At 40.9% G+C, this 288,358-nt stretch overlaps 3 protein-coding genes and 1 non-coding gene across 4 annotated transcripts in view; 1 reads left to right on the top strand and 3 right to left on the bottom strand.

The window, feature by feature from the left end:
- Positions 1 to 115,379: 115,379 nt before the first annotated feature.
- Positions 115,380 to 235,541, bottom strand: fat4 (FAT atypical cadherin 4). The gene is made up of 17 exons (XM_061047708.1): positions 230,445 to 235,541; positions 173,082 to 173,213; positions 165,094 to 165,355; positions 163,694 to 164,044; positions 160,258 to 161,180; positions 158,137 to 158,311; positions 143,091 to 143,271; positions 139,340 to 139,590; positions 134,185 to 138,528; positions 132,506 to 132,610; positions 131,797 to 132,104; positions 127,035 to 127,120; positions 125,419 to 125,598; positions 124,819 to 124,943; positions 122,725 to 122,939; positions 120,396 to 120,657; positions 115,380 to 118,584 (listed from the first exon to the last, which is right to left on the bottom strand). The coding sequence occupies exons 1-17, from the start codon at positions 235,539 to 235,541 to the stop codon at positions 116,675 to 116,677; spliced, it is 14,907 nt and encodes a 4,968-aa protein (XP_060903691.1). The 3' UTR covers positions 115,380 to 116,674.
- Positions 235,542 to 262,095: 26,554 nt separating this feature from the next.
- On the top strand, positions 262,096 to 267,613 carry LOC132981692 (hepatic lectin-like). The gene is made up of 7 exons (XM_061047687.1): positions 262,096 to 262,183; positions 262,568 to 262,629; positions 263,197 to 263,301; positions 263,708 to 263,914; positions 263,993 to 264,135; positions 265,463 to 265,572; positions 267,040 to 267,613. The coding sequence occupies exons 2-7, from the start codon at positions 262,587 to 262,589 to the stop codon at positions 267,170 to 267,172; spliced, it is 741 nt and encodes a 246-aa protein (XP_060903670.1). The 5' UTR covers positions 262,096 to 262,183; positions 262,568 to 262,586; the 3' UTR covers positions 267,173 to 267,613.
- A 1,632-nt stretch (positions 267,614 to 269,245) lies between these two features.
- On the bottom strand, positions 269,246 to 275,937 carry LOC132981691 (C-type lectin domain family 4 member F-like). The gene is made up of 7 exons (XM_061047685.1): positions 275,892 to 275,937; positions 275,376 to 275,487; positions 275,023 to 275,124; positions 272,500 to 273,975; positions 272,252 to 272,394; positions 271,193 to 271,302; positions 269,246 to 270,731 (listed from the first exon to the last, which is right to left on the bottom strand). The coding sequence occupies exons 2-7, from the start codon at positions 275,446 to 275,448 to the stop codon at positions 270,596 to 270,598; spliced, it is 2,040 nt and encodes a 679-aa protein (XP_060903668.1). The 5' UTR covers positions 275,449 to 275,487; positions 275,892 to 275,937; the 3' UTR covers positions 269,246 to 270,595.
- A 12,349-nt stretch (positions 275,938 to 288,286) lies between these two features.
- Positions 288,287 to 288,358, bottom strand: part of LOC132982606 (U4 spliceosomal RNA) — a 140-nt gene continuing 68 nt past the window's right edge. The window contains exon 1 of the small nuclear RNA XR_009674721.1: positions 288,287 to 288,358. This exon is cut by the window's right edge and continues 68 nt beyond it. This is a non-coding gene — a small nuclear RNA (U4 spliceosomal RNA).

The following is a 288,358-nucleotide window of genomic DNA, read 5'->3' as shown; positions in this document are numbered from 1 at the left end:
AACCACACCAACTTGACAAACAAACTCAAATCTTATCTGAATCACATGGGTTAGGTGTGGAAATGCCCTTAGCTTCTGCCGTCACTGTCCTCTTGAGTCTATTTGCCTAGGCCATGGTATCAAACTGTACAGAGACGAACTAACTGGCTTCTTTTTAGCTGGAGGCTGCTGTGTGAACTAGTGCCATGAAGCCATGAGTCAACCCTAGCCTGCGACCAAAGTTACACAGTTCTGAAAACAGGCGACCAGTGCACTCTGTGGACATCAGAGAGACACTATTCTCCCTGCTGAAAGATTTTAGATCAACTTTAAAACTACTATTTTATGATGGAAAAGTTACACATTTTTACTTTACTTAAATGTTTGCTTATCTCCCTTTTTTTAACTCCTTTGTTTATTGTTGTTATTGTTTGCTTTATATTTGCTTGTTTTTCTCCTTCTGTAAAGCACATTGAGTTTACATTTGCTTTGAAATGAATTGCACTACAGAGGACATTTCAATGTGTTGAAGTGTCTGCCAGGAGAGCTCTAGTCAGCCACTAGATGGCAGCAGCACACACAGCTATCTCCTTCAAATACATGAAAGCTGAGCTCTAACACTCAAAAGGTGTTTTGCAGAAAGAAGGTGAAGCCATAAAAGTTGCACCTCATTTCTACTTGAGAGCAGAAGGAGGGAAAATGAAGCTACAGCTCGGCCACTGGAGTGTTAGAAACCCGTCTGTCATTGTCACCTGTCGGCCAGACCCGTCTGTCATCACCGGGGCTGTTTTTGTAGAAACACTTTTGAGTCACATCCTGAGAACAGAAAGTTGTGAGTGCTAGGAATCCAGTCAAAGGAAGGAAAGAGATGAGGAGGAGGAGGAGGAGGAGGAAAAAGTTTCAGGGGCAGGGCTTTTCTTCCATCTTTTTTCGCTCAGGAGTGATGTTTGGAGTGGAAACACCCAGGAGAGATAAGGTGGGACGTCACGTCTGGATTTCATCTCAGCCTTGCCTCCTTAGCTGAACGATCCCCTCTGATTCTGTTAAACTCCCTGTTTAAACAACACTGCAGGAATCTGAGGTCACTCGTCTAAATCAGGGTAAAACATATAGCATGCTAAACACTTGAAAAAAAAAGCTGTAATAAATCAAAAACAGGGTCTAAGTAATACAGACAGGCAAGGAGAATAAACAGAGTGCTGCTGTTCAAAATGTTGCTCACCACAACACTGAGAGTCAAAGAAAACACGCTCGATCACACACTGTTGTTAGATGAGCGTATGGAAGAGTGTGAGGCACAGGAGTCTGAGGAAAAACTGAGAAAATCTGGACCTTTTTTGAAACTTGCGTTTTGAGAATAAAGTTGAAACAGTGCAGAAGCCTTACGCGGAAATATAACCAGCCATTTTATTTTACTGTTTCCTCGTTATAATGAGTCATTTCAGGTTGTTTTGTCGAGACCACAAATGATCTATGTCATTATCTCGAGAGGACAATGCTGATGTTTCCATTATAAAGACTTAATTTCTTGAAATCTGGAAAAAAACAAAACAGAAATGAAGTTGTTTTTGTTGTTTTCAAGGGGAAAAAAACGAATGTAATGTCCCTGTTACCAAGGGAAAACTGAGAAAATATGGATGCGCAACCTCTTAGGGCTTCAGCAGAATACAGTTTAACTTTCAACTTTTTGTTATTCAGCAGAGGAATATTGTCTAAAATTGCATTTTGAAAATACTGTCAAAAGTCAAAAATAGACTTGAAAACACAAGAATAAAGAGGAAAAGTCAAATATAAAGTCAAAATGTGGAGAGCAAAGTGAACTTTCTGTATCTGTGCAAGGTCAAACAAATAAAGAAGGATGAAAACTGGATATTTTTTGCATTAAGAGGAAAGAGTCAAATGTCGAAAATTAGTTGAAAAAGTGAGAATAAAGTGAGAAGAACAACAGTAATAAGGCAGAGGAAGAAGACTTTTTGACTTGAGTCTTGAAAAACTAAACAAACCACCCCCCTTCTGTTTTCTTCTGACTGGCCTTTATACTCCACCCTGTGTTTGCAATTCTATCGATTTCTCAAAAGATGGAGAGTCACACATGTTTGTTTACTTCCACGGGGCGGGGGGGGGGGGGGGGGGGGGGGGGGGGGGGGGGCTGAGATTTATATCCAAAAACTTCAAGCTGATTCCCCCCAAAGGCACAATTCATCTTGACCACTTTTTATGGCTTTCAATAAAACACGCTTTAAAAAGATGTTCCTTCCTTTTGTCTGCAGCTCTGATTGGATCAGCAGAGCTCCGCAGAGCGAGGGGGGACTTGGCCTGGTTTTCTCTTTCGAACATGATCACATCCTCCTTTTAATGTTCCTCCCTCCACTTCCTCTGCGATTGAATTTCTTTTCTTAAACAACCACTTAATTACAAATTGCTGTAATTTTTTTTTATTTTTTACGCGAGGCCACATAAATATGAAGCTGGAGTCATCCCACGAGTAAAGATATCTGACAGCCTGCCAGAGAAGCCATTATGGAGGCTGAGATCTTCTTCCTGCTGTGTCATCTTTGTGGCATCAAACGCGCGATAATTTATAGACGCACATCCTTGAAGCGGCCCCTCCCTCGTCCTCGTCGTGTTTTCAAAACGAAAGGTAAACTGAGAAGCAGCCGCTTTGCTTTCTCACGAGGTGACCATATTGACCATATTTCAGGCGATAGTTGACCCCTGACCTGTGAGGGCGGGTCAGACGCCGTAGATTAGGCTGAATATTTGAGGCGAGTGCCACATGGGCTGCATGGAGGGGCTGTTGAAGGGGTCGTCCATTAATCACAGCTTCAGCTTTGACAGAGTCGACCTCCGGAGTCACATTTCAGCTCTCTGAATCAAAGCTGCTAATCGTCACCTAAAGACAAATGGTCCAGATAGTTTAGAGACTAAAAGAGGACATAAAGGTGTCCTGTTTGTGCAAATCAAATGTGAACGACTTTTAGCACATTAGGAAGTCAAACTCAGTGGAAACTATTGATGATGATCTTAAGATATTCAAATGTTAAACCTATTTTCATTCAATGTGTGAAAGTGAGTTCAATCAAGAAGTTCAGAGAAGCTTTTTGGATCGAATAGAATAGATGTTTATTGCCATTTGCACAGGTACAGGACCATACAGGTACATTGGAATTTTTGTGCGTTTCTCCCTGAGTCAGCTTCTACAAAAAAGTTAGCGGACCTGAGAGTGCGGGTTGGAGGAGCTCAGACCAGTAGGGGGACAAAGTCAGGTTATGGAGGGCTTTGGAGGTGGAACAGAAAGTAAACAACTTGTTCAATTCAACTGTAGTTTAACATGTTTTCTGTCAATACTTGACATACGAGATGGTTTGTTTTAGGAACCTACGGTATAGTTTTCATGTTGTGGGATTTTGGTCACCAGCTGCCCCGTACTGTGTTTCTATTTGCAAGGTAAAGTTAGCTAGCATAAAACAGCTCACTATGTAAAGGTTCTTTGTCAAGGGTGAATTTCAAGCAATGATATGCATCTCAAAGTTGATTCAGTTGTTATGTTTGACTTTTGAGGTCATTTAGACTTACTCTTGTGACAACACTACGTTTTAATGGACCTAAACAAAGCTTCCCTGAGTGGGCGGGGCTAGCTATTGACAACAGAGGGGTTAGCTCGAGAAAAATCAATTCAATTCAATTCAATTCAAAAAACTTTATTTGTCCCCGGGGGGCAATTCAAAGGCACACAGAGCAGTAAGTTAACAACATTGCAAGTAGACGAAACATTTTAACCTAAATATGTAAATTTAAATACAACTTAAAGCTTAAACTTAACTTAAAATACAAAATATAAAAATAGTAGATATAAGTGGACAGTGATCGGACTGACAGATGTAAACAGAACTATGTGCAGTAAACGAGAAATAAATATATTTATATACCGAGCTATGTATGAAACACGTTTGAGCCTCTTGGTGAATCATAAACAAGCTGAAGGAAGCGGGGCCGTCCCGTCCATGTGAACACAGAGCCGAGAACAACAAATCCAGAGGGAGTTTTCATTCACTCTCTTTTTAGGAAGTCAAAATCTGTTCATATTCAGAGTGTGACATATTATACCTTCAGATGATCACTGGTAAAACATTCAACTCTGACCTCCATGGAAACAGACATTTAAGCATCAAGTGTCTCACAAACCTTGTTATATAATGTCTGTCTTCATCATTTTTTTGATCTTAAGCAGCATCTGTTGGCTCTTGTTTTTCAGATCTCCACACAGCCTCTTCCAGATTCATGTCAGCTGCACAAGCTTGTTCATATCAATTACAGGACCGGTTGAATGAAAAGGTAGGTCAAAGTGTTCATATTCACCACAGGGCTTACATAAAAGAAAGACAAACACATACATGTATGCTTACACACACAGACGCACACACACACACAAACACCTGTCCAGTCATCACCATTCTAACACTTCCAGCTGCACAACTGCAAAGAGTCTCAGTTTCGACATCAAGGCCCCTTCAGCGTCGACTAACAGTCCAAATATGAAGTGAATGATGTGGTGTGGACGGGGTGGAGCAGAGGGTCGACTTCTCAAAGCAAACACTTGACAGGATTTCATCCTCTTGCCGTGTCCATTTGACACCTGTTTAATCTGACATTCAAAACTCACAGATCCTACATAATCTCTGGACAGTGAAGGCAGCACCAACCAGCTACAGTTGAATTATACAGTTTTCTGAGCTGTGCTTGGTAAGCCATGACACTTAATTAATAGTTCTTTTGGACAAAGTTAAACTGCCTTTTGTCAACATCGTCAGGGAGAGTGCACATCTTGTTTTAACTATAACTTCATTGGAATGTCACCGAGCGAAACAGACCGCAGAATTCCTCGCTTGCACGTCATGGAAGGTCGGTGTATCCAAAGCATTCAAGTCGCACTTTGTGTTTGTGCAGAAAGGCCGATTAAAGATGTCATGCTGGGTCTATTTGTTGGACTGGGAGAGTTGTTTATAGGGAGAAGTGATACTGGGTTTTCTGAATGTTTCTGAAAAATTGTTGACTGCATTCCAATTTCCCAATTGCACTGTTTGTCTTGAACTTACTTTAATAAAAATATGTAAAAATAACTGTCACTGACACTGTCTGCATGCTCGGTGTATCGTTTCACAAAAAAAATACTAAAACTATGAACCCTTCAGTGGAGCTTGTTAATGAGTGCAGCATGTGGAGCATTAGGAACGGAGTCAGGAGAAGGTTGTTGTTGTTGTTTTTTTCACATGTATAATTAGCATCACAAATAACCTCAACCACAATCATCAACATTAATCCTGCAGAAGATGTAAAAATCCTGCAGACCTGCATCTAACAAACAGATAGAGGTCGAGCTATTATTGGCCTTTTTGTACGGATCATATTCTCCCTGCTGGATGTGCAGTCTAATTACATTATCTTGCGTGCCAGGAATGGAAAAACCAGATGCAGTTTCATTGATAATGAAAGCCTCCTCGGGGGATCTGTGGCTGTTTCAGTGCATCCTGGTTGGTTTGTTGGCTCGTTTACAGGAGCTCTACGATGAATGTATTCTTTTTTATCTCCCCTGAATGCCAAGAGTCGCGGGGTTTCCACGGCTTGAGAATTTATTCACCGGCTCTGGAAGCAGCCATGAGATGATCCATCAGGCAAGTTTTATATGCAGACAGAAGAGTTTGCTTGTGTTTTGCTTTGTACATGACGAGTGAGACGGCTGAAATATGGAAAGAAGACTTCACTTGATAATGCGGTTAGTGGGATGACAATCATCTGAGTCATTAGTGGGAGATAGTCAAAGCCCTCTAACCAGACCCTGACGACCTCTTCACTGGGCTGGAAGCATTTTTTCTTATAAAGGAATGCCTTAATCAGATGTAATGGTAATCGGATGTGGTTAACATCATATGTGCAAATAAAATCCTGAGACATTTAGTTCATCAGCATGAAGCAGAGACAACAAACTGTGAGTCAGAGCGATCAGATAATCTCAAGAATTGATTTAGTACACTTACTGTTAGCTCTAACCAGATTTTAAGACTGAAACACAATTTATCATCGACTACTGCAACTCTCTACTGGTAGGTCTTCCTACATGCACTATCAAACCCCTGCAGATGATACAAAATGCAGCAGCACGACTCGTCTTCAACCTTCCTAAAAGAGCACATGTCACTCCGCTGTTCATCTCCTTACACTGGCTCCCAGTTACTGCTCGCATCAAATTTAAAACTCTGCTGCTCGCTTACAAAACAGACACAAAAACGTCTCCTCCTCACTTTAACTCTGATCCAGGTCTACACTCCCTCCCCCCCACTACGCTCTGCCAATGAAAGGCGTCTGATCCAACCTTCACAACAGGGTCCTAAGACGCTGACTAGACTCTTCTCCTCTGTCGCCCCCCGGTGGTGGAATGAACTTCCAAACTCCATTTGATCTGCAGAGTCCCTCTGCACCTTTAAGAAAAAGATAAAGACCCAGCTCTTTCATGAATACCTACTAACTTAATGATGATGGTCTCCATATTATTGATGATGATGATGGTTGTGACGATAGTTTTTGTTTGATAACAACGACTTATAAGATGGTTTCTATACTGATTAGAGCTCTCAAGAACTGCCCTCAATGTTGTGCTTTGCCTCTGGTCACTTCCTGTCAGCACCTGTGTGTCCAATCAGACTCAAAGCTGATCGTTTGCTCTTACTGACATTGTTCCCTTTTTTCTACATCCTTGCTTGTGTTGTACTTACTCTCTGATGTACGTCGCTTTGGATAAAAGCGTCTGCTAAGTGAATTGTAGAATTGTAGAATTATCACCACTCCACTTTTATTTCACGTTCATTTTATTTATTTTTAGCTTTCTTTATATTTAGCGATGATATGATTTTGTCTTTATGGAGCACATATTTATCTCCTCAAAAGAACGTCAAAAAAAGCACAAATGTTTCATCATGATGTAGATAAAGTGAAAATGCCGGCTTTTTTCAAGTCTGTCCAATGGGCAACAAGCTAACAAGCTAACAAACTTCAAATAGCTTTTGTTTTTTAAATGATGACCGATCAGGATGTCAGGAGAACTAATTGCTGATAGGCTTTTGAAACTTGAAGTGACTCGAATATGTTGCTTAAAATGAAAAATACTAAATTTATGTTGTTAGTCAAATTGCACAAGTTAGCATTATTAGCTTCTATCTTTGCATTGATTTTGAACACAATCCTGCTGCAGACATATCCTTATAATTAAAATGGTGTCGTTCTTTTTTTTTAAAGGTTTATTTGTGGGCCTTTCATTGAGAGATAGTAAAGTGGATAGAGTCAGAAATCAGAGAGCGAGAGAGAGAAAGAGAGCGTGGAACCACAAGCGGGAAGGGAGCCACAGCTCGCACTAACCGCTACGCTAAAGGCGCCCTAACGGTGTCATTCTTTACTATCATTGATAGACAGTTACAGAGTTTGATTTATGAGCAAGGTAAACAAGACAACACAAGCAACAGCAGATTATTAAATCACTTGGCAAAATGTAAGATAAGTGGGTTGACCTCATTCAGAGAACGGTTGAGCCTCTAATTGTGTATTACCTAATGTTTGACATGGACTACTTGCAACAAATGCTCTCATTAAAGTAATTTCCTACAGATTCAAAATGAGATCAAGATTAAATTTAGGAAGAAAGAGGATCAAAGGTACAGAGTCCGAAAAGATGCAGTGATGTAATGATGGATGCAAGACAATATTTGTCTTTCCCGGCTGTGATCAGCTTTGATTTCGAGTGCTGTAGAATAAGATTAATTAGACGGGATATTTTTACACAAATACAAGAAAAATATACAAACATATTCAGCACATGGACTTCAGGAGCCCAAAATATCCCAAAATTAATGACGGCATTAACCAAGGACCAGATGTCCTACTGAAGATTATCATTATTTCAAAAATAAGGATAATTAGCTTTCCCCTCGGGGATATCTGATCTGATTCTGTGTTAACTGTTTATTATATCATCAAAAGCAGCTGCAAGGCCAACACAAGTCTTTTTAATAACTATTTCATTTCTGCGTTGCTTTTTTCTTCTCTCCGGGACGAGTAATCCAGCAGGAGTCCTGATTAGAAACGGATGCTCCCTGCACTCTTTCTCCTCATTTCTTCAAGTTGAGGTCAGCAGAAAAATGAAAAGACTTGATTAGAGTTCACTGTCAGGCTGCCTCTGAGTCCCACGTTGGCTAATCCATCCTACCGCTGTCTTGTTGTCAGAGCCAAAGGGGGTTGTGTTTGTTAGCACGCAAAAAAAAAAAAGAGTCAGTTCTGCTTTAACAATACCACGTGTGCTGGGTTTGACTAGAGCTGCAGATTGGGCTATGAGAGATACTGTTCCCCTGAGCCAGTTTAGCTCTGCTGCTCCATGGTGTCATGGTGGTTTGAGGAGGAGGAATGTACGACGTGTACTACATGCAAATATTCTTCTGTATTAACGGAGAAGATTTTCAGCCTTCTCTCTAATCATCTATAGCTCAAAATAAATGGATGTGGATAAAACATAATAAATAGTTTGTATTAATTCATGATACAATTTCTTTACATTTGTCCTTTAAAGTCTTTATTATATATTTTTTTTTGATCCAGCAGATGTCGCCCTTGAGCACCAGCATGAAACCAAAACAACTCGCGCTGCATTGTTGTGTTAGCATGCTAATGCTAGCGAGCTTTATTATGCTCGTATCTTCACACTGCATGTAAATTTACCTGAAATGAGCGTGATCTAGAAACACAGTTAAGCAGTGAGTACAGTATGTTATTCTTCTTTTCTCTAGTCCCTCAATTAAACAACTTTTATACACGAGGGGAGGAGTCAGCCGGCCGTCCGGGCGATGTAAACAAACTGAAGATAGGACTCTGAAAACATCACAGACAGTGGGACTCGGGTGTTACACCCATTGTAGACAGTCATGACTCACAGAGTTATTTTCAGAGGATATACTTGATTTATATTATATTTAAGTGTGAAAAATCACATATAAAGCCTTAATATGGAGTTTGTGAAAGCACATACAGCTTGACAGGACAAATTAGCAACACTTGTTTTTAGTTTTTTTTTGGATGATTTCTTGAATGTGATTAGAGTTGACAGATTATAAAAGACTTATCCCCACCTCTTTATCACTTAAGATACTGTTTTCTTTCTTTTATCATTAACCACCAGACCAAATTTCAGTGATGAAAAAAAATCACAGTATATTAAAGTAATTTTCATAATCATTGCTAAGGAACCCCAGTGTCTCATCGAGCCCCCCCCCCCCTCGTTTGGCCCCGCCCCAAAAAACCTGAACCTCAGAGTGATTAACAACTTTCTCATGACAACAGCAGCTTACATATAATGTGTATGGAGACCAAAATCTAACTTTGCTTGACGCAGACTTTAAAGGGACATCACACACACAACTACACTAATAAATCAAAGATTAAGTCCAAACCTTTTCCCCTTGTGATCCTTGATGATATCGTGGCGTTGTTGCATCACTCTACCATTAAAGCCACTCAATAAAATTCAAACAAATGATAAAAGGAAAGTCTTTCTTCCAAGTTCCCCATTAGCTTTAATTTGACCTTCTCTCTAAAGTCTGGTGCTCAGGAGTTCGTCCAGTCTCTGAGGTGGTCTGAGAGATTCTCTGGATCTCTGTTATTCATCATTCATTTCTCACTGACAACCTTAGCTAACATGTTGTGACAGAGCTGTGGGTCGGGGTTAGCCTTCTTAATGTGGTATTGGCTCCTGATTTATCAGAAACATCAGAGACGTCAAAGAAAAAAAAGCTTTTGGACAGTTGATGCTGATAATGGTGTTTTTTTTTTTTACTTCTTAAAAGTAATTAAATGAAAATGACCGCTAATGTAGCTGTCTGCCAAGCATGACATGATGATGTCATGTAACCATGGTGACAGTCCTGTTTATATGTGGACTGTAGTCATAGAAGTGCTCCTATTTAGCCTGTATGAGTTCCCACTCCTTTTTAGAAATGTTAGAATCATCGAGGGTTGACCATTTCTTTTGTGAGTTACTTTTCATGTTTGGTAATAATCACAGACTTTATTTGGCATGGACATCACAGATACACTGGCCGAACCAGATGCATTGTTTAAGTGTTTTAGCAAGCATGCAAGTTCTCAACACCTGTGCACAGGAGGCTTTAGAAAGGAAAACAATTAAGATCGGGAGAAAAGTGATAAAACAGAGAAAAACAATAAGGAGAGAATAAATAAACAGACATAAACCAGTCAGAAGCTGTTCATGTGAGCACTGTTGTTTTGATTTTAGCCATTGTTTGAGTTATATTACTTTGTCTCTCAGGGTGTAAAATCAAAATCAAATAGTGCACATGTTATAAATACCCCTAAAAGGAAACATAGCTCGCTGGAAGTTCACTCAAAATCGGGGCACTGATGGCCTCGCCGTTGGGTTATGCCCTGCAGTCCCCCCGGGTTCCAACCTGCAGCTTATGTCATTCCTCACTCTCTCTCCCCACTTCCTGCTCTCTCTGTCCAATCACGTGAATACTTTGTTTTTGGTATATTATTTGGATCAGGTGATTGGTTTCATGCTAATTTTAATAAACATTTTGCGAGTATAGTTTCTCGGAAAATCTGCTCTCAGACAAACAAACACACCTCCTCGTTTCAGGGCTAACACTGCGTGTATCTGTGTAGCAGATGTGAAGCTGAAGGGGGTAACACTGGCACCCTGTATTTGTGGTTTTTGAGGTTGTGCGACTGTCTGCACAAGCCTGCCCACTTCCCCCCTTTGCAGTCGGTAAGCAGCTTTGATCCAGAGCGAAGCGTGTCGAATCAGCCCACAGAACATGCTAACACAACAGATGAAACAACCTGAACGTATAATGAACTTGAAAATGAGTAAAAAGTTCAGATGGTAACAGAAGATACAGCTCTTCTTTGCTATGAAAACTAAGCTACTCCCTGCTCACATCACATGCATGCTTTGCACTCCAAGAGCTTCTTTAAGTGTGTTGTGACATCAACAAGCAAATAACTACCTTTTCTTAAACACAAAGAGTCGAAGCTGAAGCTTGATCTAGAATGGGTCTTGTTTTTTTCTTCTATTTCTACCAGTAGGGAGCTAAAAGTCAGTGGTCTAGCTCACACATACTTTATCTTTCCCCTCATGGTGAACGACAAATAAGAGTCATGTCATCACTTCAAAAAAATAAATACAAAAATAAACTGAAGATTTTAAAATGATGCTCTTATTATACATTGGAGTTCCAATACAGTTTTGCCTATAATAAGGCCTGTATTGAGTGAGTGCTTGAGTGAGTGTGATTATTGGTAAAGAAAAGGACGTGAAGCTGAATTGAGTGTGACGATGGATAAGTGAGTGAGCGGCAGACATGCTGAAAAGGCTGTTTTTCTTTTTTTAAGTCGGCTTTTAACTCCACGGTCTACTCCTCTGTGGATTGAACCAACCAGTAATCTGAGCGGCATAGCCTGCACATGACCCGCACACACACACATATATACACACAACAAGGCCTATCAAGAGTCAGGGGTACGGGGGGGTGGGTGAGTGGGGGGGGGGGGCTCATCCTGTAACAAAGTCCTGCCAACAAGAGGGTCGATTCATGCTGGCACCATCAAAGAGGAGTACGGCAGCAGGTGAGAGTATTAACATTCTTTTGGTTAGAACATGAGGATGTGTTTATTCTCCTCTGCATGTCTAATGACAGCATCCACTGCAGGAAACTCTCTTCTTCCTATTTCTGTTCTCACATAATTGGGATGGTAACATTTGGCAGTGCTTAACAGAACATAGATGCACACCTGCTTCTCTGTTATGTCACCACAGGTCACAGACACTTGAGGGTTAAAAGAGGCATGCAGACGGTTCTGTACTCGTCACTCATGAGCATATGCTGTATTGCACTCAGGTTATGACTGCTACACGGCCGGTAAGCCCTAAATAAACAGTTATACACAAAACAGTTGCATTAAACAAATGGCTATAGATGGTTACAGAAGCGCTTTAGCAACATTAGCAGCTAGCGGAAAACAAATCTAGAGGATGAAGAATAACACATTTATTACTGTTCTCAGATTGATGCCACACTGTCAAAGACAGTTTAGGCTGATTGGTATAGGTAGATAGAGGAAAGACCATTTTTGTATAAGTAAATCAAAAGTTTTTCCTTCTACAGTAAGAGTTTCCATTTATAGTACATTTCAGGTTTCACATTTAGCAGGTCTTTGCACAACTCATCTTAGTCTGAAGCTCACTGCTGGCTCCTTCACTGCATGTCACCACGCAGACATTCAACATGTTAGACAAAAGAAATGCTAACATTGTTATATTTAAAATGTAATTCTATAAAGCTAAAATTTGCTTAAAAATATACATTTACCTAGCATGATCATGAATTTTAGCTTTATATAAAAAACATTTAGGACGCCTTTGCCTGAAAACCATTTTCGATCAGTTTTCAGGCAAAGTACATAAACATTTGAAGCTTCAAGCTTTCCAATGTGAGTGTGTTCTGCTCTTTCTCTTAAATCATTCCACTCCCCTTGATTTTCAACTATTGGCTGGATGTGACAAGACAGTTTACGTGACATGATTTGGCGCTTTAGGAAGTTAGAACAGATTAACCAATATTCAACAATATTTACTTGCAGGCCATAGCATTTTAGCACATTAGCATAATATGTTTTTTTTGTTAGTCAAGTGGTAAAATGTAACTTTTAATGCCTTTTCAACTCATTAATATAGCCACTTAGAGGAACTATACCATGGTTTCATGCCCCAATTAGAGTAACAGCCCAATTACCTCTATTACTGATGATAAAAGCGATCCGCAAACCCTCAAATAAGGGGACTTTCAGCCTAGGAGATAAACAATTTTACAATGTAATAAACTAGATTTTCTTCATGTGGAGGCTAAACTCAGAAATATATGTATGTATATTAACCTTTAAACCATTTGGATACACAACAGGTTACTGGATAAATGATTTGTGTTACATGTCCCACCATTTTAAAAAGAAAGATTCGGCTGTCATGTTCCATTCAACTTGACTAACTCTACATGGAAATGTAAATCACTTCATAACTTGGGGTTTTGAGATTAGAGGACAAACTCCATTGTTCTCTGATTAAACAAACATCATTAATGAAACACGGTATTGATTTACACAGCTGCTGTGTTTGAAAACAATATTAATCCCACTCTGAGCTGCAGACAGTTTGCCTCCAGCATCCCCAGTGAGAGAAGACTGTTGACATATTAGTGTTTGGGACAAACAATTTTTGCCCCTTATGTGGTTTATGAAGCTATTTCTGTGGGATTGACAATGTGCCAAAGTCTGCAGCTAGTGCTCATCTCTTTGCCCACAACATGGGTCAACAACAACTGTTTTCATTTGCTAAGTCAGCTGCATATGTAAGCCATGGACGACATGAAGGAGTCAAAGTTCCAGGTTCTCACGCGTCAACCCATTCTCTCTTCGCCATGTTAATCATCAAACATGTTCTGCCATTAACTAACGGAAATGTACATTTAACCACATTGCATGGAAACATTCATTATGGGAAATAATATATGGGTTTGCCTGTTTATGGTTCTCTGTGGGGGGCTTTGTGAGTAAGAAATGACACACCCAGTCTTGTATGTTTGGCTAATTGTTCACTGAAATGAGAGCAGTGATGATAGAGGTATTCAGACCATTAAGTGGAGTTAAAGTAGCAATACCAAATGAAAAAGTGCTTCACTGCAAGTGTAAGTAGTTAATTTATGATTTACTTGAACCTGAAGATTGTTTTTAACACTTGGAGGCTGCAGACATAATTTGTCAACACATTTTTGACTAGTATGCACAGGGGTGCATCAAGGGTCAGTGTTCGGCCCCCTTATCTTCTCGATATACACCACTTTCACACCACGGCTATGCAGAAGATACCCCGCTGTTCCTGTCATTCCCGCCAGTCGACATTAAAGTATCGGCATGGATTTCGGCATGCCTTTCCGATATCTCTACATCGGCGAGGGAATGCCACCTTCAACTCAGCTTACCTAAGACTGAGCTTCTCGTCATCCAGTTCCACTGATCAATATCGAGTTCAATATCCACCCACTATGCTCAGCCAATGAAAGGCGCATGGTACTCCCTCTGTAGTAGTAGACCCCGGTGATAGAATGTATTACAAAACTCCTTGTGATCTGCAGAGTCTCTTTCCACCTCTAAGACCCAGCTCTTTCAGTCTCTTGATGATGTTGATAATGATAATATTGAGAATGTTGTTGATGTTGATTAGAATATTCATGACAGTAATAAGGTTAAGTATCTGCTTCTATACACGCCTCTGAGCACTGCCTGTCAGCACCTGTGTTTGATCTGACTTGAGGCTGTTCTTCCCTCCTGTTTAGATCCTTCTTAGCCTCAGATGCATGTCGACAAAAAAATTAATTGTTACATTGTATAAGAACACTAACATAGTTTTAGTTTTTTATTTTATTATTGTGTCATACATACATCCATATTCCCAGCCCACATGGGCTTACATGACACCATAAATTAAAAACGTTCCCGGATCAGAGTGCACTAGCTACATTCATTCTCAAGAAACAAAAAGAGAAAGCAAGAAGTCAAACTACTTAAACAAATGTCCTGTCTTCTTTTCCAAGCTTTTGAAACAAAATTATCAAGTTTAAACACACTTAAACAGCCATTCCAGTTTCTGCACATCTGTCCGCCCCAATATTTCTGATTTTACTTCATGAAACAATAATTCTCTTAAATCATCAGATTTTGAACAATGCAAAAGAAAATGGGACTCCGTTTCAACTTCGTCCAACTCACACATCTCACAGTCTGTTTTCTACTGGAATATTTTTGAATCGACCGACTTCAACGGCCAGAGGGAGAATAACAGATCTTAACAGAACATATTACAGAAATGTATCAGGGGAAATGATACCTGACTGTGCCTGATGGGTTCATGAAAGCACAAATGTTGCTCTCATTATTCACCATAATACCTCAGGGTTATAATGTGTCAGTATTGTGTTTTCAGCTTGTTTCCCTGTTCATATAGTGGTCAAATAAGGACAGCAATGACTTAATGTACTGTTAGTTTCCTTTCACTCTAAGGCCAGAGAACTATAAATGTCTTTTAGATTAGGAGTCTACAGCTTTCAGTGTAAACTACAACCTCCATTCTCTGATGTTAGTCTGTGAAGGATTCATTTTAGAAACATTTTTATGGAGCAGCTGAAGTGAAGGCGGATTCTGGACTACAATCAGGAAAGAATGTTTTTCCAGGGAAAGAAACAGTTAAGACCAATTTCAGGCCTGCGTGTTGCTACTGCTTATTTGGCCAAAACATCTGTAATAGCAAGAAAATGTAGGCCACAGCAGCTGGGAAGCCTGCGGCCCAGAGGACGGGAGGTACAGTATTATAAGGACCTTCCATCTCAAACCAGAGCTGTGACTGATATTATCGACAAGCACCAGTTATATCCCGCTAAGTTTTCCCATGCAAGGATCCAGGACTGTGCTGGTTTCTGCAGAATATATACTACAGCGTGGTGTGTCATCTGAAGGATGAGAACAATAAAACTCTCAATATTTTATAATCAGCATGGTGAGAATAAGTTTTATTATCATGTCAGAGCCAGTATAAATAAGGCATGGGTGTGTGTCCAAGGCTTTGGTCTGGAGTATTGTACTCAGATGTCTTAGGTGGGGGGTGGGGGGAGAAGAGCCCAGCCTGTTGTTCTCTATGAAGAGAAACATTTGGATATCCTCAGGTAGCACATGGTGATGGGTGTGACTGAATTTTATTGAAACTGTTGAAGATACTGAGGCTTCCCTGCATCACCTTTCCTCCATAAAGTCTGAAAAATAATCTATAATGAATGTGTTATTGTTAAAGCATGACTACAAAAATATGAGGATTAAACTCATTAAAGACTTAAATGATAATGCTGTTTCATTAATATACTGTAACTAAAACTGGGGTTCCATTTAAAGCTTCGTCATGCAAGTGGCAAAGCTGCTATGTTAGCGTAATGGTCCATCTTTTTGTAGGTACGGCCACCTTGGTCTAGACCAGGGGTTCTCAACCATGAGTTTTCTGGGGGTCGCCAGATGGTTGTGGAGAAAAAAAATTAAAATAACATGCTAAAACTTGACTGTAGAAAGTGCCTCAGGATGGTTTTTGCATTACAGCGCCTGTACTGGGATATGATTTGTCTTATACTGAAGTGGCTCTTTTTATAGGCCGGCAGCATGTTGGCTGTGTGACTGACCACTGTCTTTCTTTTTAAGTTCTACCCAAAATAAGCCCATAAACTATCTATAATTAACATTTCTTGGTTTTATAAATATAAATAAATATATGAATCGCTCTTCACTTGACAGGCTGTCTGACTATGGAGGGCTGGTTTCGGTGGTTGAGCTTTTAGTAAACAATCTTATTGACATGAAAAAGAGGTCCTTCATTTGTATTCAGTTGATCATTCAAGATCTGGTGCTATTGATTAAGAAGACCCAGACAACACATTTCTTCACAACTACAGGACAGATGACCATGACACTTGGCAGAGTCATATATGGACCCCAGAATATGATGTGATCCACTGGCCTTTCCTGTTTTTTCCATTATTGTGATTCATATTTGGTTTACAGTGAAGTACCTGCACAACTGCTGGACTGACTGGCCAACATTTAAGACTTTCGATTTCTCCTTTTGAAGAATATTAAACATTTTGGAGATCCATCAGGTTCTTGACCAAAAACCTCTTAAAAATAAGGCCATTCATATCAGCCTCGGCTGTGCTCATGTCTTAGCCCAAGTCACTATTTTTTTTTACCGACACATGAAACTGTCAACCACATTTATCAGTTAGAATGGTCATTGTAAGGATGCTGATATTATTGCGGGGCTTTACTGTGCCTCAGTCTCACAGAGTCCCTAGCATAAGTTGAGGCATTTCACCAGTTATAATAACATTGTACCCATAAAGTGGTGAAATCTCTACAACAAAATACAAAAGGGTCAGACGACAAGAACGCTTGGAGGACGTTTTATAAACAGTTTATCCAGATGATCATAACCACTCCATTGAGAGCTTAAACCAAATTGTGCACCCCTAAAATGTTAATGTCATATTACCACAGGGGACAGTAAACGTCAGCACATTCACACCATGTACTGTGGCTCAATCTGAACCAAAGGTATGTACACTGGGATGGATGTTTACAGTAAATGGCTTGTACCATTTTTCTTGTCCAAAACATTTACTTTGTCCTCCAACTAAGTTTGGTTAACCTGGAGGTTTGTGTTTAAACCGTGTGACCTTTTATACATTTTTTTCTCCTATCATAAGTCATAACTTCAGAAGTGACTTTGCATGGTTTAAAGGCCTACAAAGAAATACAATTGATCAAGAGTTCTTCTTCTCCCCTGTGGTGTTCACTAAGTAGAGCACCAGAATGATCTACATCTACTGTTTACTGTAGTCAAAGAAAAGGAGGGCTGTAATGATTCTTGAGGTATTGAATAACTCGATTACCATCATATCATTAATGTAATTTTTTACTCCCATCAACGCCTCGTTAAATGTCTGTAAGAGTATACAGTGCTTGCTACTTTGGATTGAGGTTAGCAATTGTCAAGCAATTTGTACCAAATGTGAAATCTTTGTATCACAGGGATGGCAATTAGAGCCTAAAATGCATCAATCTAAAGCTGTTTACATGAAAAAATTTAAATTAATAAAAAATGGACTAAACCAAATATTTCCAACAGTTATCAAAGCCTGAGAAACGCTTATTTTTGTAGTTGTAACGGGACGCGTCTTGTCGAGGCGGCGGCCATGATGAGCCGCCATGACAGACAGAATGTTTATGGTTGCCTTGGAAACACCAGATATTACGTCAAAGACCGCTACACAAGGAAGCGGGAGCTGCTACTGAAAGCTGCCGTACTGTTGTTGTATGTGCTCAATCAATGGAATAACTGCCCAATACTCAATGACAGCAGTAATTGGTAGCTGGGGCCCTGCAGCCACTCATACATCATCAGAGGTACCACACTACCACACTGGAATTGTGATGGATTTCCACAAAGGCAATCAAATCTGTGTATATCGAGTGAAGGCTCAGAAAAGTGAAAAACTGTGACAAGGACAGCGATGTACACATCTTTGCATCATCTCTCTACGAGTGGTGATGACTCATGGAAAAGAGAAAGTCTGAGATGAAGAGAACAGCCTTAAGGAGGTGATCCAATCCCTGATGACTTTGCAGAAAAAGCACTTAATTAGTTTGAATTTGCATAATTTGAATAATGCTTCACTCACAGTTTATACGTGGCATGAGACGTGTGGCACCACCGTTTTAAGATGAGCTGGCAAGAAGCTAACCAGCCCCCCCCCACCCCCCCCCCCCCCACACACACACACACACAGGTTTGGAGTGATTAACTCCCAGTCATGTGTTCCTGATCATCCGAATATTTCCACAGTACTGTAAGGAAGAATCTTAACATGACTCAGGTCTGAATGCAGCTGTAAGGCCGAACACATCAAGGCCAAAAAAGGGATAAAATAGCAAAGACTCAAGGAAATATATTACTTAGTCGAGACCCCACAGAGACAGTGTAGCCACAAAGTTAAACAGTCAGACCCTCTACTAATGGAAAAGCTAAATGCGATGGGAGTGTGTTCAGTGCCCAGATGATGAGCTCTGATTTAGCGGTGACCCCCAGGCGACTATGAGTCAGGAGACAAGCTTATTCAGATGTATTAGTATTGGTCGGCCATTTTGATTTTTAAAACGTGTCTTCCTGGAACACAAACAGCAGCAACAAAGGAAAGTTTTTACCAAGAGCTCAACTTCTACATAATTTGTCATTTTGAAAATCAATCAATAAATCTTTATTTGTATGGCGCCAATTCAAAGCAAATGTTAATCCGAGACATTTTTTACGAAAGAGCAGGTCCAGACAGACCCTACTCTATGTTTCTAATACAATTCCTCATGCGATGTCACTTGAGTCAGTGTCAAAGTTGTAAGTGAAACTACATGGAGTGAACTGAGATCAGTCTTACTCCCTCAGGAGCCCGCTCATTATCTCTTTATTTGTCTTCCCTTTCATTAACAAGCTGCGTCCCATTATAAGGCTGAAAATTGGATGGACAATGTAGAGATTCCCAAAAAGTCCAAATTTCTGATTGGAAATATAGAAATGCTCCAATTTGTCCTGTATTTCATTTATGGGTAAGTTATCAAGACAACATTCCCATGTGGTGCCTGTTGTTTGAAGACCGATGACATCACAGCTGCGGGTTGAAGGCTGCTCCAATCAAGAGGCTCTTTCAAATGCAGCCTCCTTTCCCCGGGCAACAAAGAATCTAACATATCCCAAGATTCATTGCGTGCCAAACGAGCTGGCAAACTCTCAAGTCGAGATCATACAAACACAGGCAAAGGACTCTACTAACTGATGCACACTCTTGATTCCAATAATACAGTGGACAGAGCAGTAAAGTCAGGCATCCTTTGAGAATGTTCACTTGATAATGTTCACTGAGGTTTGATATGATACTGGCCTTTTTGTGGAGGACACAGCATAAGACATGTGTGTGTATGCATTCTTGTGGCAAGGTAGAAAGTATTTTTTCTACTCAAAAAGGTTTGGGGACCACTGATTTAATCACCACTATAAACCAACTTGGACACACTTAACACACAGAGAATGCTGAGTCACTGGTTCAAAAATGTGGAATTTGTTTTCAGTTGGAAAGCTGAAACTGCACTACCCCTACAAAGACATCTGAACGTAGGACATGGGGCTCTAAAACACCATTATACTCAGTTAAAATATGCAGTCACTCTGTACATTTGGGAATTAGAGTCTAAAACCTTTACTCTTTGAGACTGTACATCCCCCCATCTTAAATTAAAATTCATTCTCAAAGTGTTTCTTACGCTCGCCTCCCGCGATTGATAGCAGCTGTCCAGCAACTCGTACCATATGTGAGGAGTTTTGTGTAAATATTGTACCATGGGGAGCCTGCTTTACATTTCAATTACTACTTTTATGCAGTCAGCAAACACGATACGCAGGAAAAATGGCAGAAATCTGACTGTGCCCGCCGTCAGGGCAGTTTATCAGGAATATTTTGTGAGATGTCACAATGTTGGAGGTCACCACACTGCATGTTACAGTGTTGGAGGTCAGACTGCATGTTACAGTGATGGAGGTCACCACACTGCATGCTACATTGTTGGAGGTCACACTGCATGTTACAGTGTAGGAGGTCACCACACTGCAAGCTACAGTGTTGGAGGTCACACTGCATCTTACAGTGATGGAGGTCACCACACTGCATGTTACTGTGTTGGAGGTCACACTGCATGTTACCGTGTTGGAGGTCACCACACTGCATGTTACAGTGTTGGAGGTCACCACACTGCATGTTACAGTGTTGGAGGTCACCACACTGCATGTTACTGTGTTGGAGGTCACCACACTGCAAGTTACAGTGTAGGAGGTCACACTGCATGTTACCGTGTTGGAGGTCACCACACTGCATGTTACAGTGTTGGAGGTCACCACACTGCATCGTATTGTGTTGGAGGTCACACTGCATGTTACAGTGTTGGAGGTCACCACACTGCATGTTACTGTGTTGGAGGTCACACTGCATGTTACCGTGTTGGAGGTCACACTGCATGTTACCGTGTTGGAGGTCACCACACTACATTTTATAGTGTTGGAGGTCACCACACTGCATGTTACATTGTTGGAGGTCACCACACAGCATGTTACCATGTTGGAGGTCACACTGCATGTTACAGTGTTGGACGTCACCACACTACATGTTATAGTGTTGGAGGTCACCACACTGCAAGTTACCGTGTTGGAGATCACCACACTGCATGTTACCGTGTTGGAGGTCACCCCACTGCATGTTACCGTGTTGGAGGTCACCACACTGCATGTTATTGTGTTGGAGGGCACACTGCATGTTACAGTGTTGGAGGTCACCCCACTGCATGTTACCGTGTTGGAGGTCACCACACTGCAAGTTACCGTTTGAGGTCACCACACTGCACGTTACCGTGTTGGAGGTCACCACACTGCATGTTACAGTGTTGGAGGTCACCAGACTGCATGTTACCATGTTGGAAGTCACCATACTGCATGTTACAGTGTTGGAGGTCACCCCACTGCATGTTACCGTGTTGGAGGTCACCACACTGCATGTTACTGTGTTGGAGGTCACACTGCATGTTACAGTGTTGGAGGTCACCACACTGCATGTTACTGTGTTGGAGGTCACACTGCATGTTACCGTGTTGGAGGTCACCACCCTGCATGTTACCATGTTGGAGGTCACCACCCTGCATGTTACAGTGTTGGAGGTCACCACACTGCATGTTACCGTGATGGAGGTCACCACACTGCATGTTGCAGTGTTGGAGATCACCACACTGCATGTTACAGTGTTGGAGGTCACCACGCTGCTCTGGCATGCTTCAAAAAAGATGACTGACTTTAATTTTGCACAATGTCCTGCTTTGTGTGAGTCCCTGCTTTGTGTGAGTCCATTTGTATCATGATGGGGCTGTTAAATTAGATCTTGTCAATTTGCAATGTGTGAGGTAGGAACAACTGAGGGTTTGTTTAATACTGGAGGATTTCCATTTAGCAAACATTGAACAAAAAAAGTCATATTTTTTACTTGCGTCAGTCTTTTTTAAATATGTTGCATGCCTAAAAGAGCAAAGAGAACAAAAAGAAAACAATATTTTTGTTGCCTCCATGCATGTGAAAAAATTTGTGAAAATGTTTTTTTTACCCACAATCTGTGCTGAAATGAAAAACACTAACCCATGCCCAGTGAATTACCTCTGGCACCTTAGCTCAAGTAAAGAAGCCAGAGCTGTCAGAAACACTAGACCACCTTCAGAGCGGTTTTGGCATTTTAACATCTTACTTTTTTGGTGGGTTTTGGGGGATTATCAACGTAAAACAAGATGGATGTGGAGTCAGTGTTGTGATTCTCGCAGAGTTGGCTCTCCTTTGCACAACCTGACATTTTTTAAAGATGCTTTGGATTAGCTTGGCCTTTGTTTTGAAGAATCGCAGGGCAACAGTGCGAACAGGGGTGGTAAGACATCAATGACATCATCATACACCGCAGATAAAGTTACAACAAAATGACAGATTGGCAGCAAAAACCTGTAAGCTTTACTGAAATAAGAAATCTTTTAACAGTGAACAAGAAGGCTTCAAAATGATTGATGCAACTTCAGGTAGTCAGCAGTTATTGAGCTGTATCTCCAACAGAACTACTATTACCAGGCAAGGTCATATGGTTTGAATCTTCTTCCCCTATAAATGCAATAATTCTCTTATAATTTGGCACATTTTTCTGGAGCCCTAACTGATGGACAGCTTAAACATACACAGGCACCACATGGGAATGTTGTCTTAATGACTTACCCATCAATGAAATACAGGACAATTAGGAGTATCTCAAGCATTTCTATTTTTCCAATATAAGAAATTTTGACTTTTTGGGAATCTCTCCATTGTCCATCCAATTTTCAGCCTTATATCCACCAAACAAAAAAACATTATTGTAGAATTGTATGGAATAAATGCACACCACCACCTTCAGAATCCAATCCTCATCAAATATTGACCTAATAACATTTATTTTTGATGGTTTTATACAATCAGAGCTGTTAGTGAAAGGGACATTAACCTAGATTATACACCTAATTATGTTCCAGTATGACACTGTATCTACCATGCCATCAAACAGTAGAACATTTCTTTACCCTAATCTTTATTTAACTCCTCTAAAAAAATTGTTTAGTGAATAAGTGCAAATCTAAATTACACACACAGAAGTGAAAAGTGGATCAATAGGTAATTTCATCTCAGTTCTATCCTCATATTTAACCTGAAAACTGTACAATTTATGATCGTTCCTGATACGCTGTGATCACCAGAGGCATGTTTTTCTAATCAGAAAATCAAAAATGCACTTTCCAAATGGACTCCACTGAATCTTATGCCAAAAACTAAATCAAATGTGAAAGTGATACCTGCGCAGCTTTACAAAGATTACTTCAAATTGGAGTTAAAGCATTTAATATCTGATGACAACCTGTTAACAACTAGGCAGCATATGTTAAACCATTTGTTTTTTTGCCTCTTTGTGTTAAACAGGAGCTGATACAGTCAGGAATAAAAAGCTCAGTGTGCGTTTGAGAAAGAGATGAAGGATGATACAGTGAGGACTTTAACTTTCAGTCCGAGCTTCTGATCTTTGAATGTCGGCTAATGAGACGGGGGGAAATGTTAATATTCCTAGTTATCACCAGTGTCGAGGAAGGTACTTCAAAGTATAGCTTTGCAAAAATCAACGACTTTGACTTGAAGCTTGAACTACAGCAAAGCTACAAGGAGGAGAAATCTACTTTGACAATCTCTGAAAAAAGTAGTTTTAAGTACTAAATATTGCACGCATACGTTTTGTCCATAAAATGCCCACCTGTCACAGATCATGAATCAAAAATGTAAAACACCACACTTTTCATTGGAAAGTGCAGAGGGCGTCAGCTTTGGCTTTGAATATAACGTCAGTCAGACACTTGCAGAGTCCATGTGGGAGCCTTGCACCAAGCAGGATTACAAAGTGAACACGATTACGATAAGATAGAAAATACTTTGCACATCTATTTCATAAGACAGGTGGGTAGGAGAGTAATGTGTCCATTGAAAATTGGTATGCAACGTTAGAGTACTATAGACCTTCATCAGGCAAAGTTTTTTGCATGGTGTGCAGGAGTTTGATTGCAACAACAAACAAATAGAAATGATCAATAAATCAAAGTATTTGACGTCTAATATTCTTACATTTAGTAAATTCAGAGTAAGAACCTTTACAGCTGCCTCTTAATATGTTCCTCAGGTGAACTGATAACCCGGCTTCCTGAAAGATACTTGAGACTTAAACTTGTCAATAACATACAAATATTTTTGTTTTTCTCTGTGATATTTCTGATGTCTTTGTATACATTATTTGCAGCATCTGTTAGTTTGGGGTGGGTTTTTTTGTTTACTTTATTTTCAGTATTGTTGTTATTGTTTGTTTCCTCTCAAAATTGAAAAACTCAATAAATAAATAAAAAAAAAAGTTGTCAATAACAATATAATCCTGTAAGGGCTTTGCGCAGAGAAACAAATCTAAATCATGTTGTAATTTACTTGGAAACAAATATGGATTCTGTATAACCGGATTGCACAACAACAACAACAAGATATTTAACGTGCTTTTTTCCTTTCACAGATGAAGTTTGAAGTTTCCCTCTCTAAATAAACCCTCCAGGTACAGCAAATAGTCTCCCCTCAGATCCAGACAGATGCAGTGAAGGGAAGCTGTGCAAACTGTAGTGAGAGGCTCAAACATAAACTCCACAGTTCATATCACTTATCAGCTCATTGGTAGGAGCAAGTCTCACCACGGGGGGGGGGCTCACCACTGCTTTGTGCACGGCAGACAATGCGTTCCTTGTTGAGTTGAGCTGTGCCCGTCAAAATGAGTGAAAGCTTTATGAGCACAATCACAATATTTTTGGAGTTGCTTTGCAGTAGGTTTTCTTTTTGGCCTCTTTCAACATGTGTGGCATTGTGGGTCTTTTCATGGGAGTGGAGCTGCTGGTTGGTACGGGTGAGGAACCTTCCGCTCCCAGAGGAGGAGGAGGAGTCTCCATGGTTCACAGTAAGGGCTCCTCTCCAGTCTTGGATACTTTCCTGCAACCCTCGAGATAAAACACTAAAAAATAAGTCCAACCAAAAAAGATGCCAAAAGGTGACTTACTGTTCCCTTTAAATCAAAATCTCAGCAGCAAAACGGAGAAGGGATTCCATTATCAAAATGTCCACATCCCTTTGGTGGTGCCCATTTAAAATCCTGTGTTGTACTGTAATGAGATAAGCATGACTCTGCTCCTGATTCAGAAACAATCTGTTTGCTGTGAACCTCTCAGCAGAGGTTAGTCTGTCTGGCTTTTTGGCCTTGGCCGATGCACCTGCAACTTTATGACCAGCAGACTGACACAAGTGCATCGCTATGGTTTCTTGTTATTTCCTGACAGGATAAGAAGCACTTTAACATAAATATCTTTGATTGCATAGCCATGAATATGCACAGCTCTGGATAAACCCCTATATTCTTATTACATATTTACCACTGTCATCACTGTTTTTGCAAACTTACACCTCTTACCGCCAGCAAGTATTTTTACATTCAGTTGACAAGCCTGAATAAATGCTTATTTCATTTTTTTTAAACCAGTAAGAATGTTAAGTTAAATCCTTAATGTATAAATCTCTTCTTATTCTTGTTTTTTTATATTTTAAGTACTTATTTACTATTTATCTATTCTTACATTGTTTTATTTGCTCTGATAACCTGCTGCTGTAACATCACAATTTCCCAGTTTGGGATCAATAAAGTAATTCTATTATATTCTAAGTACAGCAAGAAAGAAGGTCCAACTGGATGTGTACACCTTTTGTTTTTGATTGATAAGCTGTGCAGACTTTGGTTTCCTTTTCCATTTGTGAATGTTAATTCAAAATAACTCCCCCCCCACCCCGCAACCTCTTTCTCTACTTTTACTCAAAACATTATTCATCAATGCTGCTATTCCCAGTCCTGATGTTTGTCTCTTTCTCACTTGAATATAAAACATCCACGCTCCATTATGTGTTTGAATTTATTTCAGGCCTCCTACGCCAAGACTCGTCCGTCTCATTCCAAAATGTTTTTGGTCCATAAATAAGAAAGTCGGTGTGTTTCTTCATCCCCTGCAGCCAAAAAGTGTTTTGAAGAGTCGAGACTTTCTCCTGTCAACACCGACTTGTTGTTTTACCTCGTTCAACCTTTGTGGCATTACCAGCAGCGTCTCCTTTATCCTCCCTGTCTGTGATGGGATTGAACCAGTATCTTAAGAGGTCAGAGACCAGATGCTGAAGTGACTTCATGACGTTAAGTGTTGACCCCCCCCTCATACCTGAAAAGTCATGGTTAGGCTCATGGCTTCTTCTTTGACCAATAATGTTTGATGCATGTGCTGATGAAAGACCTTTTAGAGATTCAGGATTCAAGAACCAAACAAATGCCGGTTTAATTTTTTAAAAGTGGCTCAGACGAGATGATAGCAGAGAGAGAGCGAGAGAGAGAGAGAGAGAGAGAGTTAAAGCAGAGATGAGACACATCAGAGAAAATGTCTCTTGCCAGTGGGGGAACACATGTTTCACCAGAGTTTAGGATTTCAAGAGAAGAGTCTCACTTGTAAAGAGATGTTTTTTTTAAATCAAAGATTTCTTTAATGAAGACATAAATCACTTTCAGATTTAAAAAAGGGGGTTTTGTAGTCACTGAACTCTAAATATTCAGACATTTGTGTGAGTTAGGTGAACCCTGTATGGCATTAATTTTCTGTTTTTACAATCCCATCTCACAGGGGAATGACAGAACGGGATGTTTTGGTAAAATGTCCTTAAAAAAGATGTTTTCTGCACACCCAGCACACCTGTGCAGTACTCTCAACGCCCTGACGAAGGCCATTAGGCTGAAACGTGTTTTCCACTCTTTTTCTTTTCTTACCACCTTAACCTCTCCCACACAAGTGTGCCTGTAACCGCTTCAGAGACCACTCCACTACCACATAGAGGTAAGCTGCTCCACTGTTGTTGTTTTTTCTAAACTTAGTATCTTCAAAAATCTGCTAATTGCATTGTTAATCAGAGTCAGACTGAGGATTACATTGTCCTTTTGTTGCCTTTTATCAGAGGAAGTATATTATAATAAACACAGTTCTAAAGTTACTTCTGTAGCATTATGTCAATCAGAATCAGAATCAGAATCCGGTTTATTGCCAAGTACATTTACACATACAAGGAATTTGTCTTGGTGTATTGGTGCTAAACAATTAACAAGGAAATAAAGCAGAAATAGCAACAACTTAAATAATACAGTATAAGATGATATTACAATATATAAAATAGAATTAAAAAATGTAAAATATAAAAAATAAAAAACACAAAATGTACAAAAAGTGCAATCTAGGAGCCTCACTGGTCCCAATGTTTGGTTGATTTTCCATTATACTCCACCGGTGTAGTGAGTCCCACTTTTTCCTACATTTCTCAAAGTCATAACCTTGAACCACATTTATGGACTTCACATATCGTCGCAGAAAAATATTGCCAAAAAGAGAGGACAGGATCAGTTTATTACATCTGCAGGTTCAGATAAGGTTTTTAAAGGCCAACAGTCTGTCTCATGAGAGGAACCTGTAAAACACTTTCAGCCCTCCCAGCATCCTCCAGGAGCTCGCTCGGCTTCAGGGAGACAAAAAAGCATCACTTGGTTGTAACTCGATCGGCCAGCGAGGAGAAATCATTCTGCTGCCTTGCAAAACACAGTTGACGTTGGCCGCGATCAGAAAACCAACTGCTCCCGCTTTAAGAGGTCCGAGCACAGGAAGTGTGAATCTTGACGTAGAAAACAGGCGTGCTGCTCGGCCGCGAGTGGGCGGATGTTTTTTCCTGAGGTGTCGCTGGAGCTTCCGAAAGCACTTCCATCTTTCTGGTTTGGTTGTACATGTGATGGATTGATCCAGCATCTGCTGCTGCTGCGAGTGATTACAAATGCAGTCGTAAAGTCTAGATCCCGTACTGATGGTGGGAACTTTTAGAAACAAGATTTCTTCCTAAAAGCTGTTTTTTTTCTTCAGTAATGAATCAGCTGGGAGTTCTTGATGACAAGTCCCTGGGTTTTTACACACTGAGAACATGTCTAAACACAATGCTATCTTCTTACAAATGTATTTATCGGGACTGTTTTTACCAACCAAAACAGAGCTGAACCAAAAGAGCCAATAGCTACAGAATCACACGCTGATGCTTTACAGTGACTTCACTGTGTTTCAGCTTGTTTCCCATGCCGTATATTTCTTAATTGGAAGTTTTTAAGTGCAAACACAGGAATGACTTTATGTCTGTTTTTCTCCTCCTATACTCTCTGCTGCAGAAAACAAGACCGCTGGGGGAGAAATGTAATCGTCTGCACCTTTGCTGAAAGTCAGACCTGTATATTAACAACCCACCGTCCCTGCAGGGTTTTTTTTTCTCTTAAAAATTGCTGATTTATCCACCATGTGCACATCCCAAGTTCCTGAGACGGCTTTGCATAATATGGAATTTGACAGCCGGATGTGATATGAGGAAAAGGAAACAGGATAAAAAAAAAAAAAATTCCATTCCAGCGATGGACCCTGAACTTGGAAGAGCTAATTCTTCTTCTTCTTTTTTTTCATCTCCAAAGTGCCAGGTGTAAATCCGTATTGGCTTTGGGACTGACAGGATATACAGAGGAGGGGGATGGAGAAACCTTCACACAGCTCAAAGTGAGCCCATTGAGTTGGAGTCCTGAATGGACTTTTTGATATGAGGAGTGTCGGTTATATCTCCCAGCTGCAGATGGATGAGGTCTGCTTTGATAGATGGGACTGCAGCGAGCACCTGGACTACTTTTCCAGAAAAAACTCAGGAGAAATAAAGCTCAGGAGTTTAGTACAAAACGCATTAAAGTCAAAACTTTTACTTCTGGCTTATGTTTTTAATGTGCACCCGGATTCAGAGAAACTTTTTTCACAAAGACGGCTCTTTTTTAGACTTAGGCTTAAGTAAGGAAAGGTGAGGAGAAGCGTCCTGCTGGCTGAGAAGATTTACCAAATCATGAGCTTAGACGTTCACAAGTTTCAATCTCGATTCATAATATCGCAGTGCAAGGACGTCTTTGCGATCCACTTTCAAATAAAGCCTAAATATCATGCTACATTTTCAATGTGGTTATCACTGAGGTGCATGACGGTACTGCTCTTCTGATTTTGTGGATACAGCAACTCATTCTAACAACCAATTTCTTCTTCTAGTTGAGAGTAACAAAAAAGATAAACCTTTAATGATTCCAAAAGGGAAAAGAAGCAAAGAAAAGACAAAGGAACTCACAGTGCGAAAAAAAATCAAATAGTTGAAGTAGAAACAAAGCAGTTACAGAAATACAAGTGATGCATGTGAGTACTGTGCACACAGTTTATAAGAAAAGCTGCATATTTTACTGCACAATTACAATTGAGTTGAATTAAAGGAGATACAGAGAGAGCTATTTAAGAGTCCTGTGACAGTGTTGACTTGTGTAAATCAGTGTTCTTCTTGTGATGAAAGATACAACAGAAAACTCAAAGTACTTGGTCTTTTTCGATTCTCTGATTATTTGAAATTTTCAAAATCCAAAACAAATAACGCCAACCAGAATTTACATTTTTAGACACTTCAAATCCATTATTACCTCTTTACCTTTTCTGTGTCTGATTAAGGTTTCTTCTGCAGCAGCAGTCCAACGTTTTTTAATCCAAATATCTCTGATGTGGTCGCAGTCAGCAGCAGGCCACAGTTCTGGCGGCCACTGCAGGATGAGGATGATGGCGCCCACAAATTGACAGTCAAATTCATCTTTAGAGACACACGGGAAAAACACCAAGCAGTACGCTTCAGATATTAACTCACATAAGTCAGCATACAGTTCCTTATGGTTAGAGTTCAACACATAAAGTTGGATTAGTATTTTGAAGAAATGGGCAGAACAGAAATGTGTTTCTAGAAACTGTCATGCAACGTCATGTAACTCTGAGAAGATTAGAGTGAAGCTGGTTTCTCTTCCTGCTGAACCCTGATATAATATTACTCCTGCAATGTGATTTAACAGACATATCTTAAAACACAAACATCCCAAATGTCAATGTTAACAAAACTCAAATATGTATTCTTCTTCTGTCAGACTGATCTGATAATATTACAATTCTACAATTCACTTAGCAGACACTTTTATCCAAAGCGACGTACATCAGAGAGTAAGTACAACACAAGCAAGGATCTAGAAAAAAGGGAACAATGTCAGTAAGAGCAAACGATCAGCTTTGAGTCTGATTGGACACACAGGTGTTGACAGGAAGTGACCAGAGGCAAAGCACAACATTGAGGGCAGTTCTTGAGAGCTCTAATCAGTATAGAAACCATCTTATAAGTCGTCGTTATCAAACAAAAACCATCGTCATTACCATCATCATCATCAATAATATGGAGACCATCATCATTAAGTTAGTAGGTGTTCATGAAAGAGCTGGGTCTTTAGCTTTTTCTTAAAGGTGCAGAGGGACTCTGCAGATCCAATGGAGTTTGGAAGTTCATTCCACCACCGGGGGGCGACAGAGGAGAAGAGTCTAGTCAGCGACCCTGTTGTGAAGGTTGGATCAGACGCCTTTCATTTCATTCATATTAACGTCATTTTTGCAGAATAAGACAAGTTTGTCTTTGCAGATCTCCCTAGATGCATTGCTTTTTGGGATGTGATTGCATCATGACCGGCGATATCAGATGGCGCTCGCTGGAATTGCTTCCAAATGGGCGTTGGGGATTTTCTGGCCTTATCCCCCTTTTTTCCATACATGTTTGAATCTTTTTTTTTTTTTCTTAAAAAGGAGGGAAAAACCAAACACAGATTGTGAAGCCAGTTGAGGTCATTAGATAACAGGAGTTCCTCTCTTTCTGGTCGACTTGTTCATTATCCTCTGGGTGTTATATCTGCAGTCTCTGTGTGAGCTCACAGAGTTCAGATGAGAACTTGAGGCTGGGCCTGAAGGCAGAGCAGGAGTCTGCTAACAATATCAAACAGCCACACAGTCTGCTAAAGGAAAGCTTTTTGTTCCAGGCTCGGGGTGTGACCGTGTTGGCCTGCTCTCCAATCACTGCCCTGCACTAGAGTGGAAACTTTTCATAGATAGCCAAAGCCCTTGTGAGGGTCCATGCAGGGGATCTGGATGACATCATCAAAGCAGTGTGTGCATTTTTTGTTCCTCTCTGAAAATAAATTTCACCTGCAGGCTTGTTACTCTACAGCTCCTGGTTGTTCTGTTTTTGGGTGGTGCTCGGATCGCCTGCCAGTCGTATCTGCATGCTTAAAGAAAATATTCCGACAAAAATGAGGCCAAATCGGGGGCAGCCTAAGGCCTCCCCTGCTTAATAACCAGAACCAAATGTTTATTAAATTCCTGCATCTTTGACAAGATTCCACTCGAGCATGTCTCCATGATCATTTGATTTGCCATTTGTCATATAGGGCAAAACCTGATTTGTTGAAATATATGAACTCACTGCAGGACATCTGTGAAGCATCGACGCTCATGACGTGTTCAAAACTGCTCATAAGAAGTGAAATGCTACAAAGTATTCTTTCAGTTTCTGAATAATTAGTCAGCCAGTAAATACACCGACAGAAATAATTAACACGCTTGAATATTGCAGTTTTGCACGTTTCAAAAGCGGTAAAAACATTCACACATAAAGTGCCTGAAATTACTTGGAAGTGCATAAACTCGAGTGCCATACAGAGAAGTAAAGAGCAGTCATTTGGAACTCTCCTGGCTCAATTTAAAATTATATTTCATTGTACTCTCTAAGCCGAGAAGTGAGAAGGAACAGCTTTAAAGAGTGGAGAAACACTTGGGGGGAAAAATGTGGGTCAATCGGCTCACCGAACACCGCTGTGACAGTCCAGGAATCAAATCCAAAATGAACAGCACTTTGCATGAAACTGAAACTGATATACACATCAGCCCTACCAATCTGCTGAGGAAAAAATGCTAAAGCAAAACAGATCTGTGACCTCTCCTTTGAAACTGAACTCCAAATTTAAAACTTGATTTTGTATCTGCAGCATTCATGAAAAATTTATTTGGATGGAGAAAATTTCCAAACTTTCAGGTCTTTCCGCACCAGTCAACATTGTTATTAATCAACTTAGCATCTGTGTCACAGCTCTGAAACCTGTATATGTACACAAGTAACGCCTTCAAGATATTGTAAGCTATACGTTTCAACAAGGCCTCCAAGTGTAATATAACAACTTATCAATACTTCAAATTAAGTCCATTGATTCTTCAGTTTTTCACTAAAACAGCATTCAAACATATTCTTTATTCATAATTATTAAGTCAGTGACTTGATGCCTTAGCCCCCCCTTCCATGTGATATGTCCTCACTGAATTATGAGCCATGTCAGTTAATGAACTTGTATTTTTTAAAGATAATATCACATCCGTATAAAGCGGTGTATAACATCCGTTTGTTAGCTTAATGCTAATACATAATGTAAATAGCCATAAACAGGCTAACAGAATTAGCATCATGGTTGCAGTGATTTTAACTCAACAATCTATTTATATAAACAATGTCAGTAAATAGTTCTCCAGTTAAGAGATGCTAACTTACTGCCTTAGCATCTCAGTTTGTAGAGCGACAGTTGCGCGAAAAGCAAATCAAGGGGGCGGGGCCATGAAACTTGTCACTCATTTCCACTAATGACGTGAATGAAAGAGGATGCTATAGGTGCTTCGGCCCTGAAAAAGATATTGCATTTCTGTTGTGACTATAAGGTTCAGTTGCTACTCTATGGTTCCAACAACATTTAAAACAATCTGTTGTAGTTTGGTTGAAGAATAATGTTCTCGTTTTTTAACATATGAAAGGGATGACTTAGCCCTGCTGTACCATTTATACCAGCTGTCCCCTGAGTGGAGCGTACCACTACTCGACTCAAATTCTCATGATTCAAATTTGACACTGGAAAATTCTGTGTGACAAAAAACATACCTAAAAGTCACCGTTTATGGTCAGCAATAGAATCCAAACTTCATGTTGATTAGACAAACTCCATCCACTGTTGGCATTACATGAATTCCCTCTAGGAGCTAATTCAGGATACTGTCACCACATAGAAGCAGCTGGAATCACCATTTTCCATTTACAATGTGCAGCTACGTCTATTTAAGACAGATGTTTCCTTAAATTACAGTCAAACCGGACGGGGTCAATTTGACCCCCAGAGGGCAGCAGGTGTTATTATTTGCTGTCATTCAAAAAATTCAAATGATTCAAACACAGCATCTTCACTAAACTTATACTGAGATAGACATACATAAACTATACATAGACATATACCGCTCTGTGATAAGTCAGAGTCAAAATGATATAAATTCAAAATATTTGTTTTTCTTTTTTTTCCCACTCAAAAACAGGGTATAGCCTACTTTTATGTATATGAAGGAGGATTAGGACCATGTTAATTTTTTTATTTTTTTATTTTGAGATTAAACTCATAAATTTACAAGAATAAAATCGTAAATTTAAGAGATTAAACTCGTAAATTTATGACTTTAATCTCGTAAATTTCAGACTTTAATCTCGAAATGTATTATTATTATTTTTTTTAACGTGGCCCTAATCCTCCATCGTATATGTAAACAAGGTCTATTGGCCCTAAATGAAAAAAAAAAAGGAAACGTGTGGTAATGGGTTGGACTGAAGTCGGACTAAAGGTGTAACACAGAATTGATTGAATTAATTTATGTTATATGCCTCAAATTACAGTCAAACCAGACGGGGTCATTTTGACCCCAGAGGACAGAAGGTGAATAGCAATCGGGGGTTACGAGGGTTAATTAAACCCAACATGAGGAAAATATTTAGAATTACAGTACGACAGTTTTTCAATGATTTTCTTCATGGGAAGGGGGACGACACAGAGGTCAAGCCTTTCCTTTGACATGTCCGGCGTCCACTTGTCCCCAAAACATCTGAACAATATTAAAAAAATCAGAATGAAGTTATTGGTTGTCATTAGTTTTGACAGTCATTTAATCCTGTGAGGACCCTCAATCCCTGTCATAATCCCAGTTTAATCAACTGGTCTTTAGCCATCCCCCAGTCATCAGTGACAGGATTATCATTAAAGAGACACATCTGTGGCCAATTCAAGATGCTCGCTGTTATGTGAATGACCCCGTGAGATAATACAGGAGATAAACCCTGCTGCATTGAAGTCTCCCTTTGGGGCGTAATCCTCTCAGATCTCGGGCCCCGAACCACTAAGACATATCGCATATCTGCTAATCATTTTCTAAATTGTTTATTGAAAATGTTCCTCGTCTGGTAGATAGGCCGCCTAAAGGGAGATGGTGGAGGGGGTTTCTTCACACGCAGCCCTGCGTTCAGGGTCATGTGGGGCGAGTGTTTTTTTTTCACCTTTAATACTTTACAATGACTCAAGAACCTGAATAGTTTTGGAAGCTTGGTAATTTTTATTTTTTTATTTTTATTTTATTTAAACCGTTATTTAACCAGCAAAGAAACTCATTGAGGTTAAAAATCTCTTTTTCAAGAGTCAGGCAGCAAAACATTAACAGAGTTTCACACAGACAACTAGCAGACAAGCATACAAATACAAAATACATTAGACTTTAAAGGCTTTATATGCGATTTTTTGATCCAGCAGATGTCGCCCTTGAGCACCAGCATGAAACCTGAAATAAGCGTGATCTAGAAACACAGTTAAGCAGTGAGTACAGTATGTTTTTCTTCTTTTCTCTAGTACCTCAATTAAACAACTTTTATACACGAGGGGAGGAGTCAGCTGTCGGGCCGGCGATGTAAACAAACAGAAAAAAAACTCTGAAAACATCACAGACAGTGGGACTCGGGTGTTACACCCATTGTAGACAGTCATGACTTTATATTTATATTTAAGTGTGAAAAATCGCATATAAAGCCTTTAAAGTCTTTGTATGAACTTCATCACATCTCCCATAATGGGTAAACTTAATATTTCTATGTGATTTTTCACACTTAAATTTAATATAAATCAAGTATATCCTCTGAAAATAACTCTGTGAGTCATGACTGTCTACAATGGGTGTAACACCCGAGTCCCACTGTCTGTGATGTTTTCAGAGTCCTATCTTCAGTTTGTTTACATCGCCCGGACGGCCAGCTGACTCCTCCCCTCGAGTATAAAAGTTGTTTAATTGAGGGACTAGAGAAAAGAAGAATAACATACTGTACTCACTGCTTAACTGTGTTTCTAGATCACGCTCATTTCAGGTAAATTTACATGCAGTGTGAAGATACGAGCATAATAAAGATCGCTAGCATTAGCATGCTAACACAACAATGCAGCGCAAGTTGTTTTGGTTTCATGCTGGTGCTCAAGGGCGACATCTGCTGGATCAAAAAATCGCATATAAAACCTTTAAAAGACACAAATAACAAATCCAAACAGCAAAATGTTTGTCAAGAATCATCCACAAATACATCAGGAAGAACATCTACAGCCAGATGTATCCTCCTCCAAGTCATTTAACTTCCTCTTAAAAGCGTCCAACGACAGAAGTTCATTAAGTTTCAGCTCTTTTTGGAAGCTTGGTAATGGGAGTATTTATTGGATCAGCTTCTTTTGGGTCAATGACACAATTGCTCCCAACAAATGTCCACGAGCCCAGAGTCCATTTAACAATCAAAACCAAGACTGGAAACATTTGGTCATCGTGTAGGCATGAGGGCTCAAAAGAAGGTGACTTGTTTATCCTCTGAGAACACTCATTTATTTTGAATCAGCCAGACACAAGTTGATTTGTTAAAGAGGTTTCAGCTTTTGTTCAAAACTCCATGTTGGAAGTCGGAAGTAGAAAGGGTTCAGAAGCTGTCTCCAAGTCGTTTTAAACTAAAGGGATTAACCTGAAAATCCTTTCAGCTGTCAACACTTACATTTATTTTGGGGTCAGCTCAAAGCTGCAACAACTTGCAGATCAACAAGAGAAAAGGTCAGACGTGCCATGTGCAGTCTTTATTTTGCCAGCACTGATCTTGTATACTTTACACTGTGGAGCAAAAGAAACTGCCAACAACAGCAGCTGCACAGATGTATCTGGTAGAATCGTGTGTCATACCATCGTTGCAGTGAGGTGATTGATTTCTAGGCTACATGCAGCTTGCAGCTTGGACCGATCCATTATCTCCTGTGTTGAAGTTATTACAAACAGAGTGAAACAATATTTCAAAGCATGAAGAATCAAAATGTTCTACATTTTTGAAGCTGAAATTTTTCAACTTTTTTAAAGCCGGAATTTTTCACGAAAATTTCCAACTTTTTTGAAGTCAAAATTTTTCAACTTTTTTGAAGCCAAAATTTTTCAACTTTTTTGAGGCCGAAAAATTTCACGGAAATTTTCAACTTTTTTGAAGCCAAAATTTTTCAACTTTTTTGAAACCGGAATTTTTCACAAAAATGTTCAACTTTTTAATTTTTTTCTCTCTGTTGGTTTTAATTTGCTGCCGTCATGCCTTAAAGCCGTTACTGCTTCCTCTTGCCAAAACAGACACGGGACTCACTGCACTCATGTGCTGTGTTCCCTCACATCGCCCACATCACAGTAGCTCAAATGGTCCACGATTCCCCCACCCCCACCCACCCCCCGGCGTCTACCCCATCATTTCATACAACATCTGGCACTCTGGGGTTTGCTCCAAGCGCCGGTGGAGGTCTGCGTTTGCTGAAACACATATCTTAGACGACCCTCCACAAGACAGACTGAGCTGGCAGGTCTGCATGTAAGCAGCCCGCAATCTTCCTCATGCGTTAAAAATCTGTCCACAACTTCTGCAGGATGCAGAAAGGCTCCTTTTCATATTTAAGGAGAGGGAAGGCTGGTGCTCTGGTTTGTGTTTCTGTACATGGCAAGGAATGGGTGCGCTCGTGCTTGAAGACGATGATGCACTACAGCATGGAAAGAGTTTGCTCCTGCGGTCACATCTCGCTACAAGAACAGTTGTGATTCATGCATATTCTGCACACGTTTTGCTCAACTATATGTAACACTGAACATCCATATTGGTTTAAACTTCCTTTACTGCCTCAACCTGTTTTCATCAGTGGACAGATAAGGTCTGAAAAAACTTTTGGCAAAATATATTGCCATGGAAATATCCGTGCATGAATTGTTATTCTTTGGTTTTGGGATTGTCCATTTTACCCAATTAGAGGATGAGCACAACATAATTTCTTATAAACCACAAAAAGATTTATTTTGATTGGTGGCTACTGCAAAATAAATCTTTGAGCATTTCAAAATACTTCTCAAAAAAACACAACTTCCCAGAAGTAGTTTTACAGTTTGATTCATTACAGCACTTCTGACTAGACACACATGGCAGAATGGGCGGTTTGTTCAATTAAAGCTGCATAAAAAACACATAAATAATAAACAACGTATCAGATGATTGTATATTGTGGACGAGGGTCACTCATTGTGTTAACCTAACAGAGATGTGTCACCCACCTCTCGGTGTCCTCTCATTTCCCCTCAGCTTCATCACTAGTTTGTTGTATTTTCATTTATTTGGGCCCCTGAGTTTACTTTTACAGTTCAGTCTCACCACTTCAATCAATATTGGTCCCAACAACATTTTCATTGGGCCAGTGTGTAAGACAAAAGGATATACTGGAGGGAATATTGTCAGAAATGAAATGTGACATTTACAAGTATGTGTTTAATCAACTGAAATGTAGAATTATTGTGTTTTTTATTAAGCTCTATTTATTTGCAAAAATGTTGTTCCACCAATTTTCTACTTCAAACCAAAGCTAAAAACAAGCAAACATTTGCTCTTGATTTTAGCAAGTTTTGTGACCAATGTAGAAAGGGAAGAGGGAAAAGTGCAGTTATTGTTTTGGTTGCAACTAGAGCCGAATGATTCTGGAAAACACTGACATTGCAATATTTTTCATTTCTGCAATAAATTGCGATTTTTCCAAGAAAAACAATGCCACCAAAAGCTGAAACATTTAAATCCACCTCACATAGATAAGCATGTGTCTAGAGAGTCATGGCTGGGAATGTGACTGCAGCATGACGTCTACATTTTAAATGCATGGACACTAGTGCTGTCACTTTTTCAAACTGACACTGTAATGTCTGAAGACATAAAAATCGATTAATCATCGACATCATTCTGGTTTAAACTGGCAATCTTCAAACATTGTCAAAATGTTCTCTGTGCTTGGAGAACATTTGATTGTTATGTTTGATGAATTAATTGACTGGTGTGCCAACAAACTGTGCAACCTGAAATGATTTGTAGATCAACCAATAATTGAAACAAAAGATAATATAATATACATTTTTTAGACTTTTTGGACAGCGACAATTCAGATCAGATGTTATCTAAAGACACAGAAGAGCAGGCTGTACTCTTTGTTATATTATTTACAAAGACCTAACATTAATCAACCATGAGCACTAAGCTCTCTCTCTCTCTCTTTCTGTTTGTCTACTGAGCACGCTTCATAATAACATAAAGCGTGCATGTGTTGTATTACGACGTTATGTACAAGAGGTAATCGTGCTTAAGCACAGATAGTCCTGTGTAGTGTGACCGCAGGCTGTGCTGTGCTGAGCGTGGGAATGGCGCAGCGGGGGGCCAATCGTGCTTGAGTATGGCATGGTACAGATGGCCAGTGTGACCGCGCCCTGAGTCAAACTGATGCCTAAACTTTTAGCAATTTCACACTTTCCTCTCTTCTTAGTTATACTAAACGTCTTATCTCTCGGTTTAGGCCTATATATCGTGCAATAACAGACACTTTAAGACGTCACCGTATTGTCAGCAGATTTTTTCAAAAGAGGAAAAATAACAGTCGAATGCAGTTTTCAAATTAATATGCTTGAAAATAAAAAACCCTTCATTCTGTTTACAGCACAGAGAAGTAGATCTGGAAAAATAAAAACCAGAAAGCAAACATCAAGACTAGAAAGAAAAACACTGAACTCTGTGGTTTGGATGAAAATCTTCAAGTGGAGGAGGCGAGTCTACATCAAGTGTAATTTCTACCTTGGCTCCATGATTTTCTCCTTGTGTTCACAGGAGCAGAAAACAAGAAGTCTGGTCTTGAGAGCCTCATTCAGCACAAATAACTGAACATGTCTAAAAAAAAAAACTAAAAAAACATGTCTTCTGTCTGAAAAACTATCCAGGATTTTTATGCCCATTTCACAGCGTTTCTTCCATGGAGGCGTCGGCTGCTCAGAAGCTATCAGGGTGATGAAAACTGTACCAAGACCACTGTCAAAACAATGAACATTTCCAACATGTGGGGAATTATACTTCTGACATGTTAAAACATACAAATCAGTGTCTAGTCTGGGTGGAGCGGGATATATAATAGAGGGCATGTGAAGGAATTTTGTTGACATTTGTTTGAGAGTTTAATATGAAGTTTTTCTTGTGCCATACGAGTCAGGAGATGTTTGATATGGAGTAAAAAAAAAAAAAAAGAGTGGAAAAAGTCCTTTGTAGTCTGCTGTCTTACAGGAAGGATTAAGGTTGTCCAAGTAATGCAGGAGGGATGTAGGGGTGAGAAATTGTAGTGGGCCGAACACAAAACCATGTGGAACGCCAGTTTATAAGAAGAATTAAAAAAAGAAAGAAGGAGAACATCAGCTTAAGCGATTAAACTTTATAAAAATGTATTTGGATGAAGAAAAAACTTTGTGAAAGATGTTGGTGTGAGGAACCTGTATTTCTTAAAGCCTCTATACACCCACACAGGTGTTAGCAATGGAGACCATGATTAAACCACTTCTCATGAATATGTGGGTGTGGTCCAGTTTGTAGCGCTCTTAGATTTGAATAGATAGATAGATAGATAGATAGATGCTTTATTGATCCCGAGGGAAATTCAAAGCATCCAGTGGCAGGTTACAAAGACGTACATGACATGGAACATGTCCCCCCCCCCCATACATATATATTAACCCGAAAAAAAAAGAAGATTTTAAAGAATACCCCTAGATGTTTCAAACTTAAACTGTGCAATTAAAAAATAGACTTATACAAGAAATGTACATAACCTGTGCAGGGATAAAAAATATATGTGTAATTTAAACAAGAACCTGTAAACAGTTGAGGAAAAAAATCTGTAATTAGACCTGAATATAAAAAATAAAAAAAAGTGTTGACCTTCTGAAGTTGTGAATCATCACCTCCATAATGTCTCCATCTCTGGTGCAGTACGCCTGTGAAATGCATTGTGGTTTAGGTTTCTGGATGGCTGCAGTATGTTGTGGTTGTGCACGTCTTCATGCAGAAAAGCATTCCAGCGCTCAAAATCCTGAGCTATGCAAAGGAGCTATATTTTTTTATTTACAAAATGCAATCATTTAAGAAGGAGGAAAGTGACATACATTAACCCCAGACACGTCTTTATCACTTAAATATCCTGACTAGTGAGCAGATATGGGAGCATATCTGAGTCTGTGTCAGCGTCTGATACGGGGAATCCTGAGTTATGGCTCTTTAATGTGGTGAATGGCTCCTGCAGACCAAATCCAACAGAAGGAATTTGGACTTGCATCTTTCTCCCTCTCTTGCGTCTGACAGTGGGAGCAGTGGGGTCCCGCAAGTGGAAACTTCACCTCATGCAAAGATAAGAAAAGAGAGGGGAAGGAGGGAGGGGTGAGGGAGAAGGAAGGGGGAGAAGGCGGCCTGCAGCTGGAAGACATTACAAGTACCAGTCATCCTCGCTGGAAAAGAAATAGACAAGGAAGAAAAAAGAAGAAACAAGAAAATAGGAGACAACCTTCAGATATCCTCAGATGTTATTTATTAGAGAGGAGCACCCTCCCCCTCCTCCTCCTCCTGCTCATTATTGGATGAACTCGCCTGGAGACCGAGCTGTGCTGGATTCAGTCCTCTTTATGATGTGCTCTGGCTCAATAAAGATTTGACAAAATGCTTTTCCTTCATTATCACCGTTTCATCGTGGTAATTATGTTGTGGCCGAAGGTGATCATCAGAGCCTGAGGATCTGGAGCACAGAGCCTCCTGAGACTCTTAATAGTTTTTTTTAGAAACATAAGAAGTGGTTAGCTGTTAGCAGCTAACTTTTTTTTTTTCACATACTAGTTTGACCTCATTTGACTCAGGAGTTCTTGAATGTGTGATCTTTTAGGTTTGGCTTCAGTTTTAGAGAGGACACAGAACTGGGAAGCGGGGGGGTTCTGAATGTCAAACACTTTATTTCCTGTCCTGATGAAGACTCAGCAGAGTCGAAACGTGTTGACAATCCGTGATAAATAAAGGATTTATCAGACTGCCTCTCCACACTTCATGTTTTCTCTTCTAATCAGGACAGTCAACTATTGTCCCCTGTTCCTGAAGAGCACCTGATTTTTCTATATTTATTTTGTTTTTTGACCCAGTGCAGCACTCACTTCTATGTTTTTTTTGTTTTGTTTTTTTTACTTTATTTCCTGTATTCTGATGTATTTTTTTTAGAAACCATGAAATTGTCTTTATTTTTGTGGAGGTAAAAACCCAAACTTATTACTTATTTCTTTGAATAACAACAAATCACAGTTTGTAGCAGTTCATAGTTCTAATATATTTAGTCAGTCAAATGCTAATAGTACAGGTCACACCATACTACAGTCTCAGTCGCAGACATTGGTTTAAAAGTCTAAGTCTGCACTAAATGGAAAATAAGTATTCTTACACTGAAAATGACTATAAGATTTTACAGAGCTACTATATCTGCATATGCCAAAGTGCAAATGCAAAACTGTACCAGAAGAAGCTGAAACTCAGAAACAGAAGAAAATAAGTAAACTGAGAACAAACGGGAGAACAACGCAAGTTGTCAAAATTGGTTGAAGAAATCTCTGAATCAGTTGAGGAAATGGTCTTATGTGTTGAAGTAAATATGTCTGTAAATGTTTTTCTTACTATATTTCTACTGCTATATTGTATATTTTGGAGAAACTGTAATGATCGAATTTCCCACTGGGATTAATAGTATTTCTGATTCTGAACTAGAGGACCTTAGTGGGAGTGACCTGCGGTGCTGTGCATTCTGGGATTTGGTGTCTTTCATCCACGAGCCAAAAATACACTTTCTGCCTTTTCTCGGCCAAGAAGGCACCAAGTTCAAAATGTATTTCACATTTCTACTACATATATGACCCAATGTCAATACAGACTCATGTTTCAACGGGTGAAGTATCCCTTTAATGTTACTTTTGAACTTTCCTGTATAATAATTTAAATTAAATGAATGACTAAAAAACAAGTATTTCATTTTGCAATCCATGGTACTCGTGAAAAAAAACAACAACAGCAGACCATTTATGAACAGAGGCTATTATTCCACAGAAGAGAGGAATGGTGGGAATTATCCATCTGAATGTCTTTATTTCAAACCCCTGGAGGATTTTTATATCCCGCTGTTAGAAGTGCGACCAAAGATTAGCACCCTCGATAATCATTCATCTGAATTTGCCCTGGAACTGGAACACTTTTCAGCACGTCCCCCTCGCTCACAAGTCTTCTTGAAAGCCCCTCGTTTCCAGACTTTCCTTGTCATGTAAATCTGGTTCCTTACTGGGTATCCAGATGTACCCACAAGGCACTGGGAGAAGGAAGTGTTACAGTCACGCTGCGATGATGAGGAAAGGCTGCATGAGTGCGACGGGTCTCATGTACTGTGTGACAATTTTATAACGTTTTTTCAGGGGCCAACACATCAGCTTCATTTCCTCATAAGCAAGCGCACACACACACAAAACATGCATGCACACTACTTGAAATCCTGCTCATTAGATGTGGGAAAGGACCTCATGTGAAAAGCTCACTCTGGTTTTATGTGGTGGGACATTATAGCAGGCCGGAGACATCGCCTGCTGTTGACTGCTGATGAATTTAGAGACGATAGGAACCTTAAGACAAGATCCAAAAGCACAAATATTTTACAGAATAACAAAGTGAACTCTGTCTCTCTTCATCAACCCTGCTTCAGCTTCATATCCCTTCTCTTCACTGGATAGTCTGGAATTGTGTCTGTCTGCTGTTTGATGCTGAAAGGCTTGCGTACGGTTGTCTCCTTTGCATAGATTGTTTGTTAGAAACAGCTGCTTATTGCATCTGGAAAATGGGAGTTTGGGAGAGTGCTGACATTGAACCAGCGAGGGTATGCGCAGTAAAACCACAAAAATGTGTTAGAAGAAGAAGAATGAGAAGCTCTGAGGAGCTGAGGGGAACTGCAGGGTTTTTTTTTAAATAATTGCAGGTTTGTCACTAGAAGTGGCTTTTCTCAAATGTACCCGAGTTATTTGATCTATTTTTATTAAACATACTATCCATCAATGACATTTAAAACCGCTCAAATAATATTACAAAACATCAGGACTTGTACACTTATTAATCATCTTTCTTTGGACGTCTCATTTTGGATCAAAAACCTTCCCTATTGTTTCCCCTGCGTGACTTATTGAATGAAATGTGTATCCCCTAATTAGATGATCGCATAGAGAATAGCCGGCTTTGTCAGCACCCACTTAGCTGAACCAATCAGGGTGGATTTAGTGTCATTAGATCATCCACTGGACGGGCGCCATCCTTCCAGTGTGGTGTCATAAACACAGCACCGACTGTTGGAATGATGAATGGCCGTGCGAGGGTCCGCTCCACCTCTCTGCAGCATTCATGGCAGCAAAACACTGAGGACACATGTAGATAAATTCAACAACTTACACATCATAACAGTCCCCATGAAGGCTGTGGTTTGTGCAGTTCCAGAGCAGATTTTGGTTCTCGACGGCTGCCAATTTTTTTTTTTTACCGGCATGCTACGAGGGGACTAAGACGGGGTCAACATTTTGAGAAGCTCTGCTAAAAGTCTGGGGGATAAAACACATTTGGGACTGTGCTTTATGGCAGTAGTGTAAGCAGAGTGTGAGTAGGGCTTTATGATTTCTGATGTCATGTTCTTGGGTTATGACTGTCAAAGCTTGTGCCATTCCTCAAGTCTTTTTCACAAACCACACTCTTTATATGTAGAGGAGAAATAGCAAGTTTTCTATAAGAAGACCCAGACTTGAATATAATAATTTGCTAAGCGGGTTGTGAAGTAACGTAGTCAATGGACGGATATACTTTTGGTTATAAATTGCTTTTATTTACTGATTGATGATTTTCAGGCACTGTCCAATGAAGCACCTACATGTTAAGATCGATATTCTTAATGTGATTAATTTGCTTTGTGGCAGTTGGGGCACCAGGGATGATAGTATTGCATTGCAACTTGTTCATTCTTGCTATTTCCGATCTGCTGGGATGACCCATGTACTGCTATTGGCCCCCCATCCTGGAAAGTTCCACAATGGAAATAAGCCGATGTTATCCTTAATTTTCATTTTTAGTATGCATTTACTGCCCAGGATGAGCACTTTTTCACGGGTTTTATGGGTTAAAATGGCATTACAATACTCTGTCACTACCTCAAATTTCATAATTATCTAACCAGACTGTGTCGCCCCCCCCCCCCCCCCCGTTTAAAATCTCTAATCATCTTAGAAGGGTCTCTCTGTCCAATGTCTACTTTAACTTGACTTAATACTACTAAACCTTTACCACATTAATCTTTAATGCATTATTTTTTAACTAAGATGATGTGATACAGCTATTTCATCTTAAAAACATAAATTAATTACTTCTGCTCAACACATGAGCCCACCCCACAGCCCTATTAACAGAATGAGCCCATTGTGTGCAATACAAAGCCCTGCCATAGGGACTGTTTTGGGAGGAGACTATTGTTGATTAACTGTGAGATGTAAAAATTGACTTTATGAACTTTTGAAAACCACATGGCGTACAGTCATAACTGCTATCTGATCTCTGTAGCTACAGCTTCACACATCAGCATAGATCAGTATTGTTAAAGTGTCGCTCTGGATGCCATATATTTATCTGTGGGTGGGCTGGTGGCTTCATGCAAAATGACAATCGCACTGCACATCTGTGATTCACTGTGAGCCATAGCATGGATTTTATAGGTTTGCCTGACACAGTTTGTTAAATATCCCCCAAGATCCAACCACTTCCTGTTGTTAGCCCCTGACAGATATATTGTGATCTTTGATTACATGGTTTGCTCACATTATGTGTAAAATATTGCACACAACATCTTAAACATGCATGTCGGGAAAAAAGCCATTTAGGATTGGATGGGACTCACAAAACATGATTTTAGATGCAATAAATCAAAATAGGTTAAATTTGTAGGCTTATGTAAGATTCAAAGAAGCTTTGTTCAGGTTTCTTATCTCTTTCTTTAAAAAAAATATTATAGAGTTACACTACACCTTTGTATTTCAATGCCAATGGAAATGATAATGTTTGGCTTCAACTGTGAATCGGATTAAAGTATCTCAACAGCTATTGTTTGGACTGTGTTTTAAAGATAATAGTGGTACCAAAAGGAGGATTCTGGTTTGTTTACAGACACATCATAAGGATATGTGAAAGGTTTAGTTTTCAAGAAGAGGAAGCACACTCTATAACTCTAACTATACAGTTTCATGCATGCAAATAAACCATTCAGAAATCTAATATTAGGGTATATGGAGTCCCACAAGGTTCACTGCTGGGTCCAATGTTGTTCTTATTGCACATTTATACTATTTTCAAAGAAGTGTGCTAAACTGAGATTAGTTTGAGGATGATAATGAAATATGAAATATATATTGTTGTTCATAAGGTTTTTGGGTGTCTTTTGGTCACAGTAGATATAAAAACCTTAAGATGATGGCTTTATTTGAAGATGATGTGAAATTAAGATGACTTAATGGGGTTTTATTCTCAGCAAAAGTTGTGTTTTAAATTGCCTAACCCTAACCCAATCCTCTTCAGATTTGACACAAAATATTAAGCTTGTGTAAATGATATTGTGAAGATATAGATTATATATCTTTCCACCATCAGCCTGCTATTTGGTTTTCAAAGAAACATCTTGGATCCTATGAGATTAATTACTTTGAAATGGGATTAATGTCCTCCTAGGATGAATTATAATGATCAAGTCAAACCTCCAATTTAACCAGTACTTTGCCTTTTAACAAATTATTACAGAAATTTACATTTTCATTAGCCTCAGCCATAATGTGTGCATACTTTTACAAATATTAGCAAGAAAACATGCCAAAACTATGGTGTTAAAGTAGGAAAACATCACCCACTAAAGATCACCTTGTAAGAATGATCATAGGGAGTATGTTTGTGTGATCAATATGCCGTTCAAAATGCAGCCTCACAGCTGGTGACTCTTAAATATTTTATCTATATAATGACTGTATCAATACTGCAGAAGAGTTTCTGTGTTTGGATAAATAAAAAACATTTGCAGCCTGCTCTTGGTGTACTTCCTTTATCTGCTTTGTTGTAATGATGAATAAATAATGAGTCAGTCTGCAGCATTCCTTGTTTAAACACGAGTACAAAACAAAGAGTGATGACTACACCAAACTGAACGAGTACAGTAGGCCTGCACTTTGTTACCGAGGGGGCTCAATCTAGCTCACTCATCGTGTCCATAAACCATTGTGTTTTTGTTTGACACGCAGTGCTGGGAAACTCGACTTCCCGTCCCTTGAAATGGGATTTCCCAACAGGATTATTTCATCTTCAATTTATTACCATCTAATCCTGAGCTTTCTGTCGCAGCATCGAGCTTCTCTCCAACAAACAGGCAGAATGGTGCTGCCATCGAGGGGTACAGGCCCTCAATCATCTGCTCCCCCACTGACAAGAGTCGTCCTCTGTTTTTTTTTCATCACTGTTTCATTATACTCACTTGTATGTAGGACAATTCTCTGGTAATGAGTCTGTCATTAAATAATTGTCTTTGAGGTTTTGAATAGCAGAAGGATGCAGTCAGAGCGTGTTTGACACATTTGTCATGTTCAAGATAGTTGTTGACAGTAACATCGGCTACATGTGGTGAAAAAGGCCTCTTATTGTAATCTTTAGGTTACTGAGAAACACGATTAAAAAGGAGAAGACATATGAGCTTGTTTGTGAAATAAGTGGGAATGTATGGAGACTCTAAAATGGCAAGAGGAGAAAAAAAAAAAGTTGAGGTGTACAGTATATCAGAAACAATCTCGTGTCTACCAAGAACTATCCTGTGAGCGCAACAAAGCTTCTCATGCTCACAAAAAGCTCAAATCAGGAGTCCCGCCTATTCTTGATTTTCATTGGTCAGTGAGGGAGAAGTGACATTTTCGAGCGTAACATGGTTCCTAAAGTTTTTCAACTGAGAGCGCTGTTACAAGGCGACAAAAAACTGCTGATGCGTCTTTGCACTTGTGCTTAGCATTGAAAATGATGAACTGCATTGGTTTTGTGTTGAAAACAGGCGAAGCCAATGCAAAAACATCCACATCTAAAAATGGGAACTGGACTGCTTTTAGTAAGTAAAAATATCTGCCTGTGCAGCAGCAAATTTGGACTTATACGCTTGCTAAGATTTAGTTTGTGCAGTGTAGGGACCAGCCTGAGAGTTGCTTTTGATTTCATATGACTCTGACTTGATAAACTGTTTAGGTATTTTCCACTGTTCTGATCTTTTCAGTACAAAATTTCCATCATGCATTTATCTGTACCATGTTCCCTAGCTTCTGTCGGTCACTACTTCCTGGAAGTCTGTACTAAGACACCTGCTCTACTGGACTACTGTGACCACCTTCATCCAACTAAGGCCAAACTTCATGAATGCATTTATGCTTAAAAAATCAAATAAAAAAAGTTTTCGGTTGGATCACATGTTTTTTTAATGTTTCTGTACATAAAGTACTACTGTAGGACCAGTTTGAAAACCAGGAATGAAGAACTCTTCCAAAGTACATTCATCATGTGAGAAACGGAGGAACTTTTCCTTGAACCTGTCCTTTAACAGTGTTTAATTTTCAAACCCTCTGTTCTGCTTTTCTTTGGATGAGTCTTCAAAAACAGAGCTATAACAGGAATGAGAAAACTTCCCCTGCTGTTGTGCGGTACACGTCTGCCTTGAATAACATGCACAGAGGGGTGATCCAAAGCAGTCAGGTTGATGAGCTTGTTGAGAATAGAAACCCTCAGTTCTCATGTAGCAGACGAGCTAACAACTTGCATCTGACAGAATCCAGACTGAGAGGGAACAACTTGGATTGGACAAACTTCATGAGAAGTAGCCAGGCAGTAAAAAACGCAGCACATGTACTGTATGTATTGGCCAACCTTGATTTAGTCTCATGGCCATTACATACTGCTGAAGGGCTCTCTCGGGTCAAGTCAGCAGAGCAGTAGAACTCAGTGTTTGGTCAAAAAATACCAAAATGCATAAAATCAGTTGGAAGCTGAAACAATAATTTGGTTTAATTTTGCAGAGAAGCCAGTCTAAATTAATTTGCTGGATGAAACTCAAGCCATTGCCATCCAAGCATGAGATATTCTTGGCGCTATTTTACGAGCTTTTAAAGTGTGTTTCTACTTTGTTTTTTGTGTTTGTTTATTGTGTTCACGCAACTCTCCCATTAGAGATCGAGTTTGGACTTGAACTCTAAATGGATCTCGAAGTTGTCTTTTCTCAGTTTACTCATTAAAGAGGCAATAAATATTAAAGCCAATAGTTGTAAACTAAAAGTCAGCATTTCAGGTTTTAACTTTCTCAGGCTGCTTTTTTTTAAGTAAATACACATTGTTTACACATTGCGACATCTCCATTAAGTTAGGGCTGGACTGCATGTTTCACTTGTTTTTTTAAGTGTATTAGGGTTTACGGCGACCATTTGGACATTTTCCTTGCAACATGGCATCATTTAGGTGAATTGTACAGCTATGAATGCTAACAGAGTGAAACAAAAGTGTGTGTTTTTGCAGGGCAGACGAGGGAAAATAAAACCTGATCACAATGAAATTAAATGGTCTAAGTTTCCAATCACAGCACAAGGAGCAGGGATCGTCTTCTTCCTCTTCATCGAGCACTTTTTAAATTCAACAGATTTTGCACCTTTGACTTGTCTTTGAGGACATCACTCATATGAGACTCAGAAATGTCCTCAAAAAGTATCCAGAGAAACCCGATAGCGCTCACATCTGCATCCCCGTATAACCCAGCGATTCCATACGGTAGCTTGTATATCAAACAGGTTTTATAGAGTCGAGCGCTGCGTGGGCGGGTTCTCCATGTATCCAGCTATGGAGTGATAAAACCTCACGTTCAGGGGGCAGAAAGTTCTCTGCTCAGATGGACGGGCCTGTGAGACATTACTTATCACTGCTCTGGTGAGTAACAGACCCCGGGCTTTAATGTGGCTTCTGTGATCATGCCAAGCTTGCACAAAGCAGCCGTTGAACCCACAGCAAAGTGTGGTTTAAGAAGAATCCTTTTTACCCCCCTACCCTTTAAGCCTTCCCTCAAAACCCTCTCCTTCAATCCTGGATGTTACTTCCCCATTTTTTTCGGGGTTTCTGCAGATGTGGAGTTAGTAGCTGGCAGAAGTTACCGTAAACGACTTTGTGGGCTGCAGAGCCTCGGTGTGGCAATCAGGGCTGCGTTGGACTGGACTGCAGACACTAAGTGGGCTGCTGCCAGGGCTTTGAACTGTGAAAATAAATACTGAAAGGGCTACGTTATGCTAGCCAGTCTTTGAGTCCTATAGTCATCTGTCTTGGTGTACACACCGGTGGGAGTGTTTGCCTTGGACTTTAGCCACCGCCTGTGGTAGCTGCTGGATTTTTTTCGCACTGGATCACACTTTTGGAGGGCGCTTTAATAAAGCTGGCTGATGAATATGAGGGGCAAGAATTCATTCGGTTTGCACATGTGCTCTGGCTGTTTGTGTGGATCTCTAGATGTCTGGTGAAGACGTTCGTTTCAGGGCCGAGAGAGAGATCGCTGAGGTGAGAGCATGTGGGCCACTAGAGGAAAGGAGGCAAACAAAGCACCCTGGGACGGGTTGATGATTTGGATGTTTTGACGTTAAAAGGAGAACATGCGTAGTGGCCAAGGCTCTTGTTTCCTCGCAGCACAGAAGAGGAGAACTGACAGTGCTGTGCAGAAGTCTCAAACCGATTGAGAAGAGGTGATGTCAGAATAAAACATTCAGACGCGTTTTGCAGGATTGCACTTCTAAAGGTCCCCTAAAGCCATGTGTTGCTTTATCTGCTGCAGTGAAAACCCAATCCAACAATCACACTGTACAGAAAAAAAACTGCATGAGCAAAGGATTCAAATCTGAGTCTCAACAAAAATCCCTGCAGTGTTTTGGTACAGGGAGGATTTATGCCTTGCACACTTTGCATTAAATATCTCTTAGTCGTGATCCGAAGATGTTTTTTTCAGAGACTCTGCTGCATGTCATATTAAGTGCATACCTTGAGTCTGTATGGAGGTTTTGGGGTTTATGTCAGATTGCCATGCTGTTGCTCTATCCCTCATCCCTCCTTTTAGTGTTCATCCAAAAATGCATTTGCTGAGTATGCATGAAGTTTTTAATTCTACTTTATTATGCTGAAAGACATTCTCAGCTGGGCGTCGGCCAGTACAACCACATTCTTCTTCTGTTGGCCATTATGAAAGCTTCTGTGGAGCAACTGGAGTAATCCTCAACCAAAATCCTCAGAACTTTGAATTTAAAATGCAGCTGGATGAGCTGGCAGCTTACAAGCTGTAGAAACTTCTGTACAGGAGTTTAAGTTTTGCATAGTGCCTTTTGATTTTCTCTCCAAGTCGCAGCTTTTTTTTTCAAACCGTGATGACTTTTTAACGTGCAATGAAAGTCTAATTATGATGACAGTGCTTTTATATGACCCAATCTCGGTGTCCATTGGCGAACTATGGCCATGGGGTGAAGATGAACATTTTTTTGGGAGGATTTGGATGAACCATCGTTCTGATTTTCCATACACGTTAGACGTTAAGACCTCCTTTAATGTTCACTTGTCTTCATTTACATTCAACAAATAATGCATTCATAAATAATATAAAGGTGTGATATATTGTTTATTCTTCATTTTGCCCCTAAATGTTTTATTAGTTATTTTAACCAGTTTACATGTCTGCTTGACGGTCCCCATCATTTGTCAGAAGTGCAAAGTGAGGCTTTGCTTCGTCACTGATCAAAAATGTTTGCATATTGTAAGTAACGGGGCACCACAGGGGGTGCTTATATAAAAACAGGATGATATTTTGTTGTTGTTGGTTGTTTTGAATCCAAGAATTAAATTTGTTATTACTGTTTACAACATATGTGAATAACTACTTTTCAAAACTTTATAAGCAAATCATGATTTAAAGATGCCAATTCATTGTTTATAAAATGTTTTAAAAGTTGGTAAATATATATATAACTTGTGTATATATATATATGTATAACTTTTAAAAGAAGACATTTTGAAACTATACCCTAAACAGGTGAAGTATCCTGGGAGATACAGACTGTAAATTGTCCTTACTTTAACTCTCTCATCCAGGTCTACACTCCCTCCCGCCCACTACGCTCTGCCAATGAACCTTCAACCTTCACAACAGGGTCCTAAGTCTCTGACTAGACTCTTCTCCTCTGTCGCCCCCTGGTGGTGGAATGAACTTCCAAACTCCATTGGATCTGCAGAGTCCCTCTGCACCTTTAAGAAAAAGCTAAAGACCCAGCTCTTTCATGAATACCTACTAACTTAATGATGATGGTCTCCATATTATTGATGATGATGATGGTAATGATGATGGTTTTTGTTTGATAACGACGACTTATAAGATGGTTTCTATACTGATTAGAGCTCTCAAGAACTGCCCTCAATGTTGTGCTTTGCCTCTGGTCACTTCCTGTCAGCACCTGTGTGTCCAATCAGACTCAAAGCTGATCGTTTGCTCTTACTGACATTGTTCCCTTTTTTCTAGATCCTTGCTTGTGTTGTTCTTACTCTCTGATGTACGTCGCTTTGGATAAAAGCTAAGTGAATTGTAGAAATTGTAGAAGAAAGGTCATATTTTGAAAAAAGAAAGTGTGAGTAATAAAGACTAAAGTATAGTAATTCATTAATTTTCCATTTATACAAGTCTGCCCGCTGAAGGGCTAGAGTGTCTGCTTCAATCAGACACAAGAATCTGTCCTCCTGTGGTGTGTACCATTCCCAGTGAACTCTGACTTTTTGTGGGAAAGTCACATTTTCTCTTCCATTAGCAGTAGCCACAATTCCTGCGTTCGAATAGTCAGCACCCTCCAGTGCTATATGTCAGCGCCTGTAGCGGGGGTTTCTGGCTTCAAATCGTTACAACGGAAGGAGACGGAGAAGTGCTGTCCATTTTAATATACAATTCTACAATTCACTTAGCAGACGATCAGCTTTGAGTCTGATTGGACACACAGGTGCTGACAGGAAGTGACCAGAGGCAAAGCACAACATTGAGGGCAGTTCTTGAGAGCTCTAATCAGTATAGAAACCATCTTATAAGTCGTCGTTATCAAACAAAAACCATCGTCACAACCATCATCATCATCAATAATATGGAGACCATCATCATTAAGTTAGTAGGTATTCATGAAAGAGCTGGGTCTTTAGCTTTTTCTTAAAGGTGCAGAGGGACTCTGCAGATCACATGGAGTTTGGAAGTTCATTCCACCACCGGGGGGCGACAGAGGAGAAGAGTCTAGTCAGCGTCTTTTGTTAATGATCTTTTTTTTTAAACACAAATAGACACACATCATATATGCACTCTGAAGAAGAAGTTGCATCCAAAATTAACAGAACATAAAAGTTGCTCATAGCACGTGTAGCCAGCTCTTTAAGGTCTGTTTCACTGTGTCCAGGAAACCTCATAAAACATTGGTATTGTTCAGTGTCTTTGTTTGATTATGGAACAAGCGTTTTGGAAATTCTACAGCACTCGTAAAAAATACTAAAAATGAAATATGAGCTATTATCCCATTTTTGGAAAGTTATTGTGGTGGGACTGCTGAAAAACATTGGATTCAAAACACAATGCTATAACTAGCTGTCACGCTAACTGCTCCTATGCATGGACGCCCTTCTGTATGAGCCACAAACACCCATTTTTCAAGGACGTGAACTTTACCCAGTTTAGCAGAAACAGATATTCAGTTTGCATGTTTCCATCTCACAACAAAATGCCTCCCAAATCTTCTGATCTGTCTGCTGCTACTGTGAAAGCACAAAATCTGAAATGTCACATGAGGAATCTGCTTTTTCTGTCATGCCAAGAGAAGCCATCAGCTTCAATCAAACACTGATGGGAAACAGATCAGGATCCTGATTTGAGAAGTTCACATGACGATCCTGGTGACATTTTTCGGTACAAAGATGTGATGCCGCTTTGAGAAATTTGAATTGGATTATCACAGCCGGCACCCCCTTTTCCCGGACTTTGCTTTTTTTCCCAATCTGTCTGGAATCTACCCGAACTTGTTTTTTTTTATTTTTGCCATCCCCTGAAGTGGATGAAATTGAAACATGTTGGATAAAACCTTCAAGATAAGCGCATTAAAGCCAGCCTCTCTTTGTTACAAACAGGTGTGTCCATAGTTTTTACAGGAGGAGGATCGTAAGTGCTTCTTGTGTCCGCTGTTGAAGGAATTCATGGCAAGCCATCACAAAGAGACAAAGAGCTCATATCTCTGACATGGAGGTATTATGATAGACATAAAAGGAGCAGATGTTAATAATAAATCGTCGGCCATGTTTCAGCAGACTGATAGTCTGCAGTTTTCTCAGAGGGACGTAAGGGGAGCGAGCTCATGGGAAAAGAAAAACATTAACATAAATGCTAATGCATTATGGAGCTGTAACGCACAACAGTTCAACACTCTTTTAATGCCATTTTCTGATTATCCATTCAACAGTAAGAGTACTTTTAAAAAAAGTCAGTATTAACTCATATCAGCTTCTCAATTGGGAATACTTTCAAGTGTATTTATTGGGGGTGTGCCTATGTTCCCACATTTCCTTTTTCATAAACTTGTATCAGTACCTTAACCCTAACCCTACCCTGTGGGAACATAGGGCCTAATTTTGAGAAAATTCTTAGAAATGTGAGAACTTAGGGCTGTGGGACCATTGGGCTGACCCCCCTTTTGGGACAGAGTCCTGTATCTCCGACCCGATGGCAGAAAAGAAAAGAGTGGATTAAGTGGGTGAGAGAGGTCCTGGGCTGTGGTGAGTGCTCTGTGAGTCAGTGCTTCATAGTTGACTCAAAGAGACAGGACTGATTTCATAATCAGCTAAAACTCCTCACAGGAGCTTTAAACTTCTTTCTTCAGTTTGACATCACTCTGAACCAGGTGATCGAATCGATCTCACATTTAGGTCAACTATTATATCCTACTTACAAACTGAGAATAAAAAACAGAAAAATAGTAAGTCCGGTTTTGTTGTCGTCTCCACTGCAGTGACTTCATGCAGAGACTTTGGACACAGTTCATTTGGTTTATTACAAACAGTGAAGGCTGCAAGAGAAGGGGAGGATTGAGAAACCCCGATTCTGGCTTTAACAGTAGTTTACCAAAGCAACATGTCTTGTTTAGAGTTGAATCACTGAGCAGCTGTTCCCATGTTGAGTGACTCCTCTTCAGCAGACCGTGCTTGTTTTTGCATGATCCCGTACAAAGTGCCAGGCAGCGTGTTGGCTGAACTCGCGGCGCCGCTAACCCTCTGCCATGCACGTGTCTTTGATTCCTCTGCAAAGGCTTCACCGTCTTCTGAAGATTGCACATGTTGGTCATTGATAGCACATGTTTGTCGTCTCTTTTTATTCCCCATCCTGTATCCTAACAGCTCTTGAACTACCATCTCTTTTTTTTTTTTATCACTCATGCTTCCTTAGATTCTGGAGGAACATCTGAGAAAGTGTTTAAATGAAGCTCACATGAAAAGGAGGGTATAATTGTGTCCTTGTGTGAAAGTTACGCCTCTAGATGAAGACTAATATGCGTGTTGTAAATTGTCCAATGTTGGTTGAACAATTATTTAGAAAGACAAATGATAGGATGTGAGCAGGTTTTTTGCGGTCTTGCCTGTGAAAACTCGACTTGATTTCTTGCAGGGGTGGAGCAGCGATTTTTAAAGTGCGGGTGTTCTAATGCTAGTATATTACCGACCTCTAGCAAATCAACACATTCTGGTTCAATTAATGTCCAATAACTAAGTTTAGCTGACACATCATACAACAAGACAAAGTTAGAAAAGATAATTAGACACTAACTTCATGAACATCCGTTGTGAGTAACCCAGTTAGCTCTAAAAACCAGATTCAAAACTGCTCTTTGTGATGCTTTTATTTTGCTTTTCTTATTGCCTTAGGCCTCAGTCTCCTTTTTTCCGGTCTTCATATAAAATGTGCTTTTATTTTGAAAAACTGCAAAGGGGACTTCCGCTACATCGTAAAGTTACGGGAGTAAATAAATACAGCTAAAAGAAAAACTAAGAGGAGAAAATGTTACACTTAGGTTGTTTTGTGAGGTGGATTTATCTTAAAAACATGTTTGGGTGACTAACTCTCTTTCAGAAGGATGCTACATGTAGCATGTCTCCATTTGTTAGCTCTGAGCTCTGACTCAACCAGTGATGAGTGACAGGAGGATTAAATGCACGTAACTTTACCGTGCCTCAACTCTAACCGAAAGCTATGATTGGCTTAATTGTCACTTGATAAATCTTACTTGACCAATAGGTTTTCATCGATGACTCCACTGGTAGAAAGTGTGGGGGATGAAAATACGTTTCAGTGAAAGTGTGGGTGAGACGCGCCTGATTTCTTGTGTCTAACTAATCCATTGAAAGGTCTTTTCTTTGCATTCTCTCGAGCAAGTGAAGGACTTCTCTGGATATTTGCGTAACCTTACCCTGTTGTTTAATACAGAAAAGAGTTTGAAGTTTTTTAATTCCTTGGCTGAGAGATATTTGTTAGTCCAAAGAGAGCTGGGGCATATTTTTCTGATTATCATTATCCTACCGGTTGTGTTTACACGTTTTGCATAATTGGCATGAGGTACGGTTATTTGAGACAACGGGCAATCTGAGAGACATCGTACACACACTGTCTGCTCGAGTCTCCGTCAGGGAGAGTCGGCGCACACGACTGTATTTAGTGTAATGAAAGCAGCACCAGAGCAAAATGTGGTGCATTTATTTTACTCGGGGTTGAAAATCAGACATTTTCCAGAGGAAAGGAAAAGAGCGGGAGAAAAGCATAAGCAAAAGATTTAAAACACATGCTCTACATGGGAAGCTCTGCAGACAGTTGGTAGTGCTTCAGAAGAATCAGATCCCTTTGGCCTGAAGGATGTGAGCAACTGGCAATGACCCGGGAAATGTAAATGCATACAGAGAGATGTGAAGTAGAGCCAAGAAGTAGACCGATAAGGTGATTGTGTCCACATGAGCTTTGAGTTAAAAAAAAAAAATCTGCTTACCTGTCTTCTAACTTGATTATTATTACAATTTTCTTGTGATCATGAGTGTTTGGTTTTCTTTCATTACAATCATGTTATTTATGTTTTTTATGCTCCATTTTGTGTTTAGCTCATAATTACAGAAAACAAGATTCATTTGACTCGTCCTCGCACAGAGTTCAGGTACAGAGAGACAGGAAAAAGAAACATGTTCATTGGAATTGAACTTGTATATTTCATCTGGTCCTGAACATCTACAATTCATAACAATTCTACAATTCACTTAGCAGACTCTTTTATCCAAAGCGACGTACATCAGAGAGTAAGTACAACACAAGCAAGGATCTAGAAAAAAGGGAACAATGTCAGTAAGAGCAAACGATCAGCTTTGAGTCTGATTGGACACACAGGTGCTGACAGGAAGTGACCAGAGGCAAAGCACAACATTGAGGGCAGTTCTTGAGAGCTCTAATCAGTATAGAAACCATCTTATAAGTCGTCGTTATCAAACAAAAACCATCGTCACTACCATCATCATCATCAATAATATGGAGACCATCATCATTAAGTTAGTAGGTATTCATGAAAGAGCTGGGTCTTTAGCTTTTTCTTAAAGGTGCAGAGGGACTCTGCAGATCACATGGAGTTTGGAAGTTCATTCCACCACCGGGGGGCGACAGAGGAGAAGAGTCTAGTCAGCGTCTTAGGACCCTGTTGTGAAGGTTGGATCAGACGCCTTTCATTGGCAGAGCGTCTTCATCTTTATTGCATCTTATCCCATTTTCAAGCCCGGCGCAGTTTCAGTAGATGTCTGTTTCGTCATGAGTCTGGATGGAAGATTTCTGACTCTTAAAAGGTCCTTTTTTTCTTGCCACTGTAACTTTTGCTAAAAGGTTCCATGCCGGAATTTTTTAACATACTGTATATAAATATTTATGGGGACAAAATACACAACCCAACTCCAAAGTTATCACTATTCTGCTGCTTTGATATCTAACAGAGACACAACAAAGAAATCTTAACTCTTTGTCCTTTTTTTGCCAAACAAAGCAACACGGTCAATCTTCCAGCTGTGGAAAATGGAGTCAGTCACATGCATCACAATATTTCATCTTTCTCCTGAACATGGGAAGGCAAGCGAGAAAACTTGGCCAAACTCTTCACCTCTGCTCGGTCATACGAAGCAGTGGAACCGAAATAAGGCCGTAAATCCACATCAGCACTCTTATGCAGTCTGTGCATTCACCGTTAAAACTAGTCTACAAAAGTCCTTTTTTTCCCAGAAGCCTCGGGTTACATGACACACAGGCTCAACCTCTTGACACCGTTGTTCCAAACTGCACCGTTACAGGACACATAATTCCTGTTTACATTCTCATTTCCAGGTCTGTTCTACCAGAAACCAGGTCAGTGTAGTTCAGGTCATTTTTTTGTAATGGTTCCCGTGTAAACTAAAAGGGAAAAGGAGGAAAAAGACTTAGGTATTTCACTTCCTGTTTATAGAAACCTCTGTGGAAAACTTCCATTTTCCCACCGACAAGGCTCTCTGTTTTCTTGGAGGCCATTGGTTTTTCTTCACTTCCTGTCTCTCTAAGAAGCTCAATCCTCGACTGCACCCTGAGTAGCTGCAGCGGTCTCTGGATTACTATCTGTATCTCTCTGTAATTAAATTTGCTGAAAGGATCCGTCAGACAAATTAAACACGAACCAGCTGGTATTATGATGATGATGAGGACACTGGCTTCCTGCCCCCTTGTTGGTTTCAATGGACTTCTGCCACCAGCATCGATGGGGCTGCTGCTAATACAGCAAAGAGGAGCTGAGGGTGAGAGGAAGTCAGTGAGACTCGGGAGGAAATGGAGTGAGGGAGAAATAAATAGAAAATATGTGTGTTCTGTAAACCTCTTAGGGGATAGAAAGGGATGTTTCTGTGGCTTTATGTTTTCTGTTTGACTATTTTTCTTCTCATTTAGAGCCTGGTTTGGATCAAGGTTTGGCTGGACCAATATTTAATAAAAGCCAATATTGGGCTATTACAAATACATGCAAAGGACAACATGAAGTCAAAACAATATGACTTTTGATGGCCCAGTTCCTACTATTCTAACGTCCTGCCCTTCTCCACTAAATGATAGTGTACCGTTCTTGTTAGGTCTTCTCTTATCTAATAATAATAATAACTTTATTTATATAGCACCTTTTAAAAACCCAGGTTTACAAAGTGCTTTGACAAACAGCAAAAACAAGAACAAACTAAACCAAACACAGAAGAACATAAACAACAGCAAGAACATAACAAATGCAAAATACTCAAAATAATTAAATACAATTCAACAGAAAAGAACCCAAAGTGCACGATACCCAACAGACATATATAACCCGACCATCACAAGAACCACCATAAGAACCCAGGCAACACAAGAACCATCATAAGAACCATCACAAGAACCATCATAAGAACCCAGGAAACACAAGAACCCAACAACACGAGCTGAGACCAAGAGGACCAAAGATTTAAAAAGATGTAAGAAACTAAAAGAGCTCAAAGCAAATCAAAAGATAACAGCAATAAGGTAAGAGCAGTAAAAGAAATAGAAACAAATGAATAAATTATCAAAAAAAACAATAATATTAATAAAAATAAAAAGTATATATATATATATGTATAAAACATAAATAGACAAAGTAAGTGAGATAAAAACAGCCTTCTTAGTACCTTTAAAAAGTCACATCAATGCAAAATGAGTGCACAACCTGATGTGAAAAATCTATTATCATTCCAGATACAGACTCCACCAATATATCTGACAGATATTTTTTTCCACTCTTGTTATCAGTCTGGCCCAGTAGTGTCCTCATCTGTCGTCTCTACTGTTTTTGGACGTCTCTCTCACTGCTGTTTTGTCTCCCAAAAGATCGAGCTCCCGATGCTTTTCCAGCCGCTCGACACACGGCTGCTCCTCACACTCTCTGGGATGTTAGAACAACATTTGGAGGAGTTAAATCTGCCGCCATGCGTGAGCGCGCCGTGCTGTAGGTCTCCAAAGCCTGCTGAGAATCAGGGGGGCTTGATCAGGTAGTTATGTGGACTTAAGTTAAATTAAAAAGCCAAATATACTCTCTGAATCCAAACGCAGCCGTGATCCTGTGAACTCATTATTCATGGGAACGCATGCCTGCCTGCATGCGATGCCATGAGGACGCCATGCGCCATGCTTTGTGTGTGTGTGGTACCTCCTTATACAAAAAAATAAAGCTCGGAGCAGAATAGGACTTGTGCGCTCATGCTCACCCGGGATTTCCTCTGGTCTAGTCTTCCAATATTGCGGGCCGGGATAAAAACCCAGATCAGGAAGGAGGCCCTCACAATGAAACATGTGAAATCCTCGGCACGCCAGCTTGGTCTGAAAGAATTGTGTCAGAAACATATTGTTTGGCTCCGTCAGCGAGGGGAAGTAAAGACAAGAGAATTAACTCACATCACATGCGGAGGGAAACACCTGGTGTGTGTGTGTGCGTGTGTGTGTGTGTGCGTGAGGCCTCCCTTTGGAGAGGATAAGTGAAGAGCAGAGTCAGGGTCAACAGGTGGATAGAAAAGCACTCCAGAGCAGACCATGGAGGGTTCATTGTGTTAAAGAGAGACAAGTGTTTTTCTCTCCTCTGAGTGGCTCTCATCTTGAAACAGTCACTCCTGCTTCAGTGTTTAACCCCTGGACGCGTGACTGCAGCACAAAGGGCCTCACACAGATTTAGTTAATGGCTCTCTGTGCCGTCTCAAGTGAAACGAATGCTTCTTTGGTTTCAAAGAGGCAGAATTATTCTGTGTTTGCATAAATCTGGAAAAGAAAAGAAAAGATGGGGATTAACCCCTTGCTTTGCAGTAATAATGTGTTTGCGTGATAGAGTCTTCAGGGTATTGAATTCCACATTACTGTCATCATACATATCTTTTATTGTACGATATTGAAATGAAAGTTTTAAAACACTATTTGAAATGACTAAATGACAAAGACTACTCCATGATGTGAAGCACAATAGTCACATTTGTTTAAAGTCTTTATATGAGATTTTTCACACTTAAATGTAGAAATGAAGTATATCCTCTGAAAATAACTCTGTGAGTCATGACTGTCTACAATGGGTGTAACACCCGAGTCCCACTGTCTGTGATGTTTTCAGAGTTTTCAGAGTCCTATCTTCAGTTTGTTTACATCGCCCGGACGGCCGGCTGACTCCTCCCCTCGTGTATAAAAGTTGTTTAATTGAGGGACTACAGAAAAGAAGAATAACATACTGTACTCACTGCTTAACTGTGTTTCTAGATCACGCTCATTTCAGGTAAATTTACATGCAGTGTGAAGATACGAGCATAATAAAGATCACTAGCATTAGCATGCTAACACAACAATGCAGCGCAAGTTGTTTTGGTTTCATGCTGGAGCTCAAGGGCGACATCTGCTGGATCAAAAAATCACATATAAAGCCTTTAAGAGAAAGAGTAGGGACCTCCCTTGAGGTCACCCCGTCACACATGGCTGTCCTAAAGTACGATTTAAACTCAATGAAGAGAACAAGTTGTCAGAATTGAGTAAAACAGTCTGGAGGTTTTGGGAAACATATCTTTGCTTGTTGAATGTTCACAGAATGGGGTTCAAACTTGGGGTGACACAGACTATACAGCTTTGGACATTGAAGCTGCAGCCCGTGGAGAACAGCACAGAGGACACATTGTGACTCAGGAATATTTTACAATATGGACGCCATGCTCCTAACCATAACACCATCTTCAGATGTAGCTACTGTCTGTGACAATTATTCACGAAAAACCACAAGCAAACACAACATTTGATTTAATGTGGAAGAGGAAGGGTCAGACGACATACCGCATGCATCTGTGGTTTCCCCAAAGTGATATAAAACAAACCTGTTGAAACATTAACGGCACATGACTTTCTGTACACAGAGCTGCTGGAGGATCAACAGTGGGCTACTGTACTGCACAGTGGGGGGGGGGAGGGGGGACCCTGTGGGACCGCTGCATTGTGGGAGTTTTTCAAGGCAATCCGGACTACATTTCTTCTGTGCTGGGTCAGTTGAGCGTGAGCTGATGGAGTTTTGCAGAGGGCCCTGAAGTTGTTAATCTTTGCTTTGAACTGAAAAATGATGTGGAGGCTAAAAGGCACATGTTTGCTTTTGTATGCCACATGTCAGACGTTTCAACACGTTCTGTATTTGGAGCGTCTGGTGCTTACTGAAGAGTTTCTGGAAGAGCTGAGGCTGCATCAACTTCTGGTTCTAAACTGTTTAGGACATTACATAAAAAAGCTTGAATGATTTACGTGTCGTAATAGATTAATCCAAGACTTCCCTACAACATGGATCTGAACAAAATAACCCTAAAATAAGGATTTTTCTTTGTTCAACAGTAACAAATGTCGCTGGAGTTAGAAGACATTAGATCAGTGTTACTTTCATGCAAATAGTTCGATATCTTTTAGAAATGAATTCCCTTATTTTTACTGTCTTTTTTGGATTTTCCAATTTGCTTTATTTCATGTGTTCTAGTAACTATATGTAACAGTTTGTGTACTTTAAATAAATATATTGTTCAAGGTATTTAATTTGACGTAACATCCGGTGTTTCCACGGCAACGATAACATTTTCTGTCTGTCATGGCATTTCATCATGGCGGCAGCCTCGACGTTACAACTCTAAAATGACGGATTTCTCTGGCTTTGATAACTGTTGGAAATATTTGAGGTGATGGAAGTACTTAAAAATATACGACATGGGTTTAGTCAAGTTTGAATGAATTTAGATATTTTAATGTAAACATTGTCATAGAATTCTTTATATTGTACGTTTAAGAGAAGCATTGATTTGTGTTTGGAACTGTGCTGAACAGAAAGCAGCATGGCTTTAAAAGGTGACACAAGAATAGAAAGTCATTGTGAAGACTTCCCAGAGGTTTAATCACATTTATGATATATTTCCGGTTTAATGAAAAACGGAAAGGACATGTAGGAATGAAGCAGAAAGAATCAGACTTTCTGTGAGTTTAAAGTTCTGTTTGAGGCCGAGCTGAACACAAAAAGGTTCACACCAACTCCACCATCAACAAGGGAAGTTTCACTCTGTTTTCATGGTTCTACATCCCCTATCTCAATATCCTCTCCAAATGGACCATTATAATTCATTTCATGATTTCATTTACGGAGGAAAAGTTCACCCAGCTTTGTCCGTCATTGTTTGTTTACACTCTTCTTTCCGGGTGGAATCTAGCCAGCCCCCTTTTCCTTCCATCACATTGATTGCGATAATTGGTCAGTTACCGCTGTGTTATCTGTCATGTCTATCAGTCAAGTCATGACATGGATCTGTGATAGCCTAATCTGGCCAATTAGTGACTATCCTAACAGACAAAAAGATGGTGAAGTCTGAACCTAATCACTCCACAACATAGCACCCTGTACAAATAAGTATGACCCCTTTGTTGCTAGCTAGCATCGAGTTACATTGAGCTGGTACACTTTCTGTTAGGTCTTCACAGTCCTTGAAGCAGCCTCATCTCAGCCTGAGGATCTTCACACCCTGAAGACTTTTCCAAACTCCAAGCAACACTCCTGCACTATTACACCCCACTGAATCAATAAATTGACTTGTATTACCCCACATGACACCCACAGATCCTAAATGGAGGGGTTGCATGTCAGGAGCAGCTGGCGCTTTGCAGAGAGACACCTGTGCGGATTAAGCTCCGGTGTCCGGTTGACTTTCCTTCTCCCAGCAGGCCCCCCGAGCCGAGACTGATAAATGACGGCCAGCTCTCTGGACGCATATCTTACTGACACACATCTCACACACATGCTGCTCTGATTTCACAGTGGAAGTGGCCCATGGATAGACCAAGATTTAAAATAGAGCGGTTAGGTCATGTTGCTGATCTAGGAAACAGGACTGTCGTGGTTAAATGTGGATTGTCACAGTCTCGTGCCTTTTTTAAAATAAGACTTCTGGAGGCCTCAGTTATTATTATTAAAACATCTTGGCTAACGTCCATGCATGAACGTCTGTATACTCTTGTTCTTTGTTAAGTTGTAGAGGGGACAGTGAGCAGGGGAAACGATTCACTGAGGGATGCAAACAAAGTCTGGGAGTGCATCTTTAAATATGCATGAATGCCAGAAATATATGTTAAGGACACAATTATTATTTTTTTGTTTCCAAAAGTGATGACGGAGCATGTTTGATCTTGGATAAAAAAGGTTGCAGAACAGATTTGCAATTTGTTTAATTCAAAAAGTTAACTTTTTCATTTATCATGCAAAACTTGCCGTACATTAAACAACATGAAGTCAGCTGCCAAAATGTGAGCTTCTGCAGATTTACTCTGTTTAATATCATTCTTAAAGGATTGCACAGATCCCAATCCAAGTCCTTTAACACTGGTTGTCTCTGATACCAAGCATATCATGTTTTAAAGTTTGAATAAATATGTAAATATATATCACAAGAAAATAACAGGGGTATGAAACAAGCCAGAGCTCGAGGTACATGACCTACAATACTGAAGGTTAAATTGGATCTTAAATCATTTATATGGCATGATGTTTAACTCATAGAATATGAGTTTTTTAAATGATAAGATATATAGAGAAAATATCAGTCTGCTGGGGTTGATGGAAAATACTTGCACAGTGTTCAACAGAGTGGAGAAACATGATCTACTGCAGAGCAAGTTCTGTCATTTTTAACCATCCAAAGCAAACAGAGTCAATCAGCGATGCAATTAAAGTGATTTTCACACACACACTCTGTCCAGCTGTTATTAGGGGAAACAGCACTGAAACGCAGGCAGGGTCAGATGGATGAAGCAGCAGTGGAGAGCACAGGAAAGACAGGACATGGACTGAGATCAGCTTTAGTTTAGCCAACTGACTGATTGATTCAAATACACGGGGACAAAATGAACAACCAACACAAGGTCAAGTTCAGGGCATTTGTAGATTGGGCTGTTGGACGAATATGGAAACCTTTGATTTTTTTCCTTTTTTTTTTTTTTTTACATGTCATTGTTTCAACAATTTATGAAAAAGGAAATGGAATTAAAATATTTGAACCAAGGCGTATAAGGACAGAGGAGTCTGGGGATGAGGCTCTGGACTCCTGTTAGATATTAATTTGGTTTAAGACTTTATGAATAAAATTGAGTTTTATTGTCGCATTGACCCAATACATATTTTAAATGTGACCTGTTTTGAGCATAAGAAACTTAAAAAGAAACTAGTAGCAACTAAAATGAAAAGAGTATACCAACTTTTTAAGGCACCAACACTATACTGGGCGCATGCATAAACCACTAGGGTACCGGCGCCCCTGAGCTCATCCTTTCTGATCTTAGTTAGTTAGTTATTTCAATAAGAAGCACCAGGAAGTAAAGAAGGAGTGATTGGGGGTTGACGTGCAACTACAGCCACAGACCAGACTTGAACCCAGACCTTTATGGTTGCATTGCATGTGTTTTAATGTGCAGGGGCTCCAGGATGCTGCTTTTGATGGTTTCCTTGGTTGAAAACAAAAAAAATGTTTTTCTTTGATGACTTTGTGCTGTGGCACCAATTTAGTATAATAAGCCACGGGGGGTGGCATCTTCACATACTGTAATCCACAGAGGAAGGAAGGAAAATAATGAAGTTCAACTAAATTTGGTCTATTTTTTTTATTTTTTATATTTGTACATTCTTGTGGAAACAGTTGGACACATCTTTTCTAACTTTGTGATCTGAAATAATGAACGCCATGTTCGGTCCAGTTCAAAAGGTGACTGGAACAAAGATGAACAAACTCCCAATATCATTTTGGGAAAGTGCCAACAAGCAGCCTTGGTGTATTAAAAAAAGTAGCATTTTGTCATTTAGTGGCATTTTCATCATTTCATGCTGGACAAAGAATACGGCTTGTGGACCAATGAGCGAAAAGTACACATGCATTGAAGTTGTCCATGGATAACTTACAACCTACAGCTCATACATCGCTCTTTACTGTGCATCCTTATCCTAACTTTTTTGGTCTACGTATATCCATAGCACATTGACAAGCTGCATGTGTTCAATTTAATTCTTACTGCTTCAACATTCTTTTAAATTACATTTGTTGGAACTTTATTTTGGAAAAATCGACAACAAGTTTAAACCAGAGCAAGCTAAATACATTCCAGCCAATAAACCATTCTCTATGTTTTGAAGTCTGCTCAACTTTCTCCCTCTTTATTTGGACACACAAGACAAATGTGAGGATGAAGAACAACAAACATGGTGGAACTTTTTCTTATAAATGTGGCAGATGGGAAGATGTTTAAATGTTTACTATGAGGGGAAACATTGGGGTAACTGGAACTTTAAGAGAGAATGGCAGGACAAAACCAAAGGGTTGGCAAGTGTTGAATGCACAGTTTATCATTTATGAGAATATGATTATTGTGGTTTAACAATTGTGGGTTATTTTCAATTGTTTAAGGTCCCCAAGAAACTGAATTTCGAGAGTATTTAACAAGAATGTTCTAATGTTTTTTCCAATTAAAACCAGTATTGAACTAATCAAAAGACAGAGGGCGGAACATAACGTTGGGATGAATTTGATTGGATCGCTAGCTTCAACAAAGCTTTTTGATTGTTAAAGAAAATGAGTGCAGGATGAATCATCACAGTCACCAGCTGTTTTGATATAAAAACACTCCATAATAATAATAATCCATCCATCCATCCATCAGCCATCTATATTTATACTGCTTTTCCCCTTTGTGGTCGAGGGGGGCTGGAAGCGATCCAAGCTCTCATTGGGCGAGTGGTACATCGTGGACTGGTCGCCGGTCAATCCCATGCATGACATATAGAGACAGATAACTGGCCACACCCACATTCACATCTACGGGAAATTTAGAGTCACCAACTGACCTAACAAGTATGTTTTTGGACTGTGGGATGAGGATGTATGAGGATTCAAACCAGGAACCTACTTCTACAATTCACTCAGCAGACGCTTTTATCCAAAGCGACGTACATCAGAGAGTAAGAACAACACAAGCAAGGATCTAGAAAAAAAGGAACAATGTCAGTAAGAGCAAACGATCAGCTTTGAGTCTGATTGGACACACAGGTGCTGACAGGAAGTGACCAGAGGCAAAGCACAACATTGAGGGCAGTTCTTGAGAGCTCTAATCAGTATAGAAACCATCTTATAAGTCGTCGTTATCAAACAAAATCCATCGTCATTACCATCATCATCATCAATAATATGGAGACCATCATCATTAAGTTAGTAGGTATTCATGAAAGAGCTGGGTCTTTAGCTTTTTCTTAAAGGTGCAGAGGGACTCTGCAGATCCAATGGAGTTTGGAAGTTCATTCCACCACCGGGGGGCGACAGAGGAGAAGAGTCTAGTCAGCGTCTTAGGAACGTGTTGTGAAGGTTGCTTGCTGTGAGAAAACAGCGCTAGCCACTTCATCCTGCAGACCCCACTCAGATAATGCTGTATTCAAATATATTTGGAAGATAAATGAACATTTAAAACAGGGATTAAAACTGGGAAAATGTGTTTTTCATTTAAAGTGGGTATAAATAGTATCGGAGCTGCCTGCCAGTTGGACTAGTGGGGGAATTAAAAATAATCTTTCAAGTGAGCATGAAGGACATCCTGGGTTACACCACCTCATGTTTGGTTTATCTGCAAACAGCACAATGCAGTGTTGAATTTCTGGAAATTCCCATCATGTATTGGAGGAGAACATAGCTAAATGCCAGCTGTCTTTTGTTTTGCAGAGGAAAGACACGACGAGCTTAGCATACCAGCACTGAACTTTACTCTTAACCCTTCTGTCCTAGTGCATTTTTTTTACATTTAAAGGCAGTTTTTTGTGGATAATTTTGGTTGTGTTGATGCATATGGCATACATTTTGTCACAGGTGTGTATTTTGGGGTGAATTTTAAAATTTCATGAAAATGTATTTCTCAAATCTTTAATACACTATGTTAAAAATAATAATTTCACCTTTAGCCCTTCGTCATTTTTTTTGTGCCATTGACTCCCATTGAAATGACATTTTTTGAATACACTGCCATTGTGGTATTAATTTAATTTTTTTTTTTTTTTTTTTTTCATAGATCCATGATAGTGAGAGACTGGAATTTTAGTTTTTACTGTTTTACCAACATTGCATACATCCAAAACAAAAGCCTGATAGTATGTCTTTGTTTACACAGGTGATATTGCAGGGAAACAGGGCCAAATGTATAGCATTTATTATTACCTTTACACAAAATGTAAGGAAATTTGTGTTTGGTAGATTATTTATTTGTTGTAACAATGCTTCTTGGCAATCAATCTTATACCGTTGGAAAGCCTGTTTATTTCCCTTTTAAATGGTGCCACATTTGTAAGGAATATGCATTTGTGGGATGAGCAGCAGAGCTGAGTATGTGGGTTGCACCCATGAAAAACGTGCCAAATCTTCTCTGCCAATGCAAAAAAGTGTATTCTGCTGTTGACTCTTGTTTGGTGTCTTTTAGTGGATTGGATGATTGAAACACAATGAATATTTGCTATGTATGGTGAGGACTGAAGTTAATAACAGTAACCATTAAAAAAAAAATGGAATTATACATTATTAGATCATTTTTCTATGGCAGTCTTTATTGGAGCATTTTTTTGCATTGTAAGGAAAAAGGCGTAACACAAATCCTGGGGTTGTAGGAGGGTTAAGTCAACCACATTTGTTTCACATGCATTAGTCTCAGCATTACGTTGAGATTATAAAAACGTGCTGTTGTCACCTTCTCTAACTCTATCACGAAGAAAAAACTCTTTGCATGATTTGTTTCCCGCCAGTTTGTTTTAGAGGTCAATGTAAATTCACAGGAATTATGCTTGATATTTGGGTTGAAATGGTGAGAACAGACTCTTTTTATTGTGCTGACAGCCATTAAGTTTGCCTCGCAGCAACACAGTCCACTCAGACTACATAAAGTATGAAATGGAGAGGAGAGGGGTAGAAAGAATTTGGGAGAAGTCCCTTGACTAACTGCATTACACTGAGAGGAGTTAACCCAATAGTTAAGGATGACATATGTGTGCTATGCGAACAATTTTCTCTGCAGACTCAGTTCAAGGCTGATGCAGTGTAAAAGGAGACATGTGGGGCGGTGTGCGTCTGCAGCAGTAGCAGAAAGAGCGGAGAGACTCGAAGCATAAATCCAGTCTGTGATGATGTCATGAGATTCCTAAGAGAGCAAAAAAGCATACATGCATGAGAGCAGCCTCCAGAGTATATTCCTCGTGTAACGTCTTAATTTCATGTTTCCAACGTGAAGAGATACAGGGAAGCGTCCTCCAGGGCTCGGTCCTGCTGGATCTACTGTTCCAGGATCACATCTGTTTCACATGTAGAGCTAAGACTGAAGCAAATCATGGCCTCGCTAGGATTTGAAATTAGATTTATAGTTAAGCATGTTTATAATGCATTCTGAATGTTAACAATATGGACATAAATAAAACCTAAAGTTGACCTAAATTCTTAAAATAAAATGATGATAAAAGCAGCCCTGTTGTGCCTGTGAATGTTGTTACTCACGCTGGTGGTGTTCATTTCCATATCTGTTCAACTGAAGCTATATTTGTCCCGCAGCATTGTCCACATTATGTCAGCTGTAAAGTGTGGCAGGCAAGCCAAGCTTTCAAACAGAGGGGGACTTCTCCAAGAAACTTACAGATCTCTTTTACCCTCAATTAAAAGTTTAGACTAAAAGGCAGAAACTCTCAAAACAGGAACATTTCTGAGCAATCTTCTGTTGCTGGCTAAAAGTGCTGGAACTTAACCTCTGCAGCACTTTATAGAGAGTTGTACTGTAGCTCCTTTTTTTGGATGTCCCACCTACAACATTATTCTTTTGATTCATGCTCATTGCTCTTACAGCTTTGTATTCTAACGCAATGGACAGATAAACAGACTCTTTTAGCAACTATGACAGGCCAATAAAAGGCGTCTGATCCAACCTTCACAACAGGGTCCTAAGACACTGACAAGACTCTTCTCCTCTGTCGCCCCCCCGGTGGTGGAATGAACTTCCAAACTCCATTTGATCTGCAGAGTCCCTCTGCACCTTTAAGAAAAAGCTAAAGACCCAGCTCTTTCATGAATACCTACTAACTTAATGATGATGGTCTCCATATTATTGATGATGATGATGGTAATGACGATGGTTTTTGTTTGATAACGACGACTTATAAGATGGTTTCTATACTGATTAGAGCTCTCAAGAACTGCCCTCAATGTTGTGCTTTGCCTCTGGTCACTTCCTGTCAGCACCTGTGTGTCCAATCAGACTCAAAGCTGAACGTTTGCTCTTACTGACATTGTTTCCTTTTTTCTAGATCCTTGCTTGTGTTGTACTTACTCTCTGATGTACGTCGCTTTGGATAAAAGCGTCTGCTATCTAAGATTATCTGATATAACATCAGTGCACCCACTAAGCCAATGGAAGCTTGAACTTACTTTTATACATTTGAATGAAGTCAGTCCCTTGCTTGTGAAAGCACACCTGCTCAATAAAGCTGCTAAAACTGACCTCTGATAATAAGATATCCCAGTATCCATTTCTTCAGTATTGGGGTAATAAAGCAGCAACCTATGGAAGTGATGTCGAAGCGAAAAATCCTGCAGTCTGTCCAGTGTCTACTAGAAGCTGGCTGCAGAAGCACAAAAAACAGTTTTTACAGCAGAAATAAACATGTTTACAGCCTGGTTCATAAAACAAAATGGGTCTCGATCGGCACACACTGAACAGGGGTTTGAATTTTTTGATGACTCGTCCATTTTGATTTTATGAAGGATTAGTGTTATTCACAATAAGGTGTGTCGAGCGCGTGTAACAGTTTGTCAAGAGAATTTGAACCCACCTCCTAAATTGAAGACTAATATGTACCAAATGTTACTCAAACCAGCATATGTTGGAAATATTAACCAGCAGTTTCTCTCGTGTTTTGGTCTTTCATGGAATTCTCATCAATAAGAAAAACACAGAAATATTCCCGGACTTGTTTTTAACTTCTGTTGGGAATAAAATAAAAGCGTAATGGACAGGTGTTGTGGTAACCCACAGGTCTTTACTGCTTCCTCTTTCAGGCCCGGTGCTGTCACAGCAGAGAAACACAGCTGGTGCATGAGTGACTAAATCCAATATGAGTCATCTACTTCTCTTCTTTTGGCCCCACAATCACCAATTAGGAGAAGAAAGGGCACTAAAATGCATCGTTTATAACTTCCAGTAGTGCCGACTCTAATTCTTGCCAAAGTTAACCTGTCTGCTCGAGTTAGACGTTAGCGTACAGTTCAGAGGACGAGCCCAGCAGGAAATCGCCCGCCACAACAGAGTCTTTCCTTTGAAGGATTTGAAACAGTTCAGATGACACAGAGGGGGCAGGAAGTAGAATAGTGACGGCAATGCTCTTTAACACTGTAATCCTATTGTCAATTTCAGGGATTAATGTTCTTTCATAACGGCCACTCTGTTTGTGTGTGTGTGTGTGAAAGCGTGTGTGTGTGTGTGTGTCAGTGGTGTTCAGGGTAAGGGACATGTCGGCAGTTAATGGTTGAAACAAAACAATAAGAGGCTCACAGTCAATTACAGGTCAGATTCTTTAGACCTTTGTCAGCGCCTGTTGCTGTGTGGGACAATTTTTGATGTTTTACCAACAAAACTCAATGAAAACAGGAAAGAGTTGAGATGCCAGAAGTAGTGCAAGCACCAGATATGACCCTGCAGGAAATTCCTCATTTTACTCTATAGGCCTAGTGAAGATCCAGTTAGCAGAAAGGCTAAAGAGAATTAAGCTTTAGTTAAGTTTAGCTTTTATTCTCAAAACCAAAGCACTTCATCCAAGCACTCCCAAGCACACAGGCCCCCATGCAGGCCCTTATTTGTTAAACAACATAGTTAGCTCTACAGGCCTAGCTAACATTTATATTAGCCACACTAGCCGAGCTTTTTAGTTGCAATAAGCTAGTTTAATAACTGTCATGATAGGTGACTTAGCTTAACTTAATGAAGTGTATCATCTGTCCTACTCATCGTTGTCATGCTAACTAGCCATATTAGCTAACCTTACAAAGAGGGGAGCGTGCCTATGTTCCCACATTTCCTTTTTCATAAATTTGTATCAGATTTTATCCCCATTTCTCCCAATGTGGTAGCAAATTACACCCAACCTTACAGATGGAATGTAGCTTTTAGCTAAATCTGGTGCGCCCATCTCTTTGTTTATTGCAAACATTTAATGTAAGTGCACGTTGTCCTTTCAAATAAACAAACTAAACTAAGTAGCACAGAGGCCTCGCATTGACTAGCTTCTGGTCAGATCAGTCGAATGAAGCGCAGCAACTGGACACAAACCGTAGTTTGCAGTGCAGAGCAGATCGCATTTACTATAAAGTGCTTCCAAAAAATCTTGTGGGAGGATAGGGCTTAAATTGAAGGGAAATGTAGGAACACAAGACCTAATTTTGAAAATGTCCTAGAAATGTGGGAACATAGGGCTGATCCCACAAAGAGCTAGCTTGTTTTATATATCGTTTGTATCCAAATGATTAAACTAAAACTCAAACATACAGACAACCTATTCCAGCGGTGATCTCATTGGTTCAATAAGGTAAGATGATAAATAGGGCTGAGAATAGGGCAGCCATTGTAAGCTTTGAGTTAAAGCAGGTGGGATAAAAAAGTCAAATTAATTTCATTTTGATAAGTCTCTGGCATGAATTAGGAACAGAGTAGAGAAAAGAGCAGATACTTCAATAAAACTTTAATTGGAGCCATTATTTTGAGGGCCAAGTAGCCAAAATAACTCACAATTGGGCGATGAAGGGGGCTGGGGAATGATTGCGTTGCAGTCAACGTGCAATGATGAACATCACACAGATGAAAGAGGAGGGAACTGTTTTTGTTCTCGAAGGGGAACAGGTGGAAACATTAACTGCAGTTGGCAGGTTGTGCTAACAAGCTGCAGGGCTTTCTGGGATGTGTTCGTCTGCACTGTGGCTAATTAATCACAGAGTACTGACACAGTTAAAAACCAGGCAAATGACTGCGCTTCTCCAGGAACACAGAAATAAATGGGTGTGAGCGCCGTAATTGATTCCTCATTTTCACAGACTTCAAAAGCAACCGAGAGTTTTTAATCAGATCAGAAGTTCTGGATGATTCCAAATTTATCAGCCAAATTAAAGTGTTATATTTACTTCTAGGAGGAGCACCGATTCTTCTCTCGACAATGTTGGGAATTTAATGGTCTTGTGCTAATAATATCCGTAAAAAAAAAAACGACAGATAATAGACTCCCCTCCGGGGGTTTTTTGAAGATGCTGTTTGGGGTTTAGATTTTCTTTCATGTCTCTTGGTTTGTTTTACATTTATTTAAAGGACGCAAACTTTTAAAAAAGTGAAACACTCACAAGAATAAAAAAAAAAGAGTCAAAGAGTAGATGGACTCATACCACTTATTGAATTCCCACTTTATTACTTAGTTTACATAACTTGAAATGTCTCCATGGCACACATCTGACATCCATTCAAGCTATTTAGCTAACAGGGATTTGAGGCTAAACAAAGAGGAGGGGATTGGATGTCAGAGTTGGTCTTGGATGTATGAAGAACATGTCATGAGTGGGGACTTTTATTTACAGATTTCATATAAAGCGAAGGTCTATTTCATGATAATTATCGAGATAAAGCCTACAGTGTTTATGTGATCTTTAATACCAAGCCGGTTTGTTTGTAGCGATTGGGATTCGATTACGTCCCTCCTGCTGATGCTGGACTACAATCAGCGTCCAGTTGTTCTTTATTTGTTGGGAATCCCGCTGGGGGCCTGGCCTACATGAGTCCACATTATCATCCTTATTATACAAAAAAAAAAAAATCTTTTTGCAGCACGCTTGAGAAACTTTAAGGCTTCAAGGGCATGATTAATGATTAAGAGGGAAAACTTCTCATCTTTGAAGCTCTTAGAGACATCAAAGCTACTCAGCTTATTGTTATACTTAGCTGTGCTTTAGGATATGAACCAACACTTCAACTGTATTAAAAGAGAGTTTTTCATCCAATGTGGGGACCAAAAGAAAGCTGGCAAGTGAACATGTACGCTGTCAAGAATGTATTTATTTTCAAGCATATTTACAACACGTTTGTATATTCACTCAGGTCTTAATGGAGTGCAGCTTTGAATTGACCGTGTAAATGTTTATAACCAAAATCTGCAATATTCCCCTGGATTTCCCCTTGTAGATGTTTAAAGTACATGTGCATGAAGCATAATGTGTGTCCTAAAACATGATATATGTATAAACTGTTCATCAAATTGAAAAAAAAGAGGGTGCAATGTTGACAGAAACTTTTTGAAAGAATTCTCAAAAAGCTCCTAAACTGAGAATTGTCTTAGTTTCGCTGTATCCTTGTTTTACAGCGACTTGGGAGTTTATTCTCTGACGAGGCAAAACATTTGGTCGACAGCGATTGAGTGCATGTGGGTCACGACAATAAAACGATATTTCATCTCAGAAAAAAATGGGAGCTGTTGAGAGGATTCAGATTTCAAACAAGCTCCACATTCGTTGCTACCAGCTGTTTGGCTATTGCTTCTGTTGTGAATAAAACACAACGTTCCCATAGCTGCACCAAAAAAAAACAACAAAAAAAAACAGCGCTGACCCAAAACCGTAAAATCTATTCATTGTTGTTTAGTGCTTCACTTATATTTGTGCACACAAAGCTTGTATCTATGACATGATTCTGAAAGAACAAGATGCTTTCTTAAACCTCTTTTGTTTAAATAATGTAACAAAGTTTGTTTCCTCTCATAACTTGAAGTTCACCAATGTCTCTACATTTCCATTTCTTTTTCATTTCTTGAGCTAAATACAGCATGAAAAGAAGAAGAAGAAGCGTTTAGACTTCAACAACTTACATTGCATTCAACAAAGACACTTAACCCTGGAATGCTCCTGCTGCTTCGTCAGTGGTGTATGAATGGACTGCTGATGGCCACTTTACATAGCAACCTCTACCATCAGTGTGTGAATGAGTAGGTGTGACATGCGGTGTAAAAACGCTTTGAGTAGTCAAAACAGCTAAATAAGATCATTAACCATTTAATTGTCAACTCTACTCAACTAACTAACATAAAGTTATCCTGTATATTTTCTCTTTTCTCTGTCAAGTCTGTGAACAAGAGTATGAGTAGGATATGTGATGGATTGTACGCACATGTGGTTTTATGTAGGCTACATAAGGATGAATTGAAGTACATATTTTGGCCTGATTGTACATAACCATATTGGAATTTTTTACTTTTTTATTTTACTTTCCTTGTACAAAAGGCAGGTTTTAACGTTTTTCTACTTCCTACACCACCGTTCTTTGTATAAACCAAAGTGAATAGAAAGGATGCCTCTACAATGTATTGCTTAAACGGAACAAAATGAAACAAATTCAATTCAATGAAATCTTTATTGTACAAGAAAGGGAAGGCTTAGCCCTACCAGATATGATGCACAAAGACTCGCTCCCAACTGTGGCTCCCAAAGATATACTTGTTAATTTGCTAAAGAACACAATGTTACGAGTCCAATTAGACCATTTATACCACCCTGATTATATATCGGCTGATTGTCTCCTTCTGCAACTACCCATCATGATCCTTGTGGAAACACTTTTCAATGGCTGACCTAGACTCCGCTTGTTCACCGATGGCCTTTGGGGATAAAGAAAACCACAAACCTCCCGAACATTGGACCTTCATTGTTGCTATTTCTTGTTAAGACTAAAACACAGAAAGTTGGTTGTTTTCCCAAACCCACGATAACTAACAACAGGCTTCCATTAAGTTATTGCTCTTGTATTCACATGGTGCCCACAAGCGTCCGCACTCATGCTGGAATGTGTTTTGAATCCAAAACAAAGAGTCAAACAAGGGTCTCTGTCTGATAAAGCTGACAGTATTAATGGTTTGATGTTGGCCTGAAGGTTGGACAACATGGACTAGATAGAGAACAAAATACATCTGCTCCAACTTAAGCATCATCATAGAAGGAGGAATTCTTGACCAAGAATCTCTCTGAAGGATGTCTTGACCCATTATGAAATGTCAGTAGATGTATCTTATCACTCTGGTCTGTGGTAGTTAAACAACCACCAAGGGAAATGCAATTTTATTACCACAGTTTGAGAACAGGCGCCTCTCAAGTATTTCTGGATTGGGATCTAAAGGTGTAGAAACCCAGAAAAATAAAATACCATTAAACTTCTTTGAACAACTGTAGGATCAACCAAGTTTGCTGAATCATTGTAATTTCCAAAACGTACCACTTTATATCGGATTATTCATAGAGGTGTTATACAATTAAAGGCTTTATATGCGATTTTTAGGAGTATATCCTCTGAAAATAACTCTGTGAGTCATGACTGTCTACAATGGGTGTAACACCCGAGTCCCGCTGTCTGTGATGTTTTCAGAGTTTTCAGAGTCCTATCTTCAGTTTGTTTACATCGCAAGGACGGCCGGCCAGCTCCTCCCCTCACATATAAAAGTTATTTAATTGAGGGACTAGAGAAAAGAATAATAACATACTGTACTCACTGCTTAACTGTGTTTCTAGATCACGCTCATTTCAGGTAAATTTACGTGCAGTGTGAAGATACGAGCATAATAAAGATCGCTAGCATTAGCATGCTAACACAACAATGCAGCGCAAGTTGTTTTGGTTTCATGCTGGAGCTCAAGGGCGACATCTGCTGGATCAAAAAATCGCATATGAAGCCTTTAATGATCCTATCTAAGTCATGGCCCAAATGATATCAACTCTATCCGCAGGTGACCATTGTTTTTTTTTACCACATTTAATAAATTCTGGGCTGTTCAGTTACTTTGTCTGGACTACAAAACGTCAAAAGAAAAAATTGCATTTTTGCTGTTCTTTGTTAAGCAACAAACCCATTTCAAAAGTGGAAAGGAGGATGTTTCCAGTGTACTCAAGTTAAGTTATGTTCTATAGTTCTGAACTTTGGTTTCTACCAGGAAATAATTTTATCAGTAGCCGTGATAATCAGATCAGAATGATATCACCATTTGTTTCTCGTTTTGCAGTCTGACATATAGTTCCCTTAACAACTTCTCCATCTGAAAGATGTAGTCATCTTGGTTTGTCCCACTGCAAACCAGAATCAGAAGCTAGGAAAAACAGCTGTAAACATTTTTCACAATGATTAGACAAATACCAAAGATGTAGATGTTGTGTCTGACTTACACTGCCTCGTACACCTGCATCGATATTATCCATGCTTGCTGATATTTGTGTCACCACTTTTTTCCATTCCACTCTTAAGCGATGGAGCTAGCTATCTTTAGAGCAAGTTGACCTATTCTACAGATCTAACCAAACCGGGGTCAACAGACAACACATCAGAGCTATTTTGATTTAATAAAACTTATTGATCAAGTATTACTGTTAAACTGCAAACTGATTGGGAGTGTTGCATGAACTCTGACTTTTCATCAAGCTTGATGGATAAAATGCTTTTTCTTTAACATTATATTTGGACAGGTTAGCTGAAGATAGACAGGAAATGTAAAGTGGGGGTCGGAGAATGGGGGATGAGATGCAACCTCCAGGGTTTGGAGTCGAACCATACGACCAGTGTGAGAAAAAAGGCTTCACCAACCGTGTTAAAAAAGCATCCCAACTGGTATTATGTTGACGCAATGATTGCATTGATTGGCCAACCAAACTATTTTTTGACTGGCTACCAAAAAGAACACGTGGTTGTGTTAGTCCTCTACAAATTGGACATCAATGAGACAAAGATTAGCTTAAAGAGAAGCATCAAAACAATGTTAATAAAGCAAAGTGTTTTCAGAGGATTTGCTTGACTAAACCATCATGAGTAAATTAACAGGAATACTGTAACTAATTACACACAAACACCTGAAATGACCTTCATCCTGCCAAGCAATCTGGGGTCAACATTTTGACCCAAACATGGTAAAGTAAAGGAGCAGTTTCCCCCAGCACTGGAGCTAATAATAGCCCAGCTTGAGATCACTTCCACATCGCGGCCGCTGCCCGGTTACGATCATATCTTCCCCGCTTTTTCCACCATTTTATACCATCATGAACCAATCTAAACTAAGCTGGGGAATGTTCCTGGAATGACAATTAAACGAACAAAGAGAAACCCGTGCAGTGAACCAAAACAAATGGGAAGAGCGAGGTTGTTGCCAAAATCTATAACTGTGCAGCAACATTTTATGTGCAGTAAATAAACATGTTTTTGATTGCAGTATGAAGTGTGATTTCAGGAGTTCACCTGCACCCCTCCCCCCAAAAGGTCACTCAGAGATGTGACAACCATTGCTCTTGTTTTGTCTCCCATACTCCTGAGTCCTTAATTAAATAATCCAAATGGGATTAGCGCGGAGGTCTTTGAAGTCCTGTGTTCCTTGCCTCTGGTAAAATATCGAGACACGGTGCTTCTTTTGATCAGTGCAATCAAAAATCAACTGTGGAGTGGTCGCTGTGTCGGATCCAGTGCAGGAACAGAAGCTTCCGCATGGCTTCCTCTCTGCTGCGACGGGCCCAGGGAATCCCGTATTTGCCACAAAATGTGTTATGAGTTTAATGATTATAAAACTGTTCAGCTGTTGTTGCATGTGTATGAGGTAATATGCTCTTTAACGACCACATTTTGGTTGGATTCATTTATCTGAGGTAAACTTGTTCTGGATGTAAAACTTAATATCCTTCCTGTGAGATTTTTTTTTTTTTTTTTTACAACAACAACATCTTATTTTCCTCCTCTCCCAGGGTGCATCTGGGTGTGGATTTCGCCCGGACATCAGAGCTAATTAGCGCTTTCTTCCGGCACAGAGGGATCGGGGGGGGGGGGCAGTTGGGGCTCTCAATCTATAGCTCGATTCACAAATTTCACCCCTGGGGTTCGTCGTGTGTGAGAACCAGCGATTCAAAGTTGTTTTGAGGCGGAGTTCAAAGTTATTGAGGAGACGGCGCTTTGTGTCGCCTTGAGGAGACTGAAAGGAGTGAAAAGCGTCGCCATGACGAGCTCAGTCATCTGTGAAAATGAGTGCTAGAGCTTCTTGACTATAATGAACATGTAGCCATGTGATGACGCAGGACGGTGTTTATTTAGTCTGTGGTAACTTTAAAGACATTTTTTAGTCTCTAGTTTATTATAAAAATGAACATTTTCACCATTATCATCATAATTAAATAATAAAATGGACGTGCATGAAAGTTTCCTATAGTACCAGTGATGTAAATATCTTGTTGTCAGTGTTTGGGACTATAGTGAACTTAGTCTAACTTAATTTTAGTTCAACTTTCTGAGTCTATAACTATGTTTACATGATTTTGTAAGGCTTTGAAGCAGAGGTTTTATGTTTTTCCTTGAATCTCTTCAACTCATTGACCAATCGTTCCAGCTCTAATCTTTACATAGCAGTAGAGCTTTAGGCTTATTTAACAGTGGAAGTGTTAATGTGCCATCATATTGGATATAACATGACAGGATATTCAGATTAACGCCTCGACTGTAGCTGCGTCAGACTTTTGTCATTCATTTAATTCCAGTCTTTGATGGAATAGTGAGAATTTAAAACAGATTTTGAAATAAACGTTCAGTAGACTGTAACACTTCATTTTGTGATTTTTTTTTATGGTTTGGCACAAAATGAAACAATAGTGAAATGACACAAAGAACTTGGGGCGTAATGAGACGCTGAGGGCCCAATCAATTTTATACAAGCTCAGGTTAAGTAACACACGTCAGGTCGAAAACCGAGTGATCACACATGGTGGAGTAACTGTGGGAGCTTTTGATGTCCTGGGTTCCTTACAAGCTGACTAAACACACCGTTTTTAAAAAGCCCGTGAAACACTGGAGCTGTCTTTCCTCAAAGCGAGCAGCTTGTGGTGTTACAGTAATTAAGTTATTAACTCTATAGTTGAAGGTCCATCCTCGATGCAAGCTGTTGGGAGGCTAAATTTATGGTTCAAATTAGATCCACAGCTTTATTACTGCTTCAGTGGTATGGAGCTAATTCTTCATGGCGAGTAAGAAATCTTCCCCGACAAGTGTATTTGTCCATATGGAGCTGTTTAAGGACTGAAATGTGTTCCTTACATAGCGCAGCGCTCGAGGAGTTATGAATTAGTCTGTGACATGCAAACAGGTGCAAACGGAACGAAATACAGAGCGGCTAAAGCTAATGTTTACTCTTGAGTGAGTCACACCAGACGTAATGATTATCATTCCACACCCGGTCCAAGATTCCTCAAACTGTGTTAGCAACATCACCCATCACATGTTTCATGCCGAGAGTGTTGATATACAAACTCGGGTTGTTTGAATAGCATCAAGATGTGTTGATCTCACAGGAGAAGATGGTGAAAGTTGATGAGGGGCTCGGTCAAAAAAGTGGACTGATGTCTGGGTTTTTTGAGATGGTTCCTGTACATAGATGTGAAACTATTCATCTCTGAACATCACATTGGATTTCTTTTTCACATCCCTCTACCTCAGAAAAATTCCCGAAGGTCTTGGTAAAAAGGACATATACCTTTTAAAGATTCTTATGGTGGCAAGTCAAAAAGCGGTTACTAAATGTTGGCCTTAGTATGAGCATGAATCTTTTGGCATTGTCGTCAGATTAATATAGAAATATGAAATCAATATATTGGGTCTCTATTGGGTAACTGTTTCAAAATGGCAGATAAAATGATCCTGTGTGATCCATTAGTGAGTACCAATCCTTTATTTACACCAACAAATAGTGCTGTTTTACCTCATCTCAGTGCAACATTGTTATTGAGCATTAATCATTATCAGTCAATTAAGAATATCACACATTAGTCTTAAGTTTGATAAAACACAGCTGGTGCACCATGCTGCCACTCACTGTAGGGTCTTTGGTTACTATTAGCATTCTCCTGCGTTGACATTATCTCACAGCACGCTGACAAGCCAGCTGGGCTTTCCGCCTGGCAGGCTGACCCACTAACCCAGACCCCGCCCTTGGCTCAACATTGAGCTACAGCCAGAAAACTGTCCAGAAGCGACCACAAGTCTCTGGTCAGTAGACACACACCGGAGTTTCAGCCAAAAAAGATTGATATCGGAAAAGTTGAATATTTTTTCCAATCAGATACGTTCACATTAATATTTAGGAGTATTTAAATTCTCTTAGGTCATTCACATAAAAGCAGCAGATCATATGCCAAACATAACGTATGGATGCTTAGATATCTGTCTGAATATGAAAGAAAACAGGAGAAGAAGAATGCTGCCATTATCCGTCATGCCAACATCTTAATTCACCTCGGCGCAGATGGCTAAGCTGTTTTTACTGCTTGATACTTCACAGATTCCCTGGAGATGTTGTCGAGTATCACTTTTTCATCTGAGGTGAGAAACACTGACTGAAGGATTTACTCTTAATGCACAATTACTCGCTTGTCTTACAGCAATTTGACAAAATATGGTTCTGCTGCACAGGAATGCATAGACACTTTCACAACTGCGTTGAGAAAGAGCTGCTGGCACGCTCTGATCGTTTTGGTATCACAAATTGGGATATTTAACTTCACGGGAGGAGAAAAGTGAATTATAAAAACCTGTGAAATTGAGGATATAATGATGATTTATTAAGACATAGACTGAGGCAGAAACATTAAGAGGAATGTGAAAGAAGTACTCAGTGCACTGTCGGAAACACGTCCAAGCTCGGAGCCAGAGATGAAACTGTAAAAGATCAGTTATCTCTGCTGTGAGGCTCACAGAGGGCAGGAGGTTAATCCAGACCATTGGAGTTTTAGAGATGTCTGTCTCTTTAACTGTAGTTTGCTTTTTATCTCCTGGTGTCCCGGTTTTTTTGACCCACTTTTTACCCTATCATAGATCTAAGTGGCACTGAATTATTGAGCTAAAATGTTTGTTTGGTTTTTGTCATGGAAATGGGGTTGTCATGATACCAGAATTTTAAACCTAGATATTATGCTAGTAAAAACAAAGATAACAAAACCTGCACAGCAACAAAACCACAAATCATCACCACCAAATATTGGAAACTTTGTTTTCAATTATTCAAAATGGCAAGCAAACCCTTCCACATTGCCTGAATTGCATTAATATGTTGGCAATGTTTCAGTGACTCAACATTCAGACAGGAGTTGGCTTGCAATTTTTGACAGACTTATTTCTCTCCTCAGCACCTGTTTTCAAAAAAATGTAGTTGTTTTTTAAGCATTGGCACTGCTTTTGTTCATAAAATTGAGGTATCTCAAATTTTGAGGAATTAAAACATAAATAAAAAAACATGAATATGCAAAAGATTAATCTTCACATGTCGTTTGGACACGTGTCACAGATTTAGTTCCAGAACTGGAAAGATGTGGCTGGAAGGCTCTAATGAAAGACAGCAGCCAGGTGCATGATGGGTAATGTAGGACAGATTGTTTTTTTGGACTGAGGGACGAGAAAAGGCGACGGCAGGTAAACCGTTGTTTTCCTCGGGTACAGCGCGACAGTTTGTTCATGGAAGTTTAATAAATGTTTTGATCTTTCAGCTCGAGTCGTGGAGTCTTATAAACATCGGTCTGTTGCCATGACAACCTCAGTCAGACTGCGTTATTTGTGAAATTGTCATGAAATTATAAAATACAGAGTTGTGTACTTGGACATGAATTCTGCCTTCAGAGGATGTAATGTCTCGAACACAGTAGGTGTTGAATACAGTCTGATTGGCCGTCTGTTGGGTGCAGTTGGAAGGGTCGAATAAAAACACAGGACCTACACTCACAAGGCTTCTACACAGTGCTTGATGTATTGTATTTTAACTGAATCCAGAGGTGTTTCTGATTTAGGTACTTTTCTGCCTTGGATTAGTTGAGAAAAAAATGTGGTTGTGTGTTCAAAAATGAGTCATCGTTTACTTCTGGTTTCAGATGGCGCACGGAAAGCGGTCTCACTCTCTGGGTTGAAGATTTTCCTGCAGAAAACACAGCAGGCTGTCAGACTCGTAATTTTTGTGCCACCAACACATAAAGTGGTTTAAAGGCTTTTGTGTTGCAGGCACAGAGTATAATTCTGTTGAAAGCCAAATGAGTTGCTACTTGTTATCAGCCATACTTATTCTTATTTTTATAGCTGGTGTTTTCAATTTCAGTCATATTTCAGCTTCAGTTATTGACATTGTTACAAAGAGTCTGTTTATTCTTCTCTCATTCTCGGCCGGTGGGTCGTTGCAGATGACACTTCACCAATGGGTCTGGTTCTGCTCGAGGTTTCTGCCTGTTGGGAGTTTTGTCCCAAATCTTGCCAAGTGCCCACAGTGGATATATGTTGGGTCTCTAAAATTTAGGGTGAAAAGGAGAATCCAATTTGAACGAGTAACCAATCATAATATTTAAGATCTCTGTGAATAGTTCCATGGAGGCCTGGATCGGTAAAACGTACTATAAACGAGTCGATGGCCCGGTTTTAAAGTTATGAATCAGTTCAGTTAGGCTTTACTTCTGTTTAGCGACATCGAGTTTGACCTTTCACCTCTCTCAAGAGTAATGTGAGCTTAGAGGGTTCGCCAGTTTACAAACTTTAGCTCACAAGTCGCGCAGCAATTTACAGTTCTACCACTCAGAAATCAAGTCATGTGAACTGACATGGAGGAAGAGAAACTCCTGAAAAGTCTGCTCGTCTTCACGCTTTGCAGAAAAGGTATTTCATTTGACAGAACTAAGAATCTCACCTGCTGAGATTGCAGCGCAAAACATGTACTAGAATGCTAACATTAGCAAATAGTAGCCCAAGTAGACCGGAATATTTCACTTTCTCCAGACACAATTCACCAAAGTCACAGTGTCTATAGCACGTAGTATGGCTAAAGTTTACAACCTAACATTGTTATCAGGATAGATGCTTTTGTGGCATGTTTTGTACATTTGAGTCTAATGCCAAGAAACAAATACAGCGTTTTCCCAAGAGCGTTTCCAATCCAATAGCACCAAATAATTTTGTATTCATGAAACGACCCTTAATGGGATTAAAGCTCTACAGCAGCCTTTCCCAAAATTAAGACTGCCGCGGCCCGCTTTGAAATACAAAATTACTCCGTGGCCCATTATACATTTTTTTTAAGACTACAGCTATGACTTTCAGTATGGGTTACATTATTGGACATGACAAAATGATATTATGGGAAGAAAGACACAAAAGTTTACTAAACATTATGTCCATGATTAGTCATTACAGGCCTTACTAATCACTTAAAGGGTTGACTCATGCTAAATCATCATTATTGTGATATTTCTTTTATTTTTTAAATTGGTGGAGGGCTTTCCGCTGCCCACCTGCAGTACCCACACGGCCCTAACGGGGGGCCGCGGCCCACACTTTGGGAAGCACTGCTCTAGAGAATCGAATCAGACCGTCTTGTATGAGAGATTCACACCCCTCCTAAATATTTTTTTGTAAAAGTACAATGTAGTCCTCTTTATGTTAAAACTCAAAATTAAGAGTTAGGAGTTGAAAAAATGTATTAAATGTTTTATGGATAAAATGTATTGTGCTCTGTATTGTGTTATGCAGAAAAACATGAATTGCATGTCAATGTAGACGAATCTTTGTTATATTTTAGTGACTATTTTGGGAGAGTTTTACAACTATTTGCCCAACTGTCAGCTCAAAACTGCTGAATGAACAGTTACATGTGTACAGATCTTTTGGAGTGAAGGATGTTTTCTCCTGCCTGCTCTTCTCACTAAGACTAACCTTGACATTTTCAGGGGAGGTTGTGAAGTTTTTCATGGACTCCTGGGGAAGAGCCACATAGCACAAAGCAGGGAGTACTTCTCCAAGGTGAAGGATGTGATGGGTTTTCCAGAAGAGATGAACCTTAAACTGTAAAACAGGGATGCTGACATGCCAGAGGAAGGGGCCACTGCAAAGTAAATAAAGAAACTGTAAACTAACTTTGTAGTTTTCTTGTTTTTCCTCAGCACCACGACACGGACATTGTGTCTGTTACTGTCTTTTATCTGCTCTCTGTGTTGTATTTTTTGGTTCCTCTTCAAGTATAATCTTTGCTGCAGTGACCCACTTTCCCTCAGAGATCATTTAAGTTTGGTTGAGACTGAACACATTTGCAGAGCTGGATGAAATAATGCTGCATACTGTAGATTCTCCAAGTATGTTGGTGTCTTTTAAAGCTGACAATCTTCAACTTTTTCAACATCTTTTGTCTTCTTAACCTGCTCATTATTTGGTCAATGGTCAACGGACTTGTGCTCATATGTTAAGCGCTTTTCTTTTTTTTTTATTACTTGTTATTGTCACCATGTCTTAACATACAGTACACATATTTTATATTCAACATAAGGATGACAATATTTTACATTTTTATAAGTGGTGTGGTGTCAAAAAGGTTGTGTCCCCCCAGTGATGTGGAAATACTAAAAATAACACTTACAATACAGAAACATGTATTACAGTTTGTTTAAAGTAGCTTGGATCTGTGTTACATAAATTCATAAATTTTTCCCTCCATCAAGGTTTTCTTATCTTCCTCTACGATATTTAACATCTTTAGGAAGGGCAAGCAAACAAATGAGTTATATGAAATGAAATAATAAAATTAAATTTAAAGAAAGAGAAGAAGAGTCAAAGGAGAAAGAAAACAAAAAAACACAAAAAACACAAAAAAACACCCACAAATAAAAAAGCAGCGAAAGCAACCTGGGGTTAAGTGTCTTGCCCAAGGAGCCATTGGATGTGACTGCAGGAGCCGGGGATCCAACCCCCGACCTTCCAGTTGAGAGACGACAGACTCTACCAACTGAGCCATGGCCACCTCAAAATATTTGGCTGAAACTGACTCAGGAGTTTTAAGTCTTTTCATTCATTTTAACCTCTGTTATCCTCATCTATACAGTAAGTTTTTCACCATTTACAGTAAGGTAAGACTGCTCAGTCACCTTATCGTTTAACTACCTCATTAATGGTTTAAATCCTTAGATGTCCAATTATAGGGGGATGCTCCATTCTCCCTGTTGAAAGTTGACTACGTTTACATGCACACCATATTCCTATTAAGGTCCATATTCTGGTTAAGGCAATATTCCGAAAAAGGTGTTTACAGGCTCCACAGAGTGCTGAGCTACTGGAATATTCCCATTTACATGTTAATCAGCATATTCTGAATAAACCGTAGTAGTATTAGCTTCATGACAAGACGTCATCTGGGGCGTTCTTTTCGCACGTACTGTATTGGCATTTCCACCAAATAGTCCAAGATGTTTGCTTTTGCGCTATACTGTGTAATATTCTCATCACTTCTCCATCACAGTGTGACTGGAACACTCGTTCTCATTCACCTCCTCAACCGTGGCCGACGAGAACGCGAGGAAATGGTAAACGGAGCTCTACGCGTTACGCCATGGATACCAACCAGAGCCCCGCGGAGACTATGGATGAAAGTTCACAGCCAGGACTGCTGGGAGAGAGTAGTAGTAGGACATTTGTCTCCTCCTCGCCCCAAAAGTGTAAGGTCTTTTGCGTGTTTCTCACCATGTTGAACATGCGCAGACGTAAACAAATCCTTGAAGTAGCATATTCAGGAGCATATTCCGACTAACGCGTTTACATGACCCAATATTCAGGTTGATACAGGCATATGTCAGGGGTCTTATTCAGGTTTTTAATAATCGGAAAAAAATGATCTTAATCGGGTTATGACAATCGGAATAAGGTGTTTACATGACTCCTACGCAATCAGAATATTGTAATTTTTCCGATTAATACAGGAATATGGTGTGCATGTAAACGTAGTCATTGTAAATAGATTTTGGAGATATCTATGACCACATCAATAACGAGAGTCATTTTAACTCTACACTGTGGATTTCACTGTGGCTAGTTTTCACAGCCAACAGTCTACACAGGGATACTTATTTGTTCTCTAAGGAAATGAATTGGAACTCTCCTCTTAAGTCTCGCCTGGCTAAGCGAGGTGGTCGTAAATGTAACAAGAACAGAGTACAAAATTGGATTTTAACACAAGCTCTAAAACGGTTTCTAACAAATTACTTTGGATTGGACTGCCAACATTTGGCAAGAGAAGATATCAGAATTTTGCAGGAAAACCACCAATACAATGGTGGTACAGATGAGATTTGACTTTACAAGATATTACTTTATTAGTTTTTCTCACCAGTTTTAAAGTGGACAACGAAGCCTTGCCATGGGAAGCCTTTGTCCCACCAGAAAAAAAAAAAAAAGTTTCATTAGTTTGCTTTTCAGATTTGAATAACTTTTCCATCAAGTCAAGAATAAAATTGCAGCGGAAAAACAAAGAAACCCCTGAAAGTTTATGGCACAAAAATGATGCTGAATTCTGGCACAGATGCCAAGCTTTGGCAGCTTTTATGTTAAACCTTCTGTCAGTATCAGCTTACAAGAGTAACGGGTTGAATAATTACACAGCCTGGCCCCGGAGTGTAACTTTCCTGGTGCTCCTGTCTATTTAGTTTCATTATCGCAGTTTGGATGTTGGAAAAAAGAGCAGAGCGAGCTCATAAATCCTGCTGGCTGGTGGCAGAAAAGCTTTGCTGACTGGGTTTTGCCACTAGTTCAGCTTCCATTTATAGTGTGGCAGCACTTCCTGCTATTGTGTGCCAGGAAAACCCAGGCCTCCTGGCTGCTCTCTAATGTCCTGCCTCTCTTATCCAGCCTAAAACACCACAGAGACATAGAAAAAAATAAAAAAAATAACACACAGACACATCTGAACATGCACATTGAGCTCTTTTGGTGGAGTGCCTCTTACCACCATACCAGATTAGTGAAGAGGGCTTGGACTCAGCTAACAAAGTGCTTCTCAAGTCGATAAAAAACGATGTTGAACGACTCAAAGTCAAACCAGCAGCCAGCAGAGGTCCTCGACCAGGAAAGGTTTTGGATCCCTGAAGTCACTTGAGACTATAAGTGGGATTGGAAAGTTCTTCAATTTGGAAAAAAAAAAAAAAACCTGGCTCTGGATTTCACAAACAGGCAGCGCTGTCGGACACACTTTAGAGGAAGCGTTTTCTTCCTGCATCTTGTCAATGAGCTGCACAGAGCATGGATTACAGACTAAAGACTGCAGGGCTTCACTCCTTTTCAGCTTCGTTCACGTCTGGGTCCTTCTGAGCGAGTGGCAGCACAGACTCCTTTTGTCTCTGACGCCAAAGTCCTGGAGTCAAGAAAACCATTAGGACAGTGTAAATCATCTCAGGGGCTGAGTGTCAGCCAACGAGTCCTCAATTACTGGACCACAGCTCTGTGCAGCACAGTTGTGGTTGACCTCTAGCTCGGCATGTCCTTTAACGTCCCTCTCATCTTTAAGTGGAAGGTTGGGCCCCTCAGCTCAGAAATGTGTTTGTGGAGATGATCTAATTACTCTGTTTTCTCAGACAGCTGATACTGACTGCAGAGAGATGAGACACAGAGGCTGAGAGGACCGTGGGGAAAGTTTGTTGGTGTCGCCTGACAATTAACTCACACTTTAAAAAGAACTGGAAAGTACATCCGAGACAAATAGAGAATTAATTTAATGCTTCTTACACAGAAAAATAATTGGCAACTATGTCAATAAATCATTAAAAGTTTCAGTCACTTTTAAAGTAAATACAAACTTTCCCAAGTTCAGAATTTTGGACCTTAGTTTGGATATGATGGTTTAAGATAAGATAATCTTTATTGATTCCCCAGTTGGGGGAAATTAAATTAACATTTAGTGGTGTTTGAACAAAACAGGACATTTGAGTACATCTCTTTTCTTGTTTTGTTTTTTTAAAGAACAAAAACTTCAATAACAATGTCTGACATTTTACTAGAGCACACATCACTTGTATTGTCTTAAAATTGGTCCAACAAATTCTAAAATTGAAAGCAAATTTCCCCATTTGACAAGCTAACACCAGTAAAATTATGGATGAATTCAGTCATTTTCAAGTCATTCTTGAACTTGTTTTCTGTTATTATACTATTTAATAAATCAGCTCTTAGTGCGGCTCCTATCCAACAAGTTCAAGAGTTTCCGTTTCAAAGCTGCTCCTTTGCTCTGCTAGACTTCTGTCTTTTGCAAGTTGCTCAACAATGCCACGATTTATGGTAATACTTGGTAATAAATAAAAAAAAACAAGCTGTGGTCTGACAGTTTCGAGCTGTACACTAGAAGTGTTAAATGAGACCATTCAATGACAGAAAAAAAAAAGATTTTTCTTGTGTATAAGTATGTTTGCATGTGTAACTGCAGGGTCAGTATCAGAAAAGTTTGTACACATAAAATGTCTTTTAATAAGAAAATACTGTAGTTGTCAGCCCAACTCTTTGTGTCAATATATTGCAGCTCAAGCCACCAATGAGAGTTACCAATGCAGAAAAAAACATCATTACTATTGTATCATAAAGCCACAGGATTGCAAAGTATGTGTGCACAGTACAATACCGTCAAGAATCCAGCCTCAAGACATGTAAAGAATGTGTGGAGGAATGCTTCAAGCCAGATTTTGAATGGGAAAGAGAATATCTTCCAAACTTTTACAGTTTGAACAAAGCAAAGTATAAGATTAATATCCTTAATAAAATATAGCTGGTTTTCAGCTCCTCCATCGAGCCAAAAAATGTAGAAGATATTGAAGTGGATGGATTAACACAATGTTGATATAATGAATCTAAAGCACTTCAAGCTCAGCACACAATGATTGCAAAACATTATATCAAGCTTCTGTTTCAGAAACCCCATTACAGACAAAGCTTGACTGTTATGTAGATTAACTATGTGTGCAGCTATAACCCCAGCATGACCATTCACTTGGTAGGCATCCCAGACCAGAAACAGTATACATCCAGCAATATAATGTAAGAATGTAGAATGTGAGATTCAAGCTGAGTATGTGGCCATTCCCCCAACAAATCACCCCAGAGCAGTGCAAGAGTGTGCTGTCCTGTCCATATAACTGGGATTTTTGGTATATTTAACATACAAGGATCATAGTTTCAGGCAGGTTATCCCATTTGTTTACAACATGAGGTTGGCATCGAATGCAGGACAGTGTAGCAGCATCAAAAAATGAAGAACAGGCAGTTATAAGAAAACAAACATTGTCTTGGTGTTCATCCCAGACCAGCGTGCATCCAGTCATATAAAGAATGTGAAATGTGAGATTCAAGCCGTTCCCCAACAAATGTCTCAAAGAAATGCAAGTATGCTGTCCTTCCCATTAAATGAGGATTTTTAGTATATTAGAAGCATGCGTACAAAAAGTCAAGGTTTCGAGCTGGTTATCCCTTTTGCAAATTGTCAATAAGCAATGACAAGTAGCAGAAAGTCATGAGTGCATTAATATACAGTATGCATACAGGACAGTGGAACAGCAGCTTACGATGAAAAACAGGAGAGCCGAGAAACAACATGAAAGCATAGAAAGCCATCCAGTCACTGCATTATTTATTGGATTGATGTAAACTATGTGAACACAAGGGTTTGCTTATGATGTAAATTTGTTGCATGCAAGAAAGCAGGCGTGCCAACATCTCCAAATCAGCTTACACAATATAAACAAAATAGAAATGGCCCCCAAAATGGCCGAAACCAATAATTTTCTAAAGAAACAATGGCCCAAAAGACACACAACATACTGTATGTGTAATGTCTCACAATAACGAGGTATCCTTGTGTCAGGTATCCTCTGCAATTTGTCCAAATTTCCTCAAGTACCATTGCACCCAAGTGTAACTTTATTGATGCCCTGAGTAGGCGCAGTTCAACACCATCCTGACATATTCACTGTTCAACAACATGAAAGCATCTAAAAGCAGACCAGAGTCATCAATCATGAGTTAAAGAGCTTAACCATATCAAGACAACACACACAGTTAGTTGATGTTTATATAGGTAAAAGGCAGCAGCATGAGAGCAGAAATAAGCAGCCAACAAGCCCATAAACAACATCCAGTGGAGGCTTATTAAACCTCAGCAGCAAACCACACAAACAGCAACAACAAGGCAGCTTTCAACATGCAAGTTAGAAAAACCAGCTAACTCACCTTGAAGAGTTGAAGCAGGAGCATTTCAGCCTGAGAGCAAACACCATGCTCTCTCAACATGACCACTGGAAACTCTTCCTCGTGGGTTCATTTGAGGCCCGACAGGCAATGCCAACAATAGTATCCACAAGGCCTTCTGAGACTTCACGATGAGAATACTGAAATGTAGGAGAGATGGGTTAAGAACGCAGCAGCAGGAGCTAGCAAATCCAAAAAAAGGCATTTCAGCATGGCAGCACTCCAGAAAAGGGGGCGGGGCACTGAAAGTGTCATAAAAACCTGCCTTCCTGAAAAGGTGTGTTTGATTTAGGTTGCAGGTAGCACAGTCAGTCATGTATGGGTGGAGCAGCCGATTTAAAAGAGCCTAAAAGGAAGCTAAGAAAGTCAAGCAACATGTGTTGACTTTAACCAACAACATTTGAAAAAATACTTGAAGTCATTTTTATATTCATCAATATCTCTCCTGGTGTACACAGCACTGAAAAAAAAAACAGTTAGTGAGGGTTACTTAAAATTCATTGACAGTTTAACTAGAAGATACACAAAATGATGTGTAGTCTGAACTTATGTAACGTTTTCCAACTTACAAAAATGATTAAACTGGAATTATGGAAAATGAGTCAAAAGTCCTTATAATACAGTTGACCCAAATATGAATATTAATGAAGATGTCACTATACAAAGTGGCTATATAGAGCACTGCTGTCGTCTCACACTCAGAAGGTCCCTCGTCCCAATCCTGTTTAGAAAGTAAAACTTGAAAATACAAGTAAAGTGAAATAAAAAGTACAAGTTAGTCTGACTTGGAAGGTTGAATGAATACAAATGTGTCTTAACTCATCACCTTAAATTCAGTCAAGTTAACATTTTAAGGCAGTCCAGACACTAACTCTTTTAAGATCAAACAACAACAATGTTGTGAGTGAGTGTGTAAGGAACATTTTTGTGACTTAAAAGTTGGCACCACAATGACCTGTCAGTTAGGATAGAGGTATAGAAATGGGCCCAAAAAACAAGATGGCCTTTGCCAAATTGGACTAACTCAAGGCATGAGAATGGTCACTGATGGCAAATGTAAGGATTGCTACTGATTCTGTCAATTTTTTGTCAATCTAAATTGTTTTTCACTATTTATTCCCAAGGTTAAACTCAGAAACTGTTTTGCTGGTGTAAGTTTAGTTTGACGTTAAGCGTCTCTACACAAGCATTGTAACAGTTTCAAAGCTATTTAACAGCGTGTTCTTCTGGAGTATACTTTTCCAACGAGGTTTTATGGTTTGGAGATCCAATAGACCAGATTCACACAAGGCTAAACAAAGAACTGATTTGTTTTATTACAAAACATTCTGTTCTTCTGCAGAGATCCCAGAACACGAAGAGACACCAGTGCTGACTGATGTGGATGGAGAGAGCAGGGAACTAACTCTACCTCTGCAGCACAGTGTTGAGTTTTTGTGTCCCAAACTTTCCTAATGAAGAGTTTGGCTGTGACGTAAAACTGTGGTTTCCTCATGATACACATTGGAAGACTTCTTATCCGCGTTTTTTTTTTTGCCTTTTATAGACAGTGAAGTTCACCAACAAGTGTTCGATGGAAAACTAAAAACAAGGTCTAGATTGAAAATGGATGGAGTCTCTTTCAACACAGGTCATGCATGCTACGTTAAAGCCTTTGTTGGATCATTGCAGATAATGGCTAAAAAACATTCAGGTTCCTTTCTGGGCCATCCATGTCTCCAACTTTGATTACTTTAATATCCCCCACATCTCTGATGAGTTATCTTGTTTTCGCCAGCAAAAGTAGCTTTTCCATACCTTTAGCCAGAGAGGACTTTGGAGGACCAGTAAACCTATCACGATTCATTACACATGCCTTTACTCAAGATAATGGCATGAAGCGCAGGAATTTACCGCTATCTTATAACCTCGGAGCCACCTCCGTTTGCTAAGTTGTAAAAAGCATAAATGTAGAACCATCCTGACTGTGGAGACAGATGGAGATTCAGGCCTGTGTGGGTGTTTCTGCATTAAAGGCGTCCATCAAATCCATCAAATAAAGTGTTTGCTGACACTGTTCAGGAACCATGTGAGGAAACGTGGTGCCACAAGTCCTTTGATCCATCTCGTAAAAATACCTGAAAAGTGTCCAAGATTGACTTGTTCAAGTGGTGGGTACAAAAAAAAGGCATTAATAGAGCCAATAATTGCTGCTTTAATAGACTGTATGGCTTTAAGTCTCATTCAGATCTCCTTTGACGGTCCTCAACCTGCTGCCAATTCTCAATAAATCTATTTTCCAAATGGCTCAGAAGCCCCTCTCTCTCTCTCTCTCTCTCTCTCTCTCTCTCTTTCTCTCTCTCACTCTCCGACTCACCTCGCCATCCCTGAAGACGGTTCCTCAACCATCAGTGTGTATTTTATATCACAAAGAGATGAAATCAAATAAGAGGAAGATGCATCGTCCAACGAAAGCAGATTTCGAGGGGGGAATAGGAACCAGGTGCAGACTTTGGAGGGTCTTCACAAGACTCTCACCACTGAATTTAATAGTCTGGAAATATTCAGGGGAAGTCTTCTTATGCGACCTGCTGAACTCTCTCACATGCTGCCTCTACTCTCAGTGCACCCTTAAGCCTATTTGACATGCAATTTGTACAGTGCGGCTATGATTATAACATTACTGCGGCTGCACGTTTGTGTAGGTAATTTAAAATAAATCACTGGACACATATGTTCAGCTGCTATTTAACAATGTGCTGCATGTTGTTTTTAGATGATAATAACATCCTATCATATGAAGAGGGGCTGGAAATTGCTTTCCACTCGTTGGAAGGACGTTATGTATGAAATTTTTCAGATATTAACCTCTCCAAATCTCTTGGTATACTTTGATTTATTACCGATGATTAGCACACCTGCCTCTGTTGGGACTGTCGGAAGTCAAAGGGAACTCTATTCCAAACATTTTAGTCAGGATGTTTTTGAACAGCTCAAAAGGGGAAAATCAGCTCCAGTGCATTGCTACTGTTAGCAATTACAGTATAACACATTATTTGGTGCTACCAGCTCACTAAGTTGCTAAAGTTCTCATCACAAACATTAGAATAAGTCAAATATTGATGAGATACAAAAAAAGTGGTGGTAACACTTTGGTGTTAGAAGAAGAGAATCTGAAGAAATCAAAAGTGTTCTCCATTCAATGAGGTTAAACTCAGTTTTGTGTTTTAGGGATTTGATGCCATTTGAGCATCATCTGTTGAGAAAACTTGATCCAACTGGGCAAGTAAGCTTGTATTATTTGGAAGCACTCAACAGTAGGATTCCCATTATGTGAATATGAAATTGTATTTACAGTTTGAGATTATCCCAATGGAAGAAAACCCCAAAACAAAAAATATTTAAATTGTTTGTTCCAAGACAGCCTGTGCCCACAGAATATCTAACAAAGATGCTACAAACCATGAAACACGGTCATATACTAGATGTCATGTTTTGAAAATACACAAACAGATGTAATAGGCAAGAGATAATGAGGCAATATGAAACAGAGCAATAAAATGGTTAAAACATATCAAATTCCAGCTGACCAATACAGCTCTTCAAAACAATACAAAGGGGATTCAAAGCTTGAAGTAAGTGAATGTGTTTCCTATAATAAGTTGAATTAAACTTGGTCTATTTGAAATGACCACTTTAATGAAAGCCTTTGTAGTTTGCCAATTACTGTTGATTACAAAATTTATCTGCTAGCTGGATAAGAGTCCCTCTGCACCTTTAAGAAAAAGCTAAAGACCCAGCTCTTTCATGAATACCTACTAACTTAATGATGATGGTCTCCATATTATTGATGATGATGATGGTTGTGACGATGGTTTTTGTTTGATAACGACGACTTATAAGATGGTTTCTATACTGATTAGAGCTCTCAAGAACTGCAGTCAATGTTGTGCTTTGCCTCTGGTCACTTCCTGTCAGCACCTGTGTGTCCAATCAGACTCAAAGCTGATCGTTTGCTCTTACTGACATTGTTCCCTTTTTTTCTAGATCCTTGCTTGTGTTGTTCTTACTCTCTGATGCACGTCACTTTGGATAAAAGCGTCTGCTAAGTGAATTGTAGAATTTTAGAATAAATCTGATAGGTTGTTTTTTCATAAGCAAAAAAGAAGAAGCCTGAATCGGAGTATAGCACTATTTCTACTTATTCTTACCTTTTTTACTCCGGGGGACTCGTTGGTGTGTGATACCTCTGATTTCTTTGTGGTAAAGCTTACGCAACATTTCCCGTCTTGCACATAAAAAACATTATCTTCTGAATTAAGTTTATTAAGTCCACCACAAAATCTCTCATGCAAATCAGTGTAAGAGTAAGCAAAGTGATTCCTGGTTCTCAGAGTGAGGTCTCGGTACCCCTAGGGATCCTTGACAGGGTTTGAGGGGGTCCTGAGCACATTTTTTTTCACTTAAATTCCATCCACGTTCTACGATTCTAAAATGCATGGCTATAATAAATGTTCTATTGGGTTGGGGATCATGGGACACAATCCAATCATGTAATTAAGGCTAATGTGTCAGTTAAGAGGTCCTATGTGTGATGAGGTTGAAGAACCACTCTAATAATGTAAAATAATGTATAATGTGTTATGTATGTTTAACCCAGAGGCTCAAACATGTTACCAATGTGTTTTTCCTGTGAACCTCTGATTCTCCAGCCGTTAGCCGTCCCGCCCACTTAAGGTATCTGTGACTCCCTACTCTCAACACAGCCTCACGAGAGAGATGGAAGGTTTGTAAGAAAACATCTCAGAGCTCATTAAACACATAAAACACCATCTCAAACTCAGTTTCTCTTTACAATCCGTCAAAGAGTGTGCTGACACTCTGAAAGTGGACTTATTTTTGGATGATATTATCTCATCGGAAGTTGAACTTTTTGATTTATAGTTTGCAGAACTTCTGCAGATGAGAAGTATCCAGTTGCAGGCTTTGACTGATACCTTCTTTCAAACTGTAAAACCTTTCATTATGGAGCCATGGGAAGAGAGGGAGAGGCAGGGAGGGAGGGAGGGGAGGGAGGTTTTTATTCTGGATGTCATTTATTGGTCTTTCCAAAAGCTTTCCCTGAGTTTAGAGGAGTGAGCTTTCCCAGCTGGAGATATAAAGGGGCTCAATCCAGCCGGACCTGCAGTAATTGAGCTAAAGCTGTCGTGGCAGACTGTGTGGGCTCGGAGTCGACGCTCCACAGAGGTGAGGGTATCAGCACAAAGCCTGGGTGGTACATGAAGAGAGAAGAGGAGTGCTTGTTTAGCATGCATTCCATTAGTTATTGACTCTTCCCTCTCTTGAAGTATCACATGTGGGATAGCATTATCATCTATGCAAAAAATAAGAGACAGAAAGTGAACCCTGAAGAGGCATCTGCTTACATTGGCAGAGACCTCGAGACAGAGCCGAGAGGTTCAGTGGCAGGTCAGCCGTGATAGGAGCTGTTTGGAAAGGGCAGAGTGAATTTTAGCTAGAGAATCCGTCCCACCGTCTTTAAGGACAATTTCATGGTGGCTGATGAGAAAGAAGAGTCGTATTTGTCTTTCTCTGATCGATCAACATGGAGAGGTGGTCTAGGTCAGTGGTTCTCAACTCGTCTAGCCTTAGGACCCGCCACAAACTCCTCTGTGAAGAATTGCAACCCCAGTTTCTGATGTGTTTAGACCAATCAGATTCATTTACTGAAAAAATTGTTGGACATCAGTCGGCACAAAATGTGACAGAAGCAAGAAACTGATTTTAAAAAAAACATGTTTAAAAAGCTTTTTTTTCTAGGCACACATTTACGACCCACTGAAAATGGCCCCACGACCCACCTCTGGGTCCCGACCCACCAGTTGGGAATCACTGGTGAAGTAGATTCAGTTTCTCATATGCACACACAACTGACCGCTACACACAAACTCCTACTTGCACTGACTTCAGCATTGGGTGGCAGACAAAAACAACTCTCACCATTTTATTTTTTTCCATCATACACTGCTAAGATGAAATCCTAATTGGTTCTCTGACAATATTGTGAAAACTTTCCTAGAAATTATATGTTTTTTTTGGGGGGTGGAAATTGTTTCATGACTTGAATTCAGAGTCATGTGGTTCATTGAATTTAGGCAACAAGCTCACTTTTTATTTTTATTTTGTTTTTCATTTTTTATTTTTGATAAGTTAATATGCTCTGTTGTACTTTTGCTCTCTTTTTATTTTATTCTTTTATTTTTTTTCCCCTTCCTTTTTGCACACTCTTCCTCTCTGTTGTAGAATGAGCTAACAGAAATATTTATCCATGCCTGTATAGATGATGCACTTATGGGTAGATCTTCTATACAAACCATATACAAATGTATATATGCTCATTCTGACAGTTTATGTTGTTTTTCTTCAAAACTATCAAATAAAAAGTATTTAAAAAAATTTAGGCAACAAAAGCCATTTGTTGACGATTAATATGGACAAAAATAAAACAATTTTTCACTTAAACTATGAAGGAATATTTTACAGGTCGGTCAATCAACAATAGTTTGGATTTAAATGATGCTGGTGTTGTATTAAAGCAAACAGCGTCATGCCGCTGTGGGAAAAAAAAGCAGTGAAGTCAAACAAACACAGTGAGCTGAGAGACTACAACTAGTTAGAAAGTTGCACAGTTGGTTCATAATTCTGGGTTCATCACTACGTGATACATTATAATCATAGGGACTATGATATTATAGTTTTGATGGATTGATTCATTTCTACTTAAAAAAAACCTCATACAAATGGTTAATGTAAAGGTTTTAAGTGTCTTCAGTATATTAAACAAGTATTGAAAAAGAATGATAAATGACTACTCATAACCTGAATGTGGATCATTTGGGAAATAAGAGATGTTTGATAGAGTAAAGCTGAATTACATCTTGAATTTGTAATGAATGTAATGACCATCAATTCCTGAAGCCAGACGTGTTTCCATTCACATATTTCTTTACTCTTGTGAAATTTGAAGTGACCAGCATGAAACTTCCGCAGAACATTTAAACAATAATTAGACCAGCCGATTTCAGTCTCGATCAAACCAAATCATAATAAAGATGAGAACAGTCCAATGAAGACGTAGAACTTCTTACCACGTTTTCTTCATATCGTGCAAACACATCAGACACCGCCCGAAACGACCCCTTTACTAATCAGTAGAGACGCTTATTGGACATCAGAGTGCTTTCCTTCTGGAACTTGGATGGAAATTACAATTAAGTCATTTTTTTTGGCATTTTAACGGCCCGATGACATCAACGGTGACCAAGGAAAACATTCAAACTGGAGAGAAGTTATGGCTTATTATTCTAACCTTCTGAGCCTCAAACTGGCAATTATAAACTGGGAGAGGATGAATCGTAGCGTGTAATAAAAGCCAAACTAAAAAAACCACAAGAGAACAAAAGATGCTGAAACCTTTGGCCCGGCGTGTTGAAAGTGTGTGGGAGAGGACAGTGGCGGGTCCGCGACCGCGAGGCAAGGCTAGATTTCATGCTGCGTGGGAATGCCATCTTTTAACTTCATTATGATCATATTCGACAGGGCAGACAGGTGAAACTAAAGCCAAGCGGTGAAAGATTGAGTCCCAGTACTGAACTCTTGGGCATACTGAAAGATGTGAGTGTCGTCTTAAAAGCGATGAAGGGTTAATAAGAAACGCAGTGGTGGGATTTTCTTTTCCATTTGTGGCGATCTTGGTTTTGTCTGATCAAAAACAATGTTTCAGAAGACACTGGGACAGATGATGATCCAATGTGATGTCTGTCTTGATTCTGTAGTTTGAAAAGTGACATCATAACCCAAACCAGACAAGAGCAGACATGGACGCCATTTACGAGCACCATCACCGAGGGTGACTGGAAACTAGTAAGTGTAAAAAAACAATTCTAGTCACAGTGTTTCCCTTGCTTTGTTCCTAAATTTAGTAAAAGTTAAACCAACACAGCTTATTAAACTACAAACACAAGCCCAAAGGAAACAAGACATTGGTTGAATAAATGCTGACAGCTTTGGAAAGGATGATGTGTCATTCAGGGCGCTGTTAAGGCTAGAAGGCTAAGGTGCTTCTTTTAAGTCTGCCCAAAGTTTAAATCTGTGATTCTCAAATGCATTCACATAAACAAAGGGAGGTTAAAAACAAGCTATAATACGCCAAGCCACCTCCGCCTTACAAGATTCTACAATTCTACAATTCACTTAGCAGACGCTTTTATCCAAAGCGACGTACATCAGAGAGTAAGTACAACACAAGCAAGGATCTAGAAAAAAGGGAACAATGTCAGTAAGAGCAAACGATCAGCTTTGAGTCTGATTGGACACACAGGTGCTGACAGGAAGTGACCAGAGGCAAAGCACAACATTGACGGCAGTTCTTGAGAGCTCTAATCAGTATAGAAACCATCTTATAAGTCGTCGTTATCAAACAAAAACCATCGTCACAACCATCATCATCATCAATAATATGGAGACCATCATCATTAAGTTAGTAGGTATTCATGAAAGAGCTGGGTCTTTAGCTTTTTCTTAAAGGTGCAGAGGGACTCTGCAGATCGAATAGAGTTTGGAAGTTTATTCCACCACCGGGGGGCGACAGAGGAGAAGAGTCTAGTCAGTGTCTTAGGACCCTGTTATGAAGGTTGGATGATGAACATCTTTAAAAAAGCACAAATAAGGCCTTGTAATGAGTAAAAATATCTGCAAATGGGGCAAACAGATTTTACATGTTAAGTGTCTTCAAATAAGTTGTACAACCTAATTTAGAAAAATATATCTCATTAAGACATTTAAGTAAAATCTTCATCCAGTCAAAAAGGAGTAACATTTGGTGAAAAATACTGCCAGAGCCTTTAGAGTAAATAATGTATTTATTCACAATAAACATAATCTAATCACAAAACTATTCCACGCAGCAATTTGTTAATTCAATTCCCACAAAAAAACACAAGAAAAGTGAACCTAAGAAAAGAAAAACACCCAACTGGAAGCTAAAGCCTTCAGAGTTCTCACAAGGCCAGATTAAGAAACAAAACCTCCACTCTAACTCAACATAAAAGAAGTCTTACCTGACGTAAAATCAAACACAAGACTAAGCTCCCTAGCTTTCCACAAAACAGGAGAAACTGGAGTTTTAAACAAAATGGCAGAAAACCTCTGTACGCTTTCTTTACTCAAACTGTTGGCCAGAACTCACGAAGTTCAATTCTGCATTCTTTCGATCACACCCGACCACACATACAAAACATACAAGTAGCAACATCAACTTAAAGTCAGGGCAGAATGAGAGACCAGAAACACCGTCTTGGAGGCATTAATCTCCAGCTCCTCTGATTAGAAGATCAGCTCCAGAAGGTGATGGGAGAGCTGTCAGAGGTGTGGCAATGTGGACCAGGAGGGGAGTGGCGTAAATTTACGACTTTAATCTTGTAAATTAACAATTTTATTCTTGTAAATTTACAACTTTAATCTCGTAAAAAATTAACATGGCCCTAATCCTCCGTCGTAGTAACCACCCCAAAGTGTCTGATTTTCTTTCACTGGGAACTTCTCCACTCCACTTGGGACCAAGACGACCGCCATGCACCATTAACATCTATTCAACATGACTGGAAACCAGTAATATGTGTAAAACTGTTTGTGGTTACAGTGTTCCCTTCACTCTGTTTCTTATTTCAGAAAAAAGCTAGACCTAAAGAGCTTTTCAAAAATCTGGAGCTACAAACCCAACGGAAACAATCCATGGCTAAATAAATGCTGACACTGATGATTATGACATCAGAGGTAACCCGAGGTCATAGGTGTTGAAATGTCGCAGACGCTGCGTTGACAGTTTTGTGATTTGGATCTCAAGCGATGCTGCGATTACATCAAGCTCAGCTCGTTCCTGTGAGATAACATGAAATGCTTTCTAAACAAGAACACATGTGGATCCTGTGCAAAAAGCAAATATTTGTGCAGCACTTTTAATTAGCTCGGCAATTTGACTCTGAAATTAAGCATCTCCATCATAAGTCAGACTGCAGAAGCCTATAAACACACACAGAAAACAGAGGGGAAAAAAGTCCACAAAATAGAGAAGAAATGATGTATTAATAGCAACAATGTGGGAGCAATCTATGCTAATTAGGCTTTTTATTTATGGTCCAATAATTGGGAGCATTTGAATTGTTGATTATGTTTTTTCTCCTTATTTTTCTCCCCTGGTGTTCCCCCCTCTCTCCCCTTTGCTCTCTTTCTCTTTTTCTCCCTCCCTCTCTCCCTCTCTCTCCCTCCCTCTTTGCTCTCTCTCTCTCCCTCCCCCTTTGCTCTCTCTCTCCCTCTCTCTCTCCCTCCCCCTTTGCTCTCTCTCTCTCTCCCTCCCACTTTGCTCTCTCTCTCCCTCCCCCTTTGCTCTCTCTCTCTCTCCCTCTCTCTCCCTCCCCTTTGCTCCCCCTTTGCTCTCTCTCTCTCTCCCTCCCCCTTTGCTCTCTCTCTCTCTCCCTCCCCCTTTGCTCTCTCTCTCTCTCCCTCCCCTTTGCTCTCTCTCTCTCTCCCTCCCCCTTTGCTCTCTCTCTCTCCCTCCCCCTTTGCTCTCTCTCTCTCTCCCTCTCTCTCCCTCCCCTTTGCTCTCTCTCTCTCCCTCCCCCTTTGCTCTCTCTCTCTCTCCCTCCCACTTTGCTCTCTCTCTCTCTCTCCCTCCCCTTTGCTCTCTCTCTCTCTCCCTCCCCTTTGCTCCCTCCCTCTCCCTCTCTCTCTCTCAGTGAAGATCAAAGCGTGTGCACTTGAATAGATGTAAATGGTGCATGGCTGTCATCTTGGTCCTGAGTGGAGTGGAGATCCCCACAGCGAAAGAAAAACAGCCAATTTGGGGTCTACGCGGACACAATTAGCACAATTTATGTGCGCCTTTCACCACCGAACTCCCGTTTAACCTGCGAGAAGGGCTCTCCATTCATGAAGTGAATGTAATTATTTCAACCTTTCTCCTTTTCTTTGTTTTTCTAAATGCATTCGAGAAATAAAAGATTCAACTGTGGGCAGACCCACAAAAGCACCCGTCCATCGTTTTCACATCCTTCACAGTGTCCTAACTTTATTCAATGCAGACACAAGTTTCTGTCAATAGAGCTGATTTTTTAAATGTGTCAGCAGCAGGATGATTGGTCGATAGAGGTCGAGGCTGAATCTGGGTGGTTAAGTTCTTAAGGAGTAAACGCCCCTAATCAGCTGATGAGGAAGACAGAGGGCGAGGAAAGTATTAAAGGAATAAAAAGGCATGCATAGCTTCGGGTGAGTGAAAATAACTACCAGTGCAGCAGGGACAATGAAAAGTTGTTTTTTTAAATGAGATGTAATGGCTTATTTCAGGAAACAGGAAGTAAGTGAACATGTCAGAAGAATGTGGCATATGTTGAGTAAAATTACAAATGTTTTATCCTCATATTAGACAAATCATCTTATCTACAGAGATGAGTTTATGCAGGAAGGTGGGGGGTTCGATGCCCAGCTCCTATAGCAACATGTGTGATGTGTTCTTGGGCAAGACACTTAACCCCAAGTTGCTCCCACTGCTTCCTTGGGGCGGTGTATGAATGGTTATGAATGTGATTAGTAAATACTGATGGTCTCTTTACATAGAAGGTGTGACCTGCGGTGTTAAAGTGCTTCATTTCTATATTTATTTTCACATGTATGTGTTGTTTTATTGTTTTTTATGTGGGAGTGAAGGACCTTTGGTTTTGCAGTGGATGTATTTATAATTTTATCAAATGGTGCTGGCTGGGAATAAACACTGGGAATAAAACAAAAAGAAAATAAATTACTCAAATAATCAGTTTTAATCATATTTGCTGGGCTGTCTGTTGTATTTTATGTAATGTTTGACTCAATGCCACATTTTTTGTATCACAATAAAGATGAAGTTGTATATGTTGAAATGAAACCAACGTATTATTTTCCCATTTCTGTTATTGAGATCGAGCAGTTTGTTTCGACTGTGTAAGAAAAATGCTTTTTGTCCAGTGTTTGTTCTCAATGAACTGCAGTCACAGTCTAAAATTGAAAGAAGAGCTAACTCTAACATATTGCCTTTTGCTGTCGTACAAGATGAGCTGTGCGATAAAAGTTGGCTCAGAGGACTTGTAGTTGAGAGATTTCTAACACAACAGCGATCACATGCAGCCCATCCTTCAAAGTGTCCCACTAGTCGGCCCACCCACAGAAATTTTCCGCCAAAAAAACAGAGAAGCAAATCATTTCTTCCCCTTTTTTTTTTGGTAGCTGCTTTGCATGGCCGTACAGCCTGCGGCATTGCTTTTACAGTCCTTCTCCCTCCTGAATTTGAATGAGCACAAAAATGGTGCGGCCCAAGACTGAGCGGAGGAAACAAGGTGCATTATGTAGGTGGGAGGTAACCGCGCCATTGAGAGACAATTAGCATGAAGCCCAGACCCTTTGGAAAGAGCGCGGAGGCTGCCGAGAGCGGGCCTGACAGAATGAAAAGATTAAGACTTGAGAAAAGATAGCAGGGCATGGGAAAATCCAAAGAGAATCCCACGACTGAAGTAGCCAATGAGCAAAGGACAAACAATGAGGCAACAAACGTTTTCTTCTAGGGGGGTGAAAATTAATGTGATCCTGTCAGCTGCCAAGTGTGCCCACATTCCTCCATACCTAAAAAAAAAGTGCCATTTGTTTGTACGTGACTTTTGTTTCCCACTGAGCATACAAGCAAGGCCGTCAGGAGGGTGAAAGACGGGGAAATGGAGGCTTTTGCAATCTATTCAAGTACAGATTCCACCAGGTGTTAGCAGAACTGAGGCTTAATGCCTCTCGTTTGTGCTGGCTGCTAATGAAGCTAGCCCAAGGAGCCGGCTCCTTTAAGTAAATGAGGGGAGTCATCTGCAGCATGAGGGACAATCTTCATTTGTGGTAATTTAAAAATGATTGTCTGTATTTTGTTAAATAGATTTGTACTGTTTATCATGTGCCAGTGCAACTTAAAAAAAGCAAGAAAAAAATCAGTCCAAAGTCAGGGATTGTCTTAGTTGTGCATTTTAAAAGAAAATGGAAAAAATGCACAACAAATAAAGTATTTTAAAGATCATGTGAGGTCATGTTTCCTTTGTTGCACCCTGTGGACAAGATATCTCTCTTATCTGATCTCATCCTGCACATGTGTAAAGTAGTGATTTCTGACATCCTTCTTCATGTTTAATGTCTAATGTGCAGCTCATCATCGATATTATGCATTTCTTAAAAAGGCTGTTTCGTTGGTTCCTTACTGTCATAGACAAATGGGTATAACTATGTGACTGCACACTTCATATTAATGGTGTATTAATATTGTCAATTTGATTGATTGATTGATTGATTTTGTCATGGGATAACCCAGCTCCAAACATATTGGAGAATAATCTCACATTTTTCTTGCAACACATAAAAAGCTTCCAATCCAAAAACATAAGATGATGTTTGATATTCTTGTTTAAGGCTATAGAGCGCCACAGGAACGAGTCCTAAAACCCGGAAGTAAGTTAGCATTTGAGCGCCATGGGGTCTAACGTCTAAAAGTCAACGGGGATTTTGAATGGGTTTGTGGTTAGACGCCTGAAATAAGGTCTGTGGTTAACACAAGCTTAAGAGATGTTGCCGTTTTGTTAGACCACATAAACTACGTTAGGTAATACCCCAACTTGTGAATTTTGAAGTTTTTACCCGTCTTTAAAAAGGTGGTTGCTAACAAGTGGCTAAATGTGACTACAGTGGTTGTCGGGGACATTAAACGTCATCACGCCGGACACAGAGGGCGGGAACTCTCTCACTAGTCGGAGATGTCTCCTGTAGGTTTAATCTTTAGGTTAAGGTGAATATTATGTTAGTAAACTATTTATTAAGCTACGCGGATTAGTTTATCGGAGATCGTCTGAAGCATAACGGTAGTGACGTCACAATCATCCGACCGTGGTGTAGTTCGCTTGTAGCATAACGTTAGCTTTTTACTTCTGTCGGCCGCATTAACGCTTCAAACATCATAAAAATGGCGTTCATCTGTGAAGATTATCCTGCTGAACGAAACGCCTGTGGTTCAGAAACATGTGTTTGCCACAGAGCTTATTTTCTGGAATGATCCAAAATCCAATGAAAAAATCCCATAGGAGAATTCTCGTTAGACCCCATGGCGATGCTACTTCCGTGTTGGCCTACAAAAATATGTCATATGGTTTGTTCTCTATTAACCAATCACACTGTAAAAGTATGGTTTTCTGTAAATATGGAACTAGTTATAATAATATTAAATAACTTAAGCGATATGTCATCAAACTGAGTGTAGGAAGAGTTGTTCAGGAGTCATAAAGAGCTGAGGTAGATTACGTGGCATCCTGAAAAATAGCAGGAATTCCCATCTCTAGCGACCGTGTGTCAATGAGAAGCTCATATTGGGCTCAAGGTTTTAATGAGCCTTCCTTCAGACGTTGCTGTGTTTCCTGTTCCAGTTCCAGTTTTGTGACGTAGATGAATTCAATCTGTGCATTTCTATAGAATAAAATCGGGCACGGCTCCACAGAATCGCTGCCAACTCCCAGTCCGCCTTGCACAGCCAATTTTAAAACTTAGGAAACAGATTTTGCACGCCGGTGTTGTGGATTGTGACATTTAGCCTTTGCCATTTCCTGCAGGCATCATAACTAATAACCATCGAGGGGTTAAAGCCTGGAAACACATGAGACGCAACAGGAGGGTCAAAAGGAGCAGTCACAGCTGTTTTTCTTTTTTTGTTTGTGTACAGTGTGTGAGCTGTTTACTGTATGTGCATACACCTATGTGTGTGACCGAGTCTGTGTACGTGCCTCACACACATTCACACTCTGGCAACCGGCACGCAGGCAGATGCACAAGGGTTTCATAAACATCACAACAGGCAGGCTGCACAGAAATATGTGGTAATTACATATGGAGCAGAGCAGCTGTTACTGCGTTTCATAACGGGCTGTCGCTGGGACATCAGAGTTATATTTGTGTATTAGTGTGGGTTTTAATGGTAGGGATGTAAAAGTGTGCTTAACAATTATAGAATGCCTCTCTTTATGAATTAGTTCAGATTTGAAATAATAGAAAAAGATCTGATTTTAATCGAACTGTTATTGGTGTGCAATGAGGTCATGCAGCTTGGATTGTTGCACAGGATGTAAATTCTGCAGCCAGGGGGGCTCGCAATCAAAACAATAACAGAAGATGACATCCGAGGCTAGCGGGGAATCATGGGAGTGATTATCTCCGTTACTGAATCCCGACCCCCATGACAATGACCTCCGAGCTGACCGCACATACAGCAACATTACGGCACCGTTTGCACTTCCTATGTGGCACTCTTTTTAACATCCGGGGTTTCCATGTCAGGACACATCCCGTTTTTATAACTTGGAAACATTTGAGGTAATGTACGTACTCAACAGAAACATATATAACATGGTTTAGTCCATTTTTTTTTATTACTTTTGATATTTTAGTGTAATGATTTTACATATTATAACTTTATGTAGGGTTGTTTTTTTCAAGAAAAGTGATTTTTTTTAGTGACGTTATTACAGTGATTACAAGTCAACTCAAGGTGTCACTGGAGCCACAATCTCACTTGATGCGGTGTCACAGAAGCAAAGCAGATCAGCTGAAGTCACCAGCGCTCTTTTCCAAACGAAAAACAAAATGTAAAACATACATTAAAAAGTAACGGAGCAGCTGTCAACCGACTGTTGTCATAGAGACAGAAGGGATGTGCAGCACTTTTCTTCTCAGCGAACAAACGCTCAATGAAAGCACTGCAGAGCGCACAGTCAGCACTTTTCTACCCCGGAAAAAAATGCTAGGTGGACACGAGGCCTTAGGCAGCATGAGGTTGATAGTCACCTTATAAGAAATTATAAGAATACAAATATTAGTGCTCATAAGTTCTAACAAAACATTCAGACTCGAAAGGTTAAACTTGAGAGACACACACACACACAGTGGTATGATGCATGATGACATTGAAAGTTGTTTTGTTTACAATAAAAAAAAAGAAAAGGCCTGTGGGTATTTTTAACAAAAAGCTGATTCCCTGCTCTCTGCTGCTGCTGCTGCTTGTTCCTGTGCTCTGATCCTCTCAGTTTCATTCATCTTTATTGTCCCTGTGGGGGAGATTCTCCTTGTAGCCAGATGCATAAAAGCATAAAACACAAATACACGAGGCATAATGCATTGACTCCAGAGTCATAAATTGCTTTATTCATCATCCAACAAGCAGCTTTAAAGTAAAAAAAAAAAGAAGCTTTTACAATGTCCTTCTAACTACCTTGTAAAAAAACTAAAAAAACAAATCCATCAAAAAGTTACAAACAACATCAGCAGGCACAAAGCTAAGCTTATCCAATAGGAAGCTGTTATGTGTGGAGGAGCTACACATTTTGTTTGTGTCTAACTGGTTTAAACTATTTCTTTTAATGTGAGGTAACCCTGCACTGTGTTGCACATGTGCACAAAAAAAAACGTTTTTCTGCTGCTGATGGATTGTGATTGTGGCTTGGACCGAACACCGAAAGCCTCCCTCAGTTCATCAAGGATGTTTGTTTTTGCTGAAGTAAGTTCTTGGCAGCAGAACATGCATTGTTTTCAGCTCTCAGTAATTTTCTCTCCAACTCAGCACAATTAAAGAAAAATGCTACCGTCCTGACCAAATCTGTGGGTCATGACCCTCGGTCAGGCGACGATAAGTTGCAGCAATCACCGAAGAAATGTGTCTTGTCCCGGGTGGAAATATTTTGAGTTTATTTGAACTCTTCATCAGAGATGACGCACATCAATCTACATTATCACTTCAATGTTAATGTGCTGGAGACAATAAATGAGCTCATTCTCCTCTGCAAGCAGCTAATAACAAATCATTTATTGATACAAATCTTCAATAAGAGCTACAACAAATCATGTAGAAACATCACTATCACTATCATTGTATGCACAAAGAGAGCAAGAGGCAGGGCCGCCCAAAGCAATAGTTGGGCCCCTGAAAGGCCCAGTGAAAGGGCCCTTCCATATCTGGTTTGGTTTATCGATGTACAGGAGACCACGGCGACTGAAACCAAGCAGATCATGTTGGAGTTAAGAGCTGAGAAATATTGAGCAGCGGTTGATCATACCGGCTTGTAGCGTTCTTCCTTCAGCAGAATTAAAAAAAAAAGGCAGCAATACTGGAAATGTTGTAAATGCAGGAAACACAATGCTATCTAGCGGTTCAATTACAGGACATGTGGTTGCGTCATTTTGATGCACTGAGGTTCAATGGGCCCGCCCAGAACATGAACATCACAAGAAAAAAAAACACTTTACATTTTGAAACAGGCTTAAATGTATTGAAACAACAATGAATAGAATTTTTTTTTTTTTTTTGCTTTAATAGTGGGTTTGACATGACCCGTCAAGTTACCAAAGGTCATGTTTGGCTTCTGTCCATTGATGTTAGTGTCATCGCCATTTCCTGTTTTATTTTGTACTTCCCCTCGTCTCTGTCTATAAGATCCTGCTGCTCGGCTGTGTCTGAAAACACACACTCATTCCCTCCCCCCTTCTCACTATACAGTGAGTTATATGTGGACTTTATAGTTCACTCACTCAGCAGAATAAAAAAAACATTTTGGACACTACTCACTCACCGCTGACAGCGCAACTAAAATATGCAGCCAAACGACGGCCGAGGATAAATAATAACTGTCATCATCATTAGGCCAAAGTACGGCTACCAGCTGCACAGGGGGGGGGGGTCCATTGAGGTTCGCAAAAACATTGTCCATCCTAAATTTAAGCAATGATAACCAACATTTTCTTTAGAGCTAAATACAAAACATTACCAGTTAAAGGGAAGTCCTATTAAAGATCATGTTTATCATAATTTAAGTTTCAGAATTGCTTTTCTGAAGAATTCAGTTTCATTCCCCTGTGAAAATAATCAAGAAGTTGATTACAGTTGATGAACTGCAATAAATTATCCACTTCAACAATCCAATCTTAACTAATCATCATTACGATATCTTGTTCTGCCATCATCAGTTTTATAAGGATCATAATGACGCTACTTAAAGCTTTATGTTTTATTGCAAAGCTTGGAGTTTGGAATTAAGTTTTCTACATTGTAAAAAAAAATATCTGTTTTATTTTGTTAGTTAAACTGCAGCCGAGTTTATTAAATTGGCTGTAAAGTAACAGAAACAGTAAACATTAAGTTGGCCAGTCCACCCTCATCAGGGACATTTCTGTGTGTGTGTGTGTGTGTGTGTGTGTGTGTGTGTGTGTGTGTGTGTGTGTGTGTGTGTGTGTGAGAATTTTTTGGTTTGGCCCTGTCTGTGTTGGTTGTCATTTTTTTTTTTTTTTTTTTATGTGAGCGACATATTACGAGAGACTCTCAGCAAACCCCTCCAGAAGATGGTGACTTGGAGTTTTCCTCGGACTGAACTGCAGTGTGACTAAAGAAAATAAAAAAAGTTTACACACTTACACAGCACAAGGAGCAACATTTGCATCTGTTTACATTCACTTGGTTAAATAAATACAACACTAAGGGTTCTATAAGCAGAAAAACTGAACTAAAAAAAGCCTATAAGGAAATGCTTGACACTTTAGCTACTGTTTACGGTGAGAAGGCAGACTCAGAGGGCAGAACAAACACCTAGCTGTGGGAGTGTCACCCACCTGGGGGAGGGGCTACTGCCCTTTGTGATGTCATGGAGAGAAAATCTCCAAACGGCCTGTTTGAGCACACATTTTCTGAAAAGTGGAGCAGGCAGAAGACGGAGAGGATGGACTTTTCTCATCATTGGAGGGTATGTAGACGGAGTAGGGACACATGTTAGTTTTGGAAAAACATAGTAAAGTGTATTTTGCATAATAAGTGACCTCAACTGTTAGAGCAGCTTTACGTTTTTGCTGCGACACATTAACACAATAAAATCTTATTAAATCAGATCTTGAAGTTCACCTTCCACTGATGTAAGCTGTCAACAAATTAAAGTTCTTAAAATGAGTGTTTTTGTCTTTAAAATGATCCCACCGTGTCTCATTGTATACCAGGCCTGCGTAAACAAGGCCGACATCTGCTGTGTCAGAGTGAAAAGAAACCGTTGGGACCGGCTGGGAGAGAACTCTCTTTCCCCACGGAGTGACGGCTCAACACTCAGTAGGTTCACTGGCTCTTAAGTCAGCATCATCATCTCCCCTAGAATTAGAAAACAAAACAAAACTCTGAAATCGCTGAGGCAGCAGAATGTCACACATGGGGATCAGGAACAGATGTGTTGCCTCTGCCTCTGACGGAGCGACTCCCTGACAGCACGACGACACTCGAGCCAGGGGTCTCATGACGGAGATGTTGTCTGTTTAGCATCCATCATACACTCCCATAAATGTTCCCAAGCTGGTGGCAACCAGAGCCGCTCTTAATCCCAACCCCCCTCCATGCTGGAGTGGAAAAACCACAGAGATTTAGAGGTGAAGAGGAAGAACAGCTCTACTTCCAAAGATGGGACAGCCATCGTCCTCCTAGAACAAACAAACACACACACACGCACACACACACACACACACACACACACACACACACACACACACACACACACACACACACACACACACACACACACACACACACACACACACACACACACACACACACACACACACACACACTAGGAGGGGACTATAGGTCGATACTTCACAAGTGTGGCCTTGTATTTCTGGTCATTTTAAAAATACAAAAAAGTAATACCACATTTACTTGTGGTGTCTTTAACCATAATATTACTTCAAATGTGTGTTTTTTCACACACACACACACACACACACACACACACACACACATCTATCTTTCTCTTTCATTTCACAGCAGCTCTGAATCTCTGGAGCTTTCATGTGTGTTGAAAGGCATCGTCTGGCTGCAGTACACACGGCATTAAAGAACACTTATCGAAGGCGAGCCATGCAGCTTTAATGCAGATGTGAAAACGGAGAGAGCAGCACCAAAGACGGGCTGATAATTTACAGGGCGTCAATGTTGTTTCACATGTAAGCCCTCAGGATGAACCGGCGATTCGTCCATCAGGCTGCTAGAGCCAAATGAAGACGCTGCTAATGAGGGGAAGCACACTGAGTGGTCTGCTGGGAGCTGTGTGGATGCAGGTATCGAGTGGAAAGAAGGTGAAGGGTGTGAATACTGTAACCTCTGACTTACAACAACCATGAGATCAGTCTTTTTGTTTTGGATTCATTGAGTGCTACAAGGTCTACAGGAGCATTAACAATGACCTGGAGAATGGCTTTGTTAAAAACACAGGTCCAAGTTGACGCTAGAAATAGTCTATACAGTTACCTACTGTGGGTTACCATATGTATTATTGTAAGGTTGATTTGAATAACTCCTAATGTCAAATTAAGTATAATTAGAGAGGAGGCTTCTGTTTGTTTAAATAAACCACGATATGATTGAACATGATCGAGTTAAACAAGTTACACTGATGATAAAATATCTTATCAATCTTAACTTGAGGCACCATGCAGTAACGGTTTTCAGTTTATCATTTTGACATATAAATGGTTGAGTATGTAATGTCAAATATAAAAATATGGTCATCTAAAGTCTGCAGCTGAAGACCGTGCAGTAAGTCATTATTTTAACAAGCACTGATTCATGGTTATTAATGCTGACAGCCATAAAGTACTGACGTAATTGAGAATTAAAATGTATAATTATTTTTTTATGAAATATACCGCCGATAAAAAAATATCTGAGAGAAAATTGATTCTGAACGCTGCTCCACAAAAACTCAAATCAAAGTGTGTTTGTCTAAATTCTTTCTTCATTAAGACATATTCATATTCATCTGACAAATCCAGAATACAAACAGATTGTTGTTGTGTTTATAACAGTTTTATATGGTTTCATACCACATACAGTGTATTATCGCTCCAGCGGGCTCCCGAGGCTCATCAACAGCAGCCGCCATGTTGGAAATGCTGTTTCAGCTTAACTTTCAGTCAACCAAACGACAGGCGGAGAGCTGGAGCTGAGGCGGGTTTTAAACCTCCTGACAAACCTTTACGCTGCGCCCGCCTGTCAATCATGTCAGCTACGCGCCTAACTAAGGATAACACGTATTGTTCACCATGCAACGTACAATATCTGGTAAAAGTTCTAGGTTACAATAATCAAATCAGTGTCTATACTCTAAAAAGAGCACACGTCTTTGAAGAGATTAGCTGACTCTATATTTGAAACGTATAAAGTGTTCCAAAGTTCACTCCCTATGCCTTTGTTACACACTCTCACAGTAAAGTTTAAAGTCATCTAACATTTAATTGATGACAGTAAAAGTGTTGTTGTTCCAGCATTGAATGTGTTTTTAATTATGAGTCATTTAAGTCAAGCTTCGGGAGGTGCTGGAGCTGCATGAGGACACTGGGGCTCCGAATAATCAATCTTTATAAACAAGCCTTTGGGAGGATTTTTGAGGGCGGAGCTCTCTGTTTTCATGGAAGTCGATCGCAGCTCAGTGCCACATCCTCTTGTAAATACTGGGGAAACTGTTAAGTCAACATGGAAATCAGCTTAATGGCTGTTATGTTTTGATGACATCTGTGGATTCAAGAAGAGGAGAGGGGGGAAAAAAAAGACTGTGTAGGAGCTCCATGGGAAAACGAAGGACGGCTCTTTCACACCTTGCAAAACACATTAAGGCTGGCTCGTTGGAAAGCAGTCTGCTCCCATCTGAACTCTGCAACTTCAGGGTTTTACAGAGCAAACACGTGATAATAGGATTACTTTGCTGCAAAGTGAGAGCCACAAGTATGCGGTTGTAGCGTGTTTTGAGACATTGCTTAACAGAAATAGCTCACTGCTCCAAAAAGCAGCACCCATATAAATTCAAATCAACAAAAATGACATATGTTGTACGTCACAGAGGGCCATGTCCTGAAACAAAACATGTCACATTCAGCGAGTGAGAGTCACTTTCTCCTGAGGTATGACATGAAAAACGTAAAGGAACCAGGCAGAGGAGAACATCTGCCTTTATATCAACGCTGTGTCTAGTTCCACAAAAGAACATACTGGAGAACAGAAAAAGTGATGCAGCAGTTTATGTCAGGAAAACGACAAAGTGGGACACAGGTGCAGACCCAGGGGTGTCTTAAAGTTATCCAAGAAGGATAACCACAAAAATCGCAAACGATAGATTGAAGGGGGGGTAGGGAACAATGAAATAGTATAGAGCCAAAACACCCTTCTAACTAATGCACCGAAAAGTATTAACTAAACCACTGCTGCTGACTCAAAACTAAATTGTCCGGGAGACCCAGAAACAATTCATGAAAGTAAAGACTGCCAGGGAGGCCTTAAAACTCAACACAAAAGAATGGGGTATATCAACTACCCAGCACCCCAAGTTATTTTAGCAATAGACACAAATGCACAGAAACTTATTTGTTTGTGTTTATGAACACACAGACAACAAGAGACACCACAGGGAGAAGCGCTCACTACCGCTGAAGGTGAGCTAATGAGTCAGCACAGAGTATAAATAAGCTTCCCACACCTGGCTTTAATCAAGGCCAATCAGCCACAAACACACCTGACTCTGCACTAAGGTGATTCAGTCACCAACCCCAGTGAGAGGTCAGAGAGTGTGTCCTTACAGTTTAACTACGTACAAGGAGATCACACTGGTGAGTCCATATAGTTGTGCACCGATCACCAACCCATCCAACTTGCTCTCAGGGAATTGTTCTTGATTATATCCTGCTGCGTTCACACATCAGTTTACTCAGATTTAACACGGTTATTCTACTAGGGGGGCCGGCAGGAGAATCATTTGGCTGTTTGCGTTCACACCCTGACAACGTCAAGAGTTTCTCAGGAGTTTTATGAATGGCAGCTTTCTTTATTTCATTTTTTTTTTACATACTTTACTTGTTTTAACAGTTATTGAAAGGCATAGAATCACACACATGCACAAACAGGCCCTGTGGACATTACTGGAGAGATGCCAGAGCGGGACTTCTTCTTCTGATACACTCAAGGGCACCTCGGCCATGCTCGGGAAGTGCCCTGGCAACTCTCCAGCTACCAGACCAACTTCCATATCTTGGTTCACATCGGGACTTGAACCGGTGACCCTCAAGTTCCCAACCCAAGTCCCTAAGAACCGCCGCCCCAACTTCTTAAAGAACTTGAATCAGTTCTTCTGTTTCCAGCGTCCTAATTTACCAAAGTATCTTTTCTTCAGCTTTAGTTAAGACTGCATACTTCCACAATCTCTACTATTAACAAAAAAAGATCACTTGTGCTTGTTGAAATAGCACCTGCATCTATTTGGGTTGATCAGAAAAGCATAAGTTGTCAGGGCACTGTCCTATAATGGAGCATGCATGGTTTGTGCGTTATATATACACTGCAATTAATCCTTGCACACATCATGAGCTCCTCTGCCATTCGCTGAAGTCCAGCAGCCATCTGGACAATATCCAAGAACAGCACTTGTGGAAAAAAAATGACCCCCTCCCCCCATCTCCCTTCCCCCAAGAAAATCAGGAAGACAGATTCATGTCAGTCCTCATGAGTGTTTTACATCTTAGTGTATTGTAGAACAATGTGCCCTTTGTGTATACAGGCCTCACCTATATGGAGGAGGACGGGGGGGGGGGTTGCTCCTGAAGTGGCCTCTGCCTGATGTCTTTCAGACCCTGCCATGTCACACCAGGCGAGGTGCTGCGCAGGTTTATTTGAATCCATCTCCTATTTACCACCCACACCTTCATTACCATTGTGAGTGTTTTTATCTCAGCGTCACAGTGGAGCGGCCTTCCCAAAGAGGCTTCGGTCAACAGAGCTCTCTGCAGGATCGAGTAATTTACCCAGAGTCAGGCTGTCACTCTTCGCCGGGGTTCACGGCTCCCTGCGTTTTCTCTCGTGGCCTCTCTCCCCTCGATGACTGAGAAGATAAGCATGTTGCATACCCAATCCCTGAACTATGATTAAAAAAAAGAGGTTCTGCTCAATAAGCCAGATGTAAATAATTGTTGAAAGCAATATAAGACGCAGCGTTTTGGAGTCAGCTTGATGTTTTGCTTGGCTGTAAGAGAGGTGGCTCAGTTTCATTGAGGTCCTGAAATGCCTCTTTTGAAATATTTTGCTCAGACTTAGTTTTATTTAAAGACTCAACAGAGCGAGCTTTGAATCCAGAACACCTTACCATCCATATGATTAAGAATGGGAGCTAATCTCTGCTTACATGCACTCACATAGAAGTGTATATGATAGTACTTCTTCCCTGTGGATACAGATAATGAACCCAGGCTGCCTGCTTGGAGCAGTATGGCCTCCGTACAAATGGGCATGACCTGATTGACTCAGAGCCTCGGTCCCATGATTTCTAAGAATTTTGTGCAGGGCCAAAATATAGTAAAACAGAAGTTTAAATAGTTCACTTTAAATTGAAATGATAAAACTTTGAAATGTGTGATTGGAAAACGTTGGTTTATTAAAACTATGTTAGCTTTGCTTTATTCAACACTCTGTTGTAATTTGCTAAAGCAATATAATACTTTTCATAATTCCACTTTTCTTTGCTGCACTTAAAAAGTAGCTGCTATTGTCATAAAATATTGCTGGTAAGGCTACTATCTTGGAAAGTAAGAAACAGGTACTTAATTTGTTGGGTTAATAAATGAAGGTAATGGATTGGATGGATTGACAGACGCACTACCTGATACCTGATTTTTTTGGCAGTAAGCAGTCCTTGAAGTTGGTTTTGGACAACTCTGATCCAAACTAGTGTGATGCCACTGCAGGAGAGAAAAGTATCTGAATCAGCTTTTAAATAAATACTTTTTTTATTCTGTTATTGGCTTTTTACAAGTACAAAGCATACAGCATGTTATAGTTTTATCAAAAGTGGAAAATACTGATGTTACATTTGTAACAAATGTAAAAAATAAGTCTTCAATCTTACTTTCCCCGAAAGTAAGAACATACATTTCAGCATATGAAAATATCCATAAAAACACAGTTTAAGTAATTTAAGTTAATAAACAGTACAAAAATGTAGAAACCATACATGACAAAATAATGGACGAAGACACCAACAACAAATGACTCCATGATTTATCATGAATTAAAAAAATGTACACAAGTTCAAAGTGTTTTAGTTGGGTTCCATCCTTAGTATAATCAACATCATCACCATTGTAGTTGCCCGAGAAATGCTTGGCTGGTCAGAAATTGCAATTTTTGTGACAAATAACACTATTCCGCCAAAAACGTACTCTACTACTGAACCCAGGCCAGAAAAACAGAAGAGGAGGAAATGTCCTCCCCCGTACTGAGATCCTCAAATGTCTGTAAGGCAGGGGGACTTGATTAATCCTCACTCTTGGAGAGTTTAGCCAGTCTTCTGTGAGAAAACACACCAAAGTAGATAGACAGAGAAAAAAAGGGATCATAACTAGGTGGGGTCTACTATACCGTGCAAAGAAAATGCTGCCCTTACTCTCACACTGAGGGCTGTGTCCTGTCACCTACAGGTGCACTCAGATCAAACACACATGCTTCCTTTTAAGTAAATAAAAAATTGACCCCTAAAAAGACAAGCGACCAGGAGTTTCCTTTTTGCTCCACGGCTCGTTGGAATTCTCTTCCTGTGAGTGTTAATACTATCTGCCGTCTCATCTCTCAGCTGTGAAGTTGTATAAGTTTTGGGAAAGGAGAGGCAATATTGGTAATAAAAAGCAGAAATGTTTGATCAAGATAAAGTCAAAGGAGCTTTGCAGTCACTAAATGGAATTCAGACATGGATTACCTATTTCTATATTTTTGAGCCATATGCTGTCAATGGATACGCCGTAATGAGGCCACAGAGAGATGAATGCACAATTGTACAGTTGAGGTTGGACATGGAAAAGACTGGTAAACTATTCCAAGTTGGCTAAATATGTCGTCGTACAGGTGCCATTTTTCTGCCTTACTGCATTGAAAGTCGTCATGTAATTTGAATAATGTAAAAAAACATGTAGTCCAATGTTCTCTTCAAATATACAGTATTCCTTCTTTTTTTTAATGAAATTGGAGAACATCACCATATTCTACAACTTTGTAATAAATAGTCTCATACATATTGCTCAGCTTCTCCTTCGTTAAGAATGGTCACCGAGCCATCTCCACTGTTCATTTCAATGTCTTTTGCTGCCGCATTCTCCGGAAGCAAGGCTAAGTCCTTGAACACGTCAACATAATGTCCAAAGCCAGGGCCCCAGTTCAACAGATTGTCCCAGTTGAAGCCCCCGGCTTGCTGGCCCATCTTGTGGGGCAGGGTGTAGTGCTGGTCAGTAGGGGGCATCTGGGGAATGCCAGGCCCACCTTCTGCCCTCCGGCTCGAGTACCTCCTCTGCTTGAGCCTCCCGCCATAATCCTCATCGTCAGCGTCTGACTCGTTGACTTGGGACAGCTTGGGAACTCTAGAGCTGTAAGATACCGGCTTCTCCCGGTCATACTCCATCTCCGAGCAGGTGAAGGAGTCATGTGAGTCACTTTCTGAAGAGGACTCTGGGGCAGGGATGCCATCGGCAGGATTGCGAACCCTGGACAGCGGCCTACGGCAGTCCTCTTCCGAGCTAGAGCGCCCGTGATCGGCGCTGCAGATGCTGGGATTGCGCGGGCGTGGAGTGTTCAGCCGCTCCACTTCCTCGATGGACAGCCCCACCGGAGGCCCCGTCTCCAGGGGGATCTGCTCGATTGGCTGCTTGAGTCGACTTCCGGGCCTTGAGGTGTGGCCGTGGCTGGCCATGGTCTGCGGACTCTTGCTGCGCCTCCCCAGCCGGGTGGCGTAGTTGAACATGGGCGGAGGCTGGCACATGTCGTTGTGCAGGTCCAGTGGGCTGCCCTCACGACGAGCCAGGTTGAGTTCTCTTGTTGGGGTGTTTCTGTAAAAGGAGGAGGGTTTGTTGAACGGGGCTGGGGAGTGTCTGGAAAGAGGGTTTGGGGTGGGGCAGGCTGAGTGAGAGTGGCTAAGGGGAGTGGACCTCAGTGCTTGTGTGTACTGAGGCTGGTAGGTGTAGCTCGTGGCTCCAAGGGGAAGCGGGGACTGCCTAGCGAAGCCCAGCGGGCTGTGTCTCTGGATGGAGAACTTGGGTGTGTGGCTGCGGAATTGCTTGTAGTGTTGAATGATGTCTGCATCTGAAGGGGCGATACTGCTTGCATTGTCTATGTCATAGTGTTCAATATCTGCCTCCGGGCCATTACAGGGGGCACACGGAGCACTGGGGACGGTCTCATTATTGTGGGGAATGTCTGTTTCATCATAGATCAGGTATGGGTTCTCCCTCTCAATGATGTCTGGTTTGGGGTTTCCTTCTGGTTGTTTCCGTACCGTCATATCATCACCGTATGGAGGGATGTTATCAGGGTCATCAAAGGCAACATTTTCACTACCCTTCTTCTTTTTCTTCTTCTTCTTCTCCTTGGGTTTCTTCTCCTTGGGTTCTTTTGGCACTTTGGTTTTGTTGCGGTCCTTGCAGTGGTTGCACAGGATCAGACTGAGCACCACCAAGGCGAGGACAGTGGCGCAGCTGCCAACAATAGCGGGTACCGCCCAGATTGGGAGGACCATTGTCTCTGCAGTTGGGCTGGGGCTGCAGACATACCCACCATTGTTGGCTGTCTTACAGACAGTATCCTGGGGGCACTGGACTCCAAGACAGGCCACCAAGGTCTCACAAGTGTTTCCTGTGTAGAACTCAGAGCAGACGCAGGTGAAACCTGATCGTGGGTCTGGCACACAGCTTCCATGGTTCTGGCAGGGATTAGAGGCGCAATCACCGGGTGGGACACACTGGTATGTGTACCACTGGTTGACACACATCAAGCCTTCCCAGCATGGGCTACTCTCGCACAGGTTGGGACCCCTGCATCCAATCTTGACTGACGAACTGGTCTTTGTTAGAGTGACAAGGTTGTGTTCTCCAGTAAACGGCAGGTTCTCCCCGTTGTATTTCACGAAGGCCAAACAGCCATCGAAACCTGTAAATGAACAACAGAGAAAACGTGTTCAAATAAAATGAAACAGTCATTAGCTGCAAACAAGGACACTAACAGTGGCCTGGAGGAAAATAATTTATGAAACCACCAGAGTGATGGCTTTTCAGAATGTCTGCCTTGGCTGGATCGCTTCCTTGTGAATAACAGGAACTAGGATAATCAGAGCTAAGAGGAATTTTGTTTGGATGGGTAATTGGTTCAATCTTAGGACAACATTAAAAAAAGTCAAATTCCTTGTGGAAAGAACATCCTTGAAAACATAATATTTTAAAAATGGGTTGAATATAACTCTGGCCAATATGACAGATATATGAAATATTTTCGAACAGAGAGTCCATGGTCTGAGACATTATAGCTTCAAGACATACATCTGTGTTGGATGAATGTCTCTGTGTCTAATTCAATCTTTTGCTTCGTGTGTTGCCTAACAGCACTGCCTCACCGAGGTAAATAGATTTTTATTGAATTTATCCCTGTGCAGATGAAATCCATTCATGTCTTTTCATTAGCTCTTGAAAAAAAAGGGAGTAAGCAACAGAAAAGACTCCTCTGATACATATTCAAAAAAAAGAGTTGGTTAACAGGCAGCCTGCCACAGATCTGCATGCTCTGAATATATGCTTGTTTTTTCAAATGAATGCTCTGGTTAAAAAAAGGTCAGCAAATCCTTCCTATTGCTCATTTTTACCATATTAGTCCATAGTATTAGGTCAGATTTCTTCCTCCCTTGAAAGTCTTTAATTTACTACATTACCTCCCCTTGGACACCCTCTCTTTCACCTTTTCCAAACCCTTCCTAACTCAAACTGTGGACAGGAGTTTCTGTGATTTAAGTTTAAGCCAAGGAGAGGGGCCATGAAAATGAGAGGAAAACACCAAGAGCCCTTAGAGGAGTCCGCTCCAAGACGAAGTCAGATTATATCAATATTAGTTATCTTGTACATAAACGATACTCTGATAAAGAAACATTTATTCAACAGCAGTAAATTCATATCAGGAAAATCTCAGTAGAAACAGACTACAGGCCAGTTTCACAGAGTCCTCTTGGATGGCCACCAAATATGGTCAGCAGACTTGCACAGCAGACTATTAATTTGTTTTGGGGGAAAAAAAGTTTGTACTGGATTTATAAGGGCTCACAAGCTCACAAACACTCTGTTAAACACATGTACAGGACAGTATGTGCACGTGCACACACTTATAGAGTGTAGAGTTTTCCGTAACATGTAACTTACAGTGGGTAAAGAGTGGGTGAGTGTCTTGGTCAATCGCCAGCTTTTGCAAACTTTAGCACATGTGTTTGACACAGCACATAAATACACATGCACATGCACACATTTGTGTAAAAATAGTGCACATTCAACAAGAGTTTGACCAAGATAGCGCGCTCTTTTAGGGCGTTATCCATACTGATATTTCAAGACTTTGAACATGTCAAATTTGCTTCTCATAATATTTAAAAGCAAAACGGTGTATTCCATAAAATGTTGTCTTTGGAGGTTAGAAAAAGCCTTTAAGAAAGTATTTGGGTCTCAAAAATAATTAGATCATCGAAACCCAGCAGCTAGCAGTTCCTATAAGAATCCAAAAAAATTCCTCCAACAAACATGTATAAAATGTCGCACATTCTACCTTTAAGTTGTGGTTAAAAATGTTCTTTCACTTGGACACAAGACTAAATGTAAAGTTTTTAGCATCTAATTGGAACAGAAAAATCTGATCTAATGACAGAGAGTCTGATTCCTCCCAACCAAAACAAAACAGAAAGTCATAAATGCAGTTTGGAGTCTCACCTGCTGCAGTTTTCTGCTGAGCAGGTCCAGGTGGAATCCCTCCGAGGGAAAAGGTTAAAACGCTGAGTCCTCCAAAGTCCTGGGTGGCATGCTGGATGACTTTTGGGTGGCTGCCGTCCACCTGGAGCACGGTGGCTGAGCTGTTTTTGACCAGCTGCAACGTGTGCCACTGGCCGTCTGACAAAACTGCCTCTCCAATGGTCCGCTCCACCTTCCCGCCAACGCCAGCATCTGAGACGTAGTGGATGTTGCCGTTCCTCAGCTGAAAGAGGAAGAAAGATGGAGGTTTAATTGGAGGGTAACACACACTGTGCTCAGAGTGAGTTGGAAAAAGAATGAAAACAGACAGAAAAACAGTTGATAACACATATATTATGATTGCATTGATAAATTGAAATCTTAGTTCATTCCAGCAAATATTTGGTCAAAGGTCAAGGATCCAACGCGGTGACATATTTTGGGAATCATTTACAGATTAGTGGTTTTTCATTGGGTTACTGAATCACAGCACACTGAAACTATATTTTCTAAACTGCATACTGCTTCTTGTTAATGCCAAAAGATGTGCAAAACCAACGCACTGATGATGTATGTGTGATTAATACAACATATATCTTTATCATATGTCTGAGTGTACAAACGTCCATGGCAATTAATCCAAAAGTGAAGTGAGTACAGTTAGTAAGAAGTCTATCAACATTATCCAGGACACCATGCATCACAAATTAGTTGACAGACCGGATAAGATCCCTGATAAACTGTCCAATCCATGATGGATGCTGTTGTAATTCTTGATATCAAGCATGTGATAAATTAGGGTTGCTGAAGGGAGTTGCATTAAGTTGGGTTAAAAAATGAAGTTTTTCAGACTTACGCAGTGATTTATCATTTCAGCATCAATCATGAGCCCTGAGAGAGGAAGACTTCCCTCTCTCTGTTTTACACAAAATTACCAACACTATGCTTTTTTTTTTTTTTTTTTCAGAAATCCAAAACTCTTGGTCAGAACTTGAAAACAAAAAGTGCAGCTTCAAGCTCATAAATCTTTCTCCCGCCGGGACACGCTACAGTAAATCATGTTCTCAGGACTTGTGTTTGAGGCTTATGTTATTCAACCAGATGATGATCAGAAAGCTTGCTGACAACAAAATACAGAGAAAACACCATCATTCAAAACGCCCACTTGTGAAGGATCTTTTCCAGATTAAAAGAGGACAGAGTGTGTCTTTTAAAAGAAATTAATCATGCTCACTTTGGCATGGACAGCAAATTTTGCGGCTTACACCGTGCATGGTAATCTCATATTTGTACTCCCCACTTCGATGGAAAAGTAATCCCCGCTCCCCTCCCTTTTTCAAAGACCTCAAAAGTCAGCAATGATAAGTGGCTTCCGGAAGAATTGATTTAAAATAGGAGAAGCGGAAAGTCGACCCAGCCAAAGAACACAGAGCGCTCTAAACCTGGAAAACCAATCATGAAGTTTATCTATTAAACATCTTGTGTTTTTTTAACATCTCAGTATATAGAGTTCTGATTCTCAACATATGTACAGCATGTATTCCCCTGCTGCTCTCCTTTTTTTTTTTCCGAGTGTCAGGGTACTTATGATACTTTGTGAGACTGTGATGGTGCTTCGATGAGCACCAGGAGCTGCTCGGAGCCGGAAAACAAAATCACAGGGGAGAAGGACTGACACCAAAGTAAGGAAGCCCGCCCCCTCCCCTCGAAAGGCTTCTGTCTTTTGCCAGGCCGTCGTTGTAAATAAGAATCTGTTATTAATGACCTCCCTGGTTAAATAAAGGGAAAAAAAAAAAAAGGAAGGGCTGTTGGTGTTGAGGGTGGAGAGGGGTCTAAATGGAAAATTTGAAGAGGATAAATGAGCGCTCAAGCTTCTTTAGGCAGCTGGCAAGGATCAGACAGAAAAAGAGGGTGCTGAACAGGATGAGAGAAGAAAAAGAAGGTGGCTGAGAAAGACTCATGTAGTTCGACTGAAGGTGAGTGTGTGAGTGGTGACATTGACGTTTACATTGAAACATACATCTTTCCCTCCGTACATCCTGACATATTCATATTTGTTCATATTTGTTCATATTTGTAAATATTGTTTATATTTTCAATTACCTGCGCTTGAACATAGCTTATTACTTATACTACTTCATTATTGCTTTCACTTGGTACTTATGCTTATTATATTGTTATACTATTTTTATTTTATTTTATATTGTGAATTTGTACTTCCTACTGATTTTTGGTGTTATGAGCAACTGTAGCAAACACATTTCCCCCTGGGATTAATAAAGTATTTCTGATTCTGAGTCTGATAACGTACCTTAACAGTGGTGTAGTTGCTGCTCTCCTGCACATGCAGCAGGGTGCCGCTCTTGCTGCGCGTCCTGAACTTGATCTCCAAGCTGCTGGGGCTGACGGGTTCAGAGGCGCCCTGCAGCGACTGTCTCAGAAGGATGTCACGTTTGGGGCCCTGCTTCATCGAGTAGTCCAGACGACCGGTACCGTCCAGGGACAGGGCGGTGTCTGCGGTCATATCTGTGGAGAACGATGCAGAATATGGTCAGAACTTTGAGAATTCACATTATTCACAGGCGCCTGTAAAACTTTTATTTCCACTGGGAAACTGGCAAACACTCAGGGATTAAATTATTTTCCTAATCCCACTGCCATAACCGCAAATTGGTTCTTAGTTTCTCACTAGTTGTCACAAATACCTTAGCATAAGTAAAGATGAATCTAAGTGCCCTTCAGAAAATACCACAATAATGACTTTCAATTAATAGTAAGGGTATAATTATCTATACTTTCACATGTTTGGTGAAGCAATACAAATGATAAATAATAATTAAAACTGATAACATTTTCAACAAACCTTGTACAGTCTCATCTAACAGACCATTAACAATGTTGTTTCCACCTTAAAGTTGGATTAAAACTCAGTTAAAAGAAACACGTTTTATTATAGGTATCACTGTAAAATGGTAAATTAGGGGAATTACTGTAGTAATTAAATTAAAAAAAAATTGTATAATGACTGCACACATAAAAGTATATTTTGTGTTTGTGCAGTTTTCTCCTTTCCTTTACTGGAAGGTCTAATGACTCAGCATAGAGACTGTGTTTAGGAAGATGCATCACTGTCGCAAAATCCGTTTAGTTCAATCCGTGTTTCAGTAATTCACCAGAGGTCAACTTTGTCCTTGCACATTAGTCACACTGTGTTGAACTTCAGTGAACTTTGTGTGAATCTTTACTTTCAAACTAAACAAAACAAGTTAGGTGACCCTAAAGGAGACTAAGAGAGCGTTTCAAAATCTATCGTAGCTCATCAGCTTCGTTGTACTTAACATGGTAAAAAGTTCTGCTCTGTTGGAGCGAACGTTGATGCAACGAGGAGGCATGACTTGTTAACCGCTTAGAGATGGAGGTTCATGTTACAAATCTGTCTTTGAAACTCCATCCAGCCATCTGAGAAGTCATTACAATAATCCAGCTTCCAGCAGCCACTATTTAGACAGAACACGAGGAAAACATTTGATACACCACCAGCGAACAACATTTTAAAAATGTATGAAATACTTAAGACTATAGCAAAGATGGCCGCCCCTTACCTTACGATGATAAATGAAATCTTGTGTCATTGTGGTAACAAAGCTAGTACTAACTATACAAGCTGTCAAACCAACATCAAAGTTTATACCTCAGTTACGAACAGTACTGGCACCATTATTTTGGATCAGTGAAAACTTTTTTTAGATTTAAACTTTTAGACCAATATGGATTAAAAGAAAAAACTAAATGTTTTGATTGAATGCTGCTAGCCGCTTAAGGATTTGTGTTTCATATAATCACACTACTTCTGTCAGGTTGTTTCTTCTCTTCTCTCTCTCTCTCATTTTTTTGTATTATGTGGTATTTTTCTCTTCTCTGAAAAAGCACATGACTCTGAGAAAGTTTTCTCTGTTTGTATTAAAAAGAGCTTTTTAGTGATTCTTGCCATGAAACAAACCCGCAGCTTTTCCACAAAAATCAAACCAAATGACAGAGAACAGTCCAGAGTGGCACTTCCAGACTTCTCAAGCCATGGTCTCAGTCGTTCCCAGGAAGAATATAACAGTCTGAATAAATATGGCAATGGTTATTGGTACAGTTGCTCAACACACTGGAGCACCTTTTACAGTAGCTGTTGGCCTCAAAGGTCTCTTAGTTTTCTAATGTTGAGTCTGAGCTTTTATACAATGAAACACACAAAAGCTTTGAAGTGAAGCTCATGATGCAGTGATGTGGCCTACATTAAAGCTGCATGCTGCAGTTCAATGACTCATGAGGGAAGAATCATAAATAGTCATGATAGAATATTCCTAAGTTAGTGCAGACTCAGCGATAAAAGCACATTTCAGAAACCTGAACTCACATTTCTCACAGAATTTGCCAGTGAAGCCTTCGACGCACTGGCACTGCTGCCAGGACCAGTGGTCCAAACAGGTTCCCCCGTGTCTGCAGGGGTTGGCGGTGCAGGCTCCTTCCAGTCTCGGACATCTACAGACACACAAATCAACAATCAGACGGTCAGTTTGACAAGTCAGCTGCACAGTTGGCAGCCAGAAAGGGGGGGGGGGGTCTGCAAAAAGAAACTCGGAGGGGGCGGATGAGCTATGATTTGTTCTCCTCAAACTTTAATACAAAAAAAAACAATAAAGAACCCCAAGAGAATTAGCATATTAAAAGATCTGTCCACGCCTCACTATTCACAAGCACAGTGGAGAAGAAGAAAAAAAAGATCCTTTCGGAATTCTGCAATTGGTTTCCTCCATCGAAAAAATCTGTATTCAAAGAAAAACATCTTTTTATAATGTCTCTAGAGGGTTTGTGAAGTGTGAACAGATGTCCCACAGCGAGAGTCGACGAGGTTAGAGAAGACGGACAGATGGGAAGAAGAGGCAGATGATGGGAAGAGGGTGAAAGCGGGAGAAACGGAGGGCGCAGGAGGGGTTTCAGGTTGAGTTGTGCAGACCTGTCAAGGATGCCACGCGATGCCAGCGCCTGACTGGGCTCCAGCGGGCGGCCGTTGACGGCGAACTCCATGATGCAGCCGACAAAGTCGTGGGTGGCGACCTGACCGCGGCGATGAAGGACGGCTTCTATTGACCTGACGCCCCCCACTGAGAGCCTGTTGGGCTGCACGTCCAGGATCCTGCACACACACACACACACACACACAAATGAGCAGGAATGCACACAGAAAGAATAGTACATCCTCACAGAAATTTGAAAGCTTACAAAAATGCATTGAAGAAATAAGTGGTATGCACACACACACACACACACACACACACACACACACACATTTACTACAACTGCAGGTCAACACGTTTCACAAAATGGTCCTGAGACCCTTACAGAATCAACCTCCTGCAGACCTATGTGGCCCTTCCTCATGTTCCAAATCTTTCCCTTTCTAATTCTATTCTTTCCGTCTTACACACACACACACACACACACACACACACACAAGCACACACACACACACACACATAAAAAACACATGTTTTGGCCCCCACAAGGCCTGGCTCAGAGCTGTCTCTGTGTAAAGTCAACGATCATCCAGTAATTTATCGAGGGTTTACATCATCTCGTGTTAACAACAGACGACCTCATTCTAACTTTGAGTAATTTTTTGTGTTATCATTGCCTAAAAATGTGTGAGAATCACTTGTTGAGCAATTCACTTCCTTTCTGAAACTTTGACAGTCAGGACGGCGAAACAAAATGCTGAACTGAAATACAAAAGCTGAGACTATCCAAGAGGCTGTGCCAGAATTGTAGTTTTTTTTTTCTCTGTATAGAACAGTACAAGGTCAATTTTATTCTTAATTTCATTTTAGAAGTTTTGGCTATATCTGTAAAGCTCACAGGGCACACAATTAACATCTGAAGTTCAGGAAAACTTAAACAGGTCGAAAAATTGAAGAAAGATGTACTCTGTCCAAAATATGCCAATAAAGTAAAGTATGGACAACCAGAGTGACAAAATTAAAGTTTAAAAATCTTCGGTTGACCATCATTCAGTAGACTTTTTTAAGGTTATCTGAAGAGATCTACCACATTTTTAAGATCAATTTTGGGCTTTCCTGGATTTATTTTGAAAGGACTTGAGAAGGAAACCAGAGAGAAAAAAATGGGGAATGACATGTAGGAGAGGACCCGTTTATAGGACGATAGCCTGCGTACATGTGTCGCACAAACTAACCGCTGGGCCACCTGTCGCCCCTGTTTAGCTTCTTCTTTTTTTTCAGAGGTTTACATGACTAAACACCAGGCTAAGTTGTCATTTAAAAATGAAGACAGCTGGTTTTTGCGTCTACATAATGTAAAAGGTAAAACAGCAAAGTAGTCAGTGAAGATATTAAATCCAGGCGCAGAAGAAAAAAAAAACGACTGCCTCTGTTTGATTTCCATCCTTTCAACAGGCATGAGAAACTTCATTACGCATTTAGTTTTCCAAGACCTGGAACGGAAACTGTCAACACTAATTGAATGTATACAGTTAGATCATAGAAACAGAACATCTGTGGTGCTGTGTGTGTGTGTGTGTGTGTGTGTGTGTGTGTGTGTGTGTGATTTACTTACCAGTCGGTGTGCACTGCCACATTGCTAACAGCACAATAGCCTGGTTCCTGGTCCTCACCACACAGGTCAACAGTCAGGGATGCAGCCTACATGATGGTAGAAACACACACACATATGCATGTCACATGTGCTTGTTTCTAAGACTTACAGCTGCAAAGTCACTCTGCTTCAGTTATTGTTCCTGCAGGAGACTCTCAGTTTTTGAATGGTAGACTGTGGGTTGACATAGTTGGTTGCAAACAGGAACAAGCTGTGTCAGTCAGTCAGTGCTGCTCTGAGGTCACTCATCAAACACTCAATTAATAAAGTCAGTCTGCTGCTGCCTCTTTATAATCTGTGACATGTGGAAGTGAGTGCTTCACCAGCACTGGTTTCAGTATGAACGTCACCATTGTTGCCGTCTCTTCCTCATGAAGCTCAACTTAACGTAGATAAGTTGATAAATTTGTATTAAACACATGATATATCTCATTACTTTGATTCAACGTCTTTAATGTTGCCAAAGATGTTCAGCTAATTGGAAAAAGTAAAAGTAGCCTTGAGTTGACGTGGAAGTCACAAATTACATTTACTCACATTACTGTCATTGAGAAGGTCTTTTGTGAAATTTTATAATCTGTAGTTTTACTTTTCCTTGAGCATATTTTTGGGGAAGTATTGTACTTCGCTACATTTGACAAAGCATCTGTTACTGAGTAAATAAATCAACATAAATGGCAAAAAGATGAGGTCCAAGCTTCCCTTCATCTTCTTGATACTTGCCAGTTGTTTGGCTAATGCTAACACAGGGCGCACAGTAGCACAAAGCGAGAGAATGATTTCATATTACATCTTAAATTAGCTGTTGCATAGCACTTTATTATAAAGCATGGTCCTTTATTTAAACAAAATGGTATGAGATTCAATATTCTTTCGCTTTTTGTTGCACTTAACATAACGGAAAGATCATGTTTTACTTTTCAACCTCAACAACTCAAACGTTACTACTCTGTTCTCTAAGAAATCTTCAAATGAATTACTTTTACCTGAGAAGACTTTTAGACCAGTAAATATAGTGCCATTGGTCAAAAAACGCCATCACTGGCAGCACTTTCTCATTGGTCAGTGAGAATGTAACGTCAACACTGACACAGAGCTTTCTCATTGGTCAGTGAGAATCGCATACCAGCCAGAGAGAGAGAGAGAGACCAAAGTAGTGCGCTCCTTATCAGTTCAATGTGGAAAACGTTTTTTCTGTTTCCAATGGTTCCAATGGTTTCCAACGTATGGTTCTGTATTTTAAAGAACGGTTGGCAACCCTCGATGCAGGTTGTAGCTTCAAATTCTTAAGGAATTATTATTCAGAACCATTATGTGGAACGCAAGCATGGTTATTGAAAAAGCAGAGAAGAACACACAAAAGAAACAGTGCTGGTAGGTGGTCTTTTCACTTGTGGGACAGAGCCAGGCTAACTTCCCCATGTTTCCAGTCTCTGTGCTCAGCGAGGCTAACTGCAGGAAGCTTGATAATTATCTTAACAGCATTAGAGTGGTATCATCATCTATCTAACTCTTTGCAGAGCAACAACAGCAATAAGAAACTGCATGTCTGTCACTAAACAGACTAAGCAGCTATTTAACCAAGGTGTAACATAAATGTATATTTACATGGTTCTTGTTGTGCCCTTTGTGAAGGACATTTAATATTGTTTGAGTTAAGTTTTGTTTTTACACTGCCCCCTCCTGGTTGTTTAAGTGAACTGAGTAGTATGAGCATGTGAGGTGTTAATTACCGCCAGACCTTTAAGTGCTGTGGAGAGTGCAGACAGCAGTTTCTTCACCTCCTGCAAAATGATCTTCCACATTGTTGCCTTGGACACTAATTGTCCGTAAGTATATATTATTTTCTGTTCTTTGGTGTACAGAGGCAGAATGTAAGTTTTTAAGTTGTTTCTTTAGACGATTGGATTTTAATAAATTGGTAGTTAGCAGAGCAGTAAGCTAGCAGCATGACTAAGCATGTTAGGTTAGCCAATTGTTTCTTGTGCCCTATTTTCTGTTTGTTATTCTCTAATGTACTTTGCAATTTGTGCTTTATTACAGTTTTACAAGAAAGAAAGAAAGAAAATAAGAATGGAAATACTGTGGATTCTTCAATAAATAACGAGAAAAGTTACGCCTTGTAATTTTTTGCTTACACTTGTTAGCTAACGGTCTAGCTCTGAAGATAAGCAACTCATTGCAAGGACAGTATAGTTCTTAGAGCTTTAAACTTATCAGAGAACATCGTGTTTGCAGTCTGATTTGTAGCCTAAACATCACTTTCTTGTGTGCACATATTTAGGACGGCGAACATTTCCTCCTTATGAGTTGTAATGTGAAAAAGTCCTGTTCAGGAGCTTGAGCTCTTGTCCTGCAAATGGCATCCAGACCAATTATTTAACATCGATTCATCACGGCGGTTGACTGAAGAGTGGCATAAAATGCCATACATTACAGCTAATATTCCCTGTTTCCCGTTAACCCGTGCAAAAGCTTTCGACCAGATGTGGGTTATTCTCTGTGCTCTTTTGAGGGGGAACGGCCCACACGAGGAAGAAAAGAAATGGGCTGGTGGAGGAAACTGTCCGGAAAAGTGTGTGAGAGTGTTGAAAAACCGGGGCAATCGTGCTCCACCTCTCCTGGATCTTAAGTAAACACGGACCACACTGGCCCCGGATCTCTGACACAAATCATCCAGGAGACCCCACCAAGCACACAAACACACACACACACACACACACACACACACACACTCTATTTTTCTCTCTTACTTTAAGCACATTGGAATCAGACACATGAACACACACACGCCAACAGGGTGACAACAGCGAGGCGAGGAACAACACTTTGGTGACTCTCTCAGGCGCCGTAAAGAACGTCAGAACCACATGAACATTTTATTAATGTATTTTCCTGTGATCAAAGCCTCTAGTGTCTTAAATACCATACACTGCACTTAACTGTCAAGTGTCTCACACTGCGGTGGAGTAAATATCCATCTTGAGAAAACCCTCCTTGGATATGAATGCCGAATGTAACAGGAAAAAGATGAGGGGAGTGTTTTTTTTTTCATGTTTTGGCTAACATAGAAGGAAATGTGAAGCAAAGCACCACAGGAGACCCATTGTTTCCCCCCCATGACTAATGTAAAGACAGGACCACGGCATCGCTCTCTGTTGTGGTGCAGGAACTGTTGTTACACATTTGTTATGAGCTTGTTTCTCGGATGAAACAATTCAGCTAATCAGAAAAAAATGAAGATTAGCCCGCTGCTGCTAGTTAGCTTCAATGGGTCGCGATCTGTCAAACTACATTTGCAAACCTCATGCACAGGAGGTTGTTAGTTGTTTGTTTGGACTTAAAACATACTCTGATTACTTGGAGCCATCATGATGAAGCAGTGCCTGATGTTGTCCATACTTTCTGTCTGTGATTTTTACATTTGTTTAGAACAGTGATTCTCAAAGTGGGGTCCCAGGACCCCCAGGGGTCCGCGAACCATAGCTTGGGGGTCCGCGGAAATATTTACAAACAATTGTAAAAGTGTGCTTTATCATTGAAAAAGCATATCTACAAACTGGGACCTCTCGCACCAATAAAATCAGCTATTTTGTCCGATACTCCAGCCCACTTCAGTTTTGTGCCATTAGATCAACTCTGATATGATCGTGACATGTCGGTCACGTCATAGTGTGCAACGATAAAAAAACAAACTCAAAACAAAAAACACCTTGGAGCCAACATTTTCTCAAAGTTTATAAAATGAATTACTTGGAAAGTATAAATGCAGCCTAATTCTATCGTTGCAAAGTACTACATAGTACATTATCGCATAGTATTAATATTATGCTCATCAACGTTATGATAATGAGGGGGTCCTTGGAAAACCTCTCATCTGAAAGGGGTCCATGGACTAAAAAAAGTTTGAGAACCCCTGGTTTAGAGGGAGGTGGAATGGAGAAAAGACCTGAAACCTGACCACCAAAATGACCCACAGCGACTGGAGGCAATGACATGCACAATGCTCTGTCATTCTCCTTCCCCTCACACGGCCACCTTCACATACTTTTCATTTAGCACTATACGAAGACGGAACGCAGTTCGAAAAGTGTGTAGTATTCATTTCCATGCCGTCATTCTGCACCATCTCAAAGCTGACGATTTAACGATTTTACCAGCTTCCTTCCAAACTCTCGGTGCACTGTGGGAAATGACAGATTTGAAGTCCAGCAGGAGAGCTACTTTATAGAAAGTTTGACAGAGGCCTTCTTGGATTTTTTTTTTCCCCTCCCTTTTCCTTGCCACTGCATTTGCTGGCAGGGAGAAGCCTCTCATTCAGAGCACAGGAGACAGAGTTTCAAACTTCATGGACATTTTTTGATCCTCGCATTGTAAATCACAACGAGCAGTAAAATATAATTACAAACCATGAAACCATAAGCCGAGCTAGCCATGGGTTTTCTGAAGCTAAATTATCATCGGATTGTGCAAAATAGAATAAAAGGCCTAATTTAGATGCAGGTTTTAACTTTAAAAGCCCAGGATATAAATGCTATTGATAGTGCAGCAGCATTTTAAACACGTACCATGTGCAAGATGATCTGTAAGGTTGTTTTTTCCCAACAAGACCAAAACGAACCATAAAGCCAACAGTTGCAGTTGAAAAGTTTTTTCAAGAATGCATTATAAAAAGCTAATTTCCACCATAAAAAAAGAGTAAAAAAAGAAAAAGAGTTCTTACCATGCCAGCTCTCCTGGCGATGACTGTGTGGAACTGCCCGTCTGAAACTCTTATCATGGTCATCAGTTTATAAGTTCCACTCCCTAAGTTGAAGGAGAAGCGCATCCGTCCCTCGAAGATTTCGAGGGCCAGGAACTCCGCCTTGTCTCCGGTCTGGTTGTCGTGGTTGTACATGAGAAGGGCATTGCTCTGCAGAGTGGCAAACTTGATATATATGTAGTTATTGTTGGGATCCAAAGACGGAAACTCCATGTAGGAGAGCTCCTCAAAGCCGTAGCTGTTCAGTTCACAGTGTTTGCCGAAAACCCCTGAGGACAAAAAACAGACCAAAAGAGGAAGCCAATGAATGATTCACGCTGCAGCTCTGATAAAAATATCTACAGATAAAACAGAATCTTAATCTACCAGAATAACATGTTCTGTATTTAGTAACAAAGCAGATATCACGGCCGTTTGATAATCTTGTATTTTTAAAAAGTCAGAAACGTTTTTGTTTTTTTTCCAACAAAAACTCAAAGCAGAAATACAATGTATGACAGATGGAAACACAGGATGGAAAGACAGTTTCCACATCATGAAAAACATGAATCAATAATGGCATCACTGTCTTTTCTTTAGGAGAACTGCATGTCTGCAATTGTCCAACTTTCTTTTCAATTTACTAGGCCTCCGCTTATATCCTAAAAAAAAGTTTCCTACTATTACTTACCAAACGGACAATGACAGTAATATCCATCCACTCGATTCTGACAGGAGCCGCCATTAAAACAAGGGTTACATTCACAGTGATTGATGATGGAATCACACGTTCTGCCTGGGTTCACAGAACAACACAAATTAAAATGGATGGGGTGGCAGACAACACAGGAAAAAAACCCCAAGGGGAACAGAGTTCACTTTCCCCCACAGGCCAAGTCATGCAGGCCTTTCATCACCTCACAGCTGACAAATGCACTGCAAAGCAAAAAAGTCTGGGATCCACCAAATCGTTTGAGTGTAGTAAGCCAAAAGAATCAAATTTTCTTCGAAACAATAAAATACGCCATTGATCGATTTAATTTCACCTGTATTCGTTTTTTTTCTTGATGCTATTTTGGAATCAAAATCACTTGTCTAAGATGACATCATTTTATCCAAAACAACATCTTGAAACTTTCATCTGAAGAAAAGACATGATCTCACTCAATTGGCCGATTCTTCCCACAAATAATGATCAGGTTTTCAAACTTGTTTTATGATCAAATTATGTTTTAAGTGAGGCTATTTTTTTGCAGTGCAGAAAGACAAACAGTTGCAACAACATATGTGGATCACTTTAACATACAGCGATAGGTGAGTGTCCAAATGAGTTGAAATGTTTAACATAACAACAGGGTATGTAACTTGTATTAAAACAATGAGCTGGGGAAAAGACATGTATGATTCAGGCATGGTATAAAACAAAAAAGACTGACAATGAACCTCTGCAAATTTATTTAAGGCTGTAAATCCTGCGACAAGTTGCCTTAATGGAGATGGATTCTGCTGCCAAAAAACAGCCGTGGAAAACAGGAAGTCGAGAGTTCACTGTGAGGGCACGCAAACTACTGTAAGTCAATAGGTGCACTTCTACAGGGGGGTCATTTATCTTGCTGAAACCTCAAGATTTAGGGTCATTTTTTATCGTCAAAATAAAAAGGGACAGTAATGACCTGACTTGAGGCAAATCGCCTGCTACGGCCCCACTTTGAAAATGTCTTTCAGATGCTGGATGGAATCAGCAGCTGGACAACATGAAGTATTTAAATTACTGTTCTCAGTAATTCCACTTAAAATCCACTCCCCGTTTATCAAGCCTAATAACACGGTGTATTCATTACACTTCAAAATGAAAAGCCTGATTGGATCTTTTTATAGTGTTGCTCATTTGTCTTACATCTCAAATCAGGGCCAAATGAGAAATCCTTGATTAAAAAAAATCCTTCTGTGTACACAAATGTATCTGTGTGTGGTCAGAGCTGTGTGCACATGGAGGAACACAAGGAAATGTGATACTGTTTGAGCTGTGTGTGGAGTCTGCACTCAAGCCCCTTACTAGGGTCAGCTTAGCATCATCCTATTTATTAAAGCAAACATGGCAGGCTGATATGCATCACAGCTGATACCCCCCAACTAGTAATAAGAAAAACCAAAATGTTTTTGGCAGCCATGCTTGTATGCTATGGCTACGACACCTCTTGGAAACATTCAGAGACAAATATTTTCCTTGGACCCTCAGCCATGTGTGTGACTACATAATTCTGTGTGTGTCTGTGAGTTTATGTGTCCCAACATGCCTTTTCCCCCCAGAAAAAAACATGAGTGACTTTGTGGTCGGACATAAAAATGCAACTCCTACGCAAATAGTACCTGCGAAGCCGGATTTGCAGAGGCAGTTAAAGCCGCCGGGGAAGTTCTGGCACAGCGCTCCATTCTTGCAGGGATTGGAAAGGCATTCGTTGATATCCCTCTCACAGGCCATGCCGGTGAAACCCTCAGGACAGGTGCAGGAGAAACCCCCCACCAGATTGTGGCAGGTGCCGCCATTGTGGCAGGGTGATGGCTGGCACTCGTCGATGTCCGTCTCACACAGAGCTCCTGTGTATCCAGGCCTGCAGCTGCAGGCGTAGGGCTGCAGGGGGTGGTTGGAGACGAGGATGACGGGGACGCTTTCTTCTGTCTTCATATCAGGCCCGACACTGAGACGCCGCTTGCAGCTGCCGCCATTCTGGCACGGGTTACGGGTGCAAGGATCATGGTCCACTGCATCTATTTGCACCCCACTCTGTCTATATAAAACGTCTTTGATACTTTGGAAGAATGTCGCCACACCACTGGGGTTGACATATTGTCCATGGCCCCGTTTCACAGCTGCCATTAGGAAAGTTTGATTGTTGAGTTCAAATGCTCCGTACAGCAACACCCCGGTCCCTAGTCCTGCAAGCTGAGAGTTGGCAATGCGTAGGAAACTGAGGTAGTGGTTGGTAAGGAAGCTCTTGACTCCCTGAGATTGGAGTCGGATGAGTATGCTGTTGTCCACTGTGGCATTTGTGAAGCCCATGAAGAGGACTCTGGCTGTGTTGCTGACAGAACCGTGGACACCATCACTGCTACGGACGGTGAGTTCAAAGGTTCCGTCTGTTGAGCGAGCTTTAGAGTTGAGGTTGCACGTTCCAGTTGGAATACTAAACAGATTGGAGGAAGGAGGAATAAGGGAGCAGTGGAATCTGTCCTGAATGTCAGGGTCTTGTGGTTTGACATGTCCTAAAGAACCTCCAGGAAACATGTTCCCGAAGTAGTGAACAAAGATTTCCACAGACCTCGACTCAGACGGATTATCGTTCTGATCATTTATTTTGACATGAACTGTTCCAGTGGAGGACATTTGAGGAACACCAGAGTCTTTGATCACAACAGAGAGGTAGAAGTCACCGATCTGTTCTCTGTCAATCTCACGGCTGGTGGCCAACACTCCGGCTGGACTGAGGCTGAAGTAGCTGTTTGCAGATCCAGAACCGAGAAGGCTGAATAAGAAAGGGCCTTGGTTGGGTGGTAAATCTGGATCAGACGCTGTTAGCGTTGCAACCGCAGTGCCAGGTCTTTGGTTCTCCATAACCTCAGCATAGGTGGTTTTCAACGTTGGCCCGTTATCATTGATATCTTCCAGATTGACAATCACAGTGGTGCTTCCGGTGGAAGGAGGTGTACCAGTATCCACGGCGAGAACTGTTAGATTATACACCGGAGTCGTTTCTCTGTCTAGCTCCGCAGCCACAGATATTTGGCCAGTTTTTGGGTTGATGGTGAAAATCTTTTTATCAAACTCAGGAGCAATGGTGTAAGAGAATCTGCTCCAGCTTGGGACAGAATCTGAGTCCTCAGCGCTCACAAAAGTAACAAGACCACCAGGTGAGAGACCTTCACTGACCTGCACATCGTACAGTTCTTGGGTAAAAACGGGAGGATCGTTGGCATCGAGAATTGTGATGTTAACAAAGACCTCATCGATATCTGCTCCACGGATACTTCCAGCGTTCTTTGCCAACACCTTTAATGAAATCTTTTCCTCTTTCTCACGGTCCAGAGTACCTGTGACATAAATTTGGCCCGTTTTCTCGTTGATACTGAAGCCCTTCTTTCTGCTCTTCCCAAAAATGAGGTAGTAAACCACTCCATCGTCTCCTTGGTCTCGATCGCTGGCAAACACTTCCCCGACCACTGTGCCTTTTGGAGCAGCTTCAGAGATTTCAAAGTAGTACTGTTTGGAGACAAAGCGGGGTACGTATTCATTGGCTCCCTTGAGCTGAATGTTGACATTGGCGAAGCTGCAGCGCTCCTCGTCTGGGACATTGAAGGCCTTCACTGTCAAATGGTAGACTTGCTTGGCCTCGTAATCCAAGAAGCCCTGGGTGGTGATTGTGCCTGAGTTCGGGTCAATAACAAAGAGGTCACTGTCTGAAGACTGTATCACATAAGCCATGACTGCATTGGCGCCCGAATCACGGTCTGTGGCGTTCATTTTGACCACAGTGGTGCCACTAGGTACGTTCTCCTGCACAATGGGGAAATACTCATCAGGTTCAAACACAGGAGGGTTGTCGTTCACATCAGTCACATGTATCGCCACAGAGACATAACTTGTTTTTGCGATCCAACCGCCATCGGTCGCAGAAACTCTCAGTTCGTGTTGCTGTTTCTCTTCAAAGTCCAGGGGCTGAGCGAGGGATAAAACTCCAGTTTTAGCATTGAGTGAAAACAGACCCTTGTCATTTCCGGATGTAATATTGTATGTGATAAGGCCGTTCATTTCTTTATCTTTGTCTCTAGCAGAGAGGGTCCTTATTGCTGTTCCCACAGCGAGGCTTTCAGTTACAGTGGCTGAGATTTGGCTTTGTGAGAACTCAGGAGTGTGGTGGTTTTCCTCTGTGACGGCAATTCGCACTGATGTTCGCGCTGACAAAGGGGGATTTCCTCTGTCAGTCGCTGTGGTGTCAATGAGGAACATTTTATTTGTATCTGATGTAAGGGAGGAAGCAACAGTAATCCATCCACTTGTTTTGTCTAGTTTAAATTTACTGGAGCTGTTTCCGCCCGTTATTAGATACTCAACCTCAGAATTAAGGCCAAAGTCTTTTTTGTCATGAGCTACAATCCTAATCAGTCTGGTGCCAACTTTGACACTCTTGGTGACGGGAGTAAAGTAGCCAGGTGAATCAAACTCGGGGGGATTATCATTGCTGTCTACAATGTTTACAATTACTGTCGTCTCACTCATCAAAGGCTTAACTGCCCGGTCTGAGGCCGTGACAATGAAACTGTGGCGATTTATATTAATGCTACCAGTTGAGTTCTGATACTTTAACTGCTGTTTCACAAATATCTCCCCAGAGCTGGCGTTTATTCTGAAATACTCCGACTGAGATCGAATGAAATAGAAAATTTTGCCATTGATGCCCTCATCGGGATCTGTGGCAGACACCTGCTTGACAAGGGAGCCCACTTCCGTGAGTTCCGGGTAGTCGAGATAGTAAGAGGGACGGCTGAATCTTGGTGCATTATCATTTATATCCGTTATGAAGATGGTGACATCTGTGCTTACAGTCCAACCAGAGTCATGGGCAGACACTTTGACAATGTAATGATCTGTGTCTTCTCTATTCAAAGGCCTACTTATTGTTATGTCTCCCGTGTTTGGATTGATATTGAATGGAAGGCTGGTATCTGTAATTGAATATCTGCTAATGGCATTTGAACCTGCATCCTCATCTGTGGTGGTCACTCTGGTGACCGTGTAACCAACTGGGGCATTTTCAGCCACTGTAGCACTGAATATCTTGGAAAATCTTGGTGCGTTGTCATTCACATCCAGGACATTTATTAGCACTTTCACTGCAGTGTTTTTAGGTGGCAACCCCCGGTCTGTTGCTTTGACTTTCAAAGAGTACTGGGCAACTTTCTCCCGGTCCAGTGGCCTGGTGGTTCGTATTTCACCAGTTCCTCTATTAATGCTGAAGCTGTTCTCCTTGTTGCCGTCGACGATGGCGTATTCAAGTTGTCCATTCGGCCCACTGTCCAGATCGACAGCAGAGACCATCAGCACCCTCTGAGGTGAAAGGTTCTCCAGCATCTCAGCATGGAAAGGATCCTTATCAAACACTGGGTGATTGTCATTCACGTCTAGTACTGTTACTTCAACTTTCTCATAAGAGGAATAAGGTGGGAAGCCCTGATCTCTGGCCTCAACCCAGAGGACATACTTCTGAATGTGTTCATAATCCAATGGATGTCTAATAGACAATTCTCCTGATAGCTGGTCAACATGGAAGGCATTGTCCAGGTTGCCACTTGCAATGTAATACGACAACGGTCCACCCCTCATAGAAGACCCAGTCACCGTTGTAACGATGTGATTGGTCGGTTGGCTCTCGGGGAAAGTGAATGCATGCTCCTTCAGTTTGATGACGGGGAAGTTTCCTCCGGTCACAAAGCGGACGGTCACTGTGGTCATATCGGATTTAGGGCTAGCTCCGCCGTCTTTCACTCTGACTGTGAGGGTAACTTCCGAGCTGCCGGTTAGCTTCTCATTGGCAGTGATGGCGCCTCTGACGGGGTCGATCTTGAACTTTTCAGAGTTGCGTCCAACCAAGGAGTAGTGCAGCTGGGAATTGGAGCCAGAGTCCTCATCCGTGACAGTAACGGCAAAGACCAGGGACCCTAAAAACAGAGATTAATTTTTTCTGGTCAGGTTTCTTTATGTTGAATTGTGTGTACTTAAAATACATACATATGGATGAAATATTCATAGTAGACTCTGTCACAGTGGACAGGTTTTGCAGCATGTAAAGGTCTGGGGAGGGTTTGGGTTACAGCTGTCAAAATACCAAAGATTTTAGTTTCAATACGAGATTAACATCAAACGATAACGATACCTGTTTCGTTACCTCACCTGTTTCTCTCTCACTCTCGGCTTGCAGCAGCTTTAGGTTGAAAATATGATCCTGTATCTGTTTTTTTACATCTGGCTGTAGATGTTCTTCCTGATGTATTTGTGGATGATTTTTGACAAACATTTTGCTGTTCGGATTTGTTATTTGTGTCTTTAAATGTCTAATGTATTTTGTATTTGAAAGATTGGCTGCTCGTTGTCCGTGTGAAACTCTGTAAATGTTTTGCTGCCTGTCTTGGCCAGGACACTCTTGAAAAAGAGATTTTTTTTCCTGGTCAAATAAAGGTTAAATAAAAATTGAAAATGCATAAACCTGCAAATAAAAATAATTCTTAAGGGTAAATTGCAGATAAAAATTAGCGTTATCAATAATTAGTTTCAGTAATTTTTCTTCTTTTTTGGTTTAAATTAGTTTTAATTAAAAGCTGCACATATTTTAAAAAGCAGTGTTTGAACATTACTTCCTTCATTACGCAGCTCACAGACACATCAACTAACCCTGTCTACCAGCACTGTAACAGTAAAAAAAAAGGTACAACCATATTATTATTTCAGAACCTTTTTAATGCATGCACTCACCTGCTGTTGTAGAGGCCGGTATATGAGTGACGTAGGGGTGGTGGTGGAACCGAGGAGGGTTATCATTGATGTCAGCCACTGTCACAGACACAGTGGCAGAGCTGGACAAGCCCTCAGGCTGCCCTCCGTCTGTCGCTACTACCAGCAGCTGGTAAAAGGCCCTCTCTTCTCGGTCCAGCAGGGAGCTGGTGATAATCTGTCCCGTGGCTGGGTTGATGGAGAACTGGCCGTGTCCTCCAGTCAGACTGTAGCTGCAGGACGGATAAAGAAGGACAAGTTTCAGGGAAAGCTTTGTGAAATGTTCGAAATATCACAGATATCAATTCATTTCTGAACCTAAGTGTGGGTATTAGAAAAAGTAATTTACACTTTCTATTGCATCAGCTCCTGACTCGTTGATCTGAAGAACACACACTCTTTGAATATGAAGGTGTAACTCCCTCAACTGTTGTTTATCTTTCTTGTCAACGTTTATAGTTTAGAGTTCTTAAAGTTAATGGTGTTTGTTACTGTGATTTCTACTTCTACTTATTAATGTTTATACTTTTTTGTTGTTTATATTTCCTTTTTATGATGCTATCTTTTTATCTCTAACTTAGGGGTAAAGTCCCACACACTGTCTAATTTGCAAACACACATTTACATTTATTGGCAACGTTTGGTACTGTTTGCCAATTAATGTTAATTTACAACTTTAACAGTATGCATGAGATTACCTGGATGTTTTTGATGGACACATTGCTCTCATACACACCTGTCCTGTGAAACAGATGTGCGGAGGATTTTTCTATTTTCATGATTTTATCTCCGCCAATGCTTTTATATGAGCAACTGTATGCCGAATGTCCTCCGGGAGATGAACAAAGTATTTTGTGATTCTAACTCTTTTTTTTTTACTCTTTTTCTAACACTTTCTTTTATCATTTACATTTCTATAAATTTGAATGTGTCTGGTGTTCCAAACAGTACAAAAGGAATTGAATTATTCATAATGTCCTTTATGTAGATCAAAATCCTCACAGTAACTGCCACTCAACGGACACATGAAGCCACTTCTGTTCTGCATTATGAGCATGTTGTATGTCTCAGTGAGGCTAATGTGTTATTACAGATGTTTCTAATGTAAATACAGACTGCCAGGTGTGACATGAGTCATTCCCCCAAGACTGGTTCTGCAAACTGTTAGCTGCACTTCAAGTGAGCGTCTGATTCAGCACTGTGTCACAATGTGATCCATAGAGAGCAATGTTTCAAGCTCCCAAAAGAGCACATCTTATAGAAAAAAAACAAGCTGAACAGTTTGTCAGCACATTGTACTGGTGTGACGTCTAAATCAGTTAGTTTGCTGATTGGGGCATGCAGCTTCTTATTCTATCAAATACAGCCACTGTTTTCTTCCTCCCTGCCTACACAGAGGCCCCGTGGTTCAGGCTGAAGATGGAGAACTCTGGATTCCACTGTGTCATTTATCTCATTTAGTTTAATTTACATAGACACAGTCACATAGACGCTCTGCAACCCAGTCACTAAACTTGTTGTTGCTATCTGTTCCCAAAGTGCGTCTTGAAATGGGGAAAAGGAGTTTCAGGTACGCTGCTCCGGCGGCCTGGAATCCCCTGCAGGATGATCTGTGATCTGGGGGAGCTGGTCTCTTTAAATCTTTTTAAAAGTAGATTGAAGTTGTGTGAGGAAGATGCTTCAGGTTGTAGATGCTTTGACGGATGACTTTCTGCTCTGCGACTCGGGTTAAACTGTGTTTGTAATTACTCTCTGTTTTATGTCTGTAACTCTTTGTTGTGCTGCTGCCCCTCTTGGCCAGGAGACTCTTGTAAATGAGATTAAGAATCTCAATGAGGTTCTCCTGGTTAAATAAATAAAAAAAATTAAAAATAACATTACTGTGGCGCATGATGTTTATAAAGGGAAAAAAATAAACCAAAATAAATATAAAAACTCAGTCATATACAACACATGAAAATGAAGTAGGCAGAAGAAATAATAACATCTCAAAAGCATAAATCTATTCAGCAACTGAGGGGGCGGCAGTCTTATATCACGTTTCACTCTGTATCTCACCAGTCTCCAGTAGGACTCAGACATAAATGTAAACTGACACGTACATATACACACCAGTGCATATTTTGAAAAGGCTTCAGAAAAAGCCCCCCCCCCCCCAGAGATGGGACGACAAATTACAACAACAATGTGTGAAAACGCGGAGGATGCAAAGCTCATTCCAACATCACTAAACAACACAAACTGTCCACAGATGCTCGTGGTCTAGTCCAGGGACGAGCTAAGGATGAGGGGAAACCAAAAAACTAATGAGCAAAGGTAACTGGTGCTGGACTCCATTAAGGACCTCAAACCCCCTCCCCTAGAACCCCTGATGGGCACAACTCGTACTGTCATAGATAATTAACATCCTCATTACGGTGTTTTGGGAAACTGGAGCGCGCTGGGGTACCCCCCCAATGTGCACCCAGTGGGGTTGTGAGGAGAGAGGAGGGGTCGGACTTGAGTCAGGGTCCAAGCTTGAGAGAGACTGACCAGAAGTTCTTACAAGCTCCCCCATGGAGGAGAATGAGGAGGAGGGGGGCTGTGAGTGTGAAAAAGCTGTTGTCCAGTTTGAGAATTAGAGCCCAAACAATGACTGAGTGTAGACTAAAACTTGGTAATCACTCCTAAACTTCTGTTTACAATTGCAACATTGGCCTGGAATTTCACAGAGCTGGTGATGAGGTAAAACGTTTCACTAAAGGCGTAAAGAAGAAAAGCCAAGACCCAGTCCTGTCTGGCTCTGACGGGGTTTCATTCACATCAGGGAATCAAGGCAAACTTTAAACTGACCTGATTACTCACAGAGGTTACAGGAAGTGTACTGAGCATCATGGAGGTGCTTTGAATCCTAAAGAATAACCTGTTTTATGATTCTGCACATCAGAACATTTTGTTCCTGCATTAATTTGATTTTATAGAAAATTTAAAAAATCAAATGCATTTTCATTGCAAATTATCTTTTATTTCTGAAAGAAAATAATTCAAATTTTGGTCATTTCAGTAATTTGTTTTTGTTCAGCTTTTTCTTTCTTTTCTACAGCGATTCTTTAACTTTTGTCATGAATGTGAAATTTGATTTAATTGCAGTATGAAACAAATACTTAATGTATTCCAAAATGTTTATCTTTGGTGTTTTCCGCACAAGCAATCTGAATAAATATTTGTGTTTTTAAATGATTTTTAAGATGAGGCCCCGGTATATCAAACAAGTCTCTTTTTTAAAAAAGGCTTGGGTTTTAAGATCATTTAAAAAACAAGATTAGATGGCCCAGCGGTTACTCGGCATGCCCCATGTGCGGAGGCTTTGGCCCAGGTTCAAGTCCGACCTGTGGCTCCTTTTTGTCGCATGTCAGCTCTCTCTCTCTCTCTCTCTTCCTGGTTTCTGACTATGTCCACTGTCCTGTCTCTAAATGAAAGCATGAAAAGCCCAAAATAAATCAAAAAGAGAGATTCAAATCAAAGGTTTTTATTCTACTTTGGATGCAGACAGCTTGGAGGCCGGGGGGTTATAAACTACAATGTCCCAAGTTTCACTACGGCCAGGATCATTTATTTTATGTAAGTTTAATAGTACTTACTTACTTTTGTAATACTTTGGATAACTTTGTTTCTCAAAGTTTAAAATCAAAAAGGTCGAAGATGGAATCAATCATAAACGAAGCGAAACCGTAGCATCAAGGCACATTCTTACCTTATAACACCATTGACGCCCACATCTGCGTCCGAGCTGTTGACCAGCAGAACATCCGTCCCTGTCGGAGCGTCCTCCATGATGGTGGTGTGGAAGGTGGAGGAGGTGAAAACCGGGACGTTATCGTTCACGTCGTTCACCAGAACCGTGACTGTTCCTGTTCCGCTCAGCGACGGAGAACCTGCGGATCAAAAAGACGACAAAGAAAAAGGAAAAAAAAAAAGTGTGAGTGTCAGAAGCTGTTTGCGGTGTGAAGGAGACGCTTCCTCAGTGGCCAAAGAGACTTATTAGATTTTCCATTCACATGACTCAACTCGTCATTGTTCCACAGCGAGCTGGTGAAGGGGACGCAGCAGCAGCAGCAGCTTTTCTCTGTTATTTCAGTTATTGTACATGACTTGTCATTCGCAGCATATCCACACTGAACCAATTTATACTCCTGTGACAGCTCAGCCATAATATTCCTGCTGCATTTGAGTCAAGCTAATTTCTCTGACCATCAGTTTGGGTTTCCATCAACACACACACACACACACACACACACACACACACACACACACACACACACACACACACACACACACACACACACACACACACACACACACACACACACACACACACACACACACACACACACACACACACACACACACACACACACACACACACACACACACACACACACACACCAGTACAGAACACATCAAAAGGGCTCAATGTCTCTGAAACCAAATCTTTCAGGCGTCCTTCCTGGGGTTCTTGGGACACTCACAGATTTAATTTCCACAGCGAGGTATCTATTTTAAGGTGCGCGACACTGAAAGAGTTAGTCTGTGGAATTTGAGCGAGGAGAAGAAGTGCTATTTTCAGCAAAAATCGGACCGTTTTTTTCTCCTACAGCGGGTGACGAAACGGGGCTTGCTGCGGCCCCGGGGGGGGGGACAGATTTAAATCAATGGCAGATGAAAACGAGCTGCAATGCAGAAAATCCTGAAGAGAAAGAAAGGTTCAGACATGAGCTGGCCTTTTATAATCCTTCCTTAAACGGAGCTCTGAACTGCTTGGGTTTTTATTTCAGACATAAAAACAAGTATCTGAAAGTCACAATGTGGGATTTGGGGACATTTCTAAAAGGCTTGGATGATTTTGAGATGTAAATCATTTGCATATGCTCACACTGAAAACACCTAAGGATTGATAAATGCTGAGGGATTCTTCCCACCTTTAACATGCATTGTTCCCTTCTGCAGGAATCTATGTGAAAGTGTCGACCACAACACAAGCACATGAGTACATACACGATCCTGTGCCTGTGTACTCAGCTGTTGAAAACATCAGATGCTTGAACTTAATGCGTACCGTGGGGGCCGGGATTAATAAAAGATAATAAAAAACATTTGGACGGTGGCCACCAAAACTCTCTCTTAATGCGGAGCTGTGCAAAAACCAAAACATGAGAATCTGAGAAACGAGGGTGTTGAGGGGGCCGAGGGTCAGAAAAGAAGCCTAAGGGACGATATGCTGAGCCAGCGGGGATTATCTTCTAAATATGATCAAGGCCAACATGCTCATTATATTTCATGTCAATTCTTCTCATTTGAAAGTAAGATGATTTTATCTTTTCCCTCAGCGGCCTCTTGAGATGAAACACGGCTGATAAAATGACTGCTTTCTGTCGCACTGTATTTACAGGGAAACAAAAAGATAACTGGCACTGGGAACTTTTTCTGTCCAGGATCTTAATATAACTGAAATATTTAATATGGATCCTTTTGACTGGGAGATCCTCCATCTACCACTTAGGTATTGCTTATATATATGCTTATTACCCCAATAATATAAGAATGACTGTATCAAAGATGGTGTGCAATGAGTGGGAAGAGTGAGTCCCGCCAGCTGTGTTGTTGTCAGAGCCGTGTTTACATCATGTTTTCATGGACGAGACGGCCTTGTGTATAGAGCTGGTTTAGTCCAGGACTAGAGAAAAGAATAACATAGCTTACTCACTGCTTATTTGAATGTCACATAAGTGTCTTTAGATCGCTCAATTTATGTTCAGTATGAAGCTACGAGATAACCAAAGCGCGCTAAGATTAGCATGCTAAGATTAGCATGCTAACACAACAATGCAGGCCACAGTCAATTGCAGCTTGAGCACAGGACAATTTTGTCCGCCGCTTGCGCTTAACGGTGCTTAATTACGGTGCGTTCTAATTCATAACTCCTTCATGGGAAAGCCAGTAGAGGGGGGGTTGGAGGTGTGTCGCTGGAGGAGAGCGGAGGCTTCAGAATAGCGGCCGTGTCGTCAAACATCAGTTTGTTTTGGTTTTAGTGCTAAGGACAAAAATGTCCAATTACAAAAAACTGCGATAAAAATAGAACAGATTAATATTTCTTTCTACTTTTTTTTGCATAAATCTCTTAAACAACTCCAGCCCTGCTCAAAACTATCAAATATTGAGTAATTATCAGGAATTTAACCCTTTAAATGCCAGTTTGATTGCATGATATTCTTGATATTATGGATCAATTGAGAGCAAAAACAAAAGACAAATCAAATCCGTAGTTGGGAACACCCTCAGCTTTGACAGACTGTCATGGAGAACATAACAGAATATATTCCCTTCCAGCGCTGCAGCTGCCGTGGAGTTGTTGCCACCAAACTGTGACCTCGCTGAGGGCACAGAAATGTCCTTACGAACATCAACACATTTGAACTTGATTGTGGGGGTTGAGAGACCACCGCAGCTTCTTTGGGGAGGGCAGGGAGACAGTTTACTGTAACATCACTTCACTGCCTGACTCTATGATAATAAACAAGATATTTGACCTGAGGCTTGTCATGCGTCCAGGTTTTTCTGGTCAGAACAGAAGTGGCTAACATTTTAGAATAAACAAGAGTTGAATTCCAGGAGGGAAATAAATGATACAAACAGAGGTAACGGCGTAAACAACGTTTTATCCCAAAAGAGCCCCGGAGAGCAAACGACACCGATCTCCACTGACTCATTACCAAAATGAGTCATGTCCTCGATAGACTTCAGCGGCTTCTCTAGAAAATTGTGTTTACAACCAAATATAGGCACTGTTGAAGATTGAGGTGATCATGTATTTCCACCTTTTACAAATATTTGTCATTGAGAATACAGTTTCCAAACAAAACCCTCAAAAAATTCTGTGGCGATTCATGCAGGGACAAATTTGGTGTCCAATGCAAAGTCTTAACAGCAGCAGAAACACAATCCAGGCAGAACATGTAAATGGTGGTTTCGGGTCTACGTAGCATGTAGTCTATGGTGTATCATCACAGGGCGATTATGTAATCAAAGCACCATAACATGTGGCTGAGTGCCCAAACAAACGACTCTGCAACACAGGATTACTCAATCAACATCATACTTGATTTGCGGCTTTCTAATCCCCCCCCCCCCCCGTGCGCCTGAGCCCTGCGCGGTTGTCATACGTCGAAGTGAGTCATCATTGGGGGGGTGGGGGGGGGGTTGTCATGGCAACAGATAAGTGCAGCTCTTATCCAATCCTCTTAATTGTGGGAGCGTTCCAAGTCAGCCAGGTGTCTGTATCACTGTAAGCCGCCGGCACTTGCCAGGTTAAAGCATGTTTGACAAGTCAACAACTCGCTAAGACTTTTGTTTATCAAAGAAGTTTCTGCGCGGGCTGATAAGTGGCTCTGCTGGGAGGTAAGTGGCTTTGCTTACACACACACGCCTTTGGTTTCGTACCAAGCGGCTGAGTGGTGAAGAAAATATTTAGTTTTTGAAAAAAAAAAATCAAGCCAGCCGCTGTACTTTTTTCTCTGATGTCAAACTGAGTTCTGTGGCACAGTTGGAGCTGCAGATCTATAGTATTGTTTCCTCACTAAGAGCAGAAAGCAGGACAGACCTGGACCTCTCTCTCTGTGTGTGTGTGTGTGTGTGTGTGTGTGTTGAGCACACAGGATGTGATGTCACAACCTGTTTACAGCCTCAGGAAGAACCCAAAAAAAAGTATTCTGCCACCAATTGTTTGACCATTGACCTGCATTGCCTCCATTGTCACCATCACAGGACACCGTTTCCCACTTAATCCTTGGTAAGCACACAACAAAGACCCCCCCCCCCCCCCCCCCCCCCCCCCCCCCCCCCCACTCGGTGAAGAGCTAAAAGTACTCCCAAGCCCGCCCCCCCTGATGCTTTTGAACCTGTGCTGACCCTGCCTTACCAGACAAGTGTGGGTTCAAACAGAGCGTTTCTCACATCTTTTTTTTTTTTGGTGGATCACTTCTCACAGCTCTGTTCAAACTTTAGGACGTGCCTTCTTCTGCCTCCTGGGGCTCACTGATATCACATAACCCCCTGGCAGCTGTCCCCAAACCCCCCCCCCCCCCCCCCCCCCCCCCAAACCAAACCTGCTGTCCAACGTGATAATAGTTCTGCTCTATCTTGTTACATCGTGTGGGCTGACAGATTTAGTCATCAAGGAACACTATATCTTAGCAGGTATGCAAATGTATGTAAATGACAGTTGTTTCAAATAGTTAAGGTGAGGGCGAGACATTCTTCAGATTCATAAGACGGCGGCTGCTTAATGAGAGGGGGGTCAAGATCGCAGCTGAGTATGTCGTCTGCTTCCGATTCTTAAATTTCCTGTGAATACTGTAGCTGCAATAATGAGATAAGTAAACCCAGAACACTTCTTTTTGCACAAAATAACCTCCATTAGCTTCTTCTTCTTCTTCTTCTTCTTGTTTCTGGAGGGAGTGACTCAACAACAGAGGAATGCTCTCCAAGAGTGCTGAGAAATGCCAGCATCTCCTCCACACGGTCTTTGCTGGTTTCTGGCAAAGCGCAGGGGAAGAGTGTCAGGGTCAATGATTCAGACGACTACAGCCTCACGCTCAAACCTCGAGCGGTGGTGGTGGTGGTGGGGAGGGGTGGATATGGCGAGGAAATATGCCTAAATCTGGCATCGCTCAATCTGGCCCCAGCTCTACATGACGAATGACATCATTGTGCCATGGAAAAGAGAGCTGGTTGGAAATGTGCAGCGGGAAGTCAGCTGCCTACCGTTTGCTGCCATGCACCGCGGTTAGAAAAGTATTTTTTCCATTGGCAGATCCACTCCCCAGACCCCTTCATTCTTTTTTTCTTCTTTCTACAGCGGTTTTGTAGATCTTAAACTTTTTTTTATAAGACTGCATGAAGCCAGAGACTACATTAATTTGCATGTTGTATAGGCTGACATTTGCAGTTACAGGACTTAATGTTTGTGGCGGTCATTTATTTTTTTTTATTGGAAATTTCACATGCAGTGTGGGTAGAAAAGTTTATATTTAAAATGTAATAGCCTGTTTCAGTTTAATATTGACAGTCTTTAAGCCCAACAAGAGCGATTGTTTCCCTTTGCGGTCCAAAAAGTTCCTTTTGAAAAATCACAATCCACTTGACATCTTATATACGCCTTTGACCTATCGGCAAACTAATGACATGTTATTTCCTATTAAACTGGATGAAACTAGAAACCAGAGCCTCTGAGGTGCGGGGTCTACACAGCAGATGGTAAAGTATCTTACAAATTAAGGCTGTTTTCAGACAAGGGAAAAGCAATTTGAATTCATTCTAAGGCATTACACAATTCAAATTGATGCAAATGGCCGTCGATGGCCTAGAGCAGGGATTCCCAAACTTTTCTGCCTGCGACCCCCAATATAACGGTGCTAAAAACTGGGGATCCCAATTGTCCCTGGAGGTGCTTAAAACAATTGACATATTTTTTGGTATATATTTTCATATTAATGGGTGAAATATGCAATTTTAAACCATTTTCTATTTTTAAATGTTTTGGGAAGGAATCTCACGACCCCCCAGGGGGTCCCGACCCTCACTTTGGTAACCACTGGCCTAGAGGTTACTTTGCCTGCCCCATGTACAGTGGCTGTTGTCATTGAGACGTTTAAACCTTGTTTCGGGTCCTACCTGTGGCTTCTGCCTCCAATAAACTAACTTTATCTGCTGTCCTATCTAAATAAGGGAAGCCCCAAAAAATACAAAATAATAAACAAATCTATTAAAAAAAAAAAAAAAAAAATTGCAGACGGTTTTGGAAAAACTGCCAGCCCTGCTAAGATTGTTTAACATGATTGAATTGTTCTACACAAGTAAATGTTCATTTAGCAATAAGTAAGGTCTTTTACCTGCTTTTTGTAAAGTGTCTCGAGATAACACTTGTTAGGAGTTGACGCTATACAAATAACAATTGATTGATTGATTGATTGATTTACAGTCAAACAATTCATTGAAGAAACAAAAACAAACCCCGGACTCTGCTTGTGCATATTTAACATAAGTGTATACATTTGTTGTTATATATTTAACTTTACTTTAAAGATCACTTACTGGCAGGCTAAAGCAATCAAGGCACTACCTCACCTCTGTCCAAAGTTTGTTGCTGTGACATAATCTTATTTCAAAGGGTTAACCTTCAGTCACTCAGGAAAAGCAAACCGCCATGACCTGACGTAACTCTCCTTGTGATTACAACCTCGCGTCGTTCAAATGTACTTCCTGCTGTGAACACATCAACATCATCCCCCTGAAAATCAAGATGAACTGTTTTTGCAATTTTACTGTGGCTAGAAAATTGTTTTGGAAGAACATGCCACTCAGTGCTGAAGGTCCAGCGGTGTGTGTGTGTGTGTGTGTGTGTGTATTTGATTCATTTGGGTTATTATTGCACATGACGAAAGGGGGGGGGGGTGTTGGATTGTGAGAAGCATGCTCCCTCAATCAGTAAAGAAAATAGTGGACATTGCGGTTCTGTGTTTCCATGAGGAGGTTTAGCCTCAGAGAGCTGAAGTGGAGTCGCTGAGCTATGAAGAGGTATGAATACTGTAAGTGCTTCCCTGGGCTGCGTGTGGGCCGCGTCCCCCTGGTGGGCCGTGTGGGTACTGCAGGTGGGCCGCGAAAAGCCCTCCACCAATTTTTAAAATAAAATAAATATCACAATAATGATGATTTACCATGAGTCAACCCTTTAAGTGATGAGTAAGGAGTGTCATGACTATTCATGGACATAATGTTTAGTAAACTTTTGTTTCTATCGTTGTCATGTCCGATAATTTACCCAAACTGAAAGTGATAGATGTAGTCATAACTTTTTTTTTTATAACAGGCCCCGGAGTAATTTTGTATTTCAAAGCGGGCCGCGGCAGTCTTAAGTTTGGGAAAGACTGCTGTAAGGGATAAGTCCGATCTAAGTCCTGGTCATATCTCTGTCTTCAAGACTCAGAGACTGGGAGTACTCTCGATGGGATCACATCAGGCTGATGGTATTCAGCTAAATGTTTTTTTTTTTTCATCCTCTGAGCAGTCATTACAAAAGTCTCTGGCGTCAGTGCATCTCCGTTTCACATGAAGCAACTGAATCGGTCGGGGTGGGGGGGGGGGCTCAAAGTGCTCAAGGCCCACATGAGGATTCCTCCCCCCGGCTTTAATTGAATCTAGAAACTTCCATTACCATTTAATTAAACGCAGCACATTCCCCCCCCCTTCAAAATCTGGGAATGACCCAGCTGGGGCAGTGACAAGCAAAACAGAGCGGTGTGTTTTGATATTTCACATTAATCCTGGAGAACTTTAAAGTGCATGTTAAAGCTGCGGCGGTGGGAGTGACATTCAACTCTCTCTCTCTCTCTCTGCTAATATTTCATTGCAGAATCGAAAGCTCAGGTCTTCGTTTGCGGGGGTTTGGATCATGATCGAAGTAAAACCTGAAGAAGAAGAAGAAGTGGTGTCCAGAATAACAAGCTTTCAGGTACCCGGAGACTAAAACAGACCTGCTGACCATCTGTTGCCTCTTCCTCCATCCTGCAGACAGTGTCCTCTATAAGCCTCTCAGAAAGTATTGTCTAGCATTAGCATATGGCAGGGTCTAAGCACCTTATTAGTGTACATTACCAGCAGACAAAAATCACATTAACCTCCATGAAGGTGCAGCAGCCGTATTTCCCTGAACTTCCCGAACCGGAGTGGGAAACAAATACATGTGTTAATGACGATTAGGTTATCTGTTGTTTGATCGTTGCAGGGTGCACACTGCTGGGAGAGCGAGGCGGGTGGGTGGGTGGGGGGGGTAGCACCCTCCTCCTGGGAAAAGGCTGTGTGAGTTGCCCTGAGTTTCACAGCCTAAGCTGCACTAAGAAGCTGGTTTGAGTGTCTCTGCTGGCACAAGAGATAATCTCTTCCTTTGGTATATATTCACTGATGTTTTTTTTTATCAATATTCAGGGGCAGAGAAGGATAGCGCTGGGATGTCCAAACAAGCAGGTTCATTAAAGTGTGATGTTCCAGGACAGGTTGATTTAGAGAAGACGGATGAATGTGTAAATTTATGAGACAAGCCCCGTATGTAGCCTGAAGCTTAAGCGCTAAATGCTTAATTACGCTTTATAGACTGTGGTGAGATTGTGCTCTTAAGGGACAGCGTAAATAAAACACATCATTACTCAAGAGAGGGAGAGAGAGAGAGTTGGCCGCCATCGAGGCAAAATTGACATTTTTCCGCCTCTGAGAACCTGTTGCTTTGCGACAAAGCTTCTTTTAATGCGACCCCGTCCAGCACCCATGAATGGTGTCGGAGGAGCCGAGTGCAGGGTGTGCGAGCTGTCCCCCTCCACACAGTGTGCCAAACATAACAGAGTAAACACAGGTTTTTCTCACAGTTAACAAGCGGGAGAGTGAAAGAGATATCTCAGCAGAACACTGCAGCCAGTGCAAAGGGGGAAAAGAATATTCCTAATAATACCGAAAAATCTCACAGGCATTTGTCAAATTAGACCTCAAATGTTACACAGCTCGCCGGTTATTTATGGAGTGCCGCGTCTGAATGCTTTTTGCATAATTTCTTCCCCATATGTTAACGGATAGGGTTTGCGGTCTGCATGCAGGCAGGAAAGCATATCAGACAGACGCAAAGTGCTGCTTTTTCTCAAATTTTTAGGGCCTGTGGTGAAATTTAATAAAGTGATTTGCCTTTTGTGTTTTTATTACAATGGTGCTTTTTATTTGCTGTTGTGTCGAATATTTGGAAATCTCTATTTAGCGGTGCATCTGTGGACCATTTGGGAACTGTTTTCCATTCGATGGTGTCACAGCAGCACCGACAGATCATAACCAGAGTTAAAGTTGGAAAACACACATTGGCAGTGTAAGGTCCTCATAATACAGCTTTATAATGTTCATACACTCACTGCATTCATTTTGAAATACGACTTTGGAGAAGTGTTTGGGAGTGAATGAAACTTAAATACACATGCATTATATTCAAATGTGCTGACTTAGAGAAACAGAGTGAATACACATTCAATTTAAAGAGGACATGTTATCCCCCTTTTTCCACCTTTTCAAACAGTCCCCCTGTGGTCTAAATGAAACATCTGTGCTGTGCTTTGGTCAAAATATAACATGAATCAAGCACCAGAGGAGGTTTGTGACCCTGTATAAACCAGCTCTCTCAGAACGCTCCGTTTTGGTGTGTGTGTCTCTTTAAATGCAATGAGCCCCGCCCCCTGAGTTTTCCCCGTAGACATCACTCCTCTGTAGGGAGAATAAAAATGGCCGACCTGCTCAAAAGTTTACATACAAGGCGAGGAGAGGGGATTTTTTTTTTTTTTTTTTTTTTTTACCAGAATCCCACTGTGACATCACAAGGAGAGAAAATTTGAAACGGAGCATTTTTCTCTGTGTTGTAAGACTTATGCAAACCACAAACAAACAGACTGGATGGGTTTATTTCACATGTTGTGGGTCAGTAGACACTCAGGTTACCCAACTAAATGTTCAAAAACACTGTACAAGTGGATTTTTCAGAATATGTCCCCTTTAATTGATTTGTCTTTTGTATTTTTATTGCAATGATGCTGTTATTTGCTGTTGTGTGGAAAATCTTTAGCAGTGCATCTGCGGCCTGTTTTGGGCCTTTTTAAAAAAAAACAATTTTATGGTGTCACAGCTGCACCAACAGATCATAACCAGGGTATAAAAATACAAACTGGCAGTGTAACTTTCTAATAATACAGCTCTCTAATAGTCATACACGGGCTGTGCCAATTTGAGAATACGTTTTAAAAAAAGTGTGTGGGAGTCCAAATGTGGATTTATTCACACACACACACACACACACACACACACACACACACACACACACACACACACACACACACACACACACACACACATTATGCTCATGCTGTGAGTAAAGCCATGAACAGAAACAGCTAGTTGTGATCAAATCTAAGAGTGTTTACTTTTGCTAACCAGGGGAATCAGAGCGAATAAGCATTTTAAATGCCGATGATGCCAGGCTAAAGCACTAATCTTCCAACCCACACAAAACCTTTAAATGTTTTTTTTTTGTTTTTTTTTTAAAACACACGACTTACCGAAGCTATTTACACAAACACTCACATCCAGCAGTTGTTAAAGTGTGCCAGGCAGAGAGTGGAAAAGGAGAAAAATGGGCGATAAGTTAAAAAAAAAAAAAAACTCCATGAGACCGCATTGTTACTGCAAAGTTTTTTAAGAGCTGATCCAGAATGTTACTGCTCTGTTAAAGTTCATTTGAGGAACCTGATATTTTATTTGGCCGAGACTTGTGTTGCCACTAGACTGCATACTGGCTGAAACCTCCGAGCAATGGACCCCATTAAAGATTTAGTGAGCAAAGTGTTGGACAGTGATCAAGCAATGGCTCGTCAGGTTCTAACACCACCTTATCAGTGTTTGTCACGACTTCTTTTGCTCTTTTCATTTCTGTTTTTCTCTTTGTGCCACAAATGGACAGATATATGCTTAGAGTTTTTTTTATTCTTGTTCCAAAACCGGCAACAGTCGGGAGATTGACAGATCCTCATTTAACCAATCAAGTCAATGGGAGGAAAACTCAAGAAGACTTTACACTCCAGATTCATGGGAGCCATTTAAGAGAATAAAAGATCCTGCTTTTAAATAGGCAGGGTCATTAAAATTCTTTATCTGTTAAGCCGTCGTTTAGCCTCCCCCCTCAGCCAAAAGGCCATATACAAACACTGTGTAGCGCTATGGAGCGATGGGGCTGGAGCCATGTGAAAGACGTGGGATTTCTGTGCGGTCTGTATCTGCCATAATAGGCATGGGCCAAGGGATTTACTGTGCCTTCTCTTTAATAAATGTGACCAAAACACAGTGCATGTCAATGTGCCTCGAGGAAGCTCTCACCCCCACACGCACACTCACACAAACACAAACACAGAGGCAACCAAGTGTGATACACAAATGCACAAACTCACACTCTGAAAAACACTAAGAGATGCAGACACAATCGCAAAGACACAACCTGAAACGCAGAACATGAAATGTTGGATCAACTAGTTTATCGCCTTAACTTAAAGGGTGATTCTGACATCTTTGAAACCTGGGCAACATGTGTATCTAAATAACCACCAGGAAAAAAAAGTGATACACTGATTTTATAAAAAAAAACTGAATTAAAAGTGTGGCTGACTTTTTTTACAGAGTATTTTAGAGCTTTATCTACAGTCCTTTGAATAAACTTTCCACTTAGCGTGTTGCCATGATTTTTGTTAATATGTGCAAATCTTATTTTAACAACCTCAGAGCACACAAAGCCTTGTGCAACCCCTGAGATCTTTGGCGCACCCACCCAGTGGGGGATGGACCCCAGGTTGGGAACCAATTGTACAAAGAGTTTAGAACTTACTCCAAGTTGAAGCAGAGCTGTAAGAGGCTGCAAAGCAATTCCTCTGGTCACATGTGCCCAACCAAAGTACGTCCACTAAGTACTTTGTAGTAGATAAAACCTAGGGAAATGATCTCTATCGAGAGAGATGTTTGTAAAGGTGTGAGATTCTTTATTTGAAAAGACAGCCCTTATTGACTTTAAGTGCACCAGGCTTCAGTGGAACCCCCCCCCCCCCCCCAGTAATTTCACCTCCCACAACAGGGTGTTGCCGGTCTCCTACTGTCTCGACTGTTTAGTTGTTGTTTTTTGTACGGCTGATTTGATTTCAGTCTTTTAAAGCATGAGCTGAGAGCCACAAAAACAAAAGAACAAATCAAGGCAGTAGTAGATTAAAAACTCCTATTGTCTGGGATGCATAAAGACTGATTTTTGCTTATGTACACAACAGCTGCTTCTAGTTTGAAAGAAAGGATCTTACCTTAACGTAAAAAGGTATATTTCTGCAGGGATCTTTCCTGTATTTTTGTTAAGAAACTTCTTTAACAAGCCAGTGGTAAAAAATAAGCACTTTTATTGGGGGTACTTTGGGTAAATTTTCCCCCAAAAGAACTTGTAGTTTTTATCTACAGACCATTATTATAATGAATATGTGCCAGTCTAATTTTGTCATTTTGATTTGCTTTTGCTTTTAAAAAAAAAAAAAAATTAACTGAACACACCTACATAGTGTTTAAACTGGCAGCAGTATTTTATTTTGAAAGTAAAGTGGACACCAAAAAAAAAAGATGAAATCTCTACGTCCATACGATGCATAGTCATTTAGTTTTTGAACACTGACAATCAGAGGATTGTGTGGAGAATGGAAAGAATGCTATCAAACTTTTTTGGCACATATTAAATGCTAATCAGCTGTAAAAAAAAAAAAAAAAAAAAAAACCCACACCTGAACTGCTGCCAGATTCATAAAAAAGCACATTCTTCAACCACAGATGCCCTCTTAAAGCTTTTCCATAAACACTGAGTGGCAAAAGTGTTACAGTGTGGTTCTGTTGGTAATCTAATTGTTTCACATTCTTCCGTATGTGTGCACAACTTGAACATTTCTAAGCAGAGGCTTTACAAATCTGATTTGCCTGCAGCTGATCCCAGATGTTGGCCCGGCATAGAGATCAGTCTGCGTCCCTGCAGCTGCCAATATCTCCTGCTATCTGCACAACTAGTTAACTCAGAAAAGGCTGAAAACAACTTTCCACACGCAGGAAAAAAAAAAAAGAGAGAGAGAGAAATATCCCAGGTCTGATCTGCAAGTTTTGCTCTCAACGAGACGCCTTGTAAAACACCTTTAAGCATCTTGTATGGATGCCACATTTCAAAGGGGGGGACGGCTGTGCTCAGATTTTCAGAATAATGGGGAGAGTTTTGCCAAATTCTGCTGTTCATAAGAGCCAAGAGACATTATAGAAACCAGCAGCACCCTGTGAGCTCTTTTGTTTCCACTCATTTCAGAGACAGATTTTAGTTAGCACAGCAGCAGCAGAGAGGCTCCTGAAGCTCATCTCAGGCTGGGATTAAAGAGTTTACCTTCAGAGAAATGACTGAAAATGAATAGAACAGTAAAACACAACAATCAGACACACGGCATGAATAAGAAGAAATCAGTCCATTTGTCATTCTAAGAGTAGCTAGGTTGCCTCATCGTAAGTCACTTTTGTCAAGACACAAAACTATCTCTTGTGCTCATGATGAAGTGTCTGAAGAGCACAGTGGCTTCTGCAGGACTTTGAGTTGGCTTCCATATGTTACCAAAAAGTGAAAATACAACCTTTTTTACAAAGAACAGATAGCTTAAGACCTTGTCTGGCAGAATAATTACTTTACAGACGGAAAGGCTTACAGTGATGAATCCTCCCGACTTTCTTTTTTACTCTTCAGTGTTTTGGAGAAGAGCTACTCGAATGTGGCAGCCTGCAGAAGATAAAGGCAGACTGCAACATGTTAAAGATGGATGTCTGCGGTTGCACGCGGGTCATGGTAGACGGCAGCCTCGGAGACATGTCTGCACCATCCACCTTCACCATTTCCTGCCAGATTGGAGCGCATTGGAGAACCATTTCCCCCCACCGTCTCGGCCGAGGCCTCAAAAATGTGAGAAAATGCTTCTGGGTAATTTGGCCTGAACTATGATTATGGGGTTTTTGATATTTTGATATCCTCCACCAAATCCCTTCTTTCTGTCTCTCTTCAACAATGTTCTGAAACCGTCCTGTCAAAATATTTTGGACTTGTTGTCAGGGATCTAAATATGGAGTCCTTGTGAAATGAACAAAAAGGGATTGTATCTTAATTAGTATGTTCGCTTGGTGGGCAACTTTTGTCCATGTGGCACCAACTTCTGAGAACTATATGACGCAAGAAAATCAGCCATGAAGAAAACATATGCATTCATCTTGTAGCTTACTTTCAGACTTGAATTGTCAAAAGATGGAGTTACCAGAAATGGTACAATCTCTCCAACAAACGTGCAAATGATTCCCTCAAAAGTGTGTTTTTGTGGAAGCATCCAACATTGTCAAAAACAAGATGCAACATTGTCCCAATTCTCACCATCGCCTGTGCACAGTTTAAAATACACAGCATTATGAACGCTCACATGGTCAGCGTAGGAATGAAACAGAACCACCCTCAGACCATGACGGCCGTGCCAGAGCAGCTCGGGGGAAACATATACTTAACTGGGATACCATGTGATTTGGCTGCAACGGGGATACGCATGTACTCCTTTAAACTGCACATTAACCGGCCTCCATGCAATAACAAGTTAACCTTTTATCTGGCTATAACAAGCACTACCACCATGTCCAAATAAACAGAGGATGCTGTTCAATTGAACCCGCTGACATGACTTCTGGGTAACAGGTCAAAAAAAAAAAACACCCACTATTTTGCAAGCTAAAAACTGCCTGAGTGTTTAGGTTACTGTGCCACAAAAACAGGGAAATGTGCACTCTGAGAAATCAAAAATGCTGTTTGTTGACATTGCTGTTGGTCTATGAACAATATTCGTTTTGGGCTTTGTTTTGGTGGGCTGATTGTGAAATATGTTTCTAGCTTTGCTGAAATTCAACAATGTCTGTATAAGGAAATATTTGACAGACTTCAGCCGATAAAAAGAATCATGGATAATAAAGTTATACAAGTTCTATGTGGTGTGAGGCATAAACATCTACATTTCAATGCAAGGCTTTCATTAAAATCCTCATTAATTTCATGGTGTTATCAGACGCCCTCACAGCTTCCTCTGCGGTCTCACCTGAGTCGGTGGCTGTAATCAGCAGGATGTATTTCCCCCGAGCCTCGCGATCCAGAGTCTGGGTCAGGCTGAGCTGACCGCTGGACGACAGGCTGAACGCGCCCTCATCGTTCCCACCACTGAGCATGTAGCTCAGCTGCCCATTGGCACCTTGGTCGTCGTCTCTGGCGACAACCTGGAAAACACAGGAACAAGGTTTTTAAAGAGAAACTTGGAGTTGAACTTCCTCTTATCAAACATTATTGTACTGTATGGTATTCACTCTTCAGACACAGAACAACAGTTGGTGTTGATCAAATGGATATATATTAGGGAGTTGGATGGAGCTGTAGTAGTATAGCAGCTGTAGCATAAAGTAAATTTACTTAAGAACTGTATTTTGGTGGTTGATTTTATGCTAAACTATACTCCTACTTAAATACATTTTGCAAGATATGTACTTTTTATAAAACTTTATTTGGGCTGCTTTTAATTTTTTTGCAGATAAAGAATTTAAAAACATTTACTGAGTATAAAAATACAATGCACTTTAAAAAAAATAAATTAAACCAATTACAATTATTAAAAATGGCAGCCAGTTACATCATTTAATTAGTGCTGATTCGTTCATGCATTGGTGGTAATAATAATGTAGTAATAAATTATTTTATCAATATCACAGAAACCCTAAGAGGACATGCATGCATATATTTTTATTTTACACCTTTTTTCCGGCGTTAACAGGTACATTTGTGTTGTTTTTTCAAGCTCTCAACTCTTTAATCTAGTTATCTCGGGATAACAATGCTGGTTTCCCATGATTTAGAGTTCATTTGTTTTCGCCAGATAGTGAAAAGATCGAGAATTTTCTTGACCGCCATAAAACACTATTTTGGCAAACTAAACATTACAACTTAATCTCAAAAGTATGTGTAAGTAAGTCAATATACTGAGTTATCTTCATCACCAAACGTGTGCTTTGAGCTTCATAATCGTCCACCAACATATGAGTGCAATGACTGAATTGATTAGAAAGTTGATCTCTGGGATGAGCAGTGCTGGAACACTAGTGAGATACCCTGAGAGCCATGTTGGCTAAATCAAACAATTTAATCATTTTACAGTTTGCTTCTATCCCTGGTTCTTTTCAAATTGTGCTTTTTTTTCCAAGAATATGTTCCTTGAATGACACGACCAAATATAGCTTTGAGTTAACCAATGCAACCACCGTCCTCTCTGAGTCTTTCCACTGAAGCAGCTGAGGTTTAATCACCATCACGGTGCAGAGCAGCACCATGAAGGTAATTGTCGAGGGAAGGAAGATCGTTACTTATTCACTTTGTCCAATCACTCTTTCCCAGGAAATCCACTAAAAGAAAATCAGAACCAAAAAAAATGTGTCCTCTACTACTCTCTCAACTCTTGTGGAGATTAACTGACGTTCATTTAATGGTTTCTTAGCATGAAACTATCAACTCTGCCTGCTTTCCCCCCTCATGCTGCAGCAATACACAACCACACTTAACTGGTGGCTCCCGAAAACCTTTCCTGCCGTGCATGCCGCAGACAGCCGAGGCCAGGCTAGTGTACAGATGTGTGCTCTTGAGTGGCACCAACGTCTGGACCCCTTCCCACCACTAAACTGTACCCTCATTTCCTCAGAAGGTACACAAGCTAAAGAAATTGAGCTGTCACTTAAAATAAGTCATTCTCCATCCATTTAGCTTTATATGGGTCATTTACTCATCAGGGTGGTTTTGGATGTTAATTGCCTCGTCATGCAATTTAGCTAAGTTTCATATTTCATTGGAAACCTATAAAGGCCTAATTGTGCAGAGCAAATTGCAGTCATATATCATTTCTGTATAATTTAAGTCAGCTATTTTTCATGGCATTTAACTAAAATAAGACCACCGTGAGCAGTTTAGTTCCCTGAGACAGCTCACGTACCTGCACTTATTAAGTTAGTGCTACAAATTCTGTTAAGGCATTAGCCTATTCAAGCTCTTAGAACTGTCATTCAAAAACACTGCCTTCTTTTCACTCAGGAAGTCCTTGTCTGTCTGTGAATGTTAATGTCGTTCAAAGTGCTTTAAATTTCATTGAATGTGTTGACAAGAGAGAAAAAACAAACACACTGACCTGCAGAATGTTTTTGGGTAAGTTCTCCATGTTCTCCCGAACGTTAACCGTGTAGGGAGAGAGCTCGAACTCCGGCGAGCGGTCGTTTACGTCCAGCAGAACGATGTTGACTGTTGCCTGGTCCACCCTCGGGCTGCTGCCTCGATCGGCGGCTTGGACCACCAGAGAGTAGGACGAGCGGGCCTCGCGGTCCAGCTGCTTGGCCACTGAAATCACCCCCGTGACCAAATCGATCCGGAAATCAGAATTTGTGTTGCCTCCGGAGATGGAAAACCGAATCTGCCCGTTGGTTCCATCGTCTGCATCGCTGGCGTACACCTGGATGATATCCGTCCCAGTCAAGGTGTTCTCCTCAATCTCGATGTCATAGATGTTCTGCGAAAAGCTCGGGGTGTTGTCGTTGACGTCCAGGACCATCATGGTCACGTCCATTGTTGAAGACAGAGGCGGTTCACCTTTGTCCGTGGCGACGACTGTGAGGGTGTAGTTGGAAAGCTCCTCGCGGTCGAGTTCCCCGACCAGCCTGACGTCTCCATCGATCGTCCCGATGCTGAACTTGTTCCCAAAAGGTCCTCTGAGGGAGTACTCGACGTAGCTGTTGGGTCCACTGTCGGCGTCCGCGGCCTTGGCGTTGAATATGACCGTGTCTACCGGGGTGTTCTCCTGGATGTAAGTCATCTTCTGAGAGGTGAAGGTCGGCGGACAGTCGTTGACGTCCAGCAGGATGACCGACACCTGGGCCGTGCTGGTGAAGCGGGTCATGGGAGGAGGCGCCAGGTCATTCACTGTTATCACCAGGTTGTAGAAGGATTGGGTTTCCCTGTCCAATGCCTTCTTTGTTTGGAGCTTTCCTTCCTCGGTGATTACAAAGTGACCCTGGGGATCACCAGATGCAATCCTGTACAGGAGCTGGGCATTTGGGCCTGAAAGACACACATAGAGGGAATCAGAATAACAACATCTAGGGTTCAATTTCTTTTGAGGTGTCCTTTTAAAGCCATGCTGGGCAACTACACCTCTTGGTAAGTTCCAAATGTCAAAGAGATAGTACAAATGTAATTTCATTGATTGAGGAATGTAAACACAGTATTGTCACCAATAAAGTCAGTCCATTGTGATTCATACAAAAAGACATACAACACATTACATGCAATTAGTCTCCCATGTTAGATGTGCTTTTTTCCCCAAATGGAAAGGCTACAAAACCTAGTACCAAACTTTGAGTAAGGAAAATAAATAGTAGGAATCTGATGGTGGTGGTGGAGTAGGATTCAGCTGAAGGCTCTCTTTTGTTACATCTTCTATTTGGTACACATGGGCGGTGACTTAGGATATTTTATCTTGAGTGCTAAATTTCCAAAAATAAATGAATCTGCTCCAAACGACCTTGAATTACAAAAGATAACTTACAGACACTAGAGGTTGAATGTTAGCACCCATTGTTCAAGATGTGATTGTTAAATGTTCTGTACGTGTTTGAATTGGGCATGTATATGAGTTATCAGCATCCATTTCCACAAATTGTGCATGTGCAACAGTGAGAGCGCAGGGCCGCTGCTCTCGTCCTCCAAGTTGACGATCTATTCATGCAACATGACTGATTGTTATCAGCACTGCAAACCACTTCCTAAACTGATAGTGCTTGGTGCCACTGTGGAAAATCCCTCACGGTTAAAAACATTTATTTAAATGAGATAACTACAGTGTGACAGGCTGGATGGATGCAGTAAACTATCTAACCTTGAAATCTGGCCTAATCTGCAAGCACTCCGCTGGAACTGGGGGTTCAAATGAGCTTAAATTGAGCGTCTGTAATTCAACTCAACGGGGTATTCATGTGGAAAGCGCCTGCACCTTCCCACACTCCAGCGTGTATTTACAGTACACAAGTAATCCCTTATCAAAAGCTTGAGTGCTACTTCCATCCCAGTTTGGGCCAGGCCGTCTGGAGACAAAGTCTTGGGGGTCGGGGGTCAGGGCTTGGGAAGTGCTAACAATGGCTGTGTTTTGTTTTGACAGTGGAGAGCGGCAACTTTATATCTGAGAGGATGACGCGGCCAGATTATGTGGACGGTGGAGAAAGAAGCCAGACTCGGGGGTTGAGAACGAGGCAGTGTATTTTCCCAGGAATGTAGGTCACAATAACCACATTAGGCCTGGCTGAAGCGGTAATTACAGCGGAGGAGAGTAACGGCGACCGTTTTCAAATACCACACGGCACTTCAAAAAACATGAAACCAACCACCTGAGGACGCAGAAATAACTCAAGCCCACTTATTCACACGGTGAATATTTCATCCAGTCATGCATACATGACGCGAGATAGAAATGGAAATAAAATGTAGGTTTGGGAGCCTCCATGAAACCAACAGAATCATAACAAAATGACAGGGCTACTTTAAATTAAGCTACTACGGCTGACTCACATTTGATTTATAGAGCATTTAAAAAAAACAGCACTGCTTCAAATTTTCGTACAGAGCAGTTTTCATAAAATAAACGGACATCTGTAAGAGAGTTGACGAGGGTTAACCTGGATTTAACCACATCTTTATATTGAATTAGTCTCCTGACATGTTTTTCTTGCAGTATTAAATCTGAACTGGAGCTGTCAGTCTCGCCAAATATTACCTAATATACTTCATTTTTCTTGATGTTTTATCAGTGGTTTGGATGAGGTCATCGCATATCTTGTATGGAGTCGATGTATGTTGTTTTGTGACTTTGTTCGACAAATTATGTTAAAATAAATATTTAAATATTTAATTATGTAACTTTTATTAACCCTCAGGCATCAGTTTCATTTGCTACCCTCTTAAGTCACTAAGGACAAAAATGTCCATGCCAAAAAACTGCTATAAAAATAGAACAGATTGATTTTTTTTTTTTTTTTTTTTGCATAAATCTCTTAGACAACTTCAGCCAGGCTCAAAAATATAAAATATTGAGTAATTATCAGGAATTTAACCCTTTAAATGCCAGTTTGATTACATGATTCTTGCATTTAAAGGGTTAAATTCCTAAAAATGATTGAATGTTTGGTAGTTTTGAGCAGGGCTGAAGTTGTTTAAGAGATGTATGCAGAAAAAAGTAGAAAAAAAATATCAATCTGTTCTATTTTTATAGCAGTTTTTTTGTAAGTGAACATTTTTGTCCTTAGTGACTTAAGAGGGTAGTAAACATGTTTCACAGTGTTCTATTGATATATTAAAAAAAAAAAAAAGTGCATTCCAAATGTATCAAGAGAGAGACTTTCTACTAACACAGACAAAATGATGACCAGATGAAGAGGAAACATTCAACCAAATGGACAAAAATGTCCATAATGATGCATGAGGGTTAAGCATGGTGAATTTCATCATTATCAGTTTTATTATTGACCTTGAATTAGTTTGGTTCAAGTTCTTATTTTCTATTTTCTAACACATGAACGTACCATCATCAGCATCGCTGGCTTCCACAGTGACAACACTGGATCCAGGCGGCAGGCTCTCGGAGACCGACGTGCTGTACACGCTGGTGTTGAAAACCGGGGCGTTGTCGTTCACGTCCAGGACGTTGAAATACACTCTGACTGTGCTGGCCTGCCCCCCTCCATCCTGGGCCCTCGCCGTCAGGATATAGTACCGTTGGGTTTCGTAGTCCAGCGGGCGCGTCACGTTGAAGACTCCCGTCACCGGGTTCAGGAGGAACGTCTCGTCCTCGTCGTCCTCCTCCAGTGAATAAGTGACCTCTCCGTTCACCCCTGAGTCAGAGTCGCTGGCCAGGATCGCCGCCACGATGGAGCCTGTGAGAGTCAAACAGGTCGTAACAAAGAGGCAAGAAGTTAGATTTTACAGCCCTACTGAAGAAAATGACTTTAATATATCTGCAGGGGGTTATTATGGCTGTTCATTAATACCAGTGAGCCAATGATCACTCCTCCAGTTACTAAAAAAAACAAGAGGCCTGTATTGTTTTGGAACCACAACTGCTTCAATCATTGGTGTGTTAACTATTAAACAATCAATAAAGATTTCACTAGAACTGAGAAAACATCTCATAGTTGTTTGTTTTGACACGATCATATCTTAACAACATCCTGTTCTTTGTTCTCACAAACTTATCCGACTCTTTTCTTTGTGGTTCAAAGAGAAAGCAGCTGAGCCAGACAGCTGTCAGTACAGTTATAAATTGTGAAGGTGCTGATAGATTTCCATATAAATCACATATCAGTTACGCTCCTTTTGACCTTTTAAGAGCTAAAATGTTCCCCTTAAGGAAGATACAGAGGATTTTGGAGAGCTACAAAAGTAAGAAAATATATGCTTTCTAAAAAATGTCTCCTAATAATTTGAGGTTTTAAATGACCTGAACAGAAGACGTCTACGTTCAGTCTACGACTTTTGGCAGAAAAACGAAATACTGCCTGCCTGAGTCGAAAATCATCGACCTTATGTCCAAATTCAACGCAATTCAGTGTGTATCAGCTGCAGACTGCTTATAAGAAGTGGACGTAGCTACAGGAAAGCCATCACTTGGTTTTGGACTGCTGTTTTCTATCATGGAGTTTGGCCTTTTGACTGTCGCCATCTTGGTTTTTAGGTCAGATTTTAGGAGACACTATGCTAGCTTGGTTAACAAAATGCATCAGTGACTCGTGGGAACTGTATTGTTCAATAAGATGTCACTTTTGGTTGGCAACAGCCCACTGCTTGTATTTATTTTTGTTGCTTGCAAATGCTAAACAAGACATAAAACAGACCCTGCTTTATTGCCTGTTTTACTCTAAATGTAACTTAAAGGCTTTACATGTGATTTTTCCGAACAGTCCATGGTTTCAGTTTGAGTCCTTACCCGACGCCATGTCTTCTGGGATGTCGAAGGAATACGTCACACGGGAGAACTTGGGCGTGTGGTCGTTGATGTCCTTGACAGTGATGTTGAGTCTCATGTCAGACGACTGTTTTCCGTCGTCTGCTCGCACCAGGAGGGAATATTTTGAACGGCGCTCGCGGTCCAGCTTCTTGGTGGCGATCAGATCCCCGGATTCAGGGTCGATCCGAAAGCTGTCGTCTGCCCCGCTGATGATGGTGTACGTCACCAGAGCATTGGGGCCCTGAGGGGAAGAAGACAAAGACAACTGTGGCGTCAACGTCGGCGTTTACTGTTTCAAATTGATTGAGTTTCTCGGCAGAAAACCAAACTTAATTTATTTTTCCTGAAAGATTATTCCAATGGGTTCTCGCTCTGATGACTCGCAGTAAAAAAAAAAAAAAAAAGTAACTAGTGGGTTCAATGTGATTTGCTGAACTCGCTGAACTGAAATCAAGTCAAGTTCTCAGACAGAGCATCCTGACAACAAGCATCAAAGCAGCCTTATCAGACAGGAAATCCGATTGTCGATCACATGGCAGGACATTTATCAAACCACCTACTCGTCCAGCATGAAGGAAACCCTTTCATGGTGACTTATCCACGGAGACACTCAATGAAGGAAAGGCTTGTGGATTCAAAAACACCATGCAGTAGGTCACAAATCAAGAAGAGGAGGAAGAAGAAAGAGGTAGGGATATACATGTTTCATTATATGTCTATATGTCTTTCATTCATTCATTCATTCATTCAAATCTGTGTACTAGGTTTTCAATCATCCAGGTCATGGCAAATTCAAAGCTTGATCCAAAGGCAGCTGGACTTGGATGAAGATCTCCGAAAGGATTTCTCAGGAGGAGGAGGAGAGGTGAAACTTCTACAAGATCTTCAACCAAGTCCAGCTGCCTTTGGATCAAGCTTGGAAGAAGAAGAAAAAAATTATGTACAAGGGTTACAACCAATGGACCAGACGGAAAAAAAACAGAGAGAAAACCTCATCAATTATATTAAACACACTGCAAAAAAAAATGTGCATTTATTAAGTCATTTGTGTTCGTTATTAAGGTTTACATTTTTTGTCTTCTTTAAATTAGTAAACGTTCAGTAACATTATTTCAATCTGCTTTCAGAATAGAATACATTTGTTTGCAGAATTTGATAAAAGTATTGTCAGCATCTTGAAAGAAGAAAATATAAGAAAATATTTTGAACACAAATATATCTTAACACAACGCTAAACTCTCAAAATGTACTTTAAAAAACTCAGATTGCATTGGACTGAAGTAAAGATAAATGGCACTTATCGGTCTTCATTTCACATGTTTTGACAAATTTAGAAAACACATGGTATAATGGAGATTTAAGCACTTCCTTCGAGCTCTGAAATCCAACACTCAGTGTATTTTAAAATGCCTCTAAATCACATAATCTGTGATAAAATAATATGATTTGTTTAGCTGTTAAGAAGGGGTCAGATGGTCACACCATTCACCATTTACAGCAGGGGGACAAATGGTGATGCACTAGTCGGACTCGCTCTCACTCTTTGAACTTTTTGCGGGCTATAGTGTTCCTCTATAAATGCAACTAATAGATCCCCTGTTACCTCAGACAAGTACAAGCGCCATAACACATGGTGATAGCTGCAGCGAGTCTTTTGGAATAGGAGAGGACGACCGAATGTGATATGACAAGTGAAAGAAGCCGACGACAGAGCTTGACATTTATGTTTGTGCGAGGGACAATAAGAGATCAGACGACTGTCTCACCCGCTGTCTTCTGCCAAAGAGAAAAAAGCAACATCAAAAAGATAGTGCTGTTCAGAAAAGATGCAGCTCTGGTTACAGCTGGTTAAGAGCTAAAGCTACAAGAGACTCTTTCAGCTATGTCTGATGTTTGTGGGATGCTTTTTTGATCTCACAGGACAATGGTACGGCTTACGGAAAGAGGGGTTGCATTAAGCTGTCGCTGTTTCTGCATATTGACACGTTTACTGCATTGGGGAACAATGGGGCTCACATGACAGACTATATTTTACACACACTGTATCCATGCAGGAGTGTTGAAAGGTAAGTATCGAATGAGTATTGCATTCATCCGTAGCTTTAAGAAATATCTTCTTAGCACATCAGCGACTTATTCCACCTCTCCTCAGCATTTTTCTCAGCCTTCTGCGGAACACAGGGCGCTATTTTTAAGGCCATTTGCATAAAGTTAAACTCCCCTGTTGTCGAGCTGCTCGGAGCTGCTTAGCATCTTTGCCCCTATGACAGCATGCCCTCCTTTCAAAAAGAGTTTTCAGGGGAAAATGACTGGCATCCCTCGGCTTTTTTTTTTTTGTGCATTTGCTGCTCCGTGTTTAAAACTGCTCTACGCCAGCACAGGGCAACATAATCTTGTTTACTGATGTAGTGATACACAGTCGTGAAAATCCCACAGATTATGATGACCTGGTTTTGTCTCGCTTCACGTCAAATCGAGTCAGTCTTGAAACGCTTAAAGTCGGGATGTCACAGATGCTTCAGGGGGGGATTAACAACCTGTGCATCATATCACAACCTCACCCCTTAGACCCTTGGATTAAGTGAGTCTTTGAGTGTTCAAAGTTCATTATTGGGGTCAACACTCAGCTCTCATTAGTATATTCTCCAGTTATAGAAAAAGAAAGGACGCATAAACATCCTATGTAAAGTTACAAAATGCTGACACAGTTAGCTTCAGCTAGTCTTGCTAACCACCATAGTCATTGTGTTCAGTGTGTTCATGTTTTGTCACGTCTGTTAGTACTGTAATGTTATGTGTTAGGATGTAAGCTGTGTATGTTAATGAGTGTTATGTTGGTTTTTAAGTTGTAAGACGACACAGTCACAATGTAATGGTTGTTGCGGACCCCAGGAAATATGGGGATCCTAATAAAATACTCAAATGTAGCAGCTAACAGAGGGAAGGAATATTGAACTTCTGTGTGTGTAATGAATGTTCAAATAATCAATTCTCTGCTGACTATAAGGAGATCATGTATTTCTTGATAGCATTTTTGTTGACAACAAAGTTGCTTAAAACATTTTTTAATGTCGGGGCGCCGGTGGCCTTGTGTTTGGCCCGCGTGCTCCATGTGTGGCTGCTGTGGTCCTCGGGGCGGGTGGCCCGGATTCGGGTCCGGCCTGTTGCTTCTTTCCCGCACGTCATTCCCCACTCTCTCTCTCTCTCTCTCTCTCCATGACCATTACATAGATATGACCCTCGTACACACACCACCAGGAGGATCTATATTATCAAGGTTTAAGTTGCACAGTGCTGAGCATTGAATATAGATTTTGTGTTTCACATTCAAAGATTTAGAAACGGCTGGTTAAATGAACATCGCCTATGAGATGGAGACCTCTTGTTAAGACATTGGGACTCATTGTGATTTACATTGAGAAAGTGTGTATTGGAATAGTGCATTTATTCTTCTTGCCAAATTAAAAGATGACCATAATCACTATTGCAGGTTTCTGTAAGTGTTAATGTTTGCAGTACGTCGACATTGTTGCACACTGCTAGAAAAAGTGCTGAAGTAAATATTTCAGTCTCTTCTTCTTTAACAGACGTTGTGCATAAATGTTTATGGCTGCATAGATCTGTACTTAGCAGCGATTTGCCATAAGTTTCAGACATAGTCAATAACACGAAGCCAAGTTCATGACTGGCTCTTATCTCTTTTCCCGTGGCTTGTTTTTATGACGGATAAATCCTCCGTCTTCCTTGACCTTGACTCTCATTGCATTACCAGAAGCGAGCCGGTCAGAGATCCAGGCCCAGTAAAAAAAAAAAAAAAAATGAAGGAGACCAGGAGGAACGTATAGTTTAGGCTCCGCTCATCTAAGGACCCTGCTGTCATCAATCAGTGGCTCCAAATCTGGCAATCCCATCAGCCACCTGGGCTGCAGGCCGGAACCCAACACCCGCCGTTTGCCAATTAATTTTTTTTGATAGGGTTCAAAGGCAGAGCAAGGGAGGTGGGAGAGGCCGAGCAGGTGGGGGTCCATCCAGGCTACAATCCAACACACACACACACACACACACACACACACTGAGGCAGGTTATAAGAACACACACACAACAGAACCTTCAGTACTTCTTGACTAGTCTCACCTCACTCTCTTTACTAAACTAACATGAGTAATTAAGATCTCTCACACTCACACACTCACACACTGCTTGACCTTTTGACCTTCACTCAAGAGTGGGACTACTTTACAGCCCTCCAAAGACACCGAGGGGTTGTTGGGAGGAGGGGGTGGGGGGGCTGACCAATTAAACAGTGGTGTTCCAGGCAGCAAAGCGTACCAGACGGGAGCAGAAGGAAACTCATTTAGCAGATGAGTGGTTTTTTGGGAGCACGCAGTTCCTATGAGAAGTGAGAAGTGCGAGGAGGCAGACAGCGCCGTCGGGGATAGCGAGCTTCCTGTATGCAACAGCGAAAAGCAAGAAAGCCAATCACAACACAGACTTCTTCAAAAACAGGCAACGTGTTGTCACTGTGACCTCCAACAGTATGTTTTAATGGTAGAGAAGAAGAGCTGCTGCTGCCTGAATCTGTTTTGAACACATTCAAAAACGGCAGAAAGTGTCGAGACAATACAATAAGAGTCGGCTTCTGGGGGCGCAATGGTTAGTGTGTGCCCCCATGTATGGAGGCTGTGGTCCTCCAGGCGGGTGGCCCAGGTTCAAGTCCCACCTGTGGCTCCTTTCCCGCTTTTCATTCTCTCTCCCTGAATTCCAACTCTATCCACTGTCCTATCTCTACAATAAAGGCACCAAAAGCCCCAACAATAAATCTTAAAAAAAAACCAAAAAAAACAGTCGGCTTCTGGAACACATTACTGTTTCAAACACACTCCGCTGCACTTTTCATCATTAAAAAAAAAAAGGTTTTTTACCTGTGACATATTTTCCACATCAGGTCAGACGTCTAATAAAATGTTCACAGGCTTTTTAAAAAAAAAAAGGCACATCAGGCAGCTTATTTCATTTAAATGAAGTGAGAGTCCTTTTTTCAGAGAGGCCTAAGCCGGCATTCGACAAAAGAGCAAAAGTCTCATATTGATTTTCTTTCAACTCCTCTTATACAACCTCTTCCTTCTTTTTTTCTGGGGTGTAGTAAAGAACGGATGCGTAGAACCAGCACTTTTAATTCCCTCACACATGAATCCCACATGTAGCACTGTTAAATTGGACGGGATCATTACGATGTCTGAATTCAGCCTCGTCAGCTGGCCAACAGCTTGCACTCTTGGCTACTCCGCAGTGGCTCACTCACACATGTGGCTTTTTCAACGAGGGCTCCAAATGCGTTCAGTGCGCTTAGTGTCAGCGCAACTTAAGTTTCCTGCGTAAGGATGTGGGCAAAAGACTTGGCTGGCCTTGTATCTGGCTCCGAGTGAGAGCTGGAATGAAGTACAGGCTTCTATTTAGCAAAAACCTATTCATGGCAGCAGCGCTGGAGTTTGGAGTAAACATCTCTTGAATCTTTAATTCCTTAAAAGGCTCGTCTATATTCTCTTTAAGTGTCTCTGTGTTTTCTTTTTTTATTTGAATCGCTGGCTCGAAACAAATTGTAGCTTATGTTTGAAAGAAACTACCTAAAATTGATCATTCTGCAAGACTTGTAGGGAAGTATGAGCATGCTTCATTTTCTCCAAAAAGCTATAAGTTTGATTTTATGAAAAGCAGCTCAGGCAGACTCGCCTCTTAAATTCAGATATGAGAAAAAAGTGAAAAAATGCACAGTGTGATTTCAATACCACACGCTACACCTTCCCAGATCAGAGCTGTGAATAAACCATGTCCTTAAAATCCCCCCACTGAAAAGGTTGACCTGCCTCCAGGTCTTAGATTTACAAAGAAACGTCCAGGAGTGAGACTTTGTACGACTTTTCTCACATTCAGAGCAAATGCAAAAGAGGTGGAGGAGAACAGCTGTGCAATAAAATATGTGTGGCTTCATAAGTTATCGTTCATTCGGAGTCCAAACTCGGCCCGTCTAATCCGTCTTTTCTCTCCAGCTCAACTTTTTCTGTGTCCTTTGGCTTTGGGTGAGGGACCGCAGACCCGGGCCTGCGTCTCGCTCTCTGCGGGATTCAATATCCATATCCTGCCTAAAGCGACTAAAGATGGAGCCTTTAACTAATTGAGAACGATGCCTGTGATGTAATGTGAACTATGGGAACAGCAGAGGGACTATCGGGAGCAGCGGGGCCGGATAATCAATCGCTGGTCGCTCTCCTTCAGTGCTCAGTGACACGTCTCAGATAACTCAGCATGTGAGAGAGGAAAAGACGATTCTGTTTGTCTAAAGGGGGAAAAGAAAAAAAACCCAGAAAGAAGACGGATTGAAACAAACTGGTAGCCAGTGTGTTTATGTTACTGTGTGAGGGTGAAGGGAGCGTAATCTGTCTCGGACACTTTCTGTCACTGTGTGTGTGAGTAGTGCATGTACGGTGTGTTGCCAAAGTTCAAGGGTTAAACTGATTGTTCAAAGCTCCGAGGAAGACGATTCACTGATGTCATGTCATGTTCTTTTTCTTGTTTTAAATAGCTGAGAAAAGTCTAACTGACTTTAAATTAAGATCACAACATTCACCATTTACTTGTTACTTATTAGCATGCTAACACAACAATGCAGCGCGAGTTGTTTTGGTTTCATGCTGTTGCTCAAGGGCGACATCTGCTGAATCTAGACATATAAAGCCTTTAATGGTGAATATTGTGACCTTAATATTAAAGGCGGTACATCCCCCACCCCCTCCCCTCTGTGCTCCCTCTAAAGCCACGCTTACATGCACGAGCGACGTAGCTCCAGAAGTTGACCTCAGCTCATCTCTTACACTACGTCGTCTCATGTCTCGTTCAGCGGTAAGTAAACACTAAACTTTATCATGATACAAAAAAAATCTGACTATTTAACTACTCACAACAGCCAACGACAAACTCACAGTACAAACTCTGTCATCGGTGACACGCTTTGAGTGTGTGCTTTTGCATGCAAGAGGTAAAGAACGAGCCGGGAGACAGAGAACAGCTCTCAGTCTGATCAGACACACATGTGCTGACAGGAAGCACAACATCGACAACTGTTCATTAGAGTTTCTAATCAGCATCAAAACCATCCTTAATATTGTCATTTTCAACCAAAACCATCACTGTCATCATCATCATTAATATCATTAAATGTAGCCTACAGGCGTCCATGAAAGAGTGTGTCTTTAGCTTTTTCTTAATGGTGCATATAGTTGAAGCCAGTATAACTTCACAGTGAAGCTCGGGAGGCAACATCAAACGTTTGAGTCCAAATTCTAAAAAGGACCTGAGGACTTTAAAGTTTGCTTTCTTTGCCTCTACACTTCTGGAGAAGTTACTTCTTAGGTGACCGATTAAACATGTCAAGTCTTTTTTTTTTCTTTCTTTCTTTTTAATCCCTTGCTTAGTTGATGGGTTTTAATAAAGTTGTGTGCTGTCTCTTTAGATATAGCGTCTGTTTATGTTTGAGTAACTGTTTTCATTTTGAATCACAGTGTAGAAAAATACTGTAAAATCACTTCTTTGCTTTATTTAGAGTTATGATAAATGTGCGACCACCCTTACTTTTACAATTTATAATAAAAGTTTCCACTTTCCAAGGTCCTAATGTTGTTTCCATGGCCTTTTCTGCCCTGAATATCTCAGCTCTTATATCATCAATGTTCTGGCATGAAAACTGGCCGCTCATGTCAGCTTCACTTCTCTTCAATATTGACAGCTGATTTGGCCTCAAAACTAATTTCATCAATCTTGGATTCTACACTGTGGGAAGAGAAATTGTGATCATATTTTATTCCAATCACTCCCAGGGATATGGATTCTGAAAGCAGCGGAGTGGAAAACGGGCAGAGAAAAGTACAAAAAAAACCACCGTCAGACAGAATAGAAACTTGGGGAGCGATTACCTCGTCTGCATCCGTGGCTGTTAGCTGCATTATCCTGAAGCCATCTGCGACGTTCTCCTCGATGGTCACATCAAGAATGTCATTAGGGAAAACAGGCGGGTTGTCATTGACGTCCTGCAGCGTGATCTCCACCTGCAGAGGAAGAATAAACAGCAGAGTTTCCGTCAAGAGCGCCGCCAAACTTGGCCTGCTACAGCTGTTAACATCACTGGAAAGAGGGGGGGGGGAAGAGGGAAGTCAATTTTCTTAGATTTCAGATGATGAAGACGCTGCAAAGGCAGAGGAAACTTATCGTTCACTCCAGAGAGGTTAGAGAGGAAGAGCTGTGAAATTATGAAGTGTAGTATATATAGACTGTAAGGTCACACAGCAAGCTGACTGAAATAATGTGTTATCCAAAAGACCATTCCATGTAGCAGTGGAATAAATCTGTCATTTTAATCCACATTCATCCAAAACTACAGCAACGTTATGAAGACATCCTGAGACTCATTTTTTAACTTCACAGAAATCACTCAAAAGAGCAGCCAGAACTAGAAAACAGAAGTTAAACCTACATGACTTCGGTTGTGGTCTGGTCTACTGTTTATTGTGAATATGTTTCTTATTTCAGGACTTTTCTATTGCTGGACCAAACTTGTGGAACTCTTTACCTCCCAACATCCATCTCTCACCTACTACTGATGGTTAAAACATATTTCTACTCAATTGCCTTCAATTTTGAATAACGCGTCATGCTCAGAGATCCATAGCTTTGTAAGTTTTAAGTTACACTGTACATAACCTGTTCTTTCATTTTCATTGTTGTTGTTCTTGTCTGTTACTTTCTTGTTTTCTGTGCTTTTCAGCACTTTGGATCAACTGTGTTGTGTGTACAGTGCTGCACAAATAAAGTTGAGTTGAGTTGTTTCCTGGTACAGAAAAATTATTTTTAATACCTCAATACAACATAAATAAATACCTCATTGGTAAAAAGTAACACCTCCAACCTTAGGTCCTTTCAAATGAATGCATGCAGTGAAACCACCTTTAATTTATTCAATGAAATAATTATGTTCAATGGGTTACAAAACTAAGACAGATACATTAGCTGTAGTCACATACGGCCGCCTTAGCTGCTACTGGTCTTAACAAGTGCAAATATGGGGAAGAAAACATCTCAAATTTGCAAAACAGGAAAAACTGATATAATTGAACTCTGGGACTTACGCTTATCTCTTCACCATTTTTTTTAAATTGTTACTTGTAATTAAGTGATCAATGTCCTTGCACCGTGTGATTCATTGGGTTTGTTATACGTCGAGCATCACACACTGGCTGAGCTCAGTGGTGTAGCAGTCACTTCAAACTCTTCCTATAGGCTGAATGTGTAAATCCCAGATTTAGAAAGAAAAAAACACAGAGGGGAAAACGATGCTAATAGTAGAATAAATGTTACCAATGTGTGAAAATAAAGAGTTTTCAATGCTGCAGATACAATATCACCAAAGTGAAAGACCTGCATCGTGTGTCCATGGTAGCTTCATTAGCCCACTGTTGCTGAAGTGGGAAAGAGGAGCACACTAACTGCAGCTTCTGCATTTTCACTTTTATGTCTTAGTAACCAGAATAATCACATTTCTGTAGACCACAGACCCCCCATGTGGATAAACGTTGTCTTGCTCTGATAATATACATTTAATACACACACAGCAGTGTTAACAGTGAAACCTATGATTAGATGAGTTGTTTGGATAAATTATGCCAATTAAGGTAAATCAAAATCACATATTTAACTTTAATTTTTTTTTTTTTCAAAAGACTTCTGAAGGACCCCCCAACAGTTCTCTCTACACACTTATCCTTCACAGTCCTAGATAGCGGTTATTACTACATGGCCGTAAGTATGTGGAGGGTGCTTTTTTCATTTTCTTCTGCTTCTGTTTTCATAACTTTGGGCAGGTTTTCTAGCTTTCAATTCAGGGAAATCTTAATGCTACAACAATATTCCAGACAATAGTGCGCATTAGGGTAAGGCAGTTTCCTGCTTTAAACATGACAATGCCCTCTCGCACAAAGCCAATAAAGAAATGACTTTCACATTTTTGCAGGGGAAGAATTTGACCGGCCTGCAAAGAAACCCTGACCTCTTTACCCCATCGCACACCTTTTGGAATAACACGGACGCAGGCTCCAAGCCACAACCTCACATTAAATCTAACCAACTAGAAAAATACCAGAACTAGAAGGATATTTGAACAATAGTTTGTTGGTGCAGTTCCAGTAAGAATCAAACCAATCAACCATCCTGATAGAAACAGATGAGCAGTTAGACGAGCAGTTAACAGCTGATCAAATGTGAAACCCTGGAGACGGTGAGAGTGATACATTTATGGTTTGAAGATACTCTCTGTCTAGTGTGACTATATTACATCTCCACTCGTATCCCACAACTTAAACTGAGATCCCCCCTCTGCCTCATCCACTAACCCAAATATGCATTTCAAAGCCAGTACACATGGCTCTCACTTCTGAATCATAACAGACATTTTTCCTGCACATTCTCTGTTTATTGCCTCTATAAATATGGAAAAGCCGTGTTTAAATTCTCCAGTGATAGGATCTCCATTAATGTTGACAGTGATTATGGTAATACGTATGCCAGGCAATCACAATGTGCCCCCGTATCGTTTTTTTTTTTTTCACAACCCCCTCCCCCCTGCTACAAACACAGATTAAGCTAGTGAGATGAAATAGGAAATGGAGAAAGAACAGTTGTCAAAAGTCTACAATGAGTGCAGGCAACAAGAGTTTCCCAGCAGGCATTTACACAACAGACAATAGAGGCCTCAAGGTTGTACGACCACCAAGGTGGGGGGGGGGGGGGGGGGGGTCAGATAAAGAGGCCTATTCATACCCGAGTATTGACAGGAAAAGCAGACATCCCATAAATCTGCTCTGGAACTAACAGTAGCAGGAAACTCTTCGTATAGCAGCTGCCACGGATTCCTTTGGAGTTCATTAAAGACGACCCAGAACAAAAAAAGCTTGAGGGAGACGTGGCTGAAACGGTGTCACAGTCTGGGCTGAATAAAATATTTTCTGCTTGCTGTTTACTACTAGACGAGACTCCACCGCGAGCAAAGGGGGCAAGTCTGCGCAAGCCGCAATTACAACACATCTCATCAATGAAGCCTCATTCTTCTGATCCACTTCCTGCCAAGACGAGAATGTTGTCCACTTATTAAAACGATGTGTTGGTGTCAGTGTGTCTGCATGAGTTGGAGATAATTGCAGCAGAACAAGACAATTAATGTCCCGGGCACCGACGATGCAGAAGGGCGCACAAACAAGCCACAATGGCAGCGGCTCTTGACTCAACTTGCGCCTGAGCCGAGGGACCGGGGCAAAGTCAACAAACAATGAATATTTATCTCCACCGCCCTGTGTGTCCCCCTTGATGTGTAAATAATGCAAGGCCCACTTCTGAGGAGTGAACTAATTAGGGTAGAAGTGCAGTTTTTGAGAAATAATTACGCCTCACGCTTCCAGTTTTGCATTACCCAGGCTCCCAACGGGACGGGGAGATATCAAAGAGCTTTGGTGGAAAAATTCAGTGGAGGAAGAGGAAGCCAGGTCAGTAAGGTGGGGGGGGTTGGGGGCGAAGAGGAGCAGGAGGAGAGGTTTTTGTTCCCTCTACCTGGACCCAGACACCACAGCAGAGGCAGGTGAAACACATTACTTTACACGGTAAAAGATTGTGTTTCAGGAACTACTGTTTCAAGTTGCAGGTGCTGCTAACGGTCTGCCAGGGTTTTATTATTTATGGGTGCAGTATGAATGATTCACGCGTCAAGAGGGTTCCTGAGCGCTGTCTATTATGAGACCGTGAGTGATGGAAGGTATACTTGTCCAAGAGGTTGAGGCTTGAGCTCATACTCAGAAAGTGATGAATTAATCTTTCTCAAAAAAACATTCCCAGAGCTTAGCTGCAGCAATGACAGGTGGGATAATTTAGATGTCTGAGCTTATGTTACATAATCCGGTATCCTTTTTTACACACAGAGGTTAAATTCAAAGCACAAGTCTTTCCATATTACAAAAAGACATTTTTTTTTCCATCAACCTCTGGTAGTATCTAGACATGGTGAAAGTTTTTTTTTGTTTTTTTCCCATTTGCTTGGATTTTGAGCATTGATTGTATAAAAAATGGACGTAGTCTCAGTGTCGTTACACATTGGTTTCTGAAGAGGCGTTATGAAGCCCAACAATGGCAGTCGCCATATTGGAAATAAGGTCTTATACTAATTTTTAGAAAATCTAGAAACAAAGAGGTGTAGCTGATGCGGGCCTTAAGCCTCCTGGCAAACATGCACCTGTCAGTCAACTCAGCCACTCCCCTAATTATGCTAATCTATGCATACATCTTAAGCTTAATATAATTTAAACAGATAAGTTGCAAACAGAATTCAACCCCTGGACAGTTTTTACCAATAAAGATGTGAACAATAGAGACCAAAACTTTTACTTTGAGACAGACAGCTTCAAGTGGACACTAGAGGAACTGCAGTTTTGGGAACTTCACAATTGATTTGATTTTGCATTACCAGAAGTTGTCACTTGGTTTTAAGGTTTTTTTTAACTGCATGTGTTGAATTGATTTTTAACTGTGCTGAACTCAGAGCACAATAAAAAAAAAATTGAAAAATGTGCAACAACTTGTCTTCCCAGTAAAATTGTCCTTATAGTTTTACAATATTTTGCAGATCTCACTGGAATTTCTTAAAAACAAACACATTTTTTCGAAGAAAGCTGTTGGATGAGACTTTGATGAAACATTGATATTTGAAAGAAAGAGAATTGCTGTTTAGATTTCCAAATGTATGTTGTAATTAGTTCAGATAAAATCCCATTAACCTCCACCGTATTCGAGTTCAAGCTGAACTTTTAAAGGTCTTGGCACACACAAAAATATAATCTATGAGGCTTCTTGAGAAAATAATATAATCAGTGTTGTGGATGAAATGACCATTAAACACCATCACTCATCCGATACTCTGAAACTGCACATCCAGACATATTCAAAAAGAAATGCTCCCGCAAGCCAAGCAGACAGCAGACATCAAAGCTCAGACATTTCCTTGAACAGAAAAAGAATACACCAAAAATAATCCTCCCTCCCAAACTGCCTTGTACTATCCAACGTGAGAAGAAACAGCTCTTGTTGCAGCTGAAGGTAAAAGCATCACCTGTGTCCCCTAGAGCAGACAACCTTTGCCTTTTCCCCCGCATCTTAAAAAGTGGAAGTAGCACAGGTTTTCATGTGTTTCCCACTTAACAACAATCCTGCCAAGTTCTCTGCAGGCAGACAGACAGGGGAGAAAAGTCACTGCAGCAGCTACAATCCCATGTAGGCTGACATATATTTTGTAATTTATCCATTCAGTTATGTGTAATAACCAGCGGAGTGCCTGATTAATTAAGCGACCGCTGGTTTGCATTACACATGAGTAATACGATGTATGCTAACTCCATTGATCATTTCTTAATCAAAAGGTTAGAATTCACATCATTAGTAAAACAATTCATCCAAAGCCGCAAAAAAACGGAACTTTGCTGACTGCAACTGATGCAACAGTTGGCCTGTAAAGTAAATGTTGAGCTCATCTGATCGTAAAAACTGGAGCAGGGTGCGCCTCCTGCAGGAAATAATCATTTCGAAATGATTGAACATATGATTAGACGCTGTTGACGAGTCGGGTTCAAGGGTTGGGGGGGAAGCATTGACTTCCAGCTCTCATTATGCTTGGCCTCGGAGATTGAATGATTCCACTTTGCATCATCCATTTTTTCGCTGATGACTACAAACTAGGATCACAAAGCCATTCCAAATATAACACTTCATCATAGCGCAAAAGAGCCAGAATCATATGCTGTTAAAAAGAAATTACTCAGGCTTTTGGCGCAGTATAAACAGCTAAATGGCACAAAGGAATTTTTGCAAATGCCATAACGGAAAAGTCAACAGCCTAAAAGCCTTTAAAACATGCTAATCCCACTGACATATAATAAGTAAACAGTCCATGCTAAATTCAATTTGAGGTTATAATGCACTATTTGTTTACTCTGACATGATGGTTATCTTAGGTTACATTGGTCTGATGCCTTTGTCGGGGCCTTGTGTAATGTGAGGACATCTCTTTGAGTCTGCGTCGAGTTGAAGGTTAGTACAGCTTGGGCTGCTTAGCAGAGTGTTCCAACAGGAGCAGGAAAATACAAAAGGCTCCAATTTCTATGTCTTTCAAAAAAGGAGCAAAAGAGTCATAACTGTAGCATTCTCGTATTCAGACAGAGAGGTTACATCGCTTCCAACCGCTGACTGTGAAACCTTCAAACAACCGCACCCATGCAGGTCAGCAAGGACGTCCTCGCTGAATTCCCACAAGTGCTTCAACAAAAGCCTTCAAGTCTAAGGGGCTTCGAAATGAACTCTCTTTAAAGTAGAAACTCATTTTTTCCAGCTCTATTCAGGTGGCGCTGTACTGTATGGAGGAAACTCGTCCTGGCGTGGAGGTTACATACCATAGAACAAACTAACTGACTGAGACACCTTCAAAAGAACAGCACATGTGGAGTTCAGTAAGGACATCCTTACAGAAATGATACTGGTTAGGTAGTTTGTGCTCAATGTAGGAGCCGCAGTACAGTGGGTACGAAGGAATCTCAAGAAAGCATCAAACTCCAGAGTTTCTAATGAACATTCTCCACATTGGAAAATTTAAGTTTTCCGGTATATTTAGAAGGTTTCTGATCTATATCTACACCCGCCCTGCAAGACAGAGCGCTACCGCAGGTCGTTCATCCCATCTGCCGTCAGACTGTTTAATCAGACTCTTTAATCATATCAATAATGCTACACACTGTGTGTGTTTTTAATAACAATAACTCTTTCCACAAGTGGAAGTGTACATACCTTGTATTATTCTATTATTGTATTTTTTCTCCCTTTATTTAACTGATGTACATATGTTTGATTTTTAACTTCTTGTTATTTTTGATAATTATATTCCTGTTTCTTGAGCTGTTGTGACAAAAAAAATCCCCCATGGGGGATCAATAAAGTTTATCTTTATCTGTATCTTTATATCCCTTTCAACTGACTGACTGCAAAACCAACAAAAAAAACTAGCCATGCAGGTCAGCAAGGACGCCTTCTTCAAGTCTTATCCCTAAACTGCTTTAATAAAGTATGAAACTCCCGGGCCTTCTCACCAAGTCCATCCACATTGGAAAGTCATAAGCTCCCGCACTATCTAGGATCCACTATATTGTGTGGAGGAGCCTGTCAACCACTCGACTTTGAAAATGGATTGCAGACCATTTAGAAAAAGCCCAGGAACTGTGTCTGCGTTTGCCTTGGCTTAATCTGAAAACCTTATGGTACGACGAACCCCATATCTGATGAATGCTCTGCTATGTAAGACGGATTGTAAAGTGAGACCCGGGTGATAAAATACCACATCGGACATTATTCATTTCCTGCAACTCCGGAGATGTGCGGACAAAGACCATGATTATTGCACTTCATCTTCACTTCTTCTTGTGGTCATTTTAACTGTTTTAGGTAGATCCACATCATGGACTCTTGGCTCCAGATTTATGAAGGAATTCAAGAACCAACAAGGTCCTGTAGGTCAAGGACACTCATAGATGTGCCAACTTGGCTCTGTCTTTTTAGCAATAGGAGGAAGCAAAACTAAATAATTAAGACGAGGTCAAACTGATCTCTTCCTTACGGCTTCTTTAACACGTGTACAATTCAAACCGGCTCGATCTGTCAAACAAATGCCTGCAGAGTAATTCATCTTCCAACCGCAGTCATCAAGCTCGGCGGCAAAATGCAAGCGCGCTCCGGAGGAACAGGAATTTGAGCATGCCGGTAGATGGGAATGTGCCCGACAGACAAAGCTGGATGTCAGCCAGACCTCAACGCACAGTGCGAGAGAGAAGTCAGGATGTGATCATATCCCCCTCAAGCAACCCCCCTACCCTAAATATTCTGCAGTCCCATGGAAAGTGAGTAAGAGAACGAGACAGACAAAACAAAACACAACAGGAGAGTCTGCAAACCATCAAAAAGCACCTTGGCCTTATGCAACCAGCAAAGGGAGAGAAAAGGGGAAAGACAATGTCGGACAAGTGGTTTCAATCAAGACGGATCGCTGTCCTCTCGGTGGACCACTTCACCAACTGTTAAAAGATTGTTTGTCTACAGCTGGCCCCTTCAAGCCCCCCCCTGAAAAACCTCTTGCCAAGGAGGGCTTCCTCTGTTGGGATTCATAACCCACCAGGTCATCTGGACTCGTGTATTGTTTCACCGAGGTTCTGGGCTCTTCTAACCTCTCTACACACAGGAGAGAGAGAGAGTGGAAATGAATCATGATGGATTGCCATTTTTAATGTTCCCATATCCCGGCCATGAGCGATGCAAACTGAGGTTTTTCTTCACTACAAACAGCCATCACTCGTTCCCTATTATTCATACCTGGGTGAGCTAGATGGGAGAGTTTAATTAGACCTTGTGCAAGATCAGAGCAGAGCTAACGGAGCCGAGACTTAGATTTAGCTCTCCTTGAAAGCCGGAGCGCAATTCAAAGCCATCATGGAAATTACCATAGCCTATTAAACGCAGCGTGTTCTGTATCCCTGGATTATAAGGTTAGAAGAACATCAAAACAAGACAATTTTCTCCTTCTGTTGAGATGAAAGGCAAATAACAAAATCATTAGCCTGTTTGTGAAAAGTATGCTTTGAAGAGGTAAGGAAATAACTGTATTTTCTTCTTTTTTTTATCAAGTTGTCTGTCTTCTTTAAAAGGACTTCTTAAGAAAGGGGAAGGAGACCCTAACTGGAATCAGCTGTCTATCAGCGTCCATGTTGGTGCCACTGACTCTGCGTGAGTCTACGGCCTTATCACTCGGCTTTCTCCACAATTACTTTCCAATTAGGGCATTCATACCACGCAGACCATGGAAAGGAGAGAAACTGAGAAGCACAGCGCTTTGAAATTGCTCATGAAAGACCTCAAAATAGATCAAAACACAAAGGTTTTCTGATTTAAACCATTCGTTTCCAAGTACGGAAAAAAAAGCTGAACAAACAACAGCCGATATAGACAATAACCTCAACTGCTAAAGTATTTTATCACTTAATTCTCAAGGGTATTACCATTTATTGGAGACATTGTGTACTCGCTCCTATGCATTTCACACCTGAACATTTTCTTTCTTTCAATCAGACTTTTTTTTCACTTCTGATTTCAGGAGTTTCCACCCCCTTTGCTGTAACTCATTTTACAGTAAATCCAATAAAAAACAATCTCAGCTCCAGTTTTTTTTTGTTAAAAATGTACATTTTCCAAGAACTGTCCTGTGTTAAAGTGCTGATAATACCATATTTAAGCAAAGGATGAGAGGAAAGACAACATTTTCAAGCCAGAAGACAATCATGTAATCCTTCAACTTCAGAGACAGAAATGAAAAATCCCCCAAAATTTGAAATAAAAGCTTCAGTTTTTATCCGACAGCTGAAGTGAACACTCTGAGAGTATAATGAAGTACTTAGAGTTAGTGCCACCTGGACCTTTGTCAACCTGGAATTTATGGCCAAATGTTTCATAAATCAATGATTTCACACACCAACAAACGGACCACTCCTCAAAACAACTCGTACTGTAGATACAAGGATTTATTTCTCTGTTAGACATGACTTCTAATGGGGTGTTTTCCAAAGTAGTAAAGCAATGTCTATAAATCCAAAAAAGGACTTTTGTCTTTCTCTGATCTTAATTGGATTAGATTTGTCTGGAGCCTTTGCAAATGTATGAGAAGATGAAGAAAATGGTTTCAAATGGTAAATGGACTTGAGCTTATTTAGTGCTTTTCTAGTCTTCTGACTACTCAAAGCGTTTTTACACCGCATGTCACACCTACACATTCACACACTGATGGGAGAGGATGCTGTGTAAAGTGACCATCAGAAGTAACTAATCCCATTCATACACATGCATACGCCACCGATGAAGCAGTGGGAGCAACTTGGGGTTAAGTGTCTTGCCCAAGGACACATCGGACATGTTCCTGCAGGAGCTGGGGATCGAACCCCCGACATTCCAGTTGAGAGAAAACTGACTCTACCAACTCAGCCACAGCCGCCCCACAAATGGCCAAATATGTAATGTTAAGCTTTTCATCGATGGGGTTTTAACAGATAAAGACTGAGTAATATACAGCAGATTTCGGGTAACCTTTCTGTGAAGCTACGTTGGTTTTCCAAGACTTCAGAAAGATCTGCAAAGGGCTTTAAATACCATTATGGTATCCATTTCATGTTGCTGTCTAGGAGTGATAAATGTGTAAGATTAACATAATCCAAACCAACAAATCCATGCTTCAGAGAATGATGTCTGTCTGGATTTGACCCAAATTAGCAAATAATTCTCATCTGTGATGACAACCCCCAATGCAGAAGGCTAATTCCTTAACCAGGAAATCTAGGTTAAATAATTAGCCTACTGTAATGATGTTTGGAAAAGATTTGATTATCACTTCATTAGATCTGCTTTCCCCCCACTCCACAATGTTTTGGAGTTGGGATAGCATCAAGGGAAATGTTGTTCCCAGTCTTTCCCGACTGCCTTAGTTGACGACAGGGTCAGGGTTTTTGAGATCCATTTGTTTTTCGTTCTAGAAAAGGAAAGAAACAAAAAAATCTTGGCTTTTTGCGAGTTGTATATTAGCACAAGAGACCGCACTGCAGGTCACCAAAGAATGCCAGATTCCATCTATGTCATAAAAATCAGTTTTGCCGTTAACTCTTGAACTGAAGTTGAACTGAATACATCACTGGTTGGCAGAGTTCCTGGGGAACAAAGCAGCAAGAGTTGAAAATTGGAAAAAGATGATACCTAACTGCTGTTTACTACATTCAAACAATCATGAGTAAAAGGAGTGGAGGACTGCAAGTCAGGAATGTGAGCATGTATGGTTGTGTGCGCGTGTTTGTGTTTATATGATGGGTGGGTATAGAAAACCAGCTTTAATCCAAAACAGGACTGGGACTGTTGTGAGAAAAGCTCCATGCCACCCCATGTAGCCGCCTGTTTATGTGAAAGACCCCTACACACATTCATGTAGGGAGGAGAAACAGAATGGGGGTGGGTATATGTGTGTGTGTGTGTGTGTGTGTGTTTGAGTGTGAGAAAGGGGGGGTAACCCAGTAGTCAAACTTGTGGCTGACCTGTGGCCCCTGACTGCCAACTTCACTGACAGCTTCTGCTGAGCAGACAAAAAAGATAGTAACCTTAAAAGTGGACTAAAGTTGAGATTTCCCAACCGCAGAATTTATTTACAGAAAGAAATTCTAAATTTTGGGAAAAAAAAATGAAGTCCTTCCCATTTTATTTTCAAAATAGTTGTCAATGTTAATTTTAGACTGATCAGTCTATGATAATACTTTGACGTTCCTGCTAATTGCACAAATACTTTTTTTCATTGTTACTGCTGTTGGAGCCATAAATCTTTTCTATTCAGAGTTGATGTTGTTTCTCTGTTTGTCTTTATCCATCACTTTCTTCCTGCGTCTACCTCTATCCTCTCTACAATTCTACAATTGACTCATGTTGTTGCTGTTTCATTTATGTATTGATGTAAAGCACTTTGGGATACATTTGTTGTATGAAAAGTGCTATACAAATAAAGTTTGATTGATTGATTGACATTTAAAATGGAGAGAAATACATGTGATTTTTAATGTTGCACTGTGTTAGTAGCATTTGCTAAAAAGTTAGCCCTAACTATTTCCTATATGGCAGCAGTCAGTCCGCCTTCCACCGACTTCTTTTGCTCCTACAGTGGCCCGCCTAATCAAGCACTAAAAAATACTGCTTCACGCCAACTTGGTTATTTCTGATCCAAGAAATAACCTTTTTTTTTTTTTTTTGCTTAGTGGTCATGAAAGCTTTTTTATTTTTATTTTGCGTACCATACATCTGCCTCGGTCATTTGGGCCTCAGCAGGAACCAGCTTTGGCAAGAAAACCGACCTGATCTAAAGAAAACTTCTGCAGGGCAAAGAACAAAAATGACGGAGAAAATGTTGATGAATTTAACATGAGGTGGTGTAAAAAAAAAGTCTTCTGCCAAATAACTTGACAATGAGGGACAGTTTCCCCCTGCTGAGGCCATTCATGGAAACAGACTGAAGGGCCTTGTGATAGCTCTGCCTCTCTTTTCTTTTCCCCCTCACACAGATACAAATGGATGAAAATGCAAAACCGTGCACCAATCACACGGTCGGCTATGACACGCTCATTCATACATGTGTGACGGTAAAAACACCCCTCCCCCCTGGCTCAAGTAACTCCACTAACATACTACAAGGACGTCTTTACAAGTCTTCATGTTTCACCCTCTCTTATTATCATGAAGATGGGTCCTCTACAAGTACCATCCATCTTAATTAACAAGCCATTTGTATGCTCTTCAGCCTCCAAGACAAAATAGCATGGGAAGAAATCCTGTGGCCAAAGACGAATTCTGGAACTCTAAGACATCATTAGCGGATAAAAAACAAAACATCAATGGCCTTCCCATGTTGCCTGCACTTTTCATTATCTCCCACTGTTCACGGCAATTCCCAGCCTCATCCTTTGCATTATATGGACTCGATCCAGAACTTTCTCTCCATTCCCATTCCTTTAGAGTTCCACATAATTTGAGGCACTCTCTTCTTGATTTACGGCCCCCGGCTGTAACATCAATGCCTCGCTGTCTGCAAACCAAAAAGCGACTGACGTATAGCGTGTTGTTCAGCGGCTACCGAAATGAGTGAATGTAATTTCTGCCTTCAGATGTCAAGCCCGAACAAACAAATGTCAGCCTCGATATGATCTGTTTTCTCTCACCAGTCCCAAACAGCTAAACAGCGCGCGCTAAGAAGAGCTGTTGAGAGATCACTGTTTTAAAGTGGCTCTGTTTTGGCAGATTTCTGGCTTGTGAAATGGTCACTTCAACAGGGTGGTGTGTGTGTGTGTGTGTGTGTGTGTGTGTGGGGGGGGGGGGTCGTCCCCATAGGGCCTGTGCCTGCAGAACAAACATTTTGTGGGTTTTCATGGGAAAAAAAACAAGAAAAAGACAAGATTGCCTAAATCTAAAATACAATCCAGGGACTCCAAATGTGAAAATGCAATAACGAGGAAGGAATTGCTACAACACCTTTTTAAGGTGCTTCGTTATATTGATTGAAATAATCATTAGGTCCCTGATTTAGCCATTTATAAAACATGCAGCAACAACAATGACCTGTCAAGCAGCATGCAGGCTTAGTAAAGGGTATCCATTTTCCTGTGCAAATATCAAATATGGGTAAGGAAAGTGGCAAAATTGCTAAAACACGAAGCCTAAAAACAGTCGCCAACTATAAATGGTGACTTGGTGGCTACGTCGACTTCTTGCTAACACTGAAATGCTAACATGCTAAACAGCGCGCACTAAGAAGAGCTGTTGAGAGATCACTGTTTTAAAGCGGCTCTGTTTTGGCAGATTTCTGGCTTGTGAAATGGTCACTTCACCGGGTGGTGTGTGTGTGTGTGTGGGGGGGGGTGTCGTCCAATAGGGCCTGTGTCTGCAGAACAAAGGGGGAGAAATGTTTCAAAAACAGCCGTATGGGTAAAATCTTCCACAGCCAATCGCTCTTTCTTTCTTTTTTTCTTTTTTGTCTGGCGGCACGCTTGAACGCAGCTGAATAGCCAAGAGACAATTCGTCTCAATTCCCCTGTTCAGGAAACCGAAAGAGACTATTAATTGTCAACTCATAAAAGGCTCCGCAGACGCCCCACGAGGTAGGAAGCAGCTCAGATTCTAAGACTTTTTTTTTCTCACTCTCCTCCTCCTTTTTATTGTTGGTTTCCACTATCATCCATAACACCTTTAGGTTTCCTCCAGGGTTGAAAGGGGTCAGCGCGCGAGGTCAGAAGGTGATGATTAATTCCTCGGAGCAGTTGCATTGTGGGAGCCCCATGGTTACGCTGGGGTCAAACCCTGCACTTTAGCACAAGGGTGTCATTTGTTACTTGACCTTTTTCCTGCAGCTCTGACATGTATTTTGTGGATCAGGGGAAGAAAAGGAGCAACGTGGGACGACTTCTGTACTTCATTTCTACCACTTCTTGTTTGAATAAATCTACCAGACTTTCACCAATAACAAGAGAAAGAAAGACTGCCCAGACAACAAGACTCGTGGGCATTTGGGAGTTTGACAAAAAAATAAATACTGAGACAACAAAAGAGCAACGCTGTCCTTCTCCTCTCTGACGTGACACCAACAATACTCAAACAAAAGGGAACATCTTAAAACATTCAGCACCGAAGTCCGACAAATGTTGGTGTTTACTCTGGAGGAATTGTTTAGTCTAGCAGCAACATTAAAAAAAAAGAGAAATCAATATCTGTTGCAAACTTGGTTATAAAACACAGGATGTATTCTAAAGTCACTCCACCCCGAGGCAAACCCACAAACAGGGCCAAAAACAAGTGACATATTAATTCAACATTTCTACCACTTTTTAAACAATATGTTTCAGAGTGAAATGTGAATTGTGTTTGAAATATGTTTACAGCTCTGAACAACACAAACATCTTAATCAGACAACAAGCAAAGGGACCAACGTCTCGTCCTCAGCTTGTACTGTAGAAAAACCAAATCTGCTTTTAGTTGGCCCTTAGTGTTTGGGGCATTTTTAACAGCATGTCATCGATGAATCTTTGGAACAAAAACAATATTCACCCGAGAGCAGTCAGTTCCCCCTTTCATGCTTTGTGTTTCCCCTCCTTGTGACCACAAGTCTTGAAAACTACGTCCAAAAATCAAAACATTGCTTTGACAGTTGCATGTCAAACCCGCGGTGGGGTGGTGGTGGTGGTGGGTGGGCGGGGGGGCAGTTTTGAATGTCTGAGCTGGAGGACGTCTGGCTGCTGTCAGTCAGTGCAGAGAAGAGGATTTAAGAAGGGCTGCGCCGGGGTAAAAAGGGCTTACAGTGTCACATATGATCTAGTCAGCGACAGGAACAGTCACCACCTCTACCTCCACCAGTCTGACCCCCCCCCCCCCCCCCCCCCCCCCCCCCGTATGCTGCAGTATGCATGGACGAAACCAACCGGCGGTACAGAGAGAGAAGGGGCGGGGGTGGGAGTGTGGAAAAGGGGAATGAGGGCAGCAATTGAGAGACAAAAAAAAAAGACAAGTGAGGCCCTAAAGTCAATTGGGCCTCTTGTCTCTGCTCCCTTTCTTTTTGTTACTCGCCTCCTCTTATCCTCAATTTCTTCTTGTTGTGAAGCCCCCCACCACACTTTTTCTGAGACCCTTTCTCCGCTGTCCTGCAGGTTTTGTTCAGAACTGTCCAAAAGTGTTAGACTGATATGCTGAGTTTATACTTGCTTTTTTTTTTTTTACTGAATAGCCCCGCTATGACAGATTTACTGTCAACTGTAGCTGCAGATATTAGTGTCTGAGCTTAAGCTAGTGGAAAATAAGATCAACTAAACTCAAATCTGCTTCTGCTAAAATAACTTTGAAATCTCAAAGAATCCACAGCTCAAGGAAAAAAAAAACAGTGATGACAGGTAGCTCTTAATCCAAAGCAGATCAAACATTTTGTGGGTTTTCATGGAAAAAACAAAACAAAAAAAGGGATCCACAATCCAGGGACTCCAAATGTGAAAATGCAATAACGAGAAAGGAATTGCTACAACACCTTTTTTAGGTGCTTTGTAAATATCAACTATGGGTAAGGAAGGTGGCAAAATTGCTAAAAACAGTCGGCAACTATAAATGGTGACTTGGTGGCTATATGTCGACTTCTTGCATAACATGCTAACACTGACATGCTAACATGTTTGATGTCTGGCAGGGGTACGGCTCACATGGTTACAATCTTGGTTTGACGCTTACAAAACTTTTATTTTACCACTAAAAACAAAGTGAAGCTGAGGCTAATGAGAAAGTCACCAGGTTTGAATGGGTGTACAGTATTTAAAGTAATCCATCATGTAGGCTACTGTAATTGTCAAGATTGATCAGTTTGGAAGAAATTAATGGACTGGCCAAAAGTGACCAAAAATCTACCAGAGTAACCCCAACCAATCTGACCACTGGCACATCTTTCTAACCCATTTTCTCATTGCTTTTCCGTCATGTGACTGATTAATTCACAATGCAATATCCACAAATGCTCAAACTAGGGCCCTACAATCCCTTCACTGCCTTAACAAAACTCTCTCTGCAGGTCTTTATTCTTCTCACTAGAGCTTCTTTTTCATTTGAAATGATTTCCGCTAAATCCATCCCTATTTCTTTCTTCCTGTTTAAACAATAGCTGGAGTTAATACAAATACTGAGATATTTCAAACTAAATAAACGCTACTGTATGCTTCCATCCGTCAAGTTCAGCACAGCAGACCGTCACACAGCGAGAGGTTTATTTTCCATTACGGTGGTATAACTTCCATCTGACGCGAAGCACGGTTTGTCAGCGGACCGTTGAAGTCTCATCTTTCAACCTCGGGAGGGGATTTGCTGAGCAGACAGTCAAGTAGTCTGCTCTGCATTTTATTAAGTTACACACGTTCACACCTGGGCGCAGATCAGTGCAAACACAGCCAACTACTGTTAGCAGTAAGAGGCTTTGGGTGAGGAGTTGGGGATAGAATGAGAAGGAAAGTTGTTTTTTATTTTTTACTGAGAAGTGTCTTCTCATTCACGTGTTCATTCACCATTTTACACAGCTTTTAGTTTTTCTGGTAGCATTGGTAATGTCATCAGGTGAGCTGAAAGTAATTTCTTTATGAACAACATTTTCTGATACAATTAAAAATGAAAATTACGGTGAAAAATATGGATGGGTTTTTCCTGATCTTGCAGCTCAATTTTGGGGAAAACCCCCCCCCCCCAAAAAAACAACAGAACAGAACAAAAAAAAAACAATTAAGCTAGAAAGGTCTGGAGGCCTAATCCAAATTCAAGAAGCCAACTAAAAGCTTAGTCCTACAAACTTTCCCAAAACTCCTGAAAACGTCATGACATTTTCAGTGTGAGCTGCTAAGTGGCTAATAGTCATATTTTTTACCCTGACTTCAGTACATTTTATGCATAAAGTTGTGGGTTGAGCTGATGTGACAACACAGCAGAAAATATTTACAAAAAATTCCACGCAAGAGATTTGGGGGTTGACCTGCTATTGGCACACAACCATAGACCCTATAATGATGATCACGTAGCATTGATACAAAACCAAATCCATCAGTCTCTGTTGCTTCACCCACAACTTCAGCGTCATTATCTTCGGATCATGTCCTGCCTCCTAAGAAAAAGGATCATATGAGTTACCGCAACAAGAAAGCGGCGCACGTGGATGCCGTGGGTTTTAGGGGATAGTCACGCTGTTAGCTGGATTTGTAAACAACCTCTCAAAATGTGAATATCAAGGCACTTAGGTCACTTACATAGAAGTGATTACGGATTTTGGATTAAAATGCAAACTGGCTATCAAATTAACCCTGAAAACCGTGGGCTAGTACGGCTTGTTTGAACATTAGCAGGATATCAAGCTAGTTTATCAAGCTAAAAACAGTGCTAGCTTCCTCTCTCCACTTTTTAGTTTACAAAGGAATCCCGTGTAATATGACTTATGCAGTATAACTGGTGCTTTGTCTCTATCTATAAAGCTTTAAATCAAGGAATGTTTTCATAGTTAAGGCTCTAAACGGCCTTTCAGAGAGACCCTTTAGCTACCGCCTCTCTGTATGTCTCCACATTGTCTAGGAATGTCTTTGCATTGCACGGTAGCCCTAAGACTTGGTAGGCTAAAAAAAAAAAATCTCCTCAGGCCAGATGGTTTGGCTAAAGAGTGAATGCTGTCCACAGAGGAAGCACTGGAGTTGGAGCTTTTTTTCTGTCACGCTCCGAGCTTCATGCAAAACTGTGTAACACCATGATTCAAACTCGTTGGTCTGCGAGATTTTTAATTGAGCCACAAGCTGTTTAACCAGGGAAAGAAAATCAACTAATCCAGATTAAGGTCGGCCAGACGGGGAGTGGAATTGTCAAATGCACTCCCTGGCCCTGCTGGGTACCTTTAGAGATCGGACTCATTACTAGAAAGGCAAACATGCTGACGTGAAACAAACACCAAACGGACTGGAAGGGTTTTTGTCTGGCCGTGAGAAGATTTTGCCGTAATCTCACCAGAATGACACAGTTTGTTTGTTTTCTGCTAAACTAGGGATCTAAACCAAGGAGAGATCAGGGTGAGAAACGTGTGAACAGACTGATCCATGAAGGGAATTTTATCAAGAGAGCTGTGAGGTGTGAGAGGTGAGCAGACAGAGGCTTACTCGATAGCGTTAGCAGATGAAGTTGGCACTTGAGACACAGCAACTAATTCACTTTCTTATCTTTTTTGCGAGACGGCAAGCATCATTTCTCACTCAGTACTTTTCATTTCACCAATCTTTCACCGTCCTACTTATCTTTTTCTCGCTGTGGAAAGCCTGGGCCAACAAGCATATCTTTGTGAGCGTGGTGTTGAAGGAAAAAAAAAAAAGTAAATAGTTCTCTGTTGCTCTGGTGATAATCCCACTCGCAAGAAAAATTGCAAGAATATATCGTTTCATTACATTCATCATATCAATGCAACAGCGGGGCATTCGGTCAACTCATACAATGTTCACTGAACAAAGATAGAGTGAGAGAAAACAGAAGGTGAACCCATTAAAGCATTCATAGACTAATGAATGGCTTTGAACGGTGGTTTTGTGAAATTTATGGTATTTATGATTTGTTACATTTTTGATATGTCATTTGTTTCATTATAATCATCCAATATCCTTTCTAAACAACAGCATTCATTTGTCCTTGGAGGTCCTTGGAGGAGTGTTAGTTATTGGGAAATACATTAATAAGAGGCTTTATGTGCTGACAACAAATGTTGATACTCCTAAAGTACGTTTTTCCCCCCAATAAACATTGCAGGTTCAATCAGAGACTGCTTTAAAACTCAAAGATTTTTCAGATTTAATTTGGAAGCATCCCTTCATTTCCCTTAAATTTAAAATGCTGGGGTGCAGATGGCCTTGCGGGTTAGGTTTTGCCCCGTGTATGGAGGCTATAGTCATCCAAGCTGGTGGCCCAGGTTCAAGTCAAGTCGACCTGTGGCTCCTTTACCGCATGCCATTCCCCACTGTCTCCCGATTTATACTCTATCCACTGTCCTATCAAATATAGGAATGAAAAAAAGAAGCCAATGTGCTGCTCTGAATTATCGTTTCAATTTATCCATTGGATCTGCAGAGTCCCTCTGCACCGTTAAGAAAAAGCTAGAGACCCAGCTCTTTCATGAATACCTACTAACTTAATGATGATGGTCTCCATATTATTGATGATGATGATGGTAATGACGATGGTTTTTGTTTGATAACGTCGACTTATAAGATGGTTTCTATACTGATTAGAGCTCTCAAGAACTGCCCTCAATGTTGTGCTTTGCCTCTGGTCACTTCCTGTCAGCACCTGTGTGTCCAATCAGACTCAAAGCTGATCGTTTGCTCTTACTGACATTGTTCCCTTTTTTCTAGATCCTTGCTTGTGTTGTACTTACTCTCTGATGTACGTCGCACGTTGGATAAAAGCGTCTGATAAGTGAATTGTAGAATTGTAGAATAATGGCAGACAGTTCAACTGAGTCACTGACAATGTGATGCACTCCACTTGGATGAAAAACCTTGAAAACAAATGTTGTGGGCTTATATAGCCCACTCAGATGTTGCTGGCTATGTAATATTTAAATATGAAAATCACTTGGCCTTCACTAGAAAGATCACTCCTCACCGTGGAAACAGCCTCATAAAGCTCAACGTTATATCTTCTTCAGGGCCTCTCAACGGAGTTGCATGATCGTCAAGAGTTTGTCTTAGCAGTAATGGGCTTTTTTAGTGACTAGTTTCTCATTTGTTTCTGCTAATTCAAGCTCCTTACCCTGTTGTGAAAACGCAGTGTCCTTAAATAAATGGCTACTAAGCAGTACTTCTATAGGATGAAAGGGCCGAACTGAATAGGATTACCGGTAATTAATGTTCAATCATATCACTGTGGTCCATTGTTGTACAGTAATTAGAGAATATCATGCAAACTGCCAGGTTTAAAAACCTCCCGTGGCACTCTGAGGTGATTTGGATTAGTCTTTTGAACAATGACAAATGGTGTGAAGTGCTGTGTTTTACATTCCGCTGCTTAAACTGCATACCAACGGGGGCCAATAAAAGTGTGTGGAGGTAAATCTACATGAAAGGGAACCTATGCTGAATGTGATCCTTTGAATATAACTTTTTAAGGCAGTTAGAATGGTACTTTTGGTCCATTCAAATCAAAGCTTTAACTGTTCCCACAACATGTTTTTTGAGATTTCTACATGTTTTCTGAGTCTCTAAGATAATGATTTTTAAAGCTTAAAGGGATGCCAACTACTGTTTGATGATTTGCAGTTGACAATGTAAAAATGGTGGTCGAGAGGTGGACATAGTTAATGCATCCAGCAGTGTCGTCTGTACACCATTTCTCTATTCATCAGTGAGTGCTTTCTGGTAGGATTGGACACTAACATTTATCCTTGATGTCCTCGTTTTTTTTTTTTGGGGGGGGGGCAGCAGTAAAGATGGTGGGACACAAATTTGACCATGCAGCTGTGTTTGGAAAAGGAAACTATTCATCAAAAAACAGGGAGTGATATACGCTAACTTCTCTGAGCTAGCTCTGCGTGTCGTCTCGTCTGCAAACGGCCTGGTCTGCAACTGTTCTCAGAGATCCATCACGGCCTAGAAGACATACGCAATGAGGCCTCAGCAATTAGTGTATCAACAGCTGGGGAGACCATTAGACACTCCTGGGTGTTTTCTTCATCTCCTTTATTTGGAAAAGACCAAACAAAACGGACAAATACGAGACACTAATGAATGGTGTCTGTCACTGGGAGACAGGACAAGCCAGGGAAAGTTCTTCAAGGGGCACAATGTGAGCTTTGGGGCACAAATGTAGGGAAAATGTGAAACAAACTGTGGAGAACCTTTTTTTTGGAAAATCTTATTGAGATGTATAAGTTCTGCAGATGTTCATTACACTTTGGCCAGGGTTAAGAAAATAAGTGGTTTAACAGTATTGTCATCTGTCTTTGGAGAACAGATTATTGGCTGAAACCATTGTAGAGTATGCAAGGCAATCAAACTCAAAATGTGAGCTTCATGTTTGCTTGGTGACTGCTGAGTACTTTGTGCGCTTTCAGGCTGGTTTTGGAGAGTTTACGTCACTGAATGGATCAACTGAAAATCAAGTGTGTGGCTACTCAAAATACTCCTAAGCCCAATTATCCAACCTTGTCCCTCAGCAGTTTATGAACTGACTAATAATAATCATGCACGTTGACATGAATGTCCTTTTTTTATTTGGGTCAGTCAGCACAAATTTCAAACTCATGTGCTCAATTAGAACCGTATTTCATGCCTGCAACCCAAAAAGCTTTTCTTGTCAGTCACCACAGCCACACAATGTGATGATCTAGTGAATTATGTGACGACAGTTTCAGGGCTTGTTTTTGCAGAATGGTTTGTCGTCTTATGCCCAGGCAACCCTTGTTGGTATTAGCCCATATCAAGACCTTGTGTCTGTCACATTTTGGTAGTGTTCTGTCAATAAAGTTGGTTGTTAATACTTTCAATTGTACTACAATATATAAATAAAACTATCCAGAGGGGAGTTAAGGAGTGTTGAATATGCAATCACCTTAAATAATTCAACTTTGATTTTTTAGGTTTGCACTGGACTGGGACTCTGATCTCCTGGATGCAGATGTTCAATTGACCAATCTGACTGTACCTGACCAACACAACAGACTTTCTGCATCTTTAAACAATGTCAACTGACTATCAGAAGGCTCTCCTGCTGCAGTCAGGCAACAAAACAAACTAAACATTGAAACTGATACTTGGACATTGGTGCATACTGTTGCAAAAATGGACATTTGGTGTGCATGTACATTGTTATATGCATTATAGTTTCATTACTGCTTCAAGTACTCTTGTTGAGTTATCTACACAGCAACATCACTGACATTCAAATGTTTGTAGACTACAGGTAGGATCCCAGGCAGAGAATCCAGTGAAAAAAGTGAGCGTGTGGGAGTCTGAGAACTGTCCGCCTTATCTCATGGAATTAAGATAACCCAAGAGTGAATCACTCAACATGGTCTAAACCTAATCTAAGCCCCGTCTGACGTATTCTGCATTATCTCACCTACACTCAGCACGCACACACTCTCAAGACACACAGTCGTATGAAAACAAACACAGCTTACAGATGCAATTTATCCTGTAAAAGTCAAACTGAGGGCAGGGAAAAAGTTTATACACAGAGGATAAAAAACGTTACCCCAAATACCCTAAAAGTCTGCTTTTAAGGGAGATACTGAAAGATGGGATACAGGGGTGAGTGTTTTTGCATGGTGCTGCCATGGCTTCCAGGCGAGTAACAGTGTTCACGTTTTTCTTTTTCTTGGGCGGAGTTAAACAAAGGTTGTAAATGTAATCCATCCAAAGAGGAGTGCACTCCTCTCTGCAGCAGACTCCCCTCGATGTTGTTATTGGCAAACTCCCTGGAGCTGGCAATCGAAAAAGAGTGATGCTATTTTCTGTTAAACACTCCACTCTTTCTGTCTTTTTTTTTTTCTTGTTTGGTCTCTCTCTTCTCATCTATTCCTGAAATGTTATACAGTAAATATGTTGATTCTTTGGTCAAGTGTGGGCTTCAAAATCGAAGGCCTGTAATCAGTTTCCCCAAAAACCTCTCCGCCTTCCCTTCTTGGCCAGGCTGTTTATTTTCTATCTCGATGACATTGTCCAAAGCTGCTTCACGCTTTACTGTGAGACAACAGGATTTCCAAATCCATGCTGCAGTATTTTTGATAAAAATAGTCTTTCAGATAAAGGCCTCCTTTTAGTCAAGATGCAGCAGAATAACACAGAGCCCAGAATCAACCTTCTCTCTTTGCATGATCAAGATGTATTCACTGAGTCTGGGGTTGTCAAATTTAAGCGCACCGCATCACGGCCGTTTTCCACGCATTCCACATGTGTGTTTATGCAGCGCAGCATGCAACCCCATAACCTATGACATGAAAACGAATGGGATAATTAAACCACTATTGACACTAATTAAACGTTCTCCAAAATCCAGATTTGGAAGACAAACAGAGCTGAGCCAGATTTAGTTCAAACTGTAATGGACTGTGGCCATCGTGTCTGTAAATCAGCTTTACAACCAGAATGTGGGATTTACTACCAAACACTACTGCAAGCTAAATGTGAAACATAGCTATATGTGTAATGATTAACAGCATAGAATAAAAGGTTTAATACTGCACTGGCACCATACATTTCTTAAGCAAATTATATTTGAATTTCACGGCAAGTTTGAAGGCAACGATTAGCTTCTTTAACAATCAACAAACTCGTTTTTTAGACGCCCCTATACCTCTTCATTTTACCGATATTTGAAGGGGTTGATACAGTCGGAAGAAAATGCTTTCAAATGGCAACTTACTCCATTTCAAAAACAAGCTGCTTCAAAGGAGAAAAAGCTTTTAGCAGACCACTTTTACAAATGACTTGGAAGAACTCTAAATGGAAAAAACTATGCTTGTGACCCAAGTAAGGGAGATCTGAGATGGCAACCAAGAGTTTCCAAATTTTCTACAGCACTTCTGCAATAAGAATAAAGAGCACAAGGGAAGAAAATACCCTGAGAAAGAGCTGCTGAGGTTAGAAAACTGTTAGAAAACCACATACTTTGCAACACTCTGCAGCACTCATTTTATTGTCTTTTGTATCAAGAACCTGGTAAGCTGACCCCCCTCCGTTGCTTTTCCTTCCTGGTCGTTTCTTCTATATTAGGCAAAAAACTGCACAAACAAACAGCCTCTGTGTCACAATGTGATGCGAAACAATACCCAGCGGCCCTGCTCTGTGTCAAACCACTTCAGGCCAGATCTGACCGAGGCGACACGAGGCTGAAGGAGGTCGTAAAGTTAAGTCAGCGCAAGAGAAGGGAAGGAGCGGGGACACAAGGGTGGGGATTGTTGGAATTCTCACGGCGCAGCCAACACAGCTTCCTGTTATTTGTTTTGTAGTAAATGCTGACTCTCAGGGGGGAAATGAGCGGCCGTAATGCCGGACACAAGTCGCCGATTGTCCTCTGACCGCTGCTGTCTGCAGGGCTCGGTGTCTGAGCGTGACTGCAAGGCAATGAATGTGATTGTGCAAGTGTTAATTTTATTATGTGTGTGGACGTATTTCATGTTTTTGGAGTCATGTTTGTGAGTATTGTGTTTTTCCCCAACCAAGGTCAACCTGAACAAAGACCAACAGTGATCGGATTCTGTCATTTTAACCTCAATCTCAATCCAGACTCAAGACACTGAAGAGGTGAATACTCAGCTCTGCTTCACGTTTCAAAATCCTACTAAAGTATAATGTGCACAATAAAAGGTTATCAGCGTACTGCAGTCTGATCTTCCCACTCGCTGGATTGATTTTTCTGGAATTGACTGGCTTCAACTTGTGCCTTTGCCTTTAAACTAACTAAAGTTACATCCTGGTCCTAGGTGTTGGAATAAACGGGGGAAAGAAAGTTTGCAATTGGAAGAAAACTTGTGAAACACCCTGAAGTCAGAAAAAAACAGGTAGTCTGGAAAAAAGTCTCTACACTACTTTCCAAAGATAACAAAGTTGAAATCAAACTACAGCATGTGCAAGTACATTTTGGATTGGTGGAGGTACTTCTTATTTTGGTCCAACGTGTACCTTGAAAGTTTTAGTGACGTCAAATCGTACTGAGATGTCTTCCATGTAGCCCTCATACAGTCTATGTGTATTAGCTACACTTTGAACCCCATACTGGGTGGTTAAGGACAACACATAAGGAAGCAAACCATAAAATTGGAAAGAATTTCCAATTGCTTAAATTCTGACAACCTCGGGGGTTCAGCTTGCTTTGTTCCTGTGGCACCTTTAATTGTTTTAAATCAAACTTGTAACAAAGGTGGAAACAGAACTACAAAGCTGACAGACACCCTACTGACATTAAACAGTCCTGGACTAACACCGCTAAAGCTTCATAGGTCAACTTTAGTTGTATGCTGCAGGGTTTTTTTTGCTTATTATTTATTGCTGTATTGTACATGACTCGACCGATTTCCTTTTCTGTCTTGGTGCTGCTGCTGTCACAGAACCAAGCACAGTTGGAAAAGTGTTACAGGTAGAATATAAAGAGAGCATACAAGGGGAGCAAACAGGCAGTCGTTCTGACCTGAAATCCAGTCGGCATATCAATATTTATGCTAGTCTGTGATTTGACTCACTAACCGATTAAACACCAAACAACCAGAGTGCTACAAAATGTGCTGCTAACCCTCCGTCTAAGGCCAATGGGCCGGGACTTTTTAACCGCCTCATTATCTGGTTCTGCTTCTTCTCACGAGAATAAGAGAGAAAGAGGAAAAAAGAGAAAGAGACACAGGACACATAGTAAAAAAAAAAAAAAGTAAGAGAGGGAAGAAAGAGGGACAAAAATATCAAAGTGCAAAAGAGAAAAACATACGCACAGGACGGGAGTGTGAATGGGAAAAGAGCAGAAAAAGAGTTGACAAAGAGAAGAAATCAGAAAAGAAAGCATGGAAACAAATGGAACCAGGGACAAAGTGTTGCAGTGAGAGCCAGCCGTGAAGGACTGAGCAGACTCGACGGCGTGAGTTTTATTGTCTAACTACTTAATTGTAAATAACAGGCCTCGGCCATGTGAACGACCATTCATTCGCCCCAGACAGAGTGATTAATCCATGCTGGGCTTTAAGGAGAGTGTGCAGTGTGTGTGTGTGTGCGTGTGTGTGTGTGAGAGAAAAAGAGAGGGGTCTTTCTTCCCCTTTCTTGTCTCTATCTCACTACCCTGCAGGTCATAATTGGTTAATTTCATAAACCTCTCAAAAGGGGTTTCTCACTGCAGCCCTCCCACGCCTCGGTTTAGCATCGCTACCTGCAGCTCCTCTGGTCTTTGTTGCAGAGAGGGATGAGAGTCAGACGGGCGACTGCGGGGGGTTTCCTTCTCAGTGGACTACAGAGGGGAGATAATGGGTAACATCGCTCGGGGGGCCAGACGGGGAGGGGGACTCTGCGCCTGGGATGAAGCTGGTCACTTCCCAGTGTTTTGTCCATGGGAAGAGACTATGACCTGCTCATTATTTCATTCTGGGGTAGCTGCCCGTGATATCATAGCTAACAGGCCGGTCAGGGAAAAAGCAGGTGTGGCGTCTTATTAGGGGCTTTGAAGCAACGTTTTGGAATATGATGCATGCATGCTAAGTCTCATTGCATTACTGAGTTGTAGTCTAAGTGATAAAGTAATGAATATGTTGAGTTGCACCACACTGAGAACGTTGGTGCCACAGACCCCAGGGTGAACACCAAGGGCCAGATTTACTAAAGGTTTGCGTGTCTTAAAACGTGTGCAAACTTGATACCACCAGCAAAAAAATCTGATCAACTAACGGCGCGCAGTGAGGATTGCTTCTTTCATATGAGCAAAACAACACCGTTGTCCATTTAGTATGTTTGAATTAATGAATATGCAAGATGGGTTTTCTTGTAACTTTCTTTTTGTAATATTCAGTTTTATTAACTCGAAAACACTGTATGTTTAATGCCTCTTCCACTGATACCTATTTTGCGCTTGCAGTCGTCCTGCTTTCCGTCCAAACTCTCCATGTACCATGTACCATGAACCAGTAGAACATGCAAAAACCTAACTTAAATAGTACCGCCTCCACAAGATTTGCACCTGGTGTCATTCACGCAAATCTCCCACTAACCAAACATGCAATTTGTTGAAATGAACACGCAATTTAGTACTCTGTAATTGGGATCTTAGTAAATCAGGCCCAACAAGAGAGTTGTTTCATGTTGAGCGCACAAAATCCACAAGATAACAGTATAAATTGAATATGCCATGACTATAATACAGCTAAATGAATGAAGAAGTTGCTAAGTGTATTTGACTATTTTGAAAGACAGTTGCTCCACACTCTCATTAAAACAAAAACTTGGGTTAAAACCAAATTACCATGTTCTGCCTCTTCATCGAATGTGTCGGACAGCGCAAATCAACAGCCTGGTTCATTTAGATTTCCATTTCGACCCAGCTATGTCATTTCACTCAAGAGCGTCATTATGAACAAACATGTAAGTGTTTGTTTTCCAACCAAACTGGGAAGTTGTTTCTCCTATAGAAAGCAGACAAACAGATCTGATATGCTTGAAATAACACTCAATAAATGAAGCATGAGTTTACATACAAAACAGCCGTCTTTAAACGTAATAATAACAACATTATTAAAACGGCCGCTTTTCGAAAATTGGTGCACCCAGACATTGAAACGTCTACATCAGTTACTCTGCAGGCAGGAGTCTCCATGTGAATGCTGCTGTTTTGGAAGAAAAGGCACGATGGAAACCTTTTCTATCAAAGCTCCGATCACAGTCTTTTTAAGTGTTTTGCCCCTAAAATGAGGCAAGCAGGCCTCGAGCTCTGAGTCCGTGTTTACTCTCCCTCCTCCACGGCAGAGTGGACTGTACATGCATTTCCTGGTCCAAGTCCAGACACAAATCAAAGCTCCTTTTTTCTCGCATGAGACGGGTGATCTGCTACCTTTCCACTCACCTCATCAGATTATTCCTTTCATTTATTTATATGCACAATTTTGCGCTGCATTATCCAGCTTTCACAAGAGGGGATTCCAGCCTTTGTACAGCATAGGGCCCTTCACCGCAGATAAAAAACTCAAAGTATAAACACGCTCCCATTAGGGAACTGGCGCCCAACCAGGCCTTTACCTCAAAAAAAGGGATCTGTGTTATCTGCAAAGCGGCTTCGGTCTGCGTCCGAATGACTCAGGACAGCTGCGGAGGACTTTGAGATGAGCCAGGTCTGGGTGCAGCCGCAGTCTAAAGGCCAATCTGTCTCCATTAAATAGACTTGTTCACTTGAAAGTGAGAGAACAAACAAGGTGTCAGCATGTATGAATCCATGTGTATGTTCTCCCCAAAGCAGTCCTGAACTTGCTATGTGGTGAACTTTGCATTTTAAAGTGTGCATTAAATCAACAAGTATGAGCCTCACGGACCGTTAAGAGTGCAGCATTCTGGTGAAACAGCGAGACCGAAGACGACCTGCCGTTCCCTCAGGTGGCATTTGTCTCTGAGCTGTTTCACTTTGGAGGTTGATAAATATTGTCCTGGTTTTTGTATTGAAGGGTTTTATTTAAATCGACCCCTCCCTGTGCTCATGTGCAACACTAGAGGTACTGAACTCCTGCTGCCATCCATCAGCATCAGCCGAGCGGTTTACAGTTCTATAAAAGTGTTACTGTGTCTGCGCCCTATCTGTAAATCAGGTGCGCAGAAGGCTGACATCATAAGTAACATAAGACTAATAAAGCAGCGACTCGATCTGAAGGAGTTTCATAAATAACGTAAATTAAGAAGGTAGGGTGCAGGCGATAAAAATGGAGACTGGTTCACCATGGGAATCCTGCTCCTGAGGTAATTTTTTTTGTCTCCCCTGTAGAGTCCTCCGAGAAGATGTTTTAAGATATCAGGTAAATTCAAAAGCACAGACATTTGTCTTGCAGTTGGTGTGCGACGGGAAAAAGTTCAAGATAATTTGTTAAAGCCGCTAGAAACCAAAATCCACATGTGGCCTTTCAATACTCAAATATATTTGTGTTATAATACAATAAACAATATCTACACTGTTAATCCATCAGTGTATATTCATATTTGTAAATACTGTTTATATTCTTAATTACCTGCGCTTGAACATAGCTTATTACTTCTTTATTATTGCTTTCACTTGGTACTTATGCTTATTTTATTGTTATACTATTTTTATTTTATTTTATATTGTGAACTTATCTGTACTTCCTACTGATTTTTGGTGTTATGAGCAACTGTAGATTAATAAAGTATTTCTGATTCTGATTCTGATTTACTGACATTTAGTTTTAATCCTATTTTTAAACATTGAGGTCGCTCTGTACGCCTTCAAGATATTGGCTTTGAATTGAGGTGATTAAGATAAGTTATGGAACATACAAATCTGCAAACAAATCCTAAGAAATAGTCACATGATTATGAACTATTACACTTTTAGAATTGGTTAGCTTTTGATGACAGCATTTACCAAGTGACCTCCTGGTGTACTAATTGTTACCCTTTATGAGAGAGTGCCATTGTGAATCACATCAGTGGATGTTTTATTAGAGAAAAACACACAATTTCACTATATTTGGCCAAAAGCCTTCATTTAGCATTGCTTTGCAAATAGGACTATCAGCTCCCATTGCTTTTGTACCATTGCTAACTGCTCGATAAAGATAGCAAAGCATGTTTTCTTTGTTTTGCACAACACAGTTACTAGTTGAAGATCTCCCACCTCTTTCTGAATCAAGACAACTCAAACATACTGTTTAGGGCTGCAGAATCCAGGGTGCTAAATGCAACATAAATGTGTGCAGAGCTGGGCAGATGCCAATTAACATACATCTGCACAACTTTAGAGAAATAGTCTTAACACTTTGAATTGGGGTTGATTTTCATAACGCTATAAACATGTACTTTCACTCAGATGTTTTTTTTCTGCTTAATGAGACGGTCAACCTTGATATCAAACATTTTTACTTTTTAGTAGTCTAGATATCCAAAGGCTTTAAATGAGAGCTACCAGGCAAAAAAAAAAAAAGTTTCAGGATGTGCCAAAAAAAAAGAAGCAGAAACACAAACATTAACATCTGCAACTTTCTTTCATCTCAACTTTCTCTGCCGTTAGCCATGACCGCTGTTCACATTTGCATTTACATACACAAACTCTGCAAAAGCCATCTTATTTTTTTGCTTATTGAGGCCGCTTATCAGTTGCTGTTCCCAACCCAGCATAAATCCTGAGGATTAAAGGACTTCAAAAAAAGACGTTTTCTTTTTTTTTTTTTTTTTTTTTTTTTAAGGGTGGGGGTGTGGGGTAGTGGGGGGAGAAAAAGCCGACAGGATGAAAAGGAGTTGGGGGCCCATAGAAATGCTAAGGAAGTGGCCCTCTTTTTTTCCCCCCAAGTCGCTCAGGGGTAGGAAGTTCCCAGCTCCCGCCACTTCATTAATTCATGCTATTTAACAAGCGGGATTGTGGTGGGGCTTCTTCGGCCCCCTTCACACTGGAACCAACAACAGTGCCATCAGTAACTGACAACCCCCCGGGCGGAGGGGCTATGGCCTCCGGGGTCCACGCTGCAAACAGAGCCACGGGAAGCAGAACCTTGCCATTCAAGAGTTCAGCCTTTATTTGTCATCCCTGGTTTCTCCCCACCATACACATCCCCAATCATGGGCCTCCAGGGGTGGACGGCCGATTGGAGGATGAATCTCCACTGTTTCCTATTAGGACAGGATAAAGGAGGGGGGGGGGGGGGGGGCTTTACTCATCAGAGGAATCAGTATGCTCATCCATAACTTCTTAACGTTCGCTGACCACAGGGTTTGTGAGACGCTGGAAGAGGACGAAGGGGAGGAGGAGTCGAGGTGGCCAAAAGTGCCCAAACAAGAAGAAAAAAGAAGCAAAATCATCCAAACTTTTTGTTATGTTTGTGAGGCCGTATGATTCGGGGGGGGGGGGGGGGGGGTTCTCTTCCAGGAGCAATAAAGAAAAAACAAGAACATTGTCCAAAAGAAAATTCGCAGTGGTGAAAGTTGCAACAGCTCAAGCTCATTTTAGACAATTCTTCACAGATAGAGCCGATCATATCTCACATGCATTCATCTTCTTGGAAAAAAATGCATTACACACCTATAACTCAATGTGAAGTTCATTAATATGACTTAGATTCATGAGACCTGATACGATGAAACTAACATCCTGGTAGTGATTCAACAGTGTTACATAACTACTTACGACTTTATGAGACGGATAAAGGACAGAGAGAAAAATAATCATCTGAAAATAAAAGAATTAAGACTGAAGTTAAACTGGTACCATAGGTTGTATTTCCCAGCCTCAGGGTCAGGACTGTTCAAGGGGGAGACAGATGAATTGCGTAATTACAAAAGATCAACAGAAAAGAGAATATAATTTTGATGAAATACTGCAAAAAAAAGTAAAATGAAAGTCTAAAGGCATGCCCTTCTAGTTATGCAATAATAAGCATTTTTTTTGGAGCACATTATATCGTCTGGTTTGACAACCTGCAGATGACTTTGTGACTGAAAATGCAGAGAATCAAGAATCCACACATAACTACATATTTAAAAAATAAATCGAACATAACAATGACAACAATAACAACAAAACAAGTTTTCAGTCTGAGATATTTTCTAGTTGACAAAATTAAGCCACTGATATTTTTTTAAGAGATCAGGGGGACAGGCAGTTATTGTTATTTTTTTCGTCCAATTAGCTTCATAATAAGGCTTGGGTGAAAGTAGAGAATGCACCTTTATAATGATGCAGAATAAATCACACTTTGAACATTAATAAATGAAGTTCAAGCGAGGCTGAATTCAAACAAGCATTAAAGGTGCAACTTATTGGAGGGAAATAGTCTTTTGGATCTGAATACAGCAGTTCTAGTTTGATATCAAAATATTAAAGTAAAAAAAAACAACTTTTCAAATTCTGCCTTATGAAAAACTTAATTTTTTTCACTAAGCGGGAACAGCCTCAGAGGGTCTTAAAGGAACATCACTCACAGACAAACAGCTCACAACTCAGTCAGGAGGATTACATGACTGCAATCAGACGTTCATTTGAAAGATTATACCTATACTTTTATGTCAATATTTTTCAGAACTATACACTAAATCATGATAGCGCCTGAGAATAAATTGTACATGTGGATTTCGTCCTTCACCAGCTCCACACAAACAGGCTCAGAACCCCCCCGGAGAAAGCCTCATGAGGACGAGAGCTGAGAGATCGTCGCGGCCGTGAGGGAGGCTTGTAACTCAGCCTGTTCATGGAATGAAAGCTGAGTTATCCTCTCGGTGAATTAGTCAAAATTAAAATTGCGTTAATGCCTGTCTGAAGGAATGTTACCCAGAATCCTTCAGGAAATCTTTCCCCCGGGCCTCACATCCCTCAACATGCAGAAGGTGTTGAAATCGGGGGGTTACATTCCCGTATCTGAAACCTCAGCTGTTCCGCGATCGACTCATTTATTATCTTACACAACCGTCGTGGGACTGCGACTGAAAATAAACACAGCGTATATGAGGTTTATATCGTCAAGTGACATTATCTCCAGTCTGTTATCTATTACGGTGAGACCATAATGAATGAAGGTTAAAGAGTGCATGGATGATGCAGCCCATTAAGCCCGGGCCTCAAGCGGACGAGATGAGGGAGAAGAGGGTCCGGCTGCAGGCTCCGATTGTGGCTCGGCCTCGTCCCCTTAATTGCTAATACAGTTATTAAGGGATGCCAACGTGGAGACCACCGGGGAAGGGTCTTCCCTGAATTGTCACAGTGTCCTTTCAGGGCCGCGAAAATCCTCCAAGGGGCCAGTGATTCAGTGTCACACAAGGCTTTTTTATCATTGTCCCACTGGGGCCCGGGAGGACCCCCTCTAAGACCCACAAAGCACCACGCCGACCTCGTGAGCGCGCATAAACTTGTGGACTTTTCTCCCAAATAAACTGCAGTCATTAGTACAAGAACTCGTAAATACACTACAGTGTACGATCTGTGACCGTTATTGATGTTTGCGCTGATGTGTCACAAATCCGTACTCGTAAATTCTTCGAAAGTTTGGGGGTATATTTTGTGTTTAGAGCTACAACGGGTATTTAAGAAGTTGACCAGTTGGATTTCTTTAGTGAAATTATTGTGAAAAATACGAAACATTTACATATTGCAACTAAAACACTTTAGAGGATTTTGCTGCTCGGCGTTATCCTTTAAAGCTATCACGATGATTTGTGATGACATTCAACATGGTTGCCTCATCTCTGACATATATTAGACTTAAAGGCTTTATATGAGATTTTTTGATCCAGCAGATGTCGCCCTTGAGCACCAGCATGAAACCAAAACAACTCGCGCTGCATCGTTGTGTTAGCATGCTAATGCTAGCGATCTTTATTATGCTCGTATCTTCACACTGCATGTAACTTTACCTGAAATGAGCGTGATCTAGAAACACAGTTAAGCAGTGAGTACAGTATGTTATTCTTCTTTTCTCTAGTCCCTCAATTAAACAACTTTTATACACGAGGGGAGGAGTCAGCCGGCCGTCCGGGCGATGTAAACAAACTGAAGATAGGACTCTGAAAACTCTGAAAGCATCACAGACAGTGGGACTCGGGTGTTACACCCATTGTAGACAGTCATGACTCACAGAGTTATTTTCAGAGGATATACTTGATTTCTACATTTATGTGTGAAAAATCACATATAAAGACTTTAAGGTTAATCAACACAAATTCTGACATGTGAAAAGTCATTCTCAGTTGCAGCCCTAAGTATGATCACCACTGGAAAAACAAAGACAAAATAAAGTACACCCAGAGATGTCATATCGATTATATTTCTGCCTGATGTTTGAGGGCATCGACGATGGAAACTTGACAAAGCAGTGCACAAAGGAAATGAAGACATCAAAAAACAAAGATGAAACAGCTCCAGGAAGATCCCGGAAAAAAAGTTGCAGACATTTTGATTTTTAGAAGCAAAAAATGTCTGTTTTCCAACAAAAATCGGTAAAGAGTAAGAGCATAACTCGCACGACCGTACTCCAGTACAATCTCAATATTGCTCTATGTGATGTTGAATTTAGGTGAAGCTTGTTCTCAGATTCTGCAACAGGATAGGCATGTTTAGTTCTGAACATAACTTCAACAGACATCCAGAACTTTCCACTAAGCCAAACCGTGGACGCTTCATACAAACAAAACTTTGATCCGTCTCGAGGGACGACAGCTGAAATTAATGGCATCATTTCATTTTAAGAGAGGTCATCTTTTAGCTGTGATCGGAGCAGAATCAAAAGTGCTGTTTATTCTTCAGATGTACACAGAACCCAAATGGAAAAGCTGGCGATTAACTCATACACGTCTCCTCCTCGAGTAAACTTTATTCCCTTTCTTTGGAGCTAAATGCATCGTGACAGAAGTTAAAAAGAATGTAGCATTTAGATGACAAGCTTCTTCTTCTTCATGTCTCTGTTTTACAACATTTCCCCGGGATGGGACACATCTTTCCTGAATGAAGTAATGAACATTAAGGGGTGCTCTTGAACACATCAACTTTAATTTGTCAGTTTTTTTTTTTTTTCCCCCCCAACCCGGCTGATGACTTTAACATACATGGTTGGGTAGAATGGGTAGACTCTATTTTTTTTTTCCCCTTAGCCAAACAAGGGGAAATGCCTGGGAATTACCTGTTGGACCCAAGAGATCTTGGCAAGCCCCCCATGCCAGGGCAATAAGGGGCTGCAGTGAAAACACTCAGCATAACAAACAAAGGCAGAGGCAGCTCAGGTCTCGAGGGCAAAATTCACTCATTAATTCCACTTAGCTCGATTTTGCACGGTTTTCACAAAGCATTGACTGACAGGGCTCGCTACAAAAGGCAGCATTGAGACATCTTCACTTGTGTGGCAGGGAATCTTTGAGAGTTTGATAAGGCTTCTGTCACGCTGCTGGAGCAGAAAAAAAATGAGACTCTGACCACCAATTTGGCAGGGAGAGAGTTTCCGATCCGCCTTCCCTTTACAACAAACTTGGGCTTGAAGAAAAGAGTCCTTAACACATTTTTTTTTTTTTCCAAACTGAATGCAATATGCCATTACATCTGTTTGTAGCTGGAGTCAGCTGGGTTAAGTTAACCATCAAAACGGGTCAGTGCTTTTTAATGTTTCTTTGTTGCCAGGAAGGAAAGCGTCCCTCAATTAATTTTTAAAATGGAAAACGGAAATCCTGCAATAAGAATATCTAGGACAGTCGTGTTGATAGGCTGTGAACTTGGATGGAAAAAGAAAGGAGGAAAAAATTTGGGCTGAGCAGATGTGTCACAGACTCTTTTACCCTATTTCCACCCTGCATTGTTTCATCTTAGTCAGTGTGATAACTAATGCTGGAAAAGACTGACCATGGCGTCCCTTTGAAGGCAACAAAAAGCCCCCCCTGGGCTTGTGACATCTCGGCCTGGTAACACTGGTAATCTCTGCGGTCCCAGGCTGTGCCACTATTAGCAAAGGCAGCAGCGTGGAGGAGTCGGCCGGGCCTCTGTGCTCGCTCAAACCTCGGCTAAATCTGTCTGAATCTCATCAAACGCCGACGGGGGTGGGGGAGGGGGGGGAGGGGGGAGAGAAAACTGAAGCCTAGACTCAATACAGACGCTGCACCACACAACTCGGCCTGGCAGGCAAAGCTGTCACCGTTCAGTTTACTCCAGTCCTCCAAAGAGACAAGCCAGCTACAAAAACAGTCTGCTGGTGCCTTGAATCATGAGGAGTGAGGGGACAGAGAGAGGGGGGGGGGGGGGGGGAAGGAGACAGGAGTGAGGTAATCTCGAGTTAATGGAAGAAGATAAGAAAGAAAAAAGTGTCTTTGCAAAAACAAGTTGAGTTGAGAATCGAAAGGTTGGTTTTAATGGATTCTTTCATGGTGCAGAGTTCAGCAAGAAGTGGCTGAGATGCAATCCTCAAACCTCAGTTTCTGCAAAAGTTTCCCTTCTTCTCAAGTGCCACAAGAGGTTTTTATTCACCTCTTGTGCGACCCATTTTTACCACCTCTCTCCGTCCACTCGGCTCGCTCCGACTGCCTTTGTATTCCTGCAAACCCCCCCCCCCACCCTCCCCTCTCCCCCCTCTCCAAGGGTTTAACCTCGGGTCACCACCAACTTCTTAATCAGTTCAGCACATGACCGTTCCTTTTCAATCCCCACATACCAGGAGAGAAGCACTCCCTGATACAGTAAATTACTATAAAGAGCTCACGACCCAAAAATCGAGGGAGACTATATCCCCGTATGAAAGACTGCCGGGGGCCCTGATGCATCAATAGGCAGATTTGGGTGTGGGGTAGGCAGGGAGGGGGCTGCGAAGCACTTCTCCAGAAAATCCACACTTCAAAAGGAGGGCGGTATTAGATTGAGGAGGGAGGGAGGGAGATGAGGAGGATAGAGTCGCTCTATAAAGTCTGCCATGCCAAATCAATGTGGTCACCAAGAGAAAAGAAAGGAAAGGCAAAAAAAAAATCCAAAAGGGAAGCGAGACGTTCTTTGAAGGATACAGGCCGGAGTTTCAAACAGTCTAATGGTTACCAGTTGGCTTATCATCATTTTTACGTCTTCAAAATAAAATTCATCTCGTCTGTGACGTCCCACTGTCAACACCGCATGATTTCTGAGCGTTACACTCAACCATTGTGTTCTCATTACGACTCTTTCACCAAACGTCGGAAAGACGATGCTGCGTTGACTGAATGTCAGGGGGGGGGGGGGGGGGGGGCGGAGCAATTTCCTGGGTTAGCCAAAGAGAGCTTGAAGGTCAAAGGCCAGAAAGTGCTCAGAGAGGTTGGAAGCAAAGTCACAAAGGGTTAAAAGATCAGTCTTTCGCGGTTGTATTTCTTTTTGCTGCTCATAAAGACTCCGGAAACAGCGCCTTTTTTCCAACAGATAAAATTAGTCCCACATTATCTTCTCCAAAAGTGTCGCTTTTTTAAATTCTGATTACAGATTCTTGGTTTATGTCATTTTTCCTTTGACTTTTGCATCCATTGCATTGGAGAAAAAGGCAAAAACGATAACACTCCGAGGTCAAGAACTGGAGCAAGTTAGCACCCAACAACACATTCTTCAGCCTCAAATCAGGTTTTTTTACGTTATTTTTGGCAAACATTGCAAATATATTAGTCGGTATTTTGGAACACAAACCACAAGAAATCCTTCCATCCTTCACACATCCTGGACGCCAGCCCAGGCTGAGCCCACATGGAGTATTTATCAGGAGGGAAACAGAGCCATGGGCTTACTTCAAAGAGAGGCCTTGATAAGACTGACCTGATAACCTTAAACCCCGACTAGTGTGCTACACACTGCGGTGGGCGCCCGGAGCTCTGGGCTGACATGAACTTGTAAAAACAAGAGCGAGGTCTTGAGAGCAGGACTTGAACAGGAATGGACTTGTATGTTTTGGACAACAGCGTCTGAAATGCCGATATTTGTAGCCACATTTTATTGAACTGGCATTTCATATGGATACTTTCCTTTTGCAATCATTGGTGTCGCTGGAGATTTTCTCCCTTAAGTCGTGGGGAAATTAACTTTTTTTGTGGGGCTGTGCATTGGAAGTAAAAATCACAAAAATAAATGAGCTTCGGAACCACAAGGGCTTGATTTAAATTGGACATGCCAAGTAAAATACTTTAGCTCACAGTGGAGTGAAGTCAAGAAATTAGTGGATGAGGAAGAGAATGACATATCCAATCAAAGGAACTGTTGGTGGAACATCGTGTAATTTATCTCTGAAAAAAAGTTTTTTTTCAGGAAACAACTTGTTGTTGAAGCAGAGTGGGATTTTCTGGCACAACTTCACCAACTACCAAAGTGCATGAATAGTAAAATGCTTCAAGAGGTCAAATGACCCGATAAAGGCCACATGCTGAAACACGTCGGCCTGATTTGTTAATGAAGTTGATCTTCATACTAGAAGTGTTGCTGGAGCTTTTTGACCTCTAGAAGATTTTTGTTCCCTGATCTTAGTGAGGAATCATACCCTCTGATAAAAGTAGACATGGTTGAACGTATAATGGAGACCATACATGAAGGTACAGAAGTGTAACTTAAGCTACCATAAGCAACTATTTTTATTATATTTAATCTGCCAAGCTGTTTTTCCACTATCAATAAAAACTGATCTATAACATTTAAAAATAAAAAATCCTTGTCAGGATTTCTCATAGCCAAGAGTCACAATCTTCAAAATGCTACTCTGACCAACCAAACTCTTGAAACTTAAAAAACTCTTCATTTATTGCCATAGATGACAAAGATAAGCAGCAAAATGTCAGATTGAACTGGAACCATTAAATGTTGGACATTGTTGCTTTAAAAATGGACTGACTGATCGACTGATTTTTGCGTGCAGCTCTTCTCGCTTTTGCCATTTCAGAATATTCTGAAATTTCTGAAAATTCTGATCTGAAGAAAAGGGATTGCAGCACATTCCTAGCCATTAAAAGGGACCTGATAGGGCAGTTTGCAGTCCAGTGAAAGGCCACGATTGGCAAAATGATTTGTCAAGCACACCAGTCAGTCTCCCGGTGTGCTCGCCTCTGATTGATACGTGTGATGGGGAGTGAAGAGCATCCTCCAGCAAATAGAGATGACAAACAACCTCTGCACTCAGGGGCGATGGGACTCAGAGGGAGGGGTGTCAGGGGTCGGGGAATGAAACGGCAAACACCTCCGCAGCCACTTGACAGCATGAAAAAAGAGCGGGAGACGAGGGGTGGGAGCAGCACTTGAGGCCAGAATGGAAGACACAAGCCTCCCAGCAGCAGCAGTCAGAGGCAAGGGGGGACACAGGGGCTACTGTTCCCATTGAGCTCTTTGTCTCCCGGGCGCTCTCTTGTTTTTCCCTCAGCAAACCGTGGGTACAATGAAGGCGGCGTGCTCCCCTCCCCTCCCGCAAAGGGGCTGTCAATACTGGACCTATCAGCCCCCTGAATGGTCGAATCAGCCTTCCCATGAAAATCAAGTCAATGACCTGCTTCCCCTGGCTCTCCTCCTTGTGAAGTGGGTGACAGCTATAATTTCAATAAGTAAAACAGAAGGGAGAAAGAGAGAGAGAGCGAGGCAGAGAGAGAGAGCAAGGAGAGTAATAGAAAAGAGAGAGAGTGAGTTTTTCACACATGTTGCTGAGGGGACTCTGCCTCAGACTCGGCATCCTCATATAAAATGCATTAATTCCTTCGCTGTGAGCCCACCGTAAATGATTCGATTGTGGGCGATTCGACATAGTTTTCCCGAGCTTCCCGAGCGCCATAAAAGCAAAAGAAAGGGAAAAACATGACGCCGGGAATGCTAAGACAATTTTGAACCAAAACATTTAACTTCAGCCTTCTGACCCAATCAAGTGGAAGAGAAGACAGGCTTTGTCCTCCCCAAGGCCCATCCAAGAAAAAGTTCGCCAAAGGGAGGGAGGGAGGGAGGCGGGGAGGGGGGAGAAAGGAGGAAAAGAAATGTAAAGATTTTGCCAAGCTTTTGTCACGCCTTAAGGACTGGCTTAGTCAATCGCTGTCAGATCAAGACGACAGAAAGGAAAACAGCCGTGGTTGCCTTATATAAAAAAAAAAAAAAAAACACTTTCTCTTGCAGCCAAGTCGGGAGAGTCCCCATAGACAGAATTACACAGTTACTTTTAAAGGATTTGCATTTAAAAGATTGCGTCCAGGCCTGAATGCGGGTCGTTTCCCCCCCGTGACCATAGAAACACTAGAAAAGGTGGAAAATTCAGTCCGCTGAACTTTAAACGACTTTATTAAAGTGTCACTAATCAGACGTTGAAAGACACAAGGTTTTAGTGTTTGGGCAAACTTACAGAAAAAAAACTGAAAAAAAAGGCTTAATGACCTGTTAAGAGCATTACTTTGAAAAGCCTTGTTGATGTCCCGTTTCATAGTGAAGAAAGGGGACCATTGCTCACGTCGGGGGAAAAATTAATGCCGAAAAATATTCCAGGAATTTGACTCAAGTATTGTGCGGAGGAATTCTCATGTCAGGCTGGTAGAGTTACAATAACAATCCTTTAATACCTACTTGTATTGTAATTTTATGTTTTTGCCACCGTAAAGCAAGATACAGTATACCAACGCCCTCAGTGAAAACCAATATTTTCCCCATTGGATCATAACTGAGAGAGTCATCTGTAACCTAACACATTTTACAAATTACTGATGATAAATGGTGGATTCAAAAACTTTCTGGCATGTGTTTCCACACAGAAAAAAGCCAAATTCCAAAGCAGAAAATTGCTACCATTACAGCGTAATGGGATAACAACCCAAAGAATAATCCCTCGCTAACAATGGTGAGGTTTTGAAAAGACTCCTGTGAGTCCTGTTTGGTGTCTGCCAGGAGGAGAGCCGCATTTTACAGCCACCAACCGGCGATGTAATCTGGGCTCAATGGAGACCTGGAGAGAGAGCCTCAACACTGGGGGTCTCTATCCCCCTCCATCCATCCATCCATTGATCTATCAATCCCATCCCTAAAGAACTGGACGGACCTCATTTCCATCCCACACATGCTGCGAGAAGGGGCTGGGTGTCTTCTGATAGGAAAGAATAAGAAACCTCAACAAGACGGGAAGGGATAGAAAGATGGGGGGGGGGGTTTTGGGGAGGGGGTTGGTGGATGAATTAGCATCGGTGCTACGGATTAAAAAGAGCCTCTGATCTTCCAGGCTGGTCCTAATCATATACACCCTGAATGAATCATCTCGGGACTTCTCCCGAGTTAATTTTGGTGCAAGAATTAATTAACACAGGCGCGGATTGATGTATGCAGAGCAGCGGAAAAAAACAACAATGTAAACAAGCCCAACAATGGGGTGATGATAGCGGGGGGCTAATTTGTGTCATAATGATATGAATTTGATTTAATGAACTGAGGAGGATTAATGACACAAACACAAACGCCTTATTTGAAGATGAGAGGTTTTCAATCACTGTGCAAGTGATGTTGGCGCCCAGTTCTTCTTCTTGGCATGCCGTGCAAAACATGCAGAAGCAATACTGACAGTAAAACAAATACACTTCTTATGAGAAGGAATATCACCATGTTATGGTATATATTCATGTTTTATCACATTGCATTTGAATGTTTTCTTTTGAATAGTGTGCACTATGACTGTGGCACCATCAACAGGCATCTACATTAAACGTTTAATATGTGATTTTTCACACTTAAATGTATAAATCAAGTATATCCTCTGAAAATAACTCTGTGAGTCATGACTGTCTACAATGGGTGTAACACCCGAGTCCCACTGTCTGTGATGTTTTCAGAGTTTTCAGAGTCCTATCTTCACTTTGTTTACATCGCCCAGACGGCCGGCTGACTCCTCCCCTCACGTATAAAAGTTGTTTAATTGAGGGACTAGAGAAAAGAAGAAGAACATACTGTACTCACTGATTAACTGTGTTTCTAGATCACGCTCATTTCAGGTAAATTTACATGCAGTGTGAAGATACGAGCATAATAAAGATCGCTAGCATTAGCATGCTAACACAACAATGCAGCGCGAGTTGTTTTGGTTTCATGCTGGTGCTCAAGGGCGACATCTGCTAGATCAAAAAAAAAACGCATATAAAGCCTTTAACTAAGAGACATATTTACTTGGCATCAATGTCAAATCCACTTCATATTCCAACGTTTGGCCTCTGGGTCATTGTACCCCCAAGTGGGGTAAGAAGGGGGCAGATATACAATCCTGACTCGTGTGAGAGACTGGAGTCGTTGTTGTGTTAATACCAAACAGCAGCATGTCCACGCAGCCTCCATATGGAGTCACACACCGAGGGGCAGACGGGGCATTTTGACAGTCGGGGGATCAAACTGGTTCCATATGACCACAGCTGGCATCACTCCAGGCCTGGGGGCAAAACCACGGCTTCTTCACAGTCCACAGAAAGAGGGCTCGTGCAAACTCAACAGCGGGGGTCGCGTATAAAGCCCGAGAATAAATCTAGAGTTTCAAAGACCATTAGGAAATATGATGCCCATGCCCCTCTGCTGATTGATTTCCATGAGGAGACTTTAAATCCCAAAGAGGATAGTCAGAATTCAAAAGAAAACCCCTCTTACTGTAAAAACAGACTTCATTCTCAACAATAACACTTACTGTGAATAGAATTATGGCATGCTTTAAAGTTTCTAACGGCATGATGTATACATTTTTAAACCAGTCTTGGGTTAATCCTTGCCATCTTTTTGTTTGATTATTTCTCTCATGAGTTTTTTGTCCTTTTTAAACTCCTATTAGGGCTTTACTTGTATCATATGGAAGTTTAAAATGCTGGTATTGTGACAACCCTACTGTCTTCATTATTTTATTATTTTTATCTCCTTGGTTTTCAATATCATTCTTTTTTATTTTGACCTTGTACTGCACTTTTAATTGCCTCTGTGGTAGAAATGATCTGTGGAAATTTGACCGCCTTCCTTTAGTGTTTAGAGAGGTTCATTTGTCTTTACTAAATATTGAATATTTAGCCATCAATCATGTTTAATTTAATTTCAAACCTGTATTTATTCTCCATCATTTCCAATGCCGTCGAGATTACAAGCACATTAAAACAAGCAAAAACACATCAAACACTCAGAATCTGTGACAAAAACCACTGAGATCATTTAAAACAGTTACAATTTGAAAAAGTTGTTTAAAATCAAATTCCTAAACTCTGGAAGAGAGGGAATAAAATTCCTAAACTTTCTTTTTCTGCAAACAAGGGAAACTGAGGAGACCCCTTACATCTGTAAATATTTCAATGGAAGTAACGCTTATTAGATCTTAACAACAGTATCTCAGACATGAAGAAGCATGTTATGATTATATTCTGATGTTTGACAGAATAATAGGATGAGTTATATTCCCATGATTGTGTTGGTAGAGTGAAAATGTGTCATAAAAAAAAAAGCAGCAACGTGCTGGTCTCCCTCTGCAGCCAATCACCGACAAAGTGAATACGCCGCACTGTTTTACTGCCCAGCCCTGGAGCGATGCATGATGGGAAGTAATAACCACATCATTACCAACAGCGCCTCAGCCTTGTCAGACGTCAGAAGAATAAAGGAAGCATGCAGAGTTCACACCCGGGGCTGCCAGTCTGCAGCGCCGTCGGACCCTGTCACACATACGCACATGCTCATTCACACATATATACGCAAAACATCTATCGGCCTGATGAGACACTTTATATGCACGGACACACACTTAAGAGACACACATCGCTGGTTGTTCTCGCTGCCAAGGCGAGAGAGGCAGCGCTTCCGCTCAAGATTTGCCAAGGCAGGTCAGAGATCACACGAATCACACTGGGAAGGTCCTGAGAGTGTTTCGCTGTCCGCCGGATCACTCACTCGTTATCAAATAACTGAAACAAATGGCAATGAAGCCTCTGCAGGATCATGTGTGAATGTGCAGGAGGAGGGATTAGAAGAGAGGCAGCTGGCGTGCAGTGGATGGCTGCAGTGGTTTGAGCGTTAGACGCAAACACATACACATGCATGCTCTCTCCATCTCACACTTGCAGGAGATTTTTTTTTCTGCTACTTACTTTCACTCTAAAATTCCAATATTTAAAAAAGACATCGCCCTTCACCTCCATGTCACCTGGCCAACAAACCAGCCCACCTTGTATGTGCCCTATTGGCTGATACACACATATGTGGAGACATTTGATTGGTTGCCCCTACCTTTTTGAATTTTTTTTTTTACCTTTCCTTCAATTGTGTACCCACCCTATTTAAATGATGTTTGTTAATCTGTTTCTTGATGATCCTGATGAAGGCCACGAGCCGAAATGCGTCGGTCTAAATTGTGAATAAAGTTGATCTTCTTACTACAAGTGTTGCTGGAGCATTTTGACCTCTTCTAATATTTAAAAAAGATACAGATGTATATGATTGCTGTGTTGCTAGTATTCTGAAAACATTGCTGCTAATATTTAAGAAAACACAGAATGACCCTTTACCATTGGTTAGCCTATAGAAATAAGTGTGGCTGCTTCACTTGCTAGTTTATCTTTTCTCTTGTTTAGCGCTGTACACAGAATATATCATTCTACAATTCACTTAGCAGACACTTTTATCCAAAGCGACGTACATCAGAGAGTAAGTACAACACAAGCAAGGATCTAGAAAAAAGGGAACAATGTCAGTAAGAGCAAACGATCAGCTTTGAGTCCGATTGGACACACAGGTGCTGACAGGAAGTGACCAGAGGCAAAGCACAACATTGAGGGCAGTTCTTGAGAGCTCTAATCAGTATAGAAACCATCTTATAAGTCGTCGTTATCAAACAAAAACCATCGTCATTACCATCATCATCATCAATAATATGGAGACCATCATCATTAAGTTAGTAGGTATTCATGAAAGAGCTGGGTCTTTAGCTTTTTCTTAAAGGTGCAGAGGGACTCTGCAGATCAAATGGAGTTTGGAAGTTCATTCCACCACCGGGGGGCGACAGAGGAGAAGAGTCTAGTCAGCGTCTTAGGACCCTGTTGTGAAGGGTCCTCATTCCTCACTATCTCTCTCCTTGATTTCCGACTCTATCCACTGTCCTATCGCTGCAATAAAGGCACAAAAATAAATCTTAAAAAAAAAAAAAAAAATGCTGTCCCATGTGCTGACATTATTGGACTTTATCCATGAAATTTGAATTTGATTACATAGAATGAAAGGAATTCGGCAGCCATGAGGCATTCAGAGCTCCTTGTGAGGCACAGAACATGGAATAATGTCATCAGACATAACTGAGGGTGAAGAGTACCAACAGTGGGATTCGGGTTGAAAATTGAATTTTCTTAAAAAGGACTGAAAGACATCTGCCAGCGCTGTGGGAATATATATAAACACATCTTTAGTTCAAACCAACCCCGATTTCTGAGTCAAGATTCAAATGGAGATACTCAGCCTTCTTGTCGCAACAATACTGACAGATGCTTCTGAAAAACTCTGGAAACCAATGTTTTTTTTTAATTTATTAAGAGAATTGAGATGTTGATATTCCATCAGGTTTTTTTTTTTGTTTCGTGAAAAGAATTTGCAGGCAGACTTTGAGGAAGCTAAGAATATGTGTTGTGTTGTTGCATTACACCCCTCCCACCCACAGGCCTCTGCTGCATTCAGTCTGCTGAACTCAGTGGAAGTGAAGCCCCCCCAAGAGCAGCAGCCCCCCCCCCCCCCCCCCCCCCCATGCAGGAGATAGAGGCATAATGTAATATCTGATCACCCTCCATGTAAGACCATAGGAACACAATGTCCTGGGAGGGGAGACTTCATTACGACCTGTCCATCAACAGCAGGCCAGCCAAGTTTAGACAAACTTTTGGATGATTCATTTTCAGTGGGATTTTTTTCCTTCTTCATCTCGAGGAGCTACGTGCCAGTGCCAGAGACGCCGAGCAGGAAAACTACAGAACAAAAAGACGAGGAGAGGGCGCCAAGATTTGTTAGAATGTGTAAAAAAAAGTGTTCAAGAACGACGCTGTCTCATTATAAGGGGATAAGTGTACACACACACACACACACACACACAAACTCCATCAATGCAATCCAAAGTGAAAATGACCCCATGTTTAAAAGGACAAGACCATAAAGTCAACTTTCAGAACAGCTCTTTTTTTTTTTAAATTACACCTTGACTACCACATACAATAGAGCCTCTGCAGTTAAATTGGGCCACTTCAACCATTTGCATAAGAAAATCACAGAGTGGGCAAAAAAAGAGAGAGGCATAAAAAGAGTAAAAATAGATCAACGAATTAAATCAAAACCAGAGTCTCAGCTTTCTCTTTTTACAAGTAACAGCTCAGAACTGTTGGATCCCCAAGCTCAAAGATATCACCAATTTGATGAACTTTTTTTTTTGTCTGACAACAGAACCACACGGGGTAGTTCAGGTACCACCACGGAGACACAGCCTGAGTCACGTTGACTGGACCTTCACCAGATGCTTTCAATTAAAACCGGCTCGACTGGAGCGGGGGAGAGGAAGGCCGCCTTCACCAAAAAGGTTTTTCTATTTGAAGCCAGGAGTTCTCTCTGCTCTGTGTTTCTGACAGCAGATCGGTTGTTCAAACTTTTGTGTAAACACAGTGTTTTTGTTTCATGCAGAGCCACACAGTATACCATGGCTCTGTGATATTTCTAAGATGCCTCAGGATTATTTCTTTGGAAACAGAGAGCGGCAAGCGCCAACATCGAGAACCCTCTCTGATCCAAGAATCTCCTTGAATGAGATAATAATCCTCCAAAGTGAGGCACCCATGCTCTGCAGTTATTGTCTCAGTGACCACAAGCCGTTTTTTTTCCCGGGACGTTCCACCCGGCTACGTGCTCAAACGACCACAGCCTCTCTCTGCAAAAGAGACCCGGGGGAGGCCGATGTGGACGAGCAATTTAAAGGAGGAGGGAAGCTCGTGTGTTGAGGGAGGTTTTGTAAAGTGCTTCTGAGTCAACAACATAAACACCTGATAGAAGCACCTGTCAGAAAAAACGAACCAAAAAATGCAAATGTCTTACTTACAATGGAGGTTACAATTTTTGGGATTTGGCTCAAAACTGAAATTTAAAATGCAGGTTGTTGAAATCGTGGGAAAGGCTAAAACCATCTGCAGGGAAGAAAATATGCTTTTTCTAGTTTCATGAACTGACCGTTTAATGTTATATGTCCTTCAAATGCATTCAAATTGAGTTTAAGTTAATAATAAAGTGTCATAAATGTGATTTTTTAAAACTTATTTCAGCTCTTTAATTAATATATACTGTGTGGATTCAAACACAAAAGTTGACCGATACTTCTCCGGATAGATCATACATCCTTTTAACACTTTTCTCCAAACTACATGCCTGATTTATTTTAGGATTTCTTTCAAAACTTTGAGCTCCAAACTGAAATTTCACACAGTTCTGTGGGTTTAAAACAACGTCTGGCTGCACAGCATGACTTTGAGATGACCTGCCGACCACTGTGTGGATGTGGATTTAGAAATAAACAATTTGAAATGACCTCTTTACAAAAGAAGGGAATAAAGGATTCAAAAAAAACAAAAAGATTTAAAAAGTGCTTAAATGAGGAGGGGGGGGGGGGGGAAACCCCATTAGATCATACTGGATAGGTCTGTGGACTTTCTAGTCTGGAGTCGAGGCCAACGAGATGTCAAATGAAGAACGGGAGCAGGATTACGACTAACAGTCTCCTGCAGGATTTTTTAAAAATCCAACAACTTTGCATAGAAATCAAGAGCCGGGGAAAAAAAAAAGTCATGCAGGGACATTTTGAAAGCCGAAATATTTCAATTCTGAAATTGAAAACAGCTGCACATCCACTGTGGCTTGGCTCGTTTTTTTTATTTTTTTGTATTTTTCTGAGTTGAGACCTGCACAGCAGACAGAGAGGCAAGACAAAATGTGAGATTGTTTTTGCAAGCAGGAAAAAAAGAATAGTGTGCTATTATCACAACAACACAACTAGAGATCATCTAAATAAAGTTTTGTACAAATGCTACATCACAACACGGTTAACCTCTTCATAAAGTGTGCTGCAGACGGAGCAGGAGCTGCAGGAGGATGATCTCCTGATGGAAAACTCATAAAATAAGAGAGGAGATAACAATAACATGGGCTCTGGCTCTCTGGTGCCAGTCTATCTTTGCTTGTCTCCTGCCTCTGACACTAAAGCCCTACTCCAGCCCTCCCCCCCTTTCCTTTCCTCCCTCTTTTCTCTCTCCCTCCATCTCCCATCTAGTTCCTAAATTATCTCTCCGGGCTACGGGAGATACCCCCCTTCCTGCTCGAGGTCGCTTTGCCTAACCGCAAACTTAGGTGAGGAGTTGTGCGTGTACGTTTCTGTGCACTTGAGAAAAGTGCACACGATGCAGAAACACACATCCTCTGTACCCTTCTCGTTTGATGTCCCAGGAGGCGGGAGGAATCGGTGAGGGAGGCGACGGCACTAAATGTCACTCTGGAGGTGCAGTTGATGCGTTACATTAACGCCCACTGGACTTTAAAAATATATCTTCCTTACATGCACTCTTTGAGTAGTTACTCACAGTTGACTCTTACTGTCAGCTTTTTTGTCCAATAACCTGACAGTCGTTTGAAAATGTTGAAAAATGAAGCAGACTAACATAGTTTTGGTTATCCGGGCTCAGTTTGTCATACTTATCATAATATCATACTATGCTTTACATCAACGCACACTGGACTTTAAAAATGTATCTTCCTTACATGCACTCTGTGAGTAGTTACACACAATAAGATTTTTTTTTCTCATAGTCCACTGCACAGCTCCTACATTACACCTTTTGTACATTTTGTGTTTTTTATTTTTTAATTCTATTTTATGTAATATCTTCTTATGCTGTATTATTTAAGTTGTTGCTAGTTCTGCTTTATTTCCTTGTTAATTGTTTAGCACCAATACACCAAGTCAAATTCCCTGTATGTGTAAATGTACTTGGCAATAAACCCAGATTCTGATTCTGATTCTGATGGACGGCCAGCGGGAGGTGAGATGTGCAAAAAGAACAAGAGCGAGCTCTTTCTTTTTTCTTTTTTCTTACTGAACGCGGAGAGTGAGACAGGTCAACGAGGAAGCACAGTGAAGTCTGAGCTCTGAAAACAATGGAAATTTGCTGCATGGATCCCTTCATGTGGATGTGTTCGAGTGTTTGTTGATGCTTGAGAGCTCGGTAAGTCACGTGCAAGAACAAATCACTCTGTAGCTGGGATCCATTATTACCGCAGGGAATACGTGCCAAAATCAACTCCTCCGCTCTCCTTCTCTCTCTCTCTCTCACTCCCCCTTCGTTTTACAAGTGAAACTAGTGGAACATTTCTTTTTTATATCTGGACGGACTTGGGTGTATTTTACGAGCCCTTCGCAGAGAGAAATGATGAAGACATCTCTGCCATGTAGTCATACTCAAGCAAAGATTTATTTTCCCGTGTAGCACTGTTTAAGTTTGGGGGGAAAATGTACGAGCCAAATCATCACTATACCTGATCGTTCCCCACTTCAACTACTCCCAATCAACCTCGCTGCGGTTGAGTGACAATAAAGCTCGGAAACTTTAGATTTTTTTTTCTTTCTGATTGCAAGAAATCCCGGTGAACGGCTCCCCTTTTGATCACGCCTGATTCTGCAGAGCAAAGGCAAAAAAAAAAAAAAAATCCCCGGCGGAGATTAAAAACTATTTCAGTCGCACATTTTTGCACCGAGCATGTGTGTGCTTGAGACAGAGGAATGACCCCTCCCCTAAATGAGGCGTGACAATCAAAGTCAAAGAACAAGAAGAAATGTATCTCTGATGTGAAAATAAACTCCATGATGCAAAACTCTGCGGAGCATGCACGGCTCTGTCCACATTCATTTATTATTCTAACCCGAGGTCTCGCGTCGACTTTGCATGAGGCAGACAGGAGGCTGCGGACAGTTCGACCGCAGAGTTGAGAGAGTTTTCTTTTAATATACATGCACATTCCCTTTATAAACAAGATTGGAGCGGCGAAACCGAGTGTAAAGATAGAGCGTGTGAATAATTTTTTTGTTTGAACCTGTTTAGAGTAGCAGCAGGGTGGAGCGACCACACCAGGACAATTCAGTTTGCCGCAGGAGACAACACAATGAGTGCTACAAAGTCGAGACGATGCCAAAGGTATCTTACTTCACTTTCACCGCAGCTTTCAAGATATCAAGAGTTCACTGCTGCAGAGAAACTTCACCCAGATCCAGGGCTGGAAACCAAGTCTAAACGTTTATCCGAACAGATTTCAGGAACATTTTCACATTTGGTTGATCTTTTGATATTTTTGCTCCAGATTTAAACCAACTGGGACAATGTTATCCCGTTTTAAAAAGCAAAGTCTGTGAACAGCCTATACTTAAGATTTGAGAATTAGTATACTGTTTGGTTACGAAGTGCGATAAATAAACTAAAAATGGGTATTAGCTTTAATTGTAGCTGTTTGCAACATGTCCCTCCTGAATCCCATTTCCAAACTGGCACCAATTTATCTACAGGTAGCTGAGAGCTGATGACCATCATACTTAGGCCTCCGTCCAACGGGTCAAATAAACACATACTGAGTAAGAAACTATTGCTTTTTGACGTAAACATTTTTCTCACAATGCGTTTTCATAGCTAACACTCGTATCGCTGTAACGACTAAGGTGCTGTCAATTGCAGAGTCAGAGTGACAAGACGAGGAAATGTAGACACTGTTGATGAAAGTGGAGATGTGGAGAAGCAAAAAGTATTTTCAATGGAAAGTGTTCAAGACACTGAAACTTAGCTGAATTAGAAATGGGCGAAAACACTAAAACTGAGCTTCAAAAAGTTGCAGTATAAGCAGTATCAATTTACAATCAATCCTTCCACCCCTGGCCTCCTGAAAAGTTATTTTAGTAAAAGCAGGAAAAGTGAGACGTGATGTGGTTATGGTATTGACATTATCCAGTTTGATGAAGGTCATGACAGACTCAGTTACACCACAATAAGCCCTAATCTTGGACATCTTTGAGCTGCCTAAGAAGTTATCAACACAATATTGTAACTTCATGTCATGTGACTTTTCAGGCACTTGAGCAGGTAACCAGCCGTGTGTAAGGATCTTAAAAATCAGCTTTGTTGCTAAAATACTCAATCTGACGGGCGTGTTGGAGAACTTTACAGCCTTAACGGCTCTTATCCAAAAGAAGGTTAGTTTTTCTCTTTCATTGCTAACATGACGCTTGGCTTAACTTTATAGAACGCAGGACAGCAGAACAATATGACCCCCCCCCGCCTTTCTCCTGACCGCTCAGCCCCCCCCACTCCTCCCTTTATCTGACAAACATGCACTGTGAGATGTGCCAGTCTCCGCTCTCTGCTGAGAAAAGAAACGAAATGTAAGACGGTTTGTCATAGTCACAACTTTAAGACTCAAAGCTAGAAGAAGAAAAAAAAACAACAACACACAAAGCAGAAGTAACTTTAAATTCATCTGAAGTGGTCAGGTCGAGCTGGAGAGCAGCCGTTAGCGCTCAACACTCCTCCAAACAAAGTTGCATTGTGCCACAAAATAAATGAAACAAGACAAACACTAACAAACAGTCTCATGTCATAAAGTAGGCTTTTAAAACCGCTGGACTCATTACAGAACAGTTTGAAATCTGCAGAATAAAAGTTTAAAAAAAGTATCCCAGTGATCTTATTTGACATTAGCATAATCACAATTCTCTAAATGGAGCTACATTTTTTTGGGCCGCGGCTTCCATTTTAAGTTCCCCTGCAGTTGAGAAAAGACTGTGGTCAGACTGTGTGTGTGTGTGTGTGCGTGTGTGTGTGTGTGTGTGTGTGTGTGTGTGCTTTTGGCAGCTTTAGCTTGCACGCATCTATGCATGACTGAATGTTTATCCAACTTTTATGGCGATTGTCTCATAAAACAGACAGGCGCTCCGGGACGACCCCGCGCCGTCCCGCACCGGTTCACCCGCCTGCAGGTTCACCCAGAGCGACCACCTACCAGGAGGGCCAAGCACATGTTCACCCCCTCCCCGATGACCATTTCAACAACGCACGTCCAGCTGAATTACTGAGTGAATTACAACCTCGATTACGGCCCAGAACTGGACTGTTACCGCCCTTTTCTCATGCACATGTGAAGCTAGCAAAGACAAGAAAATCACAATTAGACCATGAATTACAGCACACAGGGAGGCCGTTTGTTCTGCATCATTCCTCTTCCAGTTGTTGTGAAATGTCTCTTCTGGGGAACATGAAACTTTATCACTAAGCTTAAGTATGATTCAAAAACATGTAATGATTTCAGTGTAATCAAAGAGCGCTAAATGCTTCGCTAAGGGGGATATCAGTATCACGGTTTGACCTTTTTCCTGGAAACTGAACTCATCAATACTTCAGTATTTAGCAATACTTTTCAGACACATATACACAAACACAAAACCAGCATCCGTATCAAATTGTTCAGCCATTCATGACCTTCTCATCCTGGCAGGATTTACAGAAAGAGTTGTTTTTTTTTCATTATTATTCATCTATCTTCTCTCCAACCTCAATACAGCCTCTCTGACTCAAGCTGGAGGAGGTTCAACATGACCGACACAAGAAGAGGAATGAAAAAGCAGCAGAAAGGAAAAATGGAAAGGGAACTTTGAAGCCCTGTTGCCAATGAGATTTAGGAATCAAAGAAATCCAAAACACTGAGAGGGACATAAAACCGAAATAGTAATAATAATAATAATAATAATAATAATAATAATAGGGGACAAGGCTGAGATCACTGACAGGAAGACACGTAGTATCTTTTTGCCAAAAGGTTTAAAGAGCCCATATTCTGCCCTTTTTGGGGTTCATATATTTAATCTATGTACCTACTAAAGTATGTTCACAATAGCTAAAGTTTTCATGTACTGCCGCTCCATGCACCGGCTCACTTCTGACTCTCTCTCTAAGGCTCTGAAGTGCCCACGTTCAGAGTCCCCAAGTGTGCCAAGTCTGATCTGATTGGTCGGCCTGTCGGCTCTGTCGTGATTGGTCAGTCGCTCAGCACGGTTCTCGGAAATGTCACGCCCCTTTTACCATATTGGGAATGCAGCCACTTTGGCTCAGAGGGGAGCATAAACATTAGCACCTTAGCACTACTGTGCTACCGCAGGCTACGGCATATCGTGGGCGTGCTACAGAAGTTAACGGGCGTGCAACATGAGCTGCTGGGCTTACCACAACGAGCCAATGGGCTTAGATCAGTGATCTCACACTGACAAGACGTCACACTGGCAAAAAAATTTCGAGGGGGGCTAGAACCGAGCGTTAGATGCAGCTAATGCTGCAGCTAACAGGAGGAGGTAGGAGAAGCCGTGTTTCCGCGGACTTTGAATTTTTGCACATAGATGTGCCTAAACATGCACAGGACACTTGGAAAACACACTAAAGAGCATATAAAACCAGAAAAAGCATAATAAGACCCCTTTAAGGCCAGCCTCAACTCCCACCTCTGCCTGTTTCTAGATTAATCAAAAGGTAGGTGCTTCAAAATGCAGCTTCAGAAACCAATGGATGACATCACTAAGACTATCAATGTTTCATAGTAAGTCTATATATGGTTAGTGGGCAGGCTAATAAATCAACCCAGTACCCAGTACTGTAACCAGTACCTTTCAAACTAAGGTTTAAGGGGACAAAAGGAAGGAAGGAAAGGGATGATCTTTACTGAGTTTATATAAATGTTTCTCCTTTTTGTTTTTGAACTAGATTAAATAAAAAAATAAAAGTTAATTTATGGATCCAACCAACAGCTTCCAGTCATTTATCTCACCAAAAAGTGGGATGTTTAAGAGAGTTCAAACTATGAATAGCATCAGAGATCAACACTCATTTCTATATCTGCATTCCATAAAGGTCCACAAAGCTCTGGGCGGGCCGGGCAGATTGAGCGCTCATGCTCCCACCTACTTAGGATGTGACGGGGAGTCTCATCCCTCGCCGCTTCCTTCCCATGATTCCTTGCTGCAACTTCCAGAAACCTCCTAAAAAAATGTTCCCCTCCCACCCCACCTCTTCCGTCATTCCCACAAGCTCCCATGAACACCATGTGACATGTGCAGCACCCTCCCCAAAACACACTTCTTTCTTCAATCCCCACAAGCTCCAAACAACTACACCCGTACGGTCCTGTCACTGGTGAGGAGAGGGGAGGAAAGCTGGCTGACAGGGGGCATCCATACACACTCCCTAAATCTGCCAAGGCGAGACGCTGGCACAGACAAAAAAAAAATAACAAAAGACTCCCGATCTGCGGCCGGGGTATAGCGCAACACTTTATCTGTGAAGGCAAAACAAAGGAAGGCCTGTTGAACACTCCGACTGTGTTTACTTTCAAGGGGGGAACAATGACATTAAGAGGAGAGGGCAAGGACTGATGTGGCACTTGAGTAAAAAAAAAAAAAACAGCACTTCATTTTGATTCACAGTGAGTTTAAGAAAACAGTGGTAACAGTCCCGCCTAGGGGCCACAGGGTTTGGGTGAAGGGAAAGAGTACAGAAGACAAGAAAGAGAGATAGTCAAGGTGACAATGATGGAGAGATGCAGACTGTGCTTTTTATTCTATATTATTAATTTCTTCACCTAACAGTCTCTACAACATTTGCAACTACCTCTTCATTCACTGAGCATTGGGAGCAAATGACACATTTAAACAGCTGACAACACAAGGAGCAAACTGCCTTTTTAACTGTATTAAGGTCTTGCTATGAGGATCCAAACAACTGAATAAAAGGGAATGTTTTGTGCCTCTCTCTGCAAAGAAAATAAGTGTTGAAAATCTGTTGCTGAACTTTGTTTAGAAGTTTCTTCTGACATGTTGGTACTTTTTTATTGGCTGATAAAGAAGATCTATATTTAACTGTCTATTTCATCCGCCTAACACTACCATAAACTCTGAGTACCGTCCATCACACGTGATCTCTGAGAGTGAATATTTGTCTAAATTGGAAGTTAAGTTCTGTAGGAAATCAACGTTTTAACTGTCAAAGTACCAAAATAATAAAGTAACACAAAAGGTGCAAGTTTCGCTATATTCTCTCACTGTGTTTGTGCAAAGGTTTAAACCATGCACTTCTCTCCGACAGCTGAAACTCATCTGCATATTTCACCTCTGCTCACTCCCGGATCGTTCCTGTGCAGGTGTTTTGTCTTCAGAAAGCTGATTGGAAACACCTGCTGTCACGTTACTGATTAATTTGCGGCCAAGTGTGGAAGTGATACTTGGAAGTTTCAGCTCTGAGAGAGAGGCCTGTCACAGTCTTATTCAGTGCGAGTTTACTCTGTGTGATTTATATGGTGGGGGGGAGGGGCTTCTCCTCACCTCTAACAGAGGACACTGAGGATGTGATGAATCCAAACTTAGAAGATAGTAAAAAAACATCCTCCTGAACGCTATGGAAGGAATCTGGATCCATCAACAACGGATGAATTTTGCTGCCAAGAGATTTTATTTTAGCATCTTTTGTCTGCACAAGCTACCAAGAGGAAGAAACACCAAAAGAAAAAATGTAGGAATTGAAGTCATTTGCACCAAATTTACAACTGAATCTTAGAAATTGACGAAGCAGAACAACCAAATATCATTAAAAAATGTCTTGACGTTGTTGCACAACCTCTTGTTGGCTATAGAAAATACCCCCAAGTACCCCCAATACACATCATAAGTGACCCAGACGTGAGGGCAAAAGGCACATACAGTCCTGCAATGACAGATCAAATCAACAATCACTGACAATGGAACTTTCTGAGATGCCAACAGAGGGCCAGAAAAAGAAAAAAAAATCCCTTCTCTCTGCTCTCGTTACACTGCAGACACAGCAGGGTCGTCGGTTGTTTAAGATCATGACCGTTGATACAGAATGTCGATCTGAATTCTCTTTTGTTTGAGTGTTTCCAAAACATCACACATGGTGTATGGCATGCGGTGAAAGAAAAAAAAAAACGTCAGCTTTTCCCTCATGCATCCAATCAATGGGGAAAATGGGAAATGCTGAATGTGAGCGGGTCATAACCTCAGGGGTGGAAGTAATTCCCCAGTTGCTACCGGGTATCTGGTGTATAAACACTGCACTGGAAAAACATTAGTCTAAGTCTGAAGGTTTACACTATTGTGCCACGCTGTCCTTCGAGATCCTATTGATACAAATAATGACCTTTTCAGTTTTTCCTATTTCAAGAAATAGCCATAAAAAAGAGGACTGCCCATTTCTTTTCAGCAAAAAAAAAAAAGCACCGCTTACTTCCCAAATGTGGAAGGTCATTTGAATTCCTCCCAAGTTATTAGATCTCACGCTCCTCAAAATGAATGACTATTCAGCCAGGTGGTATGGTAAAGTCATCTCTCCGAGGGGTGAGAAAGTTCAGGCTTAGCATGAAACCAATCTGAAGTTTGAGGTCTGGGAATGGAGCAGTGAGGCACTAAAGTCTCATTAGCCTGACAGTAGAGTGTGCAGGAAAGCAGATTGCCATCTTCGCTGCAGGCACAGTGAGAGAACATTTGATATTCCCATTTGGCCCGTGCAAACCCTTTAAGTTAACTTAGCTAACACGATTTTGCCAAGTAATCCTTGATTTCAATAATATGTGAGATTGTCTCCAAATAATCAGATTGCTGTATTGCATTTCAGTCTCAATATTTGCAGTGGTCGAAAAGGCATCAATTTCAACTGTCAAAGGCATCCTGCAAATCCTAAACTCTTCAATCATTTCACATAAGGCAGTAACACAAAACACATTGTAAAGGAGAGGAGAAGCTTTCACTTCTTTTGTCTTTGCACCGAAACACTACGATCTGTATGCAACACGTGTGTCATCAAGTCTGTAATTACATGGCATTTCAAATCCTGGATGCAATTTTCCAAAACATGCATAGACTAACATTTGTTTTTCATTTGACAAGTGGCTAGGTCTTAGTCACCCAAAACCAGGTCTAGGGTTCCCGCATTACACTTAAGACCCCCTTTCTTAAGAAAGCCAGAAAAAGGTGCATCCCATCATGCAAACTTAGTGGACAGCTTAAGTTTCACTCTCTCTTTGCCTTCAGCGTCTTTTCACAGAGACTTAAGAGGTCACCCAATTTTAATGGTCACTTATTGCCTGTGGAGCAGTTCCTGGTGGTATAAAGGTACCCCAAGACCACCCCCAGTGCCAAAACAGCCTCAGGCTCAAAGGCTCAAAGTAATACTGGCACTGATGATGCATACCTGCACTGGAGGACCTTACGACTTACTCTCTTTTTCATTTTGTTTTTGGGAGACTGCAGAAACCATCATGGGCCATGAACCTGAAACAGCAGCCCTGAATGATTTATGTCTACAGTGGGGGAAATTAAAAAAGAGGTCCTCTTTTGATTTGTGCACTTCATATCCGCTGATAAGAATTTTTTCAGTTCCTGAGAGCAAGTGAGCCGCCTGTTCCGCAGACACACAGAAATAATTTCCCTTCCCCAGACTGCTCAAATATTAGGGGAAGCATATTCAAGATGAATTGTTATAGCTATAGTATGACTTTGGACAGGGGAACAATAAAGTTATCATGCCGGAGAACAAGGCCTTAAAACTTATGTCCCTGAAATTACACTTTAATATAATGCAGAGCTGTTTGAAAAAAAAGGTATTTAATAAATGAGCAGGCGAAAGCAAAATGTGCTCTGTTTTATGTGTGACTTGGACAGTCTCGATCCAGTTTCTTCCTGTTTAAAGCTTGATCTAATTACACTTGTTCCATCCAAATGTCTGTAACAAATGCCAATGGGTGAGTTCATGCCCTCTCCCTGCCAAACAGACAACATAGAACACAATACACGGGAGCTTTCCCAGTACCTGTAGAGAATAGAAAAAGTCAGCAGTGTACTCACCTCGGCACGCTGTGTTCTGGGCTGGCTCGCATCTGTTTCGATGGCGTACACATCCACCAGGTAGAGGTCGGAGCCTTGTTCCCGGTCCAGCTCCGCGGCCGTCTGTATCACTCCAGTGTGGCGGCCGATGGTGAAAAGGCGTCCCACAGCTTTCCCGCCGCTGCGAACCGCCACAATGAAATACTCCACTTTCGACGCCGAGCCACGCGGACTTGAGGCGTCCAGGGAGATGACGTTTGTGCCAGGCGGCTGGCCCTCCTTGAGGATAGTAATGTATTTGGGCTGAGAGAACACAGGCCCGTCCAGGCCTTGGAGGATGATGGTCAGCTCGGTTCTGGAAGTCTTGCGGTCGGCGCCGTGGTCCGTCGCCGACACAGAGAGTGTGTACATGAGTCGGGAAGGCACCAGCTGAGTGGCGAGGCGAATATCTCCGCTGTATCTGTCCATGATGAAAGTGTTAGAGTCTCCCTCCAAAAGCTCGTATTCCACTTCCCCGTTTGCGCCCTCGTCGGGGTCAAAGGCCACCACTGTTGTCAGAATGGAACCCATGACAATGTTGGGCTCAGCGACAAGGGCGTTCTGGGAGACAAAGGTGGGGACATTATCGTTCACATCTGTCACCCATATTGTGACATTTTTCAGAGCAAAGCGACGAAATTCAACCGGGAACGCCTGATCGGTGGCTTTGATGGTGAGCTCGAACAGATTTGAAAACTCTCTGTCCACTTCCTTGTTGGTGTAGATGAGCCCCGAGCTCGGATCGATGCTGAAGTGGTTTCCCCGGGGAATCTGCTGAACAATGGAGTACTCCAGCTGACCGTTGATGTCCGCGTCCGTATCATGTGCCGTTATCGTCATGACCGAGGCCGAGATGGGGAGATTTTCAGCGATGGACTTAAAAATGTCACCGGGGGTAAATATGGGAGGGTTGTCGTTAAAATCCCTGACATGAATGACCACAGGGATGGACGAGGAGCGGGGTGGTCTGCCGTTGTCCTTTGCGGTGATGTTCAACTTGTAAAACGACTGGGTTTCAAAGTCCAGCTTTTTTACCAAAAAGATGCTGCCGGTGTTTGGGCTGATGCTGAAAGTGCCGTGGTTATTTGTGGCGGTGATGCTGTACATTATGTCAGCGTTCTGACCCGAATCTGCATCCGTGGCCGTCACGGAGGCCACAAGCTCCCCGATCCTCATGTTCTCCAGCACGTCCACAGACAGCGAGGATTTAGGGAAGGAGGGGGAGTTGTCATTTTCATCCAGGATGCTTATACTGAGCATGCAAGAAGAGGACAAGGGCACAGATCCGGCATCAACGGCTATGATTTTCAATGAATAGGAGGATGTAGATTCATAATCCAGCTTTCCCACTAAAGTAACCTGTCCAGAGGCGTTGTCGATAACGAACTGTCCTTCCTCGTTGCCCACAGGGATGTGATAATGAACCTGCCCATTTTTGTTTTCATCCACGTCTGACGCCGACACCCGCAGCAGTTGTGTCATGTTCTGAGCCGACTCAGAGATGGAGGCCTGGTAAATGTCTTTGGTGAATTTCGGAGGGTTGTCGTTGATGTCTTGGATGTAAACTTGCACTTTGGCCTGGTCTCTGAGGGGTTTGGGCAGACCCTGGTCCGACGAGACGACAATGAAGCTGAACACGGCGGCGCCTCTCTGTCTCATTAGTGACTCTCGGTCAAACTGCAGAGTGCTGGTCAGCTCCCCTGTGATGGCGTTCAGCTCGAAGTTGGACTGCGGAGCCTCAAATGTGTACCTGACGTCGCTGTTCGGGCCAAAGTCCTTATCTTCTGCAAAAACACGGCCCACCAGCGAGCCCCTCTTCTGTTCCTCCTCAAAATGAAACACATAATTGGTGCTGTTAAAGAGGGGGCGGTTGTCGTTTACATCGTCCAGGATCACAGTGACATTCACAGTGGCGCTAAGTGGTTCCACGGCCCGGTCTTTAGCCACAACCACTAAATTATATCTGTCCTGTATCTCTCTGTCCAATTCTACTTTAATGTACAGCTGCCCATCTGGGAAAATGCCAAACACATCACCTGTGTTACCACCAGCGATGTCATACATGATCTCCCCATTTAGACCAGAGTCTTTGTCAGTGGCCTCCACTTTGAAAAAGCGACTGTTGACAGGTTCAGACTCCAGGATAATGACCTCGTATGAAAGCTGGTCGAACACCGGCGAGTTGTCGTTGACGTCGTAAACGCTGACAATGAGGACAAGGCTGGAGGTGTGCTTGGGGACCCCCATGTCGGACGCGACGACCTCGACCTCGTAGGAGCTCGTGGTGACCTCCAGCGGCCCGGTCAGCGTGATGAGGCCGTGCTTCTCATGAATATGAAACAGGCCTTTGGGGTTCTGTTTGAGGCTGTAAACCACCACTCCGTTCGTCCCCTCGTCAGGATCCGAGGCTTTGGCCTGAAAAATGACATGACCTGTACTCCAGTTCTCCACTGCACTCACATGCTCCACAGCGTGGATAAAATGAGGGGCGTTATCATTTAAGTCCTTCACAGTGATGTTAACAAAGGCCTCTCCTGTGATCTCCCCTGCTCGGGCTACGACTTTGAGCTGATAAAAACCCTGCTCCTCTCTGTCTATCTGGGACGAGGCTACGATCTGACCTGCGCTGTTCACAGTGAAAAGCCCCCGCTGGTCCCCTGAAGTGATCAGGTATGAAATGTTTGTGTTCAAATCTACACTTGTGGCCGACACCGTCCCGATAGCTGTCCCAATGCCCACGTTCTCAAACATGACAAAACTGTAAACCCTCTGGCTAAAGACTGGTGGGTTGTCTTGTGTGTCTATGACAGTTACAGTGACTATCGCCTGGGTGTGCGAGCGCAAACCGCCACCATCTGCTGCTGTCACCTGCAGCTGGTAAGCTGTTTTCTCTTCTCTGTCAAGGGGCACAAGTGTGCTAATTTTGCCTGTGTTGCTATTAATACGAAATTTTGAAGAGTCGCCAGCTGTAATTATATATTTAAGTGTGCCATTTCGACCCAAATCTGGGTCTGTGGCTGAAACAGTGGCTACGTAAGAACCCGAGGGCTCATTCTCTTTAACATTGGCAAAATACTGCACGGGGTAGAAAACTGGCCTGTTGTCATTGATATCCCTCAGGGTGATGTTGACTTTTCCTACAGAGTGCAAAGGAGGGCTGCCAGCGTCTGCAGCCTGGATGTGGAGTAAGTACGAGGCCTGATCCTCCCTGTCTAGCTCCACGGCTGTGCTTAATCGCCCCGACACGGCATCCAGGCGAAACAGCTCCCGGACTGCGGCTGGAGTCTCCGCATCGAATGAGAACCGGATAGTTCCATTGGCCCCGAGGTCGTCATCCGAGGCGGACAGCACCACCAGCTCAGTCCCGGCGGGAGCGTGCTCCACCACGGAAACATGAAACGTGCTCTGTGTGAACGTGGGCACTTGGTCATTCACATCAGTGATGTTGACTATAAGTTTAGTGTAGGAAATCTTGGGCTGCAGCCCCTGATCTTTGGCACTAATGTTGAGCACAATTTCAGACGCTACTTCCCTATCCAGCAAAGCGGCGCTGGTGACCAGACCACTGTTTTCACTGATGGAGAACCAGCCCAAAGCGTTTCCAGACACCAGGGAGTAGCGCAGGTTGGCGTTCTGCCCAGAGTCACCATCTGTTGCAGAAACCCCTTTAATGTAGCTGCCTTTTGGTATGTCTTCACTGATATCTACTCTGTACAGTGTTTCCTGGAATATGGGTGGGTGATCATTGATATCATTCACAAAAATAACCAGACTGGCATAGGAGGACCTGGCAACAGGCTTGCCATTGTCTGACACAGACACGGTCAGGTTGTATGAGGAAATTCTCTCTCTGTCTAACACACTGGCCACTTTGATCAGACTCAAATTGGGCACCGGAGACGTGTGCACTTCAAAGTGTCTCTGCTCGTTGCCTCCTAAGATCGAGACAGATATGTTACCATTAGCGGTAGGGGAGTCTGAATCTGAAACAGTGAGCAGAGCTACGACTGTGCCAATCTGTGCGTTTTCATCCACAGAGGCAAACTTGGAAGTTGTGGGAAAATACCTAAACTTCACCACCGGGTCGTTATCATTCACATCTAAAAGTTTGATTGTGGCTTCTGTTCTGCCTGACAGAGAGGGCACCCCGTTATCTACAGCATGAATAGTCAGGGAGTACTCTTTTTTACTCTCATAATTCAAACCCTCCTTTATAATAATAGTTCCAGCTTTGGGGTCAATTTGGAAAGGTGACCCCTCATCTAAAAAGTACCTGATTTCAGCATTGGCTCCCTCATCCTGATCTGATGCTGTGATCTGCAAAATACTTGAACCTACTGCTGCATCCTCAAAAACACTGGTTTGGTATTGATCTTGATCAAACACAGGAGGGTTGTCATTTATGTCTTGTATAGTGACGTTTACTTGCAGGTAGCCAAACTTTTTCGGGTCTCCTTTGTCCTCCACTTCAATCAGGAGCTGGTAGAAGGGAGTCACTTCCCTGTCCAAGCCTCCAGTTGAAACAAGGTGCAAGAATGCCCCCTCTCCACTAGGATTGACTGTAATATCCAAACGGAATTTCCTCTGCTCGTTGCCTTTCACTATTCTGTACGTGGTGTGATCGACTCCGTTACTTCCAATGTCTGAGTCTGTGGCAGTGTCCAGGATCACCTGCCTGCCACTGCTCGCGTCCTCCTTAAACGACACGACAATGGACGCGTCTGGAAACACCGGGGAGTTGTCATTAATATCCAAAACTACTATCCTGACCTCCGTGGGGTAGGTGGGTTGGCTGGACAGCACCACGACGTTGATGACATCACTTTGCAAAACTTCTCTGTCAATCACGGCGGACGTGTAAATGACCCCCGTGGTGCCGTTAATTGCAAAAAGTTTGTGGCTCTCGCTGAAGCGGTAGGTGAAGCTGGGCTTGGTCTCTATCGTGCCCACGTAGGTGCCGACAGGCTGCTCCTCCAGGACCTGAAACTCTTGACGGACTTGGCTGGATGCTGAGTACTGAGACAGAGTCCATAACAGCAGTAAAACCAAATGAAACCGGCCCCTACCTGAGAGCGCCATGGTCAGTTAACCAGTCCACCTTTCTCAGACAGAGTCCATGCCCTTGATGCATCAACTTTACTGAGGTTGAACGAGTCACTAAAGCATTATATTCCAGTGAATGTGCAGAGGAAAACTCAATGGGAATACTATCCACACGTGTTAAGTGATCTAAAGTACTCCAGGAGTGTTGTTTTTATCCTCCGCGCAGCGCTCTGTTTCAATGCAACAAAATCCTCTGAATGGAGAGAATGCCTCCTGGTTTCATTTCTACTCCTCAAAAAGCGTGTTCAGAACAATCCCATGACAGGCAAAAACAATGCAAAAGTTCCCTGGCTCCTTGGACATGCGTGGAAAAAAAAAAGTTTATCCCAAGTTAGGGCGCAGTAAACGGCGCAGAGCGCGAGCAAGCGGCTGATCCTATACGCACCGTCCCGTGGAATAACGGTACAGGCGCTCCAGTCATATTGTGCTCAGGAGTCCCAGTAACTTAGGACAAAGCTGGAGTTCCTCAAACTCCCTCCCATCACTGATCCCATTGGATAGCGCCACTCCTGCCCGCCCTCCCTCCCTCCTCCTTTCCCCCTCCATTGTGCAGCGCAGCCCGCTTGTCCCCGCCTGCTGAAGGAGATGTCAATCAAATGAGACAGGTAACGATGCCCTGAGCGTCTCTTAATGACCCCAGTAACAGATTCATGTTAAGATATGACGGTGTTAATGAGTTCAGGATACGAAAGTTTCTCATGAAACTCAAGGAAATCATGCAAAAACATTCAGATATGTTGAGAGAAATGCATTAAAACAGGTCAAAGGATGCTTATAATAACACAAAGAGTGAACTATTTTTAACAAGTAGGCGTGAAATAAAGGTTACTTTAAATAATATTTGAGTCCAGATAAAGTCCTTTCTATAACGTTCAGGGAGTATTTAATTAAAACCCTTACATATGTTTGCATGTTAAATAGTTGGTGCTACAGTTTTTCTTTTTATATGCCAAGGCATTTTTCTTTTTACCATTCAAATTGTTTGCTCCATAGCTGAATGTAAAAGAAAGCAACCTTGAGGCATCTTGTAGAAATCTACTTCTACCAACAATCATCATAAAGTATAATTATGAATGCTCAGCTGGGTTACATTTTGAATTTTCATTCACCAATTAAAAAGATTGAGCCAATAAACATCTATGTTGACTGTCATTTCAAGCATTCATTATAGAAGGTGAGATTTTTGCATGACATGTTGTTGCAGAAGGCTTCATAAACGTGGTTTAGTGGCTCCCTCTAGTGGTTAAACTTGGTACTCTCAAACTGAAAGACCTTCAGGACAGTGTTTCAATGAGCTGATACATACATTTAGATTGCATTGGTATCCCTGACAAGACTCTTTTTTTTAATGAAGTCCATGTCAATTTTTGATTAGCCTACTTTTGAATCAGCTTCATGAAATGTATTTGTTACAACAGCTCAAAAACAGTCGTATAATTAATAGCAAAAAGTTAAAACACAAACATACATTAATTCAATAAAGCAAGAAACTACAATAGAGATAACATAATACTAGGCATACACTATAAACACTTTCACTTGTGGAAAGACAGAGGACAGTTCTTATTAAAATAAGAGCAGTATGTGATGTAAACTAAACACATAAATAAGTTCATCTTGCATGTGATGAAAGGTAACAGCATGAACAAGACCAATCAACACATGAACAACGTGGTTTTAACAGACCTCAAATTTTAAGGAGAACTGGTACGTACGACACTGATGATCACGAATTATAAAAGAGTGATAAAACTACCTGACCCATTGTTTTCTCCACAAAAAACATACAAAAAAGTAAGTTTTACACTTCAACTGACCATAAAAAATACTGGACGGTGTATATTTTTTATAGTTTTTATATTTGTATTTTAACCATTCTAGTTACAACACATTATAAATGCAACCCATATATTATTCAGCAAAAAAAAACATCTTAAAATTTGTCTAATTGTGCAAATCTTGAGTTCGAAAAATCCACTTAAAAGCTAAGCAATGATTAAGTCAAGTTCAAGTTTTTGCATGATGAACATGAAATTGTTGTTACAATATAAAGCTTGCATACTTTGAAATACGTGATATTACAAAAAAACAACAGTTGCACATTTACTCGTCATAACTTCTAATACTGTAACACCAAACGCTACAATATTTACAACTTTACCACAAAGGGTTCAATACACATGTTGTACATTAGTTGCTTGCATGTGAGCATTGACTGTATTAGCTTTAAGCTGCACTGACAGAGTAGCCATTAATACCGCCAAATAAATAATATGGTGGCGCCAGTGGCCTAGTGGTTGGTGCGCAACCAAGCCTCATGTGCAGAGGCTGGAGTCCTGGCAGCGGGCAGCTCAGGTTCAAATCCAACCTGTTGCTCCTTTCCCCCACTCACTCTCTCCCTGATTTCTGGTTCTGTCCTCTGTCCTGAGTTAAGGCATACAAAGCCCCAAAAATAAACCATACATAAATTAAAATGAATGCACTTCTGATTGTCTCCATGCTGTGTGGGATTGGATCCAGGTCATACGAGTTCAGAGAAAAGTCTAATTGCAGTTTGACGTAGACGATCTGGAAAGTGAACTCCTGTGCCGCACATCATCTGTCCTGTAAAATAACATTACGGCGCATAATTACAACCCTGCTGCTTTTTGACAGACACAAATGTTTATTCAGGTTTGCTATTTGACAATTTGTGGCTTCTGTAATCAGGCCTGTTGGCTTGTCTGGATGTTAAGTAGGACATGAGTCGAATAATGTAATTGAATTAGAGAGCAGGGCTGGACTGCTGGTAGCTCACAGCCTGACACACATTCGATGTTTTGGTAGCAGACCGAGCATCAAAGTAGATTAAGTTCTCCACAGGAGACGTTGAGCTAACGTGATTACAGCGGCTAAGCCAGGAGCTCTCAGGATGCTTTTGATATAAATATCAAGTTGTTGTCATGTTTGACTTAACTCCTGTATGCTGACTGATGGTTTCACATGCTGTCAATTGTTCAGAGCGCGTATTGTGACGCGGAACACATCTGGTGGTCTCCATGAAAACACAGCAGCAAAGTAAAAGCTTAGAAGGGTAGTGACTCATTTGTAAATTCAGGCTGTATTACTGAAATAAAGTGATTGTTTTTTTTCACAAAACCGCCTTGCCCAAATGCAGGACGCAGAATGCAGCACATGTGAGATCTGCAGTATGCCACAGCCTGACCCTCTGCACCTTTAAGAAAAAGCTAAAGACCCAGCTCTTTCATGAATACCTACTAACTTAATGATGATGGTCTCCATATTATTGATGATGATGATGGTAATGATGATGGTTTTTGTTTGATAACGACGACTTATAAGATGGTTTCTATACTGATTAGAGCTCTCAAGAACTGCCCTCAATGTTGTGCTTTGCCTCTGGTCACTTCCTGTCAGCACCTGTGTGTCCAATCAGACTCAAAGCTGATCGTTTGCTCTTACTGACATTGTTCCTTTTTTTTCTAGATCCTTGCTTGTGTTGTTCTTACTCTCTGATGTACGTCGCTTTGGATAAAAGAGTCTGCTAAGTGAATTGTAGAATTGTAGAATATGCCAAAAATACCTGGAACCACCGCTTGACGCACAGCCACCACCATCGGACACAACAACAGCCGTCCTGATTAATTGGCTCTAGTCATTTTTGTATCATGAGTTAATCTCATGAAACATAAGGAAACCAATGGAAATATGCTGCAATACATCGCGAAACAGAACACTGTCCCATCTAGGATTTCAGTTTTTCTGAGATCAGAAGACACTGAATGCAACACAAAAGAGACTCAACAGATATCAAATTGATAAGTCAACCCATGGAGAAAAAATAAGACGCTTTCCTCTGTAATGGAGACGGTTTGACCCTACGACAGACATCCGCCAAGACCACACATTTTTTTTACTTGCATATTCAAGAGGAGAAAAGTCAGTGCACAAATTTTGCTCTTCAAAAATGTCTCTGCTGCAACCCCTTTGAGTCTCCAGCTGATCAAACAGTTGGACCATTACGTAAAAAAACGGTGGTGCTTTCAGCTGAGAGTGAAACACCAGGACACTCTTTTATAAATCAATCTTTATTGATGATTCAGGAAAAGTTACTTTGAAGCTGCGCAGAAAGCCGCTGGCAAAACAACTTTATGAGGATGTTGAATGAAAGTGAAATGAAATTATCTTTGGCTCGGTCGATATCCAAAAGTGGTCCGGGCAGACAGATGTTAGAGAGAATTGCGAAATCCGCTCAATAAGATTAGTTCAGACCATCAAAGGCTGTTTCCATCACTCTGCAAAAAAAAGCTCAGTGCAAGTACAGTGCCTACCCTCATGAAATCTATCAGCATGTTGTTAAGTCAGAGCTCGGTCATAAAGATCAAATGCAGGAGTCAATGAGAAGATGAAGGGCTGCAGGAATCTGAAGCGCCCATTCATGCACCGGGTTCCGTCTTTTGTGAAGGCTAAGGAAATTTGATTGGACCAGAGTGACGCAGAAACGACAGTCATGCAGGTTTGGACTGGAACTTGATGTATGAGGGCAGATAATAATGATGTCATCCTGTGGCACATGAATGCAGCTTTCAGGGCCAGTCCTGTCTCATCCTTATCGAGAGTCATGGAGAAACAATATAGCAGGAGGGTAGAATGCGTCTTTTTTACCAAGTGATTAATGCAACAGGAGTTCATTGAACAGCGTTTAAAGTCTTTATATGTGATTTTTCACACTTAAATATAATAGAAATCAAGTTTATCCTCTGAAAATAACTCTGTGAGTCATGACTGTCTACAATGGGTGTAACACCCGAGTCCCACTGTCTGTGATGTTTTCAGAGTTTTCAGAGTCCTATCTTCAGTTTGTTTACATCGCCAGGACGGTCGGCTGACTCCTCCCCTCACAAATAAAAGTTGTTTAATTGAGGGACTACAGAAAAGAAGAATAACATACTGTACTCACTGCTTAACTGTGTTTCTAGATCACGCTCATTTCAGGTAAATTTACATGCAGTGTGAAGATACGAGCATAATAAAGATCGCTAGCATTAGCATGCTAACACAACAATGCAGCGCGAGTTGTTTTTGGTTTCATGCTGGTGCTCAAGGGCGACATCTGCTGCATCAAAAAATCATATGTAAAGCCTTTAAATTAAACTGAGCCACAAAAAGGTTATTGTTTGCAACAGGTGAGTGCACGTCAGAAGACGGGGTGAATGGCCGAGCACTAACACCGAGAGTGAATCTATTGCATGTCTGTATTTGTTTGACACGCCTCTGGGTTTTAAATTGTCTCCCTGCGTCTCTGCAGCAGCTTTTTTTTTTCAGCCACCCCTCTCCTGCAGAGTCGCATGTGAGGGCCTGATGTTTCCTCGCTTGCTCACTTTATCCTAGTCTCTCTCTCTCTCTCTCTCTCTCTCTCTCTCTCTCTCTCTCTCTCATCTGATCATGCAGTGGGAATCTCTGCACGGGGGGAAAATAAATATCAACCAGTAAAACTCTGCTACATATCACAGGTATTGCATGGGATGTATCGTTTGCAGCAGATTTCGCAAAACAACCCAAACAGTCATTTATTCCAAAGGGTGGAGGGTCAACTATTGCAGCCATGTTGAAATGTTTTGCACCGGAGGTATTTCAGCATTTTCTTACTAGACTGAGCCAGAAGGGAAAAGAGAGGGATGGTGGCATGGGATGGAGCTTTAAGAGCCAAGCTAAATAATTCATGAAGAAGCCAGAACTGTGAGATTTAACATCTTGTCGAAAAGTGTTCCTGGTAATCTAATGTTAGTAGTAATAGTAATTTTTTTTATTTATTTTTTACAGTCAAGGCAGATAAGTCGGGAAAAATAGATATAGTTACCATGCATCAGTTGGATTTTTTTATTTAACCTTTATTTAACCCATTGAAATGAAGATCTGGCCGAGAGGGTGACACACTGACACACAGACTACAACTTAAGGCTTCTTACCAAACTTGGATTTCCAGCTTCACTGATACATATTTTGACAGTCATAATTAATCGGTAGCCATTTCTGTGATTGTTTCGATTAAAATGTTCCCAAAATCGTACCTTGTGCGTATGGAAAGAAAGTCATTGATGTGCAACCGATCTCTCAAACAGTTAGTGGAGGCTGCTGCACTCATGTGATGCTTGTAATCTTCATTTTCCAAAATGGAAACGTGGTGACTTGTGTTTATCGCTGACCTTTACAGAATAGATTCTACAAAGATTGAGTTTCATTGCCAAGAACTCATCGAAGTTACTCTTCCATTAAAAAACAGCAACATAAAAAGATATGCTACGTGTGAATAAATACATATTTTTTGACCATCAATCCAACGGGTACTTTGGTACACCATGTTTCTCAAAATGTGACGTCAAATCCTCCCACTCAGAAATTCAGGTACTGAACTTGTTTTCCTTTTTTTTCTAGTTGTTTTTCAAACTTCAAGGCTCAGTGTGGTTACTATCAGTAAATATCTGGTTACTCCAACATCATGTGACTATCAGATACCCCTGGGGGATGTTCCCCTTCATTGCAGCAGGATAATGGATACAGAGATAAAAAAAAGATTACCGTGATGATGAGATGCATCAGAAGGTTGGGGATCCAGAGGATTATTTGCTGACTCTTGTTCCATTTTGTTTTTGATGCCGTGCAGAAGGGGAGAACCGTGAGCTTCCCACCATGCTGTTGAAACTTCCTGATAACCTTTGACCTTGACTAGAAATACCTTACAGGTGTTACCTCAAAGCATAGGCTCACAGCACCATCTAGTGGTTAAAGTGTGTTTCTTTCTCTGTGAAAATACACAACAACTATTTACCTACATTAGAAAAACAATAATAAACAAAGTAAATGGCTGCTACATGAAATGTTGCTCTCAGCTCACAGAGGTTTCACACAGTCAGTGCCTTATATTTATTTACATGTTCATTTTAGGTCCATGCACATTTGTTGTTGTTGTTTTTCTGAAAGCACATCTTTGCACATTATGGTGTACTTTTGTATATCTTTTTTTATCATGTATATTTTGTATTTTTGCACATATTTTAAAAACCTTTTTATGCTTTAGCTTGCACCGTGGTTCGGAGAGAAAGTTTTTTTTTTTTCGATTTTCCTGAATGTCCAGTATGCGTATGGAAAAATGTACAATAAAGATGACTTTGACTTTGAGTTCATCTCAATAATGAATCTCATCTCATATTTCCCTCCTTTTAAAACTACTCCGGGAACAACCAAGCTTTGTTTTCAACCCAACCAAGAATAATTCACATTTATCCTGTTATTAATTCTTATGTCATCCAGTACCTGTTTTAGTCCATCAAAGAAGCTGAAAATTAACTAAACGGTCACTGCCATCTGAGGTGCAGCCCTTCTTTCACTGCACTTAGATCCTGATTCATCACAAACAAGACTCAAGACCAGCTGCTGGTCTTCCAAAGGGGACTCTCAGTGTGCCATCATTTTTTAGACCCATACTTTATAGTGTAGAGGGACTTGAATTTTTATTTTAAATCCCTAAAGTAAAATATGCTCCCTCTTATCATCTTCTGGAAATGAATGTTAAGGATTAGTCAGTGACTAAAGAAACACATGCACTAACACAGGCACTTTACATGCAGTACCCCATCTGACCAACAGGTGTCACTGTAGTATCATTACAAAAGAATTGGCACGCTCAGCACTCCACAAGCATTACAAAGCAGAATTTAATTTAAAAAAAATATTTCCCCCCTTACATTGTTTATTCCTCTGGACATCAGCCTGTTCACAACAGAGTCATGCTGATGGAAATCTGGTAAACAACATGTTTTCTCTCTCCTTTGCAAAACTCAAAAAAGGAAATGGCCCCAAAACCCTTTAAAAAGTGACACCAATACGTTGCACCGCAGGCATTGGGACAACAAATATGAATAATTAATCCCTTTTTAATAAGCGAGGGACAAATGGAACTCAAAGTTGTTGTTTGGTGCTTCATATCTTTTATTCTTAAACTGCATGTGCTGTGTTGTTGTTTTTTGCAGAAGCATGTAGCCATATATTAGCAAGAAAATATCAGCCTATCACTGAAGATGCCACACATTATTAAACATGAATAAAAAGCTACACAGGGAACACAGACACACTGGACAGATGCTGATTTAAAGGATTAAGCAAACACAAACCAGAGAAAAAAGGGTTCTCATAATGAAGTCTAAGGTGTCTCAGGAAGTCTTTGATGGCTCCTAACCACATGATTTATTGAATGGGGTATCTGTTTTCAAATTAATTTTCACCGTGCAATTATTATAAAATACTTCCAAGGAGGGATTCACACCCTCTGATGCACAAAGAAAAACCGTCCGAGGTAACTGAAGTCATTTCAATAACAATCGGAGCTGTGATGGATCCAGACGGGGGGATCAAGCACGGGGCAGCCTCCATACACACACGCTGCAAATTGCTTCGCTCGAGCAGTTGATCCCGATTCAAGATAAGGAAATGAAGAAGACTTGGCTCTTTGAATCCTTTGAAACTAATATGAAACTCAGAGCTGAGGCTGCAGAGGAGTGAGGGGGGACAGTGACAAATAGCAGTGAGTGGAGTGTGGAGTGTGCTGCTGTTCATTAGACCCCTTATCCAATTTCACACCCACACCAGACTCCCCCCCCCCCCCCTACACTTTCTTTTTTTGTTGGCTGCCCTTTCAAAGAACCATCCTGAGGTTTGAGAGTTTGTCTGAGTTTCTTCAAACACCCTGAGGAGCCAGAGAAGGACTTTATACAAAACAAATGGGAAATCTGCATCCCTTTTCTCACAGTATTAATGTTTGAGGGAAAAACTGACAGAAGCATGACACGCCATTTGCGCCTGGAATAGAAAGTCACATCTGACCCAGCACATTGAAAAGTTGTGCGTGAAGTGGGTTACAGCATGCAAGCCTAGCAAGTGTAGCATCAAGGCGATGACGATCTCAGAACCCATCGGCTATGATCTTGCAGTGCTCTAACCTCTGAGAGAGAGCAACTGCTAACTTCTAAGGGTCTTCCTGTGCAGCCTGCGATCAGCTTCAAAGCACTTGCAGCCGAGTCTTCCTCATAACCACGAGCTGCAACTTGAGAAGCAGGTGGAGTTTGAATTTAAAGACCAGAGCACAGATTGATAGCTGCACTGTGCACTGATGTCTGTTTGGTAACATTAAAGCTCCTGTGAGGAACTTTTGGTTTCATTTATTTATTCTAGAAAAATTGTTGAGGGCAAGCATTTACAAGGATGGAGAGTATACTTAAAACGAATAGATGACAAAAACAACAAAGACATTGATTATAAATTAATAGTTTGTGTGAATTTGGCGCCTCCCTGTGGACAAACCTCTTCACTGATTTTGTCTTTTTTCTTAAACAGTCTCATCCTGCTATGTTTGAATTATCAAATGTACCACTCGTTCAGAATGTGAACAAAGGCTGTCCAGGTAGTTTGATGTCATCTGACTCCCCCCACCCCACCCCACCCCCTGTCAGTGGTTTTAGGCATTAATAATAACAATATAGAAATAATCAATCTTGTCGCTCATGGTCTCATTTGATTTTGTATAGTCATAAGGAGTTATAAGTATTCATTTCAGTCCTTTTCATAACCAGCTAAAGACTCCTCACAAGAGCTTTAATTAAAAAATATATATTTGTTAGATTACTGCCGGGGGGTAAAGGGATGCATAATCATGTGGTGTTTCGCCCCTTTTTGCTCTCCACATGGAATGTTTTCCAACCTGTAGATGATTATAATCGGACTACAATTACAAAACCAATAAAGTTCTGATACCAAAATCTGGTCCTGGTCCTGCGTCTGCAGATTCAGGTTTTTTATGTATCTGCAAATAGAGATTAGGTCAATGGCAGCTAAATACATTTTAGAGTCTTATTCTCTAGGAACCAAAGAATCTGTGATTGGTCCACATAGGTTACATGCAACGTCTCGTTTCCTCAGCGGTTGATTTCATACTGCCAAAATATAAAAAAAAATGTTGTGACAAAAATCTGAAACTCTAAAAGGGAGACAAACTATAAAGGAAAAGATCTACAGTAAAGTGTTGTCAATGTACCCTGGCTTTAGTTTGCAAGTGTGTAGAAATCTGTTCGAGGGATTAGAAGAAGATATACTTTATTAATATTCAATTTTACACTCATGTTGTTGAACATGTTACACACACATGCAGGATCAAACAGGATCCTCTGGACATGCACTAATGGAGAGATGTCATCGTGAGGGGGCAATGTGCTCCTTTCATGGTGGGTGGGGTTCGGGGTCTTGCTCAAGGGCACCTCAGCAGTGCTCAGGAAGTGAACTGGCACCTCCCCACATTTGGTCTGCAACAGGACTTGAACCGGCCGACCCTCCAGCTTCCAACCCAAGTCCCATACAGACTGAGCTACTGCTGCCCCAACACCAGTCTTTAAAAAGCTTTACTTTTCTTCGTCTAACTTTACCGTCCTCTGGAGTTCACTGGGTTGAAATCTGGTGGCTGCGAAAAGCCATAGCAAAAAAAATTCATCATTTCTACACTCATAAAGCCGTAACCCCTGTGCCCTGTGTGAAACCTAACATTATAGACCTGGACTCATATGTTTAATCTCTTCACACACTGATTGCTGGGGTCCACCATAAAGGTTGGTTTAAATACAGCTTCTCTTTTCTGTGGTAAGCGCCAATAGTTAATTCTTTTTTTCCATCCTTGTTGTATCGACTTCAATATATCACAATACTCTTTTTGTGTGCACCCTTATTCTAACTAAATTTGAATATTCAGATATGCAAATGGCAAAAAGTTTCCCCTTTATAGCCTTGAGTTCCTCCTTCTACTTTTTCAAAGGTGTTAAAGATGTACCTCACATCATCAACTGGCTCCCTCATCACAAATAAAGGTAATGACTTGGCAAAAAACTGAAATGAAGGTATAATGTACCACATCGGCAGGGGCACCATTTCCTAAAGCCATGAAAATATTCCAGTCGCGGGAAACTGTACTTAGGAGGGTTTATGATGTTGGTTTAATGACACAGGCTAATAGGAGACTTGAACGGCACACTGCGTTTGTTGTCAGACTGATGGCATCTTGGGTTAAGTACTTGTTGAAAACTCTTGAGGTAATTCACTCAAGTCTGGCCTGATTGCCCTCTCGGATGAGTTCATATTTGAAACATCCTCAGGACTATTGCATTGCTGCGTGCCGAGTGAAAAATCAATGCTTTTGCCTTGGTGTGGGATAAAACAGTGGCTCATTCAAACTGCTTTCTCAAAAGTATTTCACTGAGGAAATGATGTTCTCTAAATAGAACAGAAGCAATTTCTTCATTTAAAGGTAACACTACATGAATTGGGCTTCATTGTAGAGGCTAATGTAGGATAATGGTTATGGGTGTGTAACCTCTTCCTGCTGTTACTTTCTTGTAAAGAGTAACAAAGTAAACTTACTGAAGAACTGAATTTGAACAAATCTTTGTTGTTCTTGGACTTTACTCATACAGATTTGATCTCATTTGATGACATGAAGCTTGCTACTTCATAGGGCATTTTGTCTCTTATGTGTACGATGTTCAAGCTGTTCAGAATGTTTTTAACACTGTTTAAAGCTCCTGAGAGGAAACATTGATTTTGGTGCCCCCTTAGGGACAAATGGTTCCTAAACCTGGATGCTGATTTTGTCCTGTGTTTGGTTAAGTTACAATTTCTGGTGAAATTTGCACCCTACTTCCTTTTAACAGTCAATGTGTTATTCATGTGTGAAAAAAGTACAAGGGTTTTTCTGCAGCATGTTGTCGCGCACTTTGTCATACAACTACCTTGCGGCAGTAATTACAAGTATTTAAATTAACTATAAAAATGTTCCGTCTTGTAGTTGTATTTGTGAACAAGGGGTAGCCTGCTTGAAATGTTCTCGACATTTTTAGGAGAGCATGTGTGAAAACAGCTCATGTCACTTGTCATACTTCTTAAACTTAAACAATTATTAAACTTCAACTCTTTTCTTGGTTTTCATGGGTTGCTTTACATATAAATCTGATCTGACTTCTTTATCTGACATTTTATTTTGGATGCTTATAAACATAAGCCTTAGAGGAAAAGAACACTGCTATGTGAGTATGAGTCACTCCTTTTACATAACACAAGGTTACCTTACTAGTTATTTATAGACAAATCTTGTTTTTCTTTCAAGGTTTTTTTAATGTTTTTTTTTTCTTTATCTAGAATTAAAGAACTTTAACAGCAATATTTATGTATTAATTTATTTTTTTTCCACTTGGGAGCAGAATTTACCACAACATTGATCATTTACCATCTCATCGCAAAAGCCACAATAACAAACCACTATCTCATATGACTATTTCTTCATTTTTTGATTGGAAAAAAACAGCTGCATTACAGCTTACAGATCTGAACTCTTCTTCACCATTTGATCAGGTTTATATCGTGAGACAAAAGCCTCATGAGGCTGAGATTATTCAGTTCTTATCTATTTACTCAGATGTGAAGCATACCGCTCGGTACAGTCAAGTATGCTATCCTCGGTGGCCATGAGAGAGCTGTGTATCACACACAGATAAAAGCCTGAAGCTGTCTGAGGAGGAGTGTGTAAATCTTTTACTGTACATTGAGCCACCTCTTAAAAACGCCTCCTGCAGTCCTATTATTACCAGGGGATAGATTTCATGTTTGTCAAGGCAGAAAATAATAGCTTTGAAAGTGTTACGTTCATCCATGAAAGATTATGAAAAAGAAAAGCTGTGTTAAAATGTGCTGACTGAGGGGCGAGTTCATGCTGTATACCTCCCACAAAGGAGAGGGGATCCCATGATTTGTGTCCCTTGATTCAGAGATCACATATCCTAGATAGAAAGCGAAAAAGCACAAGGGTGAGGACAGATCCCTGAGGCACCCCATTAAGCAAAAATTTAACATTGTAGGCATTTCTTGAGTTACACTGGTATCAAATGTACCGCAGCCTGTGAAGTGCCCAGGGATACACTTTTCAAGTATGAGTAAAAAAAAGACACATTCATACCCAGGCCTTGAGCTACTGCTCAGAAAAAATAGTTGAATCAGGATAAAATCTATTTATAACATTGCATTGGCCCAGCCTGGTATGAGGAAAATAAAGTCCAGCTCCTGTATGATTTGCTAGAATCAGTATGGGTCTGTTTAGAACTTCGTTAGACAGCAGGAAGCTCGTCCTGAAAGTTGGCTTACTCCTGCAGAGAGTTCCTCTGAGGTTGGAAGATGTTCTGTAATTTCCGACCTCGAGCTAATCTGTACAGCATGCTGTGTGGTGAGAGTGCGATTTCCACTCGGGGCGGGAGGATGACAGATTCGCTGCATTTGAACTCCCTCATGTCTTCCTCATCACGTCTGTAATTAAATATGTGCTCCCTTGGAGACAGTGGGGTTGTGGGTAATAAAAAGCCTGCTTTGTAAGTGTGTGTCCCCCCCCCCCCCCCCCCCTGCACATGTCTCTCTCTGTGTCCTCTGCAGTTTTAGTTTGTGTTTGTCGGCATAATGACAAACCCCCAGACACACTTAACAGGGAATTCTAATGCTTGCAAAGTTAATCTCTTTATCAGCTAAGAATAAAATCTGCTCCAACCAGCGAGGCTACATGAGTTGTTTTATGCAGCTGAACAATCTTGTCTGATCTTAACTAAACGACTCAAACAGACGTCTCCTTTCATACAACTCAGAGGAAAAGCACCCCTCTTAATACAATATTAAGAGGGGTGCTTCTATTTTTACTGCATGCTATTTTTCATGTGCCAAGTATGCTTCATTTCAAGCTCCAGACACACTTTGGTCCTTAATGTGGTTTATTACTATAACAACCCCTCCATGTGATTAGCTGGTTTAGAAGCAGAGTTAATCATTTAGTTATGCTGTATTTATTCCTCTTGGTTGTATTTATACTTGTGTTATTTATTGCTTTTAAAAAATGGTCTTCTGTCAGTTTTGTTTTTAATGCAGTAGCTCACTCTGTCCACTAGGGGCGTTTTGTTATTTGTAGGTGAACTTGAACCATCTTGTGGTGGGTCCCTGACTAACTAGATGTTCTGTAACCAACATCAGCCAGGCCTAAATCAAATATGTAGCACTTTAATAACTTTCAAATGTTGCACTTTTACCTAAAGGTCCATTTGATTTAAATGTGCATGAATTGTAAAGATTTGCGAAAACAAACACTAGTAAAATACAAGAAACTTGAGTGTGGGCCGGCTATAAAATCCTATAATAATGGGAATAAAGGGCGTGCAATGGCTGATGCATGCTGGGAAATCCTGCCTCTCCATGAGGAAATGAGCGACCAGTTGGAGGCTGAGATCCTGCAGGGTGATGCTCCACGTCGTCTGCAGACACTTGGGGCTGATCGTGTCGCACCGTTTGTACCCTGATGCCTTTTTCCTATTTTTATTCCTGTCGATCGCGTTGACACCGACAAGTAATGAGGACGGAGGTTTTTTTTTCTCTTGGATACTATTAGCCAGCTCCCCAGTTTAAATGTTATGAGAAATCCCTTTTTTTTTAAATATCCAACCAGGAGCACAATTTAGTCCTTTTGTACTATATATTTTTTTGGCAGTTTGTTCAATCAAAACTTAAGACCTCTCATTTCTCTCTCGTTTTCACACCCTATTTTTTTTTCATTAAAAGGTCCCATATTACACATGTTGCACGCCCATTAACTTCTGTAGCACGTCCACGATATGCCGTAGCCTGCGGTAGCACAGTAGTGCTAAGGTGCAAATGTTTATGCTCCCCTCGGACGGAGCCAGTGGCTGCATTCCCAATATGGTAAAAGAGGCGGGACATTTCCGAGAACCGTGCTGAGCAACTGACCAATAACGACAGAGCGCATCGGCAGACCAATCAGAGCAGACTTGGCCCACGTGGGGCTCTGCAGTGGGGGCTCAGCAGAGCGTAGCTGACGGACTCAGAGCGGAGAGGGAGCAAGGAGGAGCAGTACATGAAAACAGACACTTTTTTCGGACTTTAGCAATTGTGAACGTACAAAAGTAAAAACGCCCAAAAAGGGCATAATATGGGGCAACATTAATGGACGATTGGAGCTAAGTAAGCCTGGTATTACCAGGTCTTTATGGACCATGTCCAGATCATTTTTTTGAGTCTTCATAAGAAATGTGAAAATGAAAATGCATTTTAAGGAATGAAAAATACTTGCATTTAACATTCACTGGTCTGAGGACAAACTAATTTGTCCTTCAGGTCTCGATGTAAGTCCAGCTGAATGTCTTCCATTTTATCTCTCATTTCTTTTTTCCCATCTTTGACATCACAACAGATGCATTTCATTATGTTCAAGACATATTGAACAGATGAGAAAAGCCTGTACAGATGTCCAACAGAGATATCCTTCCCCACACAAGCCTTCCAACGTATGAGTTATTTAAACAGTATAGTTCATTTGTCTACAAGCCTGGAACAATATGTGAAATGCTGTACTTGTGTTACATGTTTTAACAATGAACGTAAATTACATTTCAACAATGTGTGCCTTAGAGTGCCCCCCCAGCACACAAAGCTGGTCATAAATCCAGTTTTATCGCTCGTGCATTCCTGGGGATAAATGTCCCCTCTCCAAAGCAGTATTAGGTATCACCGTGCAAACACTTAACCCACAGTATCTCCTCCATCGCATGCATTGCTCATACAGTATCTGTGTGATCTGGTGCAGAGGGGCTGAGTCTTTATCTCATATTACATTTTTATTTTCTAACAGCACATGAAGCAGCCAGTTTTAAACTGGTCCTAAATGCTTTACTGGTGTACGGTTACCAACTGGTTGTGTCAAAGAATCATGGTATTCTTGTTTTTAACGCAGATTTTGTGCAATTCAGGTGATAGACAATGACTACGTTTACATGCACACCATATTCCTGTATTAATCGGAGTAATAACAATATTCTGATTGCGTAGGAGTCATGTAAACACCTTATTCCAAATGTCATAACCCGATTAAGCACATTTTCCGATTATTAAAAACCTGAATAAGACCCCTGACATATGCCTGTATCAACCTGAATATTGGGTCATGTAAACGCGTTAGTCGGAATATGCTCCTGAATGTGCTACTTCAAGGATTTGTTTACGTCTGCGCATGTTCAACATGGTGAGAAACACGCAAAAGACCTTACACTTTTGGGGCGAGGAGGAGACAAATGTCCTACTACTACTCGCTCCCAGCAGTCCTGGCTGTGAACTTTCATCCATAGTCTCTACGGGGATCTGGTTGGTATCCATGGCGTAACGCGTAGAGCTCCGTTTACCATTTCCTCGCGTTCTCGTCGGCCACGGTTGAGGAGGTGAACGAGAACGAGTGTTCCAGTCACACTTTGATGGAGAAGTGATGAGAATATTACACAGTATAGCACAAACGCAAACATCTTGGACTATTTGGTGGAAATGCCAATACAGTGCGTGCGAAAAGAACGCCCCTAGATGACGTCTTGTCATGAAACTAATACTACTACGGTTTATTCAGAATATGCTGATTAACATGTAAACGGGAATATTCCAGTAGCTCAGCACTCTGCGGAGCCTGTAAACACCTTTTTCGGAATATTGCCTTAACCAGAATATGGACCTTAATAGGAATATGGTGTGCATGTAAACGTAGTCACTGTCTGCAGTTTGTAGTGTTCACTGTGTGTTGTGGGCGGCTGTAGATCAGTTGGTAGAGTCGGTCGTCTCTCAACCAAAAGGTAGAGGGTTCGATCCCCCAGTACCTGCAACAACATGTCCGATGTGTCCTTGGGCTAAACACTTAACCCAGAAGTTACTGGGATTAGTAACTTCTGATGGTCTTTACCCAGCAGCCTCTACCATCAGTGTGTGAATGTGTAGGTGTGACCTGCGGTGTAAAAGCGCTTTGAGTCGTCTGAAGACCAGAAAACAAATATACAAGCTCAAGTCCATTTACCATTTACTATGCTCCTCTCCTTACATATGTACGACGGAGGATTAGGGTCATGTTAAAAATTTCGAGATTAAATTCGTAAATTTGCGAGAATAAAGTTGTAAATTTACGAGAATAAAGTCTTTAATTTACGAGTTTAATCTCGTAAATTAACAAGTTCGAGGCCAGCCTGCGCGAAAATGATGATAATAGAACTCTTAAAGTCTTTAAATAATAAAGTCGTTATTTTAGTCTATATCAGAAGAGCAGCAGCATCCTGTTCTCAAATGACAAACATGGAGCATCTTGTCCTAAACGTTTCACTAATAAGGAAATAGGCTACTTCCTTGTGTAGTCGGTAAAAACAGTTAGTTCAAGAGAAGTTTTCACTTCAATTTGCAAGACCTTGTTTATCTCTAAACTTATGAACAGGACACAAACTGTCTCTGCACATGAAACACTTTAACAAGGCAGACCGATAACAAACACAAATAGTTGTGTTGGGGCTTCACTTATGCAGATATGAAACTACACATGCTTTTGGCACATCATCTACTTTCTACTTTCATCATTTTTGCGCATGCTGGTCTCGAACTCGTACATTTACGAGTTTAATCTAAAATATTTACGACTTTATTGTCGTAAATTAAAAAAAACAAAAACATTTTTAACATGGCCCTAATCCTCCGTCGTACATATGGATTGTTGCTTTGTTTCTATTTTTAATTTATTTATTGATTCTACCGAAGAGGCAGCTGTATGTGTGCAGCGCTGGAGTCAACAAGAAAATTCCCCTCGAGGACAATAAAGTGTAGTGTGTCGAATCGTTTTAGTTTCTGTCATATAATTCTCAATGTCCTTAAAGTGCTTCTCCATAAAAGTACATCTAGGAAATGACGTTTAAGTGAAAAAAAAATCCTGTACTGAGTCCTGGTTCTGATGCTGACATTCTTGCAGCCTTTCCAAGATCTTATTTCTGGTCTTACATGTGGCTCCCTTCTGCCTAAATGACTCTTCAGAGTGTGTCAGGAAGTGGAACACATTCCCCCCCTCAAACTGGCCGAGCTCACACTGTATCTCAGCTTTCATCAGACTGGATATTGCTCTGTGGTTCCACTCTGTCGCTGTTGAGATTGCTGGCACAAAAAAAAGAAGAAGTGGTCTGAAGGAAAGTGCTGTGTTTATCATATCGGCCCTGATGTCTGCTGTGTCAGAACGTCTGGTGTTTTTCCTGTACACAAACTCAGGCCGTTTATCAAGCTTCCTACGATGGACTCGAGTTTGTGATGTCAACGCAGCAAATGATCTGTGACTGAGACGGTCTCAGTGCACTAAATATGCAATGACTGCAAAAAGTGCAATATGTATGTTTCTGTTATTTCTTGTTTTTATGCAGACCTTTTGTGTTGAACCCGTTTCAAGACCCCTTTTCTTTTGCTGGTGTATGCTCGTGAATCTGGTTATGTTTCAAAAGTGCTCCTTGAACCGATCAGGACAGCGTCTTTCACATGTATTCATTTAAATTTTTTAAAAAAGCAATCAGAAGTTCAGACTGTAAGTATAACTTTGAAATGGCACAAATGCATTAGCCTATAATTGTTGACACGGAGGGCTGCATAAGGTCGGTTATGAAACATAAATACTTTGTTTTCCAGCAGTTTTATCTGTCTTCTACTGTTATCTATTATGGTGGAGTTAAAAGATGTTTAATGCGATGGTTCAAAAAGATTGCTGCAGAGTCCACTTCATCGTGGATTGGTTGCTAAGCAGTGTGCTCGGAACAAATTCAACATGATCAACAATTCAAAAATGACTTTGAAAAGATAAAGTAGCCTGGCTCCAGACGTATGAATCACTACTCACATCTCAGAGATTTTTCAGAGATAAAAAATAAGTCTGGATTTTGGCACGGTGACAGCTGTTTGCTCAGCTGGAGTAAGAATCAATCAAAGACCAATCAGAGCTTTAAACGCTGGATTAAGAATGGGGATGTCATATCCTCCTGTGCCTCAGACAGAAAAATTGCTCAATCCATTACAAAATGTGACAAAAAGATGGAAACAAAATTGGGAAACGTGGAATTATTGCAGCTGTTCACACCACTATAAGTCGATTTACTGAAAAAAAACAAATAATACGTCATGTCAGACTCCATGAAGACGAGAAAATCAATTGAAATGCTCTGAAAAATTTGAATAAAATGTTTTGCAGCTCAGAAACCTTTTTCTTTCTGTGTACTCTTCTTATATTTTTCAAAACATTTTTGGACGCTTTATGACAGGTCTGTCAATCTCCAATTCATGCAATTTCAAACCTCTGTGGAAGTGGAAAATCAGCATTCAGAAACGCTTTGATTTAAAGCCAAACTGTGTGCAAACTTCCAATGAGTTTTACCTGAGGCTGATATAAATGTGTTCTAGATGAGCGTTAATATCTAGAATATAGTGTACGTAAATGTTCACTATGAAGCAGCTAAATGCTAATGTAAGATAGCTAATACCTACACATTCTCACACTGATTACAGAGGTTGCTATGCTATGCCATCCTCTTGAAGTGCCCATCTATACGCCAGCAATGAAGCTAGCAACTTGGGGTTAAGTGTCTTGCCCAAGGAGACATTGGACATGTCTCTGCAGGAGTTGGGGATTGAACCACTGACCTTCAGGTTGAGAGACGGATGACTCTACTAGCTGAGCCACAGCCACCGTCTGCTCTTTGTAATGTTGCCCAATGTCCCTCCAGATCTTTCAATGTTCACTCTCTTTTCAGTTTCTTAGCGGTTAGCTTTGAAATAGAAACAGTTTGTCAGATTTGCAACGTTTATATGACTTAAAGGCTTACTATGTGATTTGTTGATCCAGCAGATGTCGCCCTTGAGCACCAGCATGAAACCAAAACAACTCGCGCTGCATTGTTGTGTTAGCATGCTAATGCTAGCGATCTTTATCATGCTCGTATCTTCACACTGCATGTAAATTTACCTGAAATGAGCGTGATCTAGAAACACAGTTAAGCAGTGAGTACAGTATGTTATTCTTCTTTTCTCTAGTCCCTCAATTAAACAACTTTTATTTGCGAGGGGAGGAGTCATCCGTCGGGTCAACGGGTCCACTCAGGTGTTACACCCATTGTAGACAGTCATGACTCACAGAGTTATTTTCAGAGGATATACTTAATTTCTGCGACATTTAAGTGCATATAAAGCCTTTAAACCTGAGACATGATAACAGTAAGACAGGAAACATTTGAGCCTCCAGCTCTTAGCATGATGTCACAGGAAGATGGCCACAGCTGGAATATGGTCTATTAGTAACTTTGCAGTGATAGAGACGCTAACTTGTGTGTCAGCTGTACAAAAAAGGGCTTAAGTGTGCAGACTCCAGGCCAGAATAATTAGGAAGGAACAGATGGTTGTAGAGGGAGAGGATGTGAAACTGTGTGCTGAAATCACCTGAAAAATACTTTTTGGTTTTCTCACGTACTGTGATTACCTGTACTTCCTCAAGGCCTGTACAGTGGCTCAAATCTACAAGACTTCAGGGCAAGCTCTAAAACCTTTATGACTAACACCTCTCTAATCCAATAAACTTTTAGCATCCCCAGTTGGGCAAACAATAAGCTTCATTGATAAAATAACGTCCTAAAGTGGTGTTTAAATCAACCGCAAGCCATAACCACATTTCTTTTTTTTGTAACTGAATGTTGATCATTGTTTGAGTGTTATTTTCCTAACATTACTGCTGGATTCCTCCTTCATTAGTAAGACTGGTTCAAAGCTGTCTTTAATGGACACATTTGGGCCGCATGCCAGCAGTCATTTTCAACTCTGCTGCTCAGTAAAATGACTCACAATTAGCTCCATTGAGGAAACTGTCAGCGCACTAATCTCCTGTTTTTTTTTTAAACATATAATTAAAGGAGACTCTTTCAGGCTGTTTACACAAAAACACGATCAGATTGTAGAGAACAGAGGCCTCGATGATGAGCGGGGGCTTTGTGTTTGATTCCACCCCCCCCCCCCAAGTCTTCACACTGTGTCAGAGACTCGAGGGACCATGTGGGAAGACGAGTCACCTGCATCAACCAGCCAACCCCCCTTTACCACCTCCACCTCCACCTCCACCTCTCCCAGGATGATGACGGTCGTGGACAGATGAGCGATGACTAAGTGGAGCTGACATGCCGGTCCCCGCCTACCTTTCTTTGTTTGTGTGTAACTCTAAAAAAAACATCAACCCTCCATATTTGTGCTGTGGCGAGATGCATTCAGGGGTCTAACTTTCAAGATGAAGCAAATTGTAGTGGTAAGTACAATTTCCTCCTCTTCCCCCTCTTCCCCCTCCTCCTCTTCCTCCTCCTCCTAACACCTCCTCCTCTTCCTCCTCCTCCTCCCCTCTTCCCCCTCCTCTTCTTCCTCCTCCTCCTAACACCTCCTCCTCCCCTCTTCTTCCTCCTCCTCCTAACATCTCCTCCTCCTAACACCTCCACCTCCTCCTCTTCCCCCTCTTCCTCCTCCTCCTCTTCCTGTTCTGTGTTAAAGAGGAAATTATTCTTCAACCATTCAGTAAGTAAAGAAAAACAACACATTTTATAACTCGGGGACTGGAAGTTCTCGAACGTCCTTCTCAAGGTTTAGCTATGTGAGACTAATCGCTGTTCAGAGGAGGAATGTTTGACATGAACACGGTATGTGAAACACACAAAGATGAGGACATTTTGCATCCTTGTCACCTCGTCACTGATCGCAGCGATGGGATGGAGTGGAGAAATGAATGAAGACAGTAAAAAGGATGAGAGATAGGAGGGAGGGAGTCCCAAATAAGGTGGCAAGGAGGAAAGAAAGGAACAAAGGGAGAGGTGACTAAAGGGTGAGAGAAGATAAAAGGAAGAAAAAGAGACATGAGAATGAGGAGGAGAGGAGGTAAGGATAGGAGTCCAACATAGGAGAGGAAATGAGGGGAACTTAAGGATGAGAGTAAAGGAGTAGGAATGTAAGGATGGATCAATGGGTGAAAGGAAAGAAAAATGGAAAGCAAAAGATGAGAGCAGTGTGGAATCAGAGGAAGAAGGAAAAGGGAGAAGGGAGAAGAGACGAGGAAAAGGAGGATGGAGCAGAGAAGCAGATGGACGCATGAGGAGTGCGGAGGAGACGAGATCAGAGGATAGGAGAGGAGAGCATGGGAGGAAAGTAGTATGCATGGAAAAGGAGAAGAGAGAATGCAGGAAGAAGGAAGAAGAGTGAAGGAGGATGAAATGCTGGAGTTGTTGGATTATCTTACCACCCTCAGAGGTTTTCTTTGTGAGGGCGGCTGGGTGCTGGGGGTAATTGGTTGTGGGGGGGGTTGGCGGGGGTGAGACCAGGCCTGTACCTGTGACTCACTGGCCACAGGTGTCAATCAAACTCGCCCTAGCTGCCAGAGGAATGTGGTAAACAAAGCTGTGTGGTCCCAGAGACCCTGAGCGAGCGGTCTCAAAGGGCAGCAGTAATTTGGCGGTTGAATCACGCGTTCAGACGCTCACTGAAGTCCAGGAACACCTGCAGGTGAGCAGGACAGAAAAAAAACACCCGTATCTCTGCCTCTGCTTTGTGTGTGTGTGTAATCATATGCCTGCAGGCGCTGTGAGCAGAGGTTATTGTTCAGTCGTCTTTACCTTTCTTCAGCCTCAGGTTTCACTTGAACACTTTTCATTTGTCTACCCTCGGAGATTTTTTTTTTTTCACAAGTTCACAAGCTGCCGTATCTGCAGGCGGCCATCACTGATCCAACACGACACTAGACTCACTACATTCTGAAAAAAAATCCTTATTCAGCAAATTTTCAGTCTAGAAATGTACTATTCAAAAAGGTGCAAATATGTTGTTTTTCAAATCATCAATGAAAGATAAAAATGACGTTAAATCCCTGCCGGCCGTTACACTCCACAGCAACTCCATTGTAAAGGTAATAGAGCTCATGTCCATTGAACATTGGTCATGTAAAATATCTGGGGATTTTGTGTAAAGTCAAGGGGTTGAATTTCAATTAAAAACATTTTACATTATTTTTGCCTGATTCTCATATTTATAGGTCAATATGTTTTTAGTCACAACAGTCAGTAGTGACCAAAAGAACGAGATAGCGGATACAAGCGGCTGAAATTAGTTTCCTCTGGAAGGTGTGTGGTCTTAGCCATAGAGATAGGGGAATAAGGAGTTCAGAAATTCGGGGGGGCTCGGAGTAGAGCGGCTATACTCCTTCACATCGAGAAAGGAGCCAGTTGAGGTGGTTAGGGTTTCTGATCAGGAGGCCTCCTGGACGCCTCCCTTTGGAGGTTTTCCGGGCAGGAGGTGACCCAGGGGTTGACCCAGAGTTTTGCTGGAGGGATTATAGATCCCGACTAGCCTTGGAACGCCTCAGCAGAAAAACATTGCTGGGGAGAGGGAAGTCTGGGTTGACTTACTGCACCTGCTGGAAGCGCGACCCCGACCTCCGATAAAGCGCCAGAAAATGGATGGATGGAATACATGTTCAAATGTTACAATGTCACGGCTGTGTAAAACACAACAAAAAATAGAACAGAATAGAATTACTTTATTGATCCCAAACTGGGAAATTGTGGTGTTACAGCAGCAGGTTATCAAAGCAAATAAAACAATATAAGAATAGATGCATAGTAAATAAGCACTTAGAATATTTAAAAAAAAATAAGAATAAGAAGAGATTTATACATTAAGGATTTAACTTAACATTCCTACTGGTTAAAAAAATTAAAAATTAAAAACAGCATTTATTCAGGCTCGTCAACTGAATGTAAAAAAACTTGCTGGAGGTAAGAGATGTAGTTTGCAAAAACAGTGATGACAGTGGTAAATATGTAATAACAATATAGGGGGTTATATATTGTAAAAACGAAAGGACAGAGGTTCAAATTGACTTTTTTATTAACTTTAACTAAACACGACAGAGATGTGTCGCAGCTGTATCTGCTGGGTTACAATCATTCTAATATGCACATGTAACTGTCACTACCGACTGAACGGGCCATGGCCAACTACAGGGAGAGACACTAACATTACACAAGAGTTAGCTGATCTGATTTAAAATGTGATTGAATTGCAAACTTAGACATGATTAAATTGTAGATGGTTCGGCCCCTCAGTCATATCTAACATCTTCACAGTTCATTCTGGTTTAAAACACTGCTTTCCTTCCCCCATTTGGTCTGCCTGTTTTGTTCCTCTAATTCTTGTTTATGTTGTTTTTATCTCTTATCTGTATCATCTCTGTCATGCCACATTATAAAGTAGGGCAAGAAGTGTTGTTCTTTACTTACTTGCAGTGATTATAGTGTGTTTGTTGTGTTGCAGCTCTGCGGTGCCACTCACCCTCTCATGACCTCAGACTGGAGAAGCTGCTTGGTGTTTCTCTGCATGTTTCAACATTCAGCTCTCCGCTCCACTGTGTGCTCTCTCCTGTTTCCTTCCATCACTCTTTGTTTTTGTACATCTGCAGCTACTGCACAAGTTGTTTATTTTTGGTGTAAAATGTTTTGTGTTGCCCCTGAAATGTGAACTTTCTTGGCAGAAACATCATGTTTGTAGTTGTAAAATCCTTTCTTTGGCATCCAGTTTTAAATGGATGTGTTATGCAGACTCAGGCCCCGTGTCTACCTAGTGTTTTTTTTTTTTTTTCGTTTTTCAAATGAGTATAGAGAGTGTTTTTCTACCACTTCATAGTTGCTTTTAAGATTCTTTTAAGCTTTAAGTTTATGTAATATTTCAGTATCAAGTTGTATTATGTCTATAAATGTCTTGATGTTGATGTACTGTTTCAAATCAGTGGAACATGAAAAACAGAAACCACAGTTTCCCCTTTTGCTGGAAGGACCAAAAAAAGAGCTCATCTTACTGTATCTGGCAGAGTTAAGCCTTTCTGTTGACGTAGCAGGGACTCTAACCTTTATTTATCTTTCACTATTAAACCTTCACTCTGACACAGCAGGGCGTTTCAGGAGGACGCAATCACATAACGATGTGAAGTTGGTATATTTTATGACCGACGCAGAGAAACTGATTAGTTGATGAACTGACACAATTGATACACGATGAAACCTATCCATAAACATCAAGATGATAAATGTGTGTGTGTGTCTGTGTGCTTATTTGCGCTGGCTCTTTGAATCCTTGCCTGATAAAAACCTTTACGTGAAGTCCTCGGTGTAATTTCCGAAGCAGAGAATGATTGGCACCCGCACAGTTTCTGTGTTGACATGCACAGCAGCATTATTAGTGCTCATTTGAAGCCCCGCCCCCTCAGTGTTTGCTGTCCTCCGTCAACACGTGTCTTAAATGTCTTCATAAAAGAAAGGTTTGTTTATTCTGTGCTTTGCCCGCCATCTAAAGACAGCTTTAATTTCATCAACCTGTTTAAATATTTCAGGTGTGATTACACATATGCCTTGTGATTATGAAGTTATTGTAAAGTGACTAACCTTAGCATATGAAGGATTTTCATTTTCAATAAGAAGCAGTTTATTTGTAATTTTTTCCTAAATCTATCGAGTCTTGGGCCATATTCTCTTCTCAGTCTGCTGATCTTTGCTTAGTCTGAGCATATATGAGCTTTCAAATCGGCCTTCGTGAGTGCTAATGCACATGGTGCTGTTTTAATGGTTGCAGCCTTTTATGCATCAGCAATCCTCCTGCCTCAGCCCCAAACTCTTAGAAAAGAAGTTTGGGTACAAATGTAACTACATGAAGAAAAAGTGAATTGAATCTATATTCACTTCATCTTTGCATTGGATTTGCTTGTAAATGCTTTAATCAAAGTTTCACTAGCGAGGACCACACCACAACCATATTCCTTCTAGATATTTAATGATAGATCATGTGAATGATGAGACGGATGAATGTATGTTAACATAATGATTATGATGGAGGAGGATGGACTGACTGCAGTGGCAGAGGGAGACTCGGGACGGGGGGGTTCGGTCTCAAGCGTAATTCTGCCCCGAGCTGATCAAGGCCCAGACTGTGCCTCGAGTTAGACGAACGAGATGAGGCAATGAGGAAGGAGGGTGAGACAAACAGAGTGGCGTGGGATGGCTCAGTATAAGTTGGCTTGTCAGGTAATTGAAGGTGTGGTTTGGGCGTTGTCCTGCTCCCGAGGTTAATATATTAACTTCATTTATTTGTGACTTAGTACAGCCTCATAAGCATGAACTAAATTTAAAAACAACTATGGCAGCAGATTTTAAGATATTTTACTTTCTACCAAACAGTTGCAGGGAAGAATGGTTACATAGTCAAGAGTTCAATAACCAATTTATAATTTTATGAGATCTTATCTTCCATGAAAGCTCTTTAAATGACCTCAGTTAATGTAATGTTTGTATGATGACAGTGCTTTTTTTTGGGTGGGGTTTGCTTTGTTAGCTTTCTTGGAATACCTATTTGGAAATGAAGACTTTAGAAAGGAGAACAGAAACAAGATGATAACAGTGTGATACTGAAACTATTTGTGCTTCCTCCTTTTTTATTTTGAAGCAATCAGAAGTTTAAAATATAAATCTGATCACATGGGCAAAATGAACATCCGGTTCTCATACTGTGGGTGTTGCCATATACATTGTAGTATTATATGTCAATGCAGTTGTACCGTTAGTGGCCTGTTTTAACTTTCACAGATCCAAAAGGTAAGAACATTTTCAGGGACTTTTTTGTTATCAGATTATTACAAATACTTTATTGATACTAAATATGTGGCAGATACAGCCCAAGGTAAAATCACTTTCAACTTTACAAGAGTTATTTGTGCTTGCAATGATGACTATTTTCTTTAAATTTCAAATGATCTCATTTCAAAGTCAGATCTGAAGTGACCTCAAGTACAGCTTGATTTTGTGTACGTTCCAAAATAATATCTCAATTCAAATAATTGATTTTCACTTAATCCTTGCAAAGACTTTTGGAGCAACCATAAAGAAGACTTTACAAAAGAGTGTTTATATTGTAAGTATTTTACCCTGATAAGTGGAATAGTTGCTTCATATTTTTCCTTTAATATCTCTTCCAAACAGGAAAACCAGAGAGACCAGTATGAGAATGGATTCAATGGAATATGATGACGAGTACATTAAGAGTACAGTATAACTCTCTACAGTATTCATCAACAACTTTACTTTTATTTTGCTTTTTAAGTCTGACATTCTGATGAACTAAAATTAATCAGTTTCCTGAATTTTGAGGCACAAGGGAGCATCCTGGGCGTCAGCCAATAAAGTGACAGACTGAACGTATCGGCATGATGTTAGTTACTCACCTTTGAATTGAACATACAAGGTTTATCAAAATAAGAAAGTTTATATCATGGGTCACATGCGGTTTGGTAATTTGTGAAGCTAGCCAAACGTTAGCAAGCCAAATTAGCTGGGTGGTTGCTTCTTGATGTTATATTATTGCAAGAGAAAGACGTATTTTAACCATCCAGAGCAGCTCCAGGAGCTTCGTATGGATGTGTTGAACGTCATTTTCATCTGGCGTCATCCCTGTGTGTGTGCATGTCTCAGAAATATTGTTCTAGCACGATGTCAATATACCATGAATAATTGGTTTCTGTCATATTTGGTTGGATGGAGAAGTTGTGTGTATTGACTATTGGCACAAATTCCGTAAATGTGATTTTTTTTATTTTTATCATTTGATTTAGTGTCTTCTCACAGAACAAATAAGATGCCCCCTCGATGTACGACTCTGAGTTTTGGGCTAGTTCTTGTTCTCCTCTTGGCTTGTAACATAGGACAGCTCATCTATCGTAAGTACTTTGATCGCATTCTCATTTCAAAAGCATAAAAAAGAAAGCTTTCGTTATAGATCATTTGATAAAATTAGAGGGGCGCTGGTGGTGCAGTGGTGAGTGCGCGTGCCCCATGTATGGAGGCTGGTGTCTTCTGGGCGGGCGGCCCGGGTTCGGGCCCGGTCTGTGGCTCCTTTCCCACATGTCATTACCCTCTCTCTCTCCCTGATTTCCAATTCTGTCCACTGTCCTATCTCTCCATTAAAGGCACAAAAAGACCAAAAATAAATCTTTGAAAAACAAAAAAAACAAAAAAATAGAAATTACAGACAAATATACCTTGGCATTTACAAAAATTTAGTTATCCAAGCAAATATTTCAACATTTATGGGTATGGATTTTAATGGATCTTTGCATTTTTCAGTTGCAAGTTTCAACTACCAAAGAAGTTGTGAGGCCAAACTCAGTAACCTGTCGAAAGAAAAAGAGGAGCTTCTGCAGAGATACAACACGTTGCAGATGAACATAAAACTCACAGAGTTGGACACCAATTACTTGAATTTGACTACACAGAGCCGAGAGTTAGTCAACAAGGTCAGGGAGCTGGTGAAGATAGTGGAGAAAGAGAAAGGTAAGATGGTTTTCTTAAATGTTTAAACATTCAGTCTTTTAGCATTTGATTGATATTACGTCTGTTTTCACTATGCAGGCGGGGCTTGTCAGACAGACTGGAAGACATTTGGTGGCAGCTGTTACTATGTTTCAACTGTGAAAAAAAACTGGACTTCAAGCAGACACGACTGCCTCACCCAGGGAGCTGATCTGACCATCATTAACAGCAGGGAGAAACAGGTAAGAAAGAAAGAAAGAAAGAAAGTGAGAAACAAAGGCAAGGCACGTTTGTGTATAGAGCACCTGTCAGGAAGGGGGGGGATTGAGACGCAAGTGCGGACCCAGGGGTGTCTCAATGTTGTCCCAGAAGGATAACCACAAAATCGCAATAGCAATAGATTGGAAAGGAGGGAAAAAAACAACAAAACTGTATAGAGCCACAACAGGCTTCCTAACCTAAATAATGCACCGAAAAGGATTAACTAAACCACTGCTGCCAAGCAGCTGACTCAAAACCAAAATTGTCCAGGAGACCCAGAAAACATGAAACAAAAAGCAAAGGCTGCCAGGGAGACCTTTCATAACACAAAAGGCTGGAGTAGACACGAAACCAGCACCCCAAGTTATACACAGGGAGACAGGCAATGGAAATCTAATGCAGAAGGTTCTTAGTTGGTGTTTATAGATACACACAACCACTCGAGAAACCAAAGGGAGAACCTCTCACTACCTCTGAAGGTCAGATAATGAGTCAGCACAGAACACTGGAGACTCACAGTATATAAAAACTCCCCACACCTGAGCTCAATCAAAGCCAATCAGTGCCACACACACCTGATTGCAATGAGTTGATTCTCTCACCACTCTCACTGAGCAGAAAGAGTGAGTGCCCTCACAGCACCATTCATACACAGAACTCAAGGTGCACAGTTAAAAAAAAAAAAAAACCAGAGTATTAAAACTTTATTTAGTAAAAGTAAGATATTCAAATACAACATATTAAAATATTAGCCCAAAACCACTTCTAAATGGTCGAATACAAACAACTCTTCTGCTTCGGCCTAAGTCTTCTCGTAAGGTCGTTTTCTAAAACACAAAATGTAAGAAACGCTTTTTTCTAATCAAGGTGTATAGAACAATGGCGGCCTATGCGTGAATTTATGTTTTCTAATTTTCTCAAACAGTATGAACAGTATGAAATGTTTTTTTTTTTTTTTTTACAAAATGTAGTTTTTTGTTTCTTTGAATCTCATTCTGTTTTATTTCAACAGTCAAATGCGGGTCATCGCTTTGTCTGACACCTATTCTGCAGCAGCGGGTTTCAGGCATTAAAACTAAGATTTAAGTAAAGATCAATCTTGATGCTGATTGGTCTCGTTTGCTTTTTGACGATCATAAAGAGGCGTCATGAGCTTTAAATGAAGAGACTTCAGTAAAAGATGTGATTTAACGTATGAGAAAGAAGCAGTTAATTAAAATGTGTTTTAAAGAAAGCAACAAAGAGTGTGAAGTTTTCCATGATTAAAGTTTGGATCATTCCTGTCTTCTCCATGTGTTGTACCAACAGATATTTGTCAACGGGTTGCTGGGGTTGGACGTAAATGCCTGGATCGGTCTGACTGACAGTATTCAGGAAGGGACTTGGATGTGGGTGGATGGGACCCCCGTCACCACTACGTAAGTTTTAACTGCAGACTGTATGTTTGCCTTTTTCACCACAAATCGAGTACATATGGCTGTAAGACTTGATCTGTTGAATCAGGTAATATACTGTTGGACTAATGCCTTCCATACAATAGAAGACTTAAGAAAGATTTTAAAACACTAACGTCTGACACCCTCTCGTTGTGTCACTGACTGGAGATCTTGCAGGGTCTAACTGCTAGGCCACAACTAGATTCCTTTTGAGATTATTTCCCATCATGCACCTGGTTGAAATTTACAACCCTAACTTTTGATCTGAAAGCCAAAAAGGAGAAGCTGATGGAGTGATCAAGAATGCCTTGTTGACGTTTGATCCTGTTTGTACCAAAGAAGACGATTAAAAACCGAACAATCTAGTGGAGGTGAAACTGGTAACAGGGTTTAAAGGCACAAGATGCGATTTTTCACACTTAAATGTAGAAATGAAGTATATCCTCTGAAAATAACTCTGTGAGTCATGACTGTCTACAATGGGTGTAACACCCAAGTCCCACTGTCTGTGATGCTTTCAGAGTTTTCAGAGTCCTATCTTCAGTTTGTTTACATCGCCAGGACGGCCGGCTGACTCCTCCCCTCGTGTATAAAAGTTGTTTAATTGAGGGACTAGAGAAAAGAAGAATAACATACTGTACTCACTGCTTAACTGTGTTTCTAGATCACGCTCATTTCAGGTAAATTTACATGCAGTGTGAAGATACGAGCATAATAAAGATCGCTAGCATTAGCATGCTAACACAACAATGCAGCGCGAGTTGTTTTGGTTTCATGCTGGTGCTCAAGGGCGACATCTGCTGGATCAAAAAAATCACATTCTGCCTTTAAGTGAACCTATCAAGGTCGCACCAATTATTGTCCACCTTTTTCAATTTCTTCACTCAATCATGTCACAAAGGGGAGGACCTCTCAAAGAGGCGTTTCTGTTCTCTTCACAACTCTACCAGTTTTCCCTTCTCCACAGTCCCCAAGAGCTGCACGTTCCTTTCCCTCCCGGCCATATTTACTAGTTTGCAGCTTCCTGTTTGGGCAGGCGAGATCGCTCCCATTGGTTGTCGACAATGGTCACTTCATTGAACAACACAATTTACATGAGGCACAACTAAAGACCTGTGATTATATAAAAAATGTTAGATTTTATAGTAACGCAAAGATGAGAAAAACACTGCCTTAAAACAGCTTGGTACGAGTTTTATGACCACCTTGCATCAAACGATAGGGATCAGAGGAGCGCACCCCAACTCTAATTAAACTCTTCTGATTTCATTCCGACTATGGAAATCTGTCTGTGACTTTGAAATTGCTTGAAATTCTGTTTGGTGTAGGACCAGCACAAGACCTTACACATCAGTTATTTTTATTTTGCCAACAAAATATATCTAGCGTACAACATGTCTGGCATGAGAGAGGACAAACAGTTTATTTTTCTGGTTTCTTTCACATCAGGTACTGGCAGGAAGGGCAGCCCAACAGCCACGAGGGGAACCAGGACTGTGGAGAAATGGTGCAGTTGGGACAAGTGGGAGCCTGGAATGATGACGGGTGTTTTGCTAAAAATGTTGCCATCTGTGAAAAATAATGAATTTATGATTGTGGGAATGTATATCATTGATGTTTAAGCCTTGTTATATTCTGCATTCAATTATTGAAAAGTCCAAAACAAAAAATTGCATTGTTCCTGCTAACTGTCTATCCCTGCAATATCTTGACAACACAAACTGCTTCATATTTGGTCAGATTCTCGTAAACTTTTTGCTTCATAATGTAATCATTAAAATTGAAAATAGATCCTCATAAAATTGATTGATTGATTGATTGATTGATTGAAATTGAAAATGCACATTTACTCCAGTTGAAGAAATAAAAACTTCCTTGAGGTAATGATAATGGGAAGCGCTAAAATCAATTTAAAGGTCTTTATCTTTAGAGAGAATCCCTGGACTTGAGGAGAGGGGGGAGTGAAATGATGAGGGCTGTAAATATCTGGACCTGTGAAAATAAAACCCCAATGATTGACACAGTTAGTGATGGTGTGTGGATTTGGACTGTGGTTATAAATTGCTTCAGTGATGTTTAAGTCTGGTGCTATTGGATTGGATTGTACAACTTGTAATATTCTATTTAACTGCAGTGGGGGCTGATACATGGTTCGGCGGGGTGGGGGGGGACAATTGCACAGATGGACCGGGACGTATGTCTACATATATATATGTACATATGTTTGGGGGGCCCAAAGCAGAAGTGGGAAATGTGCAAATTTTGCAATGACGGTAGGACAACTCCCTAAGTGTGCCCCATCTGACAGCACCCACTTTCGTTGCCCTTCTGAACACTGGTTGTAGGGCACGGGTTAGAGGCCCCCCCAATAGATTTTTGGCCCCAACAGACTCTAGAATCGCCACTGGTTGTGAGTCGATCCACTCGCACAGTGAGAGATGACATTTCACCTCCACATTTACACAATCTAACAGTGCATGCCAGGCATTAGAAAACTTTGAAATAGCACAATATATCTGTGTGTTGGACAAACTATTACAACAGTCTTACAAAACTACCTCAACTTCCAAAATGACTAAAGAATTATATCACCATGTCTTTGATGAAGGCAAACAGACACACAATAAAGTGGGATGGTTAGCATATATTACAGAGCTGCTGCGGTGGATTGCATCATTTCACACAGGTGTTACTTCTACTGTGTCCACCTCCACTTATCACCCTGTTGCACCCTGAAACAGATGACACAGCGCCAACCAATACCAAGTGCTGACAAAGCACTTTGCAGCCACACCATGCTGCTTGTTACATAACAAAGAAGAAGACTGGCACGTTTTTACAATCACTAACATGTGAGCGGTACATACAGCAGATGTATTCAGCCGGCAGAGACACCAAGCTCTGGCATGTGGATCATTCTGGGTGTGGTGGCGGTTGCATCGAGTGCGGCTGCTCTTGAAGGGAGGGGGGCGTCTCAACCATTCATTGCACCAAGCCTTTTCATTCCCCCTGGTGATGAGTCTGATCCAAACCGTCTGTGGTGGAGTGGTGAGATGGGATTCCCCCCAGGACATAGGCGGGTGGTGTGGTAACGCTTTAAGCTGCTTGACTAAAAATAAAAGATCAAGGCGCCTCAAATAGAAATGTTGGTCTGGTTAGACTTACAGAGCATGAAAAGATGTTTGCATGTGACCTTCTGTATTTTATTACTTTACTTTTCCAAGTAGGCTAAAGTACAGAGCAACAAATTACCATTCTAACAGTTGGAGGATAATGTGAGTAAGTTCTCCTTTTTCTGTCTAAACTGGCTTTGCTCAGAAAGTTGTGGACTTACGTGCTTATGATTAGTAAAAATCCTATTGTACTATGACGGTTAGGTGAGGTGACTTCATTTGCACCCGTAGGTAGATTTGTTTTCCAGCGAGTGAGTCGGCCTCCTTACACAATCAACAGCACAGGACAAGACATGATGAATTCAGATTCAGACAACTTTATTCATCCCAGGAGGGCAATTCAGTTTCACAGGCTAAAGAGTCATTGAAAGAAGCCGAGACAATAATCAGTAAAACAAACACAGTCACGGCAGCATTATCATTCTTTTAGCTGCCTTAGGCACAGGAATAATTGTGCATAGACAGTTCTCAAGACTAAAAAGGTAACCCTTTGTATAAAACATCTGTCAAAACAACAAGAATCAAACCTATATAGGAAATAAATTGTACTATAAATCACTATAAACAGGTAATTAAAACAAGTTAACGTGTTACAGTAAAATTTGCCATCAGTAAGAAAAGAGATAAAAGAAAAGATAAAAAGATCCATGAATAATCAAATAATACAGAATTTGCTCTCATAGCTTTATGGCTTTATCTTGTTGATGTCTCTGTTGGCTGCTGGGACAAAGCTGATTTGTGTTGCTTTGTTTAATTGGATGGTAATGTATACCTACATCCAGACATGATAAGATTAAATCCACCATTTAAAGGGTTGGATTTTTTAAAAATTATTTTTAAGAATATATCCAGCTATCCTCTGCAACTCTCTGGATATTCTATATCCTGCTTTTTAGACAAACCTTGTGCACTAATAGCGACTTGACCTGTAACCCTGTGTTGACATTCAGGAGCTTCCTTCATGCTGATTGGGATGCATTGACTTTGAAGGTATAGCAACTGCAAGCAAGGCTAACCTCCCTATGATACTTTATTAAAATAAGCTATTTGGACAAGCGTGCTAATGTTAACACTGAGTGCAACAAATGTTATCTTTTGCCATATTCTTTGGACCGTGGTGAGACATATGAAATCTCTAAACTAGGTTGTTTAAAAGTGTACTTTTTATTGATCAAAGAAGAGTTTTTTCACATTGTAAGAAAGATAGCTTCAGTCTAAATTCTAGTACACTTTCAGATGTTATGTTTAAATTCCTTCTAACCTATATAGGGTTGGTGGAATCCATTATTTAAACAATTTGAAAAATCAAGTCTTGACGTGATATATTTTGTTATACCATTTCAGCTAGCAGACTCATTTGCACACTCAAACATACACAGGGCATTTTTTTTGGGAGGTAAAAAGACAAATCATGTTGTACCAGTATCATGTAATCATCATAGTGTTGTACAGTAAATTATTAACGCCATACATACATACAAATTTTGCAAGTACTGTATATGCCTTGTAACATATGCCATTGAAAGTCATTAGTAAAAAACATTTGAATAAATCAGAGAGATTTCACTTTGCAAACATAAAGCTATTCCAAAGTATTCAACATAATACTTTACTACTGTATCAGGACTAACATTGATTGCAAAATCTGTTTTTAAACTACAGTTTGTGTTACCAAGATTACGCAAGTAAAGACAGAAGACAGAGAACAATACATTTTTGGTTTTAGTCTTTTGAATTTGATTTGTTGACCATGAACAAATTCAGAAAATCACCAGGTCAAAGATCAACAAGCTATACGTTCACACAATCATTAACTGTAAGTTACTTGGTCTTTATTTTTCACAGACGCAGACATTAGTAGTCGAACAAATTTCATCGTTCCAGCTTCCCCCTGTTGCTGACTGCCAAAATTCTACACAGTCCTGGTCCCTGTCCTGATAGTTGCCAGGCTGCCCCACACCCCAGAACCTGGTGCAAAAGATATCAGAGAAATATACTGTATCATCTCAGACATGTTGATCCTGGCCTAATGTGTTACAATGTATTTTTAACTATTATTATTAATTAAAGCTCCATTTGCATAGAAATTAGTTCTTTAAATATATATATTTTTTAAAACGTTTGAAAGACCCAATCACCACTCTTACAATTTTTTAAACATATTCACACAAATAAAAACTTTTTTTTTAAATGAGTTGGGTCATAAGACCTTTCTGAATCCTGTATGAATTGTGCAGTATTTTCATTTGCTGCTACCATGACATGCTTTTAATAATACAATCCAATTATATAAATGATGAAAACGAGGGTGTTTGCAGAGTTCATCTCAACACTAAATTAAATGATGATTGTGAAAGAACCTGTCCAGTGTTACTGCTGGTAAATGTTATGATCCAATAAGATTGAAGTTCCTTGCAGTATAAACTTACGTAGTGGTGACAGGGGTCCCATCCACCCACTTCCAGGTCCCCTCTGTAACGCTGTCAGTCAGACCAATCCAGGCTTCTCCGCCTGATCCCAGTAACCCATTGACAAATACCTGTTAAAAGAACACCCACAAAAATGATCAACAGTTGTACAAAATTAGATTAGTCAAAATGCAATTATTGCAAAATGTTCATTCTATTATCACACCCCTTGCCTCAGACTTCCTGCAAAATAAAGCTATTTTTTCTAAATGACATTAATAATTAATAGCATACATTAATTACACCTAACAGATTCATAACAAGAACATAAAAACTGAAGCAAACCAGCATTTTTTTATTTAAAACTCTGGTGTTCCATTAATCACCTCCTTCAACCAGATTGTTTAAACTTGTAACATAAACCAAACTTATCAGACCAGTTTTTAGCACAATTTAAAAAAAAATGTTATTTACTTTTAAGCTGCCTCTGCTCCATTAATTAATATAATACTATTACAGGGCTTCTAAATAGGACATTTTTGCATAGCAATGGTCTGTTTATCGTTGAAAGCAGACCATTGCTATGAAGAAGAGACTGTTACTATGAAGAACAGACTGTTGTTTTGAAAGAACATGCTGTTTCTAGTAATGATGCTCCAATCAAAGACTCTGGAGGACTGACTGAAATGTTATCAGAAAATTTCAGTCTACAATTCATTTAGCAGTCTAAAGTCTTGTGCCATGCATCAGTGGGAAAGTTCAGTTTAATGGGAGTAAAGCAGCTTGGTAAGCTCATTTTAAGAAGGCTACAGAGTTAACTGTTGCTGCAGATAAGGATCAAACTGTGAGTCTATCAGACTATTCTTGTTGTAAATAATATAGACACAATTTTAGATCAATATAAGTCGATTTATGGATGACTGAATCAGCTGTGTAATATTCAATGAGAGGGTTGTAATAGTGAAGGAAGATCAGGGAAGGGTTTTCCTTCTATCAATAACCTGCACACTATCCTAACAAGAAGTATAACATGATATTCACAAATGTAAGACATTCTTTATTTCTTTCTTTCTTCCTCACCTGTTCATCCCTGCTGTTTATGATGACCAGATCAGCTCCTTGGGTCTTGCAGTAGTCTCTGCTTGAAGTCCAGATTCTCTTTGTAGTTGTAACATAGTAACAGTTGTCACCAAACTTTGTCCACCCTGACTGACAGGGCCTTTCTGTATAAATAAAAACACAGTGAGACCCAGAATATCACACTTCAGTTAAAATACCAACCAACTTCAAAGTCAAAATGTATTCAAATTTTATGAGAAAAATCTTACCTGTGAGTTTACTGATTTTCTTCTCTAGCTGGTCTTTAACTGTTGATAAACTCCTGTAATTGGTCTGTAGCTGATCTTTCTCCCTCTGCAGAGTATTATAACGACCTTGCAATGTTTCTTTGCTTTTTTGCAACTGGTCCTTGTCACTATTCAATGAAGTGTAACTCCTCTGCAGCTGATCCCTGTTTGTTCTCATCGTGTTAAACTGTGTCTGCAAGTCGTTCTTTTCTCTTTGCAGGTTGTCACGATTCTTCTGCATGTCATTGTAGTTTGTTTGTAGCTGATTCTTCTCTTGTGTGAGGGTGTTTAAACTTTGCTGCAGCCGGTCTTTTTCTTTCGTCAGGTCACCTCTTACTTTGTCAATATTCTTCTCTAGCTGATCTTTAACTGTTGATAAACTCCTGTAATTGGTCTGTAGCTGATCTTTCTCCCTCTGCAGAGTATTATAACTGACTTGCAATGTTTCTTTGCTTTTTTGCAACTGGTCCTTGTCACTATTCAATGAAGTGTAACTCCTCTGCAGCTGATCCCTGTTTGTTCTCATCGTGTTAAACTGTGTCTGCAAGTCGTTCTTTTCTCTTTGCAGGTTGTCACGATTCTTCTGCATGTCATTGTAGTTTGTTTGTAGCTGATTCTTCTCTTGTGTGAGGGTGTTGTAACTTTGCTGCAGCCGGTCTTTTTCTTTCGTCAGGTCACCTCTTACTTTGTCAATATTCTTCTCTAGCTGATCTTTAACTGTTGATAAACTCCTGTAATTGGTCTGTAGCTGATCTTTCTCCCTCTGCAGAGTATTATAACTGACTTGCAATGTTTCTTTGCTTTTTTGCAACTGGTCCTTGTCACTATTCAATGAAGTGTAACTCCTCTGCAGCTGATCCCTGTTTGTTCTCATCGTGTTAAACTGTGTCTGCAAGTCGTTCTTTTCTCTTTGCAGGTTGTCACGATTCTTCTGCATGTCATTGTAGTTTGTTTGTAGCTGATTCTTCTCATGTGTGATGGTGTTTAAACTTTGCTGCAGCCGGTCTTTCTCTTCAGTTAGGTCACCTCTTTCTTTGTCGATATTCTTCTCTAGTTGGTCTTTTTCTGTAGCTAAACTTCTGTAATTGGTCTGTAGCTGCTCTTTCTCCCTCTCTAGAGTATTATAACGACCTTGTAATGCTTCTTTGTCAGTGGACAGTGATTGGTATCTGTTCTGAAGTAGATTTTTACTCTGGGTCAGATTTGAGTAGCTTTTTTGCAACTGGTCCTTGTCACTATTCAGTGAAGAGTAACTCCTCTGCAACTCATCCTTTCCTCTTTGAAGTTCATCATAGATTGTCTGCAACTGATCTTTTTCTTTTGTCAAGTTACTCAGTGTTGCCTCAAACAGTTTTCTCTCTGCAGCTGAAGCATTAGAGGTTCCCTGCAGCTGATCTGCTCCAGTGTTGTAACCAGCCTGCATCAGGTCTGCTGACATGGTATGGCTGAATATGTGATCTGTGAAATGAAAAAAAAATCTGACATTTTTTAGATTATTGGGATCGTTTAAAAAAAAGACATTTACCTCTCCTATGCACACTTTTTAAGTTGACCTATTATGCTAATCCCCATTTAAAAACACTATAGTGTTACAATTCTGGATGCCTATACTTCCATACTAAACATGGGTAAAGTTTGAGATCATGAGGTAAACACATGTTTGAGTTATCCCAGGATGAGCCTGCAGAGTGCGCAAAACAACTTGTTATGCAAATCACGCGATAGTTCTCGGATATGAAACCAAGGAAATTCAAAATACGGCATTAAACCTCTATGAAAGCCGTCTGAACCTCTTACATAGGCTCTCTTCTCCCAGCACTGGTGAGCAGCCCTGCCCCGGCAGGATTTTATCTATCGTTGCCTGTATCAAAATGTAATCCCCTTTTCTTGAAATTGAATGAGCTTGAGCCTTTTTATATATTTTTTGCATTGTTAATTTAATTGAACTTTAATGTTAGGCCAGTAATTTTGACTGTTTATAGCCAAGGAGCTGCACAACAGCCCGGAAACAAGAAAAGAAAGAGGAAGCTAATTTGACCCCAACAAGAACTACTTTTTTTTCACCTCCAAATTCTGATCGGACGTAGCCTCAGAAGGTAAATGGTTGCCAGGAGGCTATAGCGCTTATGATCCAATACATATGTATTCGTATTATTAAATTATATGGGCAGATTGCCCAGCTATTTCTGTGGGCGAGCATAGGCAGCGCTGCAGCGTTCTGCCCCCGAAAAGCTTCTAGAGAGCTAGCCAATCAGAAGAAAGTGGGGTGGAACTTAAAGAGATGGCAGCTTAACTAACAGTTTAATGCAGAGTCTGAAATGAGGGGTTTTACTGACGCTAGTATAAAGTTTTTTTTAATGCAAATCATGCAAAGCTGACTTATAGGTTTATATGACTGGAAGATGAAAATGAGAATAATATGGGATATTTAAACATGAGCTCTTCTTAGATTAGTTAATCTCAAAGAAGAAATAATATTCAAGTGACAACACAGAAATAACTTACAGTAGAGAAATTGTCCTACATTCCCAGCCAACAGGACAGCACACAGTAATCCAAGTCCCACGGAGACACATCTGGAAGGAGAGTTTCTTCTCTGAAAATCAACTGTATCGACAATAAAAAGACAACTAAATAATCCATGGGGACAGAGTTGCCTCTTCATCAAACTCTCCCAAGGAATTAAACACTCTAGAAAAACTGTTTATGAGCATACAGACAACTAGATGAAGTTATAAAAGGTTTTCAAGTTTATCAATACATTTCTATCCAAACTCACATGGTTTACACATCTGAATACTTGTGCTCATTACTCTTGATGTTGTGTCTTAAAGTCTGTTTTCAGGTTGATACATTACCTTTAGTCACAAGGCCCTCCATGGTGAGGTTCCTCTTCATATGTATGCTGTCATCGATCTCCATCAGATCCATTGTGATAACCGTCTCACTGTTTTCCAGTCAAGAAGTAAACTTAAACATGTTTTATAATCACTTAACTATAAAATGATGAGTCTAAACACTTCACTCATACAAATTCTAGTTATAAGATCCATTATTTTTTGCTTTCTTATGCATGCCTTAGTTTTAACTTAAAAATGTGGATTAACGTAAAATGGGACATTTACAGTATGATACTGTAAAATGTAATACAACTCTGCAGGTAATATCAATTGCTAGTAATATGCTTAAATAATATCTTATAAGTGATTTGTGAAGTACAAAAAATGAAGCTTACTCGAGGTAATCAAAGTTTTTGAGAATTAAAGGAATCATTTAAAACGCACTCAGAATAAAATCTAGGATGAAAATGAATTCTAGTTTGGGTAAAATATTCATTAATCCAAGTGTAATAAAGTCACCAAATGTGTACTTACCATGAATCAAAGGAGATAGAAAGGAGTCCGTATCACTTCGGTTTTAAGACGAACATCACAGACGTGAATGATAACGCAGAGATATTTATTGTGCACATAACAGCAAGCTCCTTTTGCCCAAGTCATCAAATGTTTGACTTAAAATGAACTCTGATTGGTCTGAAATATAACCATTCAGGTGTACTGTATTAACATTCTTGGTTTCAGTATTTCAGGTAATTTTTGGCCACAAGAAACAAGCGGAAGTTCACCAGTTATCACACGGAGGTTTTTTAGCTCTCAGGCTCCAGTCCTTTATCTTCTGCTGTTTCTGTTCCTTCTTCCCACAGATTCACTTCCCACTGAGGTCAGGGTAGGGTGTTAGCCATGTAGCCAATTTCAAGAATGCTAACCCAGCAGTGTGCAGTTCAAAAACACACTATAGTTCAAGAACATGCATATTTAGTGCATTAAGCATCTTAAGACCTTCTTTTGGTGAAATCAATGTTTCTTTAGGATCAAACCCTCTTTGGGTAACACCTCAGGTCACAGTATTCACCATTAACTACTTGCTTATTAGCATGCTAATTGGTAGCATACTGGCTGCTTTCTAGTCATTTTTAAGTACTACCTTATTCTACATGACCATATTCTATACCTACGAAGCTAAATTATGTCACACACAACACAGAATGTCAAACTTTGAATTGTTTGGGATTGCTCCGCCTGATTGTGACAAGATTCCAAGATAACATTTCTACACAGCAGCTTTGTTAATAAAAATGATTATCTCTGATCAATGCTACAAATGTGCCCAGCTGTTGAATGGGTTTGAATGGATTAAAATGCTGAGATAAGATGAAGTGAAACAAAACAGCAGAAAATGTGTCATTTGTCGACATTTTCAATATGACAGAAACGGTTGTCATGTTGATGAGTGGCGGACCTCCGAGCAGTTTTCTGCTGCATCAGACTTCAGATGAAGAAGACGAAGACGTGTCAGTCAGGGCAGCTTCTGTTCTTCAGTATTCTGTCCCTTGTGTAGTGCCAGGGTCTTAGTAGTCAGCTGTTGTAGTGGGACTGTCAACTACCCCTGACCCCTGGCAGACTGAACTGTTTGAATTGCTGCACAAAGAGTAGGCTGACTGTTGATTTAAGGTTTTCTTGTGCTTGATTTCTCGGTCCATCAATTAACGGCTGGTGGTGAGCTGAGCTGTAGAATTTTTCTACGTCAAAGCACAATCTTTTAAATCATTGATGTGGATATTACAAATGCAGCACTATCTCCACTTTGTAAAACAAGCTAGCAAGCTCTGTTGAGTGAGAAGAGCGAAAGGAAATCAAAGAAAAGGTTCCTGATAAGACACTGCCAGCGCCTTACCCCCAATCCCCACATACTCTGTGCACGCTGCGGTCCGTCATTGCCACAGTTTTAACAACATGTGGCTTTTGTTGGGATTTTTCTTATTGGGTTGTTCTCATGGCTGTTCGTATACTCAAAAACAATTGAATCTAGCTAATTTTGACGCTGACACTGCTAGAGGACTGAGGAGACGCCGAGGACATTGCTTTTTTTATTTATTTACTTATTTGAGGTAAGAAACCTTTCCTAAATTGAAAATGAAATCAAAGTTAAATCGGTTCATATAAGGATGATTTGAGGCTCTAAAAGGGGTCATAGAAAATAAAGTTGGAGAACTAATGGTTAAGAGAGTAAGCATGCTAACATATGCAGACGATAGCACAGTTGGAGAGCCTGTGGATTAGAAAGAAGGGCCAATAAAGGCAGTTGTAGGCAGGCTGTAGAGAATTCCTTCAGTCTGATGGGGCCCTAAGCAAGCATCAATTGGTGGCCCCTCCACCAGCGTTCATCATCATAATGTCTGTCCTCTTCCTCTTTTTCCCTGTTTCTGTCCTATAGACGGATACTTCCTCTTCTTTATTACTTGTTGACTTTCATTGACAAACTTCACAGCAGTAACGCACGCAACGCTCAGCAGGGCAACGAGGCTGAGTGCTGTCAGATGGGGCCCCCTTAGGGAGGTTTGTATTGACGAGCTACTGTCATTGCAAAATTTGCAAATTGCTTTGGTTTAAGTGTGTGAGCCCTCAGGTGCCCCCCTACTGGTCTTGGGCCCACCAAGCAGTGGCCTGCCTTGCCAACTGACAAGCAGCTCCTCTGCTTCAGTTAAGAGGGTACTTTGTCATAAACCAACGATTTTAACAAATCTAAACTGTTATAAGGGATGAGGAGACAAACGCTCAACCAAATGATTGGAGTTCATCATCGATGGGTTATGAATGTCTGTACAGTGTGAGGGAATGCCATCAGTTATGAATTGAATCACTGATCAGGCAAGCACAGCTTAATTGTGATTTGATCGTTGAATATACCGCATCACAATCATCATATTATGCTTTGTTTATGCTTTTATTTAAAATAAGTAAAAGGTTAGACTCTACCACTTCTATGACAGCTGTAACTGTAACTGAGCTCAGCCATTCACAAACTGATACAAATTCAGCTGACTGTCAACGTGGGTCTATTTTTAGAAGCCGGACTGAATTCCTAATCACCTCCAGGACTCCTGAATGAATAATGACGGCTATCTTATCATTAATATATTACCACAAAACCATCCGTTCAGAGCAACCTAAACATTTTGGTTACGTTTCAATGTCTGTGAATCACAACCACAGCGAGGGCTGATTGTGTGTTTTTTTTTTTTGTTACACAGTAGTTTGTGACCTCAGTGACTATTATCATGCAGACGTATACACCTCCTATCTGAGCTTAAAGAGGCGCTGAATGAGGAGGTGAAGCTGCTGAGTGTCTGATGGAGATAAGGGGAAATGACTGTGGCTGAGAGGCTCCATCCTTCAGCCTGTCACACCTCACACTGCCCATATTAATTAGCCTCAGTAACTCAGGATCTGATCTGAAACGGCCGCTTCAGGAAGAAGGAGGAGAGGACTTATCGGCATCTAAACATCCTGCAATCTCTACACGATAACAACACAGGGGATGTGTGTCACATGAGGAAAACTTATTCATCATTAAAATAGATTGGTCAAATTATGCATCTTTCAACTTAAATACCATAAAATACGCTGCAGATCTCATCCAACGGTCTTGTGTGCTATTCAACGTTGGGTAATTATTTCATCACTGTCCACACAAGAATTATGTTTCCAAATGTCTGATTTTCATTAATTCTGTTACATGCAATTCAAATATGACATGCAGTTAAATAAGATCCATTATTTTATCACGGTGTAAGATGTTCGCTGATTACAAATTGTGCCTCACATTGGTTTATTTTATGGGAAATCTAGATGCACCTACTCTGACATAAAGCTATTGGAACAAATGTAAAAATAATAAATGTGATGTTGATATTCAAATTTGACCTTACTGAGACTTTTTTACTTTGTCTATGGTTTTTTAAATGAATGCTTATTCATAGGTATACTTGATCTTATATTGCGTTTTTGTACTCAACTATTCAAAGCGCTTTTACACCACAGGTCATACCTACCAATTTATACCCATTCACACACTGATGGCAGAGGCTGCTTTGAAAAGTGACCATCAGAATTAACTAATCCCATTTAGACATATTCACACTCTGCCGATGAAGCAGCGGGAGCAACTTGGGGTTAAGTGTCTTGCCCAAGGACACATTGGACATGTGGCTGCAGGAGCTGGGGATCAAACCACCAATCTTCTGGTTAAGAGACGACTGATCCTATAACTAAGCTACAGCCACTCCCTAAATGCTTGACTTCATGAATGGAAGACCATGTATTTGTACTTTTCATTTGAAAAATTAATATTTTTTAGTGCAATTCCTTGATGCAAAAACAAATCAGTAATCAACACAAGAGCTCAAACATTTCCGTACAAAATCAAAGTAATTAAATTAAAAGCCAAAATAAATTTTTCTTTAGTAAGGGTTCATCAGTGTAACTGCTTTTTTTATGGTAGTGTTTGTGTGGTTGTTTCTGGTGGTGTGCAGTTTAACATATCACAAAACATTGTGAGAGAGGAGAAAATACTTCTGATTCTAAATAATCGTATGTTAAAAAAAAAAAAAAACCTGAGCCACGTTTCCATGCAAATTTCAAACAGAATTGTCAGATAACATACAAAAGGAAGCACAACTTCCTTTTTTTTTGCATGTTCCCATCATTCTGCTGTTGTGCAAAAAAAAGGAGATGCTTTATCAAGATGAGCAATAAACTGTGCTTTTAATTCAGTCAGACTGTTGCAGAGTGCTGTTAAACTTTGGCAGAATAAGAGTAATGAAGTGAGGTTATTAAAAAAAGAGGCAGTCAAACCAAAAAACAGTGCTTAATCATTTCATAAATTTTTTTTTTTTAAAGTGGTACATCTGTTTGTTGTTTAAGACTGTTATTGGGACATTGCTGGGATTGATTTAGAATATGGGATAAATGAGATGTTTGACAACTAGCCTCTGGTAAAGAAGGAATCTGACTTTTGTGATTAATGTATTTTATAATGTAGGATGTGCTTTGTTGCTTTCCCTTTTGGCCAATGGAGAGAGAAAACAGTCCTTAAAGATTGTTAAAATTTAATTGTGCTAAATACTCTGTCGCTGCAAACGTTCTGCATCTTTGCGTGACTCGGATAGTCACAGTATTTTAAGGTTAAATGCTGCCTGTATGAATTTTCATACACTATACCTCATGTTAATCCTCCCAACTTTAAAGGCTCATCTGTATCACACATTGATGTTAAAGCTTTGACATGCAGATGAGGCCTCACAGATCACATTTCAGAACAAACCGGGGACTTTAAAAAAATAAAATAAAATCTATCACATTAGCTCATGACTTAAGAGGCAAAGCCCTCCAATGCCGCCCTCCCCCCACAAGGTGTTTTAGTTACAACCTTGAGATGAGAGTGTACAGGTCCTCGGGGAGGCACTGGAGGAGGGGTCGTTATCATTTTTGGCAGTCCTCCCGTGTAAACCCAAAGGCCCTCCTCCATATTCATCAGGGGTGATTATGTGCTGACCTCCGCCTGCCGTTAATCCTGAGCTGATGTATGCCCAGCAGGCAAGCATCATGGGAGTGGGGAGGCAAGCAAAACCTGACACTGCGGCCAATTAGGTGTCTCCGAGGTGAGAGAGTGAGAGAGAGAGAGGAAGAAAATATTGCATTCATATCTCAGGCCTCATTATAATGTTTTATTACGATGGCGGAGATGGATTTTATTTCTGTGCTTTTAATACTAACTACGTGTTTACTGGTAACCACATTCTAGCACAAACCAAACTGAGAATGCAGCACACAAATTCAGAAAATGATATTTTGATGCCAACCTCACTCTTGACGAACATCACCCCTCATTTAAATCGCACCTTTAATGTTTGCACTGCCTGTTATTTAATGTCTGTTTCTTGGCACTATCTTCTTTTTAAACATTGCTGTACATATATAAACAACACAACATCAGAAGGTCAACACTTTTTTTTAATATATTCAGGTCTAATTACTGATTTTTTTCCTCAACTGTTTATAGGTTCTTGTTTAAATCTCACATATATTTTTTATCTCTGCACAGGTTATGTACATTTCTTGTATAAGTCTATTTTTAATTGCACAGTTTAAGTTTTGATTCATCTAGAGGTATTCTTTAAATCTTTTTTTCAGGTTAATATATATGTATGGGAGGGGGGGCGTCAGTTTTGTGGTTTAATATATAACAAATGTTTCATGTCATGTACGTCTTTGTAACCTGCTACTGGATGCTATATGCTATGAATAAAGTATCTTTCTATCTATTATAAAAAACATGCAGAAAAAAGTTTAAGTTTCCAAGAAAAAAGGTAAGACAATGGCGATTTAAAAAGGGGAGAGAAATGGTGATGTATATATTTAAAAACAAGGACAATATTATAAGATAACATTAAGAGCACATAGATCTCAATATCAAGATGCAACTCGGCTCTGATAGAAGCAAGAGAGTAAGCCCGTGAGGTTTTTCTTTCTTTGGACTCATGCAGTAAACACGTGTAATTCTATTGGATCTTTATCAGGAGCAAGCCAGAAGTTGACCCCCAACTTCAACATACTCTGTGCACGCTGCGGTCCGTCAGCGCTCGGACCACACCTTAATTCCCTGCCACTCTAGTCAATCATTGTGTTTCCACAGCAAGCGCGGTGGTCGTTCTCCGGAGCGTGCTTCCAGCTCCACTACGTCTCTGCTCCGTTTCAAATACGCTGCGAGTCTATTTTCGACGGAGGACGATCAATCAATCAATTTTTATTTGTATAGCGTCAACTCATAACAAGTGTTATCTCGAGACACTTTAAAAAAAGCAGGTAAAAAGACCTTACTTATTGCTATATTACAAAGACCTGGCCTATCCATCATGAGCACTTTAGCAAAGCAGCAAAAGTTACAGTGGTAAGAAAAAACTGTCTTATTAAAAGGCAGAAATCTTTGGCTGGATCCCCGGCTCATGACGAAACAGCCTTCACAGGCCTAGACTGCGCCGGGCTTGGAAAGGGACGATGCAGGCACGCGTCAAGTTGGACAGAATATATAACAACCTCGGACGGGAAGTCAGACAAGGAAACGCACAGTGTCCAGTCAATTTCAAAATAAAACACAATGTATGGCCTTGCAATCTTGTTTTTTCATCACTTTATCAACAGTACCTCAAAACAAGCACCAAAAAAACAAAAACAAATCATCATCATAAAAAGACAAAGCAACATTTTCTTTGCACATTTTCCTCTTGATTCCTGCGTGATCTTGTAGTTCTCCTGTGATGTGTGTACAGCTGATCATGGCTGCGCTCACATTTTTAGAAACGGATCCAGCTGGGCAGAGCGTTCTCCGTCCAATGGAGCAAAACTGTGGCGCTGACGCTGAGTATGTAGGGATTAGGGTTTAAAAACTAAAACTAGAAGAATAGTTTGGAGTTGGGGGAATATACTCTCTGTTGCTTTCTTGTGCTTCAGTTCCACAGCAGAGCTATTATTAGCTTAGCATATCAATGACATGAATTTTTGTTGTGTCATCTCTACTCTGAATACCAACATAAACATTTGATCTGCCGACTCTTTATGAGAACACATATTTTCCACAATGTTAAACCATTAGGGAACTGCTCAAATTCAAGAATTCAGTTATTTCTGTAAACAGTGATAACTTAATATTTCTCTACATGTCTATTTTTGCCCTCTAAGCTGACAATATTTCAGGCTTCATGCTGCCAAATTGTGACAACTGTCTCCAGTATTATCACAATGCTGACAAAATTGTGTTGAATCGTACGCCATGTCTTTTCTGAACGTGTCATGCTGTGATTTTCGTTCTTCCTTTTCCAAAGAAGGAACACGTTGCAGCATTTCACTCTTCACTCTGATTATGGAACATCATGTCTGAGTCTCATGAGAAGGACAAATGGGGACATTTTTAGACACAGTGTGAAAATAACATGGACAGAAACACAGATGGAGTTCCTATAGAGAAACGGAGGGGGGAAAAAGAGTTGGTGGAAACATAGACAGATGTGTTAGTTGTCATATCACAGCTGGATCGGTTCTTCACCGTTTGGACTGGCCACATTATAAAGAACACCAACACCCTGTGGGCTCTAAAGATCCAATTTTGGAGCCAGAGAGCCAAAGGGAAGCCATATTGGAGAGTTACACCAGCAGGGAGGGATCACTCTGTATCAAATTAACGGCACCATAATTCATGTGCAATCCAGCAGCAACATTAAAGCCTCGCCGCTGCTTTTTCCTGACAAGACCAATTATGGGTATGTTTTCTTTACTAGCATGTAATCAGTGGTTTAACCATGGAAAGTACGATTTAAATGTATTATCTCTATATTGTAAATGATCATCAGGGCTGTCACTCAAAACACAAAAACTGGTTGGTTTACCGCCAGTGGCAGAGAAAAAGGCTAAAGCAAACTTCCTTCTAAAGCCCTATATTACATTTAAATCCGATGTGAAGCCGCTATATAAATGGACTGTATCTGTCAAAATAAAGGTGTAAAAAAGTAAATGTAAAGTAACTAACCAGGACCTGGCTACTGGTGGTTTCACAGTGAATGTGACCAATACATTTTTTGTCTGTTGTCTATTGATTTGCAGGATGTGAGCTATATTTTGTGTTGACTAAATTTCCCCCGGGACAACGACTGACATCACAAAACCTTTGTGTGACCATGGAAGGAAGACATGTTTTTGTTATATAAAGGTTACTATTATTTTGAGGGCATGAGGCAGAATTCTAACCAAAGACGAGCTTGTATTTGACTAAGTTAAGTTTATGAACCTCAATCAGTCAGTGATTTGATAGATTTTTTTTCTTAATATGCATGTTTCAGCAGCAGTATGTGTTATTTCATTAGCGGAGCATTATTTCAGCCGGACAACTCACGTTTGTAATGGTTTTTAAATGTTTACTGCAGCAGCAGAAACATAGTTTGTGTTTGGCGTCGAGGCTGAATCCAGTATTCACAAACATTCTGAGAATCCTCTCAGAGAGCTCCTAACTTAGCTTAAAAAATCCTTGCAAGGATGTTTAGCCGAGGAGTGACTTTGGGCGCACTCACACTAGCACAGTTGTCCCGTAAGCACGATTAACCACATGGTTAACCACATGTAGAGAAACTCAAAATGCGTGGCTGTATCCGAATTGCCAAGTACCTACTCAATCTGTCAGTAGGCAGTACGTACTATCCATGCTGCATACTGTTTAGTACCTACTATTCAGTCGGCGCGCACAGTAGGTAGATATTTGTTCCTACTTCGTCTGATTCATTCAGTATGGAAGTGACGTCATTTACGTTACCCGAACCGGCCGCATTCACCCGTTTTATTTTTTTGTTTTTTTTGTTTAGCTTTATTCAAGAAGAGTAATGCGCATATACAGTCAGGTAAACAAAAAACAATATCACAATGTAAATCAAGTAAAAGGCAGATTAAATAACTAAATAACATACAGTACATAAAGAAAAGTACAAATGAAAGACAGTAAGATACAGAATATAAAATAAACCAATAAAGACACATTTAAATAGTGAAATCATTATTTCAATAGAGGGGGAAAGTTTTTATAATAATGCAGATATTTGTTATATTTTCTGTTATTAATTTAAAGTAGCGATTTCAGACAGGACTTTAACTCTAGATTAAAATTTGATTAAATCAATCCACGCTCGTTTGTTTTGATTTGGAGGCGCACATGAAGTGACGATTTACGTTTAATTTCGCACAGCATTGTGGGTAAAATACAATTAATTTCCTGAAAGCACGCATCCGATCCATACTGCATGAAACCCGGAAGTTAGTATCCATACTGAAATGTTCAGTATACTGAGGTGGACCCAAAAGATGCATACTGAATGACCATGAAAGTTCAGTATACTGAAACTCCATACTGAATAGTTCGTACTGCATACTGAACTGTGGATCTTCGGAAAAGGCCCGTGTCTCACTTTGTACTGAAAAAAAGAGATGGAAATGTCTGACATAAATAATTTTCGTCTGTTCGGCCCAAATGTGAGTCCAAAAGATTGTTCTTCAACTCTCGCGCGAGATTTCTCCCAAACCACCCTGGCTCCCAGATTTCTTTTTCTCTGCCGTCAAAAGCCATATCAACAGAGATTGTGAGCAAAAATATCAGGACAGGGACGAGTGCAACTAACTAACCTAAACTAACAAAATAAGAATGCAACACATGTGCACATTTTCATGCAAGACCTGTAAGTTCCCACAAACAACCGTCCCCTGTTCCACTGTTTTCCAGTGGTTTTAAATGGAAATTGTTGTTTTTTTTACTGTGCACTTAATATAAAAATGTTCTCCCCTTTGAAAGGAAGATGCAATAATCCCCATCTCCAGCCGCATGATAATCAGTTGTAATTAAAGCTCAGCTAAGTTTCCCAAAATCACCCTCTCTCCTCCCTTTCCACCCTTTGACACCAACACCAGGATTAAATTGCCAGTTTGAAAACACTAAACAACTCAATTAAAACTGCCGGACCCCATCAGCCAGCTGAGAACAGGATTCAATCTGCTGATTTCCAGCAGGCAGATCCTGTCCTCTGTGTAGATGTGTATTCCTGCTCCGAGTCGGATGGTTAAGTACCTATCGAATTTAATCAGTGGGTGAGGAGTGAATTACACAATGAGAATAGGTCTATCCTCTGGAGCACATAAATGTTTATTGGCTGAAGTAATTTGTAGTTTCAAACGGCCTTGGACGAACCATGCATAACTCACATACATATTTAATTTTTAGTTTCATGGAAAAGTATTTTTTGTTGTCAAATATTTACTATGTGCCGTTGTTATGTCAACTTTGACCTCCTATAGTATCCCTGTGACTCCAGTACAATCCGTCCACTTGTTACTCCCTCTGGCAAAGAGAATGCAGGCCCTCATCTGCAACCAGAGTAAGAAAAAAAATCAACATGATTTAACAAGTGAAGAGGGGAGTTTTGGAGGTATGAGAAGGCAGATTAAGCTGCTCACTCGTTAAATGTATTATCAACTTCAACATTTCCTCCTGGTACAACTCCCTCACCACCAAACACAAAAGAAAAATGTCCTGCATAGTGAAATCGTTAATTCTAAGGGGCTGTTGAATTTTGATAATAACTTGTTTTTCAAGACAACAGTTATCATTTCAATTGAACATTTTTTATGAGGAAATCCTAAACTCTACCTTAAAAAAGCTATAGGTCCAATTAAGGCATACATGCCGAAAAGCAGAAGGATGTTTGTGAATCATTACAGGACAATGTTGTTTTTTTTATACAAGAGCAGACTTTATGACTGGCCAACAATGTTTTCTCATAAAATACATCTGAATAAAAGGGGAAGAGGAAGTCATTCAGCACATTCAGTTCCAACTGATTCTTTCTGTTTTGTTTTAACAGTTATAATGGAAGGATGGGTCCGCCCACATAGCAAAGTACAAAGAGCAACCGAAAGTTCAGACAATAACAGGAAAAACTATTTGAATGACAGTTTCTATTTGACTGATACCTTTGTTAACACTGTCACATTCATGTGGGAACTCCCTCCCCTCTGGGCAACTGACCCACTTAGCGAGAACTTTGCTTATAGCTGTTTGAGGTCACTTTAGGTCAGATAAACATTTACACCTGCCAGCTTCAGACGAGTTTCACGACGAGTGTTCCCACCTTCACAGTCTCCTTGAGCTGGTTCTAGGTGTTTCTCTGACTGTTTGAATATACATAAATGTTTTATTAGCCAAGTGAGATGGCTTATGAACTTTGTCGTTATGAAATACACTTGCACAGACACAAAACAGAAAGAACAGTTGTGAAGGATGAATGGTAAGAGTTAGGGATTCTTAATGATGTAGAGCAGTGGTTCTCAACTGGTCTAGCCTAAGGACACACCACTGGAAAATCGAATATTTGATATTTTTCAACAATGAAATTAGCTTACTCTTCGCTCATCATATACTTTTTGTTTTACACCATTTTATTTTACAGACAAACCATAGCAACCCACTGAAAATTGCTGAATAACCCACTTTTTGGTCCTGTCCAAGCTGCAACCTCCGGTCATGAAAAACGGAGCCAATGCTGAAGGGAAAAATCCTGCAGTTTGTCGAGTGTCCGCTTAAGGCTTGCAGCAGGAACACCGGAAGTCACAAACAAATGACAGGCAATAAGCACTTGCTGACTAAAATTCAAGTCACCTAGGTGGAAAGCCTTTACTCTTGTCATTTCATCCCAGCATTTGGCATCGGCACAAAATCAGTGTGTAGTTGTCATTGGGTAACTATAATTCAAGTCATCTAGGTGGGAATTGGGTTAAGTATTGAAATCCAATACTATGTGGATAATTTCATCTGTGTTTCCATTATGATTAGCTTGGGTATTTTCAGAATAATTACATGTTTGTGGTACACTTTAATGGCTTCTTCACTCAAAAAGTCACAGGGCTCGATGTTGAAATCCAATACTATGTGGATAATTTCATCCGTGTTTCCATTATGATTAGCTTGGGCTATAATTATCAAGCTAAGCTTGGTAAGGTTGTGTTCATGTAAGCCAGAATTCTAGCCTATCAATGGCAGTTTCAGCACCATGAAAAGCTGAGCTTACTAGTGATTGGCTCACTGACCACAAACTCTGCCTTTTGGATGTCACGCTAGTCCTGGTTTGATTAGCAAATCCTACATTTATAGGATAACAATCTAGCCTATGTGAATCATCTTAAAATCAGCATACTGCTAATTTACTACAGCTTAGATGGCTTCCGTATTATAAATTGGAGTAAGAAACGCCAAGAAGGGGCACTTGAGAAGCTTTTACTCTTGCCGTTTTATCCAAGCATTTGCCGAGTGTCCTTAGTAGTTGTCATTAGTACAAATGATCTAGTCTCCTGAGAGACTATCAAAAATTGCCGGTGCTGACTATATTTCAAGTCATCTAGGCGGGAATTGGGTTAAG

The sequence above is a fragment of the Labrus mixtus genome, chromosome 10 (genome assembly GCF_963584025.1).
Source record: "Labrus mixtus chromosome 10, fLabMix1.1, whole genome shotgun sequence".
In the NCBI taxonomy this organism is placed as follows: domain Eukaryota; kingdom Metazoa; phylum Chordata; class Actinopteri; order Labriformes; family Labridae; genus Labrus; species Labrus mixtus.
The sequence above is the reverse complement of the archived record's forward strand: the minus strand, read 5'-3'. Positions and strand labels throughout refer to the sequence as shown.

What these genes read in the sequence shown, in the direction of transcription:
- fat4 (XM_061047708.1), bottom strand. Translation starts at nt 235,541, where the DNA reads ATGGCGCTCTCAGGTAGGGGCCGGTTTCATTTGGTTTTACTGCTGTTA. An exon ending in CAGCCACGGATGCAGACGAG is followed by an intron (nt 165,356 to 173,081) that starts GTAATCGCTCCC and finishes TCTTCCCCTCAG; the next exon opens with GGCCCCAATGCTCTGGTGAC. An exon ending in CCCAGAAGACATGGCGTCGG is followed by an intron (nt 164,045 to 165,093) that starts GTAAGGACTCAA and finishes TGACTCTCACAG; the next exon opens with GCTCCATCGTGGCGGCGATC.
- LOC132981691 (XM_061047685.1), bottom strand. Translation starts at nt 275,448, where the DNA reads ATGGATCTGATGGAGATCGATGACAGCATACATATGAAGAGGAACCTC. An exon ending in GAAAATCAGTAAACTCACAG is followed by an intron (nt 272,395 to 272,499) that starts GTAAGATTTTTC and finishes TTATTTATACAG; the next exon opens with AAAGGCCCTGTCAGTCAGGG. An exon ending in GGGACCCCTGTCACCACTAC is followed by an intron (nt 270,732 to 271,192) that starts GTAAGTTTATAC and finishes CTTTTGCACCAG; the next exon opens with GTTCTGGGGTGTGGGGCAGC.
- LOC132981692 (XM_061047687.1), top strand. Translation starts at nt 262,587, where the DNA reads ATGAGAATGGATTCAATGGAATATGATGACGAGTACATTAAGA. An exon ending in TGATGACGAGTACATTAAGA is followed by an intron (nt 262,630 to 263,196) that starts GTACAGTATAAC and finishes CATTTGATTTAG; the next exon opens with TGTCTTCTCACAGAACAAAT. An exon ending in CATAGGACAGCTCATCTATC is followed by an intron (nt 263,302 to 263,707) that starts GTAAGTACTTTG and finishes TGCATTTTTCAG; the next exon opens with TTGCAAGTTTCAACTACCAA.